The sequence below is a fragment of the Engystomops pustulosus genome, unplaced genomic scaffold (assembly GCF_040894005.1).
Source record: "Engystomops pustulosus unplaced genomic scaffold, aEngPut4.maternal MAT_SCAFFOLD_200, whole genome shotgun sequence".
In the NCBI taxonomy this organism is placed as follows: Eukaryota; Metazoa; Chordata; class Amphibia; order Anura; family Leptodactylidae; genus Engystomops; species Engystomops pustulosus.
Genome location: NW_027285080.1, coordinates 1 through 203,252, shown reverse-complemented (window position 1 = coordinate 203,252; position 203,252 = coordinate 1). Strand labels below are relative to the sequence as shown.

General features: G+C 45.6%; 510 pseudogenes; all 510 read left to right on the top strand.

Annotated features, from left to right (window-relative positions):
• Nucleotides 1-156: 156 nt before the first annotated feature.
• LOC140109016 (5S ribosomal RNA) lies at nt 157-275 on the top strand (annotated as a pseudogene).
• A 70-nt stretch (nt 276-345) lies between these two features.
• LOC140109030 (5S ribosomal RNA) lies at nt 346-464 on the top strand (annotated as a pseudogene).
• A 251-nt stretch (nt 465-715) lies between these two features.
• On the top strand, nt 716-834 carry LOC140108936 (5S ribosomal RNA; annotated as a pseudogene).
• A 70-nt stretch (nt 835-904) lies between these two features.
• On the top strand, nt 905-1,023 carry LOC140109130 (5S ribosomal RNA; annotated as a pseudogene).
• A 251-nt stretch (nt 1,024-1,274) lies between these two features.
• LOC140109109 (5S ribosomal RNA) lies at nt 1,275-1,393 on the top strand (annotated as a pseudogene).
• A 259-nt stretch (nt 1,394-1,652) lies between these two features.
• On the top strand, nt 1,653-1,771 carry LOC140109416 (5S ribosomal RNA; annotated as a pseudogene).
• A 70-nt stretch (nt 1,772-1,841) lies between these two features.
• Nucleotides 1,842-1,960, top strand: LOC140109423 (5S ribosomal RNA; annotated as a pseudogene).
• A 70-nt stretch (nt 1,961-2,030) lies between these two features.
• Nucleotides 2,031-2,149, top strand: LOC140109013 (5S ribosomal RNA; annotated as a pseudogene).
• Nucleotides 2,150-2,219: 70 nt separating this feature from the next.
• LOC140109012 (5S ribosomal RNA) lies at nt 2,220-2,338 on the top strand (annotated as a pseudogene).
• A 70-nt stretch (nt 2,339-2,408) lies between these two features.
• On the top strand, nt 2,409-2,527 carry LOC140109011 (5S ribosomal RNA; annotated as a pseudogene).
• A 259-nt stretch (nt 2,528-2,786) lies between these two features.
• LOC140109010 (5S ribosomal RNA) lies at nt 2,787-2,905 on the top strand (annotated as a pseudogene).
• A 70-nt stretch (nt 2,906-2,975) lies between these two features.
• Nucleotides 2,976-3,094, top strand: LOC140109155 (5S ribosomal RNA; annotated as a pseudogene).
• Nucleotides 3,095-3,164: 70 nt separating this feature from the next.
• LOC140109140 (5S ribosomal RNA) lies at nt 3,165-3,283 on the top strand (annotated as a pseudogene).
• A 70-nt stretch (nt 3,284-3,353) lies between these two features.
• LOC140109473 (5S ribosomal RNA) lies at nt 3,354-3,472 on the top strand (annotated as a pseudogene).
• Nucleotides 3,473-3,542: 70 nt separating this feature from the next.
• On the top strand, nt 3,543-3,661 carry LOC140109009 (5S ribosomal RNA; annotated as a pseudogene).
• Nucleotides 3,662-3,731: 70 nt separating this feature from the next.
• LOC140109193 (5S ribosomal RNA) lies at nt 3,732-3,850 on the top strand (annotated as a pseudogene).
• A 70-nt stretch (nt 3,851-3,920) lies between these two features.
• On the top strand, nt 3,921-4,039 carry LOC140109008 (5S ribosomal RNA; annotated as a pseudogene).
• Nucleotides 4,040-4,109: 70 nt separating this feature from the next.
• LOC140109007 (5S ribosomal RNA) lies at nt 4,110-4,228 on the top strand (annotated as a pseudogene).
• Nucleotides 4,229-4,298: 70 nt separating this feature from the next.
• Nucleotides 4,299-4,417, top strand: LOC140109372 (5S ribosomal RNA; annotated as a pseudogene).
• Nucleotides 4,418-4,857: 440 nt separating this feature from the next.
• On the top strand, nt 4,858-4,976 carry LOC140109006 (5S ribosomal RNA; annotated as a pseudogene).
• A 70-nt stretch (nt 4,977-5,046) lies between these two features.
• Nucleotides 5,047-5,165, top strand: LOC140109348 (5S ribosomal RNA; annotated as a pseudogene).
• Nucleotides 5,166-5,235: 70 nt separating this feature from the next.
• On the top strand, nt 5,236-5,354 carry LOC140109417 (5S ribosomal RNA; annotated as a pseudogene).
• Nucleotides 5,355-5,424: 70 nt separating this feature from the next.
• On the top strand, nt 5,425-5,543 carry LOC140109095 (5S ribosomal RNA; annotated as a pseudogene).
• A 70-nt stretch (nt 5,544-5,613) lies between these two features.
• Nucleotides 5,614-5,732, top strand: LOC140109249 (5S ribosomal RNA; annotated as a pseudogene).
• Nucleotides 5,733-6,369: 637 nt separating this feature from the next.
• LOC140109231 (5S ribosomal RNA) lies at nt 6,370-6,488 on the top strand (annotated as a pseudogene).
• A 70-nt stretch (nt 6,489-6,558) lies between these two features.
• On the top strand, nt 6,559-6,677 carry LOC140109094 (5S ribosomal RNA; annotated as a pseudogene).
• Nucleotides 6,678-6,928: 251 nt separating this feature from the next.
• Nucleotides 6,929-7,047, top strand: LOC140109345 (5S ribosomal RNA; annotated as a pseudogene).
• Nucleotides 7,048-7,117: 70 nt separating this feature from the next.
• LOC140109476 (5S ribosomal RNA) lies at nt 7,118-7,236 on the top strand (annotated as a pseudogene).
• Nucleotides 7,237-7,306: 70 nt separating this feature from the next.
• Nucleotides 7,307-7,425, top strand: LOC140109005 (5S ribosomal RNA; annotated as a pseudogene).
• A 70-nt stretch (nt 7,426-7,495) lies between these two features.
• On the top strand, nt 7,496-7,614 carry LOC140109418 (5S ribosomal RNA; annotated as a pseudogene).
• Nucleotides 7,615-7,684: 70 nt separating this feature from the next.
• Nucleotides 7,685-7,803, top strand: LOC140109437 (5S ribosomal RNA; annotated as a pseudogene).
• A 70-nt stretch (nt 7,804-7,873) lies between these two features.
• Nucleotides 7,874-7,992, top strand: LOC140109139 (5S ribosomal RNA; annotated as a pseudogene).
• A 70-nt stretch (nt 7,993-8,062) lies between these two features.
• On the top strand, nt 8,063-8,181 carry LOC140109363 (5S ribosomal RNA; annotated as a pseudogene).
• A 70-nt stretch (nt 8,182-8,251) lies between these two features.
• Nucleotides 8,252-8,370, top strand: LOC140109147 (5S ribosomal RNA; annotated as a pseudogene).
• Nucleotides 8,371-8,440: 70 nt separating this feature from the next.
• Nucleotides 8,441-8,559, top strand: LOC140109332 (5S ribosomal RNA; annotated as a pseudogene).
• A 70-nt stretch (nt 8,560-8,629) lies between these two features.
• On the top strand, nt 8,630-8,748 carry LOC140109191 (5S ribosomal RNA; annotated as a pseudogene).
• Nucleotides 8,749-8,818: 70 nt separating this feature from the next.
• LOC140109003 (5S ribosomal RNA) lies at nt 8,819-8,937 on the top strand (annotated as a pseudogene).
• Nucleotides 8,938-9,007: 70 nt separating this feature from the next.
• Nucleotides 9,008-9,126, top strand: LOC140109001 (5S ribosomal RNA; annotated as a pseudogene).
• A 70-nt stretch (nt 9,127-9,196) lies between these two features.
• LOC140109441 (5S ribosomal RNA) lies at nt 9,197-9,315 on the top strand (annotated as a pseudogene).
• A 70-nt stretch (nt 9,316-9,385) lies between these two features.
• LOC140109000 (5S ribosomal RNA) lies at nt 9,386-9,504 on the top strand (annotated as a pseudogene).
• Nucleotides 9,505-9,574: 70 nt separating this feature from the next.
• On the top strand, nt 9,575-9,693 carry LOC140109316 (5S ribosomal RNA; annotated as a pseudogene).
• Nucleotides 9,694-9,763: 70 nt separating this feature from the next.
• Nucleotides 9,764-9,882, top strand: LOC140108978 (5S ribosomal RNA; annotated as a pseudogene).
• A 70-nt stretch (nt 9,883-9,952) lies between these two features.
• Nucleotides 9,953-10,071, top strand: LOC140109373 (5S ribosomal RNA; annotated as a pseudogene).
• A 70-nt stretch (nt 10,072-10,141) lies between these two features.
• LOC140109467 (5S ribosomal RNA) lies at nt 10,142-10,260 on the top strand (annotated as a pseudogene).
• A 70-nt stretch (nt 10,261-10,330) lies between these two features.
• LOC140108999 (5S ribosomal RNA) lies at nt 10,331-10,449 on the top strand (annotated as a pseudogene).
• Nucleotides 10,450-10,519: 70 nt separating this feature from the next.
• LOC140109315 (5S ribosomal RNA) lies at nt 10,520-10,638 on the top strand (annotated as a pseudogene).
• Nucleotides 10,639-10,708: 70 nt separating this feature from the next.
• Nucleotides 10,709-10,827, top strand: LOC140109042 (5S ribosomal RNA; annotated as a pseudogene).
• A 70-nt stretch (nt 10,828-10,897) lies between these two features.
• On the top strand, nt 10,898-11,016 carry LOC140109273 (5S ribosomal RNA; annotated as a pseudogene).
• A 70-nt stretch (nt 11,017-11,086) lies between these two features.
• LOC140109136 (5S ribosomal RNA) lies at nt 11,087-11,205 on the top strand (annotated as a pseudogene).
• Nucleotides 11,206-11,275: 70 nt separating this feature from the next.
• On the top strand, nt 11,276-11,394 carry LOC140109335 (5S ribosomal RNA; annotated as a pseudogene).
• Nucleotides 11,395-11,464: 70 nt separating this feature from the next.
• Nucleotides 11,465-11,583, top strand: LOC140109285 (5S ribosomal RNA; annotated as a pseudogene).
• A 70-nt stretch (nt 11,584-11,653) lies between these two features.
• LOC140109314 (5S ribosomal RNA) lies at nt 11,654-11,772 on the top strand (annotated as a pseudogene).
• A 70-nt stretch (nt 11,773-11,842) lies between these two features.
• LOC140109041 (5S ribosomal RNA) lies at nt 11,843-11,961 on the top strand (annotated as a pseudogene).
• A 70-nt stretch (nt 11,962-12,031) lies between these two features.
• LOC140109271 (5S ribosomal RNA) lies at nt 12,032-12,150 on the top strand (annotated as a pseudogene).
• A 70-nt stretch (nt 12,151-12,220) lies between these two features.
• Nucleotides 12,221-12,339, top strand: LOC140109381 (5S ribosomal RNA; annotated as a pseudogene).
• Nucleotides 12,340-12,409: 70 nt separating this feature from the next.
• Nucleotides 12,410-12,528, top strand: LOC140109040 (5S ribosomal RNA; annotated as a pseudogene).
• Nucleotides 12,529-12,598: 70 nt separating this feature from the next.
• Nucleotides 12,599-12,717, top strand: LOC140109270 (5S ribosomal RNA; annotated as a pseudogene).
• A 70-nt stretch (nt 12,718-12,787) lies between these two features.
• On the top strand, nt 12,788-12,906 carry LOC140109466 (5S ribosomal RNA; annotated as a pseudogene).
• Nucleotides 12,907-12,976: 70 nt separating this feature from the next.
• On the top strand, nt 12,977-13,095 carry LOC140108998 (5S ribosomal RNA; annotated as a pseudogene).
• A 70-nt stretch (nt 13,096-13,165) lies between these two features.
• Nucleotides 13,166-13,284, top strand: LOC140109222 (5S ribosomal RNA; annotated as a pseudogene).
• Nucleotides 13,285-13,353: 69 nt separating this feature from the next.
• On the top strand, nt 13,354-13,472 carry LOC140109186 (5S ribosomal RNA; annotated as a pseudogene).
• Nucleotides 13,473-13,542: 70 nt separating this feature from the next.
• LOC140109256 (5S ribosomal RNA) lies at nt 13,543-13,661 on the top strand (annotated as a pseudogene).
• Nucleotides 13,662-13,731: 70 nt separating this feature from the next.
• Nucleotides 13,732-13,850, top strand: LOC140109212 (5S ribosomal RNA; annotated as a pseudogene).
• Nucleotides 13,851-13,920: 70 nt separating this feature from the next.
• Nucleotides 13,921-14,039, top strand: LOC140109029 (5S ribosomal RNA; annotated as a pseudogene).
• Nucleotides 14,040-14,290: 251 nt separating this feature from the next.
• On the top strand, nt 14,291-14,409 carry LOC140108935 (5S ribosomal RNA; annotated as a pseudogene).
• Nucleotides 14,410-14,479: 70 nt separating this feature from the next.
• LOC140109129 (5S ribosomal RNA) lies at nt 14,480-14,598 on the top strand (annotated as a pseudogene).
• A 251-nt stretch (nt 14,599-14,849) lies between these two features.
• Nucleotides 14,850-14,968, top strand: LOC140109108 (5S ribosomal RNA; annotated as a pseudogene).
• Nucleotides 14,969-15,227: 259 nt separating this feature from the next.
• On the top strand, nt 15,228-15,346 carry LOC140109415 (5S ribosomal RNA; annotated as a pseudogene).
• Nucleotides 15,347-15,416: 70 nt separating this feature from the next.
• Nucleotides 15,417-15,535, top strand: LOC140109221 (5S ribosomal RNA; annotated as a pseudogene).
• Nucleotides 15,536-15,604: 69 nt separating this feature from the next.
• Nucleotides 15,605-15,723, top strand: LOC140109185 (5S ribosomal RNA; annotated as a pseudogene).
• Nucleotides 15,724-15,793: 70 nt separating this feature from the next.
• LOC140108997 (5S ribosomal RNA) lies at nt 15,794-15,912 on the top strand (annotated as a pseudogene).
• Nucleotides 15,913-15,982: 70 nt separating this feature from the next.
• On the top strand, nt 15,983-16,101 carry LOC140109028 (5S ribosomal RNA; annotated as a pseudogene).
• A 251-nt stretch (nt 16,102-16,352) lies between these two features.
• On the top strand, nt 16,353-16,471 carry LOC140108934 (5S ribosomal RNA; annotated as a pseudogene).
• A 70-nt stretch (nt 16,472-16,541) lies between these two features.
• On the top strand, nt 16,542-16,660 carry LOC140109128 (5S ribosomal RNA; annotated as a pseudogene).
• Nucleotides 16,661-16,911: 251 nt separating this feature from the next.
• LOC140109283 (5S ribosomal RNA) lies at nt 16,912-17,030 on the top strand (annotated as a pseudogene).
• Nucleotides 17,031-17,100: 70 nt separating this feature from the next.
• Nucleotides 17,101-17,219, top strand: LOC140109268 (5S ribosomal RNA; annotated as a pseudogene).
• Nucleotides 17,220-17,289: 70 nt separating this feature from the next.
• On the top strand, nt 17,290-17,408 carry LOC140109465 (5S ribosomal RNA; annotated as a pseudogene).
• Nucleotides 17,409-17,478: 70 nt separating this feature from the next.
• Nucleotides 17,479-17,597, top strand: LOC140108996 (5S ribosomal RNA; annotated as a pseudogene).
• A 70-nt stretch (nt 17,598-17,667) lies between these two features.
• Nucleotides 17,668-17,786, top strand: LOC140109312 (5S ribosomal RNA; annotated as a pseudogene).
• A 70-nt stretch (nt 17,787-17,856) lies between these two features.
• Nucleotides 17,857-17,975, top strand: LOC140109038 (5S ribosomal RNA; annotated as a pseudogene).
• Nucleotides 17,976-18,045: 70 nt separating this feature from the next.
• Nucleotides 18,046-18,164, top strand: LOC140109267 (5S ribosomal RNA; annotated as a pseudogene).
• Nucleotides 18,165-18,234: 70 nt separating this feature from the next.
• On the top strand, nt 18,235-18,353 carry LOC140109135 (5S ribosomal RNA; annotated as a pseudogene).
• A 70-nt stretch (nt 18,354-18,423) lies between these two features.
• On the top strand, nt 18,424-18,542 carry LOC140109333 (5S ribosomal RNA; annotated as a pseudogene).
• A 70-nt stretch (nt 18,543-18,612) lies between these two features.
• Nucleotides 18,613-18,731, top strand: LOC140109282 (5S ribosomal RNA; annotated as a pseudogene).
• A 70-nt stretch (nt 18,732-18,801) lies between these two features.
• LOC140109311 (5S ribosomal RNA) lies at nt 18,802-18,920 on the top strand (annotated as a pseudogene).
• Nucleotides 18,921-18,990: 70 nt separating this feature from the next.
• On the top strand, nt 18,991-19,109 carry LOC140109036 (5S ribosomal RNA; annotated as a pseudogene).
• Nucleotides 19,110-19,179: 70 nt separating this feature from the next.
• LOC140109266 (5S ribosomal RNA) lies at nt 19,180-19,298 on the top strand (annotated as a pseudogene).
• A 70-nt stretch (nt 19,299-19,368) lies between these two features.
• LOC140109379 (5S ribosomal RNA) lies at nt 19,369-19,487 on the top strand (annotated as a pseudogene).
• A 70-nt stretch (nt 19,488-19,557) lies between these two features.
• Nucleotides 19,558-19,676, top strand: LOC140109035 (5S ribosomal RNA; annotated as a pseudogene).
• Nucleotides 19,677-19,746: 70 nt separating this feature from the next.
• LOC140109265 (5S ribosomal RNA) lies at nt 19,747-19,865 on the top strand (annotated as a pseudogene).
• A 70-nt stretch (nt 19,866-19,935) lies between these two features.
• LOC140109464 (5S ribosomal RNA) lies at nt 19,936-20,054 on the top strand (annotated as a pseudogene).
• A 70-nt stretch (nt 20,055-20,124) lies between these two features.
• LOC140108995 (5S ribosomal RNA) lies at nt 20,125-20,243 on the top strand (annotated as a pseudogene).
• Nucleotides 20,244-20,501: 258 nt separating this feature from the next.
• LOC140109382 (5S ribosomal RNA) lies at nt 20,502-20,620 on the top strand (annotated as a pseudogene).
• A 70-nt stretch (nt 20,621-20,690) lies between these two features.
• Nucleotides 20,691-20,809, top strand: LOC140109255 (5S ribosomal RNA; annotated as a pseudogene).
• A 70-nt stretch (nt 20,810-20,879) lies between these two features.
• LOC140109210 (5S ribosomal RNA) lies at nt 20,880-20,998 on the top strand (annotated as a pseudogene).
• A 70-nt stretch (nt 20,999-21,068) lies between these two features.
• On the top strand, nt 21,069-21,187 carry LOC140109025 (5S ribosomal RNA; annotated as a pseudogene).
• Nucleotides 21,188-21,438: 251 nt separating this feature from the next.
• Nucleotides 21,439-21,557, top strand: LOC140108933 (5S ribosomal RNA; annotated as a pseudogene).
• A 70-nt stretch (nt 21,558-21,627) lies between these two features.
• LOC140109127 (5S ribosomal RNA) lies at nt 21,628-21,746 on the top strand (annotated as a pseudogene).
• A 251-nt stretch (nt 21,747-21,997) lies between these two features.
• Nucleotides 21,998-22,116, top strand: LOC140109107 (5S ribosomal RNA; annotated as a pseudogene).
• A 259-nt stretch (nt 22,117-22,375) lies between these two features.
• Nucleotides 22,376-22,494, top strand: LOC140109414 (5S ribosomal RNA; annotated as a pseudogene).
• Nucleotides 22,495-22,752: 258 nt separating this feature from the next.
• LOC140109184 (5S ribosomal RNA) lies at nt 22,753-22,871 on the top strand (annotated as a pseudogene).
• Nucleotides 22,872-22,941: 70 nt separating this feature from the next.
• LOC140108994 (5S ribosomal RNA) lies at nt 22,942-23,060 on the top strand (annotated as a pseudogene).
• A 70-nt stretch (nt 23,061-23,130) lies between these two features.
• Nucleotides 23,131-23,249, top strand: LOC140109024 (5S ribosomal RNA; annotated as a pseudogene).
• Nucleotides 23,250-23,500: 251 nt separating this feature from the next.
• LOC140108932 (5S ribosomal RNA) lies at nt 23,501-23,619 on the top strand (annotated as a pseudogene).
• A 70-nt stretch (nt 23,620-23,689) lies between these two features.
• LOC140109124 (5S ribosomal RNA) lies at nt 23,690-23,808 on the top strand (annotated as a pseudogene).
• Nucleotides 23,809-24,059: 251 nt separating this feature from the next.
• LOC140109106 (5S ribosomal RNA) lies at nt 24,060-24,178 on the top strand (annotated as a pseudogene).
• A 259-nt stretch (nt 24,179-24,437) lies between these two features.
• LOC140109412 (5S ribosomal RNA) lies at nt 24,438-24,556 on the top strand (annotated as a pseudogene).
• Nucleotides 24,557-24,626: 70 nt separating this feature from the next.
• Nucleotides 24,627-24,745, top strand: LOC140109422 (5S ribosomal RNA; annotated as a pseudogene).
• A 70-nt stretch (nt 24,746-24,815) lies between these two features.
• LOC140108992 (5S ribosomal RNA) lies at nt 24,816-24,934 on the top strand (annotated as a pseudogene).
• Nucleotides 24,935-25,004: 70 nt separating this feature from the next.
• LOC140108991 (5S ribosomal RNA) lies at nt 25,005-25,123 on the top strand (annotated as a pseudogene).
• Nucleotides 25,124-25,193: 70 nt separating this feature from the next.
• Nucleotides 25,194-25,312, top strand: LOC140109034 (5S ribosomal RNA; annotated as a pseudogene).
• Nucleotides 25,313-25,382: 70 nt separating this feature from the next.
• LOC140109264 (5S ribosomal RNA) lies at nt 25,383-25,501 on the top strand (annotated as a pseudogene).
• A 70-nt stretch (nt 25,502-25,571) lies between these two features.
• LOC140109463 (5S ribosomal RNA) lies at nt 25,572-25,690 on the top strand (annotated as a pseudogene).
• A 70-nt stretch (nt 25,691-25,760) lies between these two features.
• On the top strand, nt 25,761-25,879 carry LOC140108989 (5S ribosomal RNA; annotated as a pseudogene).
• A 258-nt stretch (nt 25,880-26,137) lies between these two features.
• On the top strand, nt 26,138-26,256 carry LOC140109183 (5S ribosomal RNA; annotated as a pseudogene).
• A 70-nt stretch (nt 26,257-26,326) lies between these two features.
• Nucleotides 26,327-26,445, top strand: LOC140109254 (5S ribosomal RNA; annotated as a pseudogene).
• A 70-nt stretch (nt 26,446-26,515) lies between these two features.
• On the top strand, nt 26,516-26,634 carry LOC140109209 (5S ribosomal RNA; annotated as a pseudogene).
• A 70-nt stretch (nt 26,635-26,704) lies between these two features.
• On the top strand, nt 26,705-26,823 carry LOC140109023 (5S ribosomal RNA; annotated as a pseudogene).
• A 251-nt stretch (nt 26,824-27,074) lies between these two features.
• LOC140108930 (5S ribosomal RNA) lies at nt 27,075-27,193 on the top strand (annotated as a pseudogene).
• A 70-nt stretch (nt 27,194-27,263) lies between these two features.
• LOC140109123 (5S ribosomal RNA) lies at nt 27,264-27,382 on the top strand (annotated as a pseudogene).
• A 251-nt stretch (nt 27,383-27,633) lies between these two features.
• LOC140109105 (5S ribosomal RNA) lies at nt 27,634-27,752 on the top strand (annotated as a pseudogene).
• A 259-nt stretch (nt 27,753-28,011) lies between these two features.
• LOC140109411 (5S ribosomal RNA) lies at nt 28,012-28,130 on the top strand (annotated as a pseudogene).
• A 258-nt stretch (nt 28,131-28,388) lies between these two features.
• Nucleotides 28,389-28,507, top strand: LOC140109182 (5S ribosomal RNA; annotated as a pseudogene).
• A 70-nt stretch (nt 28,508-28,577) lies between these two features.
• Nucleotides 28,578-28,696, top strand: LOC140108988 (5S ribosomal RNA; annotated as a pseudogene).
• A 70-nt stretch (nt 28,697-28,766) lies between these two features.
• Nucleotides 28,767-28,885, top strand: LOC140109022 (5S ribosomal RNA; annotated as a pseudogene).
• A 251-nt stretch (nt 28,886-29,136) lies between these two features.
• Nucleotides 29,137-29,255, top strand: LOC140108929 (5S ribosomal RNA; annotated as a pseudogene).
• Nucleotides 29,256-29,325: 70 nt separating this feature from the next.
• Nucleotides 29,326-29,444, top strand: LOC140109122 (5S ribosomal RNA; annotated as a pseudogene).
• A 251-nt stretch (nt 29,445-29,695) lies between these two features.
• LOC140109103 (5S ribosomal RNA) lies at nt 29,696-29,814 on the top strand (annotated as a pseudogene).
• A 259-nt stretch (nt 29,815-30,073) lies between these two features.
• Nucleotides 30,074-30,192, top strand: LOC140109410 (5S ribosomal RNA; annotated as a pseudogene).
• Nucleotides 30,193-30,262: 70 nt separating this feature from the next.
• LOC140109421 (5S ribosomal RNA) lies at nt 30,263-30,381 on the top strand (annotated as a pseudogene).
• A 70-nt stretch (nt 30,382-30,451) lies between these two features.
• On the top strand, nt 30,452-30,570 carry LOC140108987 (5S ribosomal RNA; annotated as a pseudogene).
• Nucleotides 30,571-30,640: 70 nt separating this feature from the next.
• Nucleotides 30,641-30,759, top strand: LOC140108986 (5S ribosomal RNA; annotated as a pseudogene).
• A 70-nt stretch (nt 30,760-30,829) lies between these two features.
• LOC140108985 (5S ribosomal RNA) lies at nt 30,830-30,948 on the top strand (annotated as a pseudogene).
• Nucleotides 30,949-31,207: 259 nt separating this feature from the next.
• LOC140108984 (5S ribosomal RNA) lies at nt 31,208-31,326 on the top strand (annotated as a pseudogene).
• A 259-nt stretch (nt 31,327-31,585) lies between these two features.
• On the top strand, nt 31,586-31,704 carry LOC140109134 (5S ribosomal RNA; annotated as a pseudogene).
• Nucleotides 31,705-31,774: 70 nt separating this feature from the next.
• On the top strand, nt 31,775-31,893 carry LOC140109472 (5S ribosomal RNA; annotated as a pseudogene).
• A 43,040-nt stretch (nt 31,894-74,933) lies between these two features.
• Nucleotides 74,934-75,052, top strand: LOC140109031 (5S ribosomal RNA; annotated as a pseudogene).
• Nucleotides 75,053-75,311: 259 nt separating this feature from the next.
• Nucleotides 75,312-75,430, top strand: LOC140109133 (5S ribosomal RNA; annotated as a pseudogene).
• Nucleotides 75,431-75,500: 70 nt separating this feature from the next.
• On the top strand, nt 75,501-75,619 carry LOC140109452 (5S ribosomal RNA; annotated as a pseudogene).
• Nucleotides 75,620-75,689: 70 nt separating this feature from the next.
• LOC140109146 (5S ribosomal RNA) lies at nt 75,690-75,808 on the top strand (annotated as a pseudogene).
• Nucleotides 75,809-75,878: 70 nt separating this feature from the next.
• LOC140109281 (5S ribosomal RNA) lies at nt 75,879-75,997 on the top strand (annotated as a pseudogene).
• Nucleotides 75,998-76,067: 70 nt separating this feature from the next.
• Nucleotides 76,068-76,186, top strand: LOC140109310 (5S ribosomal RNA; annotated as a pseudogene).
• A 70-nt stretch (nt 76,187-76,256) lies between these two features.
• LOC140109033 (5S ribosomal RNA) lies at nt 76,257-76,375 on the top strand (annotated as a pseudogene).
• Nucleotides 76,376-76,445: 70 nt separating this feature from the next.
• LOC140109436 (5S ribosomal RNA) lies at nt 76,446-76,564 on the top strand (annotated as a pseudogene).
• A 70-nt stretch (nt 76,565-76,634) lies between these two features.
• On the top strand, nt 76,635-76,753 carry LOC140109420 (5S ribosomal RNA; annotated as a pseudogene).
• A 70-nt stretch (nt 76,754-76,823) lies between these two features.
• LOC140109058 (5S ribosomal RNA) lies at nt 76,824-76,942 on the top strand (annotated as a pseudogene).
• Nucleotides 76,943-77,200: 258 nt separating this feature from the next.
• Nucleotides 77,201-77,319, top strand: LOC140109179 (5S ribosomal RNA; annotated as a pseudogene).
• A 70-nt stretch (nt 77,320-77,389) lies between these two features.
• LOC140109253 (5S ribosomal RNA) lies at nt 77,390-77,508 on the top strand (annotated as a pseudogene).
• A 259-nt stretch (nt 77,509-77,767) lies between these two features.
• LOC140109021 (5S ribosomal RNA) lies at nt 77,768-77,886 on the top strand (annotated as a pseudogene).
• A 251-nt stretch (nt 77,887-78,137) lies between these two features.
• LOC140109102 (5S ribosomal RNA) lies at nt 78,138-78,256 on the top strand (annotated as a pseudogene).
• A 440-nt stretch (nt 78,257-78,696) lies between these two features.
• LOC140108928 (5S ribosomal RNA) lies at nt 78,697-78,815 on the top strand (annotated as a pseudogene).
• Nucleotides 78,816-78,885: 70 nt separating this feature from the next.
• LOC140109121 (5S ribosomal RNA) lies at nt 78,886-79,004 on the top strand (annotated as a pseudogene).
• Nucleotides 79,005-79,255: 251 nt separating this feature from the next.
• Nucleotides 79,256-79,374, top strand: LOC140109100 (5S ribosomal RNA; annotated as a pseudogene).
• A 259-nt stretch (nt 79,375-79,633) lies between these two features.
• Nucleotides 79,634-79,752, top strand: LOC140109409 (5S ribosomal RNA; annotated as a pseudogene).
• A 70-nt stretch (nt 79,753-79,822) lies between these two features.
• On the top strand, nt 79,823-79,941 carry LOC140109393 (5S ribosomal RNA; annotated as a pseudogene).
• A 70-nt stretch (nt 79,942-80,011) lies between these two features.
• LOC140109239 (5S ribosomal RNA) lies at nt 80,012-80,130 on the top strand (annotated as a pseudogene).
• A 70-nt stretch (nt 80,131-80,200) lies between these two features.
• LOC140108983 (5S ribosomal RNA) lies at nt 80,201-80,319 on the top strand (annotated as a pseudogene).
• A 70-nt stretch (nt 80,320-80,389) lies between these two features.
• Nucleotides 80,390-80,508, top strand: LOC140109448 (5S ribosomal RNA; annotated as a pseudogene).
• Nucleotides 80,509-80,578: 70 nt separating this feature from the next.
• On the top strand, nt 80,579-80,697 carry LOC140108981 (5S ribosomal RNA; annotated as a pseudogene).
• Nucleotides 80,698-80,767: 70 nt separating this feature from the next.
• Nucleotides 80,768-80,886, top strand: LOC140109275 (5S ribosomal RNA; annotated as a pseudogene).
• Nucleotides 80,887-80,956: 70 nt separating this feature from the next.
• Nucleotides 80,957-81,075, top strand: LOC140109132 (5S ribosomal RNA; annotated as a pseudogene).
• A 70-nt stretch (nt 81,076-81,145) lies between these two features.
• LOC140109362 (5S ribosomal RNA) lies at nt 81,146-81,264 on the top strand (annotated as a pseudogene).
• A 70-nt stretch (nt 81,265-81,334) lies between these two features.
• Nucleotides 81,335-81,453, top strand: LOC140109145 (5S ribosomal RNA; annotated as a pseudogene).
• Nucleotides 81,454-81,523: 70 nt separating this feature from the next.
• Nucleotides 81,524-81,642, top strand: LOC140109279 (5S ribosomal RNA; annotated as a pseudogene).
• A 70-nt stretch (nt 81,643-81,712) lies between these two features.
• On the top strand, nt 81,713-81,831 carry LOC140109308 (5S ribosomal RNA; annotated as a pseudogene).
• A 70-nt stretch (nt 81,832-81,901) lies between these two features.
• Nucleotides 81,902-82,020, top strand: LOC140109404 (5S ribosomal RNA; annotated as a pseudogene).
• A 70-nt stretch (nt 82,021-82,090) lies between these two features.
• On the top strand, nt 82,091-82,209 carry LOC140109434 (5S ribosomal RNA; annotated as a pseudogene).
• Nucleotides 82,210-82,279: 70 nt separating this feature from the next.
• Nucleotides 82,280-82,398, top strand: LOC140109462 (5S ribosomal RNA; annotated as a pseudogene).
• Nucleotides 82,399-82,468: 70 nt separating this feature from the next.
• On the top strand, nt 82,469-82,587 carry LOC140108980 (5S ribosomal RNA; annotated as a pseudogene).
• A 258-nt stretch (nt 82,588-82,845) lies between these two features.
• LOC140109178 (5S ribosomal RNA) lies at nt 82,846-82,964 on the top strand (annotated as a pseudogene).
• Nucleotides 82,965-83,034: 70 nt separating this feature from the next.
• On the top strand, nt 83,035-83,153 carry LOC140109252 (5S ribosomal RNA; annotated as a pseudogene).
• A 70-nt stretch (nt 83,154-83,223) lies between these two features.
• LOC140109208 (5S ribosomal RNA) lies at nt 83,224-83,342 on the top strand (annotated as a pseudogene).
• A 70-nt stretch (nt 83,343-83,412) lies between these two features.
• LOC140109020 (5S ribosomal RNA) lies at nt 83,413-83,531 on the top strand (annotated as a pseudogene).
• A 251-nt stretch (nt 83,532-83,782) lies between these two features.
• On the top strand, nt 83,783-83,901 carry LOC140108926 (5S ribosomal RNA; annotated as a pseudogene).
• A 70-nt stretch (nt 83,902-83,971) lies between these two features.
• On the top strand, nt 83,972-84,090 carry LOC140109120 (5S ribosomal RNA; annotated as a pseudogene).
• Nucleotides 84,091-84,341: 251 nt separating this feature from the next.
• LOC140109099 (5S ribosomal RNA) lies at nt 84,342-84,460 on the top strand (annotated as a pseudogene).
• Nucleotides 84,461-84,530: 70 nt separating this feature from the next.
• LOC140109440 (5S ribosomal RNA) lies at nt 84,531-84,649 on the top strand (annotated as a pseudogene).
• A 70-nt stretch (nt 84,650-84,719) lies between these two features.
• Nucleotides 84,720-84,838, top strand: LOC140109408 (5S ribosomal RNA; annotated as a pseudogene).
• Nucleotides 84,839-84,908: 70 nt separating this feature from the next.
• On the top strand, nt 84,909-85,027 carry LOC140109392 (5S ribosomal RNA; annotated as a pseudogene).
• Nucleotides 85,028-85,097: 70 nt separating this feature from the next.
• Nucleotides 85,098-85,216, top strand: LOC140109238 (5S ribosomal RNA; annotated as a pseudogene).
• Nucleotides 85,217-85,286: 70 nt separating this feature from the next.
• On the top strand, nt 85,287-85,405 carry LOC140108979 (5S ribosomal RNA; annotated as a pseudogene).
• A 70-nt stretch (nt 85,406-85,475) lies between these two features.
• Nucleotides 85,476-85,594, top strand: LOC140109447 (5S ribosomal RNA; annotated as a pseudogene).
• Nucleotides 85,595-85,664: 70 nt separating this feature from the next.
• LOC140108977 (5S ribosomal RNA) lies at nt 85,665-85,783 on the top strand (annotated as a pseudogene).
• Nucleotides 85,784-85,853: 70 nt separating this feature from the next.
• Nucleotides 85,854-85,972, top strand: LOC140109274 (5S ribosomal RNA; annotated as a pseudogene).
• Nucleotides 85,973-86,042: 70 nt separating this feature from the next.
• LOC140109131 (5S ribosomal RNA) lies at nt 86,043-86,161 on the top strand (annotated as a pseudogene).
• A 70-nt stretch (nt 86,162-86,231) lies between these two features.
• On the top strand, nt 86,232-86,350 carry LOC140109361 (5S ribosomal RNA; annotated as a pseudogene).
• Nucleotides 86,351-86,420: 70 nt separating this feature from the next.
• Nucleotides 86,421-86,539, top strand: LOC140109144 (5S ribosomal RNA; annotated as a pseudogene).
• Nucleotides 86,540-86,609: 70 nt separating this feature from the next.
• Nucleotides 86,610-86,728, top strand: LOC140109278 (5S ribosomal RNA; annotated as a pseudogene).
• A 70-nt stretch (nt 86,729-86,798) lies between these two features.
• Nucleotides 86,799-86,917, top strand: LOC140109307 (5S ribosomal RNA; annotated as a pseudogene).
• A 70-nt stretch (nt 86,918-86,987) lies between these two features.
• On the top strand, nt 86,988-87,106 carry LOC140109403 (5S ribosomal RNA; annotated as a pseudogene).
• A 70-nt stretch (nt 87,107-87,176) lies between these two features.
• Nucleotides 87,177-87,295, top strand: LOC140109433 (5S ribosomal RNA; annotated as a pseudogene).
• A 70-nt stretch (nt 87,296-87,365) lies between these two features.
• Nucleotides 87,366-87,484, top strand: LOC140109461 (5S ribosomal RNA; annotated as a pseudogene).
• Nucleotides 87,485-87,554: 70 nt separating this feature from the next.
• LOC140108976 (5S ribosomal RNA) lies at nt 87,555-87,673 on the top strand (annotated as a pseudogene).
• Nucleotides 87,674-87,743: 70 nt separating this feature from the next.
• Nucleotides 87,744-87,862, top strand: LOC140108975 (5S ribosomal RNA; annotated as a pseudogene).
• Nucleotides 87,863-87,932: 70 nt separating this feature from the next.
• Nucleotides 87,933-88,051, top strand: LOC140109401 (5S ribosomal RNA; annotated as a pseudogene).
• A 70-nt stretch (nt 88,052-88,121) lies between these two features.
• Nucleotides 88,122-88,240, top strand: LOC140109431 (5S ribosomal RNA; annotated as a pseudogene).
• Nucleotides 88,241-88,310: 70 nt separating this feature from the next.
• On the top strand, nt 88,311-88,429 carry LOC140109460 (5S ribosomal RNA; annotated as a pseudogene).
• A 70-nt stretch (nt 88,430-88,499) lies between these two features.
• On the top strand, nt 88,500-88,618 carry LOC140108974 (5S ribosomal RNA; annotated as a pseudogene).
• A 70-nt stretch (nt 88,619-88,688) lies between these two features.
• Nucleotides 88,689-88,807, top strand: LOC140108973 (5S ribosomal RNA; annotated as a pseudogene).
• Nucleotides 88,808-88,877: 70 nt separating this feature from the next.
• On the top strand, nt 88,878-88,996 carry LOC140109251 (5S ribosomal RNA; annotated as a pseudogene).
• Nucleotides 88,997-89,066: 70 nt separating this feature from the next.
• On the top strand, nt 89,067-89,185 carry LOC140109207 (5S ribosomal RNA; annotated as a pseudogene).
• A 70-nt stretch (nt 89,186-89,255) lies between these two features.
• On the top strand, nt 89,256-89,374 carry LOC140109019 (5S ribosomal RNA; annotated as a pseudogene).
• Nucleotides 89,375-89,625: 251 nt separating this feature from the next.
• LOC140108925 (5S ribosomal RNA) lies at nt 89,626-89,744 on the top strand (annotated as a pseudogene).
• A 70-nt stretch (nt 89,745-89,814) lies between these two features.
• On the top strand, nt 89,815-89,933 carry LOC140109119 (5S ribosomal RNA; annotated as a pseudogene).
• Nucleotides 89,934-90,184: 251 nt separating this feature from the next.
• Nucleotides 90,185-90,303, top strand: LOC140109377 (5S ribosomal RNA; annotated as a pseudogene).
• A 70-nt stretch (nt 90,304-90,373) lies between these two features.
• Nucleotides 90,374-90,492, top strand: LOC140109475 (5S ribosomal RNA; annotated as a pseudogene).
• A 70-nt stretch (nt 90,493-90,562) lies between these two features.
• LOC140109406 (5S ribosomal RNA) lies at nt 90,563-90,681 on the top strand (annotated as a pseudogene).
• A 70-nt stretch (nt 90,682-90,751) lies between these two features.
• Nucleotides 90,752-90,870, top strand: LOC140109237 (5S ribosomal RNA; annotated as a pseudogene).
• A 70-nt stretch (nt 90,871-90,940) lies between these two features.
• On the top strand, nt 90,941-91,059 carry LOC140108972 (5S ribosomal RNA; annotated as a pseudogene).
• Nucleotides 91,060-91,129: 70 nt separating this feature from the next.
• On the top strand, nt 91,130-91,248 carry LOC140109445 (5S ribosomal RNA; annotated as a pseudogene).
• A 70-nt stretch (nt 91,249-91,318) lies between these two features.
• LOC140108970 (5S ribosomal RNA) lies at nt 91,319-91,437 on the top strand (annotated as a pseudogene).
• Nucleotides 91,438-91,507: 70 nt separating this feature from the next.
• Nucleotides 91,508-91,626, top strand: LOC140109092 (5S ribosomal RNA; annotated as a pseudogene).
• Nucleotides 91,627-91,696: 70 nt separating this feature from the next.
• LOC140108969 (5S ribosomal RNA) lies at nt 91,697-91,815 on the top strand (annotated as a pseudogene).
• A 70-nt stretch (nt 91,816-91,885) lies between these two features.
• Nucleotides 91,886-92,004, top strand: LOC140109205 (5S ribosomal RNA; annotated as a pseudogene).
• Nucleotides 92,005-92,074: 70 nt separating this feature from the next.
• Nucleotides 92,075-92,193, top strand: LOC140109091 (5S ribosomal RNA; annotated as a pseudogene).
• A 259-nt stretch (nt 92,194-92,452) lies between these two features.
• Nucleotides 92,453-92,571, top strand: LOC140109365 (5S ribosomal RNA; annotated as a pseudogene).
• Nucleotides 92,572-92,641: 70 nt separating this feature from the next.
• On the top strand, nt 92,642-92,760 carry LOC140109201 (5S ribosomal RNA; annotated as a pseudogene).
• A 70-nt stretch (nt 92,761-92,830) lies between these two features.
• LOC140109277 (5S ribosomal RNA) lies at nt 92,831-92,949 on the top strand (annotated as a pseudogene).
• Nucleotides 92,950-93,019: 70 nt separating this feature from the next.
• Nucleotides 93,020-93,138, top strand: LOC140109257 (5S ribosomal RNA; annotated as a pseudogene).
• Nucleotides 93,139-93,208: 70 nt separating this feature from the next.
• LOC140109276 (5S ribosomal RNA) lies at nt 93,209-93,327 on the top strand (annotated as a pseudogene).
• A 70-nt stretch (nt 93,328-93,397) lies between these two features.
• On the top strand, nt 93,398-93,516 carry LOC140109306 (5S ribosomal RNA; annotated as a pseudogene).
• Nucleotides 93,517-93,586: 70 nt separating this feature from the next.
• On the top strand, nt 93,587-93,705 carry LOC140109400 (5S ribosomal RNA; annotated as a pseudogene).
• Nucleotides 93,706-93,775: 70 nt separating this feature from the next.
• Nucleotides 93,776-93,894, top strand: LOC140109430 (5S ribosomal RNA; annotated as a pseudogene).
• A 70-nt stretch (nt 93,895-93,964) lies between these two features.
• Nucleotides 93,965-94,083, top strand: LOC140109459 (5S ribosomal RNA; annotated as a pseudogene).
• Nucleotides 94,084-94,153: 70 nt separating this feature from the next.
• Nucleotides 94,154-94,272, top strand: LOC140108968 (5S ribosomal RNA; annotated as a pseudogene).
• A 70-nt stretch (nt 94,273-94,342) lies between these two features.
• On the top strand, nt 94,343-94,461 carry LOC140108967 (5S ribosomal RNA; annotated as a pseudogene).
• Nucleotides 94,462-94,531: 70 nt separating this feature from the next.
• LOC140109399 (5S ribosomal RNA) lies at nt 94,532-94,650 on the top strand (annotated as a pseudogene).
• Nucleotides 94,651-94,720: 70 nt separating this feature from the next.
• On the top strand, nt 94,721-94,839 carry LOC140109429 (5S ribosomal RNA; annotated as a pseudogene).
• Nucleotides 94,840-94,909: 70 nt separating this feature from the next.
• LOC140109458 (5S ribosomal RNA) lies at nt 94,910-95,028 on the top strand (annotated as a pseudogene).
• Nucleotides 95,029-95,098: 70 nt separating this feature from the next.
• Nucleotides 95,099-95,217, top strand: LOC140108965 (5S ribosomal RNA; annotated as a pseudogene).
• A 70-nt stretch (nt 95,218-95,287) lies between these two features.
• LOC140108964 (5S ribosomal RNA) lies at nt 95,288-95,406 on the top strand (annotated as a pseudogene).
• A 70-nt stretch (nt 95,407-95,476) lies between these two features.
• LOC140109250 (5S ribosomal RNA) lies at nt 95,477-95,595 on the top strand (annotated as a pseudogene).
• A 70-nt stretch (nt 95,596-95,665) lies between these two features.
• Nucleotides 95,666-95,784, top strand: LOC140109206 (5S ribosomal RNA; annotated as a pseudogene).
• Nucleotides 95,785-95,854: 70 nt separating this feature from the next.
• On the top strand, nt 95,855-95,973 carry LOC140109018 (5S ribosomal RNA; annotated as a pseudogene).
• A 251-nt stretch (nt 95,974-96,224) lies between these two features.
• LOC140109486 (5S ribosomal RNA) lies at nt 96,225-96,343 on the top strand (annotated as a pseudogene).
• A 70-nt stretch (nt 96,344-96,413) lies between these two features.
• Nucleotides 96,414-96,532, top strand: LOC140109118 (5S ribosomal RNA; annotated as a pseudogene).
• Nucleotides 96,533-96,783: 251 nt separating this feature from the next.
• Nucleotides 96,784-96,902, top strand: LOC140109376 (5S ribosomal RNA; annotated as a pseudogene).
• A 70-nt stretch (nt 96,903-96,972) lies between these two features.
• Nucleotides 96,973-97,091, top strand: LOC140109474 (5S ribosomal RNA; annotated as a pseudogene).
• A 70-nt stretch (nt 97,092-97,161) lies between these two features.
• Nucleotides 97,162-97,280, top strand: LOC140109405 (5S ribosomal RNA; annotated as a pseudogene).
• Nucleotides 97,281-97,350: 70 nt separating this feature from the next.
• On the top strand, nt 97,351-97,469 carry LOC140109234 (5S ribosomal RNA; annotated as a pseudogene).
• Nucleotides 97,470-97,539: 70 nt separating this feature from the next.
• Nucleotides 97,540-97,658, top strand: LOC140108963 (5S ribosomal RNA; annotated as a pseudogene).
• A 70-nt stretch (nt 97,659-97,728) lies between these two features.
• Nucleotides 97,729-97,847, top strand: LOC140109443 (5S ribosomal RNA; annotated as a pseudogene).
• Nucleotides 97,848-97,917: 70 nt separating this feature from the next.
• Nucleotides 97,918-98,036, top strand: LOC140108962 (5S ribosomal RNA; annotated as a pseudogene).
• Nucleotides 98,037-98,106: 70 nt separating this feature from the next.
• Nucleotides 98,107-98,225, top strand: LOC140109090 (5S ribosomal RNA; annotated as a pseudogene).
• A 70-nt stretch (nt 98,226-98,295) lies between these two features.
• LOC140108961 (5S ribosomal RNA) lies at nt 98,296-98,414 on the top strand (annotated as a pseudogene).
• Nucleotides 98,415-98,484: 70 nt separating this feature from the next.
• LOC140109204 (5S ribosomal RNA) lies at nt 98,485-98,603 on the top strand (annotated as a pseudogene).
• A 70-nt stretch (nt 98,604-98,673) lies between these two features.
• Nucleotides 98,674-98,792, top strand: LOC140109088 (5S ribosomal RNA; annotated as a pseudogene).
• A 259-nt stretch (nt 98,793-99,051) lies between these two features.
• LOC140109364 (5S ribosomal RNA) lies at nt 99,052-99,170 on the top strand (annotated as a pseudogene).
• A 70-nt stretch (nt 99,171-99,240) lies between these two features.
• Nucleotides 99,241-99,359, top strand: LOC140109200 (5S ribosomal RNA; annotated as a pseudogene).
• A 70-nt stretch (nt 99,360-99,429) lies between these two features.
• On the top strand, nt 99,430-99,548 carry LOC140108959 (5S ribosomal RNA; annotated as a pseudogene).
• Nucleotides 99,549-99,618: 70 nt separating this feature from the next.
• Nucleotides 99,619-99,737, top strand: LOC140109378 (5S ribosomal RNA; annotated as a pseudogene).
• A 70-nt stretch (nt 99,738-99,807) lies between these two features.
• Nucleotides 99,808-99,926, top strand: LOC140109190 (5S ribosomal RNA; annotated as a pseudogene).
• Nucleotides 99,927-99,996: 70 nt separating this feature from the next.
• Nucleotides 99,997-100,115, top strand: LOC140108924 (5S ribosomal RNA; annotated as a pseudogene).
• Nucleotides 100,116-100,185: 70 nt separating this feature from the next.
• Nucleotides 100,186-100,304, top strand: LOC140108958 (5S ribosomal RNA; annotated as a pseudogene).
• Nucleotides 100,305-100,374: 70 nt separating this feature from the next.
• On the top strand, nt 100,375-100,493 carry LOC140108957 (5S ribosomal RNA; annotated as a pseudogene).
• Nucleotides 100,494-100,563: 70 nt separating this feature from the next.
• On the top strand, nt 100,564-100,682 carry LOC140109287 (5S ribosomal RNA; annotated as a pseudogene).
• Nucleotides 100,683-100,752: 70 nt separating this feature from the next.
• On the top strand, nt 100,753-100,871 carry LOC140109341 (5S ribosomal RNA; annotated as a pseudogene).
• Nucleotides 100,872-101,122: 251 nt separating this feature from the next.
• Nucleotides 101,123-101,241, top strand: LOC140109177 (5S ribosomal RNA; annotated as a pseudogene).
• A 70-nt stretch (nt 101,242-101,311) lies between these two features.
• LOC140109450 (5S ribosomal RNA) lies at nt 101,312-101,430 on the top strand (annotated as a pseudogene).
• Nucleotides 101,431-101,500: 70 nt separating this feature from the next.
• LOC140108956 (5S ribosomal RNA) lies at nt 101,501-101,619 on the top strand (annotated as a pseudogene).
• Nucleotides 101,620-101,878: 259 nt separating this feature from the next.
• LOC140109218 (5S ribosomal RNA) lies at nt 101,879-101,997 on the top strand (annotated as a pseudogene).
• Nucleotides 101,998-102,067: 70 nt separating this feature from the next.
• On the top strand, nt 102,068-102,186 carry LOC140109471 (5S ribosomal RNA; annotated as a pseudogene).
• A 70-nt stretch (nt 102,187-102,256) lies between these two features.
• On the top strand, nt 102,257-102,375 carry LOC140109353 (5S ribosomal RNA; annotated as a pseudogene).
• A 70-nt stretch (nt 102,376-102,445) lies between these two features.
• On the top strand, nt 102,446-102,564 carry LOC140109387 (5S ribosomal RNA; annotated as a pseudogene).
• A 258-nt stretch (nt 102,565-102,822) lies between these two features.
• On the top strand, nt 102,823-102,941 carry LOC140109176 (5S ribosomal RNA; annotated as a pseudogene).
• Nucleotides 102,942-103,192: 251 nt separating this feature from the next.
• LOC140108955 (5S ribosomal RNA) lies at nt 103,193-103,311 on the top strand (annotated as a pseudogene).
• Nucleotides 103,312-103,381: 70 nt separating this feature from the next.
• LOC140109386 (5S ribosomal RNA) lies at nt 103,382-103,500 on the top strand (annotated as a pseudogene).
• Nucleotides 103,501-103,751: 251 nt separating this feature from the next.
• Nucleotides 103,752-103,870, top strand: LOC140109243 (5S ribosomal RNA; annotated as a pseudogene).
• A 70-nt stretch (nt 103,871-103,940) lies between these two features.
• On the top strand, nt 103,941-104,059 carry LOC140109087 (5S ribosomal RNA; annotated as a pseudogene).
• A 70-nt stretch (nt 104,060-104,129) lies between these two features.
• On the top strand, nt 104,130-104,248 carry LOC140109241 (5S ribosomal RNA; annotated as a pseudogene).
• A 70-nt stretch (nt 104,249-104,318) lies between these two features.
• On the top strand, nt 104,319-104,437 carry LOC140108953 (5S ribosomal RNA; annotated as a pseudogene).
• Nucleotides 104,438-104,507: 70 nt separating this feature from the next.
• LOC140109449 (5S ribosomal RNA) lies at nt 104,508-104,626 on the top strand (annotated as a pseudogene).
• Nucleotides 104,627-104,696: 70 nt separating this feature from the next.
• LOC140108952 (5S ribosomal RNA) lies at nt 104,697-104,815 on the top strand (annotated as a pseudogene).
• A 259-nt stretch (nt 104,816-105,074) lies between these two features.
• On the top strand, nt 105,075-105,193 carry LOC140109217 (5S ribosomal RNA; annotated as a pseudogene).
• A 70-nt stretch (nt 105,194-105,263) lies between these two features.
• On the top strand, nt 105,264-105,382 carry LOC140109470 (5S ribosomal RNA; annotated as a pseudogene).
• Nucleotides 105,383-105,452: 70 nt separating this feature from the next.
• Nucleotides 105,453-105,571, top strand: LOC140109352 (5S ribosomal RNA; annotated as a pseudogene).
• A 70-nt stretch (nt 105,572-105,641) lies between these two features.
• LOC140109385 (5S ribosomal RNA) lies at nt 105,642-105,760 on the top strand (annotated as a pseudogene).
• A 258-nt stretch (nt 105,761-106,018) lies between these two features.
• LOC140109175 (5S ribosomal RNA) lies at nt 106,019-106,137 on the top strand (annotated as a pseudogene).
• A 251-nt stretch (nt 106,138-106,388) lies between these two features.
• LOC140108951 (5S ribosomal RNA) lies at nt 106,389-106,507 on the top strand (annotated as a pseudogene).
• A 70-nt stretch (nt 106,508-106,577) lies between these two features.
• On the top strand, nt 106,578-106,696 carry LOC140109384 (5S ribosomal RNA; annotated as a pseudogene).
• Nucleotides 106,697-106,947: 251 nt separating this feature from the next.
• On the top strand, nt 106,948-107,066 carry LOC140109242 (5S ribosomal RNA; annotated as a pseudogene).
• Nucleotides 107,067-107,136: 70 nt separating this feature from the next.
• Nucleotides 107,137-107,255, top strand: LOC140109086 (5S ribosomal RNA; annotated as a pseudogene).
• Nucleotides 107,256-107,325: 70 nt separating this feature from the next.
• LOC140109240 (5S ribosomal RNA) lies at nt 107,326-107,444 on the top strand (annotated as a pseudogene).
• Nucleotides 107,445-107,514: 70 nt separating this feature from the next.
• Nucleotides 107,515-107,633, top strand: LOC140108950 (5S ribosomal RNA; annotated as a pseudogene).
• A 70-nt stretch (nt 107,634-107,703) lies between these two features.
• Nucleotides 107,704-107,822, top strand: LOC140109085 (5S ribosomal RNA; annotated as a pseudogene).
• A 70-nt stretch (nt 107,823-107,892) lies between these two features.
• Nucleotides 107,893-108,011, top strand: LOC140109084 (5S ribosomal RNA; annotated as a pseudogene).
• Nucleotides 108,012-108,081: 70 nt separating this feature from the next.
• Nucleotides 108,082-108,200, top strand: LOC140109286 (5S ribosomal RNA; annotated as a pseudogene).
• Nucleotides 108,201-108,270: 70 nt separating this feature from the next.
• On the top strand, nt 108,271-108,389 carry LOC140109246 (5S ribosomal RNA; annotated as a pseudogene).
• Nucleotides 108,390-108,648: 259 nt separating this feature from the next.
• Nucleotides 108,649-108,767, top strand: LOC140109173 (5S ribosomal RNA; annotated as a pseudogene).
• Nucleotides 108,768-108,837: 70 nt separating this feature from the next.
• Nucleotides 108,838-108,956, top strand: LOC140109427 (5S ribosomal RNA; annotated as a pseudogene).
• Nucleotides 108,957-109,026: 70 nt separating this feature from the next.
• Nucleotides 109,027-109,145, top strand: LOC140109233 (5S ribosomal RNA; annotated as a pseudogene).
• Nucleotides 109,146-109,585: 440 nt separating this feature from the next.
• On the top strand, nt 109,586-109,704 carry LOC140108948 (5S ribosomal RNA; annotated as a pseudogene).
• Nucleotides 109,705-109,774: 70 nt separating this feature from the next.
• LOC140109083 (5S ribosomal RNA) lies at nt 109,775-109,893 on the top strand (annotated as a pseudogene).
• A 440-nt stretch (nt 109,894-110,333) lies between these two features.
• Nucleotides 110,334-110,452, top strand: LOC140108947 (5S ribosomal RNA; annotated as a pseudogene).
• A 70-nt stretch (nt 110,453-110,522) lies between these two features.
• On the top strand, nt 110,523-110,641 carry LOC140109081 (5S ribosomal RNA; annotated as a pseudogene).
• A 70-nt stretch (nt 110,642-110,711) lies between these two features.
• Nucleotides 110,712-110,830, top strand: LOC140109375 (5S ribosomal RNA; annotated as a pseudogene).
• A 70-nt stretch (nt 110,831-110,900) lies between these two features.
• On the top strand, nt 110,901-111,019 carry LOC140108946 (5S ribosomal RNA; annotated as a pseudogene).
• A 70-nt stretch (nt 111,020-111,089) lies between these two features.
• LOC140108945 (5S ribosomal RNA) lies at nt 111,090-111,208 on the top strand (annotated as a pseudogene).
• Nucleotides 111,209-111,278: 70 nt separating this feature from the next.
• On the top strand, nt 111,279-111,397 carry LOC140109195 (5S ribosomal RNA; annotated as a pseudogene).
• Nucleotides 111,398-111,467: 70 nt separating this feature from the next.
• On the top strand, nt 111,468-111,586 carry LOC140109080 (5S ribosomal RNA; annotated as a pseudogene).
• A 70-nt stretch (nt 111,587-111,656) lies between these two features.
• Nucleotides 111,657-111,775, top strand: LOC140109245 (5S ribosomal RNA; annotated as a pseudogene).
• A 259-nt stretch (nt 111,776-112,034) lies between these two features.
• LOC140109172 (5S ribosomal RNA) lies at nt 112,035-112,153 on the top strand (annotated as a pseudogene).
• Nucleotides 112,154-112,223: 70 nt separating this feature from the next.
• On the top strand, nt 112,224-112,342 carry LOC140109425 (5S ribosomal RNA; annotated as a pseudogene).
• A 70-nt stretch (nt 112,343-112,412) lies between these two features.
• LOC140109232 (5S ribosomal RNA) lies at nt 112,413-112,531 on the top strand (annotated as a pseudogene).
• A 440-nt stretch (nt 112,532-112,971) lies between these two features.
• On the top strand, nt 112,972-113,090 carry LOC140108944 (5S ribosomal RNA; annotated as a pseudogene).
• A 70-nt stretch (nt 113,091-113,160) lies between these two features.
• On the top strand, nt 113,161-113,279 carry LOC140109079 (5S ribosomal RNA; annotated as a pseudogene).
• Nucleotides 113,280-113,719: 440 nt separating this feature from the next.
• LOC140108943 (5S ribosomal RNA) lies at nt 113,720-113,838 on the top strand (annotated as a pseudogene).
• A 70-nt stretch (nt 113,839-113,908) lies between these two features.
• Nucleotides 113,909-114,027, top strand: LOC140109078 (5S ribosomal RNA; annotated as a pseudogene).
• A 70-nt stretch (nt 114,028-114,097) lies between these two features.
• Nucleotides 114,098-114,216, top strand: LOC140109374 (5S ribosomal RNA; annotated as a pseudogene).
• A 70-nt stretch (nt 114,217-114,286) lies between these two features.
• Nucleotides 114,287-114,405, top strand: LOC140108941 (5S ribosomal RNA; annotated as a pseudogene).
• Nucleotides 114,406-114,475: 70 nt separating this feature from the next.
• On the top strand, nt 114,476-114,594 carry LOC140108940 (5S ribosomal RNA; annotated as a pseudogene).
• Nucleotides 114,595-114,664: 70 nt separating this feature from the next.
• LOC140109194 (5S ribosomal RNA) lies at nt 114,665-114,783 on the top strand (annotated as a pseudogene).
• A 70-nt stretch (nt 114,784-114,853) lies between these two features.
• LOC140109076 (5S ribosomal RNA) lies at nt 114,854-114,972 on the top strand (annotated as a pseudogene).
• Nucleotides 114,973-115,042: 70 nt separating this feature from the next.
• LOC140109244 (5S ribosomal RNA) lies at nt 115,043-115,161 on the top strand (annotated as a pseudogene).
• Nucleotides 115,162-115,420: 259 nt separating this feature from the next.
• LOC140109171 (5S ribosomal RNA) lies at nt 115,421-115,539 on the top strand (annotated as a pseudogene).
• Nucleotides 115,540-115,609: 70 nt separating this feature from the next.
• LOC140109226 (5S ribosomal RNA) lies at nt 115,610-115,728 on the top strand (annotated as a pseudogene).
• Nucleotides 115,729-115,798: 70 nt separating this feature from the next.
• On the top strand, nt 115,799-115,917 carry LOC140109075 (5S ribosomal RNA; annotated as a pseudogene).
• Nucleotides 115,918-116,357: 440 nt separating this feature from the next.
• LOC140109344 (5S ribosomal RNA) lies at nt 116,358-116,476 on the top strand (annotated as a pseudogene).
• A 70-nt stretch (nt 116,477-116,546) lies between these two features.
• On the top strand, nt 116,547-116,665 carry LOC140109390 (5S ribosomal RNA; annotated as a pseudogene).
• A 70-nt stretch (nt 116,666-116,735) lies between these two features.
• LOC140109117 (5S ribosomal RNA) lies at nt 116,736-116,854 on the top strand (annotated as a pseudogene).
• Nucleotides 116,855-116,924: 70 nt separating this feature from the next.
• On the top strand, nt 116,925-117,043 carry LOC140109305 (5S ribosomal RNA; annotated as a pseudogene).
• A 70-nt stretch (nt 117,044-117,113) lies between these two features.
• LOC140109017 (5S ribosomal RNA) lies at nt 117,114-117,232 on the top strand (annotated as a pseudogene).
• Nucleotides 117,233-117,302: 70 nt separating this feature from the next.
• On the top strand, nt 117,303-117,421 carry LOC140108939 (5S ribosomal RNA; annotated as a pseudogene).
• Nucleotides 117,422-117,491: 70 nt separating this feature from the next.
• LOC140109343 (5S ribosomal RNA) lies at nt 117,492-117,610 on the top strand (annotated as a pseudogene).
• Nucleotides 117,611-117,680: 70 nt separating this feature from the next.
• Nucleotides 117,681-117,799, top strand: LOC140109389 (5S ribosomal RNA; annotated as a pseudogene).
• A 70-nt stretch (nt 117,800-117,869) lies between these two features.
• LOC140109116 (5S ribosomal RNA) lies at nt 117,870-117,988 on the top strand (annotated as a pseudogene).
• A 70-nt stretch (nt 117,989-118,058) lies between these two features.
• On the top strand, nt 118,059-118,177 carry LOC140109304 (5S ribosomal RNA; annotated as a pseudogene).
• Nucleotides 118,178-118,247: 70 nt separating this feature from the next.
• Nucleotides 118,248-118,366, top strand: LOC140109154 (5S ribosomal RNA; annotated as a pseudogene).
• A 70-nt stretch (nt 118,367-118,436) lies between these two features.
• Nucleotides 118,437-118,555, top strand: LOC140108937 (5S ribosomal RNA; annotated as a pseudogene).
• A 70-nt stretch (nt 118,556-118,625) lies between these two features.
• LOC140109351 (5S ribosomal RNA) lies at nt 118,626-118,744 on the top strand (annotated as a pseudogene).
• Nucleotides 118,745-118,995: 251 nt separating this feature from the next.
• LOC140108931 (5S ribosomal RNA) lies at nt 118,996-119,114 on the top strand (annotated as a pseudogene).
• Nucleotides 119,115-119,184: 70 nt separating this feature from the next.
• LOC140109227 (5S ribosomal RNA) lies at nt 119,185-119,303 on the top strand (annotated as a pseudogene).
• A 70-nt stretch (nt 119,304-119,373) lies between these two features.
• On the top strand, nt 119,374-119,492 carry LOC140109327 (5S ribosomal RNA; annotated as a pseudogene).
• Nucleotides 119,493-119,562: 70 nt separating this feature from the next.
• Nucleotides 119,563-119,681, top strand: LOC140109263 (5S ribosomal RNA; annotated as a pseudogene).
• A 70-nt stretch (nt 119,682-119,751) lies between these two features.
• LOC140109340 (5S ribosomal RNA) lies at nt 119,752-119,870 on the top strand (annotated as a pseudogene).
• A 70-nt stretch (nt 119,871-119,940) lies between these two features.
• On the top strand, nt 119,941-120,059 carry LOC140109481 (5S ribosomal RNA; annotated as a pseudogene).
• A 70-nt stretch (nt 120,060-120,129) lies between these two features.
• On the top strand, nt 120,130-120,248 carry LOC140109301 (5S ribosomal RNA; annotated as a pseudogene).
• Nucleotides 120,249-120,318: 70 nt separating this feature from the next.
• LOC140109326 (5S ribosomal RNA) lies at nt 120,319-120,437 on the top strand (annotated as a pseudogene).
• Nucleotides 120,438-120,507: 70 nt separating this feature from the next.
• Nucleotides 120,508-120,626, top strand: LOC140109262 (5S ribosomal RNA; annotated as a pseudogene).
• Nucleotides 120,627-120,696: 70 nt separating this feature from the next.
• Nucleotides 120,697-120,815, top strand: LOC140109339 (5S ribosomal RNA; annotated as a pseudogene).
• Nucleotides 120,816-120,885: 70 nt separating this feature from the next.
• On the top strand, nt 120,886-121,004 carry LOC140109216 (5S ribosomal RNA; annotated as a pseudogene).
• A 70-nt stretch (nt 121,005-121,074) lies between these two features.
• LOC140109188 (5S ribosomal RNA) lies at nt 121,075-121,193 on the top strand (annotated as a pseudogene).
• A 258-nt stretch (nt 121,194-121,451) lies between these two features.
• Nucleotides 121,452-121,570, top strand: LOC140109169 (5S ribosomal RNA; annotated as a pseudogene).
• Nucleotides 121,571-122,010: 440 nt separating this feature from the next.
• Nucleotides 122,011-122,129, top strand: LOC140109168 (5S ribosomal RNA; annotated as a pseudogene).
• A 259-nt stretch (nt 122,130-122,388) lies between these two features.
• On the top strand, nt 122,389-122,507 carry LOC140109114 (5S ribosomal RNA; annotated as a pseudogene).
• Nucleotides 122,508-122,766: 259 nt separating this feature from the next.
• On the top strand, nt 122,767-122,885 carry LOC140109074 (5S ribosomal RNA; annotated as a pseudogene).
• Nucleotides 122,886-122,955: 70 nt separating this feature from the next.
• LOC140109469 (5S ribosomal RNA) lies at nt 122,956-123,074 on the top strand (annotated as a pseudogene).
• Nucleotides 123,075-123,514: 440 nt separating this feature from the next.
• Nucleotides 123,515-123,633, top strand: LOC140109456 (5S ribosomal RNA; annotated as a pseudogene).
• Nucleotides 123,634-123,703: 70 nt separating this feature from the next.
• LOC140109073 (5S ribosomal RNA) lies at nt 123,704-123,822 on the top strand (annotated as a pseudogene).
• Nucleotides 123,823-124,073: 251 nt separating this feature from the next.
• Nucleotides 124,074-124,192, top strand: LOC140109439 (5S ribosomal RNA; annotated as a pseudogene).
• Nucleotides 124,193-124,262: 70 nt separating this feature from the next.
• LOC140109342 (5S ribosomal RNA) lies at nt 124,263-124,381 on the top strand (annotated as a pseudogene).
• Nucleotides 124,382-124,640: 259 nt separating this feature from the next.
• Nucleotides 124,641-124,759, top strand: LOC140109224 (5S ribosomal RNA; annotated as a pseudogene).
• A 70-nt stretch (nt 124,760-124,829) lies between these two features.
• LOC140109428 (5S ribosomal RNA) lies at nt 124,830-124,948 on the top strand (annotated as a pseudogene).
• A 70-nt stretch (nt 124,949-125,018) lies between these two features.
• On the top strand, nt 125,019-125,137 carry LOC140109444 (5S ribosomal RNA; annotated as a pseudogene).
• A 70-nt stretch (nt 125,138-125,207) lies between these two features.
• Nucleotides 125,208-125,326, top strand: LOC140109350 (5S ribosomal RNA; annotated as a pseudogene).
• Nucleotides 125,327-125,577: 251 nt separating this feature from the next.
• Nucleotides 125,578-125,696, top strand: LOC140109432 (5S ribosomal RNA; annotated as a pseudogene).
• A 70-nt stretch (nt 125,697-125,766) lies between these two features.
• Nucleotides 125,767-125,885, top strand: LOC140109300 (5S ribosomal RNA; annotated as a pseudogene).
• A 70-nt stretch (nt 125,886-125,955) lies between these two features.
• Nucleotides 125,956-126,074, top strand: LOC140109323 (5S ribosomal RNA; annotated as a pseudogene).
• Nucleotides 126,075-126,144: 70 nt separating this feature from the next.
• On the top strand, nt 126,145-126,263 carry LOC140109394 (5S ribosomal RNA; annotated as a pseudogene).
• Nucleotides 126,264-126,521: 258 nt separating this feature from the next.
• LOC140109167 (5S ribosomal RNA) lies at nt 126,522-126,640 on the top strand (annotated as a pseudogene).
• Nucleotides 126,641-126,899: 259 nt separating this feature from the next.
• LOC140109112 (5S ribosomal RNA) lies at nt 126,900-127,018 on the top strand (annotated as a pseudogene).
• Nucleotides 127,019-127,088: 70 nt separating this feature from the next.
• LOC140109299 (5S ribosomal RNA) lies at nt 127,089-127,207 on the top strand (annotated as a pseudogene).
• A 259-nt stretch (nt 127,208-127,466) lies between these two features.
• Nucleotides 127,467-127,585, top strand: LOC140109419 (5S ribosomal RNA; annotated as a pseudogene).
• Nucleotides 127,586-128,025: 440 nt separating this feature from the next.
• On the top strand, nt 128,026-128,144 carry LOC140109407 (5S ribosomal RNA; annotated as a pseudogene).
• Nucleotides 128,145-128,214: 70 nt separating this feature from the next.
• Nucleotides 128,215-128,333, top strand: LOC140109298 (5S ribosomal RNA; annotated as a pseudogene).
• Nucleotides 128,334-128,403: 70 nt separating this feature from the next.
• Nucleotides 128,404-128,522, top strand: LOC140109032 (5S ribosomal RNA; annotated as a pseudogene).
• Nucleotides 128,523-128,592: 70 nt separating this feature from the next.
• On the top strand, nt 128,593-128,711 carry LOC140109442 (5S ribosomal RNA; annotated as a pseudogene).
• A 70-nt stretch (nt 128,712-128,781) lies between these two features.
• On the top strand, nt 128,782-128,900 carry LOC140109455 (5S ribosomal RNA; annotated as a pseudogene).
• A 70-nt stretch (nt 128,901-128,970) lies between these two features.
• Nucleotides 128,971-129,089, top strand: LOC140109395 (5S ribosomal RNA; annotated as a pseudogene).
• Nucleotides 129,090-129,537: 448 nt separating this feature from the next.
• LOC140109166 (5S ribosomal RNA) lies at nt 129,538-129,656 on the top strand (annotated as a pseudogene).
• A 440-nt stretch (nt 129,657-130,096) lies between these two features.
• Nucleotides 130,097-130,215, top strand: LOC140109165 (5S ribosomal RNA; annotated as a pseudogene).
• A 439-nt stretch (nt 130,216-130,654) lies between these two features.
• On the top strand, nt 130,655-130,773 carry LOC140109164 (5S ribosomal RNA; annotated as a pseudogene).
• A 251-nt stretch (nt 130,774-131,024) lies between these two features.
• Nucleotides 131,025-131,143, top strand: LOC140109388 (5S ribosomal RNA; annotated as a pseudogene).
• A 70-nt stretch (nt 131,144-131,213) lies between these two features.
• On the top strand, nt 131,214-131,332 carry LOC140109111 (5S ribosomal RNA; annotated as a pseudogene).
• Nucleotides 131,333-131,402: 70 nt separating this feature from the next.
• LOC140109297 (5S ribosomal RNA) lies at nt 131,403-131,521 on the top strand (annotated as a pseudogene).
• Nucleotides 131,522-131,591: 70 nt separating this feature from the next.
• On the top strand, nt 131,592-131,710 carry LOC140109360 (5S ribosomal RNA; annotated as a pseudogene).
• A 70-nt stretch (nt 131,711-131,780) lies between these two features.
• On the top strand, nt 131,781-131,899 carry LOC140109328 (5S ribosomal RNA; annotated as a pseudogene).
• A 70-nt stretch (nt 131,900-131,969) lies between these two features.
• Nucleotides 131,970-132,088, top strand: LOC140109349 (5S ribosomal RNA; annotated as a pseudogene).
• A 251-nt stretch (nt 132,089-132,339) lies between these two features.
• Nucleotides 132,340-132,458, top strand: LOC140109383 (5S ribosomal RNA; annotated as a pseudogene).
• A 70-nt stretch (nt 132,459-132,528) lies between these two features.
• On the top strand, nt 132,529-132,647 carry LOC140109295 (5S ribosomal RNA; annotated as a pseudogene).
• Nucleotides 132,648-132,717: 70 nt separating this feature from the next.
• On the top strand, nt 132,718-132,836 carry LOC140109322 (5S ribosomal RNA; annotated as a pseudogene).
• Nucleotides 132,837-132,906: 70 nt separating this feature from the next.
• Nucleotides 132,907-133,025, top strand: LOC140109261 (5S ribosomal RNA; annotated as a pseudogene).
• Nucleotides 133,026-133,095: 70 nt separating this feature from the next.
• LOC140109338 (5S ribosomal RNA) lies at nt 133,096-133,214 on the top strand (annotated as a pseudogene).
• A 70-nt stretch (nt 133,215-133,284) lies between these two features.
• Nucleotides 133,285-133,403, top strand: LOC140109371 (5S ribosomal RNA; annotated as a pseudogene).
• A 70-nt stretch (nt 133,404-133,473) lies between these two features.
• On the top strand, nt 133,474-133,592 carry LOC140109294 (5S ribosomal RNA; annotated as a pseudogene).
• Nucleotides 133,593-133,662: 70 nt separating this feature from the next.
• LOC140109320 (5S ribosomal RNA) lies at nt 133,663-133,781 on the top strand (annotated as a pseudogene).
• A 70-nt stretch (nt 133,782-133,851) lies between these two features.
• Nucleotides 133,852-133,970, top strand: LOC140109259 (5S ribosomal RNA; annotated as a pseudogene).
• A 70-nt stretch (nt 133,971-134,040) lies between these two features.
• LOC140109337 (5S ribosomal RNA) lies at nt 134,041-134,159 on the top strand (annotated as a pseudogene).
• A 13,781-nt stretch (nt 134,160-147,940) lies between these two features.
• Nucleotides 147,941-148,058, top strand: LOC140109484 (5S ribosomal RNA; annotated as a pseudogene).
• A 1,011-nt stretch (nt 148,059-149,069) lies between these two features.
• LOC140109483 (5S ribosomal RNA) lies at nt 149,070-149,187 on the top strand (annotated as a pseudogene).
• Nucleotides 149,188-150,198: 1,011 nt separating this feature from the next.
• Nucleotides 150,199-150,316, top strand: LOC140109482 (5S ribosomal RNA; annotated as a pseudogene).
• A 5,690-nt stretch (nt 150,317-156,006) lies between these two features.
• Nucleotides 156,007-156,124, top strand: LOC140109480 (5S ribosomal RNA; annotated as a pseudogene).
• A 4,562-nt stretch (nt 156,125-160,686) lies between these two features.
• On the top strand, nt 160,687-160,804 carry LOC140109478 (5S ribosomal RNA; annotated as a pseudogene).
• A 7,022-nt stretch (nt 160,805-167,826) lies between these two features.
• LOC140109477 (5S ribosomal RNA) lies at nt 167,827-167,944 on the top strand (annotated as a pseudogene).
• Nucleotides 167,945-173,668: 5,724 nt separating this feature from the next.
• On the top strand, nt 173,669-173,787 carry LOC140109359 (5S ribosomal RNA; annotated as a pseudogene).
• A 70-nt stretch (nt 173,788-173,857) lies between these two features.
• On the top strand, nt 173,858-173,976 carry LOC140109293 (5S ribosomal RNA; annotated as a pseudogene).
• Nucleotides 173,977-174,046: 70 nt separating this feature from the next.
• Nucleotides 174,047-174,165, top strand: LOC140109292 (5S ribosomal RNA; annotated as a pseudogene).
• A 70-nt stretch (nt 174,166-174,235) lies between these two features.
• Nucleotides 174,236-174,354, top strand: LOC140109319 (5S ribosomal RNA; annotated as a pseudogene).
• Nucleotides 174,355-174,424: 70 nt separating this feature from the next.
• LOC140109454 (5S ribosomal RNA) lies at nt 174,425-174,543 on the top strand (annotated as a pseudogene).
• A 70-nt stretch (nt 174,544-174,613) lies between these two features.
• LOC140109215 (5S ribosomal RNA) lies at nt 174,614-174,732 on the top strand (annotated as a pseudogene).
• A 70-nt stretch (nt 174,733-174,802) lies between these two features.
• LOC140109229 (5S ribosomal RNA) lies at nt 174,803-174,921 on the top strand (annotated as a pseudogene).
• A 628-nt stretch (nt 174,922-175,549) lies between these two features.
• Nucleotides 175,550-175,668, top strand: LOC140109451 (5S ribosomal RNA; annotated as a pseudogene).
• Nucleotides 175,669-175,738: 70 nt separating this feature from the next.
• On the top strand, nt 175,739-175,857 carry LOC140109318 (5S ribosomal RNA; annotated as a pseudogene).
• Nucleotides 175,858-175,927: 70 nt separating this feature from the next.
• On the top strand, nt 175,928-176,046 carry LOC140109290 (5S ribosomal RNA; annotated as a pseudogene).
• A 70-nt stretch (nt 176,047-176,116) lies between these two features.
• On the top strand, nt 176,117-176,235 carry LOC140109317 (5S ribosomal RNA; annotated as a pseudogene).
• A 70-nt stretch (nt 176,236-176,305) lies between these two features.
• On the top strand, nt 176,306-176,424 carry LOC140109453 (5S ribosomal RNA; annotated as a pseudogene).
• Nucleotides 176,425-176,494: 70 nt separating this feature from the next.
• On the top strand, nt 176,495-176,613 carry LOC140109213 (5S ribosomal RNA; annotated as a pseudogene).
• A 70-nt stretch (nt 176,614-176,683) lies between these two features.
• LOC140109228 (5S ribosomal RNA) lies at nt 176,684-176,802 on the top strand (annotated as a pseudogene).
• Nucleotides 176,803-177,060: 258 nt separating this feature from the next.
• LOC140109163 (5S ribosomal RNA) lies at nt 177,061-177,179 on the top strand (annotated as a pseudogene).
• Nucleotides 177,180-177,611: 432 nt separating this feature from the next.
• On the top strand, nt 177,612-177,730 carry LOC140109161 (5S ribosomal RNA; annotated as a pseudogene).
• Nucleotides 177,731-177,989: 259 nt separating this feature from the next.
• On the top strand, nt 177,990-178,108 carry LOC140109110 (5S ribosomal RNA; annotated as a pseudogene).
• A 70-nt stretch (nt 178,109-178,178) lies between these two features.
• Nucleotides 178,179-178,297, top strand: LOC140109289 (5S ribosomal RNA; annotated as a pseudogene).
• A 70-nt stretch (nt 178,298-178,367) lies between these two features.
• Nucleotides 178,368-178,486, top strand: LOC140109072 (5S ribosomal RNA; annotated as a pseudogene).
• Nucleotides 178,487-178,556: 70 nt separating this feature from the next.
• LOC140109346 (5S ribosomal RNA) lies at nt 178,557-178,675 on the top strand (annotated as a pseudogene).
• A 440-nt stretch (nt 178,676-179,115) lies between these two features.
• LOC140109334 (5S ribosomal RNA) lies at nt 179,116-179,234 on the top strand (annotated as a pseudogene).
• Nucleotides 179,235-179,493: 259 nt separating this feature from the next.
• Nucleotides 179,494-179,612, top strand: LOC140109288 (5S ribosomal RNA; annotated as a pseudogene).
• A 440-nt stretch (nt 179,613-180,052) lies between these two features.
• LOC140109160 (5S ribosomal RNA) lies at nt 180,053-180,171 on the top strand (annotated as a pseudogene).
• A 259-nt stretch (nt 180,172-180,430) lies between these two features.
• On the top strand, nt 180,431-180,549 carry LOC140109321 (5S ribosomal RNA; annotated as a pseudogene).
• Nucleotides 180,550-180,811: 262 nt separating this feature from the next.
• On the top strand, nt 180,812-180,930 carry LOC140109230 (5S ribosomal RNA; annotated as a pseudogene).
• A 70-nt stretch (nt 180,931-181,000) lies between these two features.
• LOC140109309 (5S ribosomal RNA) lies at nt 181,001-181,119 on the top strand (annotated as a pseudogene).
• Nucleotides 181,120-181,370: 251 nt separating this feature from the next.
• LOC140109158 (5S ribosomal RNA) lies at nt 181,371-181,489 on the top strand (annotated as a pseudogene).
• Nucleotides 181,490-181,559: 70 nt separating this feature from the next.
• LOC140109189 (5S ribosomal RNA) lies at nt 181,560-181,678 on the top strand (annotated as a pseudogene).
• Nucleotides 181,679-181,929: 251 nt separating this feature from the next.
• LOC140109296 (5S ribosomal RNA) lies at nt 181,930-182,048 on the top strand (annotated as a pseudogene).
• A 70-nt stretch (nt 182,049-182,118) lies between these two features.
• On the top strand, nt 182,119-182,237 carry LOC140109284 (5S ribosomal RNA; annotated as a pseudogene).
• A 70-nt stretch (nt 182,238-182,307) lies between these two features.
• Nucleotides 182,308-182,426, top strand: LOC140109370 (5S ribosomal RNA; annotated as a pseudogene).
• Nucleotides 182,427-182,496: 70 nt separating this feature from the next.
• Nucleotides 182,497-182,615, top strand: LOC140109070 (5S ribosomal RNA; annotated as a pseudogene).
• A 251-nt stretch (nt 182,616-182,866) lies between these two features.
• Nucleotides 182,867-182,985, top strand: LOC140109153 (5S ribosomal RNA; annotated as a pseudogene).
• A 70-nt stretch (nt 182,986-183,055) lies between these two features.
• Nucleotides 183,056-183,174, top strand: LOC140109329 (5S ribosomal RNA; annotated as a pseudogene).
• Nucleotides 183,175-183,244: 70 nt separating this feature from the next.
• LOC140109357 (5S ribosomal RNA) lies at nt 183,245-183,363 on the top strand (annotated as a pseudogene).
• Nucleotides 183,364-183,621: 258 nt separating this feature from the next.
• On the top strand, nt 183,622-183,740 carry LOC140109272 (5S ribosomal RNA; annotated as a pseudogene).
• Nucleotides 183,741-183,810: 70 nt separating this feature from the next.
• Nucleotides 183,811-183,929, top strand: LOC140109198 (5S ribosomal RNA; annotated as a pseudogene).
• A 251-nt stretch (nt 183,930-184,180) lies between these two features.
• On the top strand, nt 184,181-184,299 carry LOC140109260 (5S ribosomal RNA; annotated as a pseudogene).
• A 70-nt stretch (nt 184,300-184,369) lies between these two features.
• On the top strand, nt 184,370-184,488 carry LOC140109331 (5S ribosomal RNA; annotated as a pseudogene).
• Nucleotides 184,489-184,558: 70 nt separating this feature from the next.
• Nucleotides 184,559-184,677, top strand: LOC140109069 (5S ribosomal RNA; annotated as a pseudogene).
• A 259-nt stretch (nt 184,678-184,936) lies between these two features.
• LOC140109098 (5S ribosomal RNA) lies at nt 184,937-185,055 on the top strand (annotated as a pseudogene).
• Nucleotides 185,056-185,125: 70 nt separating this feature from the next.
• LOC140109398 (5S ribosomal RNA) lies at nt 185,126-185,244 on the top strand (annotated as a pseudogene).
• Nucleotides 185,245-185,314: 70 nt separating this feature from the next.
• On the top strand, nt 185,315-185,433 carry LOC140109248 (5S ribosomal RNA; annotated as a pseudogene).
• Nucleotides 185,434-185,503: 70 nt separating this feature from the next.
• On the top strand, nt 185,504-185,622 carry LOC140109143 (5S ribosomal RNA; annotated as a pseudogene).
• A 440-nt stretch (nt 185,623-186,062) lies between these two features.
• On the top strand, nt 186,063-186,181 carry LOC140109152 (5S ribosomal RNA; annotated as a pseudogene).
• A 70-nt stretch (nt 186,182-186,251) lies between these two features.
• On the top strand, nt 186,252-186,370 carry LOC140109235 (5S ribosomal RNA; annotated as a pseudogene).
• Nucleotides 186,371-186,440: 70 nt separating this feature from the next.
• On the top strand, nt 186,441-186,559 carry LOC140109068 (5S ribosomal RNA; annotated as a pseudogene).
• Nucleotides 186,560-186,629: 70 nt separating this feature from the next.
• On the top strand, nt 186,630-186,748 carry LOC140109223 (5S ribosomal RNA; annotated as a pseudogene).
• A 440-nt stretch (nt 186,749-187,188) lies between these two features.
• LOC140109157 (5S ribosomal RNA) lies at nt 187,189-187,307 on the top strand (annotated as a pseudogene).
• A 70-nt stretch (nt 187,308-187,377) lies between these two features.
• On the top strand, nt 187,378-187,496 carry LOC140109211 (5S ribosomal RNA; annotated as a pseudogene).
• Nucleotides 187,497-187,566: 70 nt separating this feature from the next.
• LOC140108966 (5S ribosomal RNA) lies at nt 187,567-187,685 on the top strand (annotated as a pseudogene).
• Nucleotides 187,686-187,755: 70 nt separating this feature from the next.
• On the top strand, nt 187,756-187,874 carry LOC140109199 (5S ribosomal RNA; annotated as a pseudogene).
• Nucleotides 187,875-187,944: 70 nt separating this feature from the next.
• Nucleotides 187,945-188,063, top strand: LOC140109368 (5S ribosomal RNA; annotated as a pseudogene).
• A 70-nt stretch (nt 188,064-188,133) lies between these two features.
• LOC140109067 (5S ribosomal RNA) lies at nt 188,134-188,252 on the top strand (annotated as a pseudogene).
• A 251-nt stretch (nt 188,253-188,503) lies between these two features.
• On the top strand, nt 188,504-188,622 carry LOC140109066 (5S ribosomal RNA; annotated as a pseudogene).
• Nucleotides 188,623-188,692: 70 nt separating this feature from the next.
• On the top strand, nt 188,693-188,811 carry LOC140109064 (5S ribosomal RNA; annotated as a pseudogene).
• Nucleotides 188,812-188,881: 70 nt separating this feature from the next.
• LOC140109063 (5S ribosomal RNA) lies at nt 188,882-189,000 on the top strand (annotated as a pseudogene).
• Nucleotides 189,001-189,251: 251 nt separating this feature from the next.
• On the top strand, nt 189,252-189,370 carry LOC140109062 (5S ribosomal RNA; annotated as a pseudogene).
• A 70-nt stretch (nt 189,371-189,440) lies between these two features.
• LOC140109061 (5S ribosomal RNA) lies at nt 189,441-189,559 on the top strand (annotated as a pseudogene).
• A 70-nt stretch (nt 189,560-189,629) lies between these two features.
• LOC140109187 (5S ribosomal RNA) lies at nt 189,630-189,748 on the top strand (annotated as a pseudogene).
• A 70-nt stretch (nt 189,749-189,818) lies between these two features.
• On the top strand, nt 189,819-189,937 carry LOC140109174 (5S ribosomal RNA; annotated as a pseudogene).
• Nucleotides 189,938-190,007: 70 nt separating this feature from the next.
• Nucleotides 190,008-190,126, top strand: LOC140109059 (5S ribosomal RNA; annotated as a pseudogene).
• Nucleotides 190,127-190,377: 251 nt separating this feature from the next.
• LOC140108942 (5S ribosomal RNA) lies at nt 190,378-190,496 on the top strand (annotated as a pseudogene).
• A 70-nt stretch (nt 190,497-190,566) lies between these two features.
• Nucleotides 190,567-190,685, top strand: LOC140109426 (5S ribosomal RNA; annotated as a pseudogene).
• A 70-nt stretch (nt 190,686-190,755) lies between these two features.
• LOC140109356 (5S ribosomal RNA) lies at nt 190,756-190,874 on the top strand (annotated as a pseudogene).
• Nucleotides 190,875-190,944: 70 nt separating this feature from the next.
• LOC140109220 (5S ribosomal RNA) lies at nt 190,945-191,063 on the top strand (annotated as a pseudogene).
• A 69-nt stretch (nt 191,064-191,132) lies between these two features.
• Nucleotides 191,133-191,251, top strand: LOC140109162 (5S ribosomal RNA; annotated as a pseudogene).
• Nucleotides 191,252-191,321: 70 nt separating this feature from the next.
• Nucleotides 191,322-191,440, top strand: LOC140109197 (5S ribosomal RNA; annotated as a pseudogene).
• A 251-nt stretch (nt 191,441-191,691) lies between these two features.
• Nucleotides 191,692-191,810, top strand: LOC140109150 (5S ribosomal RNA; annotated as a pseudogene).
• Nucleotides 191,811-191,880: 70 nt separating this feature from the next.
• LOC140109330 (5S ribosomal RNA) lies at nt 191,881-191,999 on the top strand (annotated as a pseudogene).
• A 70-nt stretch (nt 192,000-192,069) lies between these two features.
• LOC140109057 (5S ribosomal RNA) lies at nt 192,070-192,188 on the top strand (annotated as a pseudogene).
• A 259-nt stretch (nt 192,189-192,447) lies between these two features.
• On the top strand, nt 192,448-192,566 carry LOC140109097 (5S ribosomal RNA; annotated as a pseudogene).
• Nucleotides 192,567-192,636: 70 nt separating this feature from the next.
• On the top strand, nt 192,637-192,755 carry LOC140109397 (5S ribosomal RNA; annotated as a pseudogene).
• Nucleotides 192,756-192,825: 70 nt separating this feature from the next.
• On the top strand, nt 192,826-192,944 carry LOC140109156 (5S ribosomal RNA; annotated as a pseudogene).
• Nucleotides 192,945-193,014: 70 nt separating this feature from the next.
• Nucleotides 193,015-193,133, top strand: LOC140109142 (5S ribosomal RNA; annotated as a pseudogene).
• Nucleotides 193,134-193,573: 440 nt separating this feature from the next.
• Nucleotides 193,574-193,692, top strand: LOC140109151 (5S ribosomal RNA; annotated as a pseudogene).
• A 70-nt stretch (nt 193,693-193,762) lies between these two features.
• On the top strand, nt 193,763-193,881 carry LOC140109138 (5S ribosomal RNA; annotated as a pseudogene).
• A 70-nt stretch (nt 193,882-193,951) lies between these two features.
• LOC140109056 (5S ribosomal RNA) lies at nt 193,952-194,070 on the top strand (annotated as a pseudogene).
• A 70-nt stretch (nt 194,071-194,140) lies between these two features.
• Nucleotides 194,141-194,259, top strand: LOC140109125 (5S ribosomal RNA; annotated as a pseudogene).
• A 70-nt stretch (nt 194,260-194,329) lies between these two features.
• On the top strand, nt 194,330-194,448 carry LOC140109485 (5S ribosomal RNA; annotated as a pseudogene).
• A 251-nt stretch (nt 194,449-194,699) lies between these two features.
• On the top strand, nt 194,700-194,818 carry LOC140109055 (5S ribosomal RNA; annotated as a pseudogene).
• A 70-nt stretch (nt 194,819-194,888) lies between these two features.
• Nucleotides 194,889-195,007, top strand: LOC140109054 (5S ribosomal RNA; annotated as a pseudogene).
• A 70-nt stretch (nt 195,008-195,077) lies between these two features.
• On the top strand, nt 195,078-195,196 carry LOC140109113 (5S ribosomal RNA; annotated as a pseudogene).
• A 70-nt stretch (nt 195,197-195,266) lies between these two features.
• Nucleotides 195,267-195,385, top strand: LOC140109202 (5S ribosomal RNA; annotated as a pseudogene).
• Nucleotides 195,386-195,455: 70 nt separating this feature from the next.
• LOC140109053 (5S ribosomal RNA) lies at nt 195,456-195,574 on the top strand (annotated as a pseudogene).
• A 251-nt stretch (nt 195,575-195,825) lies between these two features.
• LOC140109303 (5S ribosomal RNA) lies at nt 195,826-195,944 on the top strand (annotated as a pseudogene).
• Nucleotides 195,945-196,014: 70 nt separating this feature from the next.
• On the top strand, nt 196,015-196,133 carry LOC140109355 (5S ribosomal RNA; annotated as a pseudogene).
• Nucleotides 196,134-196,203: 70 nt separating this feature from the next.
• Nucleotides 196,204-196,322, top strand: LOC140109219 (5S ribosomal RNA; annotated as a pseudogene).
• Nucleotides 196,323-196,391: 69 nt separating this feature from the next.
• LOC140109101 (5S ribosomal RNA) lies at nt 196,392-196,510 on the top strand (annotated as a pseudogene).
• A 70-nt stretch (nt 196,511-196,580) lies between these two features.
• LOC140109196 (5S ribosomal RNA) lies at nt 196,581-196,699 on the top strand (annotated as a pseudogene).
• A 251-nt stretch (nt 196,700-196,950) lies between these two features.
• Nucleotides 196,951-197,069, top strand: LOC140109089 (5S ribosomal RNA; annotated as a pseudogene).
• Nucleotides 197,070-197,139: 70 nt separating this feature from the next.
• LOC140109438 (5S ribosomal RNA) lies at nt 197,140-197,258 on the top strand (annotated as a pseudogene).
• Nucleotides 197,259-197,328: 70 nt separating this feature from the next.
• LOC140109051 (5S ribosomal RNA) lies at nt 197,329-197,447 on the top strand (annotated as a pseudogene).
• A 259-nt stretch (nt 197,448-197,706) lies between these two features.
• LOC140109096 (5S ribosomal RNA) lies at nt 197,707-197,825 on the top strand (annotated as a pseudogene).
• A 70-nt stretch (nt 197,826-197,895) lies between these two features.
• On the top strand, nt 197,896-198,014 carry LOC140109396 (5S ribosomal RNA; annotated as a pseudogene).
• A 70-nt stretch (nt 198,015-198,084) lies between these two features.
• Nucleotides 198,085-198,203, top strand: LOC140109077 (5S ribosomal RNA; annotated as a pseudogene).
• A 70-nt stretch (nt 198,204-198,273) lies between these two features.
• On the top strand, nt 198,274-198,392 carry LOC140109141 (5S ribosomal RNA; annotated as a pseudogene).
• A 440-nt stretch (nt 198,393-198,832) lies between these two features.
• LOC140109149 (5S ribosomal RNA) lies at nt 198,833-198,951 on the top strand (annotated as a pseudogene).
• A 70-nt stretch (nt 198,952-199,021) lies between these two features.
• On the top strand, nt 199,022-199,140 carry LOC140109065 (5S ribosomal RNA; annotated as a pseudogene).
• Nucleotides 199,141-199,210: 70 nt separating this feature from the next.
• LOC140109050 (5S ribosomal RNA) lies at nt 199,211-199,329 on the top strand (annotated as a pseudogene).
• A 70-nt stretch (nt 199,330-199,399) lies between these two features.
• LOC140109052 (5S ribosomal RNA) lies at nt 199,400-199,518 on the top strand (annotated as a pseudogene).
• A 259-nt stretch (nt 199,519-199,777) lies between these two features.
• Nucleotides 199,778-199,896, top strand: LOC140109039 (5S ribosomal RNA; annotated as a pseudogene).
• A 70-nt stretch (nt 199,897-199,966) lies between these two features.
• On the top strand, nt 199,967-200,085 carry LOC140108954 (5S ribosomal RNA; annotated as a pseudogene).
• Nucleotides 200,086-200,155: 70 nt separating this feature from the next.
• Nucleotides 200,156-200,274, top strand: LOC140109027 (5S ribosomal RNA; annotated as a pseudogene).
• A 70-nt stretch (nt 200,275-200,344) lies between these two features.
• Nucleotides 200,345-200,463, top strand: LOC140109367 (5S ribosomal RNA; annotated as a pseudogene).
• Nucleotides 200,464-200,533: 70 nt separating this feature from the next.
• On the top strand, nt 200,534-200,652 carry LOC140109047 (5S ribosomal RNA; annotated as a pseudogene).
• A 251-nt stretch (nt 200,653-200,903) lies between these two features.
• LOC140109014 (5S ribosomal RNA) lies at nt 200,904-201,022 on the top strand (annotated as a pseudogene).
• A 70-nt stretch (nt 201,023-201,092) lies between these two features.
• LOC140109366 (5S ribosomal RNA) lies at nt 201,093-201,211 on the top strand (annotated as a pseudogene).
• A 70-nt stretch (nt 201,212-201,281) lies between these two features.
• On the top strand, nt 201,282-201,400 carry LOC140109046 (5S ribosomal RNA; annotated as a pseudogene).
• Nucleotides 201,401-201,651: 251 nt separating this feature from the next.
• On the top strand, nt 201,652-201,770 carry LOC140109045 (5S ribosomal RNA; annotated as a pseudogene).
• Nucleotides 201,771-201,840: 70 nt separating this feature from the next.
• On the top strand, nt 201,841-201,959 carry LOC140109044 (5S ribosomal RNA; annotated as a pseudogene).
• Nucleotides 201,960-202,029: 70 nt separating this feature from the next.
• Nucleotides 202,030-202,148, top strand: LOC140109002 (5S ribosomal RNA; annotated as a pseudogene).
• A 70-nt stretch (nt 202,149-202,218) lies between these two features.
• LOC140108990 (5S ribosomal RNA) lies at nt 202,219-202,337 on the top strand (annotated as a pseudogene).
• A 70-nt stretch (nt 202,338-202,407) lies between these two features.
• On the top strand, nt 202,408-202,526 carry LOC140109043 (5S ribosomal RNA; annotated as a pseudogene).
• A 251-nt stretch (nt 202,527-202,777) lies between these two features.
• On the top strand, nt 202,778-202,896 carry LOC140109180 (5S ribosomal RNA; annotated as a pseudogene).
• Nucleotides 202,897-202,966: 70 nt separating this feature from the next.
• Nucleotides 202,967-203,085, top strand: LOC140109354 (5S ribosomal RNA; annotated as a pseudogene).
• Nucleotides 203,086-203,252: the final 167 nt, after the last annotated feature.

The following is a 203,252-nucleotide window of genomic DNA, read 5'->3' as shown; positions in this document are numbered from 1 at the left end:
CTCGTCAGATCGCAGCATCAATGCAGCTTAAGGCTTGGCAAGTACCAGCATGGGAGACTGGCTGGGAATCCCAAGTTCCGTTGACCTTTTTGAACCTGAAAATTGTGTTAGTTTCTCTATGAGATAGTAAAAGAAGGTTCAAATTGAACAGCTGCTGTCAACGGCCATTCTAAGCTGAATGTGCCTGCTCTCGTCAGATCGCAGCAGCAATGCAGCTTAAGGCTTGGCAAGTACCAGCATGGGAGACTGGCTGGGAATCCCAAGTTCCGTTGACCTTTTTGAACCTGAAAATTGTTAGTTTCTCTGTCAAAGATGGTAAAAGAAGGTTCAAATTGAACAGCTGCTGTCAACGGCCATTCTAAGCTGAATGTGCCTGCTCTCGTTAGATCGCAGCAGCAATGCAGCTTAAGGCTTGGCAAGTACCAGCATAGGAGACTGGCTGGGAATCCCAAGTTCTGTTGACCTTTTTGAACCTGAAAATTGTGTTAGTTTTTCTATGAGATAGTAAAAGAAGGTTCAAATTGAACAGCTGCTGTCAACGGCCATTCTAAGCTGAATGTGCCTGCTCTCGTCAGATCGCAGCAGCTTAAGGCTTGGCAAGTACCAGCATGGGAGACTGGCTGGGAATCCCAAGTTCCGTTGACCTTTTTGAACCTGAAAATTGTGTTAGTTTCTCTATGAGATAGTAAAAGAAGGTTCAAATTGAACAGCTGCTATCAACGGCCATTCTAAGCTGAATGTGCCTGCTCTCGTCAGTTCGCAGCAGCAATGCAGCTTAAGGCTTGGCAAGTACCAGCATGGGAGACTGGCTGGGAATCCTAAGTTCCGTTGACCTTTTTGAACCTGAAAATTGTTAGTTTCTCTGTCAAAGATGGTAAAAGAAGGTTCAAATTGAACAGCTGCTGTCAACGGCCATTCTAAGCTGAATGTGCCTGCTCTCGTCAGATCGCAGCAGCAATGCAGCTTAAGGCTTGGCCAGTACCAGCATGGGAGACTGGCTGGGAATCCCAAGTTCTGTTGACCTTTTTGAACCTGAAAATTGTGTTAGTTTTTCTATGAGATAGTAAAAGAAGGTTCAAATTGAACAGCTGCTGTCAACGGCCATTCTAAGCTGAATGTGCCTGCTCTCGTCAGATCGCAGCAGCTTAAGGCTTGGCAAGTACCAGCATGGGAGACTGGCTGGGAATCCCAAGTTCTGTTGACCTTTTTGAACCTGAAAATTGTGTTAGTTTTTCTATGAGATAGTAAAAGAAGGTTCAAATTGAACAGCTGCTGTCAACAGCCATTCTAAGCTGAATGTGCCTGCTCTCGTCAGATCGCAGCAGCAATGCAGCTTAAGGCTTGGCAAGTACCAGCATGGGAGACTGGCTGGGAATCCCAAGTTCTGTTGACCTTTTTGAACCTGAAAATTGTGTTAGTTTCTCTATGAGATAGTAAAAGAAGGTTCAAATTGAACAGCTGCTGTCAACAGCCATTCTAAGCTGAATGTGCCTGCTCTCGTCAGTTCGCAGCAGCAATGCAGCTTAAGGCTTGGCAAGTACCAGCATGGGAGACTGGCTGGGAATCCCAAGTTCCGATGACCTTTTTGAACCTGAAAATTGTGTTAGTTTCTCTATGAGATAGTAAAAGAAGGTTCAAATTGAACAGCTGCTGTTAACGGCCATTCTAAGCTGAATGTGCCTGCTCTCGTCAGATTGCAGCAGCAATGCAGCTTAAGGCTTGGCAAGTACCAGCATGGGAGACTGGCAGGGAATCCCAAGTTCCGTTGACCTTTTTGAACCTGAAAATTGTTAGTTTCTCTGTCAAAGATGGTAAAAGAAGGTTCAAATTGAACAGCTGCTGTCAACGGCCATTCTAAGCTGAATGTGCGTGCTCTCGTCAGATCGCAGCAGCAATGCAGCTTATGGCTTGGCAAGTACCAGCATGGGAGACTGGCTGGGAATCCCAAGTTCTGTTGACCTTTTTGAACCTGAAAATTGGGTTAGTTTCTCTATGAGATAGTAAAAGAAGGTTCAAACTGAACAGCTGCTGTCAACGGCCATTCTAAGCTGAATGTGCCTGCTCTCGTCAGATCGCAGCAGCAATGCAGCTTAAGGCTTGGCAAGTACCAGCATGGGAGACTGGCTGGGAATCCCAAGTTCCGTTGACCTTTTTGAACCTGAAAATTGTGTTAGTTTCTCTATGAGATAGTAAAAGAAGGTTCAAATTGAACAGCTGCTGTCAACGGCCATTCTAAGCTGAATGTGCCTGCTCTCGTCAGATCGCAGCAGCAATGCAGCTTAAGGCTTGGCAAGTACCAGCATGGGAGACTGGCTGGGAATCCCAAGTTCCGTTGACCTTTTTGAACCTGAAAATTGTTAGTTTCTCTGTCAAAGATGGTAAAAGAAGGTTCAAATTGAACAGCTGCTGTCAACGGCCATTCTAAGCTGAATGTGCCTGCTCTCGTCAGATCGCAGCAGCAATGCAGCTTAAGGCTTGGCAAGTACCAGCATGGGAGACTGGCTGGGAATCCCAAGTTCCGTTGACCTTTTTGAACCTGAAAATTGTGTTAGTTTCTCTATGAGATAGTAAAAGAAGGTTCAAACTGAACAGCTGCTGTCAACAGCCATTCTAAGCTGAATGTGCCTGCTCTCGTCAGATCGCAGCAGCAATGCAGCTTAAGGCTTGGCAAGTACCAGCATGGGAGACTGGCTGCGAATCCCATGTTCCGTTGACCTTTTTGAACCTGAAAATTGTGTTAGTTTCTCTATGAGATAGTAAAAGAAGGTTCAAATTGAACAGCTACTGTCAACGGCCATTCTAAGCTGAATGTGCCTGCTCTCGTCAGATCGCAGCAGCAATGCAGCTTAAGGCTTGGCAAGTACCAGCATGGGAGACTGGCTGGGAATCCCAAGTTCCGTTGACCTTTTTGAACATGAAAATTGTTAGTTTCTCTGTCAAAGATGGTAAAAGAAGGATCAAATTGAACAGCTGCTGTCAACGGCCATTCTAAGCTGAATGTGCCTGCTCTCGTCAGATCGCAGCAGCAATGCAGCTTAAGGCTTGGCAAGTACCAGCATGGGAGACTGGCTGGGAATCCCAAGTTCTGTTGACATTTTTGAACCTGAAAATTGTGTTAGTTTCTCTATGAGATAGTAAAAGAAGGTTCAAACTGAACAGCTGCTGTCAATGGCCATTCTAAGCTGAATGTGCCTGCTCTCGTCAGATCGCAGCAGCAATGCAGCTTAAGGCTTGGCAAGTACCAGCATGGGAGACTGGCTGGGAATCCCAAGTTCCGTTGACCTTTTTGAACCTGAAAATTGTGTTAGTTTCTCTATGAGATAGTAAAAGAAGGTTCAAACTGAACAGCTGCTGTCAACTGCCATTCTAAGCTGAATGTGCCTGCTCTCGTCAGATCGCAGCATCAATGCAGCTTAAGGCTTGGCAAGTACCAGCATGGGAGGCTGGCTGGGAATCCCAAGTTCTGTTGACCTTTTTGAACCTGAAAATTGTGTTAGTTTCTCTATGAGATAGTAAAAGAAGGTTCAAACTGAACAGCTGCTGTCAACGGCCATTCTAAGCTGAATGTGCCTGCTCTCGTCAGATCGCAGCAGCAATGCAGCTTAAGGCTTGGCAAGTACCAGCATGGGAGACTGGCTGGGAATCCCAAGTTCCGTTGACCTTTTTGAACCTGAAAATTGTGTTAGTTTCTCTATGAGATAGTAAAAGAAGGTTCAAATTGAACAGCTGCTATCAACGGCCATTCTAAGCTGAATGTGCCTGCTCTCGTCAGATCGCAGCAGCAATGCAGCTTAAGGCTTGGCAAGTACCAGCATGGGAGACTGGCTGGGAATCCCAAGTTCCGTTGACCTTTTTGAACCTGAAAATTGTGTTAGTTTCTCTATGAGATAGTAAAAGAAGGTTCAAATTGAACAGCTGCTGTCAACGGCCATTCTAAGCTGAATGTGCCTGCTCTCGTCAGATCGCAGCAGCAATGCAGCTTAAGGCTTGGCAAGTACCAGCATGGGAGACTGGCTGGGAATCCCAAGTTCCGTTGACCTTTTTGAACCTGAAAATTGTGTTAGTTTCTCTATGAGATAGTAAAAGAAGGTTCAAATTGAACAGCTGCTGTCAACGGCCATTCTAAGCTGAATGTGCCTGCTCTCGTCAGATCGCAGCAGCAATGCAGCTTAAGGCTTGGCAAGTACCAGCATGGGAGACTGGCTGGGAATCCCAAGTTCCGTTGACCTTTTTGAACCTGAAAATTGTGTTAGTTTCTCTATGAGATAGTAAAAGAAGGTTCAAACTGAACAGCTGCTGTCAACGGCCATTCTAAGCTGAATGTGCCTGCTCTCGTCAGATTGCAGCATCAATGCAGCTTAAGGCTTGGCAAGTACCAGCATGGGAGACTGGCTGGGAATCCCAAGTTCCGTTGACCTTTTTGAACCTGAAAATTGGGTTAGTTTCTCTATGAGATAGTAAAAGAAGGTTCAAATTGAACAGCTGCTGTCAACAGCCATTCTAAGCTGAATGTGCCTGCTCTCGTCAGATCGCAGCAGCAATGCAGCTTAAGGCTTGGCAAATAACAGCATGGGAGACTGGCTGGGAATCCCAAGTTCTGTTGACCTTTTTGAACCTGAAAATTGTGTTAGTTTCTCTATGAGATAGTAAAAGAAGGTTCAAATTGAACAGCTGCTGTCAACGGCCATTCTAAGCTGGATGTGCCTGCTCTCGTCAGATCGCAGCAGCTTAAGGCTTGGCAAGTACCAGCATGGGAGACTGGCTGGGAATCCCAAGTTCCGTTGACCTTTTTGAACCTGAAAATTGTGTTAGTTTCTCTATGAGATAGTAAAAGAAGGTTCAAACTGAACAGCTGCTGTCAACGGCCATTCTAAGCTGAATGTGCCTGCTCTCGTCAGATCGCAGCAGCAATGCAGCTTAAGGCTTGGCAAGTACCAGCATGGGAGACTGGCTGGGAATCCCAAGTTCCGTTGACCTTTTTGAACCTGAAAATTGTGTTAGTTTCTCTATGAGATAGTAAAAGAAGGTTCAAATTGAACAGCTGCTGTCAACGGCCATTCTAAGCTGAATGTGCCTGCTCTAGTCAGATCGCAGCAACAATGCAGCTTAAGGCTTGGCAAGTACCAGCATGGGAGACTGGCTGGGAATCCCAAGTTCTGTTGACCTTTTTGAACCTGAAAATTGTTAGTTTCTCTGTCAAAGATGGTAAAAGAAGGTTCAAATTGAACAGCTGCTGTCAACGGCCATTCTAAGCTGAATGTGCCTGCTCTCGTCAGATTGCAGCAGCAATGCAGCTTAAGGCTTAGCAAGTACCAGCATGGGAGACTGGCTGGGAATCCCAAGTTCCGTTGACCTTTTTGAACCTGAAAATTGTGTTAGTTTCTCTATGAGATAGTAAAAGAAGGTTCAAACTGAACAGCTGCTGTCAACGGCCATTCTAAGCTGAATGTGCCTGCTCTCGTCAGATCGCAGCAGCAATGCAGCTTAAGGCTTGGCAAGTACCAGCATGGGAGACTGGCTGGGAATCCCAAGTTCTGTTGACCTTTTTGAACCTGAAAATTGTGTTAGTTTCTCTATGAGATAGTAAAAGAAGGTTCAAATTGAACAGCTGCTGTCAACGGCCATTCTAAGCTGAATGTGCCTGCTCTCGTCAGATCGCAGCAGCAATGCAGCTTAAGGCTTGGCAAGTACCAGCATGGGAGACTGGCTGGGAATCCCAAGTTCCATTGACCTTTTTGAACCTGAAAATTGTGTTAGTTTCTCTATGAGATAGTAAAAGAAGGTTCAAATTGAACAGCTGCTGTCAACGGCCATTCTAAGCTGAATGTGCGTGCTCTTGTCGGATCACAGCAGCGATGCGGCTTAAGGCTTGGCAAGTACCAGCATGGGAGACTGGCTGTGAATCCCAAGTTCCGTTGACCTTTTTGAACCTGAAAATTGTGTTAGTTTCTCTATGAGATAGTAAAAGAAGGTTCAAACTGAACAGCTGCTGTCAACAGCCATTCTAAGCTGAATGTGCCTGCTCTCGTCAGATTGCAGCATCAATGCAGCTTAAGGCTTGGCAAGTACCAGCATGGGAGACTGGCTGGGAATCCCAAGTTCCGTTGACCTTTTTGAACCTGAAAATTGTGTTAGTTTCTCTATGAGATAGTAAAAGAAGGTTCAAATTGAACAGCTGCTGTCAACGGCCATTCTAAGCTGAATGTGCCTGCTCTCGTCAGATCGCAGCATCAATGCAGCTTAAGGCTTGGCAAGTACCAGCATGGGAGACTGGCTGGGAATCCCAAGTTACGTTGAACTTTTTGAACCTGAAAATTGTGTTAGTTTCTCTATGAGATAGTAAAAGAAAGTAGAAATTAGGCAGCTGCTGTCAACGGCCATTCTAAGCTGAATGTGCCTGCTCTCGTCAGATTGCAGCAGCAATGCAGCTTAAGGCTTGGCAAGTACCAGCATGGGAGACTGGCTGGGAATCCCAAGTTCCGTTGACCTTTTTGAACCTGAAAATTGTGTTAGTTTCTCTATGAGATATTAAAAGAAGGTTCAAATTGAACAGCTGCTGTCAACGGCCATTCTAAGCTGAATGTGCCTGCTCTCGTCAGATCGCAGCAGCAATGCAGCTTAAGGCTTGGCAAGTACCAGCATGGGAGACTGGCTGGGAATCCCAAGTTCTGTTGACCTTTTTGAACCTGAAAATTGTTAGTTTCTCTGTCAAAGATGGTAAAAGAAGGTTCAAATTGAACAGCTGCTGTCAACGGCCATTCTAAGCTGAATGTGCCTGCTCTCGTCAGATCGCAGCAGCTTAAGGCTTGGCAAGTACCAGCATGGGAGACTGGCTGGGAATCCCAAGTTCCGTTGACCTTTTTGAACCTGAAAATTGTGTTAGTTTCTCTATGAGATAGTAAAAGAAGGTTCAAATTGAACAGCTGCTGTTAACGGCCATTCTAAGCTGAATGTGCCTGCTCTCGTCAGATTGCAGCAGCAATGCAGCTTAAGGCTTGGCAAGTACCAGCATGGGAGACTGGCTGGGAATCCCAAGTTCCGTTGACCTTTTTGAACCTGAAAATTGTTAGTTTCTCTGTCAAAGATGGTAAAAGAAGGTTCAAATTGAACAGCTGCTGTCAACGGCCATTCTAAGCTGAATGAGCGTGCTCTCGTCAGATCGCAGCAGCAATGCAGCTTATGGCTTGGCAAGTACCAGCATGGGAGACTGGCTGGGAATCCCAAGTTCCGTTGACCTTTTTGAACCTGAAAATTGTGTTAGTTTCTCTATGAGATAGTAAAAGAAGGTTCAAACTGAACAGCTGCTGTCAACGGCCATTCTAAGCTGAATGTGCCTGCTCTCGTCAGATCGCAGCAGCAATGCAGCTTAAGGCTTGGCAAGTACCAGCATGGGAGACTGGCTGGGAATCCCAAGTTCCGTTGACCTTTTTGAACCTGAAAATTGTGTTAGTTTCTCTATGAGATAGTAAAAGAAGGTTCAAATTGAACAGCTGCTGTCAACGGCCATTCTAAGCTGAATGTGCCTGCTCTCGTCAGATCGCAGCAGCAATGCAGCTTAAGGCTTGGCAAGTACCAGCATGGGAGACTGGCTTGAAATCCCAAGTTCTGTTGACCTTTTTGAACCTGAAAATTGTGTTAGTTTTTCTATGAGATAGTAAAAGAAGGTTCAAATTGAACAGCTGCTGTCAACGGCCATTCTAAGCTGAATGTGCCTGCTCTCGTCAGATTGCAGCAGCAATGCAGCTTAAGGCTTGGCAAGTACCAGCATGGGAGACTGGCTGGGAATCCCAAGTTCCGTTCACCTTTTTGAACCTGAAAATTGTGTTAGTTTCTCTATGAGATAGTAAAAGAAGGTTCAAATTGAACAGCTGCTGTCAATGGCCATTCTAAGCTGAATGTGCCTGCTCTCGTCAGATCGCAGCAGCAATGCAGCTTAAGGCTTGGCAAGTACCAGCATGGGAGACTGGCTGGGAATCCCAAGTTCCGTTGACCTTTTTGAACCTGAAAATTGTTAGTTTCTCTGTCAAAGATGGTAAAAGAAGGTTCAAATTGAACAGCTGCTGTCAACGGCCATTCTAAGCTGAATGTGCCTGCTCTCGTCAGATCGCAGCAGCAATGCAGCTTAATGCTTGGCAAGTACCAGCATGGGAGACTGGCTGGGAATCCCAAGTTCCGTTGACCTTTTTGAACCTGAAAATTGTGTTAGTTTCTCTATGAGATAGTAAAAGAAGAATCAAACTGAACAGCTGCTGTCAACGGCCATTCTAAGCTGAATGTGCCTGCTCTCGTCAGATCGCAGCAGCAATGCAGTTTAAGGCTTGGCAAGTACCAGCATGGGAGACTGGCTGGGAATCCCAAGTTCCGTTGACCTTTTTGAACCTGAAAATTGTGTTAGTTTCTCTATGAGATAGTAAAAGAAGGTTCAAACTGAACAGCTGCTGTCAACGGCCATTCTAAGCTGAATGTGCCTGCTCTCGTCAGATCGCAGCAGCAATGCAGCTTAAGGCTTGGCAAGTAACAGCATGGGAGACTGGCTGGGAATCCCAAGTTCCGTTGACCTTTTTGAACCTGAAAATTGTGTTAGTTTCTCTATGAGATAGTAAAAGAAGGTTCAAATTGAACAGCTGCTATCAACGGCCATTCTAAGCTGAATGTGCCTGCTCTCGTCAGATCGCAGCAGCAATGCAGCTTAAGGCTTGGCAAGTACCAGCATGGGAGACTGGCTGGGAATCCCAAGTTCCGTTGACCTTTTTGAACCTGAAAATTGTGTTAGTTTCTCTATGAGATAGTAAAAGAAGGTTCAAATTGAACAGCTGCTGTCAACGGCCATTCTAAGCTGAATGTGCCTGCTCTCGTCAGATCGCAGCAGCAATGCAGCTTAAGGCTTGGCAAGTACCAGCATGGGAGACTGGCTGGGAATCCCAAGTTCCGTTGACCTTTTTGAACCTGAAAATTGTGTTAGTTTCTCTATGAGATAGTAAAAGAAGGTTCAAATTGAACAGCTGCTGTCAACGGCCATTCTAAGCTGAATGTGCCTGCTCTCGTCAGATCGCAGCAGCAATGCAGCTTAAGGCTTGGCAAGTACCAGCATGGGAGACTGGCTGGGAATCCCAAGTTCCGTTGACCTTTTTGAACCTGAAAATTGTTAGTTTCTCTGTCAAAGATGGTAAAAGAAGGTTCAAATTGAACAGCTGCTGTCAACGGCCATTCTAAGCTGAATGTGCCTGCTCTCGTCAGATCGCAGCAGCAATGCAGCTTAAGGCTTGGCAAGTACCAGCATGGGAGACTGGCTTGGAATCCCATGCTCCGTTGACCTTTTTGAACCTGAAAATTGTGTTAGTTTCTCTATGAGATAGTAAAAGAAGGTTCAAACTGAACAGCTGCTGTCAACGGCCATTCTAAGCTGAATGTGCCTGCTCTCGTCAGATCGCAGCAGCAATGCAGCTTAAGGCTTGGCAAGTACCAGCATGGGAGACTGGCTGGGAATCCCAAGTTCCGTTGACCTTTTTGAACCTGAAAATTGTGTTAGTTTCTCTATGAGATAGTAAAAGAAGGTTCAAATTGAACAGCTGCTGTCAACGGCCATTCTAAGCTGAATGTGCCTGCTCTCGTCAGATCGCAGCAGCAATGCAGCTTAAGGCTTGGCAAGTACCAGCATGGGAGACTGGCTGGAAATCCCAAGTTCTGTTGACCTTTTTGAACCTGAAAATTGTGTTAGTTTTTCTATGAGATAGTAAAAGAAGGTTCAAATTGAACAGCTGCTGTCAACGGCCATTCTAAGCTGAATGTGCCTGCTCTCGTCAGATCGCAGCAGCAATGCAGCTTAAGGCTTGGCAAGTACCAGTATGGGAGACTGGCTGGGAATCCCAAGTTCCGTTGACCTTTTTGAACCTGAAAATTGTGTTAGTTTCTCTATGAGATAGTAAAAGAAGGTTCAAATTGAAAAGCTGCTGTCAATGGCCATTCTAAGCTGAATGTGCGTGCTCTCGTCAGATCGCAGCAGCAATGCAGCTTAAGGCTTGGCAAGTACCAGTATGGGAGACTGGCTGGGAATCCCAAGTTCTGTTGACCTTTTTGAACCTGAAAATTGTGTTAGTTTCTCTATGAGATAGTAAAAGAAGGTTCAAATTGAACAGCTGCTGTCAACGGCCATTCTAAGCTGAATGTGCGTGCTCTCGTCAGATCGCAGCAGCATTGCAGCTTAAGGCTTGGCAAGTACCAGCATGGGAGACTGGCTGGGAATCCCAAGTTCCGTTGACCTTTTTGAACCTGAAAATTGTGTTAGTTTCTCTATGAGATAGTAAAAGAAGGTTCAAACTGAACAGCTGCTGTCAACGGCCATTCTAAGCTGAATGTGCCTGCTCTCGTCAGATCGCAGCAGCAATGCAGCTTAAGGCTTGGCAAGTACCAGCATGGGAGACTGGCTGGGAATCCCAAGTTCCGTTGACCTTTTTGAACCTGAAAATTGTGTTAGTTTCTCTATGAGATAGTAAAAGAAGGTTCAAATTGAACAGCTGCTGTCAACGGCCATTCTAAGCTGAATGTGCCTGCTCTCGTCAGATCGCAGCAGCAATGCAGCTTAAGGCTTGGCAAGTACCAGCATGGGAGACTGGCTGGAAATCCCAAGTTCTGTTGACCTTTTTGAACCTGAAAATTGTGTTAGTTTTTCTATGAGATAGTAAAAGAAGGTTCAAATTGAACAGCTGCTGTCAACGGCCATTCTAAGCTGAATGTGCCTGCTCTCGTCAGATCGCAGCAGCAATGCAGCTTAAGGCTTGGCAAGTACCAGTATGGGAGACTGGCTGGGAATCCCAAGTTCTGTTGACCTTTTTGAACCTGAAAATTGTGTTAGTTTCTCTATGAGATAGTAAAAGAAGGTTCAAATTGAAAAGCTGCTGTCAACGGCCATTCTAAGCTGAATGTGCGTGCTCTCGTCAGATCGCAGCAGCAATGCAGCTTAAGGCTTGGCAAGTACCAGTATGGGAGACTGGCTGGGAATCCCAAGTTCTGTTGACCTTTTTGAACCTGAAAATTGTGTTAGTTTCTCTATGAGATAGTAAAAGAAGGTTCAAATTGAACAGCTGCTGTCAATGGCCATTCTAAGCTGAATGTGCCTGCTCTCGTCAGATCGCAGCAGCAATGCAGCTTAAGGCTTGGCAAGTACCAGCATGGGAGACTGGCTGGGAATCCCAAGTTCCGTTGACCTTTTTGAACCTGAAAATTGTTAGTTTCTCTGTCAAAGATGGTAAAAGAAGGTTCAAACTGAACAGCTGCTGTCAACGGCCATTCTAAGCTGAATGTGCCTGCTCTCGTCAGATCGCTGCAGCAATGCAGTTTAAGGCTTGGCAAGTACCAGCATGGGAGACTGGCTGGGAATCCCAAGTTCCGTTGACCTTTTTGAACCTGAAAATTGTGTTAGTTTCTCTATGAGATAGTAAAAGAAGGTTCAAATTGAACAGCTGCTGTCAACAGCCATTCTAAGCTGAATGTGCCTGCTCTCGTCAGATCGCAGCAGCAATGCAGCTTAAGGCTTGGCAAGTACCAGCATGGGAGACTGGCTGGGAATCCCAAGTTCCGTTGACCTTTTTGAACCTGAAAATTGTGTTAGTTTCTCTATGAGATAGTAAAAGAAGGTTCAAATTGAACAGCTGCTGTCAACGGCCATTCTAAGCTGAATGTGCCTGCTCTCGTCAGATCGCAGCAGCAATGCAGCTTAAGGCTTGGCAAGTACCAGCATGGGAGACTGGCTGGAAATCCCAAGTTCTGTTGACCTTTTTGAACCTGAAAATTGTGTTAGTTTTTCTATGAGATAGTAAAAGAAGGTTCAAATTGAACAGCTGCTGTCAACGGCCATTCTAAGCTGAATGTGCCTGCTCTCGTCAGATCGCAGCAGCAATGCAGCTTAAGGCTTGGCAAGTACCAGTATGGGAGACTGGCTGGGAATCCCAAGTTCTGTTGACCTTTTTGAACCTGAAAATTGTGTTAGTTTCTCTATGAGATAGTAAAAGAAGGTTCAAATTGAAAAGCTGCTGTCAACGGCCATTCTAAGCTGAATGTGCGTGCTCTCGTCAGATCGCAGCAGCAATGCAGCTTAAGGCTTGGCAAGTACCAGTATGGGAGACTGGCTGGGAATCCCAAGTTCTGTTGACCTTTTTGAACCTGAAAATTGTGTTAGTTTCTCTATGAGATAGTAAAAGAAGGTTCAAATTGAACAGCTGCTGTCAATGGCCATTCTAAGCTGAATGTGCCTGCTCTCGTCAGATCGCAGCAGCAATGCAGCTTAAGGCTTGGCAAGTACCAGCATGGGAGACTGGCTGGAAATCCCAAGTTCTGTTGACCTTTTTGAACCTGAAAATTGTGTTAGTTTTTCTATGAGATAGTAAAAGAAGGTTCAAATTGAACAGCTGCTGTCAACGGCCATTCTAAGCTGAATGTGCCTGCTCTCGTCAGATCGCAGCAGCAATGCAGCTTAAGGCTTGGCAAGTACCAGTATGGGAGACTGGCTGGGAATCCCAAGTTCTGTTGACCTTTTTGAACCTGAAAATTGTGTTAGTTTCTCTATGAGATAGTAAAAGAAGGTTCAAATTGAAAAGCTGCTGTCAACGGCCATTCTAAGCTGAATGTGCGTGCTCTCGTCAGATCGCAGCAGCAATGCAGCTTAAGGCTTGGCAAGTACCAGTATGGGAGACTGGCTGGGAATCCCAAGTTCTGTTGACCTTTTTGAACCTGAAAATTGTGTTAGTTTCTCTATGAGATAGTAAAAGAAGGTTCAAATTGAACAGCTGCTGTCAACGGCCATTCTAAGCTGAATGTGCGTGCTCTCGTCAGATCGCAGCAGCATTGCAGCTTAAGGCTTGGCAAGTACCAGCATGGGAGACTGGCTGGGAATCCCAAGTTCCGTTGACCTTTTTGAACCTGAAAATTGTGTTAGTTTCTCTATGAGATAGTAAAAGAAGGTTCAAACTGAACAGCTGCTGTCAACGGCCATTCTAAGCTGAATGTGCCTGCTCTCGTCAGATCGCAGCAGCAATGCAGCTTAAGGCTTGGCAAGTACCAGCATGGGAGACTGGCTGGGAATCCCAAGTTCCGTTGACCTTTTTGAACCTGAAAATTGGGTTAGTTTCTCTATGAGATAGTAAAAGAAGGTTCAAACTGAACAGCTGCTGTCAACGGCCATTCTAAGCTGAATGTGCCTGCTCTCGTCAGATCGCAGCAGCAATGCAGCTTAAGGCTTGGCAAGTACCAGCATGGGAGACTGGCTGGGAATCCCAAGTTCCGTTGATATTTTTAACCTGAAAATTGTGTTAGTTTCTCTATGAGATAGTAAAAGAAGGTTCAAACTGAACAGCTGCTGTCAACGGCCATTCTAAGCTGAATGTGCCTGCTCTCGTCAGATCGCAGCATCAATGCAGCTTAAGGCTTGGCAAGTACCAGCATGGGAGACTGGCTGGGAATCCCAAGTTCCGTTGACCTTTTTGAACCTGAAAATTGTGTTAGTTTCTCTATGAGATAGTAAAAGAAGGTTCAAATTGAACAGCTGCTGTCAACGGCCATTCTAAGCTGAATGTGCCTGCTCTCGTCAGATCGCAGCAGCAATGCAGCTTAAGGCTTGGCAAGTACCAGCATGGGAGACTGGCTGGGAATCCCAAGTTCCGTTGAGCTTTTTGAACCTGAAAATTGTGTTAGTTTCTCTATGAGATAGTAAAAGAAAGTAGAAATTAGGCAGCTGCTGTCATCGGCCATTCTAAGCTGAATGTGCCTGCTCTCGTCAGATCGCAGCAGCAATGCAGCTTAAGGCTTGGCAAGTACCAGCATGGGAGACTGGCTGGGAATCCCAAGTTCCGTTGACCTTTTTGAACCTGAAAATTGTTAGTTTCTCTGTCAAAGATGGTAAAAGAAGGTTCAAATTGAACAGCTGCTGTCAACGGCCATTCTAAGCTGAATGTGCCTGCTCTCGTTAGATCGCAGCAGCAATGCAGCTTAAGGCTTGGCAAGTACCAGCATAGGAGACTGGCTGGGAATCCCAAGTTCTGTTGACCTTTTTGAACCTGAAAATTGTGTTAGTTTTTCTATGAGATAGTAAAAGAAGGTTCAAATTGAACAGCTGCTGTCAACGGCCATTCTAAGCTGAATGTGCCTGCTCTCGTCAGATCGCAGCAGCTTAAGGCTTGGCAAGTACCAGCATGGGAGACTGGCTGGGAATCCCAAGTTCCGTTGACCTTTTTGAACCTGAAAATTGTGTTAGTTTCTCTATGAGATAGTAAAAGAAGGTTCAAATTGAACAGCTGCTATCAACGGCCATTCTAAGCTGAATGTGCCTGCTCTCGTCAGTTCGCAGCAGCAATGCAGCTTAAGGCTTGGCAAGTACCAGCATGGGAGACTGGCTGGGAATCCTAAGTTCCGTTGACCTTTTTGAACCTGAAAATTGTTAGTTTCTCTGTCAAAGATGGTAAAAGAAGGTTCAAATTGAACAGCTGCTGTCAACGGCCATTCTAAGCTGAATGTGCCTGCTCTCGTCAGATCGCAGCAGCAATGCAGCTTAAGGCTTGGCCAGTACCAGCATGGGAGACTGGCTGGGAATCCCAAGTTCTGTTGACCTTTTTGAACCTGAAAATTGTGTTAGTTTTTCTATGAGATAGTAAAAGAAGGTTCAAATTGAACAGCTGCTGTCAACGGCCATTCTAAGCTGAATGTGCCTGCTCTCGTCAGATCGCAGCAGCTTAAGGCTTGGCAAGTACCAGCATGGGAGACTGGCTGGGAATCCCAAGTTCTGTTGACCTTTTTGAACCTGAAAATTGTGTTAGTTTTTCTATGAGATAGTAAAAGAAGGTTCAAATTGAACAGCTGCTGTCAACAGCCATTCTAAGCTGAATGTGCCTGCTCTCGTCAGATCGCAGCAGCAATGCAGCTTAAGGCTTGGCAAGTACCAGCATGGGAGACTGGCTGGGAATCCCAAGTTCTGTTGACCTTTTTGAACCTGAAAATTGTGTTAGTTTCTCTATGAGATAGTAAAAGAAGGTTCAAATTGAACAGCTGCTGTCAACAGCCATTCTAAGCTGAATGTGCCTGCTCTCGTCAGTTCGCAGCAGCAATGCAGCTTAAGGCTTGGCAAGTACCAGCATGGGAGACTGGCTGGGAATCCCAAGTTCCGATGACCTTTTTGAACCTGAAAATTGTGTTAGTTTCTCTATGAGATAGTAAAAGAAGGTTCAAATTGAACAGCTGCTGTTAACGGCCATTCTAAGCTGAATGTGCCTGCTCTCGTCAGATTGCAGCAGCAATGCAGCTTAAGGCTTGGCAAGTACCAGCATGGGAGACTGGCAGGGAATCCCAAGTTCCGTTGACCTTTTTGAACCTGAAAATTGTTAGTTTCTCTGTCAAAGATGGTAAAAGAAGGTTCAAATTGAACAGCTGCTGTCAACGGCCATTCTAAGCTGAATGTGCCTGCTCTCGTCAGATCGCAGCAGCAATGCAGCTTAAGGCTTGGCAAGTACCAGCATGGGAGACTGGCTGGGAATCCCAAGTTCCGTTGATATTTTTAACATGAAAATTGTGTTAGTTTCTCTATGAGATAGTAAAAGAAGGTTCAAACTGAACAGCTGCTGTCAACGGCCATTCTAAGCTGAATGTGCCTGCTCTCGTCAGATCGCAGCATCAATGCAGCTTAAGGCTTGGCAAGTACCAGCATGGGAGACTGGCTGGGAATCCCAAGTTCCGTTGACCTTTTTGAACCTGAAAATTGTGTTAGTTTCTCTATGAGATAGTAAAAGAAGGTTCAAATTGAACAGCTGCTGTCAACGGCCATTCTAAGCTGAATGTGCCTGCTCTCGTCAGATCGCAGCAGCAATGCAGCTTAAGGCTTGGCAAGTACCAGCATGGGAGACTGGCTGGGAATCCCAAGTTCCGTTGACCTTTTTGAACCTGAAAATTGTTAGTTTCTCTGTCAAAGATGGTAAAAGAAGGTTCAAATTGAACAGCTGCTGTCAACGGCCATTCTAAGCTGAATGTGCCTGCTCTCGTTAGATCGCAGCAGCAATGCAGCTTAAGGCTTGGCAAGTACCAGCATAGGAGACTGGCTGGGAATCCCAAGTTCTGTTGACCTTTTTGAACCTGAAAATTGTGTTAGTTTTTCTATGAGATAGTAAAAGAAGGTTCAAATTGAACAGCTGCTGTCAACGGCCATTCTAAGCTGAATGTGCCTGCTCTCGTCAGATCGCAGCAGCTTAAGGCTTGGCAAGTACCAGCATGGGAGACTGGCTGGGAATCCCAAGTTCCGTTGACCTTTTTGAACCTGAAAATTGTGTTAGTTTCTCTATGAGATAGTAAAAGAAGGTTCAAATTGAACAGCTGCTATCAACGGCCATTCTAAGCTGAATGTGCCTGCTCTCGTCAGTTCGCAGCAGCAATGCAGCTTAAGGCTTGGCAAGTACCAGCATGGGAGACTGGCTGGGAATCCTAAGTTCCGTTGACCTTTTTGAACCTGAAAATTGTTAGTTTCTCTGTCAAAGATGGTAAAAGAAGGTTCAAATTGAACAGCTGCTGTCAACGGCCATTCTAAGCTGAATGTGCCTGCTCTCGTCAGATCGCAGCAGCAATGCAGCTTAAGGCTTGGCCAGTACCAGCATGGGAGACTGGCTGGGAATCCCAAGTTCTGTTGACCTTTTTGAACCTGAAAATTGTGTTAGTTTTTCTATGAGATAGTAAAAGAAGGTTCAAATTGAACAGCTGCTGTCAACGGCCATTCTAAGCTGAATGTGCCTGCTCTCGTCAGATCGCAGCAGCTTAAGGCTTGGCAAGTACCAGCATGGGAGACTGGCTGGGAATCCCAAGTTCTGTTGACCTTTTTGAACCTGAAAATTGTGTTAGTTTTTCTATGAGATAGTAAAAGAAGGTTCAAATTGAACAGCTGCTGTCAACAGCCATTCTAAGCTGAATGTGCCTGCTCTCGTCAGATCGCAGCAGCAATGCAGCTTAAGGCTTGGCAAGTACCAGCATGGGAGACTGGCTGGGAATCCCAAGTTCCGTTGACCTTTTTGAACCTGAAAATTGTGTTAGTTTCTCTATGAGATAGTAAAAGAAGGTTCAAATTGAAAAGCTGCTGTCAACGGCCATTCTAAGCTGAATGTGCGTGCTCTCGTCAGATCGCAGCAGCAATGCAGCTTAAGGCTTGGCAAGTACCAGTATGGGAGACTGGCTGGGAATCCCAAGTTCTGTTGACCTTTTTGAACCTGAAAATTGTGTTAGTTTCTCTATGAGATAGTAAAAGAAGGTTCAAATTGAACAGCTGCTGTCAACGGCCATTCTAAGCTGAATGTGCGTGCTCTCGTCAGATCGCAGCAGCATTGCAGCTTAAGGCTTGGCAAGTACCAGCATGGGAGACTGGCTGGGAATCCCAAGTTCCGTTGACCTTTTTGAACCTGAAAATTGTGTTAGTTTCTCTATGAGATAGTAAAAGAAGGTTCAAACTGAACAGCTGCTGTCAACGGCCATTCTAAGCTGAATGTGCCTGCTCTCGTCAGATCGCAGCAGCAATGCAGCTTAAGGCTTGGCAAGTACCAGCATGGGAGACTGGCTGGGAATCCCAAGTTCCGTTGACCTTTTTGAACCTGAAAATTGTGTTAGTTTCTCTATGAGATAGTAAAAGAAGGTTCAAATTGAACAGCTGCTGTCAACGGCCATTCTAAGCTGAATGTGCCTGCTCTCGTCAGATCGCAGCAGCAATGCAGCTTAAGGCTTGGCAAGTACCAGCATGGGAGACTGGCTGGAAATCCCAAGTTCTGTTGACCTTTTTGAACCTGAAAATTGTGTTAGTTTTTCTATGAGATAGTAAAAGAAGGTTCAAATTGAACAGCTGCTGTCAACGGCCATTCTAAGCTGAATGTGCCTGCTCTCGTCAGATCGCAGCAGCAATGCAGCTTAAGGCTTGGCAAGTACCAGTATGGGAGACTGGCTGGGAATCCCAAGTTCTGTTGACCTTTTTGAACCTGAAAATTGTGTTAGTTTCTCTATGAGATAGTAAAAGAAGGTTCAAATTGAAAAGCTGCTGTCAACGGCCATTCTAAGCTGAATGTGCGTGCTCTCGTCAGATCGCAGCAGCAATGCAGCTTAAGGCTTGGCAAGTACCAGTATGGGAGACTGGCTGGGAATCCCAAGTTCTGTTGACCTTTTTGAACCTGAAAATTGTGTTAGTTTCTCTATGAGATAGTAAAAGAAGGTTCAAATTGAACAGCTGCTGTCAATGGCCATTCTAAGCTGAATGTGCCTGCTCTCGTCAGATCGCAGCAGCAATGCAGCTTAAGGCTTGGCAAGTACCAGCATGGGAGACTGGCTGGGAATCCCAAGTTCCGTTGACCTTTTTGAACCTGAAAATTGTTAGTTTCTCTGTCAAAGATGGTAAAAGAAGGTTCAAACTGAACAGCTGCTGTCAACGGCCATTCTAAGCTGAATGTGCCTGCTCTCGTCAGATCGCTGCAGCAATGCAGTTTAAGGCTTGGCAAGTACCAGCATGGGAGACTGGCTGGGAATCCCAAGTTCCGTTGACCTTTTTGAACCTGAAAATTGTGTTAGTTTCTCTATGAGATAGTAAAAGAAGGTTCAAATTGAACAGCTGCTGTCAACAGCCATTCTAAGCTGAATGTGCCTGCTCTCGTCAGATCGCAGCAGCAATGCAGCTTAAGGCTTGGCAAGTACCAGCATGGGAGACTGGCTGGGAATCCCAAGTTCCGTTGACCTTTTTGAACCTGAAAATTGTGTTAGTTTCTCTATGAGATAGTAAAAGAAGGTTCAAATTGAACAGCTGCTGTCAACGGCCATTCTAAGCTGAATGTGCCTGCTCTCGTCAGATCGCAGCAGCAATGCAGCTTAAGGCTTGGCAAGTACCAGCATGGGAGACTGGCTGGAAATCCCAAGTTCTGTTGACCTTTTTGAACCTGAAAATTGTGTTAGTTTTTCTATGAGATAGTAAAAGAAGGTTCAAATTGAACAGCTGCTGTCAACGGCCATTCTAAGCTGAATGTGCCTGCTCTCGTCAGATCGCAGCAGCAATGCAGCTTAAGGCTTGGCAAGTACCAGTATGGGAGACTGGCTGGGAATCCCAAGTTCTGTTGACCTTTTTGAACCTGAAAATTGTGTTAGTTTCTCTATGAGATAGTAAAAGAAGGTTCAAATTGAAAAGCTGCTGTCAACGGCCATTCTAAGCTGAATGTGCGTGCTCTCGTCAGATCGCAGCAGCAATGCAGCTTAAGGCTTGGCAAGTACCAGTATGGGAGACTGGCTGGGAATCCCAAGTTCTGTTGACCTTTTTGAACCTGAAAATTGTGTTAGTTTCTCTATGAGATAGTAAAAGAAGGTTCAAATTGAACAGCTGCTGTCAATGGCCATTCTAAGCTGAATGTGCCTGCTCTCGTCAGATCGCAGCAGCAATGCAGCTTAAGGCTTGGCAAGTACCAGCATGGGAGACTGGCTGGAAATCCCAAGTTCTGTTGACCTTTTTGAACCTGAAAATTGTGTTAGTTTTTCTATGAGATAGTAAAAGAAGGTTCAAATTGAACAGCTGCTGTCAACGGCCATTCTAAGCTGAATGTGCCTGCTCTCGTCAGATCGCAGCAGCAATGCAGCTTAAGGCTTGGCAAGTACCAGTATGGGAGACTGGCTGGGAATCCCAAGTTCTGTTGACCTTTTTGAACCTGAAAATTGTGTTAGTTTCTCTATGAGATAGTAAAAGAAGGTTCAAATTGAAAAGCTGCTGTCAACGGCCATTCTAAGCTGAATGTGCGTGCTCTCGTCAGATCGCAGCAGCAATGCAGCTTAAGGCTTGGCAAGTACCAGTATGGGAGACTGGCTGGGAATCCCAAGTTCTGTTGACCTTTTTGAACCTGAAAATTGTGTTAGTTTCTCTATGAGATAGTAAAAGAAGGTTCAAATTGAACAGCTGCTGTCAACGGCCATTCTAAGCTGAATGTGCGTGCTCTCGTCAGATCGCAGCAGCATTGCAGCTTAAGGCTTGGCAAGTACCAGCATGGGAGACTGGCTGGGAATCCCAAGTTCCGTTGACCTTTTTGAACCTGAAAATTGTGTTAGTTTCTCTATGAGATAGTAAAAGAAGGTTCAAACTGAACAGCTGCTGTCAACGGCCATTCTAAGCTGAATGTGCCTGCTCTCGTCAGATCGCAGCAGCAATGCAGCTTAAGGCTTGGCAAGTACCAGCATGGGAGACTGGCTGGGAATCCCAAGTTCCGTTGACCTTTTTGAACCTGAAAATTGGGTTAGTTTCTCTATGAGATAGTAAAAGAAGGTTCAAACTGAACAGCTGCTGTCAACGGCCATTCTAAGCTGAATGTGCCTGCTCTCGACAGATCGCAGCAGCAATGCAGCTTAAGGCTTGGCAAGTACCAGCATGGGAGACTGGCTGGGAATCCCAAGTTCCGTTGATATTTTTAACCTGAAAATTGTGTTAGTTTCTCTATGAGATAGTAAAAGAAGGTTCAAACTGAACAGCTGCTGTCAACGGCCATTCTAAGCTGAATGTGCCTGCTCTCGTCAGATCGCAGCATCAATGCAGCTTAAGGCTTGCCAAGTACCAGCATGGGAGACTGGCTGGGAATCCCAAGTTCCGTTGACCTTTTTGAACCTGAAAATTGTGTTAGTTTCTCTATGAGATAGTAAAAGAAGGTTCAAATTGAACAGCTGCTGTCAACGGCCATTCTAAGCTGAATGTGCCTGCTCTCGTCAGATCGCAGCAGCAATGCAGCTTAAGGCTTGGCAAGTACCAGCATGGGAGACTGGCTGGGAATCCCAAGTTCCGTTGAGCTTTTTGAACCTGAAAATTGTGTTAGTTTCTCTATGAGATAGTAAAAGAAAGTAGAAATTAGGCAGCTGCTGTCATCGGCCATTCTAAGCTGAATGTGCCTGCTCTCGTCAGATCGCAGCAGCAATGCAGCTTAAGGCTTGGCAAGTACCAGCATGGGAGACTGGCTGGGAATCCCAAGTTCCGTTGACCTTTTTGAACCTGAAAATTGTTAGTTTCTCTGTCAAAGATGGTAAAAGAAGGTTCAAATTGAACAGCTGCTGTCAACGGCCATTCTAAGCTGAATGTGCCTGCTCTCGTTAGATCGCAGCAGCAATGCAGCTTAAGGCTTGGCAAGTACCAGCATAGGAGACTGGCTGGGAATCCCAAGTTCTGTTGACCTTTTTGAACCTGAAAATTGTGTTAGTTTTTCTATGAGATAGTAAAAGAAGGTTCAAATTGAACAGCTGCTGTCAACGGCCATTCTAAGCTGAATGTGCCTGCTCTCGTCAGATCGCAGCAGCTTAAGGCTTGGCAAGTACCAGCATGGGAGACTGGCTGGGAATCCCAAGTTCCGTTGACCTTTTTGAACCTGAAAATTGTGTTAGTTTCTCTATGAGATAGTAAAAGAAGGTTCAAATTGAACAGCTGCTATCAACGGCCATTCTAAGCTGAATGTGCCTGCTCTCGTCAGTTCGCAGCAGCAATGCAGCTTAAGGCTTGGCAAGTACCAGCATGGGAGACTGGCTGGGAATCCTAAGTTCCGTTGACCTTTTTGAACCTGAAAATTGTTAGTTTCTCTGTCAAAGATGGTAAAAGAAGGTTCAAATTGAACAGCTGCTGTCAACGGCCATTCTAAGCTGAATGTGCCTGCTCTCGTCAGATCGCAGCAGCAATGCAGCTTAAGGCTTGGCCAGTACCAGCATGGGAGACTGGCTGGGAATCCCAAGTTCTGTTGACCTTTTTGAACCTGAAAATTGTGTTAGTTTTTCTATGAGATAGTAAAAGAAGGTTCAAATTGAACAGCTGCTGTCAACGGCCATTCTAAGCTGAATGTGCCTGCTCTCGTCAGATCGCAGCAGCTTAAGGCTTGGCAAGTACCAGCATGGGAGACTGGCTGGGAATCCCAAGTTCTGTTGACCTTTTTGAACCTGAAAATTGTGTTAGTTTTTCTATGAGATAGTAAAAGAAGGTTCAAATTGAACAGCTGCTGTCAACAGCCATTCTAAGCTGAATGTGCCTGCTCTCGTCAGATCGCAGCAGCAATGCAGCTTAAGGCTTGGCAAGTACCAGCATGGGAGACTGGCTGGGAATCCCAAGTTCTGTTGACCTTTTTGAACCTGAAAATTGTGTTAGTTTCTCTATGAGATAGTAAAAGAAGGTTCAAATTGAACAGCTGCTGTCAACAGCCATTCTAAGCTGAATGTGCCTGCTCTCGTCAGTTCGCAGCAGCAATGCAGCTTAAGGCTTGGCAAGTACCAGCATGGGAGACTGGCTGGGAATCCCAAGTTCCGATGACCTTTTTGAACCTGAAAATTGTGTTAGTTTCTCTATGAGATAGTAAAAGAAGGTTCAAATTGAACAGCTGCTGTTAACGGCCATTCTAAGCTGAATGTGCCTGCTCTCGTCAGATTGCAGCAGCAATGCAGCTTAAGGCTTGGCAAGTACCAGCATGGGAGACTGGCAGGGAATCCCAAGTTCCGTTGACCTTTTTGAACCTGAAAATTGTTAGTTTCTCTGTCAAAGATGGTAAAAGAAGGTTCAAATTGAACAGCTGCTGTCAACGGCCATTCTAAGCTGAATGTGCCTGCTCTCGTCAGATCGCAGCAGCAATGCAGCTTAAGGCTTGGCAAGTACCAGCATGGGAGACTGGCTGGGAATCCCAAGTTCCGTTGATATTTTTAACATGAAAATTGTGTTAGTTTCTCTATGAGATAGTAAAAGAAGGTTCAAACTGAACAGCTGCTGTCAACGGCCATTCTAAGCTGAATGTGCCTGCTCTCGTCAGATCGCAGCATCAATGCAGCTTAAGGCTTGGCAAGTACCAGCATGGGAGACTGGCTGGGAATCCCAAGTTCCGTTGACCTTTTTGAACCTGAAAATTGTGTTAGTTTCTCTATGAGATAGTAAAAGAAGGTTCAAATTGAACAGCTGCTGTCAACGGCCATTCTAAGCTGAATGTGCCTGCTCTCGTCAGATCGCAGCAGCAATGCAGCTTAAGGCTTGGCAAGTACCAGCATGGGAGACTGGCTGGGAATCCCAAGTTCCGTTGACCTTTTTGAACCTGAAAATTGTTAGTTTCTCTGTCAAAGATGGTAAAAGAAGGTTCAAATTGAACAGCTGCTGTCAACGGCCATTCTAAGCTGAATGTGCCTGCTCTCGTTAGATCGCAGCAGCAATGCAGCTTAAGGCTTGGCAAGTACCAGCATAGGAGACTGGCTGGGAATCCCAAGTTCTGTTGACCTTTTTGAACCTGAAAATTGTGTTAGTTTTTCTATGAGATAGTAAAAGAAGGTTCAAATTGAACAGCTGCTGTCAACGGCCATTCTAAGCTAAATGTGCCTGCTCTCGTCAGATCGCAGCAGCTTAAGGCTTGGCAAGTACCAGCATGGGAGACTGGCTGGGAATCCCAAGTTCCGTTGACCTTTTTGAACCTGAAAATTGTGTTAGTTTCTCTATGAGATAGTAAAAGAAGGTTCAAATTGAACAGCTGCTATCAACGGCCATTCTAAGCTGAATGTGCCTGCTCTCGTCAGTTCGCAGCAGCAATGCAGCTTAAGGCTTGGCAAGTACCAGCATGGGAGACTGGCTGGGAATCCTAAGTTCCGTTGACCTTTTTGAACCTGAAAATTGTTAGTTTCTCTGTCAAAGATGGTAAAAGAAGGTTCAAATTGAACAGCTGCTGTCAACGGCCATTCTAAGCTGAATGTGCCTGCTCTCGTCAGATCGCAGCAGCAATGCAGCTTAAGGCTTGGCCAGTACCAGCATGGGAGACTGGCTGGGAATCCCAAGTTCTGTTGACCTTTTTGAACCTGAAAATTGTGTTAGTTTTTCTATGAGATAGTAAAAGAAGGTTCAAATTGAACAGCTGCTGTCAACGGCCATTCTAAGCTGAATGTGCCTGCTCTCGTCAGATCGCAGCAGCTTAAGGCTTGGCAAGTACCAGCATGGGAGACTGGCTGGGAATCCCAAGTTCTGTTGACCTTTTTGAACCTGAAAATTGTGTTAGTTTTTCTATGAGATAGTAAAAGAAGGTTCAAATTGAACAGCTGCTGTCAACAGCCATTCTAAGCTGAATGTGCCTGCTCTCGTCAGATCGCAGCAGCAATGCAGCTTAAGGCTTGGCAAGTACCAGCATGGGAGACTGGCTGGGAATCCCAAGTTCTGTTGACCTTTTTGAACCTGAAAATTGTGTTAGTTTCTCTATGAGATAGTAAAAGAAGGTTCAAATTGAACAGCTGCTGTCAACAGCCATTCTAAGCTGAATGTGCCTGCTCTCGTCAGTTCGCAGCAGCAATGCAGCTTAAGGCTTGGCAAGTACCAGCATGGGAGACTGGCTGGGAATCCCAAGTTCCGATGACCTTTTTGAACCTGAAAATTGTGTTAGTTTCTCTATGAGATAGTAAAAGAAGGTTCAAATTGAACAGCTGCTGTTAACGGCCATTCTAAGCTGAATGTGCCTGCTCTCGTCAGATTGCAGCAGCAATGCAGCTTAAGGCTTGGCAAGTACCAGCATGGGAGACTGGCAGGGAATCCCAAGTTCCGTTGACCTTTTTGAACCTGAAAATTGTTAGTTTCTCTGTCAAAGATGGTAAAAGAAGGTTCAAATTGAACAGCTGCTGTCAACGGCCATTCTAAGCTGAATGTGCGTGCTCTCGTCAGATCGCAGCAGCAATGCAGCTTATGGCTTGGCAAGTACCAGCATGGGAGACTGGCTGGGAATCCCAAGTTCTGTTGACCTTTTTGAACCTGAAAATTGGGTTAGTTTCTCTATGAGATAGTAAAAGAAGGTTCAAACTGAACAGCTGCTGTCAACGGCCATTCTAAGCTGAATGTGCCTGCTCTCGTCAGATCGCAGCAGCAATGCAGCTTAAGGCTTGGCAAGTACCAGCATGGGAGACTGGCTGGGAATCCCAAGTTCCGTTGACCTTTTTGAACCTGAAAATTGTGTTAGTTTCTCTATGAGATAGTAAAAGAAGGTTCAAATTGAACAGCTGCTGTCAACGGCCATTCTAAGCTGAATGTGCCTGCTCTCGTCAGATCGCAGCAGCAATGCAGCTTAAGGCTTGGCAAGTACCAGCATGGGAGACTGGCTGGGAATCCCAAGTTCCGTTGACCTTTTTGAACCTGAAAATTGTTAGTTTCTCTGTCAAAGATGGTAAAAGAAGGTTCAAATTGAACAGCTGCTGTCAACGGCCATTCTAAGCTGAATGTGCCTGCTCTCGTCAGATCGCAGCAGCAATGCAGCTTAAGGCTTGGCAAGTACCAGTATGGGAGACTGGCTGGGAATCCCAAGTTCTGTTGACCTTTTTGAACCTGAAAATTGTGTTAGTTTCTCTATGAGATAGTAAAAGAAGGTTCAAATTGAAAAGCTGCTGTCAACGGCCATTCTAAGCTGAATGTGCGTGCTCTCGTCAGATCGCAGCAGCAATGCAGCTTAAGGCTTGGCAAGTACCAGTATGGGAGACTGGCTGGGAATCCCAAGTTCTGTTGACCTTTTTGAACCTGAAAATTGTGTTAGTTTCTCTATGAGATAGTAAAAGAAGGTTCAAATTGAACAGCTGCTGTCAACGGCCATTCTAAGCTGAATGTGCGTGCTCTCGTCAGATCGCAGCAGCATTGCAGCTTAAGGCTTGGCAAGTACCAGCATGGGAGACTGGCTGGGAATCCCAAGTTCCGTTGACCTTTTTGAACCTGAAAATTGTGTTAGTTTCTCTATGAGATAGTAAAAGAAGGTTCAAACTGAACAGCTGCTGTCAACGGCCATTCTAAGCTGAATGTGCCTGCTCTCGTCAGATCGCAGCAGCAATGCAGCTTAAGGCTTGGCAAGTACCAGCATGGGAGACTGGCTGGGAATCCCAAGTTCCGTTGACCTTTTTGAACCTGAAAATTGGGTTAGTTTCTCTATGAGATAGTAAAAGAAGGTTCAAACTGAACAGCTGCTGTCAACGGCCATTCTAAGCTGAATGTGCCTGCTCTCGTCAGATCGCAGCAGCAATGCAGCTTAAGGCTTGGCAAGTACCAGCATGGGAGACTGGCTGGGAATCCCAAGTTCCGTTGATATTTTTAACCTGAAAATTGTGTTAGTTTCTCTATGAGATAGTAAAAGAAGGTTCAAACTGAACAGCTGCTGTCAACGGCCATTCTAAGCTGAATGTGCCTGCTCTCGTCAGATCGCAGCATCAATGCAGCTTAAGGCTTGGCAAGTACCAGCATGGGAGACTGGCTGGGAATCCCAAGTTCCGTTGACCTTTTTGAACCTGAAAATTGTGTTAGTTTCTCTATGAGATAGTAAAAGAAGGTTCAAATTGAACAGCTGCTGTCAACGGCCATTCTAAGCTGAATGTGCCTGCTCTCGTCAGATCGCAGCAGCAATGCAGCTTAAGGCTTGGCAAGTACCAGCATGGGAGACTGGCTGGGAATCCCAAGTTCCGTTGAGCTTTTTGAACCTGAAAATTGTGTTAGTTTCTCTATGAGATAGTAAAAGAAAGTAGAAATTAGGCAGCTGCTGTCATCGGCCATTCTAAGCTGAATGTGCCTGCTCTCGTCAGATCGCAGCAGCAATGCAGCTTAAGGCTTGGCAAGTACCAGCATGGGAGACTGGCTGGGAATCCCAAGTTCCGTTGACCTTTTTGAACCTGAAAATTGTTAGTTTCTCTGTCAAAGATGGTAAAAGAAGGTTCAAATTGAACAGCTGCTGTCAACGGCCATTCTAAGCTGAATGTGCCTGCTCTCGTTAGATCGCAGCAGCAATGCAGCTTAAGGCTTGGCAAGTACCAGCATAGGAGACTGGCTGGGAATCCCAAGTTCTGTTGACCTTTTTGAACCTGAAAATTGTGTTAGTTTTTCTATGAGATAGTAAAAGAAGGTTCAAATTGAACAGCTGCTGTCAACGGCCATTCTAAGCTGAATGTGCCTGCTCTCGTCAGATCGCAGCAGCTTAAGGCTTGGCAAGTACCAGCATGGGAGACTGGCTGGGAATCCCAAGTTCCGTTGACCTTTTTGAACCTGAAAATTGTGTTAGTTTCTCTATGAGATAGTAAAAGAAGGTTCAAATTGAACAGCTGCTATCAACGGCCATTCTAAGCTGAATGTGCCTGCTCTCGTCAGTTCGCAGCAGCAATGCAGCTTAAGGCTTGGCAAGTACCAGCATGGGAGACTGGCTGGGAATCCTAAGTTCCGTTGACCTTTTTGAACCTGAAAATTGTTAGTTTCTCTGTCAAAGATGGTAAAAGAAGGTTCAAATTGAACAGCTGCTGTCAACGGCCATTCTAAGCTGAATGTGCCTGCTCTCGTCAGATCGCAGCAGCAATGCAGCTTAAGGCTTGGCCAGTACCAGCATGGGAGACTGGCTGGGAATCCCAAGTTCTGTTGACCTTTTTGAACCTGAAAATTGTGTTAGTTTTTCTATGAGATAGTAAAAGAAGGTTCAAATTGAACAGCTGCTGTCAACGGCCATTCTAAGCTGAATGTGCCTGCTCTCGTCAGATCGCAGCAGCTTAAGGCTTGGCAAGTACCAGCATGGGAGACTGGCTGGGAATCCCAAGTTCTGTTGACCTTTTTGAACCTGAAAATTGTGTTAGTTTTTCTATGAGATAGTAAAAGAAGGTTCAAATTGAACAGCTGCTGTCAACAGCCATTCTAAGCTGAATGTGCCTGCTCTCGTCAGATCGCAGCAGCAATGCAGCTTAAGGCTTGGCAAGTACCAGCATGGGAGACTGGCTGGGAATCCCAAGTTCTGTTGACCTTTTTGAACCTGAAAATTGTGTTAGTTTCTCTATGAGATAGTAAAAGAAGGTTCAAATTGAACAGCTGCTGTCAACAGCCATTCTAAGCTGAATGTGCCTGCTCTCGTCAGTTCGCAGCAGCAATGCAGCTTAAGGCTTGGCAAGTACCAGCATGGGAGACTGGCTGGGAATCCCAAGTTCCGATGACCTTTTTGAACCTGAAAATTGTGTTAGTTTCTCTATGAGATAGTAAAAGAAGGTTCAAATTGAACAGCTGCTGTTAACGGCCATTCTAAGCTGAATGTGCCTGCTCTCGTCAGATTGCAGCAGCAATGCAGCTTAAGGCTTGGCAAGTACCAGCATGGGAGACTGGCAGGGAATCCCAAGTTCCGTTGACCTTTTTGAACCTGAAAATTGTTAGTTTTTCTGTCAAAGATGGTAAAAGAAGGTTCAAATTGAACAGCTGCTGTCAACGGCCATTCTAAGCTGAATGTGCCTGCTCTCGTCAGATCGCAGCAGCAATGCAGCTTAAGGCTTGGCAAGTACCAGCATGGGAGACTGGCTGGGAATCCCAAGTTCCGTTGATATTTTTAACATGAAAATTGTGTTAGTTTCTCTATGAGATAGTAAAAGAAGGTTCAAACTGAACAGCTGCTGTCAACGGCCATTCTAAGCTGAATGTGCCTGCTCTCGTCAGATCGCAGCATCAATGCAGCTTAAGGCTTGGCAAGTACCAGCATGGGAGACTGGCTGGGAATCCCAAGTTCCGTTGACCTTTTTGAACCTGAAAATTGTGTTAGTTTCTCTATGAGATAGTAAAAGAAGGTTCAAATTGAACAGCTGCTGTCAACGGCCATTCTAAGCTGAATGTGCCTGCTCTCGTCAGATCGCAGCAGCAATGCAGCTTAAGGCTTGGCAAGTACCAGCATGGGAGACTGGCTGGGAATCCCAAGTTCCGTTGACCTTTTTGAACCTGAAAATTGTTAGTTTCTCTGTCAAAGATGGTAAAAGAAGGTTCAAATTGAACAGCTGCTGTCAACGGCCATTCTAAGCTGAATGTGCCTGCTCTCGTTAGATCGCAGCAGCAATGCAGCTTAAGGCTTGGCAAGTACCAGCATAGGAGACTGGCTGGGAATCCCAAGTTCTGTTGACCTTTTTGAACCTGAAAATTGTGTTAGTTTTTCTATGAGATAGTAAAAGAAGGTTCAAATTGAACAGCTGCTGTCAACGGCCATTCTAAGCTGAATGTGCCTGCTCTCGTCAGATCGCAGCAGCTTAAGGCTTGGCAAGTACCAGCATGGGAGACTGGCTGGGAATCCCAAGTTCCGTTGACCTTTTTGAACCTGAAAATTGTGTTAGTTTCTCTATGAGATAGTAAAAGAAGGTTCAAATTGAACAGCTGCTATCAACGGCCATTCTAAGCTGAATGTGCCTGCTCTCGTCAGTTCGCAGCAGCAATGCAGCTTAAGGCTTGGCAAGTACCAGCATGGGAGACTGGCTGGGAATCCTAAGTTCCGTTGACCTTTTTGAACCTGAAAATTGTTAGTTTCTCTGTCAAAGATGGTAAAAGAAGGTTCAAATTGAACAGCTGCTGTCAACGGCCATTCTAAGCTGAATGTGCCTGCTCTCGTCAGATCGCAGCAGCAATGCAGCTTAAGGCTTGGCCAGTACCAGCATGGGAGACTGGCTGGGAATCCCAAGTTCTGTTGACCTTTTTGAACCTGAAAATTGTGTTAGTTTTTCTATGAGATAGTAAAAGAAGGTTCAAATTGAACAGCTGCTGTCAACGGCCATTCTAAGCTGAATGTGCCTGCTCTCGTCAGATCGCAGCAGCTTAAGGCTTGGCAAGTACCAGCATGGGAGACTGGCTGGGAATCCCAAGTTCTGTTGACCTTTTTGAACCTGAAAATTGTGTTAGTTTTTCTATGAGATAGTAAAAGAAGGTTCAAATTGAACAGCTGCTGTCAACAGCCATTCTAAGCTGAATGTGCCTGCTCTCGTCAGATCGCAGCAGCAATGCAGCTTAAGGCTTGGCAAGTACCAGCATGGGAGACTGGCTGGGAATCCCAAGTTCTGTTGACCTTTTTGAACCTGAAAATTGTGTTAGTTTCTCTATGAGATAGTAAAAGAAGGTTCAAATTGAACAGCTGCTGTCAACAGCCATTCTAAGCTGAATGTGCCTGCTCTCGTCAGTTCGCAGCAGCAATGCAGCTTAAGGCTTGGCAAGTACCAGCATGGGAGACTGGCTGGGAATCCCAAGTTCCGATGACCTTTTTGAACCTGAAAATTGTGTTAGTTTCTCTATGAGATAGTAAAAGAAGGTTCAAATTGAACAGCTGCTGTTAACGGCCATTCTAAGCTGAATGTGCCTGCTCTCGTCAGATTGCAGCAGCAATGCAGCTTAAGGCTTGGCAAGTACCAGCATGGGAGACTGGCAGGGAATCCCAAGTTCCGTTGACCTTTTTGAACCTGAAAATTGTTAGTTTCTCTGTCAAAGATGGTAAAAGAAGGTTCAAATTGAACAGCTGCTGTCAACGGCCATTCTAAGCTGAATGTGCGTGCTCTCGTCAGATCGCAGCAGCAATGCAGCTTATGGCTTGGCAAGTACCAGCATGGGAGACTGGCTGGGAATCCCAAGTTCTGTTGACCTTTTTGAACCTGAAAATTGGGTTAGTTTCTCTATGAGATAGTAAAAGAAGGTTCAAACTGAACAGCTGCTGTCAACGGCCATTCTAAGCTGAATGTGCCTGCTCTCGTCAGATCGCAGCAGCAATGCAGCTTAAGGCTTGGCAAGTACCAGCATGGGAGACTGGCTGGGAATCCCAAGTTCCGTTGACCTTTTTGAACCTGAAAATTGTGTTAGTTTCTCTATGAGATAGTAAAAGAAGGTTCAAATTGAACAGCTGCTGTCAACGGCCATTCTAAGCTGAATGTGCCTGCTCTCGTCAGATCGCAGCAGCAATGCAGCTTAAGGCTTGGCAAGTACCAGCATGGGAGACTGGCTGGGAATCCCAAGTTCCGTTGACCTTTTTGAACCTGAAAATTGTTAGTTTCTCTGTCAAAGATGGTAAAAGAAGGTTCAAATTGAACAGCTGCTGTCAACGGCCATTCTAAGCTGAATGTGCCTGCTCTCGTCAGATCGCAGCAGCAATGCAGCTTAAGGCTTGGCAAGTACCAGCATGGGAGACTGGCTGGGAATCCCAAGTTCCGTTGACCTTTTTGAACCTGAAAATTGTGTTAGTTTCTCTATGAGATAGTAAAAGAAGGTTCAAACTGAACAGCTGCTGTCAACAGCCATTCTAAGCTGAATGTGCCTGCTCTCGTCAGATCGCAGCAGCAATGCAGCTTAAGGCTTGGCAAGTACCAGCATGGGAGACTGGCTGCGAATCCCATGTTCCGTTGACCTTTTTGAACCTGAAAATTGTGTTAGTTTCTCTATGAGATAGTAAAAGAAGGTTCAAATTGAACAGCTACTGTCAACGGCCATTCTAAGCTGAATGTGCCTGCTCTCGTCAGATCGCAGCAGCAATGCAGCTTAAGGCTTGGCAAGTACCAGCATGGGAGACTGGCTGGGAATCCCAAGTTCCGTTGACCTTTTTGAACCTGAAAATTGTTAGTTTCTCTGTCAAAGATGGTAAAAGAAGGATCAAATTGAACAGCTGCTGTCAACGGCCATTCTAAGCTGAATGTGCCTGCTCTCGTCAGATCGCAGCAGCAATGCAGCTTAAGGCTTGGCAAGTACCAGCATGGGAGACTGGCTGGGAATCCCAAGTTCTGTTGACATTTTTGAACCTGAAAATTGTGTTAGTTTCTCTATGAGATAGTAAAAGAAGGTTCAAACTGAACAGCTGCTGTCAATGGCCATTCTAAGCTGAATGTGCCTGCTCTCGTCAGATCGCAGCAGCAATGCAGCTTAAGGCTTGGCAAGTACCAGCATGGGAGACTGGCTGGGAATCCCAAGTTCCGTTGACCTTTTTGAACCTGAAAATTGTGTTAGTTTCTCTATGAGATAGTAAAAGAAGGTTCAAACTGAACAGCTGCTGTCAACTGCCATTCTAAGCTGAATGTGCCTGCTCTCGTCAGATCGCAGCATCAATGCAGCTTAAGGCTTGGCAAGTACCAGCATGGGAGGCTGGCTGGGAATCCCAAGTTCTGTTGACCTTTTTGAACCTGAAAATTGTGTTAGTTTCTCTATGAGATAGTAAAAGAAGGTTCAAACTGAACAGCTGCTGTCAACGGCCATTCTAAGCTGAATGTGCCTGCTCTCGTCAGATCGCAGCAGCAATGCAGCTTAAGGCTTGGCAAGTAACAGCATGGGAGACTGGCTGGGAATCCCAAGTTCCGTTGACCTTTTTGAACCTGAAAATTGTGTTAGTTTCTCTATGAGATAGTAAAAGAAGGTTCAAATTGAACAGCTGCTATCAACGGCCATTCTAAGCTGAATGTGCCTGCTCTCGTCAGATCGCAGCAGCAATGCAGCTTAAGGCTTGGCAAGTACCAGCATGGGAGACTGGCTGGGAATCCCAAGTTCCGTTGACCTTTTTGAACCTGAAAATTGTGTTAGTTTCTCTATAAGATAGTAAAAGAAGGTTCAAATTGAACAGCTGCTGTCAACGGCCATTCTAAGCTGAATGTGCCTGCTCTCGTCAGATCGCAGCAGCAATGCAGCTTAAGGCTTGGCAAGTACCAGCATGGGAGACTGGCTGGGAATCCCAAGTTCCGTTGACCTTTTTGAACCTGAAAATTGTGTTAGTTTCTCTATGAGATAGTAAAAGAAGGTTCAAATTGAACAGCTGCTGTCAACGGCCATTCTAAGCTGAATGTGCCTGCTCTCGTCAGATTGCAGCAGCAATGCAGCTTAAGGCTTGGCAAGTACCAGCATGGGAGACTGGCTGGGAATCCCAAGTTCCGTTGACCTTTTTGAACCTGAAAATTGTTAGTTTCTCTGTCAAAGATGGTAAAAGAAGGTTCAAATTGAACAGCTGCTGTCAACGGCCATTCTAAGCTGAATGTGCCTGCTCTCGTCAGATCGCAGCAGCAATGCAGCTTAAGGCTTGGCAAGTACCAGCATGGGAGACTGGCTTGGAATCCCATGCTCCGTTGACCTTTTTGAACCTGAAAATTGTGTTAGTTTCTCTATGAGATAGTAAAAGAAGGTTCAAACTGAACAGCTGCTGTCAACGGCCATTCTAAGCTGAATGTGCCTGCTCTCGTCAGATCGCAGCAGCAATGCAGCTTAAGGCTTGGCAAGTACCAGCATGGGAGACTGGCTGGGAATCCCAAGTTCCGTTGACCTTTTTGAACCTGAAAATTGTGTTAGTTTCTCTATGAGATAGTAAAAGAAGGTTCAAACTGAACAGCTGCTGTCAACGGCCATTCTAAGCTGAATGTGCCTGCTCTCGTCAGATTGCAGCATCAATGCAGCTTAAGGCTTGGCAAGTACCAGCATGGGAGACTGGCTGGGAATCCCAAGTTCCGTTGACCTTTTTGAACCTGAAAATTGGGTTAGTTTCTCTATGAGATAGTAAAAGAAGGTTCAAATTGAACAGCTGCTGTCAACAGCCATTCTAAGCTGAATGTGCCTGCTCTCGTCAGATCGCAGCAGCAATGCAGCTTAAGGCTTGGCAAGTACCAGCATGGGAGACTGGCTGGGAATCCCAAGTTCCGTTGATATTTTTAACATGAAAATTGTGTTAGTTTCTCTATGAGATAGTAAAAGAAGGTTCAAACTGAACAGCTGCTGTCAACGGCCATTCTAAGCTGAATGTGCCTGCTCTCGTCAGATCGCAGCATCAATGCAGCTTAAGGCTTGGCAAGTACCAGCATGGGAGACTGGCTGGGAATCCCAAGTTCCGTTGACCTTTTTGAACCTGAAAATTGTGTTAGTTTCTCTATGAGATAGTAAAAGAAGGTTCAAATTGAACAGCTGCTGTCAACGGCCATTCTAAGCTGAATGTGCCTGCTCTCGTCAGATCGCAGCAGCAATGCAGCTTAAGGCTTGGCAAGTACCAGCATGGGAGACTGGCTGGGAATCCCAAGTTCCGTTGACCTTTTTGAACCTGAAAATTGTTAGTTTCTCTGTCAAAGATGGTAAAAGAAGGTTCAAATTGAACAGCTGCTGTCAACGGCCATTCTAAGCTGAATGTGCCTGCTCTCGTTAGATCGCAGCAGCAATGCAGCTTAAGGCTTGGCAAGTACCAGCATAGGAGACTGGCTGGGAATCCCAAGTTCTGTTGACCTTTTTGAACCTGAAAATTGTGTTAGTTTTTCTATGAGATAGTAAAAGAAGGTTCAAATTGAACAGCTGCTGTCAACGGCCATTCTAAGCTGAATGTGCCTGCTCTCGTCAGATCGCAGCAGCTTAAGGCTTGGCAAGTACCAGCATGGGAGACTGGCTGGGAATCCCAAGTTCCGTTGACCTTTTTGAACCTGAAAATTGTGTTAGTTTCTCTATGAGATAGTAAAAGAAGGTTCAAATTGAACAGCTGCTATCAACGGCCATTCTAAGCTGAATGTGCCTGCTCTCGTCAGTTCGCAGCAGCAATGCAGCTTAAGGCTTGGCAAGTACCAGCATGGGAGACTGGCTGGGAATCCTAAGTTCCGTTGACCTTTTTGAACCTGAAAATTGTTAGTTTCTCTGTCAAAGATGGTAAAAGAAGGTTCAAATTGAACAGCTGCTGTCAACGGCCATTCTAAGCTGAATGTGCCTGCTCTCGTCAGATCGCAGCAGCAATGCAGCTTAAGGCTTGGCCAGTACCAGCATGGGAGACTGGCTGGGAATCCCAAGTTCTGTTGACCTTTTTGAACCTGAAAATTGTGTTAGTTTTTCTATGAGATAGTAAAAGAAGGTTCAAATTGAACAGCTGCTGTCAACGGCCATTCTAAGCTGAATGTGCCTGCTCTCGTCAGATCGCAGCAGCTTAAGGCTTGGCAAGTACCAGCATGGGAGACTGGCTGGGAATCCCAAGTTCTGTTGACCTTTTTGAACCTGAAAATTGTGTTAGTTTTTCTATGAGATAGTAAAAGAAGGTTCAAATTGAACAGCTGCTGTCAACAGCCATTCTAAGCTGAATGTGCCTGCTCTCGTCAGATCGCAGCAGCAATGCAGCTTAAGGCTTGGCAAGTACCAGCATGGGAGACTGGCTGGGAATCCCAAGTTCTGTTGACCTTTTTGAACCTGAAAATTGTGTTAGTTTCTCTATGAGATAGTAAAAGAAGGTTCAAATTGAACAGCTGCTGTCAACAGCCATTCTAAGCTGAATGTGCCTGCTCTCGTCAGTTCGCAGCAGCAATGCAGCTTAAGGCTTGGCAAGTACCAGCATGGGAGACTGGCTGGGAATCCCAAGTTCCGATGACCTTTTTGAACCTGAAAATTGTGTTAGTTTCTCTATGAGATAGTAAAAGAAGGTTCAAATTGAACAGCTGCTGTTAACGGCCATTCTAAGCTGAATGTGCCTGCTCTCGTCAGATTGCAGCAGCAATGCAGCTTAAGGCTTGGCAAGTACCAGCATGGGAGACTGGCAGGGAATCCCAAGTTCCGTTGACCTTTTTGAACCTGAAAATTGTTAGTTTCTCTGTCAAAGATGGTAAAAGAAGGTTCAAATTGAACAGCTGCTGTCAACGGCCATTCTAAGCTGAATGTGCGTGCTCTCGTCAGATCGCAGCAGCAATGCAGCTTATGGCTTGGCAAGTACCAGCATGGGAGACTGGCTGGGAATCCCAAGTTCTGTTGACCTTTTTGAACCTGAAAATTGGGTTAGTTTCTCTATGAGATAGTAAAAGAAGGTTCAAACTGAACAGCTGCTGTCAACGGCCATTCTAAGCTGAATGTGCCTGCTCTCGTCAGATCGCAGCAGCAATGCAGCTTAAGGCTTGGCAAGTACCAGCATGGGAGACTGGCTGGGAATCCCAAGTTCCGTTGACCTTTTTGAACCTGAAAATTGTGTTAGTTTCTCTATGAGATAGTAAAAGAAGGTTCAAATTGAACAGCTGCTGTCAACGGCCATTCTAAGCTGAATGTGCCTGCTCTCGTCAGATCGCAGCAGCAATGCAGCTTAAGGCTTGGCAAGTACCAGCATGGGAGACTGGCTGGGAATCCCAAGTTCCGTTGACCTTTTTGAACCTGAAAATTGTTAGTTTCTCTGTCAAAGATGGTAAAAGAAGGTTCAAATTGAACAGCTGCTGTCAACGGCCATTCTAAGCTGAATGTGCCTGCTCTCGTCAGATCGCAGCAGCAATGCAGCTTAAGGCTTGGCAAGTACCAGCATGGGAGACTGGCTGGGAATCCCAAGTTCCGTTGACCTTTTTGAACCTGAAAATTGTGTTAGTTTCTCTATGAGATAGTAAAAGAAGGTTCAAACTGAACAGCTGCTGTCAACAGCCATTCTAAGCTGAATGTGCCTGCTCTCGTCAGATCGCAGCAGCAATGCAGCTTAAGGCTTGGCAAGTACCAGCATGGGAGACTGGCTGCGAATCCCATGTTCCGTTGACCTTTTTGAACCTGAAAATTGTGTTAGTTTCTCTATGAGATAGTAAAAGAAGGTTCAAATTGAACAGCTACTGTCAACGGCCATTCTAAGCTGAATGTGCCTGCTCTCGTCAGATCGCAGCAGCAATGCAGCTTAAGGCTTGGCAAGTACCAGCATGGGAGACTGGCTGGGAATCCCAAGTTCCGTTGACCTTTTTGAACCTGAAAATTGTTAGTTTCTCTGTCAAAGATGGTAAAAGAAGGATCAAATTGAACAGCTGCTGTCAACGGCCATTCTAAGCTGAATGTGCCTGCTCTCGTCAGATCGCAGCAGCAATGCAGCTTAAGGCTTGGCAAGTACCAGCATGGGAGACTGGCTGGGAATCCCAAGTTCTGTTGACATTTTTGAACCTGAAAATTGTGTTAGTTTCTCTATGAGATAGTAAAAGAAGGTTCAAACTGAACAGCTGCTGTCAATGGCCATTCTAAGCTGAATGTGCCTGCTCTCGTCAGATCGCAGCAGCAATGCAGCTTAAGGCTTGGCAAGTACCAGCATGGGAGACTGGCTGGGAATCCCAAGTTCCGTTGACCTTTTTGAACCTGAAAATTGTGTTAGTTTCTCTATGAGATAGTAAAAGAAGGTTCAAACTGAACAGCTGCTGTCAACTGCCATTCTAAGCTGAATGTGCCTGCTCTCGTCAGATCGCAGCATCAATGCAGCTTAAGGCTTGGCAAGTACCAGCATGGGAGGCTGGCTGGGAATCCCAAGTTCTGTTGACCTTTTTGAACCTGAAAATTGTGTTAGTTTCTCTATGAGATAGTAAAAGAAGGTTCAAACTGAACAGCTGCTGTCAACGGCCATTCTAAGCTGAATGTGCCTGCTCTCGTCAGATCGCAGCAGCAATGCAGCTTAAGGCTTGGCAAGTAACAGCATGGGAGACTGGCTGGGAATCCCAAGTTCCGTTGACCTTTTTGAACCTGAAAATTGTGTTAGTTTCTCTATGAGATAGTAAAAGAAGGTTCAAATTGAACAGCTGCTATCAACGGCCATTCTAAGCTTAATGTGCCTGCTCTCGTCAGATCGCAGCAGCAATGCAGCTTAAGGCTTGGCAAGTACCAGCATGGGAGACTGGCTGGGAATCCCAAGTTCCGTTGACCTTTTTGAACCTGAAAATTGTGTTAGTTTCTCTATAAGATAGTAAAAGAAGGTTCAAATTGAACAGCTGCTGTCAACGGCCATTCTAAGCTGAATGTGCCTGCTCTCGTCAGATCGCAGCAGCAATGCAGCTTAAGGCTTGGCAAGTACCAGCATGGGAGACTGGCTGGGAATCCCAAGTTCCGTTGACCTTTTTGAACCTGAAAATTGTGTTAGTTTCTCTATGAGATAGTAAAAGAAGGTTCAAATTGAACAGCTGCTGTCAACGGCCATTCTAAGCTGAATGTGCCTGCTCTCGTCAGATCGCAGCAGCAATGCAGCTTAAGGCTTGGCAAGTACCAGCATGGGAGACTGGCTGGGAATCCCAAGTTCCGTTGACCTTTTTGAACCTGAAAATTGTTAGTTTCTCTGTCAAAGATGGTAAAAGAAGGTTCAAATTGAACAGCTGCTGTCAACGGCCATTCTAAGCTGAATGTGCCTGCTCTCGTCAGATCGCAGCAGCAATGCAGCTTAAGGCTTGGCAAGTACCAGCATGGGAGACTGGCTTGGAATCCCATGCTCCGTTGACCTTTTTGAACCTGAAAATTGTGTTAGTTTCTCTATGAGATAGTAAAAGAAGGTTCAAACTGAACAGCTGCTGTCAACGGCCATTCTAAGCTGAATGTGCCTGCTCTCGTCAGATCGCAGCAGCAATGCAGCTTAAGGCTTGGCAAGTACCAGCATGGGAGACTGGCTGGGAATCCCAAGTTCCGTTGACCTTTTTGAACCTGAAAATTGTGTTAGTTTCTCTATGAGATAGTAAAAGAAGGTTCAAACTGAACAGCTGCTGTCAACGGCCATTCTAAGCTGAATGTGCCTGCTCTCGTCAGATTGCAGCATCAATGCAGCTTAAGGCTTGGCAAGTACCAGCATGGGAGACTGGCTGGGAATCCCAAGTTCCGTTGACCTTTTTGAACCTGAAAATTGGGTTAGTTTCTCTATGAGATAGTAAAAGAAGGTTCAAATTGAACAGCTGCTGTCAACAGCCATTCTAAGCTGAATGTGCCTGCTCTCGTCAGATCGCAGCAGCAATGCAGCTTAAGGCTTGGCAAATAACAGCATGGGAGACTGGCTGGGAATCCCAAGTTCTGTTGACCTTTTTGAACCTGAAAATTGTGTTAGTTTCTCTATGAGATAGTAAAAGAAGGTTCAAATTGAACAGCTGCTGTCAACGGCCATTCTAAGCTGGATGTGCCTGCTCTCGTCAGATCGCAGCAGCTTAAGGCTTGGCAAGTACCAGCATGGGAGACTGGCTGGGAATCCCAAGTTCCGTTGACCTTTTTGAACCTGAAAATTGTGTTAGTTTCTCTATGAGATAGTAAAAGAAGGTTCAAACTGAACAGCTGCTGTCAACGGCCATTCTAAGCTGAATGTGCCTGCTCTCGTCAGATCGCAGCAGCAATGCAGCTTAAGGCTTGGCAAGTACCAGCATGGGAGACTGGCTGGGAATCCCAAGTTCCGTTGACCTTTTTGAACCTGAAAATTGTGTTAGTTTCTCTATGAGATAGTAAAAGAAGGTTCAAATTGAACAGCTGCTGTCAACGGCCATTCTAAGCTGAATGTGCCTGCTCTAGTCAGATCGCAGCAACAATGCAGCTTAAGGCTTGGCAAGTACCAGCATGGGAGACTGGCTGGGAATCCCAAGTTCTGTTGACCTTTTTGAACCTGAAAATTGTTAGTTTCTCTGTCAAAGATGGTAAAAGAAGGTTCAAATTGAACAGCTGCTGTCAACGGCCATTCTAAGCTGAATGTGCCTGCTCTCGTCAGATTGCAGCAGCAATGCAGCTTAAGGCTTAGCAAGTACCAGCATGGGAGACTGGCTGGGAATCCCAAGTTCCGTTGACCTTTTTGAACCTGAAAATTGTGTTAGTTTCTCTATGAGATAGTAAAAGAAGGTTCAAACTGAACAGCTGCTGTCAACGGCCATTCTAAGCTGAATGTGCCTGCTCTCGTCAGATCGCAGCAGCAATGCAGCTTAAGGCTTGGCAAGTACCAGCATGGGAGACTGGCTGGGAATCCCAAGTTCTGTTGACCTTTTTGAACCTGAAAATTGTGTTAGTTTCTCTATGAGATAGTAAAAGAAGGTTCAAATTGAACAGCTGCTGTCAACGGCCATTCTAAGCTGAATGTGCCTGCTCTCGTCAGATCGCAGCAGCAATGCAGCTTAAGGCTTGGCAAGTACCAGCATGGGAGACTGGCTGGGAATCCCAAGTTCCATTGACCTTTTTGAACCTGAAAATTGTATTAGTTTCTCTATGAGATAGTAAAAGAAGGTTCAAATTGAACAGCTGCTGTCAACGGCCATTCTAAGCTGAATGTGCGTGCTCTTGTCGGATCACAGCAGCGATGCGGCTTAAGGCTTGGCAAGTACCAGCATGGGAGACTGGCTGTGAATCCCAAGTTCCGTTGACCTTTTTGAACCTGAAAATTGTGTTAGTTTCTCTATGAGATAGTAAAAGAAGGTTCAAACTGAACAGCTGCTGTCAACAGCCATTCTAAGCTGAATGTGCCTGCTCTCGTCAGATTGCAGCATCAATGCAGCTTAAGGCTTGGCAAGTACCAGCATGGGAGACTGGCTGGGAATCCCAAGTTCCGTTGACCTTTTTGAACCTGAAAATTGTGTTAGTTTCTCTATGAGATAGTAAAAGAAGGTTCAAATTGAACAGCTGCTGTCAACGGCCATTCTAAGCTGAATGTGCCTGCTCTCGTCAGATCGCAGCATCAATGCAGCTTAAGGCTTGGCAAGTACCAGCATGGGAGACTGGCTGGGAATCCCAAGTTACGTTGAACTTTTTGAACCTGAAAATTGTGTTAGTTTCTCTATGAGATAGTAAAAGAAAGTAGAAATTAGGCAGCTGCTGTCAACGGCCATTCTAAGCTGAATGTGCCTGCTCTCGTCAGATTGCAGCAGCAATGCAGCTTAAGGCTTGGCAAGTACCAGCATGGGAGACTGGCTGGGAATCCCAAGTTCCGTTGACCTTTTTGAACCTGAAAATTGTGTTAGTTTCTCTATGAGATATTAAAAGAAGGTTCAAATTGAACAGCTGCTGTCAACGGCCATTCTAAGCTGAATGTGCCTGCTCTCGTCAGATCGCAGCAGCAATGCAGCTTAAGGCTTGGCAAGTACCAGCATGGGAGACTGGCTGGGAATCCCAAGTTCTGTTGACCTTTTTGAACCTGAAAATTGTTAGTTTCTCTGTCAAAGATGGTAAAAGAAGGTTCAAATTGAACAGCTGCTGTCAACGGCCATTCTAAGCTGAATGTGCCTGCTCTCGTCAGATCGCAGCAGCAATGCAGCTTAAGGCTTGGCAAGTACCAGCATGGGAGACTGGCTGGGAATCCCAAGTTCCGTTGACCTTTTTGAACCTGAAAATTGTGTTAGTTTCTCTATGAGATAGTAAAAGAAGGTTCAAATTGAACAGCTGCTGTTAACGGCCATTCTAAGCTGAATGTGCCTGCTCTCGTCAGATTGCAGCAGCAATGCAGCTTAAGGCTTGGCAAGTACCAGCATGGGAGACTGGCTGGGAATCCCAAGTTCCGTTGACCTTTTTGAACCTGAAAATTGTTAGTTTCTCTGTCAAAGATGGTAAAAGAAGGTTCAAATTGAACAGCTGCTGTCAACGGCCATTCTAAGCTGAATGAGCGTGCTCTCGTCAGATCGCAGCAGCAATGCAGCTTATGGCTTGGCAAGTACCAGCATGGGAGACTGGCTGGGAATCCCAAGTTCCGTTGACCTTTTTGAACCTGAAAATTGTGTTAGTTTCTCTATGAGATAGTAAAAGAAGGTTCAAACTGAACAGCTGCTGTCAACGGCCATTCTAAGCTGAATGTGCCTGCTCTCGTCAGATCGCAGCAGCAATGCAGCTTAAGGCTTGGCAAGTACCAGCATGGGAGACTGGCTGGGAATCCCAAGTTCCGTTGACCTTTTTGAACCTGAAAATTGTGTTAGTTTCTCTATGAGATAGTAAAAGAAGGTTCAAATTGAACAGCTGCTGTCAACGGCCATTCTAAGCTGAATGTGCCTGCTCTCGTCAGATCGCAGCAGCAATGCAGCTTAAGGCTTGGCAAGTACCAGCATGGGAGACTGGCTTGAAATCCCAAGTTCTGTTGACCTTTTTGAACCTGAAAATTGTGTTAGTTTTTCTATGAGATAGTAAAAGAAGGTTCAAATTGAACAGCTGCTGTCAACGGCCATTCTAAGCTGAATGTGCCTGCTCTCGTCAGATTGCAGCAGCAATGCAGCTTAAGGCTTGGCAAGTACCAGCATGGGAGACTGGCTGGGAATCCCAAGTTCCGTTCACCTTTTTGAACCTGAAAATTGTGTTAGTTTCTCTATGAGATAGTAAAAGAAGGTTCAAATTGAACAGCTGCTGTCAATGGCCATTCTAAGCTGAATGTGCCTGCTCTCGTCAGATCGCAGCAGCAATGCAGCTTAAGGCTTGGCAAGTACCAGCATGGGAGACTGGCTGGGAATCCCAAGTTCCGTTGACCTTTTTGAACCTGAAAATTGTTAGTTTCTCTGTCAAAGATGGTAAAAGAAGGTTCAAATTGAACAGCTGCTGTCAACGGCCATTCTAAGCTGAATGTGCCTGCTCTCGTCAGATCGCAGCAGCAATGCAGCTTAATGCTTGGCAAGTACCAGCATGGGAGACTGGCTGGGAATCCCAAGTTCCGTTGACCTTTTTGAACCTGAAAATTGTGTTAGTTTCTCTATGAGATAGTAAAAGAAGAATCAAACTGAACAGCTGCTGTCAACGGCCATTCTAAGCTGAATGTGCCTGCTCTCGTCAGATCGCAGCAGCAATGCAGTTTAAGGCTTGGCAAGTACCAGCATGGGAGACTGGCTGGGAATCCCAAGTTCCGTTGACCTTTTTGAACCTGAAAATTGTGTTAGTTTCTCTATGAGATAGTAAAAGAAGGTTCAAACTGAACAGCTGCTGTCAACGGCCATTCTAAGCTGAATGTGCCTGCTCTCGTCAGATCGCAGCAGCAATGCAGCTTAAGGCTTGGCAAGTAACAGCATTGGAGACTGGCTGGGAATCCCAAGTTCCGTTGACCTTTTTGAACCTGAAAATTGTGTTAGTTTCTCTATGAGATAGTAAAAGAAGGTTCAAATTGAACAACTGCTATCAACGGCCATTCTAAGCTGAATGTGCCTGCTCTCGTCAGATCGCAGCAGCAATGCAGCTTAAGGCTTGGCAAGTACCAGCATGGGAGACTGGCTGGGAATCCCAAGTTCCGTTGACCTTTTTGAACCTGAAAATTGTGTTAGTTTCTCTATGAGATAGTAAAAGAAGGTTCAAATTGAACAGCTGCTGTCAACGGCCATTCTAAGCTGAATGTGCCTGCTCTCGTCAGATCGCAGCAGCAATGCAGCTTAAGGCTTGGCAAGTACCAGCATGGGAGACTGGCTGGGAATCCCAAGTTCCGTTGACCTTTTTGAACCTGAAAATTGTGTTAGTTTCTCTATGAGATAGTAAAAGAAGGTTCAAATTGAACAGCTGCTGTCAACGGCCATTCTAAGCTGAATGTGCCTGCTCTCGTCAGATCGCAGCAGCAATGCAGCTTAAGGCTTGGCAAGTACCAGCATGGGAGACTGGCTGGGAATCCCAAGTTCCGTTGACCTTTTTGAACCTGAAAATTGTTAGTTTCTCTGTCAAAGATGGTAAAAGAAGGTTCAAATTGAACAGCTGCTGTCAACGGCCATTCTAAGCTGAATGTGCCTGCTCTCGTCAGATCGCAGCAGCAATGCAGCTTAAGGCTTGGCAAGTACCAGCATGGGAGACTGGCTTGGAATCCCATGCTCCGTTGACCTTTTTGAACCTGAAAATTGTGTTAGTTTCTCTATGAGATAGTAAAAGAAGGTTCAAACTGAACAGCTGCTGTCAACGGCCATTCTAAGCTGAATGTGCCTGCTCTCGTCAGATCGCAGCAGCAATGCAGCTTAAGGCTTGGCAAGTACCAGCATGGGAGACTGGCTGGGAATCCCAAGTTCCGTTGACCTTTTTGAACCTGAAAATTGTGTTAGTTTCTCTATGAGATAGTAAAAGAAGGTTCAAACTGAACAGCTGCTGTCAACGGCCATTCTAAGCTGAATGTGCCTGCTCTCGTCAGATTGCAGCATCAATGCAGCTTAAGGCTTGGCAAGTACCAGCATGGGAGACTGGCTGGGAATCCCAAGTTCCGTTGACCTTTTTGAACCTGAAAATTGGGTTAGTTTCTCTATGAGATAGTAAAAGAAGGTTCAAATTGAACAGCTGCTGTCAACAGCCATTCTAAGCTGAATGTGCCTGCTCTCGTCAGATCGCAGCAGCAATGCAGCTTAAGGCTTGGCAAATAACAGCATGGGAGACTGGCTGGGAATCCCAAGTTCTGTTGACCTTTTTGAACCTGAAAATTGTGTTAGTTTCTCTATGAGATAGTAAAAGAAGGTTCAAATTGAACAGCTGCTGTCAACGGCCATTCTAAGCTGAATGTGCCTGCTCTCGTCAGATCGCAGCAGCTTAAGGCTTGGCAAGTACCAGCATGGGAGACTGGCTGGGAATCCCAAGTTCCGTTGACCTTTTTGAACCTGAAAATTGTGTTAGTTTCTCTATGAGATAGTAAAAGAAGGTTCAAACTGAACAGCTGCTGTCAACGGCCATTCTAAGCTGAATGTGCCTGCTCTCGTCAGATCGCAGCAGCAATGCAGCTTAAGGCTTGGCAAGTACCAGCATGGGAGACTGGCTGGGAATCCCAAGTTCCGTTGACCTTTTTGAACCTGAAAATTGTGTTAGTTTCTCTATGAGATAGTAAAAGAAGGTTCAAATTGAACAGCTGCTGTCAACGGCCATTCTAAGCTGAATGTGCCTGCTCTAGTCAGATCGCAGCAACAATGCAGCTTAAGGCTTGGCAAGTACCAGCATGGGAGACTGGCTGGGAATCCCAAGTTCTGTTGACCTTTTTGAACCTGAAAATTGTTAGTTTCTCTGTCAAAGATGGTAAAAGAAGGTTCAAATTGAACAGCTGCTGTCAACGGCCATTCTAAGCTGAATGTGCCTGCTCTCGTCAGATTGCAGCAGCAATGCAGCTTAAGGCTTAGCAAGTACCAGCATGGGAGACTGGCTGGGAATCCCAAGTTCCGTTGACCTTTTTGAACCTGAAAATTGTGTTAGTTTCTCTATGAGATAGTAAAAGAAGGTTCAAACTGAACAGCTGCTGTCGACGGCCATTCTAAGCTGAATGTGCCTGCTCTCGTCAGATCGCAGCAGCAATGCAGCTTAAGGCTTGGCAAATAACAGCATGGGAGACTGGCTGGGAATCCCAAGTTCCGTTGACCTTTTTGAACCTGAAAATTGTGTTAGTTTCTCTATGAGATAGTAAAAGAAGGTTCAAATTGAACAGCTGCTGTCAACGGCCATTCTAAGCTGAATGTGCCTGCTCTCGTCAGATCGCAGCAGCAATGCAGCTTAAGGCTTGGCAAGTACCAGCATGGGAGACTGGCTGGGAATCCCAAGTTCTGTTGACCTTTTTGAACCTGAAAATTGTGTTAGTTTCTCTATGAGATAGTAAAAGAAGGTTCAAATTGAACAGCTGCTGTCAACGGCCATTCTAAGCTGAATGTGCCTGCTCTCGTCAGATCGCAGCAGCAATGCAGCTTAAGGCTTGGCAAGTACCAGCATGGGAGACTGGCTGGGAATCCCAAGTTCCATTGACCTTTTTGAACCTGAAAATTGTGTTAGTTTCTCTATGAGATAGTAAAAGAAGGTTCAAATTGAACAGCTGCTGTCAACGGCCATTCTAAGCTGAATGTGCGTGCTCTTGTCGGATCACAGCAGCGATGCGGCTTAAGGCTTGGCAAGTACCAGCATGGGAGACTGGCTGGGAATCCCAAGTTCCGTTGACCTTTTTGAACCTGAAAATTGTGTTAGTTTCTCTATGAGATAGTAAAAGAAGGTTCAAACTGAACAGCTGCTGTCAACAGCCATTCTAAGCTGAATGTGCCTGCTCTCGTCAGATTGCAGCATCAATGCAGCTTAAGGCTTGGCAAGTACCAGCATGGGAGACTGGCTGGGAATCCCAAGTTCCGTTGACCTTTTTGAACCTGAAAATTGTGTTAGTTTCTCTATGAGATAGTAAAAGAAGGTTCAAATTGAACAGCTGCTGTCAACGGCCATTCTAAGCTGAATGTGCCTGCTCTCGTCAGATCGCAGCATCAATGCAGCTTAAGGCTTGGCAAGTACCAGCATGGGAGACTGGCTGGGAATCCCAAGTTACGTTGAACTTTTTGAACCTGAAAATTGTGTTAGTTTCTCTATGAGATAGTAAAAGAAAGTAGAAATTAGGCAGCTGCTGTCAACGGCCATTCTAAGCTGAATGTGCCTGCTCTCGTCAGATCGCAGCAGCAATGCAGCTTAAGGCTTGGCAAGTACCAGCATGGGAGACTGGCTGGGAATCCCAAGTTCCGTTGACCTTTTTGAACCTGAAAATTGTGTTAGTTTCTCTATGAGATATTAAAAGAAGGTTCAAATTGAACAGCTGCTGTCAACGGCCATTCTAAGCTGAATGTGCCTGCTCTCGTCAGATCGCAGCAGCAATGCAGCTTAAGGCTTGGCAAGTACCAGCATGGGAGACTGGCTGGGAATCCCAAGTTCTGTTGACCTTTTTGAACCTGAAAATTGTTAGTTTCTCTGTCAAAGATGGTAAAAGAAGGTTCAAATTGAACAGCTGCTGTCAACGGCCATTCTAAGCTGAATGAGCGTGCTCTCGTCAGATCGCAGCAGCAATGCAGCTTAAGGCTTGGCAAGTACCAGCATGGGAGACTGGCTGGGAATCCCAAGTTCCGTTGACCTTTTTGAACCTGAAAATTGTGTTAGTTTCTCTATGAGATAGTAAAAGAAGGTTCAAATTGAACAGCTGCTGTTAACGGCCATTCTAAGCTGAATGTGCCTGCTCTCGTCAGATTGCAGCAGCAATGCAGCTTAAGGCTTGGCAAGTACCAGCATGGGAGACTGGCTGGGAATCCCAAGTTCCGTTGACCTTTTTGAACCTGAAAATTGTTAGTTTCTCTGTCAAAGATGGTAAAAGAAGGTTCAAATTTAACAGCTGCTGTCAACGGCCATTCTAAGCTGAATGAGCGTGCTCTCGTCAGATCGCAGCAGCAATGCAGCTTATGGCTTGGCAAGTACCAGCATGGGAGACTGGCTGGGAATCCCAAGTTCCGTTGACCTTTTTGAACCTGAAAATTGTGTTAGTTTCTCTATGAGATAGTAAAAGAAGGTTCAAACTGAACAGCTGCTGTCAACGGCCATTCTAAGCTGAATGTGCCTGCTCTCGTCAGATCGCAGCAGCAATGCAGCTTAAGGCTTGGCAAGTACCAGCATGGGAGACTGGCTGGGAATCCCAAGTTCCGTTGACCTTTTTGAACCTGAAAATTGTGTTAGTTTCTCTATGAGATAGTAAAAGAAGGTTCAAATTGAACAGCTGCTGTCAACGGCCATTCTAAGCTGAATGTGCCTGCTCTCGTCAGATCGCAGCAGCAATGCAGCTTAAGGCTTGGCAAGTACCAGCATGGGAGACTGGCTTGAAATCCCAAGTTCTGTTGACCTTTTTGAACCTGAAAATTGTGTTAGTTTTTCTATGAGATAGTAAAAGAAGGTTCAAATTGAACAGCTGCTGTCAACGGCCATTCTAAGCTGAATGTGCCTGCTCTCGTCAGATTGCAGCAGCAATGCAGCTTAAGGCTTGGCAAGTACCAGCATGGGAGACTGGCTGGGAATCCCAAGTTCCGTTCACCTTTTTGAACCTGAAAATTGTGTTAGTTTCTCTATGAGATAGTAAAAGAAGGTTCAAATTGAACAGCTGCTGTCAACGGCCATTCTAAGCTGAATGTGCCTGCTCTCGTCAGATCGCAGCAGCAATGCAGCTTAAGGCTTGGCAAGTACCAGCATGGGAGACTGGCTGGGAATCCCAAGTTCCGTTGACCTTTTTGAACCTGAAAATTGTGTTAGTTTCTCTATGAGATAGTAAAAGAAGGTTCAAATTGAACAGCTGCTGTCAACAGCCATTCTAAGCTGAATGTGCCTGCTCTCGTCAGATCGCAGCAGCAATGCAGCTTAAGGCTTGGCAAGTACCAGCATGGGAGACTGGCTGGGAATCCCAAGTTCCGTTGACCTTTTTGAACCTGAAAATTGTGTTAGTTTCTCTATGAGATAGTAAAAGAAGGTTCAAATTGAACAGCTGCTGTCAACGGCCATTCTAAGCTGAATGTGCCTGCTCTCGTCAGATCGCAGCAGCAATGCAGCTTAAGGCTTGGCAAGTACCAGCATGGGAGACTGGCTGGAAATCCCAAGTTCTGTTGACCTTTTTGAACCTGAAAATTGTGTTAGTTTTTCTATGAGATAGTAAAAGAAGGTTCAAATTGAACAGCTGCTGTCAACGGCCATTCTAAGCTGAATGTGCGTGCTCTCGTCAGATCGCAGCAGCAATGCAGCTTAAGGCTTGGCAAGTACCAGTATGGGAGACTGGCTGGGAATCCCAAGTTCTGTTGACCTTTTTGAACCTGAAAATTGTGTTAGTTTCTCTATGAGATAGTAAAAGAAGGTTCAAATTGAACAGCTGCTGTCAACGGCCATTCTAAGCTGAATGTGCGTGCTCTCGTCAGATCGCAGCAGCATTGCAGCTTAAGGCTTGGCAAGTACCAGCATGGGAGACTGGCTGGGAATCCCAAGTTCCGTTGACCTTTTTGAACCTGAAAATTGTGTTAGTTTCTCTATGAGATAGTAAAAGAAGGTTCAAACTGAACAGCTGCTGTCAACGGCCATTCTAAGCTGAATGTGCCTGCTCTCGTCAGATCGCAGCAGCAATGCAGCTTAAGGCTTGGCAAGTACCAGCATGGGAGACTGGCTGGGAATCCCAAGTTCCGTTGACCTTTTTGAACCTGAAAATTGTGTTAGTTTCTCTATGAGATAGTAAAAGAAGGTTCAAACTGAACAGCTGCTGTCAACGGCCATTCTAAGCTGAATGTGCCTGCTCTCGTCAGATCGCAGCAGCAATGCAGCTTAAGGCTTGGCAAGTACCAGCATGGGAGACTGGCTGGGAATCCCAAGTTCCGTTGATATTTTTAACCTGAAAATTGTGTTAGTTTCTCTATGAGATAGTAAAAGAAGGTTCAAACTGAACAGCTGCTGTCAACGGCCATTCTAAGCTGAATGTGCCTGCTCTCGTCAGATCGCAGCATCAATGCAGCTTAAGGCTTGGCAAGTACCAGCATGGGAGACTGGCTGGAAATCCCAAGTTCTGTTGACCTTTTTGAACCTGAAAATTGTGTTAGTTTTTCTATGAGATAGTAAAAGAAGGTTCAAATTGAACAGCTGCTGTCAACGGCCATTCTAAGCTGAATGTGCCTGCTCTCGTCAGATCGCAGCAGCAATGCAGCTTAAGGCTTGGCAAGTACCAGCATGGGAGATTGGCTGGGAATCCCAAGTTCCGTTGAGCTTTTTGAACCTGAAAATTGTGTTAGTTTCTCTATGAGATAGTAAAAGAAAGTAGAAATTAGGCAGCTGCTGTCATCGGCCATTCTAAGCTGAATGTGCCTGCTCTCGTCAGATCGCAGCAGCAATGCAGCTTAAGGCTTGGCAAGTACCAGCATGGGAGACTGGCTGGGAATCCCAAGTTCCGTTGACCTTTTTGAACCTGAAAATTGTTAGTTTCTCTGTCAAAGATGGTAAAAGAAGGTTCAAATTGAACAGCTGCTGTCAACGGCCATTCTAAGCTGAATGTGCCTGCTCTCGTTAGATCGCAGCAGCAATGCAGCTTAAGGCTTGGCAAGTACCAGCATAGGAGACTGGCTGGGAATCCCAAGTTCTGTTGACCTTTTTGAACCTGAAAATTGTGTTAGTTTTTCTATGAGATAGTAAAAGAAGGTTCAAATTGAACAGCTGCTGTCAACGGCCATTCTAAGCTGAATGTGCCTGCTCTCGTCAGATCGCAGCAGCTTAAGGCTTGGCAAGTACCAGCATGGGAGACTGGCTGGGAATCCCAAGTTCCGTTGACCTTTTTGAACCTGAAAATTGTGTTAGTTTCTCTATGAGATAGTAAAAGAAGGTTCAAATTGAACAGCTGCTATCAACGGCCATTCTAAGCTGAATGTGCCTGCTCTCGTCAGTTCGCAGCAGCAATGCAGCTTAAGGCTTGGCAAGTACCAGCATGGGAGACTGGCTGGGAATCCTAAGTTCCGTTGACCTTTTTGAACCTGAAAATTGTTAGTTTCTCTGTCAAAGATGGTAAAAGAAGGTTCAAATTGAACAGCTGCTGTCAACGGCCATTCTAAGCTGAATGTGCCTGCTCTCGTCAGATCGCAGCAGCAATGCAGCTTAAGGCTTGGCCAGTACCAGCATGGGAGACTGGCTGGGAATCCCAAGTTCTGTTGACCTTTTTGAACCTGAAAATTGTGTTAGTTTTTCTATGAGATAGTAAAAGAAGGTTCAAATTGAACAGCTGCTGTCAACGGCCATTCTAAGCTGAATGTGCCTGCTCTCGTCAGATCGCAGCAGCTTAAGGCTTGGCAAGTACCAGCATGGGAGACTGGCTGGGAATCCCAAGTTCTGTTGACCTTTTTGAACCTGAAAATTGTGTTAGTTTTTCTATGAGATAGTAAAAGAAGGTTCAAATTGAACAGCTGCTGTCAACAGCCATTCTAAGCTGAATGTGCCTGCTCTCGTCAGATCGCAGCAGCAATGCAGCTTAAGGCTTGGCAAGTACCAGCATGGGAGACTGGCTGGGAATCCCAAGTTCTGTTGACCTTTTTGAACCTGAAAATTGTGTTAGTTTCTCTATGAGATAGTAAAAGAAGGTTCAAATTGAACAGCTGCTGTCAACGGCCATTCTAAGCTGAATGTGCCTGCTCTCGTCAGTTCGCAGCAGCAATGCAGCTTAAGGCTTGGCAAGTACCAGCATTGGAGACTGGCTGGGAATCCCAAGTTCCAATGACCTTTTTGAACCTGAAAATTGTGTTAGTTTCTCTATGAGATAGTAAAAGAAGGTTCAAATTGAACAGCTGCTGTTAACGGCCATTCTAAGCTGAATGTGCCTGCTCTCGTCAGATTGCAGCAGCAATGCAGCTTAAGGCTTGGCAAGTACCAGCATGGGAGACTGGCAGGGAATCCCAAGTTCCGTTGACCTTTTTGAACCTGAAAATTGTTAGTTTCTCTGTCAAAGATGGTAAAAGAAGGTTCAAATTGAACAGCTGCTGTCAACGGCCATTCTAAGCTGAATGTGCCTGCTCTCGTCAGATCGCAGCAGCAATGCAGCTTAAGGCTTGGCAAGTACCAGCATGGGAGACTGGCTGGGAATCCCAAGTTCCAATGACCTTTTTGAACCTGAAAATTGTGTTAGTTTCTCTATGAGATAGTAAAAGAAGGTTCAAATTGAACAGCTGCTGTTAACGGCCATTCTAAGCTGAATGTGCCTGCTCTCGTCAGATTGCAGCAGCAATGCAGCTTAAGGCTTGGCAAGTACCAGCATGGGAGACTGGCAGGGAATCCCAAGTTCCGTTGACCTTTTTGAACCTGAAAATTGTTAGTTTCTCTGTCAAAGATGGTAAAAGAAGGTTCAAATTGAACAGCTGCTGTCAACGGCCATTCTAAGCTGAATGTGCGTGCTCTCGTCAGATCGCAGCAGCAATGCAGCTTATGGCTTGGCAAGTACCAGCATGGGAGACTGGCTGGGAATCCCAAGTTCCGTTGACCTTTTTGAACCTGAAAATTGTGTTAGTTTCTCTATGAGATAGTAAAAGAAGGTTCAAACTGAACAGCTGCTGTCAACAGCCATTCTAAGCTGAATGTGCCTGCTCTCGTCAGATCGCAGCAGCAATGCAGCTTAAGGCTTGGCAAGTACCAGCATGGGAGACTGGCTGCGAATCCCAAGTTCCGTTGACCTTTTTGAACCTTAAAATTGTGTTAGTTTCTCTATGAGATAGTAAAAGAAGGTTCAAATTGAACAGCTACTGTCAACGGCCATTCTAAGCTGAATGTGCCTGCTCTCGTCAGATCGCAGCAGCAATGCAGCTTAAGGCTTGGCAAGTACCAGCATGGGAGACTGGCTGGGAATCCCAAGTTCCGTTGACCTTTTTGAACCTGAAAATTGTTAGTTTCTCTGTCAAAGATGGTAAAAGAAGGATCAAATTGAACAGCTGCTGTCAACGGCCATTCTAAGCTGAATGTGCCTGCTCTCGTCAGATCGCAGCAGCAATGCAGCTTAAGGCTTGGCAAGTACCAGCATGGGAGACTGGCTGGGAATCCCAAGTTCTGTTGACCTTTTTGAACCTGAAAATTGTGTTAGTTTCTCTATGAGATAGTAAAAGAAGGTTCAAACTGAACAGCTGCTGTCAACGGCCATTCTAAGCTGAATGTGCCTGCTCTCGTCAGATCGCAGCAGCAATGCAGCTTAAGGCTTGGCAAGTACCAGCATGGGAGACTGGCTGGGAATCCCAAGTTCCGTTGACCTTTTTGAACCTGAAAATTGTGTTAGTTTCTCTATGAGATAGTAAAAGAAGGTTCAAACTGAACAGCTGCTGTCAACGGCCATTCTAAGCTGAATGTGCCTGCTCTCGTCAGATCGCAGCATCAATGCAGCTTAAGGCTTGGCAAGTACCAGCATGGGAGACTGGCTGGGAATCCCAAGTTCTGTTGACCTTTTTGAACCTGAAAATTGTGTTAGTTTCTCTATGAGATAGTAAAAGAAGGTTCAAATTGAACAGCTGCTGTCAACGGCCATTCTAAGCTGAATGTGCCTGCTCTCGTCAGATCGCAGCAGCAATGCAGCTTAAGGCTTGGCAAGTACCAGCATGGGAGACTGGCTGGGAATCCCAAGTTCTGTTGACCTTTTTGAACCTGAAAATTGTGTTAGAATCTCTATGAGATAGTAAAAGAAGGTTCAAATTGAACAGCTGCTGTCAACGGCCATTCTAAGCTGAATGTGCCTGCTCTCGTCAGATCGCAGCAGCAATGCAGCTTAAGGCTTGGCAAGTACCAGCATGGGAGACTGGCTGGGAATCCCAAGTTCTGTTGACCTTTTTGAACCTGAAAATTGTGTTAGTTTCTCTATGAGATAGTAAAAGAAGGTTCAAATTGAACAGCTGCTGTCAACGGCCATTCTAAGCTGAATGTGCCTGCTCTCGTCAGATCGCAGCAGCTTAAGGCTTGGCAAGTACCAGCATGGGAGACTGGCTGGGAATCCCAAGTTCCGTTGACCTTTTTGAACCTGAAAATTGTGTTAGTTTCTCTATGAGATAGTAAAAGAAGGTTCAAACTGAACAGCTGCTGTCAACGGCCATTCTAAGCTGAATGTGCCTGCTCTCGTCAGATCGCAGCAACAATGCAGCTTAAGGCTTGGCAAGTACCAGCATGGGAGACTGGCTGGGAATCCCAAGTTCTGTTGACCTTTTTGAACCTGAAATTTGTTAGTTTCTCTGTCAAAGATGGTAAAAGAAGGTTCAAATTGAACAGCTGCTGTCAACGGCCATTCTAAGCTGAATGTGCCTGCTCTCGTCAGATCGCAGCAGCAATGCAGCTTAAGGCTTGGCAAGTACCAGCATGGGAGACTGGCTGGGAATCCCAAGTTCCGTTGACCTTTTTGAACCTGAAAATTGTGTTAGTTTCTCTATGAGATAGTAAAAGAAGGTTCAAATTGAACAGCTGCTGTCAACGGCCATTCTAAGCTGAATGTGCCTGCTCTAGTCAGATCGCAGCAACAATGCAGCTTAAGGCTTGGCAAGTACCAGCATGGGAGACTGGCTGGGAATCCCAAGTTCTGTTGACCTTTTTGAACCTGAAATTTGTTAGTTTCTCTGTCAAAGATGGTAAAAGAAGGTTCAAATTGAACAGCTGCTGTCAACGGCCATTCTAAGCTGAATGTGCCTGCTCTCGTCAGATCGCAGCAGCAATGCAGCTTAAGGCTTAGCAAGTACCAGCATGGGAGACTGGCTGGGAATCCCAAGTTCCGTTGACCTTTTTGAACCTGAAAATTGTGTTAGTTTCTCTATGAGATAGTAAAAGAAGGTTCAAACTGAAGAGCTGCTGTCAACGGCCATTCTAAGCTGAATGTGCCTGCTCTCGTTAGATCGCAGCAGCAATGCAGCTTAAGGCTTGGCAAGTAACAGCATGGGAGACTGGTTGGGAATCCCAAGTTCCGTTGACCTTTTTGAACCTGAAAATTGTGTTAGTTTCTCTATGAGATAGTAAAAGAAGGTTCAAATTGAACAGCTGCTGTCAACGGCCATTCTAAGCTGAATGTGCCTGCTCTCGTCAGATCGCAGCAGCAATGCAGCTTAAGGCTTGGCAAGTACCAGCATGGGAGACTGGCTGGGAATCCCAAGTTCTGTTGACCTTTTTGAACCTGAAAATTGTGTTAGTTTCTCTATGAGATAGTAAAAGAAGGTTCAAATTGAACAGCTGCTGTCAACGGCCATTCTAAGCTGAATGTGCGTGCTCTTGTCGGATCACAGCAGCGATGCGGCTTAAGGCTTGGCAAGTACCAGCATGGGAGACTGGCTGTGAATCCCAAGTTCCGTTGACCTTTTTGAACCTGAAATTTGTTAGTTTCTCTGTCAAAGATGGTAAAAGAAGGTTCAAATTGAACAGCTGCTGTCAACGGCCATTCTAAGCTGAATGTGCCTGCTCTCGTCAGATCGCAGCAGCAATGCAGCTTAAGGCTTAGCAAGTACCAGCATGGGAGACTGGCTGGGAATCCCAAGTTCCGTTGACCTTTTTGAACCTGAAAATTGTGTTAGTTTCTCTACGAGATAGTAAAAGAAGGTTCAAACTGAAGAGCTGCTGTCAACGGCCATTCTAAGCTGAATGTGCCTGCTCTCGTTAGATCGCAGCAGCAATGCAGCTTAAGGCTTGGCAAGTAACAGCATGGGAGACTGGTTGGGAATCCCAAGTTCCGTTGACCTTTTTGAACCTGAAAATTGTGTTAGTTTCTCTATGAGATAGTAAAAGAAGGTTCAAATTGAACAGCTGCTGTCAACGGCCATTCTAAGCTGAATGTGCCTGCTCTCGTCAGATCGCAGCAGCAATGCAGCTTAAGGCTTGGCAAGTACCAGCATGGGAGACTGGCTGGGAATCCCAAGTTCTGTTGACCTTTTTGAACCTGAAAATTGTGTTAGTTTCTCTATGAGATAGTAAAAGAAGGTTCAAATTGAACAGCTGCTGTCAACGGCCATTCTAAGCTGAATGTGCGTGCTCTTGTCGGATCACAGCAGCGATGCGGCTTAAGGCTTGGCAAGTACCAGCATGGGAGACTGGCTGTGAATCCCAAGTTCCGTTGACCTTTTTGAACCTGAAAATTGTGTTAGTTTCTCTATGAGATAGTAAAAGAAGGTTCAAACTGAACAGCTGCTGTCAACAGCCATTCTAAGCTGAATGTGCCTGCTCTCGTCAGATTGCAGCATCAATGCAGCTTAAGGCTTGGCAAGTACCAGCATGGGAGACTGGCTGGGAATCCCAAGTTCCGTTGACCTTTTTGAACCTGAAAATTGTGTTAGTTTCTCTATGAGATAGTAAAAGAAGGTTCAAATTGAACAGCTGCTGTCAACGGCCATTCTAAGCTGAATGTGCCTGCTCTCGTCAGATCGCAGCATCAATGCAGCTTAAGGCTTGGCAAGTACCAGCATGGGAGACTGGCTGGGAATCCCAAGTTACGTTGAACTTTTTGAACCTGAAAATTGTGTTAGTTTCTCTATGAGATAGTAAAAGAAAGTAGAAATTAGGCAGCTGCTGTCAACGGCCATTCTAAGCTGAATGTGCCTGCTCTCGTCAGATCGCAGCAGCAATGCAGCTTAAGGCTTGGCAAGTACCAGCATGGGAGACTGGCTGGGAATCCCAAGTTCCGTTGACCTTTTTGAACCTGAAAATTGTGTTAGTTTCTCTGAGAGATAGTAAAAGAAGGTTCAAATTGAACAGCTGCCGTCAACGGCCATTCTAAGCTGAATGTGCCTGCTCTCGTCAGATCGCAGCAGCAATGCAGCTTAAGGCTTGGCAAGTACCAGCATGGGAGACTGGCTGGGAATCCCAAGTTCCGTTGACCTTTTTGAACCTGAAAATTGTTAGTTTCTCTGTCAAAGATGGTAAAAGAAGGTTCAAATTGAACAGCTGCTGTCAACGGCCATTCTAAGCTGAATGTGCCTGCTCTCGTCAGATCGCAGCAGCAATGCAGCTTAAGGCTTGGCAAGTACCAGCATGGGAGACTGGCTGGGAATCCCAAGTTCCGTTGACCTTTTTGAACCTAAAAAATTGTGTTAGTTTCTCTATGAGATAGTAAAAGAAGGTTCAAATTGAACAGCTGCTGTTAACGGCCATTCTAAGCTGAATGTGCCTGCTCTCGTCAGATTGCAGCAGCAATGCAGCTTAAGGCTTGGCAAGTACCAGCATGGGAGACTGGCTGGGAATCCCAAGTTCCGTTGACCTTTTTGAACCTGAAAATTGTTAGTTTCTCTGTCAAAGATGGTAAAAGAAGGTTCAAATTGAACAGCTGCTGTCAACGGCCATTCTAAGCTGAATGAGCGTGCTCTCGTCAGATCGCAGCAGCAATGCAGCTTATGGCTTGGCAAGTACCAGCATGGGAGACTGGCTGGGAATCCCAAGTTCCGTTGACCTTTTTGAACCTGAAAATTGCGTTAGTTTCTCTATGAGATAGTAAAAGAAGGTTCAAACTGAACAGCTGCTGTCAACGGCCATTCTAAGCTGAATGTGCCTGCTCTCGTCAGATCGCAGCAGCAATGCAGCTTAAGGCTTGGCAAGTACCAGCATGGGAGACTGGCTGGAAATCCCAAGTTCTGTTGACCTTTTTGAACCTGAAAATTGTGTTAGTTTTTCTATGAGATAGTAAAAGAAGGTTCAAATTGAACAGCTGCTGTCAACGGCCATTCTAAGCTGAATGTGCCTGCTCTCGTCAGATTGCAGCAGCAATGCAGCTTAAGGCTTGGCAAGTACCAGCATGGGAGACTGGCTGGGAATCCCAAGTTCCGTTGACCTTTTTGAACCTGAAAATTGTTAGTTTCTCTGTCAAAGATGGTAAAAGAAGGTTCAAATTGAACAGCTGCTGTCAACGGCCATTCTAAGCTGAATGTGCCTGCTCTCGTCAGATCGCAGCAGCAATGCAGCTTAATGCTTGGCAAGTACCAGCATGGGAGACTGGCTGGGAATCCCAAGTTCCGTTGACCTTTTTGAACCTGAAAATTGTGTTAGTTTCTCTATGAGATAGTAAAAGAAGAATCAAACTGAACAGCTGCTGTCAACGGCCATTCTAAGCTGAATGTGCCTGCTCTCGTCAGATCGCAGCAGCAATGCAGCTTAAGGCTTGGCAAGTACCAGCATGGGAGACTGGCTGGGAATCCCAAGTTCTGTTGACCTTTTTGAACCTGAAAATTGTGTTAGTTTCTCTATGAGATAGTAAAAGAAGGTTCAAACTGAACAGCTGCTGTCAACGGCCATTCTAAGCTGAATGTGCCTGCTCTCGTCAGATCGCAGCATCATTGCAGCTTAAGGCTTGGCAAGTACCAGCATGGGAGACTGGCTGGGAATCCCAAGTTCCGTTGACCTTTTTAAACCTGAAAATTGGGTTAGTTTCTCTATGAGATAGTAAAAGAAGGTTCAAATTGAACAGCTGCTGTCAACAGCCATTCTAAGCTGAATGTGCCTGCTCTCGTCAGATCGCAGCAGCAATGCAGCTTAAGGCTTGGCAAGTACCAGCATGGGAGACTGGCTGGGAATCCCAAGTTCTGTTGACCTTTTTGAACCTGAAAATTGTGTTAGTTTCTCTATGAGATAGTAAAAGAAGGTTCAAATTGAACAGCTGCTGTCAACGGCCATTCTAAGCTGAATGTGCCTGCTCTCGTCAGATCGCAGCAGCTTAAGGCTTGGCAAGTACCAGCATGGGAGACTGGCTGGGAATCCCAAGTTCCGTTGACCTTTTTGAACCTGAAAATTGTGTTAGTTTCTCTATGAGATAGTAAAAGAAGGTTCAAACTGAACAGCTGCTGTCAACGGCCATTCTAAGCTGAATGTGCCTGCTCTCGTCAGATCGCAGCAGCAATGCAGCTTAAGGCTTGGCAAGTACCAGCATGGGAGACTGGCTGGAAATCCCAAGTTCTGTTGACCTTTTTGAACCTGAAAATTGTGTTAGTTTTTCTATGAGATAGTAAAAGAAGGTTCAAATTGAACAGCTGCTGTCAACGGCCATTCTAAGCTGAATGTGCCTGCTCTCGTCAGATTGCAGCAGCAATGCAGCTTAAGGCTTGGCAAGTACCAGCATGGGAGACTGGCTGGGAATCCCAAGTTCCGTTGACCTTTTTGAACCTGAAAATTGTTAGTTTCTCTGTCAAAGATGGTAAAAGAAGGTTCAAATTGAACAGCTGCTGTCAACGGCCATTCTAAGCTGAATGTGCCTGCTCTCGTCAGATCGCAGCAGCAATGCAGCTTAATGCTTGGCAAGTACCAGCATGGGAGACTGGCTGGGAATCCCAAGTTCCGTTGACCTTTTTGAACCTGAAAATTGTGTTAGTTTCTCTATGAGATAGTAAAAGAAGAATCAAACTGAACAGCTGCTGTCAACGGCCATTCTAAGCTGAATGTGCCTGCTCTCGTCAGATCGCAGCAGCAATGCAGCTTAAGGCTTGGCAAGTACCAGCATGGGAGACTGGCTGGGAATCCCAAGTTCCGTTGACCTTTTTGAACCTGAAAATTGTGTTAGTTTCTCTATGAGATAGTAAAAGAAGGTTCAAACTGAACAGCTGCTGTCAACGGCCATTCTAAGCTGAATGTGCCTGCTCTCGTCAGATCGCAGCATCATTGCAGCTTAAGGCTTGGCAAGTACCAGCATGGGAGACTGGCTGGGAATCCCAAGTTCCGTTGACCTTTTTAAACCTGAAAATTGGGTTAGTTTCTCTATGAGATAGTAAAAGAAGGTTCAAATTGAACAGCTGCTGTCAACAGCCATTCTAAGCTGAATGTGCCTGCTCTCGTCAGATCGCAGCAGCAATGCAGCTTAAGGCTTGGCAAGTACCAGCATGGGAGACTGGCTGGGAATCCCAAGTTCTGTTGACCTTTTTGAACCTGAAAATTGTGTTAGTTTCTCTATGAGATAGTAAAAGAAGGTTCAAATTGAACAGCTGCTGTCAACGGCCATTCTAAGCTGAATGTGCCTGCTCTCGTCAGATCGCAGCAGCTTAAGGCTTGGCAAGTACCAGCATGGGAGACTGGCTGGGAATCCCAAGTTCCGTTGACCTTTTTGAACCTGAAAATTGTGTTAGTTTCTCTATGAGATAGTAAAAGAAGGTTCAAACTGAACAGCTGCTGTCAACGGCCATTCTAAGCTGAATGTGCCTGCTCTCGTCAGATCGCAGCAGCAATGCAGCTTAAGGCTTGGCAAGTACCAGCATGGGAGACTGGCTGGGAATCCCAAGTTCCGTTGACCTTTTTGAACCTGAAAATTGTGTTAGTTTCTCTATGAGATAGTAAAAGAAGGTTCAAATTGAACAGCTGCTGTCAACGGCCATTCTAAGCTGAATGTGCCTGCTCTAGTCAGATCGCAGCAACAATGCAGCTTAAGGCTTGGCAAGTACCACCATGGGAGACTGGCTGGGAATCCCAAGTTCTGTTGACCTTTTTGAACCTGAAAATTGTTAGTTTCTCTGTCAAAGATGGTAAAAGAAGGTTCAAATTGAACAGCTGCTGTCAACGGCCATTCTAAGCTGAATGTGCCTGCTCTCGTCAGATCGCAGCAGCAATGCAGCTTAAGGCTTAGCAAGTACCAGCATGGGAGACTGGCTGGGAATCCCAAGTTCCGTTGACCTTTTTGAACCTGAAAATTGTGTTAGTTTCTCTATGAGATAGTAAAAGAAGGTTCAAACTGAACAGCTGCTGTCAACGGCCATTCTAAGCTGAATGTGCCTGCTCTCGTCAGATCGCAGCAGCAATGCAGCTTAAGGCTTGGCAAGTACCAGCATGGGAGACTGGCTGGGAATCCCAAGTTCTGTTGACCTTTTTGAACCTGAAAATTGTGTTAGTTTCTCTATGAGATAGTAAAAGAAGGTTCAAATTGAACAGCTGCTGTCAACGGCCATTCTAAGCTGAATGTGCCTGCTCTCGTCAGATCGCAGCAGCAATGCAGCTTAAGGCTTGGCAAGTACCAGCATGGGAGACTGGCTGGGAATCCCAAGTTCCGTTGACCTTTTTGAACCTGAAAATTGTGTTAGTTTCTCTATGAGATAGTAAAAGAAGGTTCAAATTGAACAGCTGCTGTCAACGGCCATTCTAAGCCTAATGTGTGTGCTCTTGTCGGATCACAGCAGCGATGCGGCTTAAGGCTTGGCAAGTACCAGCATGGGAGACTGGCTGTGAATCCCAAGTTCCGTTGACCTTTTTGAACCTGAAAATTGTGTTAGTTTCTCTATGAGATAGTAAAAGAAGGTTCAAACTGAAAAGCTGCTGTCAACAGCCATTCTAAGCTGAATGTGCCTGCTCTCGTCAGATTGCAGCATCAATGCAGCTTAAGGCTTGGCAAGTACCAGCATGGGAGACTGGCTGGGAATCCCAAGTTCCGTTGACCTTTTTGAACCTGAAAATTGTGTTAGTTTCTCTATGAGATAGTAAAAGAAGGTTCAAACTGAACAGCTGCTGTCAACGGCCATTCTAAGCTGAATGTGCCTGCTCTCGTCAGATCGCAGCAGCAATGCAGCTTAAGGCTTGGCAAGTACCAGCATGGGAGACTGGCTGGGAATCCCAAGTTCCGTTGACCTTTTTGAACCTGAAAATTGTGTTAGTTTCTCTATGAGATAGTAAAAGAAGGTTCAAATTGAAAAGCTGCTATCAACGGCCATTCTAAGCTGAATGTGCCTGCTCTCGTCAGTTCGCAGCAGCAATGCAGCTTAAGGCTTGGCAAGTACCAGCATGGGAATCCTAAGTTCCGTTGACCTTTTTGAACTTGAAAATTGTTAGTTTCTCTGTCAAAGATGGTAAAAGAAGGTTCAAATTGAACAGCTGCTGTCAACGGCCATTCTAAGCTGAATGTGCCTGCTCTCGTCAGATCGCAGCAGCAATGCAGCTTAAGGCTTGGCCAGTACCAGCATGGGAGACTGGCTGGGAATCCCAAGTTCTGTTGACCTTTTTGAACCTGAAAATTGTGTTAGTTTTTCTATGAGATAGTAAAAGAAGGTTCAAATTGAACAGCTGCTGTCAACGGCCATTCTAAGCTGAATGTGCCTGCTCTCGTCAGATCGCAGCAGCTTAAGGCTTGGCAAGTACCAGCATGGGAGACTGGCTGGGAATCCCAAGTTCTGTTGACCTTTTTGAACCTGAAAATTGTGTTAGTTTTTCTATGAGATAGTAAAAGAAGGTTCAAATTGAACAGCTGCTGTCAACAGCCATTCTAAGCTGAATGTGCCTGCTCTCGTCAGATCGCAGCAGCAATGCAGCTTAAGGCTTGGCAAGTACCAGCATGGGAGACTGGCTGGGAATCCCAAGTTCTGTTGACCTTTTTGAACCTGAAAATTGTGTTAGTTTCTCTATGAGATAGTAAAAGAAGGTTCAAATTGAACAGCTGCTGTCAACGGCCATTCTAAGCTGAATGTGCCTGCTCTCGTCAGTTCGCAGCAGCAATGCAGCTTAAGGCTTGGCAAGTACCAGCATGGGAGACTGGCTGGGAATCCCAAGTTCCGATGACCTTTTTGAACCTGAAAATTGTGTTAGTTTCTCTATGAGATAGTAAAAGAAGGTTCAAATTGAACAGCTGCTGTTAACGGCCATTCTAAGCTGAATGTGCCTGCTCTCGTCAGATTGCAGCAGCAATGCAGCTTAAGGCTTGGCAAGTACCAGCATGGGAGACTGGCTGGGAATCCCATGTTCCGTTGACCTTTTTGAACCTGAAAATTGTTAGTTTCTCTGTCAAAGATGGTAAAAGAAGGATCAAATTGAACAGCTGCTGTCAACGGCCATTCTAAGCTGAATGTGCCTGCTCTCGTCAGATCGCAGCAGCAATGCAGCTTAAGGCTTGGCAAGTACCAGCATGGGAGACTGGCTGGGAATCCCAAGTTCTGTTGACCTTTTTGAACCTAAAAATTGTGTTAGTTTCTCTATGAGATAGTAAAAGAAGGTTCAAACTGAACAGCTGCTGTCAACGGCCATTCTAAGCTGAATGTGCCTGCTCTCGTCAGATCGCAGCAGCAATGCAGCTTAAGGCTTGGCAAGTACCAGCATGGGAGACTGGCTGGGAATCCTAAGTTCCGTTGACCTTTTTGAACCTGAAAATTGTTAGTTTCTCTGTCAAAGAAGGTAAAAGAAGGTTCAAATTGAACAGCTGCTGTCAACGGCCATTCTAAGCTGAATGTGCCTGCTCTCGTCAGATCGCAGCAGCAATGCAGCTTAAGGCTTGGCAAGTACCAGCATGGGAGACTGGCTGGGAATCCCAAGTTCCGTTGACCTTTTTGAACCTGAAAATTGTGTTAGTTTCTCTATGAGATAGTAAAAGAAGGTTCAAATTGAACAGCTGCTGTCAACGGCCATTCTAAGCTGAATGTGCCTGCTCTCGTCAGATCGCAGCAGCAATGCAGCTTAAGGCTTGGCAAGTACCAGCATGGGAGACTGGCTGGGAATCCCAAGTTCCGTTGAGCTTTTGAACCTGAAAATTGTGTTAGTTTCTCTATGAGATAGTAAAAGAAAGTAGAAATTAGGCAGCTGCTGTCATCGGCCATTCTAAGCTGAATGTGCCTGCTCTCGTCAGATCGCAGCAGCAATGCAGCTTAAGGCTTGGCAAGTACCAGCATGGGAGACTGGCTGGGAATCCCAAGTTCCGTTGACCTTTTTGAACCTGAAAATTGTTAGTTTCTCTGTCAAAGATGGTAAAAGAAGGATCAAATTGAACAGCTGCTGTCAACGGCCATTCTAAGCTGAATGTGCCTGCTCTCGTCAGATCGCAGCAGCAATGCAGCTTAAGGCTTGGCAAGTACCAGCATGGGAGACTGGCTGGGAATCCCAAGTTCTGTTGACCTTTTTGAACCTGAAAATTGTGTTAGTTTCTCTATGAGATAGTAAAAGAAGGTTCAAACTGAACAGCTGCTGTCAACGGCCATTCTAAGCTGAATGTGCCTGCTCTCGTCAGATCGCAGCAGCAATGCAGCTTAAGGCTTGGCAAGTACCAGCATGGGAGACTGGCTGGGAATCCCAAGTTCCGTTGACCTTTTTGAACCTGAAAATTGTGTTAGTTTCTCTATGAGATAGTAAAAGAAGGTTCAAACTGAACAGCTGCTGTCAACGGCCATTCTAAGCTGAATGTGCCTGCTCTCGTCAGATCGCAGCAGCAATGCAGCTTAAGGCTTGGCAAGTACCAGCATGGGAGACTGGCTGGGAATCCTAAGTTCCGTTGACCTTTTTGAACCTGAAAATTGTTAGTTTCTCTGTCAAAGAAGGTAAAAGAAGGTTCAAATTGAACAGCTGCTGTCAACGGCCATTCTAAGCTGAATGTGCCTGCTCTCGTCAGATCGCAGCAGCAATGCAGCTTAAGGCTTGGCAAGTACCAGCATGGGAGACTGGCTGGGAATCCCAAGTTCCGTTGACCTTTTTGAACCTGAAAATTGTGTTAGTTTCTCTATGAGATAGTAAAAGAAGGTTCAAATTGAACAGCTGCTGTCAACGGCCATTCTAAGCTGAATGTGCCTGCTCTCGTCAGATCGCAGCAGCAATGCAGCTTAAGGCTTGGCAAGTACCAGCATGGGAGACTGGCTGGGAATCCCAAGTTCCGTTGAGCTTTTGAACCTGAAAATTGTGTTAGTTTCTCTATGAGATAGTAAAAGAAAGTAGAAATTAGGCAGCTGCTGTCATCGGCCATTCTAAGCTGAATGTGCCTGCTCTCGTCAGATCGCAGCAGCAATGCAGCTTAAGGCTTGGCAAGTACCAGCATGGGAGACTGGCTGGGAATCCCAAGTTCCGTTGACCTTTTTGAACCTGAAAATTGTTAGTTTCTCTGTCAAAGATGGTAAAAGAAGGATCAAATTGAACAGCTGCTGTCAACGGCCATTCTAAGCTGAATGTGCCTGCTCTCGTCAGATCGCAGCAGCAATGCAGCTTAAGGCTTGGCAAGTACCAGCATGGGAGACTGGCTGGGAATCCCAAGTTCTGTTGACCTTTTTGAACCTGAAAATTGTGTTAGTTTCTCTATGAGATAGTAAAAGAAGGTTCAAACTGAACAGCTGCTGTCAACGGCCATTCTAAGCTGAATGTGCCTGCTCTCGTCAGATCGCAGCAGCAATGCAGCTTAAGGCTTGGCAAGTACCAGCATGGGAGACTGGCTGGGAATCCCAAGTTCCGTTGACCTTTTTGAACCTGAAAATTGTGTTAGTTTCTCTATGAGATAGTAAAAGAAGGTTCAAACTGAACAGCTGCTGTCAACGGCCATTCTAAGCTGAATGTGCCTGCTCTCGTCAGATCGCAGCATCAATGCAGCTTAAGGCTTGGCAAGTACCAGCATGGGAGACTGGCTGGGAATCCCAAGTTCTGTTGACCTTTTTGAACCTGAAAATTGTGTTAGTTTCTCTATGAGATAGTAAAAGAAGGTTCAAATTGAACAGCTGCTGTCAACGGCCATTCTAAGCTGAATGTGCCTGCTCTCGTCAGATCGCAGCAGCAATGCAGCTTAAGGCTTGGCAAGTACCAGCATGGGAGACTGGCTGGGAATCCCAAGTTCTGTTGACCTTTTTGAACCTGAAAATTGTGTTAGAATCTCTATGAGATAGTAAAAGAAGGTTCAAATTGAACAGCTGCTGTCAACGGCCATTCTAAGCTGAATGTGTGTGCTCTTGTCGGTTCACAGCAGCGATGCGGCTTAAGGCTTGGCAAGTACCAGCATGGGAGACTGGCTGCGAATTCCAAGTTCCGTTGACCTTTTTGAACCTGAAAATTGTGTTAGTTTCTCTATGAGATAGTAAAAGAAGGTTCAAACTGAACAGCTGCTGTCAACGGCCATTCTAAGCTGAATGTGCCTGCTCTCGTCAGATCGCAGCATCAATGCAGCTTAAGGCTTGGCAAGTACCAGCATGGGAGACTGGCTGGGAATCCCAAGTTCTGTTGACCTTTATGAACCTGAAAATTGTTAGTTTCTCTGTCAAAGATGGTAAAAGAAGGTTCAAATTGAACAGCTGCTGTCAACGGCCATTCTAAGCTGAATGTGCCTGCTCTCGTCAGATCGCAGCAGCAATGCAGCTTAAGGCTTGGCAAGTACCAGCATGGGAGACTGGCTGGGAATCCCAAGTTCCGTTGACCTTTTTGAACCTGAAAATTGTGTTAGTTTCTCTATGAGATAGTAAAAGAAGGTTCAAATTGAACAGCTGCTGTCAACGGCCATTCTAAGCTGAATGTGCGTGCTCTTGTCGGATCACAGCAGCGATGCGGCTTAAGGCTTGGCAAGTACCAGCATGGGAGACTGGCTCCGAATCCCAAGTTCCGTTGACCTTTTTGAACCTGAAAATTGTGTTAGTTTCTCTATGAGATAGTAAAAGAAGGTTCAAACTGAACAGCAGCTGTCAACGGCCATTCTAAGCTGAATGTGCCTGCGCTCGTCAGATCGCAGCAGCAATGCAGCTTAAGGCTTGGCAAGTACCAGCATGGGAGACTGGCTGGGAATCCCAAGTTCCGTTGACCTTTTTGAACCTGAAAATTGTGTTAGTTTCTCTATGAGATAGTAAAAGAAGGTTCAAACTGAACAGCTGCTGTCAACGGCCATTCTAAGCTGAATGTGCCTGCTCTCGTCAGATCGCAGCAGCAATGCAGCTTAAGGCTTGGCAAGTACCAGCATGGGAGACTGGCTGGGAATCCCAAGTTCTGTTGACCTTTTTGAACCTGAAAATTGTGTTAGTTTCTCTATGAGATAGTAAAAGAAGGTTCAAACTGAACAGCTGCTGTCAACGGCCATTCTAAGCTGAATGTGCCTGCTCTCGTCAGATCGCAGCAGCAATGCAGCTTAAGGCTTGGCAAGTACCAGCATGGGAGACTGGCTGGGAATCCTAAGTTCCGTTGACCTTTTTGAACCTGAAAATTGTTAGTTTCTCTGTCAAAGAAGGTAAAAGAAGGTTCAAATTGAACAGCTGCTGTCAACGGCCATTCTAAGCTGAATGTGCCTGCTCTCGTCAGATCGCAGCAGCAATGCAGCTTAAGGCTTGGCAAGTACCAGCATGGGAGACTGGCTGGGAATCCCAAGTTCCGTTGACCTTTTTGAACCTGAAAATTGTGTTAGTTTCTCTATGAGATAGTAAAAGAAGGTTCAAATTGAACAGCTGCTGTCAACGGCCATTCTAAGCTGAATGTGCCTGCTCTCGTCAGATCGCAGCAGCAATGCAGCTTAAGGCTTGGCAAGTACCAGCATGGGAGACTGGCTGGGAATCCCAAGTTCCGTTGAGCTTTTGAACCTGAAAATTGTGTTAGTTTCTCTATGAGATAGTAAAAGAAAGTAGAAATTAGGCAGCTGCTGTCATCGGCCATTCTAAGCTGAATGTGCCTGCTCTCGTCAGATCGCAGCAGCAATGCAGCTTAAGGCTTGGCAAGTACCAGCATGGGAGACTGGCTGGGAATCCCAAGTTCCGTTGACCTTTTTGAACCTGAAAATTGTTAGTTTCTCTGTCAAAGATGGTAAAAGAAGGATCAAATTGAACAGCTGCTGTCAACGGCCATTCTAAGCTGAATGTGCCTGCTCTCGTCAGATCGCAGCAGCAATGCAGCTTAAGGCTTGGCAAGTACCAGCATGGGAGACTGGCTGGGAATCCCAAGTTCTGTTGACCTTTTTGAACCTGAAAATTGTGTTAGTTTCTCTATGAGATAGTAAAAGAAGGTTCAAACTGAACAGCTGCTGTCAACGGCCATTCTAAGCTGAATGTGCCTGCTCTCGTCAGATCGCAGCAGCAATGCAGCTTAAGGCTTGGCAAGTACCAGCATGGGAGACTGGCTGGGAATCCCAAGTTCCGTTGACCTTTTTGAACCTGAAAATTGTGTTAGTTTCTCTATGAGATAGTAAAAGAAGGTTCAAACTGAACAGCTGCTGTCAACGGCCATTCTAAGCTGAATGTGCCTGCTCTCGTCAGATCGCAGCAGCAATGCAGCTTAAGGCTTGGCAAGTACCAGCATGGGAGACTGGCTGGGAATCCTAAGTTCCGTTGACCTTTTTGAACCTGAAAATTGTTAGTTTCTCTGTCAAAGAAGGTAAAAGAAGGTTCAAATTGAACAGCTGCTGTCAACGGCCATTCTAAGCTGAATGTGCCTGCTCTCGTCAGATCGCAGCAGCAATGCAGCTTAAGGCTTGGCAAGTACCAGCATGGGAGACTGGCTGGGAATCCCAAGTTCCGTTGACCTTTTTGAACCTGAAAATTGTGTTAGTTTCTCTATGAGATAGTAAAAGAAGGTTCAAATTGAACAGCTGCTGTCAACGGCCATTCTAAGCTGAATGTGCCTGCTCTCGTCAGATCGCAGCAGCAATGCAGCTTAAGGCTTGGCAAGTACCAGCATGGGAGACTGGCTGGGAATCCCAAGTTCCGTTGAGCTTTTGAACCTGAAAATTGTGTTAGTTTCTCTATGAGATAGTAAAAGAAAGTAGAAATTAGGCAGCTGCTGTCATCGGCCATTCTAAGCTGAATGTGCCTGCTCTCGTCAGATCGCAGCAGCAATGCAGCTTAAGGCTTGGCAAGTACCAGCATGGGAGACTGGCTGGGAATCCCAAGTTCCGTTGACCTTTTTGAACCTGAAAATTGTTAGTTTCTCTGTCAAAGATGGTAAAAGAAGGATCAAATTGAACAGCTGCTGTCAACGGCCATTCTAAGCTGAATGTGCCTGCTCTCGTCAGATCGCAGCAGCAATGCAGCTTAAGGCTTGGCAAGTACCAGCATGGGAGACTGGCTGGGAATCCCAAGTTCTGTTGACCTTTTTGAACCTGAAAATTGTGTTAGTTTCTCTATGAGATAGTAAAAGAAGGTTCAAACTGAACAGCTGCTGTCAACGGCCATTCTAAGCTGAATGTGCCTGCTCTCGTCAGATCGCAGCAGCAATGCAGCTTAAGGCTTGGCAAGTACCAGCATGGGAGACTGGCTGGGAATCCCAAGTTCCGTTGACCTTTTTGAACCTGAAAATTGTGTTAGTTTCTCTATGAGATAGTAAAAGAAGGTTCAAACTGAACAGCTGCTGTCAACGGCCATTCTAAGCTGAATGTGCCTGCTCTCGTCAGATCGCAGCAGCAATGCAGCTTAAGGCTTGGCAAGTACCAGCATGGGAGACTGGCTGGGAATCCCAAGTTCTGTTGACCTTTTTGAACCTGAAAATTGTGTTAGTTTCTCTATGAGATAGTAAAAGAAGGTTCAAATTGAACAGCTGCTGTCAACGGCCATTCTAAGCTGAATGTGCCTGCTCTCGTCAGATCGCAGCAGCAATGCAGCTTAAGGCTTGGCAAGTACCAGCATGGGAGACTGGCTGGGAATCCCAAGTTCTGTTGACCTTTTTGAACCTGAAAATTGTGTTAGAATCTCTATGAGATAGTAAAAGAAGGTTCAAATTGAACAGCTGCTGTCAACGGCCATTCTAAGCTGAATGTGTGTGCTCTTGTCGGATCACAGCAGCGATGCGGCTTAAGGCTTGGCAAGTACCAGCATGGGAGACTGGCTGCGAATTCCAAGTTCCGTTGACCTTTTTGAACCTGAAAATTGTGTTAGTTTCTCTATGAGATAGTAAAAGAAGGTTCAAACTGAACAGCTGCTGTCAACGGCCATTCTAAGCTGAATGTGCCTGCTCTCGTCAGATCGCAGCATCAATGCAGCTTAAGGCTTGGCAAGTACCAGCATGGGAGACTGGCTGGGAATCCCAAGTTCTGTTGACCTTTATGAACCTGAAAATTGTTAGTTTCTCTGTCAAAGATGGTAAAAGAAGGTTCAAATTGAACAGCTGCTGTCAACGGCCATTCTAAGCTGAATGTGCCTGCTCTCGTCAGATCGCAGCAGCAATGCAGCTTAAGGCTTGGCAAGTACCAGCATGGGAGACTGGCTGGGAATCCCAAGTTCCGTTGACCTTTTTGAACCTGAAAATTGTGTTAGTTTCTCTATGAGATAGTAAAAGAAGGTTCAAATTGAACAGCTGCTGTCAACGGCCATTCTAAGCTGAATGTGCGTGCTCTTGTCGGATCACAGCAGCGATGCGGCTTAAGGCTTGGCAAGTACCAGCATGGGAGACTGGCTGCGAATCCCAAGTTCCGTTGACCTTTTTGAACCTGAAAATTGTGTTAGTTTCTCTATGAGATAGTAAAAGAAGGTTCAAACTGAACAGCAGCTGTCAACGGCCATTCTAAGCTGAATGTGCCTGCGCTCGTCAGATCGCAGCAGCAATGCAGCTTAAGGCTTGGCAAGTACCAGCATGGGAGACTGGCTGGGAATCCCAAGTTCCGTTGACCTTTTTGAACCTGAAAATTGTGTTAGTTTCTCTATGAGATAGTAAAAGAAGGTTCAAACTGAACAGCTGCTGTCAACGGCCATTCTAAGCTGAATGTGCCTGCTCTCGTCAGATCGCAGCATCAATGCAGCTTAAGGCTTGGCAAGTACCAGCATGGGAGACTGGCTGGGAATCCCAAGTTCCGTTGACCTTTTTGAACCTGAAAATTGGGTTAGTTTCTCTATGAGATAGTAAAAGAAGGTTCAAATTGAACAGCTGCTGTCAACAGCCATTCTAAGCTGAATGTGCCTGCTCTCGTCAGATCGCAGCAGCAATGCAGCTTAAGGCTTGGCAAGTACCAGCATGGGAGACTGGCTGGGAATCCCAAGTTCTGTTGACCTTTTTGAACCTGAAAATTGTGTTAGTTTCTCTATGAGATAGTAAAAGAAGGTTCAAATTGAACAGCTGCTGTCAACGGCCATTCTAAGCTGAATGTGCCTGCTCTCGTCAGATCGCAGCAGCTTAAGGCTTGGCAAGTACCAGCATGGGAGACTGGCTGGGAATCCCAAGTTCCGTTGACCTTTTTGAACCTGAAAATTGTGTTAGTTTCTCTATGAGATAGTAAAAGAAGGTTCAAACTGAACAGCTGCTGTCAACGGCCATTCTAAGCTGAATGTGCCTGCTCTCGTCAGATCGCAGCAGCAATGCAGCTTAAGGCTTGGCAAGTACCAGCATGGGAGACTGGCTGGGAATCCCAAGTTCCGTTGACCTTTTTGAACCTGAAAATTGTGTTAGTTTCTCTATGAGATAGTAAAAGAAGGTTCAAATTGAACAGCTGCTGTCAACGGCCATTCTAAGCTGAATGTGCCTGCTCTAGTCAGATCGCAGCAACAATGCAGCTTAAGGCTTGGCAAGTACCAGCATGGGAGACTGGCTGGGAATCCCAAGTTCTGTTGACCTTTTTGAACCTGAAAATTGTTAGTTTCTCTGTCAAAGATGGTAAAAGAAGGTTCAAATTGAACAGCTGCTGTCAACGGCCATTCTAAGCTGAATGTGCCTGCTCTCGTCAGATCGCAGCAGCAATGCAGCTTAAGGCTTAGCAAGTACCAGCATGGGAGACTGGCTGGGAATCCCAAGTTCCGTTGACCTTTTTGAACCTGAAAATTGTGTTAGTTTCTCTATGAGATAGTAAAAGAAGGTTCAAACTGAACAGCTGCTGTCAACGGCCATTCTAAGCTGAATGTGCCTGCTCTCGTCAAATCGCAGCAGCAATGCAGCTTAAGGCTTGGCAAGTAACAGCATGGGAGACTGGCTGGGAATCCCAAGTTCCGTTGACCTTTTTGAACCTGAAAATTGTGTTAGTTTCTCTATGAGATAGTAAAAGAAGGTTCAAATTGAACAGCTGTTGTCAACGGCCATTCTAAGCTGAATGTGCCTGCTCTCGTCAGATCGCAGCAGCAATGCAGCTTAAGGCTTGGCAAGTACCAGCATGGGAGACTGGCTGGGAATCCCAAGTTCTGTTGACCTTTTTGAACCTGAAAATTGTGTTAGTTTCTCTATGAGATAGTAAAAGAAGGTTCAAATTGAACAGCTGCTGTCAACGGCCATTCTAAGCTGAATGTGCCTGCTCTCGTCAGATCGCAGCAGCAATGCAGCTTAAGGCTTGGCAAGTACCAGCATGGGAGACTGACTGGGAATCCCAAGTTCCGTTGACCTTTTTGAACCTGAAAATTGTGTTAGTTTCTCTATGAGATAGTAAAAGAAGGTTCAAATTGAACAGCTGCTGTCAACGGCCATTCTAAGCTGAATGTGCGTGCTCTTGTCGGATCACAGCAGCGATGCGGCTTAAGGCTTGGCAAGTACCAGCATGGGAGACTGGCTGTGAATCCCAAGTTCCATTGACCTTTTTGAACCTGAAAATTGTGTTAGTTTCTCTATGAGATAGTAAAAGAAGGTTCAAACTGAACAGCTGCTGTCAACAGCCATTCTAAGCTGAATGTGCCTGCTCTCGTCAGATTGCAGCATCAATGCAGCTTAAGGCTTGGCAAGTACCAGCATGGGAGACTGGCTGGGAATCCCAAGTTACGTTGAACTTTTTGAACCTGAAAATTGTGTTAGTTTCTCTATGAGATAGTAAAAGAAAGTAGAAATTAGGCAGCTGCTGTCAACGGCCATTCTAAGCTGAATGTGCCTGCTCTCGTCAGATCGCAGCAGCAATGCAGCTTAAGGCTTGGCAAGTACCAGCATGGGAGACTGGCTGGGAATCCCAAGTTCCGTTGACCTTTTTGAACCTGAAAATTGTGTTAGTTTCTCTATGAGATATTAAAAGAAGGTTCAAATTGAACAGCTGCTGTCAACGGCCATTCTAAGCTGAATGTGCCTGCTCTCGTCAGATCGCAGCAGCAATGCAGCTTAAGGCTTGGCAAGTACCAGCATGGGAGACTGGCTGGGAATCCCAAGTTCCGTTGACCTTTTTGAACCTGAAAATTGTTAGTTTCTCTGTCAAAGATGGTAAAAGAAGGTTCAAATTGAACAGCTGCTGTCAACGGCCATTCTAAGCTGAATGTGCCTGCTCTCGTCAGATCGCAGCAGCAATGCAGCTTAAGGCTTGGCAAGTACCAGCATGGGAGACTGGCTGGGAATCCCAAGTTCCGTTGACCTTTTTGAACCTGAAAATTGTGTTAGTTTCTCTATGAGATAGTAAAAGAAGGTTCAAATTGAACAGCTGCTGTTAACGGCCATTCTAAGCTGAATGTGCCTGCTCTCGTCAGATTGCAGCAGCAATGCAGCTTAAGGCTTGGCAAGTACCAGCATGGGAGACTGGCTGGGAATCCCAAGTTCCGTTCACCTTTTTGAACCTGAAAATTGTGTTAGTTTCTCTATGAGATAGTAAAAGAAGGTTCAAATTGAACAGCTGCTGTCAATGGCCATTCTAAGCTGAATGTGCCTGCTCTCGTCAGATCGCAGCAGCAATGCAGCTTAAGGCTTGGCAAGTACCAGCATGGGAGACTGGCTGGGAATCCCAAGTTCCGTTGACCTTTTTGAACCTGAAAATTGTGTTAGTTTCTCTATGAGATAGTAAAAGAAGGTTCAAATTGAACAGCTGCTGTCAACGGCCATTCTAAGCTGAATGTGCGTGCTCTCGTCAGATCGCAGCAGCAATGCAGCTTAAGGCTTGGCAAGTACCAGCATGGGAGACTGGCTGGGAATCCCAAGTTCCGTTGACCTTTTTGAACCTGAAAATTGTGTTAGTTTCTCTATGAGATAGTAAAAGAAGGTTCAAACTGAACAGCTGCTGTCAACGGCCATTCTAAGCTGAATGTGCCTGCTCTCGTCAGATCGCAGCAGCAATGCAGCTTAAGGCTTGGCAAGTACCAGCATGGGAGACTGGCTGGGAATCCCAAGTTCCGTTGATATTTTTAACCTGAAAATTGTGTTAGTTTCTCTATGAGATAGTAAAAGAAGGTTCAAATTGAACAGCTGCTGTCAACGGCCATTCTAAGCTGAATGTGCCTGCTCTCGTCAGATCGCAGCAGCAATGCAGCTTAAGGCTTGGCAAGTACCAGCATGGGAGACTGGCTGGGAATCCCAAGTTCCGTTGAGCTTTTTGAACCTGAAAATTGTGTTAGTTTCTCTATGAGATAGTAAAAGAAAGTAGAAATTAGGCAGCTGCTGTCATCGGCCATTCTAAGCTGAATGTGCCTGCTCTCGTCAGATCGCAGCAGCAATGCAGCTTAAGGCTTGGCAAGTACCAGCATGGGAGACTGGCTGGGAATCCCAAGTTCCGTTGACCTTTTTGAACCTGAAAATTGTTAGTTTCTCTGTCAAAGATGGTAAAAGAAGGTTCAAATTGAACAGCTGCTGTCAACGGCCATTCTAAGCTGAATGTGCCTGCTCTCGTTAGATCGCAGCAGCAATGCAGCTTAAGGCTTGGCAAGTACCAGCATAGGAGACTGGCTGGGAATCCCAAGTTCTGTTGACCTTTTTGAACCTGAAAATTGTGTTAGTTTTTCTATGAGATAGTAAAAGAAGGTTCAAATTGAACAGCTGCTGTCAACGGCCATTCTAAGCTGAATGTGCCTGCTCTCGTCAGATCGCAGCAGCTTAAGGCTTGGCAAGTACCAGCATGGGAGACTGGCTGGGAATCCCAAGTTCCGTTGACCTTTTTGAACCTGAAAATTGTGTTAGTTTCTCTATGAGATAGTAAAAGAAGGTTCAAATTGAACAGCTGCTATCAACGGCCATTCTAAGCTGAATGTGCCTGCTCTCGTCAGTTCGCAGCAGCAATGCAGCTTAAGGCTTGGCAAGTACCAGCATGGGAGACTGGCTGGGAATCCTAAGTTCCGTTGACCTTTTTGAACCTGAAAATTGTTAGTTTCTCTGTCAAAGATGGTAAAAGAAGGTTCAAATTGAACAGCTGCTGTCAACGGCCATTCTAAGCTGAATGTGCCTGCTCTCGTCAGATCGCAGCAGCAATGCAGCTTAAGGCTTGGCCAGTACCAGCATGGGAGACTGGCTGGGAATCCCAAGTTCTGTTGACCTTTTTGAACCTGAAAATTGTGTTAGTTTTTCTATGAGATAGTAAAAGAAGGTTCAAATTGAACAGCTGCTGTCAACGGCCATTCTAAGCTGAATGTGCCTGCTCTCGTCAGATCGCAGCAGCTTAAGGCTTGGCAAGTACCAGCATGGGAGACTGGCTGGGAATCCCAAGTTCTGTTGACCTTTTTGAACCTGAAAATTGTGTTAGTTTTTCTATGAGATAGTAAAAGAAGGTTCAAATTGAACAGCTGCTGTCAACAGCCATTCTAAGCTGAATGTGCCTGCTCTCGTCAGATCGCAGCAGCAATGCAGCTTAAGGCTTGGCAAGTACCAGCATGGGAGACTGGCTGGGAATCCCAAGTTCTGTTGACCTTTTTGAACCTGAAAATTGTGTTAGTTTCTCTATGAGATAGTAAAAGAAGGTTCAAATTGAACAGCTGCTGTCAACGGCCATTCTAAGCTGAATGTGCCTGCTCTCGTCAGTTCGCAGCAGCAATGCAGCTTAAGGCTTGGCAAGTACCAGCATGGGAGACTGGCTGGGAATCCCAAGTTCCGATGACCTTTTTGAACCTGAAAATTGTGTTAGTTTCTCTATGAGATAGTAAAAGAAGGTTCAAATTGAACAGCTGCTGTTAACGGCCATTCTAAGCTGAATGTGCCTGCTCTCGTCAGATTGCAGCAGCAATGCAGCTTAAGGCTTGGCAAGTACCAGCATGGGAGACTGGCAGGGAATCCCAAGTTCCGTTGACCTTTTTGAACCTGATAATTGTTAGTTTCTCTGTCAAAGATGGTAAAAGAAGGTTCAAATTGAACAGCTGCTGTCAACGGCCATTCTAAGCTGAATGTGTGTGCTCTCGTCAGATCGCAGCAGCAATGCAGCTTATGGCTTGGCAAGTACCAGCATGGGAGACTGGCTGGGAATCCCAAGTTCCGTTGACCTTTTTGAACCTGAAAATTGTTAGTTTCTCTGTCAAAGATGGTAAAAGAAGGTTCAAATTGAACAGCTGCTGTCAACGGCCATTCTAAGCTGAATGTGCGTGCTCTCGTCAGATCGCAGCAGCAATGCAGCTTAAGGCTTGGCAAGTACCAGCATGGGAGACTGGCTGGGAATCCCAAGTTCCGTTGACCTTTTTGAACCTGAAAATTGTTAGTTTCTCTGTCAAAGATGGTAAAAGAAGGTTCAAATTGAACAGCTGCTGTCAACGGCCATTCTAAGCTGAATGTGCCTGCTCTCGTCAGATCGCAGCAGCAATGCAGCTTAAGGCTTGGCAAGTACCAGCATGGGAGACTGGCTGGGAATCCCAAGTTCCGTTGACCTTTTTGAACCTGAAAATTGTGTTAGTTTCTCTATGAGATAGTAAAAGAAGGTTCAAACTGAACAGCTGCTGTCAACAGCCATTCTAAGCTGAATGTGCCTGCTCTCGTCAGATCGCAGCAGCAATGCAGCTTAAGGCTTGGCAAGTACCAGCATGGGAGACTGGCTGCGAATCCCAAGTTCCGTTGACCTTTTTGAACCTGAAAATTGTGTTAGTTTCTCTATGAGATAGTAAAAGAAGGTTCAAATTGAACAGCTACTGTCAACGGCCATTCTAAGCTGAATGTGCCTGCTCTCGTCAGATCGCAGCAGCAATGCAGCTTAAGGCTCGGCAAGTACCAGCATGGGAGACTGGCTGGGAATCCCAAGTTCCGTTGACCTTTTTGAACCTGAAAATTGTTAGTTTCTCTGTCAAAGATGGTAAAAGAAGGATCAAATTGAACAGCTGCTGTCAACGGCCATTCTAAGCTGAATGTGCCTGCTCTCGTCAGATCGCAGCAGCAATGCAGCTTAAGGCTTGGCAAGTACCAGCATGGGAGACTGGCTGGGAATCCCAAGTTCCGTTCACCTTTTTGAACCTGAAAATTGTGTTAGTTTCTCTATGAGATAGTAAAAGAAGGTTCAAATTGAACAGCTGCTGTCAATGGCCATTCTAAGCTGAATGTGCCTGCTCTCGTCAGATCGCAGCAGCAATGCAGCTTAAGGCTTGGCAAGTACCAGCATGGGAGACTGGCTGGGAATCCCAAGTTCCGTTGACCTTTTTGAACCTGAAAATTGTTAGTTTCTCTGTCAAAGATGGTAAAAGAAGGTTCAAATTGAACAGCTGCTGTCAACGGCCATTCTAAGCTGAATGTGCCTGCACTCGTCAGATCGCAGCAGCAATGCAGCTTAATGCTTGGCAAGTACCAGCATGGGAGACTGGCTGGGAATCCCAAGTTCCGTTGACCTTTTTGAACCTGAAAATTGTGTTAGTTTCTCTATGAGATAGTAAAAGAAGAATCAAACTGAACAGCTGCTGTCAACGGCCATTCTAAGCTGAATGTGCCTGCTCTCGTCAGATCGCAGCAGCAATGCAGTTTAAGGCTTGGCAAGTACCAGCATGGGAGACTGGCTGGGAATCCCAAGTTCCGTTGACCTTTTTGAACCTGAAAATTGTGTTAGTTTCTCTATGAGATAGTAAAAGAAGGTTCAAATTGAACAGCTGCTGTCAACAGCCATTCTAAGCTGAATGTGCCTGCTCTCGTCAGATCGCAGCAGCAATGCAGCTTAAGGCTTGGCAAGTACCAGCATGGGAGACTGGCTGGGAATCCCAAGTTCCGTTGACCTTTTTGAACCTGAAAATTGTGTTAGTTTCTCTATGAGATAGTAAAAGAAGGTTCAAATTGAACAGCTGCTGTCAACGGCCATTCTAAGCTGAATGTGCCTGCTCTCGTCAGATCGCAGCAGCAATGCAGCTTAAGGCTTGGCAAGTACCAGCATGGGAGACTGGCTGGAAATCCCAAGTTCTGTTGACCTTTTTGAACCTGAAAATTGTGTTAGTTTTTCTATGAGATAGTAAAAGAAGGTTCAAATTGAACAGCTGCTGTCAACGGCCATTCTAAGCTGAATGTGCCTGCTCTCGTCAGATCGCAGCAGCAATGCAGCTTAAGGCTTGGCAAGTACCAGTATGGGAGACTGGCTGGGAATCCCAAGTTCTGTTGACCTTTTTGAACCTGAAAATTGTGTTAGTTTCTCTATGAGATAGTAAAAGAAGGTTCAAATTGAAAAGCTGCTGTCAACGGCCATTCTAAGCTGAATGTGCGTGCTCTCGTCAGATTGCAGCAGCAATGCAGCTTAAGGCTTGGCAAGTACCAGTATGGGAGACTGGCTGGGAATCCCAAGTTCTGTTGACCTTTTTGAACCTGAAAATTGTGTTAGTTTCTCTATGAGATAGTAAAAGAAGGTTCAAATTGAACAGCTGCTGTCAACGGTCATTCTAAGCTGAATGTGCGTGCTCTCGTCAGATCGCAGCAGCATTGCAGCTTAAGGCTTGGCAAGTACCAGCATGGGAGACTGGCTGGGAATCCCAAGTTCCGTTGACCTTTTTGAACCTGAAAATTGTGTTAGTTTCTCTATGAGATAGTAAAAGAAGGTTCAAACTGAACAGCTGCTGTCAACGGCCATTCTAAGCTGAATGTGCCTGCTCTCGTCAGATCGCAGCAGCTATGCAGCTTAAGGCTTGGCAAGTACCAGCATGGGAGACTGGCTGGGAATCCCAAGTTCCGTTGACCTTTTTGAACCTGAAAATTGTGTTAGTTTCTCTATGAGATAGTAAAAGAAGGTTCAAACTGAACAGCTGCTGTCAACGGCCATTCTAAGCTGAATGTGCCTGCTCTCGTCAGATCGCAGCAGCAATGCAGCTTAAGGCTTGGCAAGTACCAGCATGGGAGACTGGCTGGGAATCCCAAGTTCCGTTGATATTTTTAACCTGAAAATTGTGTTAGTTTCTCTATGAGATAGTAAAAGAAGGTTCAAACTGAACAGCTGCTGTCAACGGCCATTCTAAGCTGAATGTGCCTGCTCTCGTCAGATCGCAGCATCAATGCAGCTTAAGGCTTGGCAAGTACCAGCATGGGAGACTGGCTGGGAATCCCAAGTTCCGTTGACCTTTTTGAACCTGAAAATTGTGTTAGTTTCTCTATGAGATAGTAAAAGAAGGTTCAAATTGAACAGCTGCTGTCAACGGCCATTCTAAGCTGAATGTGCCTGCTCTCGTCAGATCGCAGCAGCAATGCAGCTTAAGGCTTGGCAAGTACCAGCATGGGAGACTGGCTGGGAATCCCAAGTTCCGTTGAGCTTTTTGAACCTGAAAATTGTGTTAGTTTCTCTATGAGATAGTAAAAGAAAGTAGAAATTAGGCAGCTGCTGTCATCGGCCATTCTAAGCTGAATGTGCCTGCTCTCGTCAGATCGCAGCAGCAATGCAGCTTAAGGCTTGGCAAGTACCAGCATGGGAGACTGGCTGGGAATCCCAAGTTCCATTGACCTTTTTGAACCTGAAAATTGTTAGTTTCTCTGTCAAAGATGGTAAAAGAAGGTTCAAATTGAACAGCTGCTGTCAACGGCCATTCTAAGCTGAATGTGCCTGCTCTCGTTAGATCGCAGCAGCAATGCAGCTTAAGGCTTGGCAAGTACCAGCATAGGAGACTGGCTGGGAATCCCAAGTTCTGTTGACCTTTTTGAACCTGAAAATTGTGTTAGTTTTTCTATGAGATAGTAAAAGAAGGTTCAAATTGAACAGCTGCTGTCAACGGCCATTCTAAGCTGAATGTGCCTGCTCTCGTCAGATCGCAGCAGCTTAAGGCTTGGCAAGTACCAGCATGGGAGACTGGCTGGGAATCCCAAGTTCTGTTGACCTTTTTGAACCTGAAAATTGTGTTAGTTTTTCTATGAGATAGTAAAAGAAGGTTCAAATTGAACAGCTGCTGTCAACAGCCATTCTAAGCTGAATGTGCCTGCTCTCGTCAGATCGCAGCAGCAATGCAGCTTAAGGCTTGGCAAGTACCAGCATGGGAGACTGGCTGGGAATCCCAAGTTCTGTTGACCTTTTTGAACCTGAAAATTGTGTTAGTTTCTCTATGAGATAGTAAAAGAAGGTTCAAATTGAACAGCTGCTGTCAACGGCCATTCTAAGCTGAATGTGCCTGCTCTCGTCAGTTCGCAGCAGCAATGCAGCTTAAGGCTTGGCAAGTACCAGCATGGGAGACTGGCTGGGAATCCCAAGTTCCGATGACCTTTTTGAACCTGAAAATTGTGTTAGTTTCTCTATGAGATAGTAAAAGAAGGTTCAAATTGAACAGCTGCTGTTAACGGCCATTCTAAGCTGAATGTGCCTGCTCTCGTCAGATCGCAGCAGCTTAAGGCTTGGCAAGTACCAGCATGGGAGACTGGCTGGGAATCCCAAGTTCCGTTGACCTTTTTGAACCTGAAAATTGTGTTAGTTTCTCTATGAGATAGTAAAAGAAGGTTCAAATTGAACAGCTGCTATCAACGGCCATTCTAAGCTGAATGTGCCTGCTCTCGTCAGTTCGCAGCAGCAATGCAGCTTAAGGCTTGGCAAGTACCAGCATGGGAGACTGGCTGGGAATCCTAAGTTCCGTTGACCTTTTTGAACCTGAAAATTGTTAGTTTCTCTGTCAAAGATGGTAAAAGAAGGTTCAAATTGAACAGCTGCTGTCAACGGCCATTCTAAGCTGAATGTGCCTGCTCTCGTCAGATCGCAGCAGCAATGCAGCTTAAGGCTTGGCCAGTACCAGCATGGGAGACTGGCTGGGAATCCCAAGTTCTGTTGACCTTTTTGAACCTGAAAATTGTGTTAGTTTTTCTATGAGATAGTAAAAGAAGGTTCAAATTGAACAGCTGCTGTCAACGGCCATTCTAAGCTGAATGTGCCTGCTCTCGTCAGATCGCAGCAGCTTAAGGCTTGGCAAGTACCAGCATGGGAGACTGGCTGGGAATCCCAAGTTCTGTTGACCTTTTTGAACCTGAAAATTGTGTTAGTTTTTCTATGAGATAGTAAAAGAAGGTTCAAATTGAACAGCTGCTGTCAACAGCCATTCTAAGCTGAATGTGCCTGCTCTCGTCAGATCGCAGCAGCAATGCAGCTTAAGGCTTGGCAAGTACCAGCATGGGAGACTGGCTGGGAATCCCAAGTTCTGTTGACCTTTTTGAACCTGAAAATTGTGTTAGTTTCTCTATGAGATAGTAAAAGAAGGTTCAAATTGAACAGCTGCTGTCAACGGCCATTCTAAGCTGAATGTGCCTGCTCTCGTCAGTTCGCAGCAGCAATGCAGCTTAAGGCTTGGCAAGTACCAGCATGGGAGACTGGCTGGGAATCCCAAGTTCCGATGACCTTTTTGAACCTGAAAATTGTGTTAGTTTCTCTATGAGATAGTAAAAGAAGGTTCAAATTGAACAGCTGCTGTTAACGGCCATTCTAAGCTGAATGTGCCTGCTCTCGTCAGATTGCAGCAGCAATGCAGCTTAAGGCTTGGCAAGTACCAGCATGGGAGACTGGCAGGGAATCCCAAGTTCCGTTGACCTTTTTGAACCTGAAAATTGTTAGTTTCTCTGTCAAAGATGGTAAAAGAAGGTTCAAATTGAACAGCTGCTGTCAACGGCCATTCTAAGCTGAATGTGCGTGCTCTCGTCAGATCGCAGCAGCAATGCAGCTTATGGCTTGGCAAGTACCAGCATGGGAGACTGGCTGGGAATCCCAAGTTCCGTTGACCTTTTTGAACCTGAAAATTGTTAGTTTCTCTGTCAAAGATGGTAAAAGAAGGTTCAAATTGAACAGCTGCTGTCAACGGCCATTCTAAGCTGAATGTGCGTGCTCTCGTCAGATCGCAGCAGCAATGCAGCTTAAGGCTTGGCAAGTACCAGCATGGGAGACTGGCTGGGAATCCCAAGTTCCGTTGACCTTTTTGAACCTGAAAATTGTTAGTTTCTCTGTCAAAGATGGTAAAAGAAGGTTCAAATTGAACAGCTGCTGTCAACGGCCATTCTAAGCTGAATGTGCCTGCTCTCGTCAGATCGCAGCAGCAATGCAGCTTAAGGCTTGGCAAGTACCAGCATGGGAGACTGGCTGGGAATCCCAAGTTCCGTTGACCTTTTTGAACCTGAAAATTGTGTTAGTTTCTCTATGAGATAGTAAAAGAAGGTTCAAACTGAACAGCTGCTGTCAACAGCCATTCTAAGCTGAATGTGCCTGCTCTCGTCAGATCGCAGCAGCAATGCAGCTTAAGGCTTGGCAAGTACCAGCATGGGAGACTGGCTGCGAATCCCAAGTTCCGTTGACCTTTTTGAACCTGAAAATTGTGTTAGTTTCTCTATGAGATAGTAAAAGAAGGTTCAAATTGAACAGCTACTGTCAACGGCCATTCTAAGCTGAATGTGCCTGCTCTCGTCAGATCGCAGCAGCAATGCAGCTTAAGGCTTGGCAAGTACCAGCATGGGAGACTGGCTGGGAATCCCAAGTTCCGTTGACCTTTTTGAACCTGAAAATTGTTAGTTTCTCTGTCAAAGATGGTAAAAGAAGGATCAAATTGAACAGCTGCTGTCAACGGCCATTCTAAGCTGAATGTGCCTGCTCTCGTCAGATCGCAGCAGCAATGCAGCTTAAGGCTTGGCAAGTACCAGCATGGGAGACTGGCTGGGAATCCCAAGTTCCGTTCACCTTTTTGAACCTGAAAATTGTGTTAGTTTCTCTATGAGATAGTAAAAGAAGGTTCAAATTGAACAGCTGCTGTCAATGGCCATTCTAAGCTGAATGTGCCTGCTCTCGTCAGATCGCAGCAGCAATGCAGCTTAAGGCTTGGCAAGTACCAGCATGGGAGACTGGCTGGGAATCCCAAGTTCCGTTGACCTTTTTGAACCTGAAAATTGTTAGTTTCTCTGTCAAAGATGGTAAAAGAAGGTTCAAATTGAACAGCTGCTGTCAACGGCCATTCTAAGCTGAATGTGCCTGCTCTCGTCAGATCGCAGCAGCAATGCAGCTTAATGCTTGGCAAGTACCAGCATGGGAGACTGGCTGGGAATCCCAAGTTCCGTTGACCTTTTTGAACCTGAAAATTGTGTTAGTTTCTCTATGAGATAGTAAAAGAAGGTTCAAATTGAACAGCTGCTGTCAACGGCCATTCTAAGCTGAATGTGCCTGCTCTCGTCAGATCGCAGCAGCAATGCAGTTTAAGGCTTGGCAAGTACCAGCATGGGAGACTGGCTGGGAATCCCAAGTTCCGTTGACCTTTTTGAACCTGAAAATTGTGTTAGTTTCTCTATGAGATAGTAAAAGAAGGTTCAAATTGAACAGCTGCTGTCAACAGCCATTCTAAGCTGAATGTGCCTGCTCTCGTCAGATCGCAGCAGCAATGCAGCTTAAGGCTTGGCAAGTACCAGCATGGGAGACTGGCTGGGAATCCCAAGTTCCGTTGACCTTTTTGAACCTGAAAATTGTGTTAGTTTCTCTATGAGATAGTAAAAGAAGGTTCAAATTGAACAGCTGCTGTCAACGGCCATTCTAAGCTGAATGTGCCTGCTCTCGTCAGATCGCAGCAGCAATGCAGCTTAAGGCTTGGCAAGTACCAGCATGGGAGACTGGCTGGAAATCCCAAGTTCTGTTGACCTTTTTGAACCTGAAAATTGTGTTAGTTTTTCTATGAGATAGTAAAAGAAGGTTCAAATTGAACAGCTGCTGTCAACGGCCATTCTAAGCTGAATGTGCCTGCTCTTGTCAGATCGCAGCAGCAATGCAGCTTAAGGCTTGGCAAGTACCAGTATGGGACACTGGCTGGGAATCCCAAGTTCTGTTGACCTTTTTGAACCTGAAAATTGTGTTAGTTTCTCTATGAGATAGTAAAAGAAGGTTCAAATTGAAAAGCTGCTGTCAACGGCCATTCTAAGCTGAATGTGCGTGCTCTCGTCAGATTGCAGCAGCAATGCAGCTTAAGGCTTGGCAAGTACCAGTATGGGAGACTGGCTGGGAATCCCAAGTTCTGTTGACCTTTTTGAACCTGAAAACTGTGTTAGTTTCTCTATGAGATAGTAAAAGAAGGTTCAAATTGAACAGCTGCTGTCAACGGCCATTCTAAGCTGAATGTGCGTGCTCTCGTCAGATCGCAGCAGCATTGCAGCTTAAGGCTTGGCAAGTACCAGCATGGGAGACTGGCTGGGAATCCCAAGTTCCGTTGACCTTTTTGAACCTGAAAATTGTGTTAGTTTCTCTATGAGATAGTAAAAGAAGGTTCAAACTGAACAGCTGCTGTCAACGGCCATTCTAAGCTGAATGTGCCTGCTCTCGTCAGATCGCAGCAGCAATGCAGCTTAAGGCTTGGCAAGTACCAGCATGGGAGACTGGCTGGGAATCCCAAGTTCCGTTGACCTTTTTGAACCTGAAAATTGTGTTAGTTTCTCTATGAGATAGTAAAAGAAGGTTCAAACTGAACAGCTGCTGTCAACGGCCATTCTAAGCTGAATGTGCCTGCTCTCGTCAGATCGCAGCAGCAATGCAGCTTAAGGCTTGGCAAGTACCAGCATGGGAGACTGGCTGGGAATCCCAAGTTCCGTTGATATTTTTAACCTGAAAATTGTGTTAGTTTCTCTATGAGATAGTAAAAGAAGGTTCAAACTGAACAGCTGCTGTCAACGGCCATTCTAAGCTGAATGTGCCTGCTCTCGTCAGATCGCAGCATCAATGCAGCTTAAGGCTTGGCAAGTACCAGCATGGGAGACTGGCTGGGAATCCCAAGTTCCGTTGACCTTTTTGAACCTGAAAATTGTGTTAGTTTCTCTATGAGATAGTAAAAGAAGGTTCAAATTGAACAGCTGCTGTCAACGGCCATTCTAAGCTGAATGTGCCTGCTCTCGTCAGATCGCAGCAGCAATGCAGCTTAAGGCTTGGCAAGTACCAGCATGGGAGACTGGCTGGGAATCCCAAGTTCCGTTGAGCTTTTTGAACCTGAAAATTGTGTTAGTTTCTCTATGAGATAGTAAAAGAAAGTAGAAATTAGGCAGCTGCTGTCATCGGCCATTCTAAGCTGAATGTGCCTGCTCTCGTCAGATCGCAGCAGCAATGCAGCTTAAGGCTTGGCAAGTACCAGCATGGGAGACTGGCTGGGAATCCCAAGTTCCGTTGACCTTTTTGAACCTGAAAATTGTTAGTTTCTCTGTCAAAGATGGTAAAAGAAGGTTCAAATTGAACAGCTGCTGTCAACGGCCATTCTAAGCTGAATGTGCCTGCTCTCGTTAGATCGCAGCAGCAATGCAGCTTAAGGCTTGGCAAGTACCAGCATAGGAGACTGGCTGGGAATCCCAAGTTCTGTTGACCTTTTTGAACCTGAAAATTGTGTTAGTTTTTCTATGAGATAGTAAAAGAAGGTTCAAATTGAACAGCTGCTGTCAACGGCCATTCTAAGCTGAATGTGCCTGCTCTCGTCAGATCGCAGCAGCTTAAGGCTTGGCAAGTACCAGCATGGGAGACTGGCTGGGAATCCCAAGTTCCGTTGACCTTTTTGAACCTGAAAATTGTGTTAGTTTCTCTATGAGATAGTAAAAGAAGGTTCAAATTGAACAGCTGCTATCAACGGCCATTCTAAGCTGAATGTGCCTGCTCTCGTCAGTTCGCAGCAGCAATGCAGCTTAAGGCTTGGCAAGTACCAGCATGGGAGACTGGCTGGGAATCCTAAGTTCCGTTGACCTTTTTGAACCTGAAAATTGTTAGTTTCTCTGTCAAAGATGGTAAAAGAAGGTTCAAATTGAACAGCTGCTGTCAACGGCCATTCTAAGCTGAATGTGCCTGCTCTCGTCAGATCGCAGCAGCAATGCAGCTTAAGGCTTGGCCAGTACCAGCATGGGAGACTGGCTGGGAATCCCAAGTTCTGTTGACCTTTTTGAACCTGAAAATTGTGTTAGTTTTTCTATGAGATAGTAAAAGAAGGTTCAAATTGAACAGCTGCTGTCAACGGCCATTCTAAGCTGAATGTGCCTGCTCTCGTCAGATCGCAGAAGCTTAAGGCTTGGCAAGTACCAGCATGGGAGACTGGCTGGGAATCCCAAGTTCTGTTGACCTTTTTGAACCTGAAAATTGTGTTAGTTTTTCTATGAGATAGTAAAAGAAGGTTCAAATTGAACAGCTGCTGTCAACAGCCATTCTAAGCTGAATGTGCCTGCTCTCGTCAGATCGCAGCAGCAATGCAGCTTAAGGCTTGGCAAGTACCAGCATGGGAGACTGGCTGGGAATCCCAAGTTCTGTTGACCTTTTTGAACCTGAAAATTGTGTTAGTTTCTCTATGAGATAGTAAAAGAAGGTTCAAATTGAACAGCTGCTGTCAACGGCCATTCTAAGCTGAATGTGCCTGCTCTCGTCAGTTCGCAGCAGCAATGCAGCTTAAGGCTTGGCAAGTACCAGCATGGGAGACTGGCTGGGAATCCCAAGTTCCGATGACCTTTTTGAACCTGAAAATTGTGTTAGTTTCTCTATGAGATAGTAAAAGAAGGTTCAAATTGAACAGCTGCTGTTAACGGCCATTCTAAGCTGAATGTGCCTGCTCTCGTCAGATTGCAGCAGCAATGCAGCTTAAGGCTTGGCAAGTACCAGCATGGGAGACTGGCAGGGAATCCCAAGTTCCGTTGACCTTTTTGAACCTGAAAATTGTTAGTTTCTCTGTCAAAGATGGTAAAAGAAGGTTCAAATTGAACAGCTGCTGTCAACGGCCATTCTAAGCTGAATGTGCGTGCTCTCGTCAGATCGCAGCAGCAATGCAGCTTATGGCTTGGCAAGTACCAGCATGGGAGACTGGCTGGGAATCCCAAGTTCCGTTGACCTTTTTGAACCTGAAAATTGTTAGTTTCTCTGTCAAAGATGGTAAAAGAAGGTTCAAATTGAACAGCTGCTGTCAACGGCCATTCTAAGCTGAATGTGCGTGCTCTCGTCAGATCGCAGCAGCAATGCAGCTTAAGGCTTGGCAAGTACCAGCATGGGAGACTGGCTGGGAATCCCAAGTTCCGTTGACCTTTTTGAACCTGAAAATTGTTAGTTTCTCTGTCAAAGATGGTAAAAGAAGGTTCAAATTGAACAGCTGCTGTCAACGGCCATTCTAAGCTGAATGTGCCTGCTCTCGTCAGATCGCAGCAGCAATGCAGCTTAAGGCTTGGCAAGTACCAGCATGGGAGACTGGCTGGGAATCCCAAGTTCCGTTGACCTTTTTGAACCTGAAAATTGTGTTAGTTTCTCTATGAGATAGTAAAAGAAGGTTCAAACTGAACAGCTGCTGTCAACAGCCATTCTAAGCTGAATGTGCCTGCTCTCGTCAGATCGCAGCAGCAATGCAGCTTAAGGCTTGGCAAGTACCAGCATGGGAGACTGGCTGCGAATCCCAAGTTCCGTTGACCTTTTTGAACCTGAAAATTGTGTTAGTTTCTCTATGAGATAGTAAAAGAAGGTTCAAATTGAACAGCTACTGTCAACGGCCATTCTAAGCTGAATGTGCCTGCTCTCGTCAGATCGCAGCAGCAATGCAGCTTAAGGCTTGGCAAGTACCAGCATGGGAGACTGGCTGGGAATCCCAAGTTCCGTTGACCTTTTTGAACCTGAAAATTGTTAGTTTCTCTGTCAAAGATGGTAAAAGAAGGATCAAATTGAACAGCTGCTGTCAACGGCCATTCTAAGCTGAATGTGCCTGCTCTCGTCAGATCGCAGCAGCAATGCAGCTTAAGGCTTGGCAAGTACCAGCATGGGAGACTGGCTGGGAATCCCAAGTTCCGTTCACCTTTTTGAACCTGAAAATTGTGTTAGTTTCTCTATGAGATAGTAAAAGAAGGTTCAAATTGAACAGCTGCTGTCAATGGCCATTCTAAGCTGAATGTGCCTGCTCTCGTCAGATCGCAGCAGCAATGCAGCTTAAGGCTTGGCAAGTACCAGCATGGGAGACTGGCTGGGAATCCCAAGTTCCGTTGACCTTTTTGAACCTGAAAATTGTTAGTTTCTCTGTCAAAGATGGTAAAAGAAGGTTCAAATTGAACAGCTGCTGTCAACGGCCATTCTAAGCTGAATGTGCCTGCTCTCGTCAGATCGCAGCAGCAATGCAGCTTAATGCTTGGCAAGTACCAGCATGGGAGACTGGCTGGGAATCCCAAGTTCCGTTGACCTTTTTGAACCTGAAAATTGTGTTAGTTTCTCTATGAGATAGTAAAAGAAGAATCAAACTGAACAGCTGCTGTCAACGGCCATTCTAAGCTGAATGTGCCTGCTCTCGTCAGATCGCAGCAGCAATGCAGTTTAAGGCTTGGCAAGTACCAGCATGGGAGACTGGCTGGGAATCCCAAGTTCCGTTGACCTTTTTGAACCTGAAAATTGTGTTAGTTTCTCTATGAGATAGTAAAAGAAGGTTCAAATTGAACAGCTGCTGTCAACAGCCATTCTAAGCTGAATGTGCCTGCTCTCGTCAGATCGCAGCAGCAATGCAGCTTAAGGCTTGGCAAGTACCAGCATGGGAGACTGGCTGGGAATCCCAAGTTCCGTTGACCTTTTTGAACCTGAAAATTGTGTTAGTTTCTCTATGAGATAGTAAAAGAAGGTTCAAATTGAACAGCTGCTGTCAACGGCCATTCTAAGCTGAATGTGCCTGCTCTCGTCAGATCGCAGCAGCAATGCAGCTTAAGGCTTGGCAAGTACCAGCATGGGAGACTGGCTGGAAATCCCAAGTTCTGTTGACCTTTTTGAACCTGAAAATTGTGTTAGTTTTTCTATGAGATAGTAAAAGAAGGTTCAAATTGAACAGCTGCTGTCAACGGCCATTCTAAGCTGAATGTGCCTGCTCTTGTCAGATCGCAGCAGCAATGCAGCTTAAGGCTTGGCAAGTACCAGTATGGGACACTGGCTGGGAATCCCAAGTTCTGTTGACCTTTTTGAACCTGAAAATTGTGTTAGTTTCTCTATGAGATAGTAAAAGAAGGTTCAAATTGAAAAGCTGCTGTCAACGGCCATTCTAAGCTGAATGTGCGTGCTCTCGTCAGATTGCAGCAGCAATGCAGCTTAAGGCTTGGCAAGTACCAGTATGGGAGACTGGCTGGGAATCCCAAGTTCTGTTGACCTTTTTGAACCTGAAAACTGTGTTAGTTTCTCTATGAGATAGTAAAAGAAGGTTCAAATTGAACAGCTGCTGTCAACGGCCATTCTAAGCTGAATGTGCGTGCTCTCGTCAGATCGCAGCAGCATTGCAGCTTAAGGCTTGGCAAGTACCAGCATGGGAGACTGGCTGGGAATCCCAAGTTCCGTTGACCTTTTTGAACCTGAAAATTGTGTTAGTTTCTCTATGAGATAGTAAAAGAAGGTTCAAACTGAACAGCTGCTGTCAACGGCCATTCTAAGCTGAATGTGCCTGCTCTCGTCAGATCGCAGCAGCAATGCAGCTTAAGGCTTGGCAAGTACCAGCATGGGAGACTGGCTGGGAATCCCAAGTTCCGTTGACCTTTTTGAACCTGAAAATTGTGTTAGTTTCTCTATGAGATAGTAAAAGAAGGTTCAAACTGAACAGCTGCTGTCAACGGCCATTCTAAGCTGAATGTGCCTGCTCTCGTCAGATCGCAGCAGCAATGCAGCTTAAGGCTTGGCAAGTACCAGCATGGGAGACTGGCTGGGAATCCCAAGTTCCGTTGACCTTTTTGAACCTGAAAATTGTGTTAGTTTCTCTATGAGATAGTAAAAGAAGGTTCAAATTGAACAGCTGCTGTCAACGGCCATTCTAAGCTGAATGTGCCTGCTCTTGTCAGATCGCAGCAGCAATGCAGCTTAAGGCTTGGCAAGTACCAGTATGGGACACTGGCTGGGAATCCCAAGTTCTGTTGACCTTTTTGAACCTGAAAATTGTGTTAGTTTCTCTATGAGATAGTAAAAGAAGGTTCAAATTGAAAAGCTGCTGTCAACGGCCATTCTAAGCTGAATGTGCGTGCTCTCGTCAGATTGCAGCAGCAATGCAGCTTAAGGCTTGGCAAGTACCAGTATGGGAGACTGGCTGGGAATCCCAAGTTCTGTTGACCTTTTTGAACCTGAAAACTGTGTTAGTTTCTCTATGAGATAGTAAAAGAAGGTTCAAATTGAACAGCTGCTGTCAACGGCCATTCTAAGCTGAATGTGCGTGCTCTCGTCAGATCGCAGCAGCATTGCAGCTTAAGGCTTGGCAAGTACCAGCATGGGAGACTGGCTGGGAATCCCAAGTTCCGTTGACCTTTTTGAACCTGAAAATTGTGTTAGTTTCTCTATGAGATAGTAAAAGAAGGTTCAAACTGAACAGCTGCTGTCAACGGCCATTCTAAGCTGAATGTGCCTGCTCTCGTCAGATCGCAGCAGCAATGCAGCTTAAGGCTTGGCAAGTACCAGCATGGGAGACTGGCTGGGAATCCCAAGTTCCGTTGACCTTTTTGAACCTGAAAATTGTGTTAGTTTCTCTATGAGATAGTAAAAGAAGGTTCAAACTGAACAGCTGCTGTCAACGGCCATTCTAAGCTGAATGTGCCTGCTCTCGTCAGATCGCAGCAGCAATGCAGCTTAAGGCTTGGCAAGTACCAGCATGGGAGACTGGCTGGGAATCCCAAGTTCCGTTGACCTTTTTGAACCTGAAAATTGTGTTAGTTTCTCTATGAGATAGTAAAAGAAGGTTCAAATTGAACAGCTGCTGTCAACGGCCATTCTAAGCTGAATGTGCCTGCTCTCGTCAGATCGCAGCAGCAATGCAGCTTAAGGCTTGGCAAGTACCAGCATGGGAGACTGGCTGGGAATCCCAAGTTCCGTTGAGCTTTTTGAACCTGAAAATTGTGTTAGTTTCTCTATGAGATAGTAAAAGAAAGTAGAAATTAGGCAGCTGCTGTCATCGGCCATTCTAAGCTGAATGTGCCTGCTCTCGTCAGATCGCAGCAGCAATGCAGCTTAAGGCTTGGCAAGTACCAGCATGGGAGACTGGCTGGGAATCCCAAGTTCCGTTGACCTTTTTGAACCTGAAAATTGTTAGTTTCTCTGTCAAAGATGGTAAAAGAAGGTTCAAATTGAACAGCTGCTGTCAACGGCCATTCTAAGCTGAATGTGCCTGCTCTCGTTAGATCGCAGCAGCAATGCAGCTTAAGGCTTGGCAAGTACCAGCATAGGAGACTGGCTGGGAATCCCAAGTTCTGTTGACCTTTTTGAACCTGAAAATTGTGTTAGTTTTTCTATGAGATAGTAAAAGAAGGTTCAAATTGAACAGCTGCTGTCAACGGCCATTCTAAGCTGAATGTGCCTGCTCTCGTCAGATCGCAGCAGCTTAAGGCTTGGCAAGTACCAGCATGGGAGACTGGCTGGGAATCCCAAGTTCCGTTGACCTTTTTGAACCTGAAAATTGTGTTAGTTTCTCTATGAGATAGTAAAAGAAGGTTCAAATTGAACAGCTGCTATCAACGGCCATTCTAAGCTGAATGTGCCTGCTCTCGTCAGTTCGCAGCAGCAATGCAGCTTAAGGCTTGGCAAGTACCAGCATGGGAGACTGGCTGGGAATCCTAAGTTCCGTTGACCTTTTTGAACCTGAAAATTGTTAGTTTCTCTGTCAAAGATGGTAAAAGAAGGTTCAAATTGAACAGCTGCTGTCAACGGCCATTCTAAGCTGAATGTGCCTGCTCTCGTCAGATCGCAGCAGCAATGCAGCTTAAGGCTTGGCCAGTACCAGCATGGGAGACTGGCTGGGAATCCCAAGTTCTGTTGACCTTTTTGAACCTGAAAATTGTGTTAGTTTTTCTATGAGATAGTAAAAGAAGGTTCAAATTGAACAGCTGCTGTCAACGGCCATTCTAAGCTGAATGTGCCTGCTCTCGTCAGATCGCAGCAGCTTAAGGCTTGGCAAGTACCAGCATGGGAGACTGGCTGGGAATCCCAAGTTCTGTTGACCTTTTTGAACCTGAAAATTGTGTTAGTTTTTCTATGAGATAGTAAAAGAAGGTTCAAATTGAACAGCTGCTGTCAACAGCCATTCTAAGCTGAATGTGCCTGCTCTCGTCAGATCGCAGCAGCAATGCAGCTTAAGGCTTGGCAAGTACCAGCATGGGAGACTGGCTGGGAATCCCAAATTCTGTTGACCTTTTTGAACCTGAAAATTGTGTTAGTTTCTCTATGAGATAGTAAAAGAAGGTTCAAATTGAACAGCTGCTGTCAACGGCCATTCTAAGCTGAATGTGCCTGCTCTCGTCAGTTCGCAGCAGCAATGCAGCTTAAGGCTTGACAAGTACCAGCATGGGAGACTGGCTGGGAATCCCAAGTTCCGATGACCTTTTTGAACCTGAAAATTGTGTTAGTTTCTCTATGAGATAGTAAAAGAAGGTTCAAATTGAACAGCTGCTGTTAACGGCCATTCTAAGCTGAATGTGCCTGCTCTCGTCAGATTGCAGCAGCAATGCAGCTTAAGGCTTGGCAAGTACCAGCATGGGAGACTGGCAGGGAATCCCAAGTTCCGTTGACCTTTTTGAACCTGAAAATTGTTAGTTTCTCTGTCAAAGATGGTAAAAGAAGGTTCAAATTGAACAGCTGCTGTCAACGGCCATTCTAAGCTGAATGTGCGTGCTCTCGTCAGATCGCAGCAGCAATGCAGCTTAAGGCTTGGCAAGTACCAGCATGGGAGACTGGCTGGGAATCCCAAGTTCCGTTGACCTTTTTGAACCTGAAAATTGTTAGTTTCTCTGTCAAAGATGGTAAAAGAAGGTTCAAATTGAACAGCTGCTGTCAACGGCCATTCTAAGCTGAATGTGCCTGCTCTCGTCAGATCGCAGCAGCAATGCAGCTTAAGGCTTGGCAAGTACCAGCATGGGAGACTGGCTGGGAATCCCAAGTTCCGTTGACCTTTTTGAACCTGAAAATTGTGTTAGTTTCTCTATGAGATAGTAAAAGAAGGTTCAAACTGAACAGCTGCTGTCAACAGCCATTCTAAGCTGAATGTGCCTGCTCTCGTCAGATCGCAGCAGCAATGCAGCTTAAGGCTTGGCAAGTACCAGCATGGGAGACTGGCTGCGAATCCCAAGTTCCGTTGACCTTTTTGAACCTGAAAATTGTGTTAGTTTCTCTATGAGATAGTAAAAGAAGGTTCAAATTGAACAGCTACTGTCAACGGCCATTCTAAGCTGAATGTGCCTGCTCTCGTCAGATCGCAGCAGCAATGCAGCTTAAGGCTTGGCAAGTACCAGCATGGGAGACTGGCTGGGAATCCCAAGTTCCGTTGACCTTTTTGAACCTGAAAATTGTTAGTTTCTCTGTCAAAGATGGTAAAAGAAGGATCAAATTGAACAGCTGCTGTCAACGGCCATTCTAAGCTGAATGTGCCTGCTCTCGTCAGATCGCAGCAGCAATGCAGCTTAAGGCTTGGCAAGTACCAGCATGGGAGACTGGCTGGGAATCCCAAGTTCTGTTGACCTTTTTGAACCTGAAAATTGTGTTAGTTTCTCTATGAGATAGTAAAAGAAGGTTCAAACTGAACAGCTGCTGTCAACGGCCATTCTAAGCTGAATGTGCCTGCTCTCGTCAGATCGCAGCAGCAATGCAGCTTAAGGCTTGGCAAGTACCAGCATGGGAGACTGGCTGGGAATCCCAAGTTCCGTTGACCTTTTTGAACCTGAAAATTGTGTTAGTTTCTCTATGAGATAGTAAAAGAAGGTTCAAACTGAACAGCTGCTGTCAACGGCCATTCTAAGCTGAATGTGCCTGCTCTCGTCAGATCGCAGCATCAATGCAGCTTAAGGCTTGGCAAGTACCAGCATGGGAGACTGGCTGGGAATCCCAAGTTCTGTTGACCTTTTTGAACCTGAAAATTGTGTTAGTTTCTCTATGAGATAGTAAAAGAAGGTTCAAATTGAACAGCTGCTGTCAACGGCCATTCTAAGCTGAATGTGCCTGCTCTCGTCAGATCGCAGCAGCAATGCAGCTTAAGGCTTGGCAAGTACCAGCATGGGAGACTGGCTGGGAATCCCAAGTTCTGTTGACCTTTTTGAACCTGAAAATTGTGTTAGAATCTCTATGAGATAGTAAAAGAAGGTTCAAATTGAACAGCTGCTGTCAACGGCCATTCTAAGCTGAATGTGTGTGCTCTTGTCGGATCACAGCAGCGATGCGGCTTAAGGCTTGGCAAGTACCAGCATGGGAGACTGGCTGCGAATTCCAAGTTCCGTTGACCTTTTTGAACCTGAAAATTGTGTTAGTTTCTCTATGAGATAGTAAAAGAAGGTTCAAACTGAACAGCTGCTGTCAACGGCCATTCTAAGCTGAATGTGCCTGCTCTCGTCAGATCGCAGCAACAATGCAGCTTAAGGCTTGGCAAGTACAAGCATGGGAGACTGGCTGGGAATCCCAAGTTCTGTTGTCCTTTTTGAACCTGAAAATTGTTAGTTTCTCTGTCAAAGATGGTAAAAGAAGGTTCAAATTGAACAGCTGCTGTCAACGGCCATTCTAAGCTGAATGTGCCTGCTCTCGTCAGATCGCAGCCGCAATGCAGCTTAAGGCTTGGCAAGTACCAGCATGGGAGACTGGCTGGGAATCCCAAGTTCCGTTGACCTTTTTGAACCTGAAAATTGTGTTAGTTTCTCTATGAGATAGTAAAAGAAGGTTCAAATTGAACAGCTGCTGTCAACAGCCATTCTAAGCTGAATGTGCCTGCTCTCGTCAGATCGCAGCAGCAATGCAGCTTAAGGCTTGGCAAGTACCAGCATGGGAGACTGGCTGGGAATCCCAAGTTCCGTTGACCTTTTTGAACCTGAAAATTGTGTTAGTTTCTCTATGAGATAGTAAAAGAAGGTTCAAATTGAACAGCTGCTGTCAACGGCCATTCTAAGCTGAATGTGCCTGCTCTCGTCAGATCGCAGCAGCAATGCAGCTTAAGGCTTGGCAAGTACCAGCATGGGAGACTGGCTGGAAATCCCAAGTTCCGTTGACCTTTTTGAACCTGAAAATTGTGTTAGTTTCTCTATGAGATAGTAAAAGAAGGTTCAAATTGAACAGCTGCTGTCAACAGCCATTCTAAGCTGAATGTGCCTGCTCTCGTCAGATCGCAGCAGCAATGCAGCTTAAGGCTTGGCAAGTACCAGCATGGGAGACTGGCTGGGAATCCCAAGTTCCGTTGACCTTTTTGAACCTGAAAATTGTGTTAGTTTCTCTATGAGATAGTAAAAGAAGGTTCAAATTGAACAGCTGCTGTCAACGGCCATTCTAAGCTGAATGTGCCTGCTCTCGTCAGATCGCAGCAGCAATGCAGCTTAAGGCTTGGCAAGTACCAGCATGGGAGACTGGCTGGAAATCCCAAGTTCTGTTGACCTTTTTGAACCTGAAAATTGTGTTAGTTTTTCTATGAGATAGTAAAAGAAGGTTCAAATTGAACAGCTGCTGTCAACGGCCATTCTAAGCTGAATGTGCCTGCTCTTGTCAGATCGCAGCAGCAATGCAGCTTAAGGCTTGGCAAGTACCAGTATGGGACACTGGCTGGGAATCCCAAGTTCTGTTGACCTTTTTGAACCTGAAAATTGTGTTAGTTTCTCTATGAGATAGTAAAAGAAGGTTCAAATTGAAAAGCTGCTGTCAACGGCCATTCTAAGCTGAATGTGCGTGCTCTCGTCAGATTGCAGCAGCAATGCAGCTTAAGGCTTGGCAAGTACCAGTATGGGAGACTGGCTGGGAATCCCAAGTTCTGTTGACCTTTTTGAACCTGAAAACTGTGTTAGTTTCTCTATGAGATAGTAAAAGAAGGTTCAAATTGAACAGCTGCTGTCAACGGCCATTCTAAGCTGAATGTGCGTGCTCTCGTCAGATCGCAGCAGCATTGCAGCTTAAGGCTTGGCAAGTACCAGCATGGGAGACTGGCTGGGAATCCCAAGTTCCGTTGACCTTTTTGAACCTGAAAATTGTGTTAGTTTCTCTATGAGATAGTAAAAGAAGGTTCAAACTGAACAGCTGCTGTCAACGGCCATTCTAAGCTGAATGTGCCTGCTCTCGTCAGATCGCAGCAGCAATGCAGCTTAAGGCTTGGCAAGTACCAGCATGGGAGACTGGCTGGGAATCCCAAGTTCCGTTGACCTTTTTGAACCTGAAAATTGTGTTAGTTTCTCTATGAGATAGTAAAAGAAGGTTCAAACTGAACAGCTGCTGTCAACGGCCATTCTAAGCTGAATGTGCCTGCTCTCGTCAGATCGCAGCAGCAATGCAGCTTAAGGCTTGGCAAGTACCAGCATGGGAGACTGGCTGGGAATCCCAAGTTCCGTTGACCTTTTTGAACCTGAAAATTGTGTTAGTTTCTCTATGAGATAGTAAAAGAAGGTTCAAATTGAACAGCTGCTGTCAACGGCCATTCTAAGCTGAATGTGCCTGCTCTTGTCAGATCGCAGCAGCAATGCAGCTTAAGGCTTGGCAAGTACCAGTATGGGACACTGGCTGGGAATCCCAAGTTCTGTTGACCTTTTTGAACCTGAAAATTGTGTTAGTTTCTCTATGAGATAGTAAAAGAAGGTTCAAATTGAAAAGCTGCTGTCAACGGCCATTCTAAGCTGAATGTGCGTGCTCTCGTCAGATTGCAGCAGCAATGCAGCTTAAGGCTTGGCAAGTACCAGTATGGGAGACTGGCTGGGAATCCCAAGTTCTGTTGACCTTTTTGAACCTGAAAACTGTGTTAGTTTCTCTATGAGATAGTAAAAGAAGGTTCAAATTGAACAGCTGCTGTCAACGGCCATTCTAAGCTGAATGTGCGTGCTCTCGTCAGATCGCAGCAGCATTGCAGCTTAAGGCTTGGCAAGTACCAGCATGGGAGACTGGCTGGGAATCCCAAGTTCCGTTGACCTTTTTGAACCTGAAAATTGTGTTAGTTTCTCTATGAGATAGTAAAAGAAGGTTCAAACTGAACAGCTGCTGTCAACGGCCATTCTAAGCTGAATGTGCCTGCTCTCGTCAGATCGCAGCAGCAATGCAGCTTAAGGCTTGGCAAGTACCAGCATGGGAGACTGGCTGGGAATCCCAAGTTCCGTTGACCTTTTTGAACCTGAAAATTGTGTTAGTTTCTCTATGAGATAGTAAAAGAAGGTTCAAACTGAACAGCTGCTGTCAACGGCCATTCTAAGCTGAATGTGCCTGCTCTCGTCAGATCGCAGCAGCAATGCAGCTTAAGGCTTGGCAAGTACCAGCATGGGAGACTGGCTGGGAATCCCAAGTTCCGTTGACCTTTTTGAACCTGAAAATTGTGTTAGTTTCTCTATGAGATAGTAAAAGAAGGTTCAAATTGAACAGCTGCTGTCAACGGCCATTCTAAGCTGAATGTGCCTGCTCTCGTCAGATCGCAGCAGCAATGCAGCTTAAGGCTTGGCAAGTACCAGCATGGGAGACTGGCTGGGAATCCCAAGTTCCGTTGAGCTTTTTGAACCTGAAAATTGTGTTAGTTTCTCTATGAGATAGTAAAAGAAAGTAGAAATTAGGCAGCTGCTGTCATCGGCCATTCTAAGCTGAATGTGCCTGCTCTCGTCAGATCGCAGCAGCAATGCAGCTTAAGGCTTGGCAAGTACCAGCATGGGAGACTGGCTGGGAATCCCAAGTTCCGTTGACCTTTTTGAACCTGAAAATTGTTAGTTTCTCTGTCAAAGATGGTAAAAGAAGGTTCAAATTGAACAGCTGCTGTCAACGGCCATTCTAAGCTGAATGTGCCTGCTCTCGTTAGATCGCAGCAGCAATGCAGCTTAAGGCTTGGCAAGTACCAGCATAGGAGACTGGCTGGGAATCCCAAGTTCTGTTGACCTTTTTGAACCTGAAAATTGTGTTAGTTTTTCTATGAGATAGTAAAAGAAGGTTCAAATTGAACAGCTGCTGTCAACGGCCATTCTAAGCTGAATGTGCCTGCTCTCGTCAGATCGCAGCAGCTTAAGGCTTGGCAAGTACCAGCATGGGAGACTGGCTGGGAATCCCAAGTTCCGTTGACCTTTTTGAACCTGAAAATTGTGTTAGTTTCTCTATGAGATAGTAAAAGAAGGTTCAAATTGAACAGCTGCTATCAACGGCCATTCTAAGCTGAATGTGCCTGCTCTCGTCAGTTCGCAGCAGCAATGCAGCTTAAGGCTTGGCAAGTACCAGCATGGGAGACTGGCTGGGAATCCTAAGTTCCGTTGACCTTTTTGAACCTGAAAATTGTTAGTTTCTCTGTCAAAGATGGTAAAAGAAGGTTCAAATTGAACAGCTGCTGTCAACGGCCATTCTAAGCTGAATGTGCCTGCTCTCGTCAGATCGCAGCAGCAATGCAGCTTAAGGCTTGGCCAGTACCAGCATGGGAGACTGGCTGGGAATCCCAAGTTCTGTTGACCTTTTTGAACCTGAAAATTGTGTTAGTTTTTCTATGAGATAGTAAAAGAAGGTTCAAATTGAACAGCTGCTGTCAACGGCCATTCTAAGCTGAATGTGCCTGCTCTCGTCAGATCGCAGCAGCTTAAGGCTTGGCAAGTACCAGCATGGGAGACTGGCTGGGAATCCCAAGTTCTGTTGACCTTTTTGAACCTGAAAATTGTGTTAGTTTTTCTATGAGATAGTAAAAGAAGGTTCAAATTGAACAGCTGCTGTCAACAGCCATTCTAAGCTGAATGTGCCTGCTCTCGTCAGATCGCAGCAGCAATGCAGCTTAAGGCTTGGCAAGTACCAGCATGGGAGACTGGCTGGGAATCCCAAATTCTGTTGACCTTTTTGAACCTGAAAATTGTGTTAGTTTCTCTATGAGATAGTAAAAGAAGGTTCAAATTGAACAGCTGCTGTCAACGGCCATTCTAAGCTGAATGTGCCTGCTCTCGTCAGTTCGCAGCAGCAATGCAGCTTAAGGCTTGACAAGTACCAGCATGGGAGACTGGCTGGGAATCCCAAGTTCCGATGACCTTTTTGAACCTGAAAATTGTGTTAGTTTCTCTATGAGATAGTAAAAGAAGGTTCAAATTGAACAGCTGCTGTTAACGGCCATTCTAAGCTGAATGTGCCTGCTCTCGTCAGATTGCAGCAGCAATGCAGCTTAAGGCTTGGCAAGTACCAGCATGGGAGACTGGCAGGGAATCCCAAGTTCCGTTGACCTTTTTGAACCTGAAAATTGTTAGTTTCTCTGTCAAAGATGGTAAAAGAAGGTTCAAATTGAACAGCTGCTGTCAACGGCCATTCTAAGCTGAATGTGCGTGCTCTCGTCAGATCGCAGCAGCAATGCAGCTTAAGGCTTGGCAAGTACCAGCATGGGAGACTGGCTGGGAATCCCAAGTTCCGTTGACCTTTTTGAACCTGAAAATTGTTAGTTTCTCTGTCAAAGATGGTAAAAGAAGGTTCAAATTGAACAGCTGCTGTCAACGGCCATTCTAAGCTGAATGTGCCTGCTCTCGTCAGATCGCAGCAGCAATGCAGCTTAAGGCTTGGCAAGTACCAGCATGGGAGACTGGCTGGGAATCCCAAGTTCCGTTGACCTTTTTGAACCTGAAAATTGTGTTAGTTTCTCTATGAGATAGTAAAAGAAGGTTCAAACTGAACAGCTGCTGTCAACAGCCATTCTAAGCTGAATGTGCCTGCTCTCGTCAGATCGCAGCAGCAATGCAGCTTAAGGCTTGGCAAGTACCAGCATGGGAGACTGGCTGCGAATCCCAAGTTCCGTTGACCTTTTTGAACCTGAAAATTGTGTTAGTTTCTCTATGAGATAGTAAAAGAAGGTTCAAATTGAACAGCTACTGTCAACGGCCATTCTAAGCTGAATGTGCCTGCTCTCGTCAGATCGCAGCAGCAATGCAGCTTAAGGCTTGGCAAGTACCAGCATGGGAGACTGGCTGGGAATCCCAAGTTCCGTTGACCTTTTTGAACCTGAAAATTGTTAGTTTCTCTGTCAAAGATGGTAAAAGAAGGATCAAATTGAACAGCTGCTGTCAACGGCCATTCTAAGCTGAATGTGCCTGCTCTCGTCAGATCGCAGCAGCAATGCAGCTTAAGGCTTGGCAAGTACCAGCATGGGAGACTGGCTGGGAATCCCAAGTTCTGTTGACCTTTTTGAACCTGAAAATTGTGTTAGTTTCTCTATGAGATAGTAAAAGAAGGTTCAAACTGAACAGCTGCTGTCAACGGCCATTCTAAGCTGAATGTGCCTGCTCTCGTCAGATCGCAGCAGCAATGCAGCTTAAGGCTTGGCAAGTACCAGCATGGGAGACTGGCTGGGAATCCCAAGTTCCGTTGACCTTTTTGAACCTGAAAATTGTGTTAGTTTCTCTATGAGATAGTAAAAGAAGGTTCAAACTGAACAGCTGCTGTCAACGGCCATTCTAAGCTGAATGTGCCTGCTCTCGTCAGATCGCAGCATCAATGCAGCTTAAGGCTTGGCAAGTACCAGCATGGGAGACTGGCTGGGAATCCCAAGTTCTGTTGACCTTTTTGAACCTGAAAATTGTGTTAGTTTCTCTATGAGATAGTAAAAGAAGGTTCAAATTGAACAGCTGCTGTCAACGGCCATTCTAAGCTGAATGTGCCTGCTCTCGTCAGATCGCAGCAGCAATGCAGCTTAAGGCTTGGCAAGTACCAGCATGGGAGACTGGCTGGGAATCCCAAGTTCTGTTGACCTTTTTGAACCTGAAAATTGTGTTAGAATCTCTATGAGATAGTAAAAGAAGGTTCAAATTGAACAGCTGCTGTCAACGGCCATTCTAAGCTGAATGTGTGTGCTCTTGTCGGATCACAGCAGCGATGCGGCTTAAGGCTTGGCAAGTACCAGCATGGGAGACTGGCTGCGAATTCCAAGTTCCGTTGACCTTTTTGAACCTGAAAATTGTGTTAGTTTCTCTATGAGATAGTAAAAGAAGGTTCAAACTGAACAGCTGCTGTCAACGGCCATTCTAAGCTGAATGTGCCTGCTCTCGTCAGATCGCAGCAACAATGCAGCTTAAGGCTTGGCAAGTACAAGCATGGGAGACTGGCTGGGAATCCCAAGTTCTGTTGTCCTTTTTGAACCTGAAAATTGTTAGTTTCTCTGTCAAAGATGGTAAAAGAAGGTTCAAATTGAACAGCTGCTGTCAACGGCCATTCTAAGCTGAATGTGCCTGCTCTCGTCAGATCGCAGCCGCAATGCAGCTTAAGGCTTGGCAAGTACCAGCATGGGAGACTGGCTGGGAATCCCAAGTTCCGTTGACCTTTTTGAACCTGAAAATTGTGTTAGTTTCTCTATGAGATAGTAAAAGAAGGTTCAAATTGAACAGCTGCTGTCAACGGCCATTCTAAGCTGAATGTGCCTGCTCTCGTCAGATCGCAGCAGCAATGCAGCTTAAGGCTTGGCAAGTACCAGCATGGGAGACTGGCTGGGAATCCCAAGTTCCGTTGACCTTTTTGAACCTGAAAATTGTTAGTTTCTCTGTCAAAGATGGTAAAAGAAGGATCAAATTGAACAGCTGCTGTCAACGGCCATTCTAAGCTGAATGTGCCTGCTCTCGTCAGATGGCAGCAGCAATGCAGCTTAAGGCTTGGCAAGTACCAGCATGGGAGACTGGCTGGGAATCCCAAGTTCTGTTGACCTTTTTGAACCTGAAAATTGTGTTAGTTTCTCTATGAGATAGTAAAAGAAGGTTCAAATTGAACAGCTGCTATCAACGGCCATTCTAAGCTGAATGTGCCTGCTCTCGTCAGATCGCAGCAGCAATGCAGCTTAAGGCTTGGCAAGTACCAGCATGGGAGACTGGCTGGGAATCCCAAGTTCCGTTGACCTTTTTGAACCTGAAAATTGTGTTAGTTTCTCTATGAGATAGTAAAAGAAGGTTCAAATTGAACAGCTGCTGTCAACGGACATTCTAAGCTGAATGTGCCTGCTCTCGTCAGATCGCAGCAGCAATGCAGCTTAAGGCTTGGCAAGTACCAGCATGGGAGACTGGCTGGGAATCCCAAGTTCCGTTGACCTTTTTGAACCTGAAAATTGTGTTTGTTTCTCTATGAGATAGTAAAAGAAGGTTCAAATTGAACAGCTGCTGTCAACGGCCATTCTAAGCTGAATGTGCCTGCTCTCGTCAGATCGCAGCAGCAATGCAGCTTAAGGCTTGGCAAGTACCAGCATGGGAGACTGGCTGGGAATCCCAAGTTCCGTTGACCTTTTTGAACCTGAAAATTGTTAGTTTCTCTGTCAAAGATGGTAAAAGAAGGTTCAAATTGAACAGCTGCTGTCAACGGCCATTCTAAGCTGAATGTGCCTGCTCTCGTCAGATCGCAGCAGCAATGCAGCTTAAGGCTTGGCAAGTACCAGCATGGGAGACTGGCTGGGAATCCCAAGTTCCGTTGACCTTTTTGAACCTGAAAATTGTGTTAGTTTCTCTATGAGATAGTAAAAGAAGGTTCAAACTGAACAGCTGCTGTCAACGGCAATTCTAAGCTGAATGTGCCTGCTCTCGTCAGATCGCAGCATCAATGCAGCTTAAGGCTTGGCAAGTACCAGCATGGGAGACTGGCTGGGAATCCCAAGTTCCGTTGACCTTTTTGAACCTGAAAATTGGGTTAGTTTCTCTATGAGATAGTAAAAGAAGGTTCAAATTGAACAGCTGCTGTCAACAGCCATTCTAAGCTGAATGTGCCTGCTCTTGTCAGATCGCAGCAGCAATGCAGCTTAAGGCTTGGCAAGTACCAGCATGGGAGACTGGCTGGGAATCCCAAGTTCTGTTGACCTTTTTGAACCTGAAAATTGTGTTAGTTTCTCTATGAGATAGTAAAAGAAGGTTCAAATTGAACAGCTGCTGTCAACGGCCATTCTAAGCTGAATGTGCCTGCTCTCGTCAGATCGCAGCAGCTTAAGGCTTGGCAAGTACCAGCATGGGAGACTGGCTGGGAATCCCAAGTTCAGTTGACCTTTTTGAACCTGAAAATTGTGTTAGTTTCTCTATGAGATAGTAAAAGAAGGTTCAAACTGAACAGCTGCTGTCAACGGCCATTCTAAGCTGAATGTGCCTGCTCTCGTCAGATCGCAGCATCAATGCAGCTTAAGGCTTGGCAAGTACCAGCATGGGAGACTGGCTGGGAATCCCAAGTTCCGTTGACCTTTTTGAACCTGAAAATTGGGTTAGTTTCTCTATGAGATAGTAAAAGAAGGTTCAAATTGAACAGCTGCTGTCAACAGCCATTCTAAGCTGAATGTGCCTGCTCTTGTCAGATCGCAGCAGCAATGCAGCTTAAGGCTTGGCAAGTACCAGCATGGGAGACTGGCTGGGAATCCCAAGTTCCGTTGACCTTTTTGAACCTGAAAATTGTGTTAGTTTCTCTATGAGATAGTAAAAGAAGAATCAAACTGAACAGCTGCTGTCAACGGCCATTCTAAGCTGAATGTGCCTGCTCTCGTCAGATCGCAGCAGCAATGCAGCTTAAGGCTTGGCAAGTACCAGCATGGGAGACTGGCTGGGAATCCCAAGTTCCGTTGACCTTTTTGAACCTGAAAATTGTGTTAGTTTCTCTATGAGATAGTAAAAGAAGGTTCAAATTGAACAGCTGCTGTCAACGGCCATTCTAAGCTGAATGTGCCTGCTCTCGTCAGATCGCAGCAGCAATGCAGCTTAAGGCTTGGCAAGTACCAGCATGGGAGAGTGGCTGGAAATCCCAAGTTCAGTTGACCTTTTTGAACCTGAAAATTGTGTTAGTTTTTCTATGAGATAGTAAAAGAAGGTTCAAATTGAACAGCTGCTGTCAACGGCCATTCTATGCTGAATGTGCCTGCTCTCGTCAGATCGCAGCAGCAATGCAGCTTAAGGCTTGGCAAGTACCAGCATGGGAGACTGGCTGGGAATCCCAAGTTCCGTTGACCTTTTTGAACCTGAAAATTGTGTTAGTTTCTCTATGAGATAGTAAAAGAAGGTTCAAATTGAACAGCTGCTGTCAACATCCATTCTAAGCTGAATGTGCCTGCTCTCGTCAGATCGCAGCAGCAATGCAGCTTAAGGCTTGGCAAGTACCAGCATGGGAGACTGGCTGGGAATCCCAAGTTCCGTTGACCTTTTTGAACCTGAAAATTGTGTTAGTTTCTCTATGAGATAGTAAAAGAAGGTTCAAATTGAACAGCTGCTGTCAACATCCATTCTAAGCTGAATGTGCCTGCTCTCGTCAGATCGCAGCAGCAATGCAGCTTAAGGCTTGGCAAGTACCAGCATGGGAGACTGGCTGGGAATCCCAAGTTCTGTTGACCTTTTTGAACCTGAAAGTTGTTAGTTTCTCTGTCAAAGATGGTAAAAGAAGGTTCAAATTGAACAGCTGCTGTCAACGGCCATTCTAAGCTGTATGTGCCTGCTCTCGTTAGATCGCAGCAGCAATGCAGCTTAAGGCTTGGCAAGTACCAGCATCGGAGACTGGCTGGGAATCCCAAGTTCTGTTGACCTTTTTGAACCTGAAAATTGTGTTAGTTTTTCTATGAGATAGTAAAAGAAGGTTCAAATTGAACAGCTGCTGTCAACGGCCATTCTAAGCTGAATGTGCGTGCTCTTGTCGGATCACAGCAGCGATGCGGCTTAAGGCTTGGCAAGTACCAGCATGGGAGACTGGCTGGGAATCCCAAGTTCCGTTGATATTTTTAACCTGAAAATTGTGTTAGTTTCTCTATGAGATAGTAAAAGAAGGTTCAAACTGAACAGCTGCTGTCAACGGCCATTCTAAGCTGAATGTGCCTGCTCTCGTCAGATCGCAGCATCAATGCAGCTTAAGGCTTGGCAAGTACCAGCATGGGAGACTGGCTGGGAATCCCAAGTTCCGTTGACCTTTTTGAACCTGAAAATTGTGTTAGTTTCTCTATGAGATAGTAAAAGAAGGTTCAAATTGAACAGCTGCTGTCAACGGCCATTCTAAGCTGAATATGCCTGCTCTCGTCAGATCGCAGCAGCTTAAGGCTTGGCAAGTACCAGCATGGGAGACTGGCTGGGAATCCCAAGTTCCGTTGACCTTTTTGAACCTGAAAATTGTGTTAGTTTCTCTATGAGATAGTAAAAGAAGGTTCAAACTGAACAGCTGCTGTCAACGGCCATTCTAAGCTGAATGTGCCTGCTCTCGTCAGATCGCAGCAGCAATGCAGCTTAAGGCTTGGCAAGTACCAGCATGGGAGACTGGCTGGGAATCCCAAGTTCCGTTGACCTTTTTGAACCTGAAAGTTGTTAGTTTCTCTGTCAAAGATGGTAAAAGAAGGTTCAAATTGAACAGCTGCTGTCAACGGCCATTCTAAGCTGTATGTGCCTGCTCTCGTTAGATCGCAGCAGCAATGCAGCTTAAGGCTTGGCAAGTACCAGCATCGGAGACTGGCTGGGAATCCCAAGTTCTGTTGACCTTTTTGAACCTGAAAATTGTGTTAGTTTTTCTATGAGATAGTAAAAGAAGGTTCAAATTGAACAGCTGCTGTCAACGGCCATTCTAAGCTGAATGTGCCTGCTCTCGTAAGATCGCAGCAGCTTAAGGCTTGGCAAGTACCAGCATGGGAGACTGGCTGGGAATCCCAAGTTCCGTTGACCTTTTTGAACCTGAAAATTGTGTTAGTTTCTCTATGAGATAGTAAAAGAAGGTTCAAATTGAACAGCTGCTGTCAACGGCCATTCTAAGCTGAATGTGCCTGCTCTCGTCAGATCGCAGCAGCAATGCAGCTTAAGGCTTGGCAAGTACCAGCATCGGAGACTGGCTGGGAATCCCAAGTTCCGTTGACCTTTTTGAACCTGAAAATTGTTAGTTTCTCTGTCAAAGATGGTAAAAGAAGGTTCAAATTGAACAGCTGCTGTCAACGGCCATTCTAAGCTGAATGTGCCTGCTCTCGTCAGATCGCAGCAGCAATGCAGCTTAAGGCTTGGCAAGTACCAGCATGGGAGACTGGCTGGGAATCCCAAGTTCTGTTGACCTTTTTGAACCTGAAAATTGTGTTAGTTTCTCTATGAGATAGTAAAAGAAGGTTCAAATTGAACAGCTGCTGTCAACGGCCATTCTAAGCTGAATGTGCCTGCTCTCGTCAGATCGCAGCAGCAATGCAGCTTAAGGCTTGGCAAGTACCAGCATGGGAGACTGGCTGGGAATTCCAAGTTCTGTTAACCTTTTTGAACCTGAAAATTGTGTTAGTTTCTCTATGAGATAGTAAAAGAAGGTTCAAATTGAACAGCTGCTGTCAACGGCCATTCTAAGCTGAATGTGCCTGCTCTCGTCAGATCGCAGCAGCAATGCAGCTTAAGGCTTGGCAAGTACCAGCATGGGAGACTGGCTGGGAATCCCAAGTTCCGTTGACCTTTTTGAACCTGAAAATTGGGTTAGTTTCTCTATGAGATAGTAAAAGAAGGTTCAAATTGAACAGCTGCTGTCAACAGCCATTCTAAGCTGAATGTGCCTGCTCTTGTCAGATCGCAGCAGCAATGCAGCTTAAGGCTTGGCAAGTACCAGCATGGGAGACTGGCTGGGAATCCCAAGTTCCGTTGACCTTTTTGAACCTGAAAATTGTGTTAGTTTCTCTATGAGATAGTAAAAGAAGAATCAAACTGAACAGCTGCTGTCAACGGCCATTCTAAGCTGAATGTGCCTGCTCTCGTCAGATCGCAGCAGCAATGCAGCTTAAGGCTTGGCAAGTACCAGCATGGGAGACTGGCTGGGAATCCCAAGTTCCGTTGACCTTTTTGAACCTGAAAATTGTGTTAGTTTCTCTATGAGATAGTAAAAGAAGGTTCAAATTGAACAACTGCTGTCAACGGCCATTCTAAGCTAAATGTGCCTGCTCTCGTCAGATCGCAGCAGCAATGCAGCTTAAGGCTTGGCAAGTACCAGCATGGGAGAGTGGCTGGAAATCCCAAGTTCAGTTGACCTTTTTGAACCTGAAAATTGTGTTAGTTTTTCTATGAGATAGTAAAAGAAGGTTCAAATTGAACAGCTGCTGTCAACGGCCATTCTATGCTGAATGTGCCTGCTCTCGTCAGATCGCAGCAGCAATGCAGCTTAAGGCTTGGCAAGTACCAGCATGGGAGACTGGCTGGGAATCCCAAGTTCCGTTGACCTTTTTGAACCTGAAAATTGTGTTAGTTTCTCTATGAGATAGTAAAAGAAGGTTCAAATTGAACAGCTGCTGTCAACATCCATTCTAAGCTGAATGTGCCTGCTCTCGTCAGATCGCAGCAGCAATGCAGCTTAAGGCTTGGCAAGTACCAGCATGGGAGACTGGCTGGGAATCCCAAGTTCCGTTGACCTTTTTGAACCTGAAAATTGTGTTAGTTTCTCTATGAGATAGTAAAAGAAGGTTCAAATTGAACAGCTGCTGTCAACATCCATTCTAAGCTGAATGTGCCTGCTCTCGTCAGATCGCAGCAGCAATGCAGCTTAAGGCTTGGCAAGTACCAGCATGGGAGACTGGCTGGGAATCCCAAGTTCTGTTGACCTTTTTGAACCTGAAAGTTGTTAGTTTCTCTGTCAAAGATGGTAAAAGAAGGTTCAAATTGAACAGCTGCTGTCAACGGCCATTCTAAGCTGTATGTGCCTGCTCTCGTTAGATCGCAGCAGCAATGCAGCTTAAGGCTTGGCAAGTACCAGCATCGGAGACTGGCTGGGAATCCCAAGTTCTGTTGACCTTTTTGAACCTGAAAATTGTGTTAGTTTTTCTATGAGATAGTAAAAGAAGGTTCAAATTGAACAGCTGCTGTCAACGGCCATTCTAAGCTGAATGTGCGTGCTCTTGTCGGATCACAGCAGCGATGCGGCTTAAGGCTTGGCAAGTACCAGCATGGGAGACTGGCTGGGAATCCCAAGTTCCGTTGATATTTTTAACCTGAAAATTGTGTTAGTTTCTCTATGAGATAGTAAAAGAAGGTTCAAACTGAACAGCTGCTGTCAACGGCCATTCTAAGCTGAATGTGCCTGCTCTCGTCAGATCGCAGCATCAATGCAGCTTAAGGCTTGGCAAGTACCAGCATGGGAGACTGGCTGGGAATCCCAAGTTCCGTTGACCTTTTTGAACCTGAAAATTGTGTTAGTTTCTCTATGAGATAGTAAAAGAAGGTTCAAATTGAACAGCTGCTGTCAACGGCCATTCTAAGCTGAATATGCCTGCTCTCGTCAGATCGCAGCAGCTTAAGGCTTGGCAAGTACCAGCATGGGAGACTGGCTGGGAATCCCAAGTTCCGTTGACCTTTTTGAACCTGAAAATTGTGTTAGTTTCTCTATGAGATAGTAAAAGAAGGTTCAAACTGAACAGCTGCTGTCAACGGCCATTCTAAGCTGAATGTGCCTGCTCTCGTCAGATCGCAGCAGCAATGCAGCTTAAGGCTTGGCAAGTACCAGCATGGGAGACTGGCTGGGAATCCCAAGTTCCGTTGACCTTTTTGAACCTGAAAGTTGTTAGTTTCTCTGTCAAAGATGGTAAAAGAAGGTTCAAATTGAACAGCTGCTGTCAACGGCCATTCTAAGCTGTATGTGCCTGCTCTCGTTAGATCGCAGCAGCAATGCAGCTTAAGGCTTGGCAAGTACCAGCATCGGAGACTGGCTGGGAATCCCAAGTTCTGTTGACCTTTTTGAACCTGAAAATTGTGTTAGTTTTTCTATGAGATAGTAAAAGAAGGTTCAAATTGAACAGCTGCTGTCAACGGCCATTCTAAGCTGAATGTGCCTGCTCTCGTAAGATCGCAGCAGCTTAAGGCTTGGCAAGTACCAGCATGGGAGACTGGCTGGGAATCCCAAGTTCCGTTGACCTTTTTGAACCTGAAAATTGTGTTAGTTTCTCTATGAGATAGTAAAAGAAGGTTCAAATTGAACAGCTGCTGTCAACGGCCATTCTAAGCTGAATGTGCCTGCTCTCGTCAGATCGCAGCAGCAATGCAGCTTAAGGCTTGGCAAGTACCAGCATCGGAGACTGGCTGGGAATCCCAAGTTCCGTTGACCTTTTTGAACCTGAAAATTGTTAGTTTCTCTGTCAAAGATGGTAAAAGAAGGTTCAAATTGAACAGCTGCTGTCAACGGCCATTCTAAGCTGAATGTGCCTGCTCTCGTCAGATCGCAGCAGCAATGCAGCTTAAGGCTTGGCAAGTACCAGCATGGGAGACTGGCTGGGAATCCCAAGTTCTGTTGACCTTTTTGAACCTGAAAATTGTGTTAGTTTCTCTATGAGATAGTAAAAGAAGGTTCAAATTGAACAGCTGCTGTCAACGGCCATTCTAAGCTGAATGTGCCTGCTCTCGTCAGATCGCAGCAGCAATGCAGCTTAAGGCTTGGCAAGTACCAGCATGGGAGACTGGCTGGGAATTCCAAGTTCTGTTAACCTTTTTGAACCTGAAAATTGTGTTAGTTTCTCTATGAGATAGTAAAAGAAGGTTCAAATTGAACAGCTGCTGTCAACGGCCATTCTAAGCTGAATGTGCCTGCTCTCGTCAGATCGCAGCAGCAATGCAGCTTAAGGCTTGGCAAGTACCAGCATGGGAGACTGGCTGGGAATCCCAAGTTCCGTTGACCTTTTTGAACCTGAAAATTGTGTTAGTTTCTCTATGAGATAGTAAAAGAAGGTTCAAATTGAACAGCTGCTGTCAACGGCCATTCTAAGCTGAATGTGCCTGCTCTCGTCAGATCGCAGCAGCAATGCAGCTTAAGGCTTGGCAAGTACCAGCATGGGAGACTGGCTGGGAATCCCAAGTTCTGTTGACCTTTTTGAACCTGAAAATTGTGTTAGTTTCTCTATGAGATAGTAAAAGAAGGTTCAAATTGAACAGCTGCTGTCAACGGCCATTCTAAGCTGAATGTGCCTGCTCTCGTCAGATCGCAGCAGCAATGCAGCTTAAGGCTTGGCAAGTACCAGCATGGGAGACTGGCTGGGAATCCCAAGTTCTGTTGACCTTTTTGAACCTGAAAATTGTGTTAGTTTCTCTATGAGATAGTAAAAGAAGGTTCAAATTGAACAGCTGCTGTCAACGGCCATTCTAAGCTGAATGTGCCTGCTCTCGTCAGATCGCAGCAGCAATGCAGCTTAAGGCTTGGCAAGTACCAGCATGGGAGACTGGCTGGGAATCCCAAGTTCCGATGACCTTTTTGAACCTGAAAATTGTGTTAGTTTCTCTATGAGATAGTAAAAGAAGGTTCAAATTGAACAGCTGCTGTCAACGGCCATTCTAAGCTGAATGTGCCTGCTCTCGTCAGATCGCAGCAGCAATGCAGCTTAAGGCTTGGCAAGTACCAGCATGGGAGACTGGCTGGGAATCCCAAGTTCCATTGACCTTTTTGAACCTGAAAATTGTGTTAGTTTCTCTATGAGATAGTAAAAGAAGGTTCAAATTGAACAGCTGCTGTCAACGGCCATTCTAAGCTGAATGTGCGTGCTCTTGTCGGATCACAGCAGCGATGCGGCTTAAGGCTTGGCAAGTACCAGCATGGGAGACTGGCTGTGAATCCCAAGTTCCGTTGACCTTTTTGAACCTGAAAATTGTGTTAGTTTCTCTATGAGATAGTAAAAGAAGGTTCAAACTGAACAGCTGCTGTCAACGGCCATTCTAAGCTGAATGTGCCTGCTCTCGTCAGATCGCAGCATCAATGCAGCTTAAGGCTTGGCAAGTACCAGCATGGGAGACTGGCTGGGAATCCCAAGTTCCGTTGACCTTTTTGAACCTGAAAATTGTGTTAGTTTCTCTATGAGATAGTAAAAGAAGGTTCAAATTGAACAGCTGCTGTCAACGGCCCTTCTAAGCTGAATGTGCCTGCTCTCGTCAGATCGCAGCAGCAATGCAGCTTAAGGCTTGGCAAGTACCAGCATGGGAGACTGGCTGGGAATCCCAAGTTACGTTGACCATTTTGAACCTGAAAATTGTTAGTTTCTCTGTCAAAGATGGTAAAAGAAGGTTCAAATTGAACAGCTGCTGTCAACGGCCATTCTAAGCTGAATGTGCCTGCTCTCGTTAGATCGCAGCAGCAATGCAGTTTAAGGCTTGGCAAGTACCAGCATGGGAGACTGGCTGGGAATCCCAAGTTCTGTTGACCTTTTTGAACCTGAAAATTGTGTTAGTTTTTCTATGAGATAGTAAAAGAAGGTTCAAATTGAACAGCTGCTGTCAACGGCCATTCTAAGCTGAATGTGCCTGCTCTCGTCAGATCGCAGCAGCTTAAGGCTTGGCAAGTACCAGCATGGGAGACTGGCTGGGAATCCCAAGTTACGTTGACCATTTTGAACCTGAAAATTGTTAGTTTCTCTGTCAAAGATGGTAAAAGAAGGTTCAAATTGAACAGCTGCTGCTAACGGCCATTCTAAGATGAATGTGCCTGCTCTCGTCAGTTCGCAGCAGCAATGCAGCTTAAGGCTTGGCAAGTACCAGCATGGGAGACTGGCTGGGAATCCTAAGTTCCGTTGACCTTTTTGAACCTGAAAATTGTGTTAGTTTCTCTATGAGATATTAAAAGAAGGTTCAAATTGAACAGCTGCTGTCAACGGCCATTCTAAGCTGAATGTGCCTGCTCTCGTCAGATCGCAGCAGCAATGCAGCTTAAGGCTTGGCAAGTACCAGCATGGGAGACTGGCTGGGAATCCCAAGTTCCGTTGACCTTTTTGAACCTGAAAATTGTTAGTTTCTCTGTCAAAGATGGTAAAAGAAGGTTCAAATTGAACAGCTGCTGTCAACGGCCATTCTAAGCTGAATGTGCCTGCTCTCGTCAGATCGCAGCAGCAATGCAGCTTAAGGCTTGGCAAGTACCAGCATGGGAGACTGGCTGGGAATCCCAAGTTCTGTTGACCTTTTTGAACCTGAAAATTGTGTTAGTTTCTCTATGAGATAGTAAAAGAAGGTTCAAATTGAACAGCTGCTGTCAATGGCCATTCTAAGCTGAATGTGCCTGCTCTCGTCAGATCGCAGCAGCTTAAGGCTTGGCAAGTACCAGCATGGGAGACTGGCTGGGAATCCCAAGTTCCGTTGACCTTTTTGAACCTGAAAATTGTGTTAGTTTCTCTATGAGATAGTAAAAGAAGGTTCAAATTGAACAGCTGCTGCTAACGGCCATTCTAAGATGAATGTGCCTGCTCTCGTCAGTTCGCAGCAGCAATGCAGCTTAAGGCTTGGCAAGTACCAGCATGGGAGACTGGCTGGGAATCCTAAGTTCCGTTGACCTTTTTGAACCTGAAAATTGTGTTAGTTTCTCTATGAGATATTAAAAGAGGGTTCAAATTGAACAGCTGCTGTCAACGGCCATTCTAAGCTGAATGTGCCTGCTCTCGTCAGATCGCAGCAGCAATGCAGCTTAAGGCTTGGCAAGTACCAGCATGGGAGACTGGCTGGGAATCCCAAGTTCCGTTGACCTTTTTGAACCTGAAAATTGTTAGTTTCTCTGTCAAAGATGGTAAAAGAAGGTTCAAATTGAACAGCTGCTGTCAACGGCCATTCTAAGCTGAATGTGCCTGCTCTCGTCAGATCGCAGCAGCAATGCAGCTTAAGGCTTGGCAAGTACCAGCATGGGAGACTGGCTGGGAATCCCAAGTTCTGTTGACCTTTTTGAACCTGAAAATTGTGTTAGTTTCTCTATGAGATAGTAAAAGAAGGTTCAAATTGAACAGCTGCTGTCAACGGCCATTCTAAGCTGAATGTGCCTGCTCTCGTCAGATCGCAGCATCAATGCAGCTTAAGGCTTGGCAAGTACCAGCATGGGAGACTGGCTTGGAATCCCAAGTTCTGTTGACCTTTTTGAACCTGAAAATTGTGTTAGTTTCTCTATGAGATAGTAAAAGAAGGTTCAAATTGAACAGCTGCTGTCAACGGCCATTCTAAGCTGAATGTGCCTGCTCTCGTCAGATCGCAGCAGCAATGCAGCTTAAGGCTTGGCAAGTACCAGCATGGGAGACTGGCTGGGAATCCCAAGTTCCGTTGACCTTTTTGAACCTGAAAATTGTGTTAGTTTCTCTATGAGATAGTAAAAGAAGGTTCAAATTGAACAGCTGCTGTCAACGGCCATTCTAAGCTGAATGTGCCTGCTCTCGTCAGATCGCAGCAGCAATGCAGCTTAAGGCTTGGCAAGTACCAGCATGGGAGACTGGCTGGGAATCCCAAGTTCCGTTGACCTTTTTGAACCTGAAAATTGTGTTAGTTTCTCTATGAGATAGTAAAAGAAGGTTCAAACTGAACAGCTGCTGTCAACGGCCATTCTAAGCTGAATGTGCCTGCTCCCGTCAGATCGCAGCAGCAATGCAGCTTTAGGCTTGGCAAGTAACAGCATGGGAGACTGGCTGGGAATCCCAAGTTCCGTTGACCTTTTTGAACCTGAAAATTGTGTTAGTTTCTCTATGAGATAGTAAAAGAAGGTTCAAATTGAACAGCTGCTGTCAACGGCCATTCTAAGCTGAATGTGCCTGCTCTCGTCAGATCGCAGCAGCAATGCAGCTTAAGGCTTGGCAAGTACCAGCATGGGAGACTGGCTGGGAATCCCAAGTTCTGTTGACCTTTTTGAACCTGAAAATTGTGTTAGTTTCTCTATGAGATAGTAAAAGAAGGTTCAAATTGAACAGCTGCTGTCAACGGCCATTCTAAGCTGAATGTGCCTGCTCTCGTCAGATCGCAGCAGCAATGCAGCTTAAGGCTTGGCAAGTACCAGTATGGGAGACTGGCTGGGAATCCCAAGTTCCATTGACCTTTTTGAACCTGAAAATTGTGTTAGTTTCTCTATGAGATAGTAAAAGAAGGTTCAAATTGAACAGCTGCTGTCAACGGCCATTCTAAGCTGAATGTGCGTGCTCTTGTCGGATCACAGCAGCGATGCGGCTTAAGGCTTGGCAAGTACCAGCATGGGAGACTGGCTGTGAATCCCAAGTTCCGTTGACCTTTTTGAACCTGAAAATTGTGTTAGTTTCTCTATGAGATAGTAAAAGAAGGTTCAAACTGAACAGCTGCTGTCAACGGCCATTCTAAGCTGAATGTGCCTGCTCTCGTCAGATCGCAGCATCAATGCAGCTTAAGGCTTGGCAAGTACCAGCATGGGAGACTGGCTGGGAATCCCAAGTTCCGTTGACCTTTTTGAACCTGAAAATTGTGTTAGTTTCTCTATGAGATAGTAAAAGAAGGTTCAAATTGAACAGCTGCTGTCAACGGCCCTTCTAAGCTGAATGTGCCTGCTCTCGTCAGATCGCAGCAGCAATGCAGCTTAAGGCTTGGCAAGTACCAGCATGGGAGACTGGCTGGGAATCCCAAGTTACGTTGACCATTTTGAACCTGAAAATTGTTAGTTTCTCTGTCAAAGATGGTAAAAGAAGGTTCAAATTGAACAGCTGCTGTCAACGGCCATTCTAAGCTGAATGTGCCTGCTCTCGTTAGATCGCAGCAGCAATGCAGTTTAAGGCTTGGCAAGTACCAGCATGGGAGACTGGCTGGGAATCCCAAGTTCTGTTGACCTTTTTGAACCTGAAAATTGTGTTAGTTTTTCTATGAGATAGTAAAAGAAGGTTCAAATTGAACAGCTGCTGTCAACGGCCATTCTAAGCTGAATGTGCCTGCTCTCGTCAGATCGCAGCAGCTTAAGGCTTGGCAAGTACCAGCATGGGAGACTGGCTGGGAATCCCAAGTTACGTTGACCATTTTGAACCTGAAAATTGTTAGTTTCTCTGTCAAAGATGGTAAAAGAAGGTTCAAATTGAACAGCTGCTGCTAACGGCCATTCTAAGATGAATGTGCCTGCTCTCGTCAGTTCGCAGCAGCAATGCAGCTTAAGGCTTGGCAAGTACCAGCATGGGAGACTGGCTGGGAATCCTAAGTTCCGTTGACCTTTTTGAACCTGAAAATTGTGTTAGTTTCTCTATGAGATATTAAAAGAAGGTTCAAATTGAACAGCTGCTGTCAACGGCCATTCTAAGCTGAATGTGCCTGCTCTCGTCAGATCGCAGCAGCAATGCAGCTTAAGGCTTGGCAAGTACCAGCATGGGAGACTGGCTGGGAATCCCAAGTTCCGTTGACCTTTTTGAACCTGAAAATTGTTAGTTTCTCTGTCAAAGATGGTAAAAGAAGGTTCAAATTGAACAGCTGCTGTCAACGGCCATTCTAAGCTGAATGTGCCTGCTCTCGTCAGATCGCAGCAGCAATGCAGCTTAAGGCTTGGCAAGTACCAGCATGGGAGACTGGCTGGGAATCCCAAGTTCTGTTGACCTTTTTGAACCTGAAAATTGTGTTAGTTTCTCTATGAGATAGTAAAAGAAGGTTCAAATTGAACAGCTGCTGTCAATGGCCATTCTAAGCTGAATGTGCCTGCTCTCGTCAGATCGCAGCAGCTTAAGGCTTGGCAAGTACCAGCATGGGAGACTGGCTGGGAATCCCAAGTTCCGTTGACCTTTTTGAACCTGAAAATTGTGTTAGTTTCTCTATGAGATAGTAAAAGAAGGTTCAAATTGAACAGCTGCTGCTAACGGCCATTCTAAGATGAATGTGCCTGCTCTCGTCAGTTCGCAGCAGCAATGCAGCTTAAGGCTTGGCAAGTACCAGCATGGGAGACTGGCTGGGAATCCTAAGTTCCGTTGACCTTTTTGAACCTGAAAATTGTGTTAGTTTCTCTATGAGATATTAAAAGAGGGTTCAAATTGAACAGCTGCTGTCAACGGCCATTCTAAGCTGAATGTGCCTGCTCTCGTCAGATCGCAGCAGCAATGCAGCTTAAGGCTTGGCAAGTACCAGCATGGGAGACTGGCTGGGAATCCCAAGTTCCGTTGACCTTTTTGAACCTGAAAATTGTTAGTTTCTCTGTCAAAGATGGTAAAAGAAGGTTCAAATTGAACAGCTGCTGTCAACGGCCATTCTAAGCTGAATGTGCCTGCTCTCGTCAGATCGCAGCAGCAATGCAGCTTAAGGCTTGGCAAGTACCAGCATGGGAGACTGGCTGGGAATCCCAAGTTCTGTTGACCTTTTTGAACCTGAAAATTGTGTTAGTTTCTCTATGAGATAGTAAAAGAAGGTTCAAATTGAACAGCTGCTGTCAACGGCCATTCTAAGCTGAATGTGCCTGCTCTCGTCAGATCGCAGCATCAATGCAGCTTAAGGCTTGGCAAGTACCAGCATGGGAGACTGGCTTGGAATCCCAAGTTCTGTTGACCTTTTTGAACCTGAAAATTGTGTTAGTTTCTCTATGAGATAGTAAAAGAAGGTTCAAATTGAACAGCTGCTGTCAACGGCCATTCTAAGCTGAATGTGCCTGCTCTCGTCAGATCGCAGCAGCAATGCAGCTTAAGGCTTGGCAAGTACCAGCATGGGAGACTGGCTGGGAATCCCAAGTTCCGTTGACCTTTTTGAACCTGAAAATTGTGTTAGTTTCTCTATGAGATAGTAAAAGAAGGTTCAAATTGAACAGCTGCTGTCAACGGCCATTCTAAGCTGAATGTGCCTGCTCTCGTCAGATCGCAGCAGCAATGCAGCTTAAGGCTTGGCAAGTACCAGCATGGGAGACTGGCTGGGAATCCCAAGTTCCGTTGACCTTTTTGAACCTGAAAATTGTGTTAGTTTCTCTATGAGATAGTAAAAGAAGGTTCAAACTGAACAGCTGCTGTCAACGGCCATTCTAAGCTGAATGTGCCTGCTCCCGTCAGATCGCAGCAGCAATGCAGCTTTAGGCTTGGCAAGTAACAGCATGGGAGACTGGCTGGGAATCCCAAGTTCCGTTGACCTTTTTGAACCTGAAAATTGTGTTAGTTTCTCTATGAGATAGTAAAAGAAGGTTCAAATTGAACAGCTGCTGTCAACGGCCATTCTAAGCTGAATGTGCCTGCTCTCGTCAGATCGCAGCAGCAATGCAGCTTAAGGCTTGGCAAGTACCAGCATGGGAGACTGGCTGGGAATCCCAAGTTCTGTTGACCTTTTTGAACCTGAAAATTGTGTTAGTTTCTCTATGAGATAGTAAAAGAAGGTTCAAATTGAACAGCTGCTGTCAACGGCCATTCTAAGCTGAATGTGCCTGCTCTCGTCAGATCGCAGCAGCAATGCAGCTTAAGGCTTGGCAAGTACCAGTATGGGAGACTGGCTGGGAATCCCAAGTTCCATTGACCTTTTTGAACCTGAAAATTGTGTTAGTTTCTCTATGAGATAGTAAAAGAAGGTTCAAATTGAACAGCTGCTGTCAACGGCCATTCTAAGCTGAATGTGCGTGCTCTTGTCGGATCACAGCAGCGATGCGGCTTAAGGCTTGGCAAGTACCAGCATGGGAGACTGGCTGTGAATCCCAAGTTCCGTTGACCTTTTTGAACCTGAAAATTGTGTTAGTTTCTCTATGAGATAGTAAAAGAAGGTTCAAACTGAACAGCTGCTGTCAACGGCCATTCTAAGCTGAATGTGCCTGCTCTCGTCAGATCGCAGCATCAATGCAGCTTAAGGCTTGGCAAGTACCAGCATGGGAGACTGGCTGGGAATCCCAAGTTCCGTTGACCTTTTTGAACCTGAAAATTGTGTTAGTTTCTCTATGAGATAGTAAAAGAAGGTTCAAATTGAACAGCTGCTGTCAACGGCCCTTCTAAGCTGAATGTGCCTGCTCTCGTCAGATCGCAGCAGCAATGCAGCTTAAGGCTTGGCAAGTACCAGCATGGGAGACTGGCTGGGAATCCCAAGTTCCGTTGACCTTTTTGAACCTGAAAATTGTTAGTTTCTCTGTCAAAGATGGTAAAAGAAGGTTCAAATTGAACAGCTGCTGTCAACGGCCATTCTAAGCTGAATGTGCCTGCTCTCGTCAGATCGCAGCAGCAATGCAGCTTAAGGCTTGGCAAGTACCAGCATGGGAGACTGGCTGGGAATCCCAAGTTCTGTTGACCTTTTTGAACCTGAAAATTGTGTTAGTTTTTCTATGAGATAGTAAAAGAAGGTTCAAATTGAACAGCTGCTGTCAACGGCCATTCTAAGCTGAATGTGCCTGCTCTCGTCAGATCGCAGCAGCTTAAGGCTTGGCAAGTACCAGCATGGGAGACTGGCTGGGAATCCCAAGTTCCGTTGACCTTTTTGAACCTGAAAATTGTGTAAGTTTCTCTATGAGATAGTAAAAGAAGGTTCAAATTGAACAGCTGCTGTCAACGGCCATTCTAAGCTGAATGTGCCTGCTCTCGTCAGTTCCCAGCAGCAATGCAGCTTAAGGCTTGGCAAGTACCAGCATGGGAGACTGGCTGGGAATCCCAAGTTCCGATGACCTTTTTGAACCTGAAAATTTTGTTAGTTTCTCTATGAGATAGTAAAAGAAGGTTCAAATTGAACAGCTGCTGTTAACGGCCATTCTAAGCTGAATGTGCCTGCTCTCGTCAGATTGCAGCAGCAATGCAGCTTAAGGCTTGGCAAGTACCAGCATGGGAGACTGGCTGGGAATCCCAAGTTCCGTTGACCTTTTTGAACCTGAAAATTGTTAGTTTCTCTGTCAAAGATGGTAAAAGAAGGTTCAAATTGAACAGCTGCTGTCAACGGCCATTCTAAGCTGAATGTGCGTGCTCTCGTCAGATCGCAGCAGCAATGCAGCTTATGGCTTGGCAAGTACCAGCATGGGAGACTGGCTGGGAATCCCAAGTTCCGTTGACCTTTTTGAACCTGAAAATTGTGTTAGTTTCTCTATGAGATAGTAAAAGAAGGTTCAAACTGAACAGCTGCTGTCAACGGCCATTCTAAGCTGAATGTGCCTGCTCTCGTCAGACCGCAGCAGCAATGCAGCTTAAGGCTTGGCAAGTACCAGCATGGGAGACTGGCTGGGAATCCCAAGTTCCGTTGACCTTTTTGAACCTGAAAATTGTGTTAGTTTCTCTATGAGATAGTAAAAGAAGGTTCAAATTGAACAGCTGCTGTCAACGGCCATTCTAAGCTGAATGTGCCTGCTCTCGTCAGATCGCAGCAGCAATGCAGCTTAAGGCTTGGCAAGTACCAGCATGGGAGACTGGCTGGAAATCCCAAGTTCTGTTGACCTTTTTGAACCTGAAAATTGTGTTAGTTTTTCTATGAGATAGTAAAAGAAGGTTCAAATTGAACAGCTGCTGTCAACGGCCATTCTAAGCTGAATGTGCCTGCTCTCGTCAGATCGCAGCAGCAATGCAGCTTTAGGCTTGGCAAGTACCAGCATGGGAGACTGGCTGGGAATCCCAAGTTCTGTTGACCTTTTTGAACCTGAAAATTGTGTTAGTTTCTCTATGAGATAGTAAAAGAAGGTTCAAATTGAACAGCTGCTGTCAACGGCCATTCTAAGCTGAATGTGCCTGCTCTCGTCAGATCGCAGCAGCAATGCAGCTTAAGGCTTGGCAAGTACCAGCATGGGAGACTGGCTGGGAATCCCAAGTTCCGTTGACCTTTTTGAACCTGAAAATTGTGTTAGTTTCTCTATGAGATAGTAAAAGAAGGTTCAAATTGAACAGCTGCTGTTAACGGCCATTCTAAGCTGAATGTGCCTGCTCTCGTCAGATTGCAGCAGCAATGCAGCTTAAGGCTTGGCAAGTACCAGCATGGGAGACTGGCTGGGAATCCCAAGTTCCGTTGACCTTTTTGAACCTGAAAATTGTTAGTTTCTCTGTCAAAGATGGTAAAAGAAGGTTCAAATTGAACAGCTGCTGTCAACGGCCATTCTAAGCTGAATGTGCGTGCTCTCGTCAGATCGCAGCAGCAATGCAGCTTATGGCTTGGCAAGTACCAGCATGGGAGACTGGCTGGGAATCCCAAGTTCCGTTGACCTTTTTGAACCTGAAAATTGTGTTAGTTTCTCTATGAGATAGTAAAAGAAGGTTCAAACTGAACAGCTGCTGTCAACGGCCATTCTAAGCTGAATGTGCCTGCTCTCGTCAGACCGCAGCAGCAATGCAGCTTAAGGCTTGGCAAGTACCAGCATGGGAGACTGGCTGGGAATCCCAAGTTCCGTTGACCTTTTTGAACCTGAAAATTGTGTTAGTTTCTCTATGAGATAGTAAAAGAAGGTTCAAATTGAACAGCTGCTGTCAACGGCCATTCTAAGCTGAATGTGCCTGCTCTCGTCAGATCGCAGCAGCAATGCAGCTTAAGGCTTGGCAAGTACCAGCATGGGAGACTGGCTGGAAATCCCAAGTTCTGTTGACCTTTTTGAACCTGAAAATTGTGTTAGTTTTTCTATGAGATAGTAAAAGAAGGTTCAAATTGAACAGCTGCTGTCAATGGCCATTCTAAGCTGAATGTGCCTGCTCTCGTCAGATCGCAGCAGCAATGCAGCTTTAGGCTTGGCAAGTACCAGCATGGGAGACTGGCTGGGAATCCCAAGTTCTGTTGACCTTTTTGAACCTGAAAATTGTGTTAGTTTCTCTATGAGATAGTAAAAGAAGGTTCAAATTGAACAGCTGCTGTCAACGGCCATTCTAAGCTGAATGTGCCTGCTCTCGTCAGATCGCAGCAGCAATGCAGCTTAAGGCTTGGCAAGTACCAGCATGGGAGACTGGCTGGGAATCCCAAGTTCCGTTGACCTTTTTGAACCTGAAAATTGTGTTAGTTTCTCTATGAGATAGTAAAAGAAGGTTCAAATTGAACAGCTGCTGTCAACATCCATTCTAAGCTGAATGTGCCTGCTCTCGTCAGATCGCAGCAGCAATGCAGCTTAAGGCTTGGCAAGTACCAGCATGGGAGACTGGCTGGGAATCCCAAGTTCTGTTGACCTTTTTGAACCTGAAAATTGTGTTAGTTTCTCTATGAGATAGTAAAAGAAGGTTCAAATTGAACAGCTGCTGTCAACGGCCATTCTAAGCTGAATGTGCCTGCTCTCGTCAGATCGCAGCAGCTTAAGGCTTGGCAAGTACCAGCATGGGAGACTGGCTGGGAATCCCAAGTTCCGTTGACCTTTTTGAACCTGAAAATTGTGTTAGTTTCTCTATGAGATAGTAAAAGAAGGTTCAAACTGAACAGCTGCTGTCAACGGCCATTCTAAGCTGAATGTGCCTGCTCTCGTCAGATCGCAGCAGCAATGCAGCTTAAGGCTTGGCAAGTACCAGCATGGGAGACTGGCTGGGAATCCCAAGTTCCGTTGACCTTTTTGAACCTGAAAATTGTGTTAGTTTCTCTATGAGATAGTAAAAGAAGGTTCAAATTGAACAGCTGCTGTCAACGGCCATTCTAAGCTGAATGTGCCTGCTCTCATCAGATCGCAGCAGCAATGCAGCTTAAGGCTTGGCAAGTACCAGCATGGGAGACTGGCTGGAAATCCCAAGTTCTGTTGACCTTTTTGAACCTGAAAATTGTGTTAGTTTTTCTATGAGATAGTAAAAGAAGGTTCAAATTGAACAGCTGCTGTCAACGGCCATTCTAAGCTGAATGTGCCTGCTCTTGTCAGATCGCAGCAGCAATGCAGCTTAAGGCTTGGCAAGTACCAGTATGGGAGACTGGCTGGGAATCCCAAGTTCTGTTGACCTTTTTGAACCTGAAAATTGTGTTAGTTTCTCTATGAGATAGTAAAAGAAGGTTCAAATTGAAAAGCTGCTGTCAACGGCCATTCTAAGCTGAATGTGCGTGCTCTCGTCAGATCGCAGCAGCAATGCAGCTTAAGGCTTGGCAAGTACCAGTATGGGAGACTGGCTGGGAATCCCAAGTTCTGTTGACCTTTTTGAACCTGAAAATTGTGTTAGTTTCTCTATGAGATAGTAAAAGAAGGTTCAAATTGAACAGCTGCTGTCAACGGCCATTCTAAGCTGAATGTGCCTGCTCTCGTCAGATCGCAGCAGCATTGCAGCTTAAGGCTTGGCAAGTACCAGCATGGGAGACTGGCTGGGAATCCCAAGTTCCGTTGACCTTTTTGAACCTGAAAATTGTGTTAGTTTCTCTATGAGATAGTAAAAGAAGGTTCAAACTGAACAGCTGCTGTCAACGGCCATTCTAAGCTGAATGTGCCTGCTCTCGTCAGATCGCAGCAGCAATGCAGCTTAAGGCTTGGCAAGTACCAGCATGGGAGACTGGCTGGGAATCCCAAGTTCCGTTGACCTTTTTGAACCTGAAAATTGTGTTAGTTTCTCTATGAGATAGTAAAAGAAGGTTCAAATTGAACAGCTGCTGTCAACGGCCATTCTAAGCTGAATGTGCCTGCTCTCGTCAGATCGCAGCAGCAATGCAGCTTAAGGCTTGGCAAGTACCAGCATGGGAGACTGGCTGGAAATCCCAAGTTCTGTTGACCTTTTTGAACCTGAAAATTGTGTTAGTTTTTCTATGAGATAGTAAAAGAAGGTTCAAATTGAACAGCTGCTGTCAACGGCCATTCTAAGCTGAATGTGCCTGCTCTTGTCAGATCGCAGCAGCAATGCAGCTTAAGGCTTGGCAAGTACCAGTATGGGAGACTGGCTGGGAATCCCAAGTTCTGTTGACCTTTTTGAACCTGAAAATTGTGTTAGTTTCTCTATGAGATAGTAAAAGAAGGTTCAAATTGAAAAGCTGCTGTCAACGGCCATTCTAAGCTGAATGTGCGTGCTCTCGTCAGATCGCAGCAGCAATGCAGCTTAAGGCTTGGCAAGTACCAGTATGGGAGACTGGCTGGGAATCCCAAGTTCTGTTGACCTTTTTGAACCTGAAAATTGTGTTAGTTTCTCTATGAGATAGTAAAAGAAGGTTCAAATTGAACAGCTGCTGTCAACGGCCATTCTAAGCTGAATGTGCCTGCTCTCGTCAGATCGCAGCAGCATTGCAGCTTAAGGCTTGGCAAGTACCAGCATGGGAGACTGGCTGGGAATCCCAAGTTCCGTTGACCTTTTTGAACCTGAAAATTGTGTTAGTTTCTCTATGAGATAGTAAAAGAAGGTTCAAACTGAACAGCTGCTGTCAACGGCCATTCTAAGCTGAATGTGCCTGCTCTCGTCAGATCGCAGCAGCAATGCAGCTTAAGGCTTGGCAAGTACCAGCACGGGAGACTGGCTGGGAATCCCAAGTTCCGTTGACCTTTTTGAACCTGAAAATTGTGTTAGTTTCTCTATGAGATAGTAAAAGAAGGTTCAAATTGAACAGCTGCTGTCAACGGTCATTCTAAGCTGAATGTGCCTGATCTCGTCAGATCGCAGCAGCAATGCAGCTTAAGGCTTGGCAAGTACCAGCATGGGAGACTGGCTGGGAATCCCAAGTTCCGTTGACCTTTTTGAACCTGAAAATTGTGTTAGTTTCTCTATGAGATAGTAAAAGAAGGTTCAAACTGATCAGCTGCTGTCAACGGCCATTCTAAGCTGAATGTGCCTGCTCTTGTCAGATCGCAGCAGCAATGCAGCTTAAGGCTTGGCAAGTACCAGCATGGGAGACTGGCTGGGAATCCCAAGTTCCGTTGATATTTTTAACCTGAAAATTGTGTTAGTTTCTCTATGAGATAGTAAAAGAAGGTTCAAACTGAACAGCTGCTGTCAACGGCCATTCTAAGCTGAATGTGCCTGCTCTCGTCAGATCGCAGCATCAATGCAGCTTAAGGCTTGGCAAGTACCAGCATGGGAGACTGGCTGGGAATCCCAAGTTCCGTTGACCTTTTTGAACCTGAAAATTGTGTTAGTTTCTCTATGAGATAGTAAAAGAAGGTTCAAATTGAACAGCTGCTGTCAACGGCCATTCTAAGCTGAATATGCCTGCTCTCGTCAGATCGCAGCAGCTTAAGGCTTGGCAAGTACCAGCATGGGAGACTGGCTGGGAATCCCAAGTTCCATTGACCTTTTTGAACCTGAAAATTGTGTTAGTTTCTCTATGAGATAGTAAAAGAAGGTTCAAACTGAACAGCTGCTGTCAACGGCCATTCTAAGCTGAATGTGCCTGCTCTCGTCAGATCGCAGCAGCAATGCAGCTTAAGGCTTGGCAAGTACCAGCATGGGAGACTGGCTGGGAATCCCAAGTTCCGTTGACATTTTTGAACCTGAAAATTGTGTTAGTTTCTCTATGAGATAGTAAAAGAAGGTTCAAACTGAACAGCTGCTGTCAACGGCCATTCTAAGCTGAATGTGCCTGCTCTCGTCAGATCGCAGCATCAATGCAGCTTAAGGCTTGGCAAGTACCAGCATGGGAGACTGGCTGGGAATCCCAAGTTCCGTTGACCTTTTTGAACCTGAAAATTGTGATAGTTTCTCTATGAGATAGTAAAAGAAGGTTCAAATTGAACAGCTGCTGTCAACAGCCAATCTAAGCTGAATGTGCGTGCTCTCGTCACATCGCAGCAGCAATGCAGCTTAAGGCTTGGCAAGTACCAGCATGGGAGACTGGCTGGGAATCCCAAGTTCCGTTCACCTTTTTGAACCTGAAAATTGTGTTAGTTTCTCTATGAGATAGTAAAAGAAGGTTCAAACTGAACAGCTGCTGTCAACGGCCATTCTAAGCTGAATGTGCCTGCTCTCGTCAGACCGCAGCAGCAATGCAGCTTAAGGCTTGGCAAGTACCAGCATGGGAGACTGGCTGGGAATCCCAAGTTCCGTTGACCTTTTTGAACCTGAAAATTGGTTTAGTTTCTCTATGAGATAGTAAAAGAAGGTTCAAATTGAACAGCTGCTGTCAACGGCCATTCTAAGCTGAATGTGCCTGCTCTCGTCATATCGCAGCAGCAATGCAGCTTAAGGCTTGGCAAGTACCAGCATGGGAGACTGGCTGGAAATCCCAAGTTCTGTTGACCTTTTTGAACCTGAAAATTGTGTTAGTTTTTCTATGAGATAGTAAAAGAAGGTTCAAATAGAACAGCTGCTGTCAACGGCCATTCTAAGCTGAATGTGCCTGCTCTCGTCAGATCGCAGCAGCAATGCAGCTTAAGGCTTGGCAAGTACCAGCATGGGAGACTGGCTGGGAATCCCAAGTTCTGTTGACCTTTTTGAACCTGAAAATTGTGTTAGTTTCTCTATGAGATAGTAAAAGAAGGTTCAAATTGAACAGCTGCTGTCAACGGCCATTCTAAGCTGAATGTGCCTGCTCTCGTCAGATCGCAGCAGCAATGCAGCTTAAGGCTTGGCAAGTACCAGCATGGGAGACTGGCTGGGAATCCCAAGTTCCGTTGACCTTTTTGAACCTGAAAATTGTGTTAGTTTCTCTATGAGATAGTAAAAGAAGGTTCAAATTGAACAGCTGCTGTCAACATCCATTCTAAGCTGAATGTGCCTGCTCTCGTCAGATCGCAGCAGCAATGCAGCTTAAGGCTTGGCAAGTACCAGCATGGGAGACTGGCTGCGAATCCCAAGTTCTGTTGACCTTTTTGAACCTGAAAATTGTGTTAGTTTCTCTATGAGATAGTAAAAGAAGGTTCAAATTGAACAGCTGCTGTCAACGGCCATTCTAAGCTGAATGTGCCTGCTCTCGTCAGATCGCAGCAGCTTAAGGCTTGGCAAGTACCAGCATGGGAGACTGGCTGGGAATCCCAAGTTCCGTTGACCTTTTTGAACCTGAAAATTGTGTTAGTTTCTCTATGAGATAGTAAAAGAAGGTTCAAACTGAACAGCTGCTGTCAACGGCCATTCTAAGCTGAATGTGCCTGCTCTCGTCAGATCGCAGCAGCAATGCAGCTTAAGGCTTGGCAAGTACCAGCATGGGAGACTGGCTGGGAATCCCAAGTTCCGTTGACCTTTTTGAACCTGAAAATTGTGTTAGTTTCTCTATGAGATAGTAAAAGAAGGTTCAAATTGAACAGCTGCTGTCAACGGCCATTCTAAGCTGAATGTGCCTGCTCTCGTCAGATCGCAGCAGCAATGCAGCTTAAGGCTTGGCAAGTACCAGCATGGGAGACTGGCTGGGAATCCCAAGTTCTGTTGACCTTTTTGAACCTGAAAATTGTGTTAGTTTTTCTATGAGATAGTAAAAGAAGGTTCAAATTGAACAGCTGCTGTCAACGGCCATTCTAAGCTGAATGTGCCTGCTCTCGTCAGATCGCAGCAGCTTAAGGCTTGGCAAGTACCAGCATGGGAGACTGGCTGGGAATCCCAAGTTCCGTTGACCTTTTTGAACCTGAAAATTGTGTTAGTTTCTCTATGAGATAGTAAAAGAAGGTTCAAATTGAACAGCTGCTGTCAACGGCCATTCTAAGCTGAATGTGCCTGCTCTCGTCAGTTCGCAGCAGCAATGCAGCTTAAGGCTTGGCAAGTACCAGCATGGGAGACTGGCTGGGAATCCCAAGTTCCGATGACCTTTTTGAACCTGAAAATTGTGTTAGTTTCTCTATGAGATAGTAAAAGAAGGTTCAAATTGAACAGCTGCTGTTAACGGCCATTCTAAGCTGAATGTGCCTGCTCTCGTCAGATTGCAGCAGCAATGCAGCTTAAGGCTTGGCAAGTACCAGCATGGGAGACTGGCTGGGAATCCCAAGTTCCGTTGACCTTTTTGAACCTGAAAATTGTTAGTTTCTCTGTCAAAGATGGTAAAAGAAGGTTCAAATTGAACAGCTGCTGTCAACGGCCATTCTAAGCTGAATGTGCGTGCTCTCGTCAGATTGCAGCAGCAATGCAGCTTATGGCTTGGCAAGTACCAGCATGGGAGACTGGCTGGGAATCCCAAGTTCCGTTGACCTTTTTGAACCTGAAAATTGTGTTAGTTTCTCTATGAGATAGTAAAAGATGGTTCAAACTGAACAGCTGCTGTCAACGGCCATTCTAAGCTTAATGTGCCTGCTCTCGTCAGACCGCAGCAGCAATGCAGCTTAAGGCTTGGCAAGTACCAGCATGGGAGACTGGCTGGGAATCCCAAGTTCCGTTGACCTTTTTGAACCTGAAAATTGTGTTAGTTTCTCTATGAGATAGTAAAAGAAGGTTCAAATTGAACAGCAGCTGTCAACGGCCATTCTAAGCTGAATGTGCCTGCTCTCGTCAGATCGCAGCAGCAATGCAGCTTAAGGCTTGGCAAGTACAAGCATGGGAGACTGGCTGGAAATCCCAAGTTCTGTTGACCTTTTTGAACCTGAAAATTGTGTTAGTTTCTCTATGAGATAGTAAAAGAAGGTTCAAATTGAACAGCTGCTGTCAACGGCCATTCTAAGCTGAATGTGCCTGCTCTCGTCAGATCGCAGCAGCAATGCAGCTTAAGGCTTGGCAAGTACCAGCATGGGAGACTGGCTGGGAATCCCAAGTTCCGTTGACCTTTTTGAACCTGAAAATTGTGTTAGTTTCTCTATGAGATAGTAAAAGAAGGTTCAAATTGAACAGCTGCTGTCAACATCCATTCTAAGCTGAATGTGCCTGCTCTCGTCAGATCGCAGCAGCAATGCAGCTTAAGGCTTGGCAAGTACCAGCATGGGAGACTGGCTGGGAATCCCAAGTTCTGTTGACCTTTTTGAACCTGAAAATTGTGTTAGTTTCTCTATGAGATAGTAAAAGAAGGTTCAAATTGAACAGCTGCTGTCAACGGCCATTCTAAGCTGAATGTGCCTGCTCTCGTCAGATCGCAGCAGCTTAAGGCTTGGCAAGTACCAGCATGGGAGACTGGCTGGGAATCCCAAGTTCCGTTGACCTTTTTGAACCTGAAAATTGTGTTAGTTTCTCTATGAGATAGTAAAAGAAGGTTCAAACTGAACAGCTGCTGTCAACGGCCATTCTAAGCTGAATGTGCCTGCTCTCGTCAGATCGCAGCAGCAATGCAGCTTAAGGCTTGGCAAGTACCAGCATGGGAGACTGGCTGGGAATCCCAAGTTCCGTTGACCTTTTTGAACCTGAAAATTGTGTTAGTTTCTCTATGAGATAGTAAAAGAAGGTTCAAATTGAACAGCTGCTGTCAACGGCCATTCTAAGCTGAATGTGCCTGCTCTCGTCAGATCGCAGCAGCAATGCAGCTTAAGGCTTGGCAAGTACCAGCATGGGAGACTGGCTGGAAATCCCAAGTTCTGTTGACCTTTTTGAACCTGAAAATTGTGTTAGTTTTTCTATGAGATAGTAAAAGAAGGTTCAAATTGAACAGCTGCTGTCAACGGCCATTCTAAGCTGAATGTGCCTGCTCTTGTCAGATCGCAGCAGCAATGCAGCTTAAGGCTTGGCAAGTACCAGTATGGGAGACTGGCTGGGAATCCCAAGTTCTGTTGACCTTTTTGAACCTGAAAATTGTGTTAGTTTCTCTATGAGATAGTAAAAGAAGGTTCAAATTGAAAAGCTGCTGTCAACGGCCATTCTAAGATGAATGTGCCTGATCTCGTCAGATCGCAGCAGCAATGCAGCTTAAGGCTTGGCAAGTACCAGCATGGGAGACTGGCTGGGAATCCCAAGTTCCGTTGACCTTTTTGAACCTGAAAATTGTGTTAGTTTCTCTATGAGATAGTAAAAGACGGTTCAAACTGATCAGCTGCTGTCAACGGCCATTCTAAGCTGAATGTGCCTGCTCTTGTCAGATCGCAGCAGCAATGCAGCTTAAGGCTTGGCAAGTACCAGCATGGGAGACTGGCTGGGAATCCCAAGTTCCGTTGATATTTTTAACCTGAAAATTGTGTTAGTTTCTCTATGAGATAGTAAAAGAAGGTTCAAACTGAACAGCTGCTGTCAACGGCCATTCTAAGCTGAATGTGCCTGCTCTCGTCAGATCGCAGCATCAATGCAGCTTAAGGCTTGGCAAGTACCAGCATGGGAGACTGGCTGGGAATCCCAAGTTCCGTTGACCTTTTTGAACCTGAAAATTGTGTTAGTTTCTCTATGAGATAGTAAAAGAAGGTTCAAATTGAACAGCTGCTGTCAACAGTCAATCTAAGCTGAATGTGCGTGCTCTCGTCACATCGCAGCAGCAATGCAGCTTAAGGCTTGGCAAGTACCAGCATGGGAGACTGGCTGGGAATCCAAAGTTCCGTTCACCTTTTTGAACCTGAAAATTGTGTTAGTTTCTCTATGAGATAGTAAAAGAAGGTTCAAACTGAACAGCTGCTGTCAACGGCCATTCTAAGCTGAATGTGCCTGCTCTCGTCAGACCGCAGCAGCAATGCAGCTTAAGGCTTGGCAAGTACCAGCATGGGAGACTGGCTGGGAATCCCAAGTTCCGTTGACCTTTTTGAACCTGAAAATTGTGTTAGTTTCTCTATGAGATAGTAAAAGAAGGTTCAAATTGAACAGCTGCTGTCAACGGCCATTCTAAGCTGAATGTGCCTGCTCTCGTCAGATCGCAGCAGCAATGCAGCTTAAGGCTTGGCAAGTACCAGCATGGGAGACTGGCTGGAAATCCCAAGTTCTGTTGACCTTTTTGAACCTGAAAATTGTGTTAGTTTTTCTATGAGATAGTAAAAGAAGGTTCAAATTGAACAGCTGCTGTCAACGGCCATTCTAAGCTGAATGTGCCTGCTCTCGTCAGATCGCAGCAGCAATGCAGCTTAAGGCTTGGCAAGTACCAGCATGGGAGACTGGCTGGAAATCCCAAGTTCTGTTGACATTTTTGAACCTGAAAATTGTGTTAGTTTCTCTATGAGATAGTAAAAGAAGGTTCAAATTGAACAGTGGCTGTCAACGGCCATTCTAAGCTGAATGTGCCTGCTCTCGTCAGATCGCAGCAGCAATGCAGCTTAAGGCTTGGCAAGTACCAGCATGGGAGACTGGCTGGGAATCCCAAGTTCCGTTGACCTTTTTGAACCTGAAAATTGTGTTAGTTTCTCTATGAGATAGTAAAAGAAGGTTCAAATTGAACAGCTGCTGTCAACATCCATTCTAAGCTGAATGTGCCTGCTCTCGTCAGATCGCAGCAGCAATGCAGCTTAAGGCTTGGCAAGTACCAGCATGGGAGACTGGCTGCGAATCCCAAGTTCTGTTGACCTTTTTGAACCTGAAAATTGTGTTAGTTTCTCTATGAGATAGTAAAAGAAGGTTCAAATTGAACAGCTGCTGTCAACGGCCATTCTAAGCTGAATGTGCCTGCTCTCGTCAGATCGCAGCAGCTTAAGGCTTGGCAAGTACCAGCATGGGAGACTGGCTGGGAATCCCAAGTTCCGTTGACCTTTTTGAACCTGAAAATTGTGTTAGTTTCTCTATGAGATAGTAAAAGAAGGTTCAAACTGAACAGCTGCTGTCAACGGCCATTCTAAGCTGAATGTGCCTGCTCTCGTCAGATCGCAGCAGCAATGCAGCTTAAGGCTTGGCAAGTACCAGCATGGGAGACTGGCTGGGAATCCCAAGTTCCGTTGACCTTTTTGAACCTGAAAATTGTGTTAGTTTCTCTATGAGATAGTAAAAGAAGGTTCAAATTGAACAGCTGCTGTCAACGGCCATTCTAAGCTGAATGTGCCTGCTCTCGTCAGATCGCAGCAGCAATGCAGCTTAAGGCTTGGCAAGTACCAGCATGGGAGACTGGCTGGAAATCCCAAGTTCTGTTGACCTTTTTGAACCTGAAAATTGTGTTAGTTTTTCTATGAGATAGTAAAAGAAGGTTCAAATTGAACAGCTGCTGTCAACGGCCATTCTAAGCTGAATGTGCCTGCTCTCGTCAGATCGCAGCAGCAATGCAGCTTAAGGCTTGGCAAGTACCAGTATGGGAGACTGGCTGGGAATCCCAAGTTCTGTTGACCTTTTTGAACCTGAAAATTGTGTTAGTTTCTCTATGAGATAGTAAAAGAAGGTTCAAATTGAAAAGCTGCTGTCAACGGCCATTCTAAGCTCAATGTGCGTGCTCTCGTCAGATCGCAGCAGCAATGCAGCTTAAGGCTTGGCAAGTACCAGTATGGGAGACTGGCTGGGAATCCCAAGTTCTGTTGACCTTTTTGAACCTGAAAATTGTGTTAGTTTCTCTATGAGATAGTAAAAGAAGGTTCAAATTGAACAGCTGCTGTCAACGGCCATTCTAAGCTGAATGTGCGTGCTCTCGTCAGATCGCAGCAGCATTGCAGCTTAAGGCTTGGCAAGTACCAGCATGGGAGACTGGCTGGGAATCCCAAGTTCCGTTGACCTTTTTGAACCTGAAAATTGTGTTAGTTTCTCTATGAGATAGTAAAAGAAGGTTCAAATTGAACAGCTGCTGTCAACGGCCATTCTAAGCTGAATGTGCCTGCTCTCGTCAGATCGCAGCAGCAATGCAGCTTAAGGCTTGGCAAGTACCAGCATGGGAGACTGGCTGGGAATCCCAAGTTCCGTTGACCTTTTTGAACCTGAAAATTGTGTTAGTTTCTCTATGAGATAGTAAAAGAAGGTTCAAATTGAACAGCTGCTGTCAACGGCCATTCTAAGCTGAATGTGCCTGATCTCGTCAGATCGCAGCAGCAATGCAGCTTAAGGCTTGGCAAGTACCAGCATTGGGAGACTGGCTGGGAACCCCAAGTTCCGTTGACCTTTTTGAACCTGAAAATTGTGTTAGTTTCTCTATGAGATAGTAAAAGAAGGTTCAAACTGATCAGCTGCTGTCAACGGCCATTCTAAGCTGAATGTGCCTGCTCTTGTCAGCTCGCAGCAGCAATGCAGCTTAAGGCTTGGCAAGTACCAGCATGGGAGACTGGCTGGGAATCCCAAGTTCCGTTGATATTTTTAACCTGAAAATTGTGTTAGTTTCTCTATGAGATAGTAAAAGAAGGTTCAAACTGAACAGCTGCTGTCAACGGCCATTCTAAGCTGAATGTGCCTGCTCTCGTCAGATCGCAGCATCAATGCAGCTTAAGGCTTGGCAAGTACCAGCATGGGAGACTGGCTGGGAATCCCAAGTTCCGTTGACCTTTTTGAACCTGAAAATTGTGTTAGTTTCTCTATGAGATAGTAAAAGAAGGTTCAAATTGAACAGCTGCTGTCAACGGCCATTCTAAGCTGAATATGCCTGCTCTCGTCAGATCGCAGCAGCTTAAGGCTTGGCAAGTACCAGCATGGGAGACTGGCTGGGAATCCCAAGTTCCGTTGACCTTTTTGAACCTGAAAATTGTGTTAGTTTCTCTATGAGATAGTAAAAGAAGGTTCAAACTGAACAGCTGCTGTCAACGGCCATTCTAAGCTGAATGTGCCTGCTCTCGTCAGATCGCAGCAGCAATGCAGCTTAAGGCTTGGCAAGTACCAGCATGGGAGACTGGCTGGGAATCCCAAGTTCCGTTGACATTTTTGAACCTGAAAATTGTGTTAGTTTCTCTATGAGATAGTAAAAGAAGGTTCAAACTGAACAGCTGCTGTCAACGGCCATTCTAAGCTGAATGTGCCTGCTCTCGTCAGATCGCAGCATCAATGCAGCTTAAGGCTTGGCAAGTACCAGCATGGGAGACTGGCTGGGAATCCCAAGTTCCGTTGACCTTTTTGAACCTGAAAATTGTTAGTTTCTCTGTCAAAGATGGTAAAAGAAGTTTCAAATTGAACAGCTGCTGTCAACGGCCATTCTAAGCTGAATGTGCCTGCTCTCGTCAGATCGCAGCAGCTTAAGGCTTGGCAAGTACCAGCATGGGAGACTGGCTGGGAATCCCAAGTTCCGTTGACCTTTTTGAACCTGAAAATTGTGTTAGTTTCTCTATGAGATAGTAAAAGAAGGTTCAAATTGAACAGCTGCTGTCAACAGTCAATCTAAGCTGAATGTGCCTGCTCTCGTCACATCGCAGCAGCAGTGCAGCTTAAGGCTTGGCAAGTACCAGCATGGGAGACTGGCTGGGAATCCCAAGTTCCGTTGATATTTTTAACCTGAAAATTGTGTTAGTTTCTCTATGAGATAGTAAAAGAAGGTTCAAACTGAACAGCTGCTGTCAACGGCCATTCTAAGCTGAATGTGCCTGCTCTCGTCAGATCGCAGCATCAATGCAGCTTAAGGCTTGGCAAGTACCAGCATGGGAGACTGGCTGGGAATCCCAAGTTCCGTTGACCTTTTTGAACCTGAAAATTGTGTTAGTTTCTCTATGAGATAGTAAAAGAAGGTTCAAATTGAACAGCTGCTGTCAACGGCCATTCTAAGCTGAATATGCCTGCTCTCGTCAGATCGCAGCAGCTTAAGGCTTGGCAAGTACCAGCATGGGAGACTGGCTGGGAATCCCAAGTTCCGTTGACCTTTTTGAACCTGAAAATTGTGTTAGTTTCTCTATGAGATAGTAAAAGAAGGTTCAAATTGAACAGCTGCTGTCAACGGCCATTCTAAGCTGAATGTGCGTGCTCTCGTCAGATCGCAGCAGCAATGCAGCTTATGGCTTGGCAAGTACCAGCATGGGAGACTGGCTGGGAATCCCAAGTTCCGTTGACCTTTTTGAACCTGAAAATTGTGTTAGTTTCTCTATGAGATAGTAAAAGAAGGTTCAAACTGAACAGCTGCTGTCAACGGCCATTCTAAGCTGAATGTGCCTGCTCTCGTCAGACCGCAGCAGCAATGCAGCTTAAGGCTTGGCAAGTACCAGCATGGGAGACTGGCTGGGAATCCCAAGTTCCGTTGACCTTTTTGAACCTGAAAATTGTGTTAGTTTCTCTATGAGATAGTAAAAGAAGGTTCAAATTGAACAGCTGCTGTCAACGGCCATTCTAAGCTGAATGTGCCTGCTCTCGTCAGATCGCAGCAGCAATGCAGCTTAAGGCTTGGCAAGTACCAGCATGGGAGACTGGCTGGAAATCCCAAGTTCTGTTGACCTTTTTGAACCTGAAAATTGTGTTAGTTTTTCTATGAGATAGTAAAAGAAGGTTCAAATTGAACAGCTGCTGTCAATGGCCATTCTAAGCTGAATGTGCCTGCTCTCGTCAGATCGCAGCAGCAATGCAGCTTTAGGCTTGGCAAGTACCAGCATGGGAGACTGGCTGGGAATCCCAAGTTCTGTTGAACTTTTTGAACCTGAAAATTGTGTTAGTTTCTCTATGAGATAGTAAAAGAAGGTTCAAATTGAACAGCTGCTGTCAACGGCCATTCTAAGCTGAATGTGCCTGCTCTCGTCAGATCGCAGCAGCAATGCAGCTTAAAGCTTGGCAAGTACCAGCATGGGAGACTGGCTGGGAATCCCAAGTTCCGTTGACCTTTTTGAACCTGAAAATTGTGTTAGTTTCTCTATGAGATAGTAAAAGAAGGTTCAAATTGAACAGCTGCTGTCAACATCCATTCTAAGCTGAATGTGCCTGCTCTCGTCAGATCGCAGCAGCAATGCAGCTTAAGGCTTGGCAAGTACCAGCATGGGAGACTGGCTGGGAATCCCAAGTTCTGTTGACCTTTTTGAACCTGAAAATTGTGTTAGTTTCTCTATGAGATAGTAAAAGAAGGTTCAAATTGAACAGCTGCTGTCAACGGCCATTCTAAGCTGAATGTGCCTGCTCTCGTCAGATCGCAGCAGCTTAAGGCTTGGCAAGTACCAGCATGGGAGACTGGCTGGGAATCCCAAGTTCCGTTGACCTTTTTGAACCTGAAAATTGTGTTAGTTTCTCTATGAGATAGTAAAAGAAGGTTCAAACTGAACAGCTGCTGTCAACGGCCATTCTAAGCTGAATGTGCCTGCTCTCGTCAGATCGCAGCAGCAATGCAGCTTAAGGCTTGGCAAGTACCAGCATGGGAGACTGGCTGGGAATCCCAAGTTCCGTTGACCTTTTTGAACCTGAAAATTGTGTTAGTTTCTCTATGAGATAGTAAAAGAAGGTTCAAATTGAACAGCTGCTGTCAACGGCCATTCTAAGCTGAATGTGCCTGCTCTCGTCAGATCGCAGCAGCAATGCAGCTTAAGGCTTGGCAAGTACCAGCATGGGAGACTGGCTGGAAATCCCAAGTTCTGTTGACCTTTTTGAACCTGAAAATTGTGTTAGTTTTTCTATGAGATAGTAAAAGAAGGTTCAAATTGAACAGCTGCTGTCAACGGCCATTCTAAGCTGAATGTGCCTGCTCTTGTCAGATCGCAGCAGCAATGCAGCTTAAGGCTTGGCAAGTACCAGTATGGGAGACTGGCTGGGAATCCCAAGTTCTGTTGACCTTTTTGAACCTGAAAATTGTGTTAGTTTCTCTATGAGATAGTAAAAGAAGGTTCAAATTGAAAAGCTGCTGTCAACGGCCATTCTAAGCTGAATGTGCGTGCTCTCGTCAGATCGCAGCAGCAATGCAGCTTAAGGCTTGGCAAGTACCAGTATGGGAGACTGGCTGGGAATCCCAAGTTCTGTTGACCTTTTTGAACCTGAAAATTGTGTTAGTTTCTCTATGAGATAGTAAAAGAAGGTTCAAATTGAACAGCTGCTGTCAACGGCCATTCTAAGCTGAATGTGCCTGCTCTCGTCAGATCGCAGCAGCATTGCAGCTTAAGGCTTGGCAAGTACCAGCATGGGAGACTGGCTGGGAATCCCAAGTTCCGTTGACCTTTTTGAACCTGAAAATTGTGTTAGTTTCTTTATGAGATAGTAAAAGAAGGTTCAAACTGAACAGCTGCTGTCAACGGCCATTCTAAGCTGAATGTGCCTGCTCTCGTCAGATCGCAGCAGCAATGCAGCTTAAGGCTTGGCAAGTACCAGCATGGGAGACTGGCTGGGAATCCCAAGTTCCGTTGACCTTTTTGAACCTGAAAATTGTGTTAGTTTCTCTATGAGATAGTAAAAGAAGGTTCAAATTGAACAGCTGCTGTCAACGGCCATTCTAAGCTGAATGTGCCTGCTCTCGTCAGATCGCAGCAGCAATGCAGCTTAAGGCTTGGCAAGTACCAGCATGGGAGACTGGCTGGAAATCCCAAGTTCTGTTGACCTTTTTGAACCTGAAAATTGTGTTAGTTTTTCTATGAGATAGTAAAAGAAGGTTCAAATTGAACAGCTGCTGTCAACGGCCATTCTAAGCTGAATGTGCCTGCTCTTGTCAGATCGCAGCAGCAATGCAGCTTAAGGCTTGGCAAGTACCAGTATGGGAGACTGGCTGGGAATCCCAAGTTCTGTTGACCTTTTTGAACCTGAAAATTGTGTTAGTTTCTCTATGAGATAGTAAAAGAAGGTTCAAATTGAAAAGCTGCTGTCAACGGCCATTCTAAGCTGAATGTGCGTGCTCTCGTCAGATCGCAGCAGCAATGCAGCTTAAGGCTTGGCAAGTACCAGTATGGGAGACTGGCTGGGAATCCCAAGTTCTGTTGACCTTTTTGAACCTGAAAATTGTGTTAGTTTCTCTATGAGATAGTAAAAGAAGGTTCAAATTGAACAGCTGCTGTCAACGGCCATTCTAAGCTGAATGTGCCTGCTCTCGTCAGATCGCAGCAGCATTGCAGCTTAAGGCTTGGCAAGTACCAGCATGGGAGACTGGCTGGGAATCCCAAGTTCCGTTGACCTTTTTGAACCTGAAAATTGTGTTAGTTTCTCTATGAGATAGTAAAAGAAGGTTCAAACTGAACAGCTGCTGTCAACGGCCATTCTAAGCTGAATGTGCCTGCTCTCGTCAGATCGCAGCAGCAATGCAGCTTAAGGCTTGGCAAGTACCAGCACGGGAGACTGGCTGGGAATCCCAAGTTCCGTTGACCTTTTTGAACCTGAAAATTGTGTTAGTTTCTCTATGAGATAGTAAAAGAAGGTTCAAATTGAACAGCTGCTGTCAACGGTCATTCTAAGCTGAATGTGCCTGATCTCGTCAGATCGCAGCAGCAATGCAGCTTAAGGCTTGGCAAGTACCAGCATGGGAGACTGGCTGGGAATCCCAAGTTCCGTTGACCTTTTTGAACCTGAAAATTGTGTTAGTTTCTCTATGAGATAGTAAAAGAAGGTTCAAACTGATCAGCTGCTGTCAACGGCCATTCTAAGCTGAATGTGCCTGCTCTTGTCAGATCGCAGCAGCAATGCAGCTTAAGGCTTGGCAAGTACCAGCATGGGAGACTGGCTGGGAATCCCAAGTTCCGTTGATATTTTTAACCTGAAAATTGTGTTAGTTTCTCTATGAGATAGTAAAAGAAGGTTCAAACTGAACAGCTGCTGTCAACGGCCATTCTAAGCTGAATGTGCCTGCTCTCGTCAGATCGCAGCATCAATGCAGCTTAAGGCTTGGCAAGTACCAGCATGGGAGACTGGCTGGGAATCCCAAGTTCCGTTGACCTTTTTGAACCTGAAAATTGTGTTAGTTTCTCTATGAGATAGTAAAAGAAGGTTCAAATTGAACAGCTGCTGTCAACGGCCATTCTAAGCTGAATATGCCTGCTCTCGTCAGATCGCAGCAGCTTAAGGCTTGGCAAGTACCAGCATGGGAGACTGGCTGGGAATCCCAAGTTCCATTGACCTTTTTGAACCTGAAAATTGTGTTAGTTTCTCTATGAGGTAGTAAAAGAAGGTTCAAACTGAACAGCTGCTGTCAACGGCCATTCTAAGCTGAATGTGCCTGCTCTCGTCAGATCGCAGCAGCAATGCAGCTTAAGGCTTGGCAAGTACCAGCATGGGAGACTGGCTGGGAATCCCAAGTTCCGTTGACATTTTTGAACCTGAAAATTGTGTTAGTTTCTCTATGAGATAGTAAAAGAAGGTTCAAACTGAACAGCTGCTGTCAACGGCCATTCTAAGCTGAATGTGCCTGCTCTCGTCAGATCGCAGCATCAATGCAGCTTAAGGCTTGGCAAGTACCAGCATGGGAGACTGGCTGGGAATCCCAAGTTCCGTTGACCTTTTTGAACCTGAAAATTGTGATAGTTTCTCTATGAGATAGTAAAAGAAGGTTCAAATTGAACAGCTGCTGTCAACAGCCAATCTAAGCTGAATGTGCGTGCTCTCGTCACATCGCAGCAGCAATGCAGCTTAAGGCTTGGCAAGTACCAGCATGGGAGACTGGCTGGGAATCCCAAGTTCCGTTCACCTTTTTGAACCTGAAAATTGTGTTAGTTTCTCTATGAGATAGTAAAAGAAGGTTCAAACTGAACAGCTGCTGTCAACGGCCATTCTAAGCTGAATGTGCCTGCTCTCGTCAGACCGCAGCAGCAATGCAGCTTAAGGCTTGGCAAGTACCAGCATGGGAGACTGGCTGGGAATCCCAAGTTCCGTTGACCTTTTTGAACCTGAAAATTGGTTTAGTTTCTCTATGAGATAGTAAAAGAAGGTTCAAATTGAACAGCTGCTGTCAACGGCCATTCTAAGCTGAATGTGCCTGCTCTCGTCAGATCGCAGCAGCAATGCAGCTTAAGGCTTGGCAAGTACCAGCATGGGAGACTGGCTGGAAATCCCAAGTTCTGTTGACCTTTTTGAACCTGAAAATTGTGTTAGTTTTTCTATGAGATAGTAAAAGAAGGTTCAAATAGAACAGCTGCTGTCAACGGCCATTCTAAGCTGAATGTGCCTGCTCTCGTCAGATCGCAGCAGCAATGCAGCTTAAGGCTTGGCAAGTACCAGCATGGGAGACTGGCTGGGAATCCCAAGTTCTGTTGACCTTTTTGAACCTGAAAATTGTGTTAGTTTTTCTATGAGATAGTAAAAGAAGGTTCAAATAGAACAGCTGCTGTCAACGGCCATTCTAAGCTGAATGTGCCTGCTCTCGTCAGATCGCAGCAGCAATGCAGCTTAAGGCTTGGCAAGTACCAGCATGGGAGACTGGCTGGGAATCCCAAGTTCTGTTGACCTTTTTGAACCTGAAAATTGTGTTAGTTTCTCTATGAGATAGTAAAAGAAGGTTCAAATTGAACAGCTGCTGTCAACGGCCATTCTAAGCTGAATGTGCCTGCTCTCGTCAGATCGCAGCAGCAATGCAGCTTAAGGCTTGGCAAGTAACAGCATGGGAGACTGGCTGGGAATCCCAAGTTCCGTTGACCTTTTTGAACCTGAAAATTGTGTTAGTTTCTCTATGAGATAGTAAAAGAAGGTTCAAATTGAACAGCTGCTGTCAACGGCCATTCTAAGCTGAATGTGCCTGCTCTCGTCAGATCGCAGCAGCTTAAGGCTTGGCAAGTACCAGCATGGGAGACTGGCTGGGAATCCCAAGTTCCGTTGACCTTTTTGAACCTGAAAATTGTGTTAGTTTCTCTATGAGATAGTAAAAGAAGGTTCAAACTGAACAGCTGCTGTCAACGGCCATTCTAAGCTGAATGTGCCTGCTCTCGTCAGATCGCAGCAGCAATGCAGCTTAAGGCTTGGCAAGTACCAGCATGGGAGACTGGCTGGGAATCCCAAGTTCCGTTGACCTTTTTGAACCTGAAAATTGTGTTAGTTTCTCTATGAGATAGTAAAAGAAGGTTCAAATTGAACAGCTGCTGTCAACGGCCATTCTAAGCTGAATGTGCCTGCTCTCGTCAGATCGCAGCAGCAATGCAGCTTAAGGCTTGGCAAGTACCAGCATGGGAGACTGGCTGGGAATCCCAAGTTCTGTTGACCTTTTTGAACCTGAAAATTGTGTTAGTTTTTCTATGAGATAGTAAAAGAAGGTTCAAATTGAACAGCTGCTGTCAACGGCCATTCTAAGCTGAATGTGCCTGCTCTCGTCAGATCGCAGCAGCTTAAGGCTTGGCAAGTACCAGCATGGGAGACTGGCTGGGAATCCCAAGTTCCGTTGACCTTTTTGAACCTGAAAATTGTGTTAGTTTCTCTATGAGATAGTAAAAGAAGGTTCAAATTGAACAGCTGCTGTCAACGGCCATTCTAAGCTGAATGTGCCTGCTCTCGTCAGTTCGCAGCAGCAATGCAGCTTAAGGCTTGGCAAGTACCAGCATGGGAGACTGGCTGGGAATCCCAAGTTCCGATGACCTTTTTGAACCTGAAAATTGTGTTAGTTTCTCTATGAGATAGTAAAAGAAGGTTCAAATTGAACAGCTGCTGTTAACGGCCATTCTAAGCTGAATGTGCCTGCTCTCGTCAGATTGCAGCAGCAATGCAGCTTAAGGCTTGGCAAGTACCAGCATGGGAGACTGGCTGGGAATCCCAAGTTCCGTTGACCTTTTTGAACCTGAAAATTGTTAGTTTCTCTGTCAAAGATGGTAAAAGAAGGTTCAAATTGAACAGCTGCTGTCAACGGCCATTCTAAGCTGAATGTGCCTGCTCTCGTCAGATCGCAGCAGCAATGCAGCTTAAGGCTTGGCAAGTACCAGCATGGGAGACTGGCTGGAAATCCCAAGTTCTGTTGACCTTTTTGAACCTGAAAATTGTGTTAGTTTCTCTATGAGATAGTAAAAGAAGGTTCAAATTGAAAAAGCTGCTGTCAACGGCCATTCTAAGCTGAATGTGCCTGCTCTCGTCAGATCGCAGCAGCAATGCAGCTTAAGGCTTGGCAAGTACCAGCATGGGAGACTGGCTGGGAATCCCAAGTTCCGTTGACCTTTTTGAACCTGAAAATTGTGTTAGTTTCTCTATGAGATAGTAAAAGAAGGTTCAAATTGAACAGCTGCTGTCAACATCCATTCTAAGCTGAATGTGCCTGCTCTCGTCAGATCGCAGCAGCAATGCAGCTTAAGGCTTGGCAAGTACCAGCATGGGAGACTGGCTGCGAATCCCAAGTTCTGTTGACCTTTTTGAACCTGAAAATTGTGTTAGTTTCTCTATGAGATAGTAAAAGAAGGTTCAAATTGAACAGCTGCTGTCAACGGCCATTCTAAGCTGAATGTGCCTGCTCTCGTCAGATCGCAGCAGCTTAAGGCTTGGCAAGTACCAGCATGGGAGACTGGCTGGGAATCCCAAGTTCCGTTGACCTTTTTGAACCTGAAAATTGTGTTAGTTTCTCTATGAGATAGTAAAAGAAGGTTCAAACTGAACAGCTGCTGTCAACGGCCATTCTAAGCTGAATGTGCCTGCTCTCGTCAGATCGCAGCAGCAATGCAGCTTAAGGCTTGGCAAGTACCAGCATGGGAGACTGGCTGGGAATCCCAAGTTCCGTTGACCTTTTTGAACCTGAAAATTGTGTTAGTTTCTCTATGAGATAGTAAAAGAAGGTTCAAATTGAACAGCTGCTGTCAACGGCCATTCTAAGCTGAATGTGCCTGCTCTCGTCAGATCGCAGCAGCAATGCAGCTTAAGGCTTGGCAAGTACCAGCATGGGAGACTGGCTGGAAATCCCAAGTTCTGTTGACCTTTTTGAACCTGAAAATTGTGTTAGTTTTTCTATGAGATAGTAAAAGAAGGTTCAAATTGAACAGCTGCTGTCAACGGCCATTCTAAGCTGAATGTGCCTGCTCTCGTCAGATCGCAGCAGCAATGCAGCTTAAGGCTTGGCAAGTACCAGTATGGGAGACTGGCTGGGAACCCCAAGTTCTGTTGACCTTTTTGAACCTGAAAATTGTGTTAGTTTCTCTATGAGATAGTAAAAGAAGGTTCAAATTGAAAAGCTGCTGTCAACGGCCATTCTAAGCTCAATGTGCGTGCTCTCGTCAGATCGCAGCAGCAATGCAGCTTAAGGCTTGGCAAGTACCAGTATGGGAGACTGGCTGGGAATCCCAAGTTCTGTTGACCTTTTTGAACCTGAAAATTGTGTTAGTTTCTCTATGAGATAGTAAAAGAAGGTTCAAATTGAACAGCTGCTGTCAACGGCCATTCTAAGCTGAATGTGCGTGCTCTCGTCAGATCGCAGCAGCATTGCAGCTTAAGGCTTGGCAAGTACCAGCATGGGAGACTGGCTGGGAATCCCAAGTTCCGTTGACCTTTTTGAACCTGAAAATTGTGTTAGTTTCTCTATGAGATAGTAAAAGAAGGTTCAAATTGAACAGCTGCTGTCAACGGCCATTCTAAGCTGAATGTGCCTGCTCTCGTCAGATCGCAGCAGCAATGCAGCTTAAGGCTTGGCAAGTACCAGCATGGGAGACTGGCTGGGAATCCCAAGTTCCGTTGACCTTTTTGAACCTGAAAATTGTGTTAGTTTCTCTATGAGATAGTAAAAGAAGGTTCAAATTGAACAGCTGCTGTCAACGGCCATTCTAAGCTGAATGTGCCTGATCTCGTCAGATCGCAGCAGCAATGCAGCTTAAGGCTTGGCAAGTACCAGCATTGGGAGACTGGCTGGGAATCCCAAGTTCCGTTGACCTTTTTGAACCTGAAAATTGTGTTAGTTTCTCTATGAGATAGTAAAAGAAGGTTCAAACTGATCAGCTGCTGTCAACGGCCATTCTAAGCTGAATGTGCCTGCTCTTGTCAGCTCGCAGCAGCAATGCAGCTTAAGGCTTGGCAAGTACCAGCATGGGAGACTGGCTGGGAATCCCAAGTTCCGTTGATATTTTTAACCTGAAAATTGTGTTAGTTTCTCTATGAGATAGTAAAAGAAGGTTCAAACTGAACAGCTGCTGTCAACGGCCATTCTAAGCTGAATGTGCCTGCTCTCGTCAGATCGCAGCATCAATGCAGCTTAAGGCTTGGCAAGTACCAGCATGGGAGACTGGCTGGGAATCCCAAGTTCCGTTGACCTTTTTGAACCTGAAAATTGTGTTAGTTTCTCTATGAGATAGTAAAAGAAGGTTCAAATTGAACAGCTGCTGTCAACGGCCATTCTAAGCTGAATATGCCTGCTCTCGTCAGATCGCAGCAGCTTAAGGCTTGGCAAGTACCAGCATGGGAGACTGGCTGGGAATCCCAAGTTCCGTTGACCTTTTTGAACCTGAAAATTGTGTTAGTTTCTCTATGAGATAGTAAAAGAAGGTTCAAACTGAACAGCTGCTGTCAACGGCCATTCTAAGCTGAATGTGCCTGCTCTCGTCAGATCGCAGCAGCAATGCAGCTTAAGGCTTGGCAAGTACCAGCATGGGAGACTGGCTGGGAATCCCAAGTTCCGTTGACATTTTTGAACCTGAAAATTGTGTTAGTTTCTCTATGAGATAGTAAAAGAAGGTTCAAACTGAACAGCTGCTGTCAACGGCCATTCTAAGCTGAATGTGCCTGCTCTCGTCAGATCGCAGCATCAATGCAGCTTAAGGCTTGGCAAGTACCAGCATGGGAGACTGGCTGGGAATCCCATGTTCCGTTGACCTTTTTGAACCTGAAAATTGTTAGTTTCTCTGTCAAAGATGGTAAAAGAAGTTTCAAATTGAACAGCTGCTGTCAACGGCCATTCTAAGCTGAATGTGCCTGCTCTCTTCAGATCGCAGCAGCTTAAGGCTTGGCAAGTACCAGCATGGGAGACTGGCTGGGAATCCCAAGTTCCGTTGACCTTTTTGAACCTGAAAATTGTGTTAGTTTCTCTATGAGATAGTAAAAGAAGGTTCAAATTGAACAGCTGCTGTCAACAGTCAATCTAAGCTGAATGTGCCTGCTCTCGTCACATCGCAGCAGCAATGCAGCTTAAGGCTTGGCAAGTACCAGCATGGGAGACTGGCTGGGAATCCAAAGTTCCGTTCACCTTTTTGAACCTGAAAATTGTGTTAGTTTCTCTATGAGATAGTAAAAGAAGGTTCAAACTGAACAGCTGCTGTCAACGGCCATTCTAAGCTGAATGTGCCTGCTCTCGTCAGACCGCAGCAGCAATGCAGCTTAAGGCTTGGCAAGTACCAGCATGGGAGACTGGCTGGGAATCCCAAGTTCCGTTGACCTTTTTGAACCTGAAAATTGTGTTAGTTTCTCTATGAGATAGTAAAAGAAGGTTCAAATTGAACAGCTGCTGTCAACGGCCATTCTAAGCTGAATGTGCCTGCTCTCGTCAGATCGCAGCAGCAATGCAGCTTAAGGCTTGGCAAGTACCAGCATGGGAGACTGGCTGGAAATCCCAAGTTCTGTTGACCTTTTTGAACCTGAAAATTGTGTTAGTTTTTCTATGAGATAGTAAAAGAAGGTTCAAATTGAACAGCTGCTGTCAACGGCCATTCTAAGCTGAATGTGCCTGCTCTCGTCAGATCGCAGCAGCAATGCAGCTTAAGGCTTGGCAAGTACCAGCATGGGAGACTGGCTGGAAATCCCAAGTTCTGTTGACCTTTTTGAACCTGAAAATTGTGTTAGTTTCTCTATGAGATAGTAAAAGAAGGTTCAAATTGAACAGCTGCTGTCAACGGCCATTCTAAGCTGAATGTGCCTGCTCTCGTCAGATCGCAGCAGCAATGCAGCTTAAGGCTTGGCAAGTACCAGCATGGGAGACTGGCTGGGAATCCCAAGTTCCGTTGACCTTTTTGAACCTGAAAATTGTGTTAGTTTCTCTATGAGATAGTAAAAGAAGGTTCAAATTGAACAGCTGCTGTCAACATCCATTCTAAGCTGAATGTGCCTGCTCTCGTCAGATCGCAGCAGCAATGCAGCTTAAGGTTTGGCAAGTACCAGCATGGGAGACTGGCTGCGAATCCCAAGTTCTGTTGACCTTTTTGAACCTGAAAATTGTGTTAGTTTCTCTATGAGATAGTAAAAGAAGGTTCAAATTGAACAGCTGCTGTCAACGGCCATTCTAAGCTGAATGTGCCTGCTCTCGTCAGATCGCAGCAGCAATGCAGCTTAAGGCTTGGCAAGTACCAGCATGGGAGACTGGCTGGAAATCCCAAGTTCTGTTGACCTTTTTGAACCTGAAAATTGTGTTAGTTTTTCTATGAGATAGTAAAAGAAGGTTCAAATTGAACAGCTGCTGTCAACGGCCATTCTAAGCTGAATGTGCCTGCTCTCGTCAGATCGCAGCAGCAATGCAGCTTAAGGCTTGGCAAGTACCAGTATGGGAGACTGGCTGGGAATCCCAAGTTCTGTTGACCTTTTTGAACCTGAAAATTGTGTTAGTTTCTCTATGAGATAGTAAAATAAGGTTCAAATTGAAAAGCTGCTGTCAACGGCCATTCTAAGCTCAATGTGCGTGCTCTCGTCAGATCGCAGCAGCAATGCAGCTTAAGGCTTGGCAAGTACCAGTATGGGAGACTGGCTGGGAATCCCAAGTTCTGTTGACCTTTTTGAACCTGAAAATTGTGTTAGTTTCTCTATGAGATAGTAAAAGAAGGTTCAAATTGAACAGCTGCTGTCAACGGCCATTCTAAGCTGAATGTGCGTGCTCTCGTCAGATCGCAGCAGCATTGCAGCTTAAGGCTTGGCAAGTACCAGCATGGGAGACTGGCTGGGAATCCCAAGTTCCGTTGACCTTTTTGAACCTGAAAATTGTGTTAGTTTCTCTATGAGATAGTAAAAGAAGGTTCAAATTGAACAGCTGCTGTCAACGGCCATTCTAAGCTGAATGTGCCTGCTCTCGTCAGATCGCAGCAGCAATGCAGCTTAAGGCTTGGCAAGTACCAGCATGGGAGACTGGCTGGGAATCCCAAGTTCCGTTGACCTTTTTGAACCTGAAAATTGTGTTAGTTTCTCTATGAGATAGTAAAAGAAGGTTCAAATTGAACAGCTGCTGTCAACGGCCATTCTAAGCTGAATGTGCCTGATCTCGTCAGATCGCAGCAGCAATGCAGCTTAAGGCTTGGCAAGTACCAGCATTGGGAGACTGGCTGGGAATCCCAAGTTCCGTTGACCTTTTTGAACCTGAAAATTGTGTTAGTTTCTCTATGAGATAGTAAAAGAAGGTTCAAACTGATCAGCTGCTGTCAACGGCCATTCTAAGCTGAACGTGCCTGCTCTTGTCAGCTCGCAGCAGCAATGCAGCTTAAGGCTTGGCAAGTACCAGCATGGGAGACTGGCTGGGAATCCCAAGTTCCGTTGATATTTTTAACCTGAAAATTGTGTTAGTTTCTCTATGAGATAGTAAAAGAAGGTTCAAACTGAACAGCTGCTGTCAACGGCCATTCTAAGCTGAATGTGCCTGCTCTCGTCAGATCGCAGCATCAATGCAGCTTAAGGCTTGGCAAGTACCAGCATGGGAGACTGGCTGGGAATCCCAAGTTCCGTTGACCTTTTGAACCTGAAAATTGTGTTAGTTTCTCTATGAGATAGTAAAAGAAGGTTCAAATTGAACAGCTGCTGTCAACGGCCATCCTAAGCTGAATATGCCTGCTCTCGTCAGATCGCAGCAGCTTAAGGCTTGGCAAGTACCAGCATGGGAGACTGGCTGGGAATCCCAAGTTCCGTTGACCTTTTTGAACCTGAAAATTGTGTTAGTTTCTCTATGAGATAGTAAAAGAAGGTTCAAACTGAACAGCTGCTGTCAACGGCCATTCTAAGCTGAATGTGCCTGCTCTCGTCAGATCGCAGCAGCAATGCAGCTTAAGGCTTGGCAAGTACCAGCATGGGAGACTGGCTGGGAATCCCAAGTTCCGTTGACATTTTTGAACCTGAAAATTGTGTTAGTTTCTCTATGAGATAGTAAAAGAAGGTTCAAACTGAACAGCTGCTGTCAACGGACATTCTAAGCTGAATGTGCCTGCTCTCGTCAGATCGCAGCATCAATGCAGCTTAAGGCTTGGCAAGTACCAGCATGGGAGACTGGCTGGGAATCCCAAGTTCCGTTGACCTTTTTGAACCTGAAAATTGTTAGTTTCTCTGTCAAAGATGGTAAAAGAAGTTTCAAATTGAACAGCTGCTGTCAACGGCCATTCTAAGCTGAATGTGCCTGCTCTCGTCAGATCGCAGCAGCTTAAGGCTTGGCAAGTACCAGCATGGGAGACTGGCTGGGAATCCCAAGTTCCGTTGACCTTTTTGAACCTGAAAATTGTGTTAGTTTCTCTATGAGATAGTAAAAGAAGGTTCAAACTGAACAGCTGCTGTCAACGGCCATTCTAAGCTGAATGTGCCTGCTCTCGTCAGATCGCAGCATCAATGCAGCTTAAGGCTTGGCAAGTACCAGCATGGGAGACTGGCTGGGAATCCCAAGTTCCGTTGACCTTTTTGAACCTGAAAATTGTGTTAGTTTCTCTATGAGATAGTAAAAGAAGGTTCAAATTGAACAGCTGCTGTCAACGGCCATTCTAAGCTGAATGTGCCTGCTCTCGTCAGATCGCTTCAGCAATGCAGCTTAAGGCTTGGCAAGTACCAGCATGGGAGACTGGCTGGGAATCCCAAGTTCCGTTGACCTTTTTGAACCTGAAAATTGTGTTAGTTTCTCTATGAGATAGTAAAAGAAGGTTCAAATTGAACAGCTGCTGTCAACGGCCATTCTAAGCTGAATGTGCCTGCTCTCGTCAGATCGCAGCAGCAATGCAGCTTAAGGCTTGGCAAGTACCAGCATGGGAGACTGGCTGGGAATCCCAAGTTCCGTTGACCTTTTTGAACCTGAAAATTGTTAGTTTCTCTGTCAAAGATGGTAAAAGAAGGTTCAAATTGAACAGCTGCTGTCAACGGCCATTCTAAGCTGAATGTGCCTGCTCTCGTCAGATCGCAGCAGCATTGCAGCTTAAGGCTTGGCAAGTACCAGCATGGGAGACTGGCTGGGAATCCCAAGTTCTGTTGACCTTTTTGAACCTGAAAATTGTGTTAGTTTCTCTATGAGATAGTAAAAGAAGGTTCAAATTGAACAGCTGCTGTCAACGGCCATTCTAAGCTGAATGTGCCTGCTCTCGTCAGATCGCAGCAGCAATGCAGCTTAAGGCTTGGCAAGTACCAGCATGGGAGACTGGCTGGGAATCCCAAGTTCTGTTGACCTTTTTGAACCTGAAAATTGTGTTAGTTTCTCTATGAGATAGTAAAAGAAGGTTCAAATTGAACAGCTGCTGTCAACGGCCATTCTAAGCTGAATGTGCCTGCTCTCGTCAGATCGCAGCAGCTTAAGGCTTGGCAAGTACCAGCATGGGAGACTGGCTGGGAATCCCTTGTTCCGTTGACCATTTTGAACCTGAAAATTGTGTTAGTTTCTCTATGAGATAGTAAAAGAAGGTTCAAATTGAACAGCTGCTGTCAACGGCCATTCTAAGCTGAATGTGCCTGCTCTCGTCAGATCGCAGCAGCAATGCAGCTTAAGGCTTGGCAAGTACCAGCATGGGAGACTGGCTGGGAATCCCAAGTTCTGTTGACCTTTTTGAACCTGAAAATTGTGTTAGTTTCTCTATGAGATAGTAAAAGAAGGTTCAAATTGAACAGCTGCTGTCAACGGCCATTCTAAGCTGAATGTGCCTGCTCTCGTCAGATCGCAGCAGCAATGCAGCTTAAGGCTTGGCAAGTAACAGCATGGGAGACTGGCTGGGAATCCCAAGTTCCGTTGACCTTTTTGAACCTGAAAATTGTTAGTTTCTCTGTCAAAGATGGTAAAAGAAGGTTCAAATTGAACAGCTGCTGTCAACGGCCATTCTAAGCTGAATGTGCCTGCTCTCGTCAGATCGCAGCAGCAATGCAGCTTAAGGCTTGGCAAGTACCAGCATGGGAGACTGGCTGGGAATCCTAAGTTCTGTTGACCTTTTTGAACCTGAAAATTGTGTTAGTTTCTCTATGAGATAGTTAAAGAAGGTTCAAATTGAACAGCTGCTGTCAACGGCCATTCTAAGCTGAATGTGCCTGCTCTCGTCAGATCGCAGCAGCAATGCAGCTTAAGGCTTGGCAAGTACCAGCATGGGAGACTGGCTGGGAATCCCAAGTTCCGTTGACCTTTTTGAACCTGAAAATTGTGTTAGTTTCTCTATGAGATAGTAAAAGAAGGTTCAAATTGAACAGCTGCTGTCAACGGCCATTCTAAGCTGAATGTGCCTGCTCTCGTCAGATCGCAGCAGCAATGCAGCTTAAGGCTTGGCAAGTACCAGCATGGGAGACTGGCTGGGAATCCCAAGTTCCGTTGACCTTTTTGAACCTGAAAATTGTGTTAGTTTCTCTATGAGATAGTAAAAGAAGGTTCAAATTGAACAGCTGCTGTCAACGGCCATTCTAAGCTGAATGTGCCTGCTCTCGTCAGAGCGCAGCAGCAATGCAGCTTAAGGCTTGGCAAGTACCAGCATGGGAGACTGGCTGGGAATCCCAAGTTCTGTTGACCTTTTTGAACCTGAAAATTGTGTTAATTTCTCTATGAGATAGTAAAAGAAGGTTCAAATTGAACAGCTGCTGTCAACGGCCATTCTAAGCTGAATGTGCCTGCTCTCGTCAGATCGCAGCAGCTTAAGGCTTGGCAAGTACCAGCATGGGAGACTGGCTGGGAATCCCAAGTTCCGTTGACCTTTTTGAACCTGAAAATTGTGTTAGTTTCTCTATGAGATAGTAAAAGAAGGTTCAAATTGAACAGCTGCTGTCAACGGCCATTCTAAGCTGAATGTGCCTGCTCTCATCAGATCGCAGCAGCAATGCAGCTTAAGGCTTGGCAAGTACCAGCATGGGAAACTGGCTGGGAATCCCAAGTTCCGTTGACCTTTTTGAACCTGAAAATTGTGTTAGTTTCTCTATGAGATAGTAAAAGAAGGTTCAAATTGAACAGCTGCTGTCAACAGCCAATCTAAGCTGAATGTGCCTGCTCTCGTCACATCGCAGCAGCAATGCAGCTTAAGGCTTGGCAAGTACCAGCATGGGAGACTGGCTGGGAATCCCAAGTTCCGTTCACCTTTTTGAACCTGAAAATTGTGTTAGTTTCTCTATGAGATAGTAAAAGAAGGTTCAAACTGAACAGCTGCTGTCAACGGCCCTTCTAAGCTGAATGTGCCTGCTCTCGTCAGATCGCAGCAGCAATGCAGCTTAAGGCTTGGCAAGTACCAGCATGGGAGACTGGCTGGGAATCCCAAGTTCCGTTGACCTTTTTGAACCTGAAAATTGTGTTAATTTCTCTATGAGATAGTAAAAGAAGGTTCAAATTGAACAGCTGCTGTCAACGGCCATTCTAAGCTGAATGTGCCGCCTGCTCTCGTCAGATCGCAGCAGCAATGCAGCTTAAGGCTTGGCAAGTACCAGCATGGGAGACTGGCTGGAAATCCCAAGTTCTGTTGACCTTTTTGAACCTGAAAATTGTGTTAGTTTCTCTATGAGATAGTAAAAGAAGGTTCAAATTGAACAGCTGCTGTCAACGGCCATTCTAAGCTGAATGTGCCTGCTCTCGTCAGATCGCAGCAGCAATGCAGCTTAAGGCTTGGCAAGTACCAGCATGGGAGACTGGCTGGGAATCCCAAGTTCTGTTGACCTTTTTGAACCTGAAAATTGTGTTAATTTCTCTATGAGATAGTAAAAGAAGGTTCAAATTGAACAGCTGCTGTCAACGGCCATTCTAAGCTGAATGTGCCTGCTCTCGTCATATCGCAGCAGCTTAAGGCTTGGCAAGTACCAGCATGGGAGACTGGCTGGGAATCCCAAGTTCCGTTGACCTTTTTGAACCTGAAAATTGTGTTAGTTTCTCTATGAGATAGTAAAAGAAGGTTCAAATTGAACAGCTGCTGTCAACGGCCATTCTAAGCTGAATGTGCCTGCTCTCATCAGATCGCAGCAGCAATGCAGCTTAAGGCTTGGCAAGTACCAGCATGGGAGACTGGCTGGGAATCCCAAGTTCCGTTGACCTTTTTGAACCTGAAAATTGTGTTAGTTTCTCTATGAGATAGTAAAAGAAGGTTCAAATTGAACAGCTGCTGTCAACAGCCAATCTAAGCTGAATGTGCCTGCTCTCGTCACATCGCAGCAGCAATGCAGCTTAAGGCTTGGCAAGTACCAGCATGGGAGACTGGCTGGGAATCCCAAGTTCCGTTCACCTTTTTGAACCTGAAAATTGTGTTAGTTTCTCTATGAGATAGTAAAAGAAGGTTCAAACTGAACAGCTGCTGTCAACGGCCATTCTAAGCTGAATGTGCCTGCTCTCGTCAGATCGCAGCAGCAATGCAGCTTAAGGCTTGGCAAGTACCAGCATGGGAGACTGGCTGGGAATCCCAAGTTCCGTTGACCTTTTTGAACCTGAAAATTGTGTTAGTTTCTCTATGAGATAGTAAAAGAAGGTTCAAATTGAACAGCTGCTGTCAACGGCCATTCTAAGCTGAATGTGCCGCCTGCTCTCGTCAGATCGCAGCAGCAATGCAGCTTAAGGCTTGGCAAGTACCAGCATGGGAGACTGGCTGGGAATCCCAAGTTCCGTTGACCTTTTTGAACCTGAAAATTGTGTTAGTTTCTCTATGAGATAGTAAAAGAAGGTTCAAATTGAACAGCTGCTGTCAACGGCCATTCTAAGCTGAATGTGCCTGCTCTCGTCAGAGCGCAGCAGCAATGTAGCTTAAGGCTTGGCAAGTACCAGCATGGGAGACTGGCTGGGAATCCCAAGTTCTGTTGACCTTTTTGAACCTGAAAATTGTGTTAATTTCTCTATGAGATAGTAAAAGAAGGTTCAAATTGAACAGCTGCTGTCAACGGCCATTCTAAGCTGAATGTGCCTGCTCTCGTCAGATCGCAGCAGCTTAAGGCTTGGCAAGTACCAGCATGGGAGACTGGCTGGGAATCCCAAGTTCCGTTGACCTTTTTGAACCTGAAAATTGTGTTAGTTTCTCTATGAGATAGTAAAAGAAGGTTCAAATTGAACAGCTGCTGTCAACGGCCATTCTAAGCTGAATGTGCCTGCTCTCATCAGATCGCAGCAGCAATGCAGCTTAAGGCTTGGCAAGTACCAGCATGGGAGACTGGCTGGGAATCCCAAGTTCCGTTGACCTTTTTGAACCTGAAAATTGTGTTAGTTTCTCTATGAGATAGTAAAAGAAGGTTCAAATTGAACAGCTGCTGTCAACAGCCAATCTAAGCTGAATGTGCCTGCTCTCGTCACATCGCAGCAGCAATGCAGCTTAAGGCTTGGCAAGTACCAGCATGGGAGACTGGCTGGGAATCCCAAGTTCCGTTCACCTTTTTGAACCTGAAAATTGTGTTAGTTTCTCTATGAGATAGTAAAAGAAGGTTCAAACTGAACAGCTGCTGTCAACGGCCCTTCTAAGCTGAATGTGCCTGCTCTCGTCAGATCGCAGCAGCAATGCAGCTTAAGGCTTGGCAAGTACCAGCATGGGAGACTGGCTGGGAATCCCAAGTTCCGTTGACCTTTTTGAACCTGAAAATTGTGTTAATTTCTCTATGAGATAGTAAAAGAAGGTTCAAATTGAACAGCTGCTGTCAACGGCCATTCTAAGCTGAATGTGCCGCCTGCTCTCGTCAGATCGCAGCAGCAATGCAGCTTAAGGCTTGGCAAGTACCAGCATGGGAGACTGGCTGGAAATCCCAAGTTCTGTTGACCTTTTTGAACCTGAAAATTGTGTTAGTTTCTCTATGAGATAGTAAAAGAAGGTTCAAATTGAACAGCTGCTGTCAACGGCCATTCTAAGCTGAATGTGCCTGCTCTCGTCAGATCGCAGCAGCAATGCAGCTTAAGGCTTGGCAAGTACCAGCATGGGAGACTGGCTGGGAATCCCAAGTTCTGTTGACCTTTTTGAACCTGAAAATTGTGTTAATTTCTCTATGAGATAGTAAAAGAAGGTTCAAATTGAACAGCTGCTGTCAACGGCCATTCTAAGCTGAATGTGCCTGCTCTCGTCAGATCGCAGCAGCTTAAGGCTTGGCAAGTACCAGCATGGGAGACTGGCTGGGAATCCCAAGTTCAGTTGACCTTTTTGAACCTGAAAATTGTGTTAGTTTCTCTATGAGATAGTAAAAGAAGGTTCAAATTGAACAGCTGCTGTCAACGGCCATTCTAAGCTGAATGTGCCTGCTCTCATCAGATCGCAGCAGCAATGCAGCTTAAGGCTTGGCAAGTACCAGCATGGGAGACTGGCTGGGAATCCCAAGTTCCGTTGACCTTTTTGAACCTGAAAATTGTGTTAGTTTCTCTATGAGATAGTAAAAGAAGGTTCAAATTGAACAGCTGCTGTCAACAGCCAATCTAAGCTGAATGTGCCTGCTCTCGTCACATCGCAGCAGCAATGCAGCTTAAGGCTTGGCAAGTACCAGCATGGGAGACTGGCTGGGAATCCCAAGTTCCGTTCACCTTTTTGAACCTGAAAATTGTGTTAGTTTCTCTATGAGATAGTAAAAGAAGGTTCAAATTGAACAGCTGCTGTCAACGGCCATTCTAAGCTGAATGTGCCGCCTGCTCTCGTCAGATCGCAGCAGCAATGCAGCTTAAGGCTTGGCAAGTAACAGCATGGGAGACTGGCTGGAAATCCCAAGTTCTGTTGACCTTTTTGAACCTGAAAATTGTGTTAGTTTTTCTATGAGATAGTAAAAGAAGGTTCAAATTGAACAGCTGCTGTCAACGGCCATTCTAAGCTGAATGTGCCTGCTCTCGTCAGATCGCAGCAGCAATGCAGCTTAAGGCTTGGCAAGTACCAGCATGGGAGACAGGCTGGGAATCCCAAGTTCCGTTGACCTTTTTGAACCTGAAAATTGTGTTAGTTTCTCTATGAGATAGTAAAAGAAGGTTCAAATTGAACAGCTGCTGTCAACGGCCATTCTAAGCTGAATGTGCCTGCTCTCGTCAGATCGCAGCAGCAATGCAGCTTAAGGCTTGGCAAGTACCAGCATGGGAGACTGGCTGGGGATCCCAAGTTCCGTTGACCTTTTTGAACCTGAAAATTGTTAGTTTCTCTGTCAAAGATGGTAAAAGAAGTTTCAAATTGAACAGCTGCTGTCAACGGCCATTCTAAGCTGAATGTGCCTGCTCTCGTCAGATCGCAGCAGCTTAAGGCTTGGCAAGTACCAGCATGGGAGACTGGCTGGGAATCCCAAGTTCCGTTGACCTTTTTGAACCTGAAAATTGTGTTAGTTTCTCTATGAGATAGTAAAAGAAGGTTCAAACTGAACAGCTGCTGTCAACGGCCATTCTAAGCTGAATGTGCCTGCTCTCGTCAGATCGCAGCATCAATGCAGCTTAAGGCTTGGCAAGTACCAGCATGGGAGACTGGCTGGGAATCCCAAGTTCCGTTGACCTTTTTGAACCTGAAAATTGTGTTAGTTTCTCTATGAGATAGTAAAAGAAGGTTCAAATTGAACAGCTGCTGTCAACAGCCATTCTAAGCTGAATGTGCCTGCTCTCGTCAGATCGCAGCAGCAATGCAGCTTAAGGCTTGGCAAGTACCAGCATGGGAGACTGGCTGGGAATCCCAAGTTCTGTTGACCTTTTTGAACCTGAAAATTGTGTTAGTTTCTCTATGAGATAGTAAAAGAAGGTTCAAATTGAACAGCTGCTGTCAATGGCCATTCTAAGCTGAATGTGCCTGCTCTCGTCAGATCGCAGCAGCTTAAGGCTTGGCAAGTACCAGCATGGGAGACTGGCTGGGAATCCCAAGTTCCGTTGACCTTTTTGAACCTGAAAATTGTGTTAGTTTCTCTATGAGATAGTAAAAGAAGGTTCAAATTGAACAGCTGCTGTCAACGGCCATTCTAAGCTGAATGTGCCTGCTCTCGTCAGATCGCTTCAGCAATGCAGCTTAAGGCTTGGCAAGTACCAGCATGGGAGACTGGCTGGGAATCCCAAGTTCCGTTGACCTTTTTGAACCTGAAAATTGTGTTAGTTTCTCTATGAGATAGTAAAAGAAGGTTCAAATTGAACAGCTGCTGTCAACGGCCATTCTAAGCTGAATGTGCCTGCTCTCGTCAGATCGCAGCAGCAATGCAGCTTAAGGCTTGGCAAGTACCAGCATGGGAGACTGGCTGGGAATCCCAAGTTCCGTTGACCTTTTTGAACCTGAAAATTGTTAGTTTCTCTGTCAAAGATGGTAAAAGAAGGTTCAAATTGAACAGCTGCTGTCAACGGCCATTCTAAGCTGAATGTGCCTGCTCTCGTCAGATCGCAGCAGCATTGCAGCTTAAGGCTTGGCAAGTACCAGCATGGGAGACTGGCTGGGAATCCCAAGTTCTGTTACCTTTTTGAACCTGAAAATTGTGTTAGTTTCTCTATGAGATAGTAAAAGAAGGTTCAAATTGAACAGCTGCTGTCAACGGCCATTCTAAGCTGAATGTGCCTGCTCTCGTCAGATCGCAGCAGCAATGCAGCTTAAGGCTTGGCAAGTACCAGCATGGGAGACTGGCTGGGAATCCCAAGTTCTGTTGACCTTTTTGAACCTGAAAATTGTGTTAGTTTCTCTATGAGATAGTAAAAGAAGGTTCAAATTGAACAGCTGCTGTCAACGGCCATTCTAAGCTGAATGTGCCTGCTCTCGTCAGATCGCAGCAGCTTAAGGCTTGGCAAGTACCAGCATGGGAGACTGGCTGGGAATCCCAAGTTCTGTTGACCTTTTTGAACCTGAAAATTGTGTTAGTTTCTCTATGAGATAGTAAAAGAAGGTTCAAACTGAACAGCTGCTGTCAACGGCCATTCTAAGCTGAATGTGCCTGCTCTCGTCAGATCGCAGCAGCAATGCAGCTTAAGGCTTGGCAAGTACCAGCATGGGAGACTGGCTGGGAATCCCAAGTTCCGTTGACCTTTTTGAACCTGAAAATTGTGTTAGTTTCTCTATGAGATAGTAAAAGAAGGTTCAAATTGAACAGCTGCTGTCAACGGCCATTCTAAGCTGAATGTGCCGCCTGCTCTCGTCAGATCGCAGCAGCAATGCAGCTTAAGGCTTGGCAAGTACCAGCATGGGAGACTGGCTGGAAATCCCAAGTTCTGTTGACCTTTTTGAACCTGAAAATTGTGTTAGTTTTTCTATGAGATAGTAAAAGAAGGTTCAAATTGAACAGCTGCTGTCAACGGCCATTCTAAGCTGAATGTGCCTGCTCTCGTCAGATCGCAGCAGCAATGCAGCTTAAGGCTTGGCAAGTACCAGCATGGGAGACAGGCTGGGAATCCCAAGTTCCGTTGACCTTTTTGAACCTGAAAATTGTGTTAGTTTCTCTATGAGATAGTAAAAGAAGTTTCAAATTGAACAGCTGCTGCCAACGGCCATTCTAAGCTGAATGTGCCTGCTCTCGTCAGATCGCAGCAGCAATGCAGCTTAAGGCTTGGAAAGTACCAGCATGGGAGACTGGCTGGGAATCCCAAGTTCCGTTGACCTTTTTGAACCTGAAAATTGTTAGTTTCTCTGTCAAAGATGGTAAAAGAAGTTTCAAATTGAACAGCTGCTGTCAACGGCCATTCTAAGCTGAATGTGCCTGCTCTCGTCAGATCGCAGCAGCTTAAGGCTTGGCAAGTACCAGCATGGGAGACTGGCTGGGAATCCCAAGTTCCGTTGACCTTTTTGAACCTGAAAATTGTGTTAGTTTCTCTATGAGATAGTAAAAGAAGGTTCAAACTGAACAGCTGCTGTCAACGGCCATTCTAAGCTGAATGTGCCTGCTCTCGTCAGATCGCAGCATCAATGCAGCTTAAGGCTTGGCAAGTACCAGCATGGGAGACTGGCTGGGAATCCCAAGTTCCGTTGACCTTTTTGAACCTGAAAATTGTGTTAGTTTCTCTATGAGATAGTAAAAGAAGGTTCAAATTGAACAGCTGCTGTCAACAGCCATTCTAAGCTGAATGTGCCTGCTCTCGTCAGATCGCAGCAGCAATGCAGCTTAAGGCTTGGCAAGTACCAGCATGGGAGACTGGCTGGGAATCCCAAGTTCTGTTGACCTTTTTGAACCTGAAAATTGTGTTAGTTTCTCTATGAGATAGTAAAAGAAGGTTCAAATTGAACAGCTGCTGTCAATGGCCATTCTAAGCTTAATGTGCCTGCTCTCGTCAGATCGCAGCAGCTTAAGGCTTGGCAAGTACCAGCATGGGAGACTGGCTGGGAATCCCAAGTTCCGTTGACCTTTTTGAACCTGAAAATTGTGTTAGTTTCTCTATGAGATAGTAAAAGAAGGTTCAAATTGAACAGCTGCTGTCAACGGCCATTCTAAGCTGAATGTGCCTGCTCTCGTCAGATCGCTTCAGCAATGCAGCTTAAGGCTTGGCAAGTACCAGCATGGGAAACTGGCTGGGAATCCCAAGTTCCGTTGACCTTTTTGAACCTGAAAATTGTGTTAGTTTCTCTATGAGATAGTAAAAGAAGGTTCAAATTGAACAGCTGCTGTCAACGGCCATTCTAAGCTGAATGTGCCTGCTCTCGTCAGATCGCAGCAGCAATGCAGCTTAAGGCTTGGCAAGTACCAGCATGGGAGACTGGCTGGGAATCCCAAGTTCCGTTGACCTTTTTGAACCTGAAAATTGTTAGTTTCTCTGTCAAAGATGGTAAAAGAAGGTTCAAATTGAACAGCTGCTGTCAACGGCCATTCTAAGCTGAATGTGCCTGCTCTCGTCAGATCGCAGCAGCATTGCAGCTTAAGGCTTGGCAAGTACCAGCATGGGAGACTGGCTGGGAATCCCAAGTTCTGTTGACCTTTTTGAACCTGAAAATTGTGTTAGTTTCTCTATGAGATAGTAAAAGAAGGTTCAAATTGAACAGCTGCTGTCAACGGCCATTCTAAGCTGAATGTGCCTGCTCTCGTCAGATCGCAGCAGCTTAAGGCTTGGCAAGTACCAGCATGGGAGACTGGCTGGGAATCCCTAGTTCCGTTGACCTTTTTGAACCTGAAAATTGTGTTAGTTTCTCTATGAGATAGTAAAAGAAGGTTCAAATTGAACAGCTGCTGTCAACGGCCATTCTAAGCTGAATGTGCCTGCTCTCGTCAGATCGCAGCAGCAATGCAGCTTAAGGCTTGGCAAGTACCAGCATGGGAGACTGGCTGGGAATCCCAAGTTCTGTTGACCTTTTTGAACCTGAAAATTGTGTTAGTTTCTCTATGAGATAGTAAAAGAAGGTTCAAATTGAACAGCTGCTGTCAATGGCCATTCTAAGCTGAATGTGCCTGCTCTCGTCAGATCGCAGCAGCAATGCAGCTTAAGGCTTGGCAAGTAACAGCATGGGAGACTGGCTGGGAATCCCAAGTTCCGTTGACCTTTTTGAACCTGAAAATTGTTAGTTTCTCTGTCAAAGATGGTAAAAGAAGGTTCAAATTGAACAGCTGCTGTCAACGGCCATTCTAAGCTGAATGTGCCTGCTCTCGTCAGATCGCAGCAGCAATGCAGCTTAAGGCTTGGCAAGTACCAGCATGGGAGACTGGCTGGGAATCCCAAGTTCCGTTGACCTTTTTGAACCTGAAAATTGTGTTAGTTTCTCTATGAGATAGTAAAAGAAGGTTCAAATTGAACAGCTGCTGTCAACGGCCATTCTAAGCTGAATGTGCCTGCTCTCGTCAGATCGCAGCAGCAATGCAGCTTAAGGCTTGGCAAGTACCAGCATGGGAGACTGGCTGGGAATCCCAAGTTCTGTTGACCTTTTTGAACCTGAAAATTGTGTTAATTTCTCTATGAGATAGTAAAAGAAGGTTCAAATTGAACAGCTGCTGTCAACGGCCATTCTAAGCTGAATGTGCCTGCTCTCGTCAGATCGCAGCAGCTTAAGGCTTGGCAAGTACCAGCATGGGAGACTGGCTGGGAATCCCAAGTTCCGTTGACCTTTTTGAACCTGAAAATTGTGTTAGTTTCTCTATGAGATAGTAAAAGAAGGTTCAAATTGAACAGCTGCTGTCAACGGCCATTCTAAGCTGAATGTGCCTGCTCTCATCAGATCGCAGCAGCAATGCAGCTTAAGGCTTGGCAAGTACCAGCATGGGAGACTGGCTGGGAATCCCAAGTTCCGTTGACCTTTTTGAACCTGAAAATTGTGTTAGTTTCTCTATGAGATAGTAAAAGAAGGTTCAAATTGAACAGCTGCTGTCAACAGCCAATCTAAGCTGAATGTGCCTGCTCTCGTCACATCGCAGCAGCAATGCAGCTTAAGGCTTGGCAAGTACCAGCATGGGAGACTGGCTGGGAATCCCAAGTTCCGTTCACCTTTTTGAACCTGAAAATTGTGTTAGTTTCTCTATGAGATAGTAAAAGAAGGTTCAAACTGAACAGCTGCTGTCAACGGCCATTCTAAGCTGAATGTGCCTGCTCTCGTCAGATCGCAGCAGCAATGCAGCTTAAGGCTTGGCAAGTACCAGCATGGGAGACTGGCTGGGAATCCCAAGTTCCGTTGACCTTTTTGAACCTGAAAATTGTGTTAGTTTCTCTATGAGATAGTAAAAGAAGGTTCAAATTGAACAGCTGCTGTCAACGGCCATTCTAAGCTGAATGTGCCGCCTGCTCTCGTCAGATCGCAGCAGCAATGCAGCTTAAGGCTTGGCAAGTACCAGCATGGGAGACTGGCTGGAAATCCCAAGTTCTGTTGACCTTTTTGAACCTGAAAATTGTGTTAGTTTTTCTATGAGATAGTAAAAGAAGGTTCAAATTGAACAGCTGCTGTCAACGGCCATTCTAAGCTGAATGTGCCTGCTCTCGTCAGATCGCAGCAGCAATGCAGCTTAAGGCTTGGCAAGTACCAGCATGGGAGACAGGCTGGGAATCCCAAGTTCCGTTGACCTTTTTGAACCTGAAAATTGTGTTAGTTTCTCTATGAGATAGTAAAAGAAGGTTCAAATTGAACAGCTGCTGTCAACGGCCATTCTAAGCTGAATGTGCCTGCTCTCGTCAGATCGCAGCAGCAATGCAGCTTAAGGCTTGGCAAGTACCAGCATGGGAGACTGGCTGGGAATCCCAAGTTCCGTTGACCTTTTTGAACCTGAAAATTGTTAGTTTCTCTGTCAAAGATGGTAAAAGAAGTTTCAAATTGAACAGCTGCTGTCAACGGCCATTCTAAGCTGAATGTGCCTGCTCTCGTCAGATCGCAGCAGCTTAAGGCTTGGCAAGTACCAGCATGGGAGACTGGCTGGGAATCCCAAGTTCCGTCGACCTTTTTGAACCTGAAAATTGTGTTAGTTTCTCTATGAGATAGTAAAAGAAGGTTCAAACTGAACAGCTGCTGTCAACGGCCATTCTAAGCTGAATGTGCCTGCTCTCGTCAGATCGCAGCATCAATGCAGCTTAAGGCTTGGCAAGTACCAGCATGGGAGACTGGCTGGGAATCCCAAGTTCCGTTGACCTTTTTGAACCTGAAAATTGTGTTAGTTTCTCTATGAGATAGTAAAAGAAGGTTCAAATTGAACAGCTGCTGTCAACAGCCATTCTAAGCTGAATGTGCCTGCTCTCGTCAGATCGCAGCAGCAATGCAGCTTAAGGCTTGGCAAGTACCAGCATGGGAGACTGGCTGGGAATCCCAAGTTCCGTTGACCTTTTTGAACCTGAAAATTGTGTTAGTTTCTCTATGAGATAGTAAAAGAAGGTTCAAATTGAACAGCTGCTGTCAATGGCCATTCTAAGCTGAATGTGCCTGCTCTCGTCAGATCGCAGCAGCTTAAGGCTTGGCAAGTACCAGCATGGGAGACTGGCTGGGAATCCCAAGTTCCGTTGACCTTTTTAAACCTGAAAATTGTGTTAGTTTCTCTATGAGATAGTAAAAGAAGGTTCAAATTGAACAGCTGCTGTCAACGGCCATTCTAAGCTGAATGTGCCTGCTCTCGTCAGATCGCTTCAGCAATGCAGCTTAAGGCTTGGCAAGTACCAGCATGGGAGACTGGCTGGGAATCCCAAGTTCCGTTGACCTTTTTGAACCTGAAAATTGTTAGTTTCTCTGTCAAAGATGGTAAAAGAAGTTTCAAATTGAACAGCTGCTGTCAACGGCCATTCTAAGCTGAATGTGCCTGCTCTCGTCAGATCGCAGCAGCTTAAGGCTTGGCAAGTACCAGCATGGGAGACTGGCTGGGAATCCCAAGTTCCGTTGACCATTTTGAACCTGAAAATTGTGTTAGTTTCTCTATGAGATAGTAAAAGAAGGTTCAAACTGAACAGCTGCTGTCAACGGCCATTCTAAGCTGAATGTGCCTGCTCTCGTCAGATCGCAGCATCAATGCAGCTTAAGGCTTGGCAAGTACCAGCATGGGAGACTGGCTGGGAATCCCAAGTTCCGTTGACCTTTTTGAACCTGAAAATTGTGTTAGTTTCTCTATGAGATAGTAAAAGAAGGTTCAAATTGAACAGCTGCTGTCAACAGCCATTCTAAGCTGAATGTGCCTGCTCTCGTCAGATCGCAGCAGCAATGCAGCTTAAGGCTTGGCAAGTACCAGCATGGGAGACTGGCTGGGAATCCCAAGTTCTGTTGACCTTTTTGAACCTGAAAATTGTGTTAGTTTCTCTATGAGATAGTAAAAGAAGGTTCAAATTGAACAGCTGCTGTCAATGGCCATTCTAAGCTGAATGTGCCTGCTCTCGTCAGATCGCAGCAGCTTAAGGCTTGGCAAGTACCAGCATGGGAGACTGGCTGGGAATCCCAAGTTCCGTTGACCTTTTTGAACCTGAAAATTGTGTTAGTTTCTCTATGAGATAGTAAAAGAAGGTTCAAATTGAACAGCTGCTGTCAACGGCCATTCTAAGCTGAATGTGCCTGCTCTCGTCAGATCGCTTCAGCAATGCAGCTTAAGGCTTGGCAAGTACCAGCATGGGAGACTGGCTGGGAATCCCAAGTTCCGTTGACCTTTTTGAACCTGAAAATTGTGTTAGTTTCTCTATGAGATAGTAAAAGAAGGTTCAAATTGAACAGCTGCTGTCAACGGCCATTCTAAGCTGAATGTGCCTGCTCTCGTCAGATCGCAGCAGCAATGCAGCTTAAGGCTTGGCAAGTACCAGCATGGGAGACTGGCTGGGAATCCCAAGTTCCGTTGACCTTTTTGAACCTGAAAATTGTTAGTTTCTCTGTCAAAGATGGTAAAAGAAGGTTCAAATTGAACAGCTGCTGTCAACGGCCATTCTAAGCTGAATGTGCCTGCTCTCGTCAGATCGCAGCAGCATTGCAGCTTAAGGCTTGGCAAGTACCAGCATGGGAGACTGGCTGGGAATCCCAAGTTCTGTTGACCTTTTTGAACCTGAAAATTGTGTTAGTTTCTCTATGAGATAGTAAAAGAAGGTTCAAATTGAACAGCTGCTGTCAACGGCCATTCTAAGCTGAATGTGCCTGCTCTCGTCAGATCGCAGCCGCAATGCAGCTTAAGGCTTGGCAAGTACCAGCATGGGAGACTGGCTGGGAATCCCAAGTTCTGTTGACCTTTTTGAACCTGAAAATTGTGTTAGTTTCTCTATGAGATAGTAAAAGAAGGTTCAAATTGAACAGCTGCTGTCAACGGCCATTCTAAGCTGAATGTGCCTGCTCTCGTCAGATCGCAGCAGCTTAAGGCTTGGCAAGTACCAGCATGGGAGACTGGCTGGGAATCCCTAGTTCCGTTGACCTTTTTGAACCTGAAAATTGTGTTAGTTTCTCTATGAGATAGTAAAAGAAGGTTCAAATTGAACAGCTGCTGTCAACGGCCATTCTAAGCTGAATGTGCCTGCTCTCGTCAGATCGCAGCAGCAATGCAGCTTAAGGCTTGGCAAGTACCAGCATGGGAGACTGGCTGGGAATCCCAAGTTCTGTTGACCTTTTTGAACCTGAAAATTGTGTTAGTTTCTCTATGAGATAGTAAAAGAAGGTTCAAATTGAACAGCTGCTGTCAACGGCCATTCTAAGCTGAATGTGCCTGCTCTCGTCAGATCGCAGCAGCAATGCAGCTTAAGGCTTGGCAAGTAACAGCATGGGAGACTGGCTGGGAATCCCAAGTTCCGTTGACCTTTTTGAACCTGAAAATTGTTAGTTTCTCTGTCAAAGATGGTAAAAGAAGGTTCAAATTGAACAGCTGCTGTCAACGGCCATTCTAAGCTGAATGTGCCTGCTCTCGTCAGATCGCAGCAGCAATGCAGCTTAAGGCTTGGCAAGTACCAGCATGGGAGACTGGCTGGGAATCCCAAGTTCCGTTGACCTTTTTGAACCTGAAAATTGTGTTAGTTTCTCTATGAGATAGTAAAAGAAGGTTCAAATTGAACAGCTGCTGTCAACGGCCATTCTAAGCTGAATGTGCCTGCTCTCGTCAGATCGCAGCAGCAATGCAGCTTAAGGCTTGGCAAGTACCAGCATGGGAGACTGGCTGGGAATCCCAAGTTCTGTTGACCTTTTTGAACCTGAAAATTGTGTTAATTTCTCTATGAGATAGTAAAAGAAGGTTCAAATTGAAAAGCTGCTGTCAACGGCCATTCTAAGCTGAATGTGCCTGCTCTCGTCAGATCGCAGCAGCTTAAGGCTTGGCAAGTACCAGCATGGGAGACTGGCTGGGAATCCCAAGTTCCGTTGACCTTTTTGAACCTGAAAATTGTGTTAGTTTCTCTATGAGATAGTAAAAGAAGGTTCAAATTGAACAGCTGCTGTCAACGGCCATTCTAAGCTGAATGTGCCTGCTCTCATCAGATCGCAGCAGCAATGCAGCTTAAGGCTTGGCAAGTACCAGCATGGGAGACTGGCTGGGAATCCCAAGTTCCGTTGACCTTTTTGAACCTGAAAATTGTGTTAGTTTCTCTATGAGATACTAAAAGAAGGTTCAAATTGAACAGCTGCTGTCAACAGCCAATCTAAGCTGAATGTGCCTGCTCTCGTCACATCGCAGCAGCAATGCAGCTTAAGGCTTGGCAAGTACCAGCATGGGAGACTGGCTGGGAATCCCAAGTTCCGTTGACCTTTTTGAACCTGAAAATTGTGTTAGTTTCTCTATGAGATAGTAAAAGAAGGTTCAAACTGAACAGCTGCTGTCAACGGCCATTCTAAGCTGAATGTGCCTGCTCTCGTCAGATCGCAGCAGCAATGCAGCTTAAGGCTTGGCAAGTACCAGCATGGGAGACTGGCTGGGAATCCCAAGTTCCGTTGACCTTTTTGAACCTGAAAATTGTGTTAGTTTCTCTATGAGATAGTAAAAGAAGGTTCAAATTGAACAGCTGCTGTCAACGGCCATTCTAAGCTGAATGTGCCGCCTGCTCTCGTCAGATCGCAGCAGCAATGCAGCTTAAGGCTTGGCAAGTACCAGCATGGGAGACTGGCTGGAAATCCCAAGTTCTGTTGACCTTTTTGAACCTGAAAATTGTGTTAGTTTTTCTATGAGATAGTAAAAGAAGGTTCAAATTGAACAGCTGCTGTCAACGGCCATTCTAAGCTGAATGTGCCTGCTCTCGTCAGATCGCAGCAGCAATGCAGCTTAAGGCTTGGCAAGTACCAGCATGGGAGACAGGCTGGGAATCCCAAGTTCCGTTGACCTTTTTGAACCTGAAAATTGTGTTAGTTTCTCTATGAGATAGTAAAAGAAGGTTCAAATTGAACAGCTGCTGTCAACGGCCATTCTAAGCTGAATGTGCCTGCTCTCGTCAGATCGCAGCAGCAATGCAGCTTAAGGCTTGGCAAGTACCAGCATGGGAGACTGGCTGGGAATCCCAAGTTCCGTTGACCTTTTTGAACCTGAAAATTGTTAGTTTCTCTGTCAAAGATGGTAAAAGAAGTTTCAAATTGAACAGCTGCTGTCAACGGCCATTCTAAGCTGAATGTGCCTGCTCTCGTCAGATCGCAGCAGCAATGCAGCTTAAGGCTTGGCAAGTACCAGCATGGGAGACTGGCTGGGAATCCCAAGTTCTGTTGACCTTTTTGAACCTGAAAATTGTGTTAGTTTCTCTATGAGATAGTAAAAGAAGGTTCAAATTGAGCAGCTGCTGTCAATGGCCATTCTAAGCTGAATGTGCCTGCTCTCGTCAGATCGCAGCAGCTTAAGGCTTGGCAAGTACCAGCATGGGAGACTGGCTGGGAATCCCAAGTTCCGTTGACCTTTTTGAACCTGAAAATTGTGTTAGTTTCTCTATGAGATAGTAAAAGAAGGTTCAAATTGAACAGCTGCTGTCAACGGCCATTCTAAGCTGAATGTGCCTGCTCTCGTCAGATCGCTTCAGCAATGCAGCTTAAGGCTTGGCAAGTACCAGCATGGGAGACTGGCTGGGAATCCCAAGTTCCGTTGACCTTTTTGAACCTGAAAATTGTGTTAGTTTCTCTATGAGATAGTAAAAGAAGGTTCAAATTGAACAGCTGCTGTCAACGGCCATTCTAAGCTGAATGTGCCTGCTCTCGTCAGATCGCAGCAGCAATGCAGCTTAAGGCTTGGCAAGTACCAGCATGGGAGACTGGCTGGGAATCCCAAGTTCCGTTGACCTTTTTGAACCTGAAAATTGTTAGTTTCTCTGTCAAAGATGGTAAAAGAAGGTTCAAATTGAACAGCTGCTGTCAACGGCCATTCTAAGCTGAATGTGCCTGCTCTCGTCAGATCGCAGCAGCATTGCAGCTTAAGGCTTGGCAAGTACCAGCATGGGAGACTGGCTGGGAATCCCAAGTTCTGTTGACCTTTTTGAACCTGAAAATTGTGTTAGTTTCTCTATGAGATAGTAAAAGAAGGTTCAAATTGAACAGCTGCTGTCAACGGCCATTCTAAGCTTAATGTGCCTGCTCTCGTCAGATCGCAGCCGCAATGCAGCTTAAGGCTTGGCAAGTACCAGCATGGGAGACTGGCTGGGAATCCCAAGTTCTGTTGACCTTTTTGAACCTGAAAATTGTGTTAGTTTCTCTATGAGATAGTAAAAGAAGGTTCAAATTGAACAGCTGCTGTCAACGGCCATTCTAAGCTGAATGTGCCTGCTCTCGTCAGATCGCAGCAGCTTAAGGCTTGGCAAGTACCAGCATGGGAGACTGGCTGGGAATCCCTAGTTCCGTTGACCTTTTTGAACCTGAAAATTGTGTTAGTTTCTCTATGAGATAGTAAAAGAAGGTTCAAATTGAACAGCTGCTGTCAACGGCCATTCTAAGCTGAATGTGCCTGCTCTCGTCAGATCGCAGCAGCAATGCAGCTTAAGGCTTGGCAAGTACCAGCATGGGAGACTGGCTGGGAATCCCAAGTTCTGTTGACCTTTTTGAACCTGAAAATTGTGTTAGTTTCTCTATGAGATAGTAAAAGAAGGTTCAAATTGAACAGCTGCTGTCAACGGCCATTCTAAGCTGAATGTGCCTGCTCTCGTCAGATCGCAGCAGCAATGCAGCTTAAGGCTTGGCAAGTAACAGCATGGGAGACTGGCTGGGAATCCCAAGTTCCGTTGACCTTTTTGAACCTGAAAATTGTTAGTTTCTCTGTCAAAGATGGTAAAAGAAGGTTCAAATTGAACAGCTGCTGTCAACGGCCATTCTAAGCTGAATGTGCCTGCTCTCGTCAGATCGCAGCAGCAATGCAGCTTAAGGCTTGGCAAGTACCAGCATGGGAGACTGGCTGGGAATCCCAAGTTCCGTTGACCTTTTTGAACCTGAAAATTGTGTTAGTTTCTCTATGAGATAGTAAAAGAAGGTTCAAATTGAACAGCTGCTGTCAACGGCCATTCTAAGCTGAATGTGCCTGCTCTCGTCAGATCGCAGCAGCAATGCAGCTTAAGGCTTGGCAAGTACCAGCATGGGAGACTGGCTGGGAATCCCAAGTTCTGTTGACCTTTTTGAACCTGAAAATTGTGTTAATTTCTCTATGAGATAGTAAAAGAAGGTTCAAATTGAACAGCTGCTGTCAACGGCCATTCTAAGCTGAATGTGCCTGCTCTCGTCAGATCGCAGCAGCTTAAGGCTTGGCAAGTACCAGCATGGGAGACTGGCTGGGAATCCCAAGTTCCGTTGACCTTTTTGAACCTGAAAATTGTGTTAGTTTCTCTATGAGATAGTAAAAGAAGGTTCAAATTGAACAGCTGCTGTCAATGGCCATTCTAAGCTGAATGTGCCTGCTCTCATCAGATCGCAGCAGCAATGCAACTTAAGGCTTGGCAAGTACCAGCATGGGAGACTGGCTGGGAATCCCAAGTTCCGTTGACCTTTTTGAACCTGAAAATTGTGTTAGTTTCTCTATGAGATACTAAAAGAAGGTTCAAATTGAACAGCTGCTGTCAACAGCCAATCTAAGCTGAATGTGCCTGCTCTCGTCACATCGCAGCAGCAATGCAGCTTAAGGCTTGGCAAGTACCAGCATGGGAGACTGGCTGGGAATCCCAAGTTCCGTTGACCTTTTTGAACCTGAAAATTGTGTTAGTTTCTCTATGAGATAGTAAAAGAAGGTTCAAACTGAACAGCTGCTGTCAACGGCCATTCTAAGCTGAATGTGCCTGCTCTCGTCAGATCGCAGCAGCAATGCAGCTTAAGGCTTGGCAAGTACCAGCATGGGAGACTGGCTGGGAATCCCAAGTTCCGTTGACCTTTTTGAACCTGAAAATTGTGTTAGTTTCTCTATGAGATAGTAAAAGAAGGTTCAAATTGAACAGCTGCTGTCAACGGCCATTCTAAGCTGAATGTGCCGCCTGCTCTCGTCAGATCGCAGCAGCAATGCAGCTTAAGGCTTGGCAAGTACCAGCATGGGAGACTGGCTGGAAATCCCAAGTTCTGTTGACCTTTTTGAACCTGAAAATTGTGTTAGTTTTTCTATGAGATAGTAAAAGAAGGTTCAAATTGAACAGCTGCTGTCAACGGCCATTCTAAGCTGAATGTGCCTGCTCTCGTCAGATCGCAGCAGCAATGCAGCTTAAGGCTTGGCAAGTACCAGCATGGGAGACAGGCTGGGAATCCCAAGTTCCGTTGACCTTTTTGAACCTGAAAATTGTGTTAGTTTCTCTATGAGATAGTAAAAGAAGGTTCAAATTGAACAGCTGCTGTCAACGGCCATTCTAAGCTGAATGTGCCTGCTCTCGTCAGATCGCAGCAGCAATGCAGCTTAAGGCTTGGCAAGTACCAGCATGGGAGACTGGCTGGGAATCCCAAGTTCCGTTGACCTTTTTGAACCTGAAAATTGTTAGTTTCTCTGTCAAAGATGGTAAAAGAAGTTTCAAATTGAACAGCTGCTGTCAACGGCCATTCTAAGCTGAATGTGCCTGCTCTCGTCAGATCGCAGCAGCTTAAGGCTTGGCAAGTACCAGCATGGGAGACTGGCTGGGAATCCCAAGTTCCGTTGACCTTTTTGAACCTGAAAATTGTGTTAGTTTCTCTATGAGATAGTAAAAGAAGGTTCAAACTGAACAGCTGCTGTCAACGGCCATTCTAAGCTGAATGTGCCTGCTCTCGTCAGATCGCAGCATCAATGCAGCTTAAGGCTTGGCAAGTACCAGCATGGGAGACTGGCTGGGAATCCCAAGTTCCGTTGACCTTTTTGAACCTGAAAATTGTGTTAGTTTCTCTATGAGATAGTAAAAGAAGGTTCAAATTGAACAGCTGCTGTCAACGGCCATTCTAAGCTGAATGTGCCTGCTCTCGTCAGATCGCTTCAGCAATGCAGCTTAAGGCTTGGCAAGTACCAGCATGGGAGACTGGCTGGGAATCCCAAGTTCCGTTGACCTTTTTGAACCTGAAAATTGTGTTAGTTTCTCTATGAGATAGTAAAAGAAGGTTCAAATTGAACAGCTGCTGTCAACGGCCATTCTAAGCTGAATGTGCCTGCTCTCGTCAGATCGCAGCAGCAATGCAGCTTAAGGCTTGGCAAGTACCAGCATGGGAGACTGGCTGGGAATCCCAAGTTCCGTTGACCTTTTTGAACCTGAAAATTGTTAGTTTCTCTGTCAAAGATGGTAAAAGAAGGTTCAAATTGAACAGCTGCTGTCAACGGCCATTCTAAGCTGAATGTGCCTGCTCTCGTCAGATCGCAGCAGCATTGCAGCTTAAGGCTTGGCAAGTACCAGCATGGGAGACTGGCTGGGAATCCCAAGTTCTGTTGACGTTTTTGAACCTGAAAATTGTGTTAGTTTCTCTATGAGATAGTAAAAGAAGGTTCAAATTGAACAGCTGCTGTCAACGGCCATTCTAAGCTGAATGTGCCTGCTCTCGTCAGATCGCAGCAGCAATGCAGCTTAAGGCTTGGCAAGTACCAGCATGGGAGACTGGCTGGGAATCCCAAGTTCTGTTGACCTTTTTGAACCTGAAAATTGTGTTAGTTTCTCTATGAGATAGTAAAAGAAGGTTCAAATTGAACAGCTGCTGTCAACGGCCATTCTAAGCTGAATGTGCCTGCTCTCGTCAGATCGCAGCAGCTTAAGGCTTGGCAAGTACCAGCATGGGAGACTGGCTGGGAATCCCTAGTTCCGTTGACCTTTTTGAACCTTAAAATTGTGTTAGTTTCTCTATGAGATAGTAAAAGAAGGTTCAAATTGAACAGCTGCTGTCAACGGCCATTCTAAGCTGAATGTGCCTGCTTTCGTCAGATCGCAGCAGCAATGCAGCTTAAGGCTTGGCAAGTACCAGCATGGGAGACTGGCTGGGAATCCCAAGTTCTGTTGACCTTTTTGAACCTGAAAATTGTGTTAGTTTCTCTATGAGATAGTAAAAGAAGGTTCAAATTGAACAGCTGCTGTCAACGGCCATTCTAAGCTGAATGTGCCTGCTCTCGTCAGATCGCAGCAGCAATGCAGCTTAAGGCTTGGCAAGTAACAGCATGGGAGACTGGCTGGGAATCCCAAGTTCCGTTGACCTTTTTGAACCTGAAAATTGTTAGTTTCTCTGTCAAAGATGGTAAAAGAAGGTTCAAATTGAACAGCTGCTGTCAACGGCCATTCTAAGCTGAATGTGCCTGCTCTCGTCAGATCGCAGCAGCAATGCAGCTTAAGGCTTGGCAAGTACCAGCATGGGAGACTGGCTGGGAATCCCAAGTTCTGTTGACCTTTTTGAACCTGAAAATTGTGTTAGTTTCTCTATGAGATAGTAAAAGAAGGTTCAAATTGAACAGCTGCTGTCAACGGCCATTCTAAGCTGAATGTGCCTGCTCTCGTCAGATCGCAGCAGCAATGCAGCTTAAGGCTTGGCAAGTACCAGCATGGGAGACTGGCTGGGAATCCCAAGTTCCGTTGACCTTTTTGAACCTGAAAATTGTGTTAGTTTCTCTATGAGATAGTAAAAGAAGGTTCAAATTGAACAGCTGCTGTCAACGGCCATTCTAAGCTGAATGTGCCTGCTCTCGTCAGATCGCAGCAGCAATGCAGCTTAAGGCTTGGCAAGTACCAGCATGGGAGACTGGCTGGGAATCCCAAGTTCCGTTGACCTTTTTGAACCTGAAAATTGTGTTAGTTTCTCTATGAGATAGTAAAAGAAGGTTCAAATTGAACAGCTGCTGTCAACGGCCATTCTAAGCTGAATGTGCCTGCTCTCGTCAGATCGCAGCAGCAATGCAGCTTAAGGCTTGGCAAGTACCAGCATGGGAGACTGGCTGGGAATCCCAAGTTCTGTTGACCTTTTTGAACCTGAAAATTGTGTTAATTTCTCTATGAGATAGTAAAAGAAGGTTCAAATTGAACAGCTGCTGTCAACGGCCATTCTAAGCTGAATGTGCCTGCTCTCGTCAGATCGCAGCAGCTTAAGGCTTGGCAAGTACCAGCATGGGAGACTGGCTGGGAATCCCAAGTTCCGTTGACCTTTTTGAACCTGAAAATTGTGTTAGTTTCTCTATGAGATAGTAAAAGAAGGTTCAAATTGAACAGCTGCTGTCAACGGCCATTCTAAGCTGAATGTGCCTGCTCTCATCAGATCGCAGCAGCAATGCAGCTTAAGGCTTGGCAAGTACCAGCATGGGAGACTGGCTGGGAATCCCAAGTTCCGTTGACCTTTTTGAACCTGAAAATTGTGTTAGTTTCTCTATGAGATAGTAAAAGAAGGTTCAAATTGAACAGCTGCTGTCAACGGCCATTCTAAGCTGAATGTGCCTGCTCTCGTCAGATCGCAGCAGCAATGCAGCTTAAGGCTTTGCAAGTACCAGCATGGGAGACTGGCTGGGAATCCCAAGTTCCGTTGACCTTTTTGAACCTGAATATTGTGTTAGTTTCTCTATGAGATAGTAAAAGAAGGTTCAAACTGAACAGCTGCTGTCAACGGCCATTCTAAGCTGAATGTGCCTGCTCTCGTCAGATCGCAGCAGCAATGCAGCTTAAGGCTTGGCAAGTACCAGCATGGGAGACTGGCTGGGAATCCCAAGTTCCGTTGACCTTTTTGAACCTGAAAATTGTGTTAGTTTCTCTATGAGATAGTAAAAGAAGGTTCAAATTGAACAGCTGCTGTCAACGGCCATTCTAAGCTGAATGTGCCTGCTCTAGTCACATCGCAGCAACAATGCAGCTTAAGGCTTGGCAAGTACCAGCATGGGAGACTGGCTGGGAATCCCAAGTTCTGTTGACCTTTTTGAACCTGAAAATTGTTAGTTTCTCTGTCAAAGATGGTAAAAGAAGGTTCAAATTGAACAGCTGCTGTCAACGGCCGTTCTAAGCTGAATGTGCCTGCTCTCGTCAGATCGCAGCAGCAATGCAGCTTAAGGCTTGGCAAGTACCAGCATGGGAGACTGGCTGGGAATCCCAAGTTCCGTTGACCTTTTTGAACCTGAAAATTGTGTTAGTTTCTCTATGAGATAGTAAAAGAAGGTTCAAACTGAACAGCTGCTGTCAACGGCCATTCTAAGCTGAATGTGCCTGCTCTCGTCAGATCGCAGCAGCAATGCAGCTTTAGGCTTGGCAAGTAACAGCATGGGAGACTGGCTGGGAATCCCAAGTTCCGTTGACCTTTTTGAACCTGAAAATTGTGTTAGTTTCTCTATGAGATAGTAAAAGAAGGTTCAAATTGAACAGCTGCTGTCAACGGCCATTCTAAGCTGAATGTGCCTGCTCTCGTCAGATCGCAGCAGCAATGCAGCTTAAGGCTTGGCAAGTACCAGCATGGGAGACTGGCTGGGAATCCCAAGTTCTGTTGACCTTTTTGAACCTGAAAATTGTGTTAGTTTCTCTATGAGATAGTAAAAGAAGGTTCAAATTGAACAGCTGCTGTCAACGGCCATTCTAAGCTGAATGTGCCTGCTCTCGTCAGATCGCAGCATCAATGCAGCTTAAGGCTTGGCAAGTACCAGCATGGGAGACTGGCTGGGAATCCCAAGTTCCGTTGACCTTTTTGAACCTGAAAATTGTTAGTTTCTCTGTCAAAGATGGTAAAAGAAGGTTCAAATTGAATAGCTGCTGTCAACGGCCATTCTAAGCTGAATGTGCCTGCTCTCGTTAGATCGCAGCAGCAATGCAGCTTAAGGCTTGGCAAGTACCAGCATGGGAGACTGGCTGGGAATCCCAAGTTCTGTTGACCTTTTTGAACCTGAAAATTGTGTTAGTTTTTCTATGAGATAGTAAAAGAAGGTTCAAATTGAACAGCTGCTGTCAACGGCCATTCTAAGCTGAATGTGCCTGCTCTCGTCAGATCGCAGCAGCTTAAGGCTTGGCAAGTACCAGCATGGGAGACTGGCTGGGAATCCCAAGTTCCGTTGACCTTTTTTAACCTGAAAATTGTGTTAGTTTCTCTATGAGATAGTAAAAGAAGGTTCAAATTGAACAGCTGCTGCTAACGGCCATTCTAAGCTGAATGTGCCTGCTCTCGTCAGTTCGCAGCAGCAATGCAGCTTAAGGCTTGGCAAGTACCAGCATGGGAGACTGGCTGGGAATCCTAAGTTCCGTTGACCTTTTTGAACCTGAAAATTGTGTTAGTTTCTCTATGAGATATTAAAAGAAGGTTCAAATTGAACAGCTGCTGTCAACGGCCATTCTAAGCTGAATGTGCCTGCTCTCGTCAGATCGCAGCAGCAATGCAGCTTAAGGCTTGGCAAGTACCAGCATGGGAAACTGGCTGGGAATCCCAAGTTCCGTTGACCTTTTTGAACCTGAAAATTGTTAGTTTCTCTGTCAAAGATGGTAAAAGAAGGTTCAAATTGAACAGCTGCTGTCAACGGCCATTCTAAGCTGAATGTGCCTGCTCTCGTCAGATCGCAGCAGCAATGCAGCTTAAGGCTTGGCAAGTACCAGCATGGGAGACTGGCTGGGAATCCCAAGTTCTGTTGACCTTTTTGAACCTGAAAATTGTGTTAGTTTCTCTATGAGATAGTAAAAGAAGGTTCAAATTGAACAGCTGCTGTCAACGGCCATTCTAAGCTGAATGTGCCTGCTCTCGTCAGATCGCAGCAGCAATGCAGCTTAAGGCTTGGCAAGTACCAGCATGGGAGACTGGCTGGGAATCCCAAGTTCCGTTGACCTTTTTGAACCTGAAAATTGTGTTAGTTTCTCTATGAGATAGTAAAAGAAGGTTCAAATTGAACAGCTGCTGTCAACGGCCATTCTAAGCTGAATGTGCCTGCTCTCGTCAGATCGCAGCAGCAATGCAGCTTAAGGCTTGGCAAGTACCAGCATGGGAGACTGGCTGGGAATCCCAAGTTCCGTTGACCTTTTTGAACCTGAAAATTGTGTTAGTTTCTCTATGAGATAGTTAAAGAAGGTTCAAATTGAACAGCTGCTGTCAACGGCCATTCTAAGCTGAATGTGCCTGCTCTCGTCAGATCGCAGCAGCAATGCAGCTTAAGGCTTGGCAAGTACCAGCATGGGAGACTGGCTGGGAATCCCAAGTTCTGTTGACCTTTTTGAACCTGAAAATTGTGTTAGTTTCTCTATGAGATAGTAAAAGAAGGTTCAAATTGAACAGCTGCTGTCAACGGCCATTCTAAGCTGAATGTGCCTGCTCTCGTCAGATCGCAGCAGCAATGCAGCTTAAGGCTTGGCAAGTACCAGCATGGGAGACTGGCTGGGAATCCCAAGTTCTGTTGACCTTTTTGAACCTGAAAATTGTGTTAGTTTCTCTATGAGATAGTAAAAGAAGGTTCAAATTGAACAGCTGCTGTCAACGGCCATTCTAAGCTGAATGTGCGTGCTCTTGTCGGATCACAGCAGCGATGCGGCTTAAGGCTTGGCAAGTACCAGCATGGGAGACTGGCTGTGAATCCCAAGTTCCGTTGACCTTTTTGAACCTGAAAATTGTGTTAGTTTCTCTATAAGATAGTAAAAGAAGGTTCAAACTGAACAGCTGCTGTCAACGGCCATTCTAAGCTGAATGTGCCTGCTCTCGTCAGATCGCAGCATCAATGCAGCTTAAGGCTTGGCAAGTACCAGCATGGGAGACTGGCTGGGAATCCCAAGTTCCGTTGACCTTTTTGAACCTGAAAATTGTGTTAGTTTCTCTATGAGATAGTAAAAGAAGGTTCAAATTGAACAGCTGCTGTCAACGGCCCTTCTAAGCTGAATGTGCCTGCTCTCGTCAGATCGCAGCAGCAATGCAGCTTAAGGCTTGGCAAGTACCAGCATGGGAGACTGGCTGGGAATCCCAAGTTCCGTTGACCTTTTTGAACCTGAAAATTGTGTTAGTTTCTCTATGAGATAGTAAAGGAAAGTAGAAATTAGGCAGCTGCTGTCAACGGCCATTCTAAGCTGAATGTGCCTGCTCTCGTCAGATCGCAGCAGCAATGCAGCTTAAGGCTTGGCAAGTACCAGCATGGGAGACTGGCTGGGAATCCCAAGTTCCGTTGACCTTTTTGAACCTGAAAATTGTTAGTTTCTCTGTCAAAGATGGTAAAAGAAGGTTCAAATTGAACAGCTGCTGTCAACGGTCATTCTAAGCTGAATGTGCCTGCTCTCGTTAGATCGCAGCAGCAATGCAGTTTAAGGCTTGGCAAGTACCAGCATGGGAGACTGGCTGGGAATCCCAAGTTCTGTTGACCTTTTTGAACCTGAAAATTGTGTTAGTTTCTCTATGAGATAGTAAAAGAAGGTTCAAATTGAACAGCTGCTGTTAACGGCCATTCTAAGCTGAATGTGCCTGCTCTCGTCAGATTGCAGCAGCAATGCAGCTTAAGGCTTGGCAAGTACCAGCATGGGAGACTGGCTGGGAATCCCAAGTTCCTTTGACCTTTTTGAACCTGAAAATTGTGTTAGTTTCTCTATGAGATAGTAAAAGAAGGTTCAAATTGAACAGCTGCTGTCAACGGCCATTCTAAGCTGAATGTGCCTGCTCTCGTCAGATCGCAGCAGCAATGCAGCTTAAGGCTTGGCAAGTACCAGCATGGGAGACTGGCTGGGAATCCCAAGTTCCGTTCACCTTTTTGAACCTGAAAATTGTGTTAGTTTCTCTATGAGATAGTAAAAGAAGGTTCAAATTGAACAGCTGCTGTCAACAGCCAATCTAAGCTGAATGTGCCTGCTCTCGTCACATCGCAGCAGCAATGCAGCTTAAGGCTTGGCAAGTACCAGCATGGGAGACTGGCTGGGAATCCCAAGTTCCGTTCACCTTTTTGAACCTGAAAATTGTGTTAGTTTCTCTATGAGATAGTAAAAGAAGGTTCAAACTGAACAGCTGCTGTCAACGGCCACTCTAAGCTGAATGTGCCTGCTCTCGTCAGACCGCAGCAGCAATGCAGCTTAAGGCTTGGCAAGTACCAGCATGGGAGACTGGCTGGGAATCCCAAGTTCGTTGACCTTTTTGAACCTGAAAATTGTGTTAGTTTCTCTATGAGATAGTAAAAGAAGGTTCAAATTGAACAGCTGCTGTCAACGGCCATTCTAAGCTGAATGTGCCTGCTCTCGTCAGATCGCAGCAGCAATGCAGCTTAAGGCTTGGCAAGTACCAGCATGGGAGACTGGCTGGAAATCCCAAGTTCTGTTGAACTTTTTGAACCTGAAAATTGTGTTAGTTTTTCTATGAGATAGTAAAAGAAGGTTCAAATTGAACAGCTGCTGTCAACGGCCATTCTAAGCTGAATGTGCCTGCTCTCGTCAGATCGCAGCAGCAATGCAGCTTAAGGCTTGGCAAGTACCAGCATGGGAGACTGGCTGGGAATCCCAAGTTCTGTTGACCTTTTTGAACCTGAAAATTGTGTTAGTTTCTCTATGAGATAGTAAAAGAAGGTTCAAATTGAACAGCTGCTGTCAACGGCCATTCTAAGCTGAATGTGCCTGCTCTCGTCAGATCGCAGCAGCAATGCAGCTTAAGGCTTGGCAAGTACCAGCATGGGAGACTGGCTGGGAATCCCAAGTTCCGTTGACCTTTTTGAACCTGAAAATTGTGTTAGTTTCTCTATGAGATAGTAAAAGAAGGTTCAAATTGAACAGCTGCTGTCAACATCCATTCTAAGCTGAATGTGCCTGCTCTCGTCAGATCGCAGCAGCAATGCAGCTTAAGGCTTGGCAAGTACCAGCATGGGAGACTGGCTGCGAATCCCAATTTCTGTTGACCTTTTTGAACCTGAAAATTGTGTTAGTTTCTCTATGAGATAGTAAAAGAAGGTTCAAATTGAACAGCTGCTGTCAACGGCCATTCTAAGCTGAATGTGCCTGCTCTCGTCAGATCGCAGCAGCTTAAGGCTTGGCAAGTACCAGCATGGGAGACTGGCTGGGAATCCCAAGTTCCGTTGACCTTTTTGAACCTGAAAATTGTGTTAGTTTCTCTATGAGATAGTAAAAGAAGGTTCAAACTGAACAGCTGCTGTCAACGGCCATTCTAAGCTGAATGTGCCTGCTCTCGTCAGATCGCAGCAGCAATGCAGCTTAAGGCTTGGCAAGTACCAGCATGGGAGACTGGCTGGGAATCCCAAGTTCCGTTGACCTTTTTGAACCTGAAAATTGTGTTAGTTTCTCTATGAGATAGTAAAAGAAGGTTCAAATTGAACAGCTGCTGTCAACGGCCATTCTAAGCTGAATGTGCCTGCTCTCGTCAGATCGCAGCAGCAATGCAGCTTAAGGCTTGGCAAGTACCAGCATGGGAGACTGGCTGGAAATCCCAAGTTCTGTTGACCTTTTTGAACCTGAAAATTGTGTTAGTTTTTCTATGAGATAGTAAAAGAAGGTTCAAATTGAACAGCTGCTGTCAACGGCCATTCTAAGCTGAATGTGCCTGCTCTCGTCAGATCGCAGCAGCAATGCAGCTTAAGGCTTGGCAAGTACCAGCATGGGAGACTGGCTGGAAATCCCAAGTTCTGTTGACCTTTTTGAACCTGAAAATTGTGTTAGTTTTTCTATGAGATAGTAAAAGAAGGTTCAAATTGAACAGCTGCTGTCAACGGCCATTCTAAGCTGAATGTGCCTGCTCTTGTCAGATCGCAGCAGCAATGCAGCTTAAGGCTTGGCAAGTACCAGTATGGGAGACTGGCTGGGAATCCCAAGTTCTGTTGACCTTTTTGAACCTGAAAATTGTGTTAGTTTCTCTATGAGATAGTAAAAGAAGGTTCAAATTGAACAGCTGCTGTCAACGGCCATTCTAAGCTGAATGTGCGTGCTCTCGTCAGATCGCAGCAGCATTGCAGCTTAAGGCTTGGCAAGTACCAGCATGGGAGACTGGCTGGGAATCCCAAGTTCCGTTGACCTTTTTGAACCTGAAAATTGTGTTAGTTTCTCTATGAGATAGTAAAAGAAGGTTCAAACTGAAAAGCTGCTGTCAACGGCCATTCTAAGCTGAATGTGCCTGCTCTCGTCAGATCGCAGCAGCAATGCAGCTTAAGGCTTGGCAAGTACCAGCACGGGAGACTGGCTGGGAATCCCAAGTTCCGTTGACCTTTTTGAACCTGAAAATTGTGTTAGTTTCTCTATGAGATAGTAAAAGAAGGTTCAAATTGAACAGCTGCTGTCAACGGCCATTCTAAGCTGAATGTGCCTGATCTCGTCAGATCGCAGCAGCAATGCAGCTTAAGGCTTGGCAAGTACCAGCATGGGAGACTGGCTGGGAATCCCAAGTTCCGTTGACCTTTTTGAACCTGAAAATTGTGTTAGTTTCTCTATGAGATAGTAAAAGAAGGTTCAAACTGATCAGCTGCTGTCAACGGCCATTCTAAGCTGAATGTGCCTGCTCTTGTCAGATCGCAGCAGCAATGCAGCTTAAGGCTTGGCAAGTACCAGCATGGGAGACTGGCTGGGAATCCCAAGTTCCGTTGATATTTTTAACCTGAAAATTGTGTTAGTTTCTCTATGAGATAGTAAAAGAAGGTTCAAACTGAACAGCTGCTGTCAACGGCCATTCTAAGCTGAATGTGCCTGCTCTCGTCAGATCGCAGCATCAATGCAGCTTAAGGCTTGGCAAGTACCAGCATGGGAGACTGGCTGCGAATCCCAATTTCTGTTGACCTTTTTGAACCTGAAAATTGTGTTAGTTTCTCTATGAGATAGTAAAAGAAGGTTCAAATTGAACAGCTGCTGTCAACGGCCATTCTAAGCTGAATGTGCCTGCTCTCGTCAGATCGCAGCAGCTTAAGGCTTGGCAAGTACCAGCATGGGAGACTGGCTGGGAATCCCAAGTTCCGTTGACCTTTTTGAACCTGAAAATTGTGTTAGTTTCTCTATGAGATAGTAAAAGAAGGTTCAAACTGAACAGCTGCTGTCAACGGCCATTCTAAGCGGAATGTGCCTGCTCTCGTCAGATCGCAGCAGCAATGCAGCTTAAGGCTTGGCAAGTACCAGCATGGGAGACTGGCTGGAAATCCCAAGTTCTGTTGACCCTTTTGAACCTGAAAATTGTGTTAGTTTTTCTATGAGATAGTAAAAGAAGGTTCAAATTGAACAGCTGCTGTCAACGGCCATTCTAAGCTGAATGTGCCTGCTCTTGTCAGATCGCAGCAGCAATGCAGCTTAAGGCTTGGCAAGTACCAGTATGGGAGACTGGCTGGGAATCCCAAGTTCTGTTGACCTTTTTGAACCTGAAAATTGTGTTAGTTTCTCTATGAGATAGTAAAAGAAGGTTCAAATTGAACAGCTGCTGTCAACGGCCATTCTAAGCTGAATGTGCCTGCTCTCGTCAGATCGCAGCAGCAATGCAGCTTAAGGCTTGGCAAGTACCAGCATGGGAGACTGGCTGGAAATCCCAAGTTCTGTTGACCTTTTTGAACCTGAAAATTGTGTTAGTTTTTCTATGAGATAGTAAAAGAAGGTTCAAATTGAACAGCTGCTGTCAACGGCCATTCTAAGCTGAATGTGCCTGCTCTTGTCAGATCGCAGCAGCAATGCAGCTTAAGGCTTGGCAAGTACCAGTATGGGAGACTGGCTGGGAATCCCAAGTTCTGTTGACCTTTTTGAACCTGAAAATTGTGTTAGTTTCTCTATGAGATAGTAAAAGAAGGTTCAAATTGAACAGCTGCTGTCAACGGCCATTCTAAGCTGAATGTGCGTGCTCTCGTCAGATCGCAGCAGCATTGCAGCTTAAGGCTTGGCAAGTACCAGCATGGGAGACTGGCTGGGAATCCCAAGTTCCGTTGACCTTTTTGAACCTGAAAATTGTGTTAGTTTCTCTATGAGATAGTAAAAGAAGGTTCAAACTGAACAGCTGCTGTCAACGGCCATTCTAAGCTGAATGTGCCTGCTCTCGTCAGATCGCAGCAGCAATGCAGCTTAAGGCTTGGCAAGTACCAGCACGGGAGACTGGCTGGGAATCCCAAGTTCCGTTGACCTTTTTGAACCTGAAAATTGTGTTAGTTTCTCTATGAGATAGTAAAAGAAGGTTCAAATTGAACAGCTGCTGTCAACGGCCATTCTAAGCTGAATGTGCCTGATCTCGTCAGATCGCAGCAGCAATGCAGCTTAAGGCTTGGCAAGTACCAGCATGGGAGACTGGCTGGGAATCCCAAGTTCCGTTGACCTTTTTGAACCTGAAAATTGTGTTAGTTTCTCTATGAGATAGTAAAAGAAGGTTCAAACTGATCAGCTGCTGTCAACGGCCATTCTAAGCTGAATGTGCCTGCTCTTGTCAGATCGCAGCAGCAATGCAGCTTAAGGCTTGGCAAGTACCAGCATGGGAGACTGGCTGGGAATCCCAAGTTCCGTTGATATTTTTAACCTGAAAATTGTGTTAGTTTCTCTATGAGATAGTAAAAGAAGGTTCAAACTGAACAGCTGCTGTCAACGGCCATTCTAAGCTGAATGTGCCTGCTCTCGTCAGATCGCAGCATCAATGCAGCTTAAGGCTTGGCAAGTACCAGCATGGGAGACTGGCTGGGAATCCCAAGTTCCGTTGACCTTTTTGAACCTGAAAATTGTGTTAGTTTCTCTATGAGATAGTAAAAGAAGGTTCAAATTGAACAGCTGCTGTCAACGGCCATTCTAAGCTGAATGTGCCTGCTCTCGTCAGATCGCAGCAGCTTAAGGCTTGGCAAGTACCAGCATGGGAGACTGGCTGGGAATCCCAAGTTCCGTTGACCTTTTTGAACCTGAAAATTGTGTTAGTTTCTCTATGAGATAGTAAAAGAAGGTTCAAACTGAACAGCTGCTGTCAACGGCCATTCTAAGCTGAATGTGCCTGCTCTCGTCAGATCGCAGCAGCTTAAGGCTTGGCAAGTACCAGCATGGGAGACTGGCTGGGAATCCCAAGTTCCGTTGACCTTTTTGAACCTGAAAATTGTGTTAGTTTCTCTATGAGATAGTAAAAGAAGGTTCAAACTGAACAGCTGCTGTCAACGGCCATTCTAAGCTGAATGTGCCTGCTCTCGTCAGATCGCAGCATCAATGCAGCTTAAGGCTTGGCAAGTACCAGCATGGGAGACTGGCTGGGAATCCCAAGTTCCGTTGACCTTTTTGAACCTGAAAATTGTGTTAGTTTCTCTATGAGATAGTAAAAGAAGGTTCAAATTGAACAGCTGCTGTCAACAGCCAATCTAAGCTGAATGTGCCTGCTCTCGTCACATCGCAGCAGCAATGCAGCTTAAGGCTTGGCAAGTACCAGCATGGGAGACTGGCTGGGAATCCCAAGTTCCGTTCACCTTTTTGAACCTGAAAATTGTGTTAGTTTCTCTATGAGATAGTAAAAGAAGGTTCAAACTGAACAGCTGCTGTCAACGGCCATTCTAAGCTGAATGTGCCTGCTCTCGTCAGACCGCAGCAGCAATGCAGCTTAAGGCTTGGCAAGTACCAGCATGGGAGACTGGCTGGGAATCCCAAGTTCCGTTGACCTTTTTGAACCTGAAAATTGTGTTAGTTTCTCTATGAGATAGTAAAAGAAGGTTCAAATTGAACAGCTGCTGTCAACGGCCATTCTAAGCTGAATGTGCCTGCTCTCGTCAGATCGCAGCAGCAATGCAGCTTAAGGCTTGGCAAGTACCAGCATGGGAGACTGGCTGGAAATCCCAAGTTCTGTTGACCTTTTTGAACCTGAAAATTGTGTTAGTTTTTCTATGAGATAGTAAAAGAAGGTTCAAATTGAACAGCTGCTGTCAACGGCCATTCTAAGCTGAATGTGCCTGCTCTCGTCAGATCGCAGCAGCAATGCAGCTTAAGGCTTGGCAAGTACCAGCATGGGAGACTGGCTGGGAATCCCAAGTTCTGTTGACCTTTTTGAACCTGAAAATTGTGTTAGTTTCTCTATGAGATAGTAAAAGAAGGTTCAAATTGAACAGCTGCTGTCAACGGCCATTCTAAGCTGAATGTGCCTGCTCTCGTCAGATCGCAGCAGCAATGCAGCTTAAGGCTTGGCAAGTACCAGCATGGGAGACTGGCTGGGAATCCCAAGTTCCGTTGACCTTTTTGAACCTGAAAATTGTGTTAGTTTCTCTATGAGATAGTAAAAGAAGGTTCAAATTGAACAGCTGCTGTCAACATCCATTCTAAGCTGAATGTGCCTGCTTTCGTCAGATCGCAGCAGCAATGCAGCTTAAGGCTTGGCAAGTACCAGCATGGGAGACTGGCTGCGAATCCCAAGTTCTGTTGACCTTTTTGAACCTGAAAATTGTGTTAGTTTCTCTATGAGATAGTAAAAGAAGGTTCAAATTGAACAGCTGCTGTCAACGGCCATTCTAAGCTGAATGTGCCTGCTCTCGTCAGATCGCAGCAGCTTAAGGCTTGGCAAGTACCAGCATGGGAGACTGGCTGGGAATCCCAAGTTCCGTTGACCTTTTTGAACCTGAAAATTGTGTTAGTTTCTCTATGAGATAGTAAAAGAAGGTTCAAACTGAACAGCTGCTGTCAACGGCCATTCTAAGCTGAATGTGCCTGCTCTCGTCAGATCGCAGCAGCAATGCAGCTTAAGGCTTGGCAAGTACCAGCATGGGAGACTGGCTGGGAATCCCAAGTTCCGTTGACCTTTTTGAACCTGAAAATTGTGTTAGTTTCTCTATGAGATAGTAAAAGAAGGTTCAAATTGAACAGCTGCTGTCAACAGCCAATCTAAGCTGAATGTGCCTGCTCTCGTCAGATCGCAGCAGCAATGCAGCTTAAGGCTTGGCAAGTACCAGCATGGGAGACTGGCTGGGAATCCCAAGTTCCGTTCACCTTTTTGAACCTGAAAATTGTGTTAGTTTCTCTATGAGATAGTAAAAGAAGGTTCAAACTGAACAGCTGCTGTCAACGGCCATTCTAAGCTGAATGTGCCTGCTCTCGTCAGATCGCAGCAGCAATGCAGCTTAAGGCTTGGCAAGTACCAGCATGGGAGACTGGCTGGAAATCCCAAGTTCTGTTGACCTTTTTGAACCTGAAAATTGTGTTAGTTTCTCTATGAGATAGTAAAAGAAGGTTCAAATTGAACAGCTGCTGTCAACGGCCATTCTAAGCTGAATATGCCTGCTCTCGTCAGATCGCAGCAGCTTAAGGCTTGGCAAGTACCAGCATGGGAGACTGGCTGGGAATCCCAAGTTCCGTTGACCTTTTTGAACCTGAAAATTGTGTTAGTTTCTCTATGAGATAGTAAAAGAAGGTTCAAACTGAACAGCTGCTGTCAACGGCCATTCTAAGCTGAATGTGCCTGCTCTCGTCAGATCGCAGCAGCAATGCAGCTTAAGGCTTGGCAAGTACCAGTATGGGAGACTGGCTGGGAATCCCAAGTTCCGTTGACATTTTTGAACCTGAAAATTGTGTTAGTTTCTCTATGAGATAGTAAAAGAAGGTTCAAACTGAACAGCTGCTGTCAACGGCCATTCTAAGCTGAATGTGCCTGCTCTCGTCAGATCGCAGCATCAATGCAGCTTAAGGCTTGGCAAGTACCAGCATGGGAGACTGGCTGGGAATCCCAAGTTCCGTTGACCTTTTTGAACCTGAAAATTGTGTTAGTTTCTCTATGAGATAGTAAAAGAAGGTTCAAATTGAACAGCTGCTGTCAACAGCCAATCTAAGCTGAATGTGCCTGCTCTCGTCACATCGCAGCAGCAATGCAGCTTAAGGCTTGGCAAGTACCAGCATGGGAGACTGGCTGGGAATCCCAAGTTCCGTTCACCTTTTTGAACCTGAAAATTGTGTTAGTTTCTCTATGAGATAGTAAAAGAAGGTTCAAACTGAACAGCTGCTGTCAACGGCCATTCTAAGCTGAATGTGCCTGCTCTCGTCAGATCGCAGCAGCAATGCAGCTTAAGGCTTGGCAAGTACCAGCATGGGAGACTGGCTGGGAATCCCAAGTTCCGTTGACCTTTTTGAACCTGAAAATTGTGTTAGTTTCTCTATGAGATAGTAAAAGAAGGTTCAAATTGAACAGCTGCTGTCAACGGCCATTCTAAGCTGAATGTGCCGCCTGCTCTCGTCAGATCGCAGCAGCAATGCAGCTTAAGGCTTGGCAAGTACCAGCATGGGAGACTGGCTGGAAATCCCAAGTTCTGTTGACCTTTTTGAACCTGAAAATTGTGTTAGTTTTTCTATGAGATAGTAAAAGAAGGTTCAAATTGAACAGCTGCTGTCAACGGCCATTCTAAGCTGAATGTGCCTGCTCTCGTCAGATCGCAGCAGCAATGCAGCTTAAGGCTTGGCAAGTACCAGCATGGGAGACAGGCTGGGAATCCCAAGTTCCGTTGACCTTTTTGAACCTGAAAATTGTGTTAGTTTCTCTATGAGATAGTAAAAGAAGGTTCAAATTGAACAGCTGCTGTCAACGGCCATTCTAAGCTGAATGTGCCTGCTCTCGTCAGATCGCAGCAGCAATGCAGCTTAAGGCTTGGCAAGTACCAGCATGGGAGACTGGCTGGGAATCCCAAGTTCCGTTGACCTTTTTGAACCTGAAAATTGTTAGTTTCTCTGTCAAAGATGGTAAAAGAAGTTTCAAATTGAACAGCTGCTGTCAACGGCCATTCTAAGCTGAATGTGCCTGCTCTCGTCAGATCGCAGCAGCTTAAGGCTTGGCAAGTACCAGCATGGGAGACTGGCTGGGAATCCCAAGTTCCGTTGACCTTTTTGAACCTGAAAATTGTGTTAGTTTCTCTATGAGATAGTAAAAGAAGGTTCAAACTGAACAGCTGCTGTCAACGGCCATTCTAAGCTGAATGTGCCTGCTCTCGTCAGATCGCAGCATCAATGCAGCTTAAGGCTTGGCAAGTACCAGCATGGGAGACTGGCTGGGAATCCCAAGTTCCGTTGACCTTTTTGAACCTGAAAATTGTGTTAGTTTCTCTATGAGATAGTAAAAGAAGGTTCAAATTGAACAGCTGCTGTCAACAGCCATTCTAAGCTGAATGTGCCTGCTCTCGTCAGATCGCAGCAGCAATGCAGCTTAAGGCTTGGCAAGTACCAGCATGGGAGACTGGCTGGGAATCTCAAGTTCTGTTGACCTTTTTGAACCTGAAAATTGTGTTAGTTTCTCTATGAGATAGTAAAAGAAGGTTCAAATTGAACAGCTGCTGTCAATGGCCATTCTAAGCTGAATGTGCCTGCTCTCGTCAGATCGCAGCAGCTTAAGGCTTGGCAAGTACCAGCATGGGAGACTGGCTGGGAATCCCAAGTTCCGTTGACCTTTTTGAACCTGAAAATTGTGTTAGTTTCTCTATGAGATAGTAAAAGAAGGTTCAAATTGAACAGCTGCTGTCAACGGCCATTCTAAGCTGAATGTGCCTGCTCTCGTCAGATCGCAGCAGCAATGCAGCTTAAGGCTTGGCAAGTACCAGCATGGGAGACTGGCTGGGAATCCCAAGTTCCGTTGACCTTTTTGAACCTGAAAATTGTGTTAGTTTCTCTATGAGATAGTAAAAGAAGGTTCAAATTGAACAGCTGCTGTCAACGGCCATTCTAAGCTGAATGTGCCTGCTCTCGTCAGATCGCAGCAGCAATGCAGCTTAAGGCTTGGCAAGTACCAGCATGGGAGACTGGCTGGGAATCCCAAGTTCCGTTGACCTTTTTGAACCTGAAAATTGTTAGTTTCTCTGTCAAAGATGGTAAAAGAAGGTTCAAATTGAACAGCTGCTGTCAACGGCCATTCTAAGCTGAATGTGCCTGCTCTCGTCAGATCGCAGCAGCATTGCAGCTTAAGGCTTGGCAAGTACCAGCATGGGAGACTGGCTGGGAATCCCAAGTTCTGTTGACCTTTTTGAACCTGAAAATTGTGTTAGTTTCTCTATGAGATAGTAAAAGAAGGTTCAAATTGAACAGCTGCTGTCAACGGCCATTCTAAGCTGAATGTGCCTGCTCTCGTCAGATCGCAGCAGCAATGCAGCTTAAGGCTTGGCAAGTACCAGCATGGGAGACTGGCTGGGAATCCCAAGTTCTGTTGACCTTTTTGAACCTGAAAATTGTGTTAGTTTCTCTATGAGATAGTAAAAGAAGGTTCAAATTGAACAGCTGCTGTCAACGGCCATTCTAAGCTGAATGTGCCTGCTTTCATCAGATCGCAGCAGCTTAAGGCTTGGCAAGTACCAGCATGGGAGACTGGCTGGGAATCCTAAGTTCCGTTGACCTTTTTGAACCTGAAAATTGTGTTAGTTTCTCTATGAGATATTAAAAGAAGGTTCAAATTGAACAGCTGCTGTCAACGGCCATTCTAAGCTGAATGTGCCTGCTCTCGTCAGATCGCAGCAGCAATGCAGCTTAAGGCTTGGCAAGTACCAGCATGGGAAACTGGCTGGGAATCCCAAGTTCCGTTGACCTTTTTGAACCTGAAAATTGTTAGTTTCTCTGTCAAAGATGGTAAAAGAAGGTTCAAATTGAACAGCTGCTGTCAACGGCCATTCTAAGCTGAATGTGCCTGCTCTCGTCAGATCGCAGCAGCAATGCAGCTTAAGGCTTGGCAAGTACCAGCATGGGAGACTGGCTGGGAATCCAAAGTTCCGTTGACCTTTTTGAACCTGAAAATTGTGTTAGTTTCTCTATGAGATAGTAAAAGAAGGTTCAAATTGAACAGCTGCTGTCAACGGCCATTCTAAGCTGAATGTGCCTGCTCTCGTCAGATCGCAGCAGCAATGCAGCTTAAGGCTTTGCAAGTACCAGCATGGGAGACTGGCTGGGAATCCCAAGTTCCGTTGACCTTTTTGAACCTGAAAATTGTGTTAGTTTCTCTATGAGATAGTAAAAGAAGGTTCAAACTGAACAGTTGCTGTCAACGGCCATTCTAAGCTGAATGTGCCTGCTCTCGTCAGATCGCAGCAGCAATGCAGCTTAAGGCTTGGCAAGTACCAGCATGGGAGACTGGCTGGGAATCCCAAGTTCCATTGATATTTTTAACCTGAAAATTGTGTTAGTTTCTCTATGAGATAGTAAAAGAAGGTTCAAACTGAACAGCTGCTGTCAACGGCCATTCTAAGCTGAATGTGCCTGCTCTCGTCAGATCGCAGCAGCAATGCAGCTTAAGGCTTGGCAAGTACCAGCATGGGAGACTGGCTGGGAATCCCAAGTTCCGTTGACCTTTTTGAACCTGAAAATTGTGTTAGTTTCTCTATGAGATAGTAAAAGAAGGTTCAAATTGAACAGCTGCTGTCAACAGCCATTCTCAGCTGAATGTGCCTGCTCTCGTCAGATCGCAGCAGCAATGCAGCTTAAGGCTTGGCAAGTACCAGCATGGGAGACTGGCTGGGAATCCCAAGTTCTGTTGACCTTTTTGAACCTGAAAATTGTGTTAGTTTCTCTATGAGATAGTAAAAGAAGGTTCAAATTGAACAGCTGCTGTCAACGGCCATTCTAAGCTGAATGTGCCTGCTCTCGTCAGATCGCAGCAGCTTAAGGCTTGGCAAGTACCAGCATGGGAGACTGGCTGGGAATCCCTAGTTCCGTTGACCTTTTTGAACCTGAAAATTGTGTTAGTTTCTCTATGAGATAGTAAAAGAAGGTTCAAATTGACCAGCTGCTGTCAACGGCCATTCTAAGCTGAATGTGCCTGCTCTCGTCAGATCGCAGCAGCAATGCAGCTTAAGGCTTGGCAAGTACCAGCATGGGAGACTGGCTGGGAATCCCAAGTTCCGTTGACCTTTTTGAACCTGAAAATTGTGTTAGTTTCTCTATGAGATAGTAAAAGAAGGTTCAAATTGAACAGCTGCTGTCAACGGCCATTCTAAGCTGAATGTGCCTGCTCTCGTCAGATCGCAGCAGCAATGCAGCTTAAGGCTTGGCAAGTAACAGCATGGGAGACTGGCTGGGAATCCCAAGTTCCGTTGACCTTTTTGAACCTGAAAATTGTTAGTTTCTCTGTCAAAGATGGTAAAAGAAGGTTCAAATTGAAAAGCTGCTGTCAACGGCCATTCTAAGCTGAATGTGCCTGCTCTCGTCAGATCGCAGCAGCAATGCAGCTTAAGGCTTGGCAAGTACCAGCATGGGAGACTGGCTGGGAATCCCAAGTTCTGTTGACCTTTTTGAACCTGAAAAATGGGTTAGTTTCTCTATGAGATAGTAAAAGAAGGTTCAAATTGAACAGCTGCTGTCAACGGCCATTCTAAGCTGAATGTGCGTGCTCTTGTCGGATCACAGCAGCGATGCGGCTTAAGGCTTGGCAAGTACCAGCATGGGAGACTGGCTGTGAATCCCAAGTTCCGTTGACCTTTTTGAACCTGAAAATTGTGTTAGTTTCTCTATGAGATAGTAAAAGAAGGTTCAAACTGAACAGCTGCTGTCAACGGCCATTCTAAGCTGAATGTGCCTGCTCTCGTCAGATCGCAGCATCAATGCAGCTTAAGGCTTGGCAAGTACCAGCATGGGAGACTGTCTGGGAATCCCAAGTTCCGTTGACCTTTTTGAACCTGAAAATTGTGTTAGTTTCTATATGAGATAGTAAAAGAAGGTTCAAATTGAACAGCTGCTGTCAACGGCCCTTCTAAGCTGAATGTGCCTGCTCTCGTCAGATCGCAGCAGCAATGCAGCTTAAGGCTTGGCAAGTACCAGCATGGGAGACTGGCTGGGAATCCCAAGTTCCGTTGAGCTTTTTGAACCTGAAAATTGTGTTAGTTTCTCTATGAGATAGTAAAAGAAAGTAGAAATTAGGCAGCTGCTGTCAACGGCCATTCTAAGCTGAATGTGCCTGCTCTCGTCAGATCGCAGCAGCAATGCAGCTTAAGGCTTGGCAAGTACCAGCATGGGAGACTGGCTGGGAATCCCAAGTTCCGTTGACCTTTTTGAACCTGAAAATTGTTAGTTTCTCTGTCAAAGATGGTAAAAGAAGGTTCAAATTGAATAGCTGCTGTCAACGGCCATTCTAAGCTGAATGTGCCTGCTCTCGTTAGATCGCAGCAGCAATGCAGCTTAAGGCTTGGCAAGTACCAGCATGGGAGACTGGCTGGGAATCCCAAGTTCTGTTGACCTTTTTGAACCTGAAAATTGTGTTAGTTTTTCTATGAGATAGTAAAAGAAGGTTCAAATTGAACAGCTGCTGTCAACGGCCATTCTAAGCTGAATGTGCCTGCTCTCGTCAGATCGCAGCAGCTTAAGGCTTGGCAAGTACCAGCATGGGAGACTGGCTGGGAATCCCAAGTTCCGTTGACCTTTTTGAACCTGAAAATTGTGTTAGTTTCTCTATGAGATAGTAAAAGAAGGTTCAAATTGAACAGCTGCTGCTAACGGCCATTCTAAGCTGAATGTGCCTGCTCTCGTCAGTTCGCAGCAGCAATGCAGCTTAAGGCTTGGCAAGTACCAGCATGGGAGACTGGCTGGGAATCCTAAGTTCCGTTGACCTTTTTGAACCTGAAAATTGTGTTAGTTTCTCTATGAGATATTAAAAGAAGGTTCAAATTGAACAGCTGCTGTCAACGGCCATTCTAAGCTGAATGTGCCTGCTCTCGTCAGATCGCAGCAGCAATGCAGCTTAAGGCTTGGCAAGTACCAGCATGGGAAACTGGCTGGGAATCCCAAGTTCCGTTGACCTTTTTGAACCTGAAAATTGTTAGTTTCTCTGTCAAAGATGGTAAAAGAAGGTTCAAATTGAACAGCTGCTGTCAACGGCCATTCTAAGCTGAATGTGCCTGCTCTCGTCAGATCGCAGCAGCAATGCAGCTTAAGGCTTGGCAAGTACCAGCATGGGAGACTGGCTGGGAATCCCAAGTTCCGTTGACCTTTTTGAACCTGAAAATTGTGTTAGTTTCTCTATGAGATAGTAAAAGAAGGTTCAAATTGAACAGCTGCTGTCAACGGCCATTCTAAGCTGAATGTGCCTGCTCTCGTCAGATCGCAGCAGCAATGCAGCTTAAGGCTTGGCAAGTACCAGCATGGGAGACTGGCTGGGAATCCCAAGTTCTGTTGACCTTTTTGAACCTGAAAATTGTGTTAGTTTCTCTATGAGATAGTAAAAGAAGGTTCAAATTGAACAGCTGCTGTCAACGGCCATTCTAAGCTGAATGTGCCTGCTCTCGTCAGATCGCAGCAGCAATGCAGCTTAAGGCTTGGCAAGTACCAGCATGGGAGACTGGCTGGGAATCCCAAGTTCCGTTGACCTTTTTGAACCTGAAAATTGTGTTAGTTTCTCTATGAGATAGTAAAAGAAGGTTCAAATTGAACAGCTGCTGTCAACATCCATTCTAAGCTGAATGTGCCTGCTGTCGTCAGATCGCAGCAGCAATGCAGCTTAAGGCTTGGCAAGTACCAGCATGGGAGACTGGCTGCGAATCCCAAGTTCTGTTGACCTTTTTGAACCTGAAAATTGTGTTAGTTTCTCTATGAGATAGTAAAAGAAGGTTCAAATTGAACAGCTGCTGTCAACGGCCATTCTAAGCTGAATGTGCCTGCTCTCGTCAGATCGCAGCAGCTTAAGGCTTGGCAAGTACCAGCATGGGAGACTGGCTGGGAATCCCAAGTTCCGTTGACCTTTTTGAACCTGAAAATTGTGTTAGTTTCTCTATGAGATAGTAAAAGAAGGTTCAAACTGAACAGCTGCTGTCAACGGCCATTCTAAGCTGAATGTGCCTGCTCTCGTCAGATCGCAGCATCAATGCAGCTTAAGGCTTGGCAAGTACCAGCATGGGAGACTGGCTGGGAATCCCAAGTTCCGTTGACCTTTTTGAACCTGAAAATTGTGTTAGTTTCTCTATGAGATAGTAAAAGAAGGTTCAAATTGAACAGCTGCTGTCAACGGCCATTCTAAGCTGAATGTGCCTGCTCTCGTCAGATCGCAGCAGCAATGCAGCTTAAGGCTTGGCAAGTACCAGCATGGGAGACTGGCTGGGAATCCCAAGTTCCGTTGACCTTTTTGAACCTGAAAATTGTGTTAGTTTTTCTATGAGATAGTAAAAGAAGGTTCAAATTGAACAGCTGCTGTCAACGGCCATTCTAAGCTGAATGTGCCTGCTCTCGTCAGATCGCAGCAGCAATGCAGCTTAAGGCTTGGCAAGTACCAGTATGGGAGACTGGCTGGGAATCCCAAGTTCCGTTGACCTTTTTGAACCTGAAAATTGTGTTAGTTTCTCTATGAGATAGTAAAAGAAGGTTCAAATTGAACAGCTGCTGTCAACGGCCATTCTAAGCTGAATGTGCCTGCTCTCGTCAGATCGCAGCAGCAATGCAGCTTAAGGCTTGGCAAGTACCAGCATGGGAGACTGGCTGGGAATCCCAAGTTCCGTTGACCTTTTTGAACCTGAAAATTGTTAGTTTCTCTGTCAAAGATGGTAAAAGAAGGTTCAAATTGAACAGCTGCTGTCAACGGCCATTCTAAGCTGAATGTGCCTGCTCTCGTCAGATCGCAGCAGCATTGCAGCTTAAGGCTTGGCAAGTACCAGCATGGGAGACTGGCTGGGAATCCCAAGTTCTGTTGACCTTTTTGAACCTGAAAATTGTGTTAGTTTCTCTATGAGATAGTAAAAGAAGGTTCAAATTGAACAGCTGCTGTCAACGGCCATTCTAAGCTGAATGTGCCTGCTCTCGTCAGATCGCAGCAGCAATGCAGCTTAAGGCTTGGCAAGTACCAGCATGGGAGACTGGCTGGGAATCCCAAGTTCTGTTGACCTTTTTGAACCTGAAAATTGTGTTAGTTTCTCTATGAGATAGTAAAAGAAGGTTCAAATTGAACAGCTGCTGTCAACGGCCATTCTAAGCTGAATGTGCCTGCTCTCGTCAGATCGCAGCAGCTTACGGCTTGGCAAGTACCAGCATGGGAGACTGGCTGGGAATCCCTAGTTCCGTTGACCTTTTTGAACCTGAAAATTGTGTTAGTTTCTCTATGAGATAGTAAAAGAAGGTTCAAATTGAACAGCTGCTGTCAACGGCCATTCTAAGCTGAATGTGCCTGCTCTCGTCAGATCGCAGCAGCAATGCAGCTTAAGGCTTGGCAAGTACCAGCATGGGAGACTGGCTGGGAATCCCAAGTTCTGTTGACCTTTTTGAACCTGAAAATTGTGTTAGTTTCTCTATGAGATAGTAAAAGAAGGTTCAAATTGAACAGCTGCTGTCAACGGCCATTCTAAGCTGAATGTGCCTGCTCTCGTCAGATCGCAGCAGCAATGCAGCTTAAGGCTTGGCAAGTACCAGCATGGGAGACTGGCTGGGAATCCCAAGTTCTGTTGACCTTTTTGAACCTGAAAATTGTGTTAGTTTCTCTATGAGATAGTAAAAGAAGGTTCAAATTGAACAGCTGCTGTCAACGGCCATTCTAAGCTGAATGTGCCTGCTCTCGTCAGATCGCAGCAGCAATGCAGCTTAAGGCTTGGCAAGTACCAGCATGGGAGACTGGCTGGGAATCCCAAGTTCTGTTGACCTTTTTGAACCTGAAAATTGTGTTAGTTTCTCTATGAGATAGTAAAAGAAGGTTCAAATTGAACAGCTGCTGTCAACGGCCATTCTAAGCTGAATGTGCCTGCTCTCGTCAGATCGCAGCAGCTTAAGGCTTGGCAAGTACCAGCATGGGAGACTGGCTGGGAATCCCTAGTTCCGTTGACCTTTTTGAACCTGAAAATTGTGTTAGTTTCTCTATGAGATAGTAAAAGAAGGTTCAAATTGAACAGCTGCTGTCAACGGCCATTCTAAGCTGAATGTGCCTGCTCTCGTCAGATCGCAGCAGCAATGCAGCTTAAGGCTTGGCAAGTACCAGCATGGGAGACTGGCTGGGAATCCCAAGTTCTGTTGACCTTTTTGAACCTGAAAATTGTGTTAGTTTCTCTATGAGATAGTAAAAGAAGGTTCAAATTGAACAGCTGCTGTCAACGGCCATTCTAAGCTGAATGTGCCTGCTCTCGTCAGATCGCAGCAGCAATGCAGCTTAAGGCTTGGCAAGTACCAGCATGGGAGACTGGCTGGGAATCCCAAGTTCTGTTGACCTTTTTGAACCTGAAAATTGTGTTAGTTTCTCTATGAGATAGTAAAAGAAGGTTCAAATTGAACAGCTGCCGTCAACGGCCATTCTAAGCTGAATGTGCCTGCTCTCGTCAGATCGCAGCAGCAATGCAGCTTAAGGCTTGGCAAGTACCAGCATGGGAGACTGGCTGGGAATCCCAAGTTCCGTTGACCTTTTTGAACCTGAAAATTGTGTTAGTTTCTCTATGAGATAGTAAAAGAAGGTTCAAATTGAACAGCTGCTGTCAACGGCCATTCTAAGCTGAATGTGCCTGCTCTCGTCAGATCGCAGCAGCAATGCAGCTTAAGGCTTGGCAAGTACCAGCATGGGAGACTGGCTGGGAATCCCAAGTTCCGTTGACCTTTTTGAACCTGAAAATTGTGTTAGTTTCTCTATGAGATAGTAAAAGAAGGTTCAAATTGAACAGCTGCTGTCAACGGCCATTCTAAGCTGAATGTGCCTGCTCTCGTCAGATCGCAGCAGCAATGCAGCTTAAGGCTTGGCAAGTACCAGCATGGGAGACTGGCTGGGAATCCCAAGTTCTGTTGACCTTTTTGAACCTGAAAATTGTGTTAATTTCTCTATGAGATAGTAAAAGAAGGTTCAAATTGAACAGCTGCTGTCAACGGCCATTCTAAGCTGAATGTGCCTGCTCTCGTCAGATCGCAGCAGCTTAAGGCTTGGCAAGTACCAGCATGGGAGACTGGCTGGGAATCCCAAGTTCCGTTGACCTTTTTGAACCTGAAAATTGTGTTAGTTTCTCTATGAGATAGTAAAAGAAGGTTCAAATTGACCAGCTGCTGTCAACGGCCATTCTAAGCTGAATGTGCCTGCTCTCATCAGATCGCAGCAGCAATGCAGCTTAAGGCTTGGCAAGTACCAGCATGGGAGACTGGCTGGGAATCCCAAGTTCCGTTGACCTTTTTGAACCTGAAAATTGTGTTAGTTTCTCTATGAGATAGTAAAAGAAGGTTCAAATTGACCAGCTGCTGTCAACGGCCATTCTAAGCTGAATGTGCCTGCTCTCATCAGATCGCAGCAGCAATGCAGCTTAAGGCTTGGCAAGTACCAGCATGGGAGACTGGCTGGGAATCCCAAGTTCCGTTGACCTTTTTGAACCTGAAAATTGTGTTAGTTTCTCTATGAGATAGTAAAAGAAGGTTCAAATTGAACAGCTGCTGTCAACGGCCATTCTAAGCTGAATGTGCCTGCTCTCGTCAGATCGCAGCAGCAATGCAGCTTAAGGCTTTGCAAGTACCAGCATGGGAGACTGGCTGGGAATCCCAAGTTCCGTTGACCTTTTTGAACCTGAAAATTGTGTTAGTTTCTCTATGAGATAGTAAAAGAAGGTTCAAACTGAACAGTTGCTGTCAACGGCCATTCTAAGCTGAATGTGCCTGCTCTCGTCAGATCGCAGCAGCAATGCAGCTTAAGGCTTGGCAAGTACCAGCATGGGAGACTGGCTGGGAATCCCAAGTTCCGTTGATATTTTTAACCTGAAAATTGTGTTAGTTTCTCTATGAGATAGTAAAAGAAGGTTCAAACTGAACAGCTGCTGTCAACGGCCATTCTAAGCTGAATGTGCCTGCTCTCGTCAGATCGCAGCAGCAATGCAGCTTAAGGCTTGGCAAGTACCAGCATGGGAGACTGGCTGGGAATCCCAAGTTCCGTTGACCTTTTTGAACCTGAAAATTGTGTTAGTTTCTCTATGAGATAGTAAAAGAAGGTTCAAATTGAACAGCTGCTGTCAACAGCCATTCTCAGCTGAATGTGCCTGCTCTCGTCAGATCGCAGCAGCAATGCAGCTTAAGGCTTGGCAAGTACCAGCATGGGAGACTGGCTGGGAATCCCAAGTTCTGTTGACCTTTTTGAACCTGAAAATTGTGTTAGTTTCTCTATGAGATAGTAAAAGAAGGTTCAAATTGAACAGCTGCTGTCAACGGCCATTCTAAGCTGAATGTGCCTGCTCTCGTCAGATCGCAGCAGCTTAAGGCTTGGCAAGTACCAGCATGGGAGACTGGCTGGGAATCCCTAGTTCCGTTGACCTTTTTGAACCTGAAAATTGTGTTAGTTTCTCTATGAGATAGTAAAAGAAGGTTCAAATTGAACAGCTGCTGTCAACGGCCATTCTAAGCTGAATGTGCCTGCTCTCGTCAGATCGCAGCAGCAATGCAGCTTAAGGCTTGGCAAGTACCAGCATGGGAGACTGGCTGGGAATCCCAAGTTCCGTTGACCTTTTTGAACCTGAAAATTGTGTTAGTTTCTCTATGAGATAGTAAAAGAAGGTTCAAATTGAACAGCTGCTGTCAACGGCCATTCTAAGCTGAATGTGCCTGCTCTCGTCAGATCGCAGCAGCAATGCAGCTTAAGGCTTGGCAAGTAACAGCATGGGAGACTGGCTGGGAATCCCAAGTTCCGTTGACCTTTTTGAACCTGAAAATTGTTAGTTTCTCTGTCAAAGATGGTAAAAGAAGGTTCAAATTGAACAGCTGCAGTCAACGGCCATTCTAAGCTGAATGTGCCTGCTCTCGTCAGATCGCAGCAGCAATGCAGCTTAAGGCTTGGCAAGTACCAGCATGGGAGACTGGCTGGGAATCCCAAGTTCTGTTGACCTTTTTGAACCTGAAAATTGTGTTAGTTTCTCTATGAGATAGTAAAAGAAGGTTCAAATTGAACAGCTGCTGTCAACGGCCATTCTAAGCTGAATGTGCGTGCTCTTGTCGGATCACAGCAGCGATGCAGCTTAAGGCTTGGCAAGTACCAGCATGGGAGACTGGCTGTGAATCCCAAGTTCCGTTGACCTTTTTGAACCTGAAAATTGTGTTAGTTTCTCTATGAGATAGTAAAAGAAGGTTCAAACTGAACAGCTGCTGTCAACGGCCATTCTAAGCTGAATGTGCCTGCTCTCGTCAGATCGCAGCATCAATGCAGCTTAAGGCTTGGCAAGTACCAGCATGGGAGACTGTCTGGGAATCCCAAGTTCCGTTGACCTTTTTGAACCTGAAAATTGTGTTAGTTTCTATATGAGATAGTAAAAGAAGGTTCAAATTGAACAGCTGCTGTCAACGGCCCTTCTAAGCTGAATGTGCCTGCTCTCGTCAGATCGCAGCAGCAATGCAGCTTAAGGCTTGGCAAGTACCAGCATGGGAGACTGGCTGGGAATCCCAAGTTCCGTTGAGCTTTTTGAACCTGAAAATTGTGTTAGTTTCTCTATGAGATAGTAAAAGAAAGTAGAAATTAGGCAGCTGCTGTCAACGGCCATTCTAAGCTGAATGTGCCTGCTCTCGTCAGATCGCAGCATCAATGCAGCTTAAGGCTTGGCAAGTACCAGCATGGGAGACTGGCTGGGAATCCCAAGTTCCGTTGACCTTTTTGAACCTGAAAATTGTTAGTTTCTCTGTCAAAGATGGTAAAAGAAGGTTCAAATTGAATAGCTGCTGTCAACGGCCATTCTAAGCTGAATGTGCCTGCTCTCGTTAGATCGCAGCAGCAATGCAGCTTAAGGCTTGGCAAGTACCAGCATGGGAGACTGGCTGGGAATCCCAAGTTCTGTTGACCTTTTTGAACCTGAAAATTGTGTTAGTTTTTCTATGAGATAGTAAAAGAAGGTTCAAATTGAACAGCTGCTGTCAACGGCCATTCTAAGCTGAATGTGCCTGCTCTCGTCAGATCGCAGCAGCTTAAGGCTTGGCAAGTACCAGCATGGGAGACTGGCTGGGAATCCCAAGTTCCGTTGACCTTTTTGAACCTGAAAATTGTGTTAGTTTCTCTATGAGATAGTAAAAGAAGGTTCAAATTGAACAGCTGCTGCTAACGGCCGTTCTAAGCTGAATGTGCCTGCTCTCGTCAGTTCGCAGCAGCAATGCAGCTTAAGGCTTGGCAAGTACCAGCATGGGAGACTGGCTGGGAATCCTAAGTTCCGTTGACCTTTTTGAACCTGAAAATTGTGTTAGTTTCTCTATGAGATATTAAAAGAAGGTTCAAATTGAACAGCTGCTGTCAACGGCCATTCTAAGCTGAATGTGCCTGCTCTCGTCAGATCGCAGCAGCAATGCAGCTTAAGGCTTGGCAAGTACCAGCATGGGAAACTGGCTGGGAATCCCAAGTTCCGTTGACCTTTTTGAACCTGAAAATTGTTAGTTTCTCTGTCAAAGATGGTAAAAGAAGGTTCAAATTGAACAGCTGCTGTCAACGGCCATTCTAAGCTGAATGTGCCTGCTCTCGTCAGATCGCAGCAGCAATGCAGCTTAAGGCTTGGCAAGTACCAGCATGGGAGACTGGCTGGGAATCCCAAGTTCCGTTGACCTTTTTGAACCTGAAAATTGTGTTAGTTTCTCTATGAGATAGTAAAAGAAGGTTCAAATTGAACAGCTGCTGTCAACGGCCATTCTAAGCTGAATGTGCCTGCTCTCGTCAGATCGCAGCAGCAATGCAGCTTAAGGCTTGGCAAGTACCAGCATGGGAGACTGGCTGGGAATCCCAAGTTCTGTTGACCTTTTTGAACCTGAAAATTGTGTTAGTTTCTCTATGAGATAGTAAAAGAAGGTTCAAATTGAACAGCTGCTGTCAACGGCCATTCTAAGCTGAATGTGCCTGCTCTCGTCAGATCGCAGCAGCAATGCAGCTTAAGGCTTGGCAAGTACCAGCATGGGAGACTGGCTGGGAATCCCAAGTTCCGTTGACCTTTTTGAACCTGAAAATTGTGTTAGTTTCTCTATGAGATAGTAAAAGAAGGTTCAAATTGAACAGCTGCTGTCAACATCCATTCTAAGCTGAATGTGCCTGCTCTCGTCAGATCGCAGCAGCAATGCAGCTTAAGGCTTGGCAAGTACCAGCATGGGAGACTGTCCGCGAATCCCAAGTTCTGTTGACCTTTTTGAACCTGAAAATTGTGTTAGTTTCTCTATGAGATAGTAAAAGAAGGTTCAAATTGAACAGCTGCTGTCAACGGCCATTCTAAGCTGAATGTGCCTGCTCTCGTCAGATCGCAGCAGCTTAAGGCTTGGCAAGTACCAGCATGGGAGACTGGCTGGGAATCCCAAGTTCCGTTGACCTTTTTGAACCTGAAAATTGTGTTAGTTTCTCTATGAGATAGTAAAAGAAGGTTCAAATTGAACAGCTGCTGTCAACGGCCATTCTAAGCTGAATGTGCCTGCTCTCGTCAGATCGCAGCAGCAATGCAGCTTAAGGCTTGGCAAGTACCAGCATGGGAGACTGGCTGGGAATCCCAAGTTCTGTTGACCTTTTTGAACCTGAAAATTGTGTTAGTTTCTCTATGAGATAGTAAAAGAAGGTTCAAATTGAACAGCTGCTGTCAACGGCCATTCTAAGCTGAATGTGCCTGCTCTCGTCAGATCGCAGCAGCAATGCAGCTTAAGGCTTGGCAAGTACCAGCATGGGAGACTGGCTGGGAATCCCAAGTTCTGTTGACCTTTTTGAACCTGAAAATTGTGTTAGTTTCTCTATGAGATAGTAAAAGAAGGTTCAAATTGAACAGCTGCCGTCAACGGCCATTCTAAGCTGAATGTGCCTGCTCTCGTCAGATCGCAGCAGCAATGCAGCTTAAGGCTTGGCAAGTACCAGCATGGGAGACTGGCTGGGAATCCCAAGTTCCGTTGACCTTTTTGAACCTGAAAATTGTGTTAGTTTCTCTATGAGATAGTAAAAGAAGGTTCAAATTGAACAGCTGCTGTCAACGGCCATTCTAAGCTGAATGTGCCTGCTCTCGTCAGATCGCAGCAGCAATGCAGCTTAAGGCTTGGCAAGTACCAGCATGGGAGACTGGCTGGGAATCCCAAGATCCGTTGACCTTTTTGAACCTGAAAATTGTGTTAGTTTCTCTATGAGATAGTAAAAGAAGGTTCAAATTGAACAGCTGCTGTCAACGGCCATTCTAAGCTGAATGTGCCTGCTCTCGTCAGATCGCAGCAGCAATGCAGCTTAAGGCTTGGCAAGTACCAGCATGGGAGACTGGCTGGGAATCCCAAGTTCTGTTGACCTTTTTGAACCTGAAAATTGTGTTAATTTCTCTATGAGATAGTAAAAGAAGGTTCAAATTGAACAGCTGCTGTCAACGGCCATTCTAAGCTGAATGTGCCTGCTCTCGTCAGATCGCAGCAGCTTAAGGCTTGGCAAGTACCAGCATGGGAGACTGGCTGGGAATCCCAAGTTCCGTTGACCTTCTTGAACCTGAAAATTGTGTTAGTTTCTCTATGAGATAGTAAAAGAAGGTTCAAATTGACCAGCTGCTGTCAACGGCCATTCTAAGCTGAATGTGCCTGCTCTCATCAGATCGCAGCAGCAATGCAGCTTAAGGCTTGGCAAGTACCAGCATGGGAGACTGGCTGGGAATCCCAAGTTCCGTTGACCTTTTTGAACCTGAAAATTGTGTTAGTTTCTCTATGAGATAGTAAAAGAAGGTTCAAATTGAACAGCTGCTGTCAACGGCCATTCTAAGCTGAATGTGCCTGCTCTCGTCAGATCGCAGCAGCAATGCAGCTTAAGGCTTTGCAAGTACCAGCATGGGAGACTGGCTGGGAATCCCAAGTTCCGTTGACCTTTTTGAACCTGAAAATTGTGTTAGTTTCTCTATGAGATAGTAAAAGAAGGTTCAAACTGAACAGTTGCTGTCAACGGCCATTCTAAGCTGAATGTGCCTGCTCTCGTCAGATCGCAGCAGCAATGCAGCTTAAGGCTTGGCAAGTACCAGCATGGGAGACTGGCTGGGAATCCCAAGTTCCGTTGATATTTTTAACCTGAAAATTGTGTTAGTTTCTCTATGAGATAGTAAAAGAAGGTTCAAACTGAACAGCTGCTGTCAACGGCCATTCTAAGCTGAATGTGCCTGCTCTCGTCAGATCGCAGCAGCAATGCAGCTTAAGGCTTGGCAAGTACCAGCATGGGAGACTGGCTGGGAATCCCAAGTTCCGTTGACCTTTTTGAACCTGAAAATTGTGTTAGTTTCTCTATGAGATAGTAAAAGAAGGTTCAAATTGAACAGCTGCTGTCAACAGCCATTCTCAGCTGAATGTGCCTGCTCTCGTCAGATCGCAGCAGCAATGCAGCTTAAGGCTTGGCAAGTACCAGCATGGGAGACTGGCTGGGAATCCCAAGTTCTGTTGACCTTTTTGAACCTGAAAATTGTGTTAGTTTCTCTATGAGATAGTAAAAGAAGGTTCAAATTGAACAGCTGCTGTCAACGGCCATTCTAAGCTGAATGTGCCTGCTCTCGTCAGATCGCAGCAGCTTAAGGCTTGGCAAGTACCAGCATGGGAGACTGGCTGGGAATCCCTAGTTCCGTTGACCTTTTTGAACCTGAAAATTGTGTTAGTTTCTCTATGAGATAGTAAAAGAAGGTTCAAATTGAACAGCTGCTGTCAACGGCCATTCTAAGCTGAATGTGCCTGCTCTCGTCAGATCGCAGCAGCAATGCAGCTTAAGGCTTGGCAAGTACCAGCATGGGAGACTGGCTGGGAATCCCAAGTTCCGTTGACCTTTTTGAACCTGAAAATTGTGTTAGTTTCTCTATGAGATAGTAAAAGAAGGTTCAAATTGAACAGCTGCTGTCAACGGCCATTCTAAGCTGAATGTGCCTGCTCTCGTCAGATCGCAGCAGCAATGCAGCTTAAGGCTTGGCAAGTAACAGCATGGGAGACTGGCTGAGAATCCCAAGTTCCGTTGACCTTTTTGAACCTGAAAATTGTTAGTTTCTCTGTCAAAGATGGTAAAAGAAGGTTCAAATTGAACAGCTGCAGTCAACGGCCATTCTAAGCTGAATGTGCCTGCTCTCGTCAGATCGCAGCAGCAATGCAGCTTAAGGCTTGGCAAGTACCAGCATGGGAGACTGGCTGGGAATCCCAAGTTCTGTTGACCTTTTTGAACCTGAAAATTGTGTTAGTTTCTCTATGAGATAGTAAAAGAAGGTTCAAATTGAACAGCTGCTGTCAACGGCCATTCTAAGCTGAATGTGCGTGCTCTTGTCGGATCACAGCTGCGATGCGGCTTAAGGCTTGGCAAGTACCAGCATGGGAGACTGGCTGTGAATCCCAAGTTCCGTTGACCTTTTTGAACCTGAAAATTGTGTTAGTTTCTCTATGAGATAGTAAAAGAAGGTTCAAACTGAACAGCTGCTGTCAACGGCCATTCTAAGCTGAATGTGCCTGCTCTCGTCAGATCGCAGCATCAATGCAGCTTAAGGCTTGGCAAGTACCAGCATGGGAGACTGTCTGGGAATCCCAAGTTCCGTTGACCTTTTTGAACCTGAAAATTGTGTTAGTTTCTATATGAGATAGTAAAAGAAGGTTCAAATTGAACAGCTGCTGTCAACGGCCCTTCTAAGCTGAATGTGCCTGCTCTCGTCAGATCGCAGCAGCAATGCAGCTTAAGGCTTGGCAAGTACCAGCATGGGAGACTGGCTGGGAATCCCAAGTTCCGTTGAGCTTTTTGAACCTGAAAATTGTGTTAGTTTCTCTATGAGATAGTAAAAGAAAGTAGAAATTAGGCAGCTGCTGTCAACGGCCATTCTAAGCTGAATGTGCCTGCTCTCGTCAGATCGCAGCAGCAATGCAGCTTAAGGCTTGGCAAGTACCAGCATGGGAGACTGGCTGGGAATCCCAAGTTCCGTTGACCTTTTTGAACCTGAAAATTGTTAGTTTCTCTGTCAAAGATGGTAAAAGAAGGTTCAAATTGAATAGCTGCTGTCAACGGCCATTCTAAGCTGAATGTGCCTGCTCTCGTTAGATCGCAGCAGCAATGCAGCTTAAGGCTTGGCAAGTACCAGCATGGGAGACTGGCTGGGAATCCCAAGTTCTGTTGACCTTTTTGAACCTGAAAATTGTGTTAGTTTTTCTATGAGATAGTAAAAGAAGGTTCAAATTGAACAGCTGCTGTCAACGGCCATTCTAAGCTGAATGTGCCTGCTCTCGTCAGATCGCAGCAGCTTAAGGCTTGGCAAGTACCAGCATGGGAGACTGGCTGGGAATCCCAAGTTCCGTTGACCTTTTTGAACCTGAAAATTGTGTTAGTTTCTCTATGAGATAGTAAAAGAAGGTTCAAATTGAACAGCTGCTGCTAACGGCCATTCTAAGCTGAATGTGCCTGCTCTCGCCAGTTCGCAGCAGCAATGCAGCTTAAGGCTTGGCAAGTACCAGCATGGGAGACTGGCTGGGAATCCTAAGTTCCGTTGACCTTTTTGAACCTGAAAATTGTGTTAGTTTCTCTATGAGATATTAAAAGAAGGTTCAAATTGAACAGCTGCTGTCAACGGCCATTCTAAGCTGAATGTGCCTGCTCTCGTCAGATCGCAGCAGCAATGCAGCTTAAGGCTTGGCAAGTACCAGCATGGGAAACTGGCTGGGAATCCCAAGTTCCGTTGACCTTTTTGAACCTGAAAATTGTTAGTTTCTCTGTCAAAGATGGTAAAAGAAGGTTCAAATTGAACAGCTGCTGTCAACGGCCATTCTAAGCTGAATGTGCCTGCTCTCGTCAGATCGCAGCAGCAATGCAGCTTAAGGCTTGGCAAGTACCAGCATGGGAGACTGGCTGGGAATCCCAAGTTCCGTTGACCTTTTTGAACCTGAAAATTGTGTTAGTTTCTCTATGAGATAGTAAAAGAAGGTTCAAATTGAACAGCTGCTGTCAACGGCCATTCTAAGCTGAATGTGCCTGCTCTCGTCAGATCGCAGCAGCAATGCAGCTTAAGGCTTGGCAAGTACCAGCATGGGAGACTGGCTGGGAATCCCAAGTTCTGTTGACCTTTTTGAACCTGAAAATTGTGTTAGTTTCTCTATGAGATAGTAAAAGAAGGTTCAAATTGAACAGCTGCTGTCAACGGCCATTCTAAGCTGAATGTGCCTGCTCTCGTCAGATCGCAGCAGCAATGCAGCTTAAGGCTTGGCAAGTACCAGCATGGGAGACTGGCTGGGAATCCCAAGTTCCGTTGACCTTTTTGAACCTGAAAATTGTGTTAGTTTCTCTATGAGATAGTAAAAGAAGGTTCAAATTGAACAGCTGCTGTCAACATCCATTCTAAGCTGAATGTGCCTGCTCTCGTCAGATCGCAGCAGCAATGCAGCTTAAGGCTTGGCAAGTACCAGCATGGGAGACTGGCCGCGAATCCCAAGTTCTGTTGACCTTTTTGAACCTGAAAATTGTGTTAGTTTCTCTATGAGATAGTAAAAGAAGGTTCAAATTGAACAGCTGCTGTCAACGGCCATTCTAAGCTGAATGTGCCTGCTCTCGTCAGATCGCAGCAGCAATGCAGCTTAAGGCTTGGCAAGTACCAGCATGGGAGACTGGCTGGGAATCCCAAGTTCCGTTGACCTTTTTGAACCTGAAAATTGTGTTAGTTTTTCTATGAGATAGTAAAAGAAGGTTCAAATTGAACAGCTGCTGTCAACGGCCATTCTAAGCTGAATGTGCCTGCTCTCGTCAGATCGCAGCAGCAATGCAGCTTAAGGCTTGGCAAGTACCAGTATGGGAGACTGGCTGGGAATCCCAAGTTCCGTTGACCTTTTTGAACCTGAAAATTGTGTTAGTTTCTCTATGAGATAGTAAAAGAAGGTTCAAATTGAACAGCTGCTGTCAACGGCCATTCTAAGCTGAATGTGCCTGCTCTCGTCAGATCGCAGCAGCAATGCAGCTTAAGGCTTGGCAAGTACCAGCATGGGAGACTGGCTGGGAATCCCAAGTTCCGTTGACCTTTTTGAACCTGAAAATTGTTAGTTTCTCTGTCAAAGATGGTAAAAGAAGGTTCAAATTGAACAGCTGCTGTCAACGGCCATTCTAAGCTGAATGTGCCTGCTCTCGTCAGATCGCAGCAGCATTGCAGCTTAAGGCTTGGCAAGTACCAGCATGGGAGACTGGCTGGGAATCCCAAGTTCTGTTGACCTTTTTGAACCTGAAAATTGTGTTAGTTTCTCTATGAGATAGTAAAAGAAGGTTCAAATTGAACAGCTGCTGTCAACGGCCATTCTAAGCTGAATGTGCCTGCTCTCGTCAGATCGCAGCAGCAATGCAGCTTAAGGCTTGGCAAGTACCAGCATGGGAGACTGGCTGGGAATCCCAAGTTCTGTTGACCTTTTTGAACCTGAAAATTGTGTTAGTTTCTCTATGAGATAGTAAAAGAAGGTTCAAATTGAACAGCTGCTGTCAACGGCCATTCTAAGCTGAATGTGCCTGCTCTCGTCAGATCGCAGCAGCTTACGGCTTGGCAAGTACCAGCATGGGAGACTGGCTGGGAATCCCTAGTTCCGTTGACCTTTTTGAACCTGAAAATTGTGTTAGTTTCTCTATGAGATAGTAAAAGAAGGTTCAAATTGAACAGCTGCTGTCAACGGCCATTCTAAGCTGAATGTGCCTGCTCTCGTCAGATCGCAGCAGCAATGCAGCTTAAGGCTTGGCAAGTACCAGCATGGGAGACTGGCTGGGAATCCCAAGTTCCGTTGACCTTTTTGAACCTGAAAATTGTTAGTTTCTCTGTCAAAGATGGTAAAAGAAGGTTCAAATTGAACAGCTGCTGTCAACGGCCATTCTAAGCTGAATGTGCCTGCTCTCGTCAGATCGCAGCAGCATTGCAGCTTAAGGCTTGGCAAGTACCAGCATGGGAGACTGGCTGGGAATCCCAAGTTCTGTTGACCTTTTTGAACCTGAAAATTGTGTTAGTTTCTCTATGAGATAGTAAAAGAAGGTTCAAATTGAACAGCTGCTGTCAACGGCCATTCTAAGCTGAATGTGCCTGCTCTCGTCAGATCGCAGCAGCAATGCAGCTTAAGGCTTGGCAAGTACCAGCATGGGAGACTGGCTGGGAATCCCAAGTTCTGTTGACCTTTTTGAACCTGAAAATTGTGTTAGTTTCTCTATGAGATAGTAAAAGAAGGTTCAAATTGAACAGCTGCTGTCAACGGCCATTCTAAGCTGAATGTGCCTGCTCTCGTCAGATCGCAGCAGCTTACGGCTTGGCAAGTACCAGCATGGGAGACTGGCTGGGAATCCCTAGTTCCGTTGACCTTTTTGAACCTGAAAATTGTGTTAGTTTCTCTATGAGATAGTAAAAGAAGGTTCAAATTGAACAGCTGCTGTCAACGGCCATTCTAAGCTGAATGTGCCTGCTCTCGTCAGATCGCAGCAGCAATGCAGCTTAAGGCTTGGCAAGTACCAGCATGGGAGACTGGCTGGGAATCCCAAGTTCTGTTGACCTTTTTGAACCTGAAAATTGTGTTAGTTTCTCTATGAGATAGTAAAAGAAGGTTCAAATTGAACAGCTGCTGTCAACGGCCATTCTAAGCTGAATGTGCCTGCTCTCGTCAGATCGCAGCAGCAATGCAGCTTAAGGCTTGGCAAGTACCAGCATGGGAGACTGGCTGGGAATCCCAAGTTCTGTTGACCTTTTTGAACCTGAAAATTGTGTTAGTTTCTCTATGAGATAGTAAAAGAAGGTTCAAATTGAACAGCTGCCGTCAACGGCCATTCTAAGCTGAATGTGCCTGCTCTCGTCAGATCGCAGCAGCAATGCAGCTTAAGGCTTGGCAAGTACCAGCATGGGAGACTGGCTGGGAATCCCAAGTTCCGTTGACCTTTTTGAACCTGAAAATTGTGTTAGTTTCTCTATGAGATAGTAAAAGAAGGTTCAAATTGAACAGCTGCTGTCAACGGCCATTCTAAGCTGAATGTGCCTGCTCTCGTCAGATCGCAGCAGCAATGCAGCTTAAGGCTTGGCAAGTACCAGCATGGGAGACTGGCTGGGAATCCCAAGTTCCGTTGACCTTTTTGAACCTGAAAATTGTGTTAGTTTCTCTATGAGATAGTAAAAGAAGGTTCAAATTGAACAGCTGCTGTCAACGGCCATTCTAAGCTGAATGTGCCTGCTCTCGTCAGATCGCAGCAGCAATGCAGCTTAAGGCTTGGCAAGTACCAGCATGGGAGACTGGCTGGGAATCCCAAGTTCTGTTGACCTTTTTGAACCTGAAAATTGTGTTAATTTCTCTATGAGATAGTAAAAGAAGGTTCAAATTGAACAGCTGCTGTCAACGGCCATTCTAAGCTGAATGTGCCTGCTCTCGTCAGATCGCAGCAGCTTAAGGCTTGGCAAGTACCAGCATGGGAGACTGGCTGGGAATCCCAAGTTCCGTTGACCTTTTTGAACCTGAAAATTGTGTTAGTTTCTCTATGAGATAGTAAAAGAAGGTTCAAATTGACCAGCTGCTGTCAACGGCCATTCTAAGCTGAATGTGCCTGCTCTCATCAGATCGCAGCAGCAATGCAGCTTAAGGCTTGGCAAGTACCAGCATGGGAGACTGGCTGGGAATCCCAAGTTCCGTTGACCTTTTTGAACCTGAAAATTGTGTTAGTTTCTCTATGAGATAGTAAAAGAAGGTTCAAATTGAACAGCTGCTGTCAACGGCCATTCTAAGCTGAATGTGCCTGCTCTCGTCAGATCGCAGCAGCAATGCAGCTTAAGGCTTTGCAAGTACCAGCATGGGAGACTGGCTGGGAATCCCAAGTTCCGTTGACCTTTTTGAACCTGAAAATTGTGTTAGTTTCTCTATGAGATAGTAAAAGAAGGTTCAAACTGAACAGTTGCTGTCAACGGCCATTCTAAGCTGAATGTGCCTGCTCTCGTCAGATCGCAGCAGCAATGCAGCTTAAGGCTTGGCAAGTACCAGCATGGGAGACTGGCTG